Here is a 284,274-nt window from a genome sequence, read left to right on the forward strand (position 1 = left end):
TCATGATAGTCGAATATTTAGTAAATGATACCTACATGATTTTGTTGTATTTAAGTGTATTTTTTTTCTCCATCTTCAATGTTTCTGATTATAGACAATTAGGACCCAACTGCGAAAATGATGAACAATCGACAGTATTTCCCCCCAATAATCGCTCCTAGCTACATCTCATGAAAATGTTGGTGAGACATAATTGTTTGATAAATTATAGTATGATAGTGCACTAATAAGTCAAATATCTCCCAATAAATGATCAAGATCACAAATGGTTCAGTACTACTCCATGCTTAATCTTTTTTATTATTATTAAGAAACACTGTAATAGCCTACAGAGAGCAAAAAAAAAAAAAAACACATAGCGGGCACGCTACTTATTTAGGTCGAAATTATAAAATATTAGTCAGAGTACATGTTCAACCATATTGTAAAAATGTTTAAAAATTACCCCCAAAAGAATATATCAGTAATGTACTTACTCCTATTCTTTTTACACTAAAATTTATTTCTTATGAAAAAAGACGTAATGCTGATTTTTCGTCGGTGCAATGTTTTTCTTGCTTCTATTATTGTACGAGAAAACAATATTTGTGTGTTTGATATTGGGAAAAACTTATTATAACTCACTTTATATAAATTCAAATATTAAATATAAAAAAAATCCTAATTTCACAATAATTCAGTTTATCTGGTACAATATATAATAAACCTTTTTGAAAAATGACAGAGAAGGAAGCGATAATCACGCGCGTACGAGTGGCCAACCAAGCAACTTATATTCAGTTATTCACATGCTACTGCATCACATGTACTTCACGCGTACAATAAAATAATTAATTTTACTATTACTATGAACTTAGTGACATTCTCTTCAAAAAAAATAAAAAATTAACTTAGTGACATGTATTCTTCCTTACCACTATAATAACTTGCTTGGATTCTTTCATGAAAAAATTATTTCTTCCTTTCTATAACTTATAAATAATGTTACTTTATTCAATTAAAAATTATATTTATAATTTTTATTTTTACTATCTTAAATATTTTTTATATACTCTTTTTGTTAAGAGTAAATAGGATATAAAAAGTGTAACTGTTAAATTATTATTACTATTATCTAATTACAAATTATGTATAATAAATTTATTACTTATTATAAAATTATTTTAAAAACTAACGATAATTTTAATTGGTTGATAATTTACCGAGCATAAAAAATAAATTCTTTTTTTAATAATTTTTTAATTACTTTTATAGACATCCTACTATTTTAAATTTTGATAGAATTTTTATCTTTAAAATTAATATAAATCACTATTTTTTTACTGGAATATAAATTACTATTTTAAAATCACACTTAAAAAAAATTATAAAAAAATTCAATAAATATAACCTTTATATAATTTATATTTATTGATTATTTTAACAATTAATTTTAATCTATTACCACTAAAGATGGTCTAACCAATAAACCTTTAATTCTGTATAAAAAAAAAAACTAACAAACCTTTAATTGTTACTCTGTTATTACTACTATAAATTTCAAGTTTTTTTTTTTTTTTGACAAGAGACTATAATTTTCAAGTTAACTTATGCTTTTCATGCTTTCGTATAAGTTCTAAATTAACTTATCGGTTAGTAATTTTATCAAATGTACTAATCTACATCAAATTACTAGTATTAATTTGCACTAAAGTTCATTTATGACTAAGATATCTAGATTTGCCCGTTTTCTTTCTTCTTTCTAACGATATTACATAAATCATTGTTTTTTGGAGAAAAAAAAGTTGGCGTTTGCAAATAGTGACACACCAATGTTACACACATACACACAGAGAAGGACTCGTTCGTTTCTTCGTTCTTCTTTTCTTTTCTCTCTTCCTCCTTTTTCTCGTCCATTGGTTAAGTTCTTCTTCTTCTTCTCATTCTCTCTCTCTCCGAACATGCATATGCAATCTTTGAGAGAAGGGTAGAAGTCATTAAAGGAAAAAAAATCGCAGTACAAGAAAGCGCGTTTTTCTTCCCTCTGTTAATGTAACGGCTTTTCTCCTTAACGCTTAGAGATTGTTTCCAACATACGCTGAGGGAAAAGAGAAAGTGGGTCTTCTTTTCTTCTCAGAAATTTCCTTCTTGTCTCCAATCTCTTCGTTTTCTTCATCTCTGTCCAAAGGGTCTCGTGTAGTGTTTTTTTGTCTTCTTTTTCTGGCTCTAGAACATGGTGGCAGTGAGAAACATTGTGCTGCTGTTGCTGTGCGTTACTGTTGTGGCTCCGATTGTGCTCTACACTGATCGCCTTGGCACCTTTGAGTCCCCTTCAAGTGAGTTTCAATTACTTGTCTTTATTCAAATTCATTTGCTTTGGCTATTGGCTAATGGTTTTGGTTTCTTTTTGTTGGTTCTTGCAATGCATTCTGCAGACAAACAGGAGTTTATTGAAGATGTCACTGCTTTTGTAAGTGCTGATCTTGAATGATTCTTCAGTTCTTTTAGTAAAGGTTGAGAGAGACAGAGAGAGAGAGACAGAGAGACAGAGAGAGATGTTTGAGTTTCTGAATCTTCTTTTGTTTTGTTGTTTCAGACATTCAGTGCAGCCGACTCTAGCCACTTGAATCTGTTACCCCAGGTGTGGTTTTATAGTTCTCTTCTTTTTCCTTTTTTTTTTTTTTCTAATTGTTGAATCTGTGACAATTGTTATTTTTGCTGAAATGTCTCTTTTTGCAAACAGGAAACTTCAACGGCTGTTAAAGAACCCGTTAGGGCTGTGTATACTGAGGAGGATTCAACTAACAGAAGGAATTTGCCTCAAGGTATTTGGTTTGGGGGGAGTGAGATTTTTGGTCTTATGACTCGTATTTTTTGGGGGTTTTGTTTGTTTGTTTGTTTTTCTTTTTTTTTTCTCATTGATATTTAGTTAATCTAATTGTCATGTTGAACTAGGCTTGCAATTGGTGGAATCAAGGGAGCATGTGTCTGCCAGGATGTTGTCGACTACAACTGAGGAAGATCAGACTAAAAATGAGAACCCCATTAAACTGGTGACTGATGGAATTAAGCAAGGAAATCAAGGTGATGCATCTGGGGAAAATGTAAATAGGGAAGATGCTATTGATGTTGATGACAATGATGGGAAACTTGCTAAATCTACTAGTGCTTCTACTCAAGAGCCTCAACTTAAGGTAGGTTATATATTGTCCTCTTGTTTTACAACCTCACTGTTGTGCCAAGGCTAACCCTTTACTATGTACATTGATAGTTCTGACATAATTTGATTTCAATTGCAAACAAAAATTGGTAAGTTGGTAGCTTGTTAAATAAATCCCTTGTTGATTTAAATATATATAGGTTTATGTCTCCAGATGTAGACACGTTTTTAGACCAGACTTGTGCATTTGTAGCATAGGACATGAAACAAATTTATGCAGGGGTGATGCAATCATGTTCTGTGCAAATACAACATCATATTCATGTTGAATTGGTGTAATACGGTACCTTTTCCTTTTTCAGTCAAGGAAAGGGAACAAATAAGTTGCTAGTATAGCTATAATAGCATTGCCTGTGTAACATTCATTACTACATTTTTCCAACTCCATTTTTCAGAAAATTAATGATTCTAATGAAGGAAAACCAACCTCAATGCATATTGAGATTTTTATTTGTTTCACATTTGATGCATCTTTTTCATTCCGCCATGCAGGAGCAACAACAAGCCACAGAAACTTCTAGCAATATAAACCATAAAGGTTCTGGATTGTCTGAAACCAATAAGCAGAATGATCAACCACCATCTGATGCTCGGGTAAAGCAGTTAAAAGATCAGCTTATCCAAGCTAAGGTCTATCTTTCACTTCCAGTTGTAAAATCCAATCCTCATCTCACTCGGGAGCTTCGTTTACGGGTAAAAGAAGTTTCACGAACACTTGGAGATGCAAGCAAAGATTCTGATTTACCTAAGAAGTATGTTCACCTTTAAGAATTTTGTTGTATCTGTCTTCATGTTTCCCTGTTATGTTATGATTCTCGAGCTTGTACTTTCCTCATTAAGTTTTTCTTGCTACTAGTATTAGCATAATGAATAGCTTAATTTCTGCTCTGAGGTACATATTTGTTCAGTCTTAATCTATATTTGTGCTAATGGTAGTGCAAATGAGAGAATGAGGGCGATGGAGCAGACACTGATGAAAGGAAAGCAAGCTCAAGATGATTGTGCTGCTGTTGTGAAGAAGCTTAGGGCTATGCTCCACTCGACAGAGGAGCAGCTTCATGTTCTCAAGAAGCAGACTTTGTTCTTAACACAATTGACAGCAAAAACACTGCCCAAAGGTCTTCATTGTCTTCCATTGCGCCTTACTACTGAGTATCATAACATGAATTCTTCTCGGCAACAATTCCCCAATCAAGAGAATTTAGAAGACCCCCATTTATACCATTATGCCATATTTTCAGACAACATATTAGCAACAGCTGTTGTTGTGAACTCAACTGTTTACAATACTAAGGTAATCTTTACACTTTGAGAATTTTCTTGACATTTTTTTGGCTGTCAAGATCATTGAGAAACATCAAAGAAATTTGGTATGGCTGTTCTATTTCATTTTTGGCCTGATTTTTTAAATATTTAATAAAACAAAAAATAAAGCAACTTAAAACATTGATATCATTGATGCAGATGTTACTTTTATTTCCTATTGACACCACTTGCTATAATGATATTATTTTAATTAATTTGCAGGATGCCTCAAAACATGTTTTCCACATTGTTACTGATAGACTCAATTATGCAGCGATGAGGATGTGGTTTTTGGGGAATCCACCAGGCAAGGCAACCATTCAAGTTCAAAACATTGAAGACTTTACATGGTTGAATGCAAGTTACAGTCCCGTTCTTAAACAGTTGGGTTCCCAATCCATGATTGATTATTACTTCAAGGCTCATCGAGCAGCCTCTGATTCAAATCTGAAGTTTCGGAATCCAAAGTATTTGTCTATCTTGAACCACCTCCGATTCTATCTGCCTGAGATCTTTCCAAAGCTCAACAAAGTGTTGTTTTTGGATGATGATATAGTTGTGCAGAAGGATCTGACTGATCTGTGGTCAATTGATTTGAAAGGCAACGTAAATGGTGCTGTAGAAACTTGTGGAGAAAGTTTTCACCGATTTGATCGCTATCTCAACTTCTCAAATCCTCTTATTGCGAAGAATTTTGACCCACATGCTTGTGGGTGGGCATATGGTATGAATGTCTTTGATTTAGCAGAATGGAAGAGGCAAAACATCACAGGGGTGTACCACAACTGGCAGAATCTGGTATGTGATGCACTTTGGGTTACTTTTCGAGTAGTATCCCATGTGATTGTAGGTACATTAATCACATGTAAGATTAGTAACAGATTTTATTAATTGAATTACAATTACTACTAAGATCCAGCTGATACCTAGAGTCATTTTTGGCAGTTGTTCTTAATGGTCCTAAGGAGGAAGTTGAGACATACTATCTTAAAATTTAGGAAATAGTAATGCGTTCAATGATATTTAATTGGGTTGTGAAAGATGCGAATGTATGGTTTGTTGTGCTTTTTTTTAAGGTTATATTCATTATCAATGCATTCAAATTGCATTTAGATTGCCATTAGTCCATCCTGTTTTTCAAATGTTTTGTTTCTTTGGGTTTTAAATCTGAACTGATTTTCTTTTCTAATTAAACTGAAATGCAGAATCATGATAGACAACTATGGAAGTTAGGAACACTGCCACCGGGTCTCATAACATTCTGGAAACGCACTTTCCCTCTGAACCGATCTTGGCACATCTTAGGTCTTGGCTACAACCCCAATGTCAACCAAAGAGATATCGAGCAGTCTGCTGTTGTACACTATAATGGGAACATGAAACCTTGGCTTGAGATAAGTATTCCCAAGTTCCGAAGTTACTGGACGAAGTATGTTGACTACGATCATGTGTATTTGAGAGAATGCAACATCAATCCGTAGATAGGTCGTTTTTGTACGTTTAACCATTGAAGTTTTCTTAGCATTTGCTTAGTTGTGGTGCACCTTTTAGGTCTGCAATTCCATCTGAGTAGGGCTTCTATATTTTTTAAAGCTTTACAATTCCTTTTGTATACGTGTTCCTGTTTTTACATTGTTATTTTTTGGACTTGCAACCCTTGATCACAAACCTGCAGAGAATGCTAACTGTACTTGTAAATGAAATGAAGAGGCTAGTTCTTTTTTCTGTGTGTTCTTTGGCCATGTGTTTTGGTTTGTATTTGTACCCTTCCCCTGCCTCCTTTTTCAAAACATCTCGTCCTTTAGTCTTCTTTTTGTTTCTTGTACATGTTTCGATTAAAGTTGACACTATTCAAAAGTATCTAGCTAGTATAACCCTGTGTAGAGTGTTACTCTTTTGCTACATGTAATAATACAATACCTTGTGCAATTTATTAAATTTAACCCATCATTAATCCATTCTTGAATTTGTTTCTTTTTCTTATTGACATATAGCAATCAAATACCCTGGTTATCATTTCATTTTAAATGGGTTTTAGTACCCTCAATTTCAACCTTCTTACTTGTCTACAACTTAATATCCTTCTTCCTTTTTGGGAAGGGAAAAGTGGTAAAGTAAAGCTTAAATAAAGAGTCAATAGGTCTAAAAAATGCTTTTTATTTTTACTTTCAATTACAAAAAAGTTTATATAGGAAACAAGGAAGATATTTTTTTATTGTTTTCTATTTTCATTTCATTTTATACAAATTTTTAAAAACAAGAAATGAAATAAAGTAATGTAGCATTTTTGTAATTAAAAGCAAAAGCAGAAAACATTTTCTCAATCCAAACAATCTCCAGGGATTCCCATTTTTTACTTAGTAGATGTAACTCTAGCAGCTAAAGCTGTTTTATTTTGTTTGGTGGGTTATCCAGCTAAGAGTTTTATACTTTATAGTGTGGAGGATAAAAAAGGCAAAGTTGTTGAATATAATAATCATAGGAGGTTGGCTCCACCGACAATGTAATGTCTATGTTTGGTGTGGGTTGGTTAGTGCCCCTTCACTTTTTCAGTATCATGTTTCTGATCTTTCTTTTGTTTTTAAGTGGCAAGTAGAGTATGGGCAGGTAATGGTTAAGAAATGTTGCTATATATATAGTCATAAACGGAGGAGGAAAGTAGAAGTACTAAGTATGATCAAGTTTGCATGCTATGATTTTTTTGAAATCTAACCGTTAAAATCTATTATTCTTTATTTAGTTATTAATTTTAAAAGAATAATTTTTTATTTAATTATTAATTTTATTGAAATCTAACCGTTAAAATTAGTTATTCACTATATCATTAGATTTTAAAAAATATGATGAGTATAGATAAGAAATCAAAATAAGTTGATTTCTTCACATTTTATTTATGAATATAAGATGGAAGTGGGTCTGATGGAGAGAAGAATGCATCAAAATAATGTTCATGTGGATAACACCATAACGAATTTTGGCAGGGCCCCATTTACAGATCTGTCACCCAATAAGGACATGCATAGAGATGATGATAAATCAGCACAACAACAACAACTAGTATCTTTTAATTTAAAGAATCAACGAACGCTTTTGTTTTCACGTGGTGGTGGAACCCATTGTGTTTATTTTATTGACGAGTTTTTTTTTTTTTTATATGTTTCTGTGTCTGGAGGGTGGTTTCTCATTGTGATCACGTGCACTGACTTATCTTGAGACATGAGTCTGTTTCCATAGGGGGAATGGGCTATTCTTGAGAAAATGATAATACAAGTCACAATAGCCCAAAAGTGTGAACTGTGTCTGATTTGTGAAGATAATCGATCAGGAAAAATGTGGAGTAGAGAAAAGTATTGTTAGAGACTTTGGAGCAAAAATACAATTGCTTTAAATTTTCTTAACTTGCCCATGTACAGGTGCAGGGTATATATTAATTGGCTTCTCTTGAGTGAGGAAACTTGTTGAGTAAGAAAGTGGAACTTTTGTTCATTACTGATTTGAAATGAATTAATATTTTAGTTCTCATTTTATAAATCTCTTCATTTTAGAGGGGTTATGAGTTATGACATATCATCACTAAGGCTCAATTGGAAACTAATGACAATTAATTCCTGGTGACTTGTTGGAAGTACAAAATGCAAATAACTTGGCGGATTCATAAATCATAAACTTGATGTAAACAAATGAACTTTGAAATATTAAATTAATGGCCAGTGAGATATATTGGTAGCAAAAATGATGGTGATAGCAAACTTAGTGGTTGTTGTGACTCCCTCTATCTCGATTATATATATATATATATATATAATAAAATATATAAAAATATGGAATTACATAAAATAAGATTTTATTCAATAAATATAAAAAAGTTCAAGTGGATAAAATATTCACATTCCTTTCACTATTACAAATAAAACTGTTAGAAATATTTTTGGCTCAAAACATCATGCATTTAAAATAAAAGTTCATGTCCCAATATCACATCCTATCAAAACATTGTGTCCCGACGTCCTCAACACAAGGTTCTTTAAAATAATCCACTTAGTCATTTGCTTCCACAAACATAAGGTTCGAGATCATTACAGGATCCAAACATAAACAACACACGGGGAGTGAGTTATCACATTTCTAATCAATGGAGAGAAACAGAACAACATGTAGATATACATATCACATAAATGAAATACAACTTACTTAAACACATCTGAGTCATTCCACCACTTGTCGCGTAACATCACATCTCAACACAACACGTTTCATTCATTTTCACATCATTCATGTACTCAAGGATCAAAACACAATATCACTTAATCAATCAAAATCGATCAATACACAAGTGTTATACAACAAATTAAGACTCAATCCTATATGCAATATGACACCATGTTAGTGAAAAACTTCGTTAGGTTCCTAGGAGTACATGACAAGACAGACCACACACTAGTAAGTTAGGTCACTCTCACTAGGTAAAATCATAGGGAGAACAGTTAGAATCACGCTGCTTTGCAAGAATGCTCTAACTATATGGGATCGGTACAGACTTAAAGAAACACTCAAACCGGGTGTGTTTACCTCCAAGGCCTAGACTCCGAAGAGTCTGTCAGGGTCTCTCCCTCCTGATCCAGGTCCAACCCAGAAAACATTTTAGCACGCAAACTCTATCTATGAACTATACAAGACACACGACTCCTCAATTGTTTTCAAAATAATTTTATCTCGTCGCACCTCAAAGTGATTCAACTCGTCGGGTTCCCACAGTGGATCCTATCACAATATTCGTCGCGCAAAAGTTTATTGCCCTTAAAGGGTCTTACAATTGTCTGATTGCATAGTTCATCGCTCATAAATCAATACATACAATATCTCAATACACATGTGTCTCACAATTCATCATAGGTTCAATTTGTCACTCATTCACAATTTCAATCACATTTTAATGATTTCAATATAACAATTTATCATGCTAATCTAGTAAATCTTGTCCAAAATATAAATAATTTATACAAAAATGTTTCTCACAACATGGGGAGTAAAACCCCTCAAACAATTTCACATAATCATATAAAAATCAAGGAATCAAAATCATAGATTAAAAACACGAAAACACCAAAAGCACTCAATTTATCAACCAATTCATAATAGAACATCAATTGATTCGTCAAACACAAAAATATCATAATTATAAACATAAAGGAAAAATTATAATTCAACAAACATTCCAAAATAAACTCCAATATAATCCTCTAAGGATCCCTATACATGTTCATTATAACCCCGATTGCGATAAACTCATCCCTTACCTCTAAGCACACTCACGTGCGTAGTTCGGTAGTGATAGCGGCATCTATAGTGGTTTCCTAAGATTCCTCAAATTTTTTCTTTAGTTGCTCTGCTAGGGTTTCCAAGCCTTAGAGAGAAGGAGAAGAAATTGGAGCCTTCAATTCATTGTCTTCGCGCGAGATGAATTTATCTCTCTTGAAACATTATTTCAAAAATCCGAACGGTAAGAATGTGAGAAAATGAGTACCAAAGTCGGTGAGCAAATTTCACAACGATCCAACAGTTAACGAGTCCAAGATAGTAATTTTACTGAGACAAGTTTGGGTGGATGCAAAAAAAAAAGCTTCATTTCTCTTATCATAGACATTATTTCACAAATCCCAATGGTGGAGATGTGAGAAATTGAGTTTCAAACCTAGTGTTCAAATTACACGATGATCCAACAATTAACAAATTTGATATCGTAGCCTACTATTTACTCTATTCTTTTTTTTTTATTTTATAAAAATAAACTTTATTTTACTCTTTATCAAATGAATAAATATAACATTTTTTTATTTCTTAAAAATAAATATTTATTTTATTTACCTTAAAAATATCATTTTAATTAATAAAATTATTTATCCTTATTTATTTAATTACAAAAATTTTATTATTTTCCTAAAATTCTATTTATTTTTTAAATAAAATTATTTTTAATTTATTTTACAAAAAATGAGGTGTTACATTTGTGGTAGTGGGGTATCACCACCATCACCTCTCTCATGCTAGTGCTATCGCTATCATTAGTGTCGTCGAAGTTACTGTCACTCTATCACTACCAGTATCACCACTATTTAAGTGAATTTTTAATCAAGTCTTTTAATCTCAACCTTCTATTTTAATTTTGATTGAAATTTATCATTTTTATTCTCACCAAAAAAAGTCATTTCACATAATATGTTGCATTTGATCCTATATATAAGAAACAATTATTTAATTCATCAAGACCAATAAAAGTAATTAGATTAGTTGATTAGTCAAATTTAATTTTATTACAAGATTACCTATGACATTAAATGATTTAAGATATGATTATTTTTCAAAAGATAATTTTTCAACCAATGAGTATGTCTTGTTTTATTGATAACTCAATAAATACACTAACTTTCGAGGGAAAAAAAACAATCATTAAGAATAAAAAAGAAATTTAATAATAAAGTAGTTCTATATTTTTTATAATTAATTAAGATAAAAAATATTGTCTTTTGTTTTTTATATATAGGACCAAAAGTAATATATGTTAAGTCCAAAGTCTTATGTTTTGATTATTACAAACTTTCTAAAGAGAAATGATAAGTCTTCTAAGTAACAATCTACCAATGAATTTGTTCAAGTATATTAAAAAAAACTAGAAATTAAAAGTCATGAGAAGAGTCAGACTCAAGATGTCATAAGTTGCATTCTAATTTAAACTCTAAAAGTTTAGTGAATGAAGAGAATGATTTAGTTAAGTAAAATCACTGCTCAACAATGAGTAATCACGAAGAAGCAACATGTACAAGAAAATATACATATTTGAAAATCATTCTTTGCTTATAATGGTTTTTAAGAATGAAACCTCAGAATGTTTTGAAGTACTGCATAGGTGGCTTGACATTAAGAATTGCAAAGATCCAACACACTTAGAACAAAAACTTTATCAATACCGAGGTAAGAGATTTCGAATTACTGAAGGAACATATATCTCCAACACAATATGATCTCAAGAATATCTTTCATGAAGATTAAGAAATTTCATTCAGAATCTACTTAAAAGAACTTGAAAGAAAGACATTAGAACGTTGATACAAGCTCAGAATAGAACATATTAATAGAAGCACTTCATTTTCTAATGCTTTAGTTAGAAAAGAATGGTGGCACACTAGCAAGCTACATATCAAAATATTGGAATACAAGATTGTCAAGTCATATAATCAAATTAAGTATTCCTACAAGAAGAATATTTGATTGCTTTTTCATTTACACTAAAAAAACCTTCTCAAAACATATCATTAAATTAAATAGTTGGATCAGAATGTCTCTTCAGAATCGTTGGTTGAACAAAATATGGTGAATTATAATAAATCTCTTTATATCTATCTTTTATTCCTGTGCATAAAAAAATGTCTCTTTAGAGAGTTACTCATAAAGCCTACTAAAAAACTAGTAGTGATTGCTGAAAAGTCAAAATTAAAGTGCACGTTTGTTTTCCTGTTCGGTTTGCTGTAACATGTATTACCAGACAAAACCAACGAACATTCAGAGAAGGAAAGAGGGAGATCCATTAGCGAAACATCCGTTCACAACCTTCCCGACGGATTTCCAGACGTACCCTAAGTTGATAGCTTTTTTGCAATGTACATAAAGTCATCCCAACTACACCTTAAAGCTGAAAAAGCTCTCCTATCATCATCTAACAACTATATTGACTTGCGAGCTCTATATAATGACAAAAGACAATTGCAAAACACAAGGGAGAGAGCTCATATATATATATATATATATATATATATATATATAAATGTGATTCAACTTTTCTTCCACACTTTAGAAGCCTTATGAGTTTTAGAAAGGCTACGTAGGAGGTGTGTTTAGCTTAAAACTTCAAGGTTAATTCACCCAATGAGTGTTAAGTTGTAATACCACTATACACACCACATCCAATATATGTTTGATTTTATTCCAAACTAAGTTGGGTTAGGTTTGGTTGAGAGAAATGTTACTAGCATTTCTCTAATACCATCATAATGAGAGAGAAAATCTCACATCTAACAGGTCACAAGTTCAAGTTCTCACTTATCTTTTTGGAGTAAAATAAATATACCTTTATCTTTCAAGTGTTTTTGGATTCAAAGGGCTTTCTCTATTTTAGATCATGACACCTACATTTGTGTGTGTATGTAAAAGAATCCCTTCTCAGGTATATACCAGTGAATGAGTTGCTTCGAAAAGGATTTGGTTGGTAATTTGAGCATCTCAATACTTGGTAGTAAAGTACTAAAGTTGCCATATTTTGTTCCTGTTAAGGGTATGCTCCAACCAACATATTTTGTTCTAGCGTGTCCCGCACATTTTTCTGTATGCCCATTGTCTACACTTCTCCTTGTCTCTCTTTCCCCCTTCCATGTTCCATCAGTGTTCCGTTTGGCTTTGCAATTTAATTCATTTATATGAGTGTGACTTGGATGTAACCCAAAAGAAATTTGGAAGACTCAATTCTCATGTTCCTTCAAAATGGACAATGGAGTATGTATCTGAATTAGATTTAGCTTACACATCTAGCCAACATTTGCTTGGGCCGTGATACAAATTAAGTGTCGTAAGTAAAGGACAAAAGAAATGTTACTTGCACCGATAAAAGACCTTCCCAAATAAATAATGCTTTTCATACCACAATTGCCTTTATATAAATTTAGAAAGAATGAATAGTGCATTGAACAGAAAGAGGTTGACACCAAGAAAACTACCAATTCGCTGCACACATACTAAATATTATTAATAAAAAGAAGAAAAATACAAAAAAATGAGGTTCCAAACCCCTCAAACATCTCAATGAAATTTATAACTGATTAGTCCAGTTCTATCATGAAAGAATCCACTCCTAGGGAAATTAGGAACAAAATCCCACCACAAGAAACCCTTATGTTGGATCCCATGATCCGCTAACTTATCAGAGCAAGTATTTTCTTCGCGAAATATATGAGACCACAAACACCATTGCCGAGGAACAATATGCAGATTTTTGAAAGATTTAGTCTAAAACTTAGTCATGCTTGTATTTTTTAGGAATCAAACTCAACTTGTATTATCAATCGTGTCACATTAAAAAAAGGCAATGATTAAAGAATTTTAACACTATTATTAATTTTTAATTATTTCAAAAGATAATTTTAAATGTTATTTATGTTTCAATTAGGTAAGCTCTTTTTTTTCCTTGTAAAGAACATTTGTCATATAAATTTCATTGTCAGAGGTTTTGAATATGGCAAAGATTACTTTGCATCACCTTCATAAGTAGTTCATTATGAACCATAATAGGTGATTGATTATGAATCATAAATAATGATCTTATAGATTGATCTCATATTTATAATATTGTGATGTGCGTTTCACACCTTATCAGTATTTTTCTCCTTCTCCCCAGCAACCTCCACAGTTGAAAACTATTCACAAATTGCAAACTTGAGCGAATTTTCTATTTGTTCCCAAATTCCATGAAAAGGGATGACGTATGCTGTGGTTGGCCACATTAGGGTTCGTTGCTTCCCACATTTTCTAATTAAACTTGCATTGTCGACAACAAATTGCAAACTTAACTAGTTTTAGGAAAATAATGAATCTAAAAACTTAAACTGATTTGTAGGCAGAGAGCATGTTCAGAGATTGATGATTCCTTCGCAAATGTTGAAGAGTTTACTTCGACCTTTGATCGGCAATCATGGATGACGGTGATGTGGTATTCGTTGCCTCTATTCTCCTCTCGTTCTCCACGGCGTGAAAAGAAGAGAAAAAAGTTAAACGGAAATGTCAGTGCCGAAAATCGTTTCCGGCGACGGCAAACGGTTCTTCTCATCTTTCTCTTAGTCCATCCCTCACTTGCTTCTAAGAACAATGTGACAAAACTTCAAACTACTCATTCTGCATTGAGTCTCTATATATATTCTGACCCTCATGCCCCAGATTCAGATAGCTATGGCCTAGCCTATGTTGCACTTCGCTTGGCATACCTCAATGCCACTAGCACAAGGGGCTGCATCACAAAGCTGCTAAAGAAGGCCACTTCAAGCATCTTCAAAAGTGTGCCAGTGAATATGAAATGGCTATATCTGCTATTGAAACATCTTACAATGACTTGAACTCTGAGACATTCTTTGAGTTGGCTGTTGCTTCTCATAGTGCTGAGGATTATTGTCAAGCTACTTTCAAAGGATGCCATCATTGCCCTCTTGACTTCATGAACAATGCTTTAAAGGGTCTTTGTGAAATTTGTGTAGTTGTTTCTAAATTGTTCGCAGGGATCATAATCTCTCGCTTAGAATATATTTCACTTTTGCTATTATTACATGCATTGTTATAGATAACAATAATTGGGTTTTTGAGATTGCTTTTTTATTTTATTGGGTGCATGAGGTTGTTCCATATGATATGAGTACAGTCCTGAAATTTAATATGGATAAAAAGTGACATTTAAACAGCTTTTTCCTGCCATTCTCAACAATCATTATTTCAATGGTTAACTTAATAGGAAAGGAGAAAAGAAAAATAAATAACTTTTTTAAATAAATAGCCTAATCATCATGTAAAAAAATTTATACTAATTATTTGGCATGTATGATAAGTTGATTAATTGACCGTCTAAGATAATTTATCTTGGGTATGCATTGAAATTAAACAAACGAATTTTTGCCATGCGTGGATAAATTAGTGAATTATTTAAACCAAAAGGTGATTGAAAAATAATATTATTATTTTAGTTGATGTATTAGTTTTAAACGTGATTTCGTTCAACTATGTAATGGAAACTTATTATCCCAATTTTTTTGGTCTTTATATTGAAATAATATTTACATTAATAAAATAACATTTTTTTCTCTCTAGTAAACACTATAAATATTTTCTTTGTGGAGCTAACTTTTATATATTTTGATAAAGTATTGCTTAAGCATATATATTTTTTATTAGAAGTTTGAACACATAAATTAGCATTAATTAAATTTAAAATGTATGACTAAATTATAATCTCAAGTACTCTTGCACAACATTATTTTCAATATCTACATTGAGACTCATCTAAAATTAGTATTTACTCCATATGATGATCAGGTAGTATTAAATAGTCAAAATAAATAATTCTTACCGATTTACTATATATAATTTGCTACATTAATATCAATTTTACAAAATGTGAGAACAATATCACATAGAACCATTATCACTTTAATTTTACAAAATGTGAGAACAATAGTAGAACCATTATTACTTCTTATCTAAAGTAAATTTGTTTGTAAAATATATCTATTATGTTTTATTTAATAAAGTATAAGAAAAGCTTAGCTTACGAAATTAATTAAAAAAATAAATACATCTTTACTTAAATGGAACTCATTTTAAGTAACTTTCTTCTCCATCATTTTACATATATGTTTTCAACTTTACCTCTATGTTTAACTATAACCGTGTGTGTATATTGTATATTATCATCTTTTAAAAATATTGCATTTACTATTCCATTTAAATAATATATTATTTTATACCTCATAATTTTTTTTAACATTTATGTGAATGCTAGAGTGAAACTTGAAATGGAATTATCGTATAAAATAATTTAAAAAAACTTAAATATCGCATTGCAATTGAAATCAGTGTATTATTTTTGTATTATATTAATATTAATTGGAACAAAATATTTCATGATCTTTTTAAAATTATTCCTTCTTTTTTTTGACAGAATTTAAATCATTCTTTCTATTATTTTGTTCTTTTGGTTTTCTTAGATTCGTGTATATATATATATATATATATATATATATATATATATATATATATAGAAGAGTAAATATATATAGAAGAGTAAAGTGAAGTAAAAATTCAAAAGAGATTCAAGGCAAAGAGAAAATATTTCCGAGAAACTTTAAGTGAATAAAATAAGGCGTCTTTTTACAACTAAATTATTATAAGGCAGTTTGTTTTAGCATTTTATATATCAAATTGGAAAATTGATAAAAATATATAACACCTAATTTTTTTTGTTGGCTACGCAACATCTGTATAGGTTCTCTTATTTTCAAATATTTAAGACCTTATCCACAAATTCATCAGACATACAGGGCCAGATTTTAGGTTTTGAAAAAGAAAGAAAAAAAAGAAGCTTTTTTTATGTTTATAATTGATAATTACTAAAGTATTTACTATTTGCAAAAGTAATAAAGTGAGATGACAGCGTATGATTGTGTCTGAAAGTGATTAGGGTAAACTACTCAGAATGTTTTATTAAAAAAATTTCTCCTACTAAACACTCCTTAATGTCTATACAGTTATATATACAAGGAATGTGTATTAAATTTGTGAAATCAATTTCATTCAAAGCTAGTTACATTTATCAATTTTTTAAAATAATAATGTATATTAATACATGAATTGGTAAGAATCTATGATTTCCACATAGTACTGATGATCTGTCAAAAAAAAAAAACCATAGTACTGATGATCAACATGTGTGTCTGTCAATACCGCCGCCGCATTTGTCAGCCCAGTTTTCGTTTCCTGAGGCATTTCAAAGCTACAATTTCCACCGACCCAGAAAAAGGTTTGGTGAAAAATGCCAATGGGGTTCTCGTTTCAAACAAAGGAACCCCCTTAATACCCAAGAATTTGAGTTTAAAACCAAGGTCTTCGGATGATGCACTCCACAAACGCAACGCGGAGATAACGATTCACGGTCGCCCCGGCAAGCTCGAAGAAGCAAAGAAGCTGTTCGACGAAATGCCTCAACGAGACGACGTTTCTTACAACTCCATGATTGCCTTTTATTTGAAGAACAGGGACATACTTGGAGCTGAAGCAGTATTCAAGGCAATGCCACATAGAAACATTGTTGCCGAGTCTGCAATGATTGATGGTGATGTTAAAGTTGGTCGTTTGGATGATGTCCGTAACGTGTTCGACAGTATGACCCATAGCAATGCATTCTCCTGGACAAGTTTGATTTCTGGGTATTTTAGTTGTGGAAGAATTGAGGAAGCTTTGCACTTGTTTGATCAAGTGCCTGAGAGAAACGTGGTGTTCTGGACTTCAGTGGTTTTGGGTTTTGCTTGCAATGCATTGATGGATCATGCTCGGAGGTTTTTCTATCTCATGCCTGAAAAGAATATCATAGCTTGGACAGCTATGGTCAAGGCATATCTTGACAATGGCTACTTCAGTGAGGCTTATAAGCTCTTCCGTGAAATGCCTGAAAGAAATGTACGTTCTTGGAACATCATGATCTCGGGTTGCCTAAGGGTCAATAGAATGAATGAGGCTATAGGTTTGTTTGAATCGATGCCAGATAGAAATCATGTTTCGTGGACGGCTATGGTTTCAGGTTTGGCACAAAAAAAAATGATTGGGATTGCTTGGAAGTATTTTTGATCTCATGCCTTGTAAAGATATGGCTGCATGGACTGCAATGATCACTGCATGTGTTGATGATGGGCTCATGGATGAAGTTTGTGAGCTTTTCAACCTGATGCCACAGAAGAATGTTGGGAGTTGGAACACAATGATTGATGGTTATGCAAGGAATGATGACGTAGGAGAAGCCTTAAGGCTATTCGTTTTGATGCTAAGGTCTTGCTTTAGACCCAATTAAACCACTATGACTAGCGTGGTAACTTCCTGTGATGGCATGGTGGAGCTCATGCACGCTCATGCAATGGTCATACAGCTTGGGTTTGAGCACAACACATGGCTAACAAATGCTCTTATTAAACTTTATTCCAAAAGTGGGGATCTTTGCTCTGCTAGGCTTGTTTTTGAGCTACTAAAGTCAAAAGATGTAGTATCATGGACTGCCATGATAGTAGCCTACTCAAATCATGGACATGGTCACCATGCCTTGCAGGTATTCACACGCATGCTAGTATCAGGAATTAAGCCAGATGAGATCACCTTCGTGGGACTCTTATCAGCTTGTAGCCATGTTGGTCTTGTCAACCAAGGTAGAAGACTGTTTGTTTCAATCAAGGGTACATATAATTTAAATCCTAAAGCTGAGCACTATTCCTGCCTTGTAGATATTCTAGGTAGAGCAGGACTTGTGGATGAAGCAATGGATGTAGTATCCACTATCCCTCCTTCTGAGAGGGATGAAGCTGTTCTTGTGGCATTGCTTGGTGTGTGCCGTCTTCATGGGGATGTCGCAATAGCAAATTCCATTGGTGAGAATCTATTAGAGATAGAGCCATCTAGTTCAGGGGGGTATGTACTCCTAGCCAATACATATGCTACAGAGGGTCAATGGGATGAGTTTGCAAAAGGAAAAGAATGAGAGAGAGAAATGTGAAGAGAATTCCTGGATATAGTCAAATACAGATAAAAGGGAAAAATCATGTTTTTGTTGTTGGGGATAGATCTCATCCCCAGATTGAGGAAATTTACGTATTGTTGAAACAGAATCTTCAACCTTTGATGAGGGAAATGGGTTGCACACCAGAGAACTTGCTACTCGTAGATTAATCCTCAATTAATTAAAGACTAACCGGAGTTACATTAAAAGTATACTTTATTGTGCATTATTACGAGTGTCCCTGCTTAGTTCAAACTTGGTTTTTGCTATTCTCTTTATAAGTTAGGAGAATACAAAGTTTACACACAACATTTACCTTGTGAAGGTGTTTTATGTTCTTACAAAGGAAAGGAGAGTATACACAAGTAGAGTGAACTGAAAAGGGTAAAAAGTGAAAATGTTGCTTACCGTTCAGTTCCAATGTCCAAATCAAATTCAAATAAGCTATTGATTTACCCTTCTGTTCTAATCATGGGATTTCTAAAAGCTGCAGGTATGACTCTCTTTTTCTTTATGTAGTGGTCCAGATAGGAACGAAAAGATTCAGAAGTGACTCTGAAATCCAGTTGAATTATGATTAATAGACTATCAAAAGTGAGGGCGTCAAACAATTAGAAAATGCCAAAACTTGGCCTCTTGTGAGTTGTGACTTGTGAGTCTTGTGACCCATTAACAACCACCGGGAAATATGGTGCATGTATTAAGGAAAGACTATTCATGACTAAGAAAGAAGATACGAATAGAGACGGCAACATATTTGGAATAAGATTAGAAACATAAGCTCATAATGCATAATAAATAATTCAATAAAATACATAATCAATAAATTATTATCATATAAAAACTTAAGACATGATTTTTTTTAACCATCGTAATTAGGACTATGGACTCTTTTATAGAATTTCAGAATATCTCATAAATGTTATTTTGAGTTAGTTAGGAACTAATATTTAATCTAAAACTTACTTACATTTAAAATATTTCGTCCCTTTTTAAGAAGATGTTTTGTGATAATTAAATTTGAATTTTTGCTTACAATTCAATGTGTCTTGTCATCTAAGTTATACTCATTAAGTGCTGTGACATAATTTTAATCATAAAATCTTAATGAAAAAGGTTTAAAATATTTTGAGAAATTTTTTCAACAAATTCTTAAATTAAATTAAAAAAAAACAATTTATAAAATCCATAAGTTATCTGCAAATGTTGAATTAAGTTTCAAAAAGGTTCTTGTTCCTATAATCTAAGTTCAACCCCCTTATAGTTTGACCTGGTCAAACTGAACTAGTTGAACAAGCAATCAGACACATTTTTTCTTTGTAGGCTAGCAAGCAGCAAGTTTTTGAGGACACAAGGAAGCTTTCCCCTTTACCTTCTTTTGAGAAGCAAGAGAGGATCACCAATAGCTTTCCCATGTCATTCACAAAAAGAGATTCCCTTGGTGCATCATCCATCGTTTTCTGCCTCTATTATAACAACTTGCTTTGATGGAAATAAGCCTGACTTTGCATTAAAATCAGCACATTCAAGTTTAGTGATTGATAGATAACACAGGACAACTCAATACTAGCTTGTAGACATTAAATTTTAAATTATTGATTTTGTCATTTGTCTGCTTGCTATACGTCTTGCATGAAGCATGTGACGAGGAGCATCGCTACCTAACTATTCCAAATAACTTATGGACACGAGAGAAATTAATATTTGAACGTGGACACAAACTTGCTATGCGCATTGAATACGTTTGTGGTCATAATAATAATTTCTACAAGTTTGATTTCTCAACTGATTGCGTGTGGTTTAGTCTCTAGTGTATTAGTTAACTCAAAAAATCCCCTCTAGTTCGGTGAAGATCATGATCCAAAGTCCAAACCCTCCTAAATCATTGTATCATGCTAGATTTATTAATTTTCAGGTGTTGTCATGCAGAAATATAATTCTTAAAAATTGTTGCAGTTGAATTTAGATAATGTTAGTTTATTTATTCAGTATCTTACACTCCATTTTCTTAAAATATGCTTAAATTAGATTGTCCTTTTTTTTAATTACAGTTTACTCCCTTAAGATATTAATAATAGGTGCTATAATTTAATCCATTTTAATATAAACAAACTTCTTAGGGTCACTTTTTTTCTCTTCTTATGACTCTCGGCATTATCCACAATTAGTTTTGAATCTCTAACACAAACTTTATGACTTTAAAAGATGAAATGAAGATTCTGAACAAAAATTCAAAAAGGACAGTATGATTCAAAATATTGTTTCATCTACTAAGGTGTAGAAATTGATATCACAGGATTCAAAGTTAGCTGTTCCTGACCTTAAAAGTTGGAAGAAGAAAAACCTTTAAATTAAGGCTTGTTCATAATTGCTAACTACTACTCATGACAAATTTATTTACATTAAAATGGACTAAATTATTTAAAATAACAGGAGGGAGACATTTGTAATTTAAACATCTCTCAAAGGGATGGAGTATATTTTACTTTATTTATCTTGCTTTATCTAGGATGCTTATGTTTCGGGTTTTTTTGTTTAGTTATATAGATGTTTATGGTATATATCTCAATTTAAATATAGGTTAGCATTAGTATGTTTAGATGAGTGTTGATAAAATTGATTTTGAATGAAATTGATTTTATAAAATTAATTTTGATTAAAATTTATTTTGAAATGATGTAATTTTATGTTTAGATGTTTTATTATAAAATCAAGTTAAGAGTAAAATTCAGTATAAAATTTTGAATCTAATACAAAAACTACTTAAAGTTGCTTCAACCCAAAATAAATTATAAATCCAAAATCAATGAATTCTTTTCTAATATAAAACATATATGAAAATATATCTAAAATCAATTTTAAACCCAAAATCAATTTCTCCAAGTACTAAACCAAACACACATTATAGTAACCTAATATGTAGGTAATATTTGGGGCCCTCTTTTGGTATTTTGGGACACCAAAAAAGAGAAATTGGAAGGGGAAAAAAAGGTAAAAGGAGCAAAGAGGCATTTGATGGCCACCTTGGCAAGGAGTTCAAAGACGACCTATTTCTAACGCGGTTCAATCATCAATGGGACAACTCATCTTTTTTCAGATCAAAAGGAATGGAAAGAAAGCAACAACAAGCAGCATGCAAAAGCATATATGAAGCTACTACTACAGAATAATCCCCTTTTGAGTCCCCTTCTCTTTTTCATTCACAATATGCATGCTTTATATGATCAAATCAATTTTTTTACTTTGTCTTTTTTACATTGCAATTAAGAATATGAAAAAAATTCAAACCTATCCTTATTCAAACAAATGAACATTGTCGCTTATCTCTCCACATCTAATCAAATTATGATTATTTAAAATCTCATGCACAATGAATGGCTCGTAAGTCATAACAGATGAGCTAAAACCCTGGTTTGAAAATGTAATTAACTTTAGGTCCACATCCAAAATTACTCATTATCTAATTAAATACCCAATGTGACACACAAAAAATACTGTGAGAGTCTCTTAATGGGAATTTTAATCCAAATCTTTCCACTAATAAGAAGCCATTAGACATCTAACCTAAAAAGCTAAACTATATATATATATATATATATATATATATATATATATATATATCACTTATAAAAGAACAAGAATATAGAAAAGGAAAAAGAGATAAATGATGTAGCCTAACGTACAACACATTCGTTTATGAAGAAAACAAGTGGAATACAACCGATGCAAGAAAAGCATTTTGGCGCCAGCCCATTAGTCTCTCTTGCTTTGGCTACCTTTGCATTGCAAATAATATGCATATTTATTTATTATTAACATCCTAAAAGGAAAAGAGGGGGGGAAAGGGCAACGAATGGAAGCTATTATGGACCAATGGCTGAACCTTTTAAATTCAAATAAAACGGTCATTTTCCCCTCCTCTTGGAACCCTTTTGACCCTTCTCCTTTTCTCTCATTTTTTTTTTCGTTTTTTCCTCTCTCCAATGCTTTGCTTTTCAATCCTGCCAGCCAACCAAGATCTATGTTTTGACTCTTGTGAAGGCAATTTCACAAGTTTCAGTCTGGTTTTTCTTCCTGAACAAGTTGGTGTGTCATAGTGATTATAAGTTGTAACCAACGCATGCTGAAAAATGGTAGCAAAATTAAAGATACGCCTTGGTGCTGCCATGTTTAAAAGGGAAAAAGAAGAAGAAAAAAATATGTGCTCCTGTGCTAACTAGTGGACCCAATTCCCTGTGCGGAATGTGGGGTGGAATGCTTTAAATCTAATGGAAACCTGTCATCATTGAACTCATCTGATAAATTGTCATTACGTTTCACAAACGCTCACTCTAGATTTAGGGCCATAAAAATGTTATTGATAAAAGAGAGTGCAAGTATATCACACTGGATGCAAACATAAAATTTTCAAAATTATATAGTATTTTATTTTTTTCAATAAACATTAGAAATAAAGTGGAAAAAAATGGATGAAAATGAGCATGGTCCAAGTGGAGGGATCTCACTGTTGCTGTAAACAACTAGAATTCGTCAATTAGGTTGAGTGGGATGGCCCCATAATAATATCATTGTTTTTGTAAAGGGCCAAATTGGTCCTTCTCCTTCCTCCTCATTCATGCTACTCCATCAATTTCAACAACCCTTTTTTTTCTTTTTTCTGATTACTAAATGTCGTTTTAAATGCTACTAACGTTGGTGCTTGATGTTATGAATTGTAGACTAAATAATTAAGATTTGCCTTGGTCTGTTTCCCATGAATAAAGGTTACCCATAAGAGGCGATAGGATCTAAATCTATGACTTGAAATAGAAACTGCCAAACCCAAGTTGAATTTTCCTCAGAAAGCAATCAAATTACTATCTTTAACAAGTATAATGTTATTTCCATTAAATCATATATGTGTAATTCCCACACTTTCTTAAAGTAATAGTGTGTTTGGACATACATTTGTGATTCGCATATTTTTTTTTTATTTCCTGTCAATTTTAAAGAAACGTAGATGTTCTCAAAAGTTGTTTTTGCGTTAGACATGAAGAGAATATTATAAGTATGTTATCAAATATTTTATAAACATGCACTAAGCATCAAATAAAAATTTTATTCTTTTTAAATTATTTAAAACTACTCACACTTGTACATATACATGACAAAAACGTTACCAAAAGAACATCAATCCTTACGAAATATACATGTCAACAGAAAGAATAGACTAATATTATGCCACGTTTAAATAAGATTTAAGATTTGAATATTATAAATAAAAAATAATTAAAAAAATATTTTGTTATTTAATCAGATTTTTATAAAAATTAAAAATACTTCAACTTATAACATAATAAATAAATAAAAATACACATCAAAATGACCATTATCCCTCAAATAAAACTACAAAGCAAAAATTTAAAAATCCCACCTACCTTTATAAATTAGAGTATAAAATGGAAATTGTACAGGCTTGTTCATTTGAATGAAGAGGTTCATTTTTTTATTGGTAAATGTGACTGACATAGGGCCAAATATAATAATAATGATAATGTATATGGGTGAAAGTGCTTGGAAGCGATTGTGTGTAATGTACTTACGTTTATATAAGCGTGTGAGTGCTGCTGATGAAGAAAGAAAGAACACAACAACAATAATAGTGACTTAGAAAAGTAACAGCAGCGACGGCAACAGAAGCTGATCATTGCTGAATTTTGCAGAGCTCTTTGTCTCCTCTCTTCTCTCTCTCTCTCTCTCTCTCTCTCTCTCTCTCTCTGTCATCTGCCTCTCTACCTCACTTGTGGCCTCATCGCAGACACAAAATACAAAAGCTTTGAAGCTCAGAGGTTAACATAACAAACACACTAACACTACAAAGTTTGAGTCTTTGACACAAAACAACTGAGATAGCTCAGAGAAAAGAAAAGGGAGAATGGGAGAAGGAAGAAGAAGAGGGACTTCAAAGCTGAGAGAAGCAGCAAGGAAGGTGGCTGTCGCAGCAGCATATGCATGTGGCTCATTCTCAAGGAGAAAGGCTTTGCTGGATCCAGTCTCCATTGACACCTCTTGTAGTCTATCTGCCACTGTACACTTCCACTTTCCCCTTTTTTTTGTGAACACTGCATTTCTTTCTTATTTGGGTGTTTAGCATTTTGGAGAAAGATGCAAACTTTATCTGCATTTTAATTAGAATGGCCTGCAATTTTGCCAAATTGGTTTTCTTTCCCATCTCTCAAAATTGGTGTCCAATAGAAGGACCCTTTTCATTCATGGGTGTGAAATTTTGGATTTGAGAATGCTCCTTCCTATTTCGTTTTGTGATTTCCCATATGTTCTTCTCAAATCATACTTTTGATGATGAGGGTTAGGTAGTGACTTGGATTAGCTATGGATTTGTTGTGGTTATTGATGTCATTGCTGTTTTGCTTGTGTTTGCAGGCCTCAAATTCCTCATTTTTGTCCCCATCAACAACAAAAAATTCTTCAGAGGAGGTAATGGAAGAAACATATTCTTGTATCACTACCAATATCAACAATGAGCTTCATAGTAAGGTAATCCACTTTTAGCTCCTTAAACCACCACAAGACTTTTTATTTTTCTTGGTTGGTAAATTAATTAATTAATAATTATTACATTTGTGATTCTACAGAGGTAGGTAACTTGGTGATGTATTAATATTAATATTTTTATTTTTAATAAATCCAGAGGTTTAAGACTAAAGTAAACTATTCACTTTCTAGCTACTTCTCATTACATTCCCTACTAAAAGTATATCTGAGCTATTTTTCACATTTTGGTACTTAATTCTTTCTCGGTTTTTCTATCTTTGCATTCTATTATTACTTTCAAATACTTTGGAATCCAAGGGGCCTCAAAGTTTGATCTTATGGGATGTTTTTCTTTTTTTTTCTTCTTTTTTTTAATTGATGCTCAATTTTCCTTTTTAACTACCTACCCTTTTGCTTTATTATTTTCCTCGTCCTGTGATTTGGCCGGATGGTGTTAGAGCATTTATTTTGGTACTGAAATATATATAGAATAGCAAAGGTGGTGTATAGAGGATACTGGCATGTGAATGCCCCTGCACATGGCACATTAGTGAAGCCAAGAATCAATTCATTTAATGCAGACCCCACGTTGGGAAGTTTCACCTGCCACAACATGCATGATCATACTTTTCCTTCTATTGTCGTGAAAACCTCTCTGGACAAGTTATATATGGCTATACACATGTCCTTTATCCAATAGCTTCCTAATGAAGGGAGTTAACTTTTGTGATGCACACAATCCATTGAGTGTGGAATCTCATTTTTTTTATTTTCTGACCTAAAGTTTCACTGTATCTGTCTCTACTTTAGTCAGTTGGTAAAAAGTGAGATAAGCATGATTAAATCATGCATTTTTTGTATGAATGTTGGCATAAAAATTAACCACCTGAGTGATAAGATTCGACAAATATTATGTATTTTCTTTCCATCTTCATCTGGTTTTATCTCAACTTTGTCTGTATGCCACTTTCTTTTCATTGAGAAGTGCCTCTTCAAATAAACTATTAGTTGGTCAATACTCTTGGTTTTTTGTTCCAATATATTGCTATTTTGAAAAGAGTTTAATTTTGATGCATTATCAGTGTAAATATTTTTTATATATTCTCAACTAATTAGAAATCATCCTAGAATTTTAAAATAATTAATATAAAAGTCAATAATGTTTTCATAAATGCAATCTACATTTTACATTGTTAGTACATTTTAATTAATTCCTTTTGAAAATGAAATAGAGTGTTTGAGATCACTTTGAAATTATGGGAGTTATTCTTTTCTTCTCTTGGTAATGTTCACTGCCATGTAAGTACATACATCTATACGACTAGAAGCTTCTAACTAACAAACAAGCAAAAACTAAGCATGGTTTGTTTTGTGGCAGTATAACATTCATTTTATTGATTCATTTATTCCAGAATCAAATCTCTTTTAAGTCCGGTCACTTTGTTAACACTTGTTTTTCTTTGTCATGATTATGAATGTATACTTGTATTTTTTCATACTATTCATGAATGTATACTTCTTCCTTTGTAGCCTGTTTGTTTAACTCACATGCTATGTTTTACTTGTTTGCAGAATTTGTGTGCAATATGTTTAGATCCTCTGAGTTACCAAAGCAAGGGCAGCAGTCCAGGCCAAGCTATATTCACTGCTCAGTGCTCTCACGCATTCCATTTTGCCTGCATCTCTTCCAATGTCCGCCATGGTAGTGTCACTTGCCCCATTTGCCGTGCCCATTGGACCCAGCTCCCACGCAACCTAAACAACAACCTTGGTCCTTTCACTTCTAGTAACCAAAGTGACCCCATTCTTCGAATCCTCGATGATTCTATTGCTACCTTCCGTGTTCATCGCCGTTCTCTCTTGCGCTCTGCGCGTTATGATGACGATGATCCTGTTGAGCCTGATGAAACACATGAGAGTCCAAAGCTGGGTTTCTCTCTTGTGCCTATTCCACCAAATGCACCAACCGGTTACCATCCAGCTTTGCAAGTGACTAAACATGCCTCATGTCCTTGCCATCTATCCCTTCATCCTCTATCTTGCAGTTCCTCATCACTGTTACAATCTCCGCCCATGCAAACACCTTATATCATGTGTCCCTCTTCCAATAGAGCTTATCTCTCTGTGAAACTGACCCATGAACGTGCCACTGACTTGGTCTTGGTTGCCAGTCCCAATGGACCACACTTAAGGCTTCTCAAACAAGCAATGGCTCTTGTGGTTTTCTCCCTCAGACACATAGACCGCTTGGCCATTGTCACATACTCCTCAGCCGCAGCTCGTGTCTTTCCCTTAAGACGCATGACATCCTATGGAAAGCGCACCGCCCTTCAAGTCATCGACCGTTTGTTCTACATGGGGCAATCGGATCCAGTTGAAGGGTTGAAGAAAGGTATCAAGATACTTGAAGACCGCGTGCACAAGAACCCGGAGTCATGTATCCTGCACTTATCAGATAATCCTACAAGACCATACCATGCAGTAAACATGGAACTGCCATCTACACCAATTCATAGATTTCATGTGGGGTTTGGCTTTGGCACTTCTAGTGGATTTGTTATACAAGAGTTTGAGGAGTTCTTGGCAAAGATGCTGGGAGGCATTGTGCGCGAAATCCAGCTGAGAATATGTGGGGCTGGGGAGGAAGTTGGCAGTGGCAGAGTCATAAGAATAGGAGAGATAAGAGGTGGAAAAGAAAGAAGGATTCTGTTGGACCTTGGTGATTTCACTCATGTGTATGTGGAATATAGCTACATTGAAGGGGAAATTGATGAATGTGTTAGGAGGACAGGGGAAACTGTTGTAGGTGTTGGAGAACATAAAGATGATGTTTTAGAAAATGGTGAGGAAACAGTGAGGGATATGAACACAGGTGGTGGTAGGAGTAGCAGTGTTGAAAGCTGGGACTTTCATGATCCTTACATGGCCAGAAGATGGGCCAAGCATTTGCATGGTTATAGACTTTGAAATTGCAACCATTATTTTACATAGACCAATGCATTTCTGAGGCTATTTTGGTCAAGGCCATCCCTGCTGTCTTCAATTTTTAGCTAGACCTGCAATCGTATAGAATTTGAAAAAATAGACAATACACAAGATTATTTCTTCACACAACCAAGAAAAGAAGGAAAAAGAAAAAGGCACTGTAAATGATTTTTCTTTCAAAAAACTTTGGCCAGGGTCCCCATCAGACATATTCTCAATCTGATAATATTGCAATTAAATTTCTTAATAGCAAAGCTTAAGTCTCACTTGTTTATTTAATATAGTTTTTTTTTAGCATATTTACAAACCCTCAAGATTTTGCAAATATTCAAGTGTATTTGTTTATTTCTTAAATACAGTAGAAACTTCCAATTCAGTAGGAAGTTTGTGCAATCTTTTTGTGGAGGGAATCCACCAAAGAGAAGAAGTGGTGGTGCTCAAGTTGCTTCTTTCAGCCTATTGGAGTTTAGTGGTAAACAAGATAGTTCAAGCTCAATCCATTGTTAAGGTTAAAATAATTGCACTAAAAATTGTCAACGGAAAACTTGAGAGGGGGGGAGTTGCAGAGTGAGAATGAATAAAAGTAAAGAAAAACGTAAGTATTACACCTCAGCCCAGTCATGGCATGAACGAGGTTTTGTTTTTAAAAAAGTGTTTCGCAGGAAGAATCACAAGGTTCTTTAGACACTTGTTCACCAATGGATGTGTTTGTTAGGAAAAACTAGATGAAAATGAAAGTTCAAAGGAAAATTCTTTGCCATTCAGTGGTCATTTAGTGTTGATAATAACCTTGTAGTTAATGATTTAGTGCTGTTAATTCATTTGCAAGGACCAATTTGAGAAAAGAGTTTTTTTTTAAGAATCAAAACATTAATAGAAGAACATTGGCAAAGCCACAAGGAGTGACCAGACCAACACAACAAAACAGATCATGTAGAAGTTGTAACATATAGACGACCCCTTGCCCAAGCCCAATCCCAACCATAAAATTTTAGAGAGCCATGTGCGTTTACCATAGTCGAGTTAAACCATAAAAGATTAATGAGAAAAAGAGTTTAAGTTCTAGAAATTGGAGAAAATGCAATAGACGATGTGGCATATCTACTTACGAATCAAGCTCCTCATATCTAGTAGAATTGATTATTTTATTGGTAAATTTGAATATTTGAAATTCAACCAAGAATTGGAAGTGAATTGATGAATGATATTTTGATGTGCGGAAATGCTATGGATACAACTTCAGCATTATGTTAAGTTAGTAACTAACTGCCCAACTACCTAACCACCAAGGATAGAGTAGGAAATAAAAAATAGTAATGTGCAGAAAATGAACATACAGAAAATTACACACTGTATTAAGTCCCCCCCCCCCCCCCCCCCTCTTCCCAAGGAACCTTTGTCCTCCTGAGTAGCTTCTTTTAGAGGTAAATTCAACTACTTGACAAGAATTTTGGTAGCAAGCTTGTTACCCTTTTACCTTTATATAGCTTCTAACATCTTAAGGCACTGTAGCTTCAGTCATATGTAGTGGAATGTCATGAACAACAGCTGAGAAAGGCTGATGGCCTCGCTTCATTTGAGATACATGGAAAGCATCAAGTATTTTGGCTACAGCCGTGGCCGGTAAGGGAATTTTGTAAGCACCCGGCCAAATCTTATCTATGAGACAATGATTTTATAGGAACCATAGAATCTTGGGTGTTTACTGTGATATGCATACATGGTTGTAGTTTCATATACACCACCCAATCATCCACTTGAAACTTCCTGTATATTCGATTATTGTTATTTGTTAGCTTGTTCCAACATTCTATTTTGAGCTTCTGTCAAATGAAGGTAGAACGTGAAGGTTGAAAACTTGATCAAGGTGTTTTTACTTGTGAAGTAGTAAAGAGGTGTGTGCCAATGCCCTGAAATGTGTTTCCTTACTAAGTCTATCTATTTACCACAAGATAGCTAGCCTTTAATAAAATCCATAGAAACAAACTGCTATACCTTGGCCGTACCCTTCTAAAATAGTAAGACTGGACATCCCTGGCCATACCCTTTTAAAAAAATTGAGATTAATTTCAACTGCTATAAAGTAGTGTCTCTACCTTAATGGCCCCCTACTGGTGAATCAAGAATCCATTGCAAGAATAGTTTCCTTAAGGATGTGTTTTGGCCCACAAGTTTTCCCTTTCTATGTAGCTATAGTGAGCATGGAGCCATGGATGTTAGGATTAACCTACAATTCTGAAATCAGCTTTAATTTACCATGTCAGGATTCGTGGTCCAACAAGTCACCAGCTCATCATATTAGTCTGTCCTCACAGCTGTTAAAGCCATAAGCACCAAGGCATGACTGTGCACTCTTGACAAGACATCTACTTCTGCTATCTTATTTTCCTGGCCTTCATTATAGGGAATTTCAAAGTTGTCTCCATTAGCTTTGCTAACCAATCCTGCTGAGAGGGACTGGAAACTCGCTATTCTATCAAATGTTTGAGTGCATGTTTGGATTTACGTTGAATTATCCAAAATCTATTTGAAATACTAATTAAAATGATTTTAGGTAAATATTTTTGTTTGGTCCCACATTTAAAGAATTGATGTTCAGCTTAGAATTGGTTTTAAGTCGAAATAATTTTAGGCATTAGATAAAAAAAATTATATTAAATTTTACTATTTATTGTTGGAATAAAATATTAAACATGAATCACTTTTATTTTGAATTGAGAAAAATCAAGAATTCTCATTATTTTTTAGATTCATAGAGCCAATTCAATTCATCAGGATTTTTCATTCATATTTTTTTTATCAAAAAAGTTTTATAAAAATTCTTAGACTCCCGAATTTGGAGTATACAACTTTCAAGCAATTCACAGTATTCAAGAAAATCAAACTTGCAAACACTAATCCAACTGAGACTCTTTTGGTCAATTTTGATAATAAAGTGCCTATCAGGAGATAAGGACTTCACTTCTGAACAGCGAATTAGATTGCCAAAAGCTCTCGTTCATAGGTAAATATTTTTGTTTGGTCCCACATTTAAGAATTGATGTTCAGCTTAGAATTGGTTTTAAGTCGAAATAATTTTAGGCGTTAGATAAAAAAAATTATATTAAATTTTACTAATTAGTAATAACTTATTCTTGGAATCAAATACTAAACATGAATCACTTTTCTTTTGAATTTAGAAAAATCAAGAATTCTCATTATTTTTTAGACTCATGGAGCCAATTCAATTCAGCAGAATTTTTCATTCATTTTTTTTTTATCAAAAGAGTTTTATAAAAACTCTTAGACTCCCGAATTTGGAGTTTACAACTTTCAAGCAATTCACAGGAATCAAGAAAATCAAACTTGCAAACACTAATCCAACTGAGACTCTTTTGGTCAATTTTGATAATAAAGTGCCTATCAGGAGATAAGGACTTTATAGGCTGATATAGCCTGATTTCAATTGCTAATATAGAAAATAGGATGACTATCTTGCATAGGAACTGCTCAAATGCCAAAATCTGAAGCATCAATTTCAATGATTGAAGTTTTATTGAAATCTGGTAAGGCCAGAACTGGTGCAGAACAAAGAACCTTCATGTCAAAAAGCTACATGCGCTCTTTTAGACCATAAAAACTTATCCTTCTTTAGCATGCCAGTCACGGTTTCGTAATTTTATCATAAGTCATAACCTTGCATAAACCGTTGATAATAATAATAATATGAAAGTCCTATGAATCCTTGTAGTAACAGCTGCTTCAAGGTGCTGGGGGTTAGCCAATTCATGGCTGCAAATACTTTAGAATTTGATGGATCTGTAGAAACCCCTTCAGCAGATATGATGTGCCCCAAATATTTTTACCTTGGAAGTTGGGAAAAAGCATTTGCTCCTTTTGACAAACAATGAATGAATTCTGAGCAGTTCCAACACCACTTGAGGTGATGTACATATTCTTCAAGCACTATAGATTAGTATGTCATAAAAAAGACAAGCACAAATTTCCTTAAGTATGGTATGAATATATCATTCGTGAGAGCTTGGAATGAAGGAGCAGTGGTAACCCCAAAAGCATTATCAAGAACTCACTGTGCCCTCCATGGTTCTTAAAGATTGTCTTGTACACATTATCCTTGTGCATTCTTAATTGGTGGTAACCACTGTGACACCTTCTACCCCAACATACATATACTTAAGAAAAACATATAAAAATTCGAAATTTAATTAAATCAATTTTATTCAAATCTCTTAAACAAATTCACGTGGGTAAAAGGGTTACATTTACTTCACTGTTATCAAATAAAACTTATTAAAAACATCTCTGGCTCAAAACAAGTCTGTCCAAAACTCTAAAGAATGAACTAAAGCCTTAACATGTGAAACAAAATGATAAAAATTACATGTCCAGAACTTCATGCAACTAATATAGAACCCCATGTCTCAATCTCACATCCTATCAGAGCATTATGTTCTAGCATCCTCTAGCATGAGGTTCTTCATAGTCATCCACCTAACTATCTGCTTCCACGAACACAAAGTTGAAGATCATCACAGGATCCAAACACAAACAGCACACAGAGATTGAGTTATCACATTCCTAACTAATAAAGAGAAACGAGACAACATAGATATACATATCATATAAATAAAATACAGCTTACTTTAACACAACTCATGTCATTCTATCACTTATCGCGTAACATCACATCTCAACACTACACGTCTCACACATTTTTGCATAATTCATATACTCAAGGATTAAAACACAATATCACTCAACTAATCAATATCGATCAATACACAAGCGTTATGCAACACAAATATATTAAGACTCAATCTTATATGCAATGTGATACCATGTCAGTGAAAAACCTCGTCGGGCGCCTAGGAATACATGACAAGACAGACCACACTGATAAGTCAAGTCACTCTCACTAAGTAAAATCATAGGAAGACCAGTCGGGGTCACTCTATTTTGCTAAAACGCTCCAACCATATGGGATTAGCATAGATTTCAAGAAACATTCAAACCGAGTGTATTTACCCCCAAGGCCTAGACTCTGAAGAGTCCATTAGGGTCTCTCCCTCCTAATTCAGGTCCAACCCAGAAAACATTTTAACACGCAGACTCTATCTATGAACTGTACAAAACACATGACTCCTCAATTGTTCTCAAAATAATTTTATTTCGTCATGCCTCAAAGTGATTCAACTCGTCAAATTCCCACAATGGATCTCATCACAATACTCGTTGTGCATTAACTTGTCGTCTTTAAAGGATCTCATAGTCATGTGATTGTACGGTTCATAGCTCACAGCTCAATGCACACAACATCTCAATACACATATGTGATCTCAAAATTTAACATAGACTCAACTTGTCACTTACATATAGTTCATCACATTTCCATAATCTTAAGACAACACATTATCACACCTCAGACATTATATACATGTCACACAATAGTAATATTAATATGTTATGCTCATATGATTAAACCTCTCAAACAATTTCGCTTAATCATATCGAAATCAAAGGAATCAAAATCATAGGTCAAAAACATGAAAACACTGAGAGCATTCAATTTTATCAATCAATTCGCATCAGAACATCAATTGGCATGTCTAACACAATATTCTTGTAATTATAATCATAAAGGAAGAATCACAATACAGTAAACATCTCAAAATAAATCTCAATTTGATCCTCTAAGAATCCTTACACATATTCATTCTAATCTCAATTGCGATAAACTTATCACTTACCTCTAAGCAGGCTCACGTGTGTAGTTCAGTAGTAATAGCGGCATCTCTAGCGGTTTCCAAAGATTCCTCAAGTTTTTTCTCTGATTTTTTTGCTTGGTTTCCAAGCGTTAAAGAGAAGGAGAAGGATTGAAGCCTCCATTTTACTGTCTCCATGAAAGGGATATTTCTCTCACCATAGATATTATTTAACAAATTCCAATGGTGAGGATGTGTGAAAATGATTTCCGTATCCGGTGTTCAAATTGCATGATGATCCAACGGTTAACGAGTCTGAGATCGTAGTTTTAATGAGATGGGTTTGGGTGTATGCAGGGAAAAGATAACTGCGTGCTAGGGACATTTCTCACACCATAGACATTATTTCGTAAACCCCATGTGGATGTTTGAAAATGAGTTATGAACCTCATGTTCAAATTTCATGATGATCCAACGGTTAAGGAGTCGGGATCATAGTTTTAATAGGACAGGTTTGAGCGTATGCAGAAAAAAAAAAGGGTTTTGGAAGAGGGAGAAGGGAAAATGAATTTGAGAGAAAAGAGAACTTAAAAACCCTATTCTAAATGTAAAAACTGACCTAATATATCTCTATTTATAGCTAAGATACTCTCAGTCTATTATTTACTCTATTTTTTTATTTTATGAAAAAGAATTCTATTTTACTTTCTATCAAATGAATAAATAAATATTCTTTTTATTTTCTAAGAATATATATTTATTTTATTTATCTTAAAACCATTATTTTAATCAATAAAAATATTTTTCCTTATTTATTTAATTACAAAAATCTCATTATTTTTCTAAAACTCTATTTATTTTTAAATAAAATATTTTTTAATTTATTTTATGAAAAAATGAGATATTACAACGAGCCTTGTGATCAAGCATTGTATTGGATCTTCCAAACTCATCTAAAAAATGTTAAAGAAGTCAAGTTCAGTTAGTTGAATAAGAGTCTGTGAGTTGTTATAAATCTCGTGATACTATCTTTGATTTCTACTAATAAAAAAAAAATCATAAGAGATCATCCAATAGTGGGATCAGGAACCTATCCTTCACAGTTTCATTAAAATAAGCCCCTTATAATCTATGCATAATCTCCACAACCCATCCTTCTTTCCCCCCAAAACTACTGGTGGGGCATAGGGGCTGGAACTAGGTCGTAGAATACCCTTGTCAAGCATTTTCATGCACTATTTTCTTTATAATATCCTTTTGCAAAGATGAATATCTATATATAGTGCCTTTTATTCACATGTTTAGATCCTAGTTGCAAGGGAACTCTATGGTCAATACTAGGTCCAGAGGGTGGTAGTTCAGAAGGTTCTCCAAACACAAGTATAAGAACTCAGCAATCTATCAATTTCAAAAGGTAGTTCATCGGTTTGTACAGAAATAGAGAATAAGGCATGTGTTTCCTTGGCAATAGGTTCTTCAGGATAACACACTTGAGCAATGCTAGTTGTCCTCCTTGTAACATCATCTTCTAAATCTGCTTCTTTTTTTTACTTCATTTCATGGATCAAGAAAGATCTAGAATTATCAAAAAGGAGTGTGTAGTTAGTCACACACACATGTATTAGCTATTTGCAGGTATTATCAAGTCTCAAGGTATAGTTATTTACAATATTCATTTTATGTTGGAGAGCATTGTAGCTCAAATAGTTTTTATACATAGAGGACCATAGCTTGGATAGCTAGTCAGAAGGAGTTCTAAGCACAAGATATTCAGAGGCAAGGAGCATATATACGCCTCTGCAAACGAATTATTTGCAAATGTTTATGATATAAGAACTGTTAGAATGAAGGCATGAGGGTTACAAGAAAGCACAAGTCTTCTTTTGAAACTTGAATTCTTAATTGGAGAAAGATGTATTGTTGCCTTGCTGGTATTCTTTAGAATTGATGCTTTCGTAATTCGTATGCTACATGCCACCAAGTTATATCCAACTCAGCATAAGCTTTTTGTCATGATTCCTTTCATTATCTTTACATTTGAATCTTGTGAATATGACATTAGTGTATATTGATCTATTCATATTTTTATTCCAAATGGATGGTTCGTGAACATTCAAGTAGAAGAATCTTATTATGGTTCGTTGACTTCACAAACAAATGGATGAGCATGATTTGGAATTTTGGGAAGAGGATAAGTATCAAAAGGTATCCTAATGATGAGCTTGGTTTTGTATAACCCAAGAAGTTTGTTTTGTGTATTATGTATAATTTATAAATGAATCTCGTTAATCAGTATTTTTAAGATATTGGTTAAGAAATTAAAATAAAAATATTTATTATAAAAATTATAGGAGCATAAAAAAATTATAAATAATACAATTTTGCCTAAGGACATTGATTAGTATTTATAGACACAAGCTTCGCAATTGTTTTAAGTGGTTTTCTTCTCTTTATGGCTTCCTCCAAAATGGTATACTTAATTCCTTTCCAAACTAGTTAAGAACATCCCCAAATAGTCATATAAGACAATCATGATTTCTATATAAATTATTTTATTAAAAAAAAGGTTTTGATGGACTAATGTGTATGAGAACAAAAAATAATGGAGTTTTAGGAAGGAAAATTTTCTATTTTGGAACATGATGAGTTTTTCTTTTTTCCAAAACTTTAGATATAAAAAGAAAAAGATTATTTTTGGCATATTCCTAGAGTTTTTCTTAAAGAAAAGAACATGTTCGCATTTGGTGGAAAATACTTTGTGATAGATGTATGAGCTCGTAAAGGACCCATTATGAAAATTAATGGAAACGGGTAAACTATAATGATAACACATAAATTTTGAAGGTCTAACTGCAAGTTAGGAATCAATTTATTTTGTTGTTGTTACAAATTAGGAATCGAGTTTTGATTTAATTTCTTTGTAATGCTTCATAACAAAATCGTATTGATAGCAATATTTATTCGAAAATATGAATAAAAAATATTTATTCAAGTCAAAGTCAAATAACAGTATAAAAGTATGGTATATTGTTAGTACTTGTGATATTATATTTAATATTTATTTTTATAATATATTTTTTTATATAAATCATAACTATTATTCACAATCAACAATAAATCATATTCGAACCAAAATAGGATAATTATGTGTGAAAAAACTCTCTTTTTCTAATAATTAAAGCATTTGCATGCCTAAGACTCAAATTTATAACATTAATTTATTTTTCCTTTGAAACAAGCAACTAATGTATAAATTAATTTTCACTCAGGTCATTTATATGCTCTTTTTTTTATATGTTATCATTAAAATTTAAATTCTATCATCCTAATTAAGTAAGTTTTAAAATATTTTTTATAATTATTCACATTAAAGAACACATTGAGAAACTCTAATAAACTTTCATAAGTGTGATTTGACATGACTAAGGGAGGTCACATCTATTTATTAAGTGTGTCTTTTACAAACCACTATATTGAATTCAATGGTCCAACACTCCTTCAAGTATCAAGCTTAGAAGGTGTGGGTTCTTGCTTGGTAGGCAATGTATAATTAGTCACTCTATAGTATCTCTAGCGTCAAGCCTGAAAAGCATAATCACTTGCTCATTTGAGCAATTTATAGTTGATCAATCTATAGCCCCTAAAACATCAACCCTAAAATGTGCAAGCACTTGCTACATCAAATAATTCATAAGTTATTAGTCCACAACCACTTAAGTGTCAAGCCTAATAATAGGTGTCAACACTTGTTTGATCAAACGATCCATTATTAATTTATTTATACTCTCTCAATTGACAAGCCTAAAAGGCACATATGCTTGCTTAGTCAAGTGATCCATAATTGGACTTGTCAATTATCCCATGAGTCTTGTCTTTATGTTTAAGGGTCAATTGGTTGATTTTCAGTCTTTTTTAGTGTTATGTTTAGTTGACCGACTCTTGTCACAAGTTTTATCTTTATGCTTAGGGAGTCAATTGACCAACTCTTTTGAAAGTCTTTCTTGATACTTGGGGTTAATGGGTCAACTCTTTTTCGCAAATCTTTTGTTAGTATATGAGGGTTAGTAATCAATTGATCAACAATTTTTTATATTCTTTTTTCTTTTGTACTTCATAGACTTCTTATTTAACTTTCTCACACATTTTTATTAATGTACATAATCGATTATATATTATTATAATAAATTCAATATTAATCAAAGGACATTAATTATTTTTTTATAAGTATTATGAAGCTCATAACTCAAGGTTTAAAAGATTTACTTATTTAATATTAAACTTATTTCAGTAGGCCACAAGGCCCATGTCTTTTTCTTTAATTTGGTGAAAACCCTTTAACAAGTTGATTATATAATTGATGTTCGTTAACGTGTAAATTGCTAAGACATCTAGGTAATTTGAGTTTGAATCCAATGGTTTCCATGGGCAGGATCTATAAATCCCATTAAAGATTCACGTTAGTAAATGACAAATGGTTTCCACTTTCCAGTTGGATTTTCTTTGGGTTGCAAAGTTTACTTTTCCACCGTCTAAAAGGAAAATAATCTCTAATCGGTAACTATTGCTTAAAAATATAAAAGCATTCATTCACTATTCTTTATTAAATATTATAAAGTGAATGATAAATACTTTATATGTAAAATCTCAATATAATAATATGATATTTTCACTTTTTTTACATTTCTTTTAATTTAATCATTGCCTGAGAATACTCATCCCCTGGATATAATAATTTAAAATAGCACCGCACACCATTTTCAATCAACGACCATATATATGATGGCTTATGCCTTAAGTCAACATGTTAAATTACCTGGAACACAGTTCTTTTAACAAAGCATCTTACTATTCACAAATAAAATAAAATAAAAACATCTTACTATTAGTTTAGTAGCACATTAAGTTGAGTTTGATAGTAATTGAATCAATGGTGGAAAGAAATGATTAGACGGATAAACTGTTAATTACTTAATAATTTTTTAATTTTTTTTAAACGTATTTGACTTATGAAAGTGGATCATTTACAGAGAATTTACACTCGCATATTATATGTATTATTTTTATAATTTTGCAATGATTACACATATATGAGCTTAAATAAGTTTTAAAGTCAACTACTCCCAATTGTAGAAGTGAGTCCATTTATATATGAGTCAAGTTGTGACTATACCTTCGTGTATAGATTTTTTTTTTTTTTGTCAAAACCTTCTTGTACAGATAGTAACTTGATAACTTGATCATTCAAATAAAAATTATTTTATGCGTTGTATTCTAATGTGTTTGTTTTCTTAAAAGAAAATATTAGCACTTTATCATTACTTATTAAAATCCAACTGACTGAAATAACTTAATCGTTATTCGTGACCTGGCCATCGAAGGTCTTCTAATTTTATAGTTCAATTATTATTATTTTCATGTGAACTGCCACCTATTAGTTTTGTTTTGTCCATTGAATATTGAAATAAGTATTAACAAGGACAATAATATATAAAATAAGGGTTTTTTTTTTTTATCTATGTAAAGGGCGGAAGACCAAAAAACATAACAGAAAGCTACAAATATCCTACCATAGAATACACCCATGAAACCTTTCCTAAACAGAGGAATGAGGAAGAAGTTGACCAAAAGCAAAAATAAATAAAACAGGGGAGGTTGATCAAACTGTTACACAGCAAGGCTACTACTACGTTATGTAAATTGGTCAAATTATGAACACATTTGTTGGCTTTCCTATGTGAATAAGACACAGTCACATTCCATTCTTGTCACAACACAAGTGGACCTTGATCTTCTTAACCAGAATGTGGTGGTGATCCGTAGCTGAGCTTTCAAAAATTAATTAAGAGTTTGATGGAGATAGTTAGAATTTTCTTCTCTTATTTTTGTTTTAAAATATAAATTTTAAAATAAAATGTATATGACTAAAATAGAGTCCAATTCGTTTTTTTAACTTAATTTAGAAATGGTTTTAGTTTAATTTTTTAAACAAAAAAATAATTTTGATTCTTGAATTTTAGTTGTAAAAATAAATATTTTAATTTCTCTATCTCTTTCTTAAAAGACATGTTGACAATTATCATCATCATTATTATTGTCGTTGTTACAAATTCTACAATCATCGCTTATCACTACTAAGTCATTCACTAATAATTCTCCATTATCATTCATGTTATCATGACAATCAACACTTTTACAACTATTGCTGTGAGAATCTTGTTAACTAATATCCTAAAGACAAATTGTTTATGGGATTAAAAGAAAAAATATTTTAATGAAAATCATACGAGGAGCATTTAACAAATCATAAAAGAGTATATTTTTACACATCTTAATAAATAAACAATTATTTTTACTTCTTTAACCAATATCTTAAGAATACTATAATTACTATTATAGTTATCATCATCATTATCACTATTTGTAATTGGTAACCATAAAAAACACAATCTAACATAGTTAATCTTAGACTAAGTTTGATAGTGAGAGATGAAAAGAGATGAAATGAGACAAAAAAAAAAGAGTATAAAATAAAGTGATTTGGCATAGATGAAAAAGAATATAAAAGAGATAAAACATTTGAATTAAAGTGGTTAAGTAAATAATAAAATAAAAAAAAATAATGATTAACCAAAATGTTTGTTAAACAAATATTCACTTCAATTTTATTTGAGACGAATTTTTAAGAAAAAATTAACGTGCATAATTAATTATATAAGTTTCATAATCAATTATCATGTCTATCTAAGATCAACTCAACTAAATTCAAAAGTTTCAATGCTTACATAAAGAATTGAGCTAATAAGATAATTGATTATGTATAAAAAAACACAAGGGTGCTCTTAGGGTCAATTTTAGCAACTCATTATTTGTTGCATTGTATACTCGTGGGCAGCTACAACTTTCACTTCCTTTTATCTTATTTTGGAATGGAAGTTGGAAAGCATGAGACCTACACTTTTTTCAAAACTTTCATCTATCTTTGACTTCCACCAAACACCTTCCCTTATGACCTTCACCCCAAATCAACTATAATTCCACCAAATATTTTTCATCACAACTTTCATCCCAAAATCAATTGTAATTAGTTTTGGCTGTGATTCACCCCTTAAACCAAACACCCCTTTAATTGGATGAAATGAACCCAATTGAAGCAATTTTAAAAATAAAAGAATTTAATTGCATAGTAAAAAATTTAAAGGACTTAATTGAGCATCTTAAATAAATTAAGAGACCTTAGTAAAAAAAAACTAAGGAATCAAATTGAATATTAAACTTATATTTTACTATTTTTAACCTTTGTTTACTATTTTTATACTTAGTCTTCTTAATTATTTAAGTTTTTTGAAAAATTAAAGTGATAAAGTAATTAAAAAGATGAAGTATAAAGACAATACCAAAAAAAATTCTAAAGATAATGGTTTGGGGTAGTTGAGATTTTTTTATTTATATAATTGATAAAAATGATAGAGAGAATAAAAGTCTGACTTTTATTTTAATTTATAATATAAGAGTAAAGTTTTGAAAGAAAAAAACTAAATCATATACACATATCATATAATAAATATAAATACATTTTTATCATATTTTCCATCTTTTACGCGTCTAACGATAAGGATGCAAAGAGAAGGTTACAGACATGGACAAACACCCCCACAAAACCAATCCTTAATTTGACAATGCACTAAAACAAAATCGAAAAACACCAATCATGAGAGGCGAGGTTGACCATTAAAAAACACATCATATACCATCATTTTTTAAGCTTTTACAAAACCATCGAAGCTGCAAACCGAACCAAACCTCGATCAAAAAGAACATCTGCACATGCCCCTTTAGCTTTCTTTGTTTCTTCTTTCCTTATCATCATGCACCAAAAAATCCTCAATTAAAAAGAGACACAATAAAAAAAAACAAAAGAAAAGAGAAAAGTGGTTAATTGATTCATAGACGTACTTTATTTTATTTTTTTTATCAATAAATATTAATTATTAATTTTTTACCAATAAAAAAATTTGAATCCACGACGTCCATTAATTAAGAGGATGTAACTTATTTGATTAAATATAATTTATAAATTTCTTTACACTATCATCAATTTCAACGAAAAAAAGTAACTCATGGTACACGTGAAAGTATTACATTACGTTTACATACATGAATGTCTCCACATCTTTTTATTTCCTCACAGAGTCCACATCCACCGACTCCATCCAAATGCAGCCCTAAAAAGGACAACAAATTACTGGATATTATTGGCTGTTTATAGTTTCGGTATTTTCTTTTACTTTTTTATAAATTGAAAATTTGCATTATATTTAATGTAAGAATTAGTAAATACCATTAAAAAAACATGTCTGTTTTTTAGTTAAGAAGCTCTCAACATATATTTAAAAAGTAAAACTGAAATAAAAAGTTGTTTGATTTTCAATTGAATCCAACTATAAACTAAAATTTACCTTAACTTTGTCTTAAAACTCAGTTTAAAATGATTTCTTTTTTTTTTTCTTTTACAAACTCAATTTATAAAAAGAATTTATTCAAATTTAAGTTTGCAATTTTAATATAAACATACACAAACATGTAATGATCCTTAATTATGAGATATATTTTCTCTCAATTAAGATTTGGTCTAGTGAAATGGAAAGAGCTACCTTATCCTTATCTTAAAATTCAGCTTAAAATACAACTTTAATATAAAGTATAAACATACACAAAAATGAGATGATCCTTAATTATACAATCTTTTTTCTATCAATGTTGAATCCAATAAAAGAATTATTTTTTTTACCTCTCGAGTTTATCAGACTTTTCTAATTAAAAGAATTATTTCTTCAAGAAGTAAGTAAAATTTAATTAAAAATTATTTTTTTATCAAAGATGGAACTCATATAGTATTCAAATAATTCAACCATAATTTTAATACATTAACCACTTAATTCCAATAACTTTATAAAATGACTAATTTATAATAACATAACAATAAAGGTTTAAATCTCTAACAGAAAAAGTAAGCTCATATTTAATGTTTAATTATATGTAAAAGATTAAGTGTGTCAATTAATTAATTAATTAATGTGAGTTCAATTTTTTCTATCAATGTGATAACCTAATGGATTATCTATCTATATATTTGGATCCGCATCCTACACAATAGACACACGTAATGGACGTGGAAAGACAGAAGCTACCCTTCTTAGCTTCTGCATATTTTTTGTATTGAACGCGAAGAAAGACAATATATCCACACTTTCTAATTTTTACCAAACACATTCTATAAGAATCTTGTAAGCATTAAATAAGTCTTGACACATATTTTGGTCCAAGTGAATCTTAGGACACGAATTACCTAAATTTTTTGTTTGAAAAAAATTAATACAAAATTATTTAAGCTTAATAAACAATAAATATATACTATTAAATATTTAGAAAACATTAACTCTTCATAATATTATAGTTTTGTTCAGATTGAGTAGAGTTGTATCATGAAAAAAAAAACACATATGAAACCTGATAAGTGTTGCTTAATCGATAACCCATGTTAAATTTATGAAAAAAAACTTATGTTTAATTTTTATAAAATACATTTTTTAGAGAGAAGTGAGAAATCTTGATTATGACTAAAAAAACTATCGCTTTTCAGTTTTCACAATTATTTCCAAAAAAAAAAAAGAATACTATTGAAAAAAACTACAATAATTTCTACAAAACAAGAGAGTGACGTGGGGCAGAAAATAGAAAGAGAAAGAGAGGGACAGCAATAATAGACATAGACATAGACATGTAGGTATTAGAGTGCCCACAGACAATAACCCCTTAAAAAAAAACTCGGTCTCTATTTTTTTCCTTTTCTTTTCTTTCTCTCTCAAATTTCTTTCCCTTCTGTTCACTCAAAAGAGCAGAAAGAGACAAGATCCCGGAAAGGCGTGCCGGCGTCAGAGACTCATCAGTTCTCACTCGTACGGCGTTGTGCTTTGCTTTCTCACCTTCTTCTTCATTTCTTTCATCATCATCATCATCACAATATAAAGTTCGCTCCTTTCTCAGTTTTCACCCATACCCAGATGGGTAACAGCACCATCTCGGATCTGTGTCCCTCCTTTAAGTGAAAAAGGTTCAATCTTTGGTCTCTGAGGCTGTTGGGTTTTCGTCATTGAAGAAGAAGAAGGGTATTATTATCATGTACTCGAGGCTCATACACCCCCACGATGGGATTGTGACGCAGGATGACTTGCAGGGTGCTGCTTCCAATCTCTCTCACGCTCACAAGGGAGATCCTTGTCTCGTTCTGACGGCTGATCCCAAGCCTCGTCTTCGTTGGACTCAGGACTTGCATGAACGGTTCGTTGATGCGGTAACGCAGCTTGGGGGAGCAAGTAGTGAGTGTCTTTTAACTGTTTACTTTGTCAAAGTTGAAGCCTTTTTTTTTTTGTTAATGAAGTTGGATTTTGTTTTTATGACACTTGCACAATTTTTTGTTTGTGCTTTTTTTTCTTGGGGGAGGGGGGGGGGGTGTTGGGTTGAATTTGGAAGAGTATTTGTATTGGCTGTGTGTGATGCTTGCATTTTTTTTCTTTTGCTGTTTTGAGTTCATTAATTAGGTGTTGTGAAGTTTGTTTGTGTTTATACTCCTTTTCTCGGTTGTAATAATTGGAACTGGAAGTGTTTTTGTTTATCTTAGAGTAATTGGTCTTGCTAAGGGTGAATGTAGAGTTTGACAAGTGGATTTTGTTGTAACAATGTGAGCGGAGAATGATTTCATGAGCAGATTAGTGGTAACCATTTGTTAGTTTGTTTGGATTGCTTAACTTGAGAACATTTTGTTTGAATGAACTTGTCAATCAGTGTGTTCTGATTTTGACTTTGACCACAAGTATAAAATTTATTGGAAAGAGTTTAGTTCATCGGTCAATTTCCGCATCGTGCCCCTCGTTTGTTGATGTGCTGGATCTTCTTATGATTGACTTGGTAGCTTTAAGCATTTATTTGGAACCAATGGAACATGCTGAAAGTATTTGAAGGGTGCGTTGAGTTGAAATTAATCATGCGGGAGTGGCTTTGTTGTTGTTATGCCGTGTAGGGTTTAAAAGGGTAGTGGGTGACTGTGGTATACTATACTACATCAGTACATCCTCAACCCAAATCACTTGCTGCTGTTCTCTTTTGATAATTATAACTTAGCAAGATACTTTCCCATGAACTCATAAGCTGTCTAAGTTGAAACTGTTTTGGCTCAATATATTTAGCCTGCTATGTATGCTGAGGTTTACGTTGATACCGGCTTCACTTGTTTGCAAAGTAGTTAATAAAGCCTGCTTTCCTTTTCTTATCCTGAAATCTTCATGCGTAAATTATCATCAACATCACTTTCTGACTAGGTTCTGGATGTTATCTGCAGAAGCTACACCAAAAGCAATCATGCGGACCATGAATGTCAAGGGTTTGACTCTGTTTCATTTGAAGAGTCATCTTCAGGTCTCTTTAATTCTTTTAATAATACTCTGTCCAATTTTCAGCTTTGTGACAAAAGTGAAACCTTTCTTTCTGCATTGCAGAAATACAGGCTTGGTAAGCAATCTGGGAAGGATGTGGGTGAAGGATGCAAAGATGGTATGATTGTCATTCCTCTCTGTGGATCAATTATGTTCCCATCCCTGTCACCTTAGTATATGCTCTGTCCAATGTGTTCTGTGGTGTCTTTCACTTTTCCCTTTCCACAGAGCAGGGGTCCACTTGGAATTTTAATATGTATGAAGGATGAACCAATACCATGGTCATATTTTACCAACTTAGGTTATATTGTTGATACATACTGTTGAGGAACTGCCTGTGCAGAATTACAATTAGAAGAATTGTTTATGGACATATTTGCAATTAGGGAGCAAATTAGCCTAATTTTGGAAATTTGGATTACCAAGTTAATTTATGTTTAACATATTAACTACTCTTTGAATTTGAACATTGATTACCGATTCTTTTTTCTTGGCAAATTACTCCCTAAATTAGAAAAAAGTTTGCCAGAACTTCAGTAATGCCAACTAAGCTTTTATGTTATAATCTTGGCTTCAACTGACTTCTTTTATGGAAGGAATATCAGGTTCATATCTTTTAGAAAGCCCTGGCGCTGATAACTCATCTCCAAAGTTGCCAACTTCAGATACAAATGAGTAAGAATTTGCATTAATTCATAAAAAAATATTTTTTTCTTCTGGCTGATGTCTCAATGGATTTGAATTACCAAATTGAGTGAGTGATTAATTTTATGCCTAGGGGTTATGAAATCAAGGAGGCATTGAGAGCACAGATGGAAGTGCAAAGTAAATTACATTTGCAAGTGGAGGTAAATTTCATTTTCCTAGTACAAGTTGTGTACCCACTATGGCATATCAAACTTTATGCCAAATTGGTAATTTAGTGGTATCAGACATCTGCATATCGTGTGTAATTGAAACAAGTTGGTGCTTGCTAACTGTTTTTCAAAAAATATCATCTCACTGCAGGCAGAGAAGCACTTGCAGATTCGCCAGGATGCAGAAAGGAGATACATGGCCATGCTCGAAAGAGCTTGCAAGATGCTGGCTGATCAATTTATTGGTGCCACAGTCATAGACACAGACAGCCAAAAGTTTCAAGGAATTGGAAGCAAAGCACCTAGAGGTACCTTGGTTGATCCTCTTGGTTTTTACTCCATGCCATCCACTGAGGTGGCTGGAGTGAATGTCCCAGAAGAAGAAATACCGCTGAGTCTCCCACCCCAAAGGGCTGATTGTTCAACCGAAAGTTGTTTAACCTCACATGAGAGTTCTGGAGGATTGGCTTTAGAAGGATCTCCTGGCGAGGGAAAAAGGAGGATGCTTGGCATGGACTCGATGGCAGCACCTTTGATATGGAGTGAAGCTAAGATGAGAACTCAAGCCATCAATGTAGCCCAAGGTAATCTTCCTCAAGGAATAACTAGGTATGGCATGTAGGGATGGAAGGTCTACTTGATGGTTTATCCCGGCATGATATATAAACCTTTGGGCTTTCATTCATTCCTTTTTTTATAGGTACTTGAACTCTTCATGTCTTGTAAGTTAGTGAGACATAGGTGGAATCAATTTTACCCCTTTGTAAATTCAATCTACTCTGTGACTTTAAAAATTGCAAAAAACTAGCTTTGACTATACAAAATTTGTGTGTTTTGGTGACTTCTATGGATTCCTTATTGTTCATTGATTCATGCTGAATAAAGGGTGTGACGTCCTTTCCTTCAAATATATAAGTGGAGTCATTATTAAACTCTTGAACTCTTTTCAGAAGCGTTGAACTTGCAAAAGCCATGTTGTAAAATCCTGACTACGTACTTTTCTTTCAACAATTATTTTAAACCATGAATATTAGGGTCATTAAAGTTATATGATCCAATGCATAAGAAGAAGAAATTTTTTCTAACTGGTTTGACTTAAAATCCATGTCTCTCCCTAAACAAAACATTTGTTTCACCAAATCCATGTTTTAGGTGTGAAACTGTGAATAGTGGATGCATTTGTCCGTGTTTTTAAGTAGTGTTTTTTGCCCTCCTATGTAACTTTTTATTGTATTTGATTGTTTTATGTGCTTTTTAATGTGGCTGTAGCACCAAAGTAATATTATATTGCACGTTAGTCAATGAAATGAAAATTGCAGCTTCAACTGCAATTGGAGAACATTTATCATTGGTTGTATCATGCAAGTGGCAGGTGGAATATGACAAGTGTTCAAATTCTGTTTCTTAAAAAAAAATTGATTCTCTCAGTGATGCTAACTGATGTGTGCTGTGTACAACATCGTTTCTCAGGAATAAGGTTATTACATGGACGCCCATAGTGGAGAAAGGATTTCTTCAAAGGGACCATTTCATAACCAATAATATTATATAATTAGTAATTTTCTTTTGCCTTAATGTTTCAAAAGTTACTTTAAATTCTAATCAATCCAAATTAAGTTGGATAAAATCACCTAAGGAAATATGTCATCTTGTTTTTTATACAAAGATTTGAAATTTAGACTTCTAAAGAAAAATGATTTTTCTTATCACTTAGACAAAAAGGCATTATTGGTATTGTATGGAATACTTTTAAAGATAATTTTATTTTTATCACTTAGACTAAAAGGCATTATTGGTATTATACTATTAATACTTTACTATGACAAAAATTGGTATGAACAAATAAATACATATTTGTAAGACACGTGGAAGGCTATCATTCATTTGGGTTTGCGTTAGCCGAATAGCACGATTAGGTATAGCTTGACAGTTGATTTCATCAATGAATGGCCTGCGACCTTCTCAACGACTCCATCACATTCATCTTTCTAATTGGCACCACCTCCCTTTGACGGTCCAAGTGGAATTCCATTTACAACAATGACATAGTAATAGTAATACAATTAAAAGGGTAGTTACTAGTTATTGAGGAGTGAGAGTTGAATGTCTTGATTTGTTGAGGTGGAATTCGTACTTGAAATTGAAATCTTTTTTATTAACAGGCTACATGACCACCACAATATACTTAAAATATGAATTTTACTTTTAATAATATACTATGAATTATTAAGTAAATCAAGAGAATATATAATTATAATAATTGCTCGATTTCAACTTCAGAAAGTTGGCGTAGTAATTAAAGAATGTATATTATATTTTTTTATCACTTAAGTTTGAACCCAAAACAAATTAATTTTAATTGACGTAAAAACTTAAAAAGTTGCTTGAAGTTAAAAACGTTTGGTTAAGACTTAAGAGTAAGACTTTACAAAATAAAAGGAAATTTAAAAATCACAAGTAGTTGATTAGGCAAATATCAGCATTTTGATATTTTGCAACTGTGCATTGTCTTTCATTGGTGAAGGAATGCATGGAGCCGTAACAACATTGGGAAGGAAGCTATAGGAAAAGGACTACACTGCCGGAATATATCTATTTTATTTTGGTTTAAGGGAATGAGGTTTACTACTTCCACTCTCTTTAGATATTTAATAATGAGTAAAATGAAATGGGATTAAATTTGAGTAAAATAAAATTATTCTCTTATTTAAATATTTAAAGGAAAAATAGTTCAAAGTAATTTCATCTCATATCCTTAAAAATGAAAAAAAAAGTGAGATATTGAATGGTTATTTATGGTAATTTATAAAAAAGTTCGTTAAAAATAGTTCAAAGTAATTTCATCTCATATCCTTAAAAATATTGAATGAGAGGAAGACTATTATGATATCCCTATATATCTTTCTTTTACATCTCTCTCTATCTTATCATTCTTCATTTTCCATCATATTTCTTATTTCTCTCTTGTCTTTTTTGTCTCTCTCTTTTGTTATATTTATTGAAATGTATATGTCCCAACTCCCAAATGGGTGTAAAAAAAGTCTATTCTTCTTCATATTTAATTTTTGTACATCGAAGAGAGGATAAGGGAATATTACGAGGAAGATTCTATCTTAGCAGATTACAATGCTACATGTTGTTGTCATCTTCACAACTGGCACCATTAACTATTAGACTATTTCACTACTGAGGAACTTGGATCAATCCTACTCACACTAAGCAACCACCCCAATAAAACAAAATAAAAAACAAATTCCAAAACAAAACAAAAAGAAAAGAAGGCCACATAGGCACATAAAACTCAGTAACCACACAAGGCCTAGGAAACTGATCAGACCAAGACACAAAGGGAATTGTTATACCTTGTTTTTCAAGATCTATCTATCTCATCTATGCCTCACCAGGTATGCATGCTTTTCTCTTCTTTCTATCTCGTTATCAACAAAATCAAACACACAATATTTGATGTTTTCCTTTTATTCTAGCTTCCCTTTCTTTTTTGTTTTTGGTTGTTATATGATCACCTAATCTTAATTAGCTTAAGTAGCAAGAACAAGTATAAAATTACAAGTACACAAATATCTTAGCTTCAATCCATTATATTTAAACTTGTCTTTGTTTATGTCTGTATGTCTTTAGAAGGGACATTAGAAAAGATAATGCATGGGAAGGATATGTTATGTAAACATATTCTTAATTACAACAAGTAGATAGAGGGAATATTGAATAAAGAGGCATTCTCTTAAGGTGTTTGTGCATGGAATTACGTGAAACGTTAATTTGTTTGGCATCATTGAGCTTGCCATGCTTGGTTGCATGCAAAGTTAGCAATCATATTCATGAGGCCACCAAAAAAAAAGTTAGCAATCATGAACGATTGAGGACACACGGCACGAGGTAGCAATAGTAGTGTAATTACCTGGGAATTGATTCTCATGCATGTTGAATTTTGAAGACTTTCTTAAATGTATAGAAGTAAATTTTGTATGTATTTCTCTTCAATTCATACGCATTAATTAGATGAAACCTTATGAATATTTATGAAAGGAGAGTTAGATTTAATTTTGAATAATAAAAACAGTTTCACTAATTGAGTAATATTTAATGAATCAATGAATAATAATAAAGACGCGTTAATAATACTACATTTTACTTTTTTTAATAAATAAATTATTTTGATTTGTTAATGGTTAGTGAAACCTTAAAAGTGCTTAAAAACAATTATAAAATAAAATAAGATACATAATGTGAAATATTGCTACAGTATCTTTTTAGACCAAAAAAAGGGGAATAGAAAAATCGTTTAATTGGTTTTACTTAGTTGGCAGTTGTAGTGACGAGCTGTTATACTTGAATTTACACAATCGTAAATTAAGGTGGGATATGTATTTAATTAAATACATGATTTAATGATTACATAATTTTTTTATGAGTAATGATTACTTAATTTGTCATAAGGAGATACAACATATATATGATCTGATCACAACTCACCATCACAAGACTCAAAACCATTGAAAGGCTTAAACTAAAAGATGAGACAAAAACTTGATTGAATGTTATTTTAAATGTATTCACGTTCCTTGATGCGCACTCAGGTGAAGTATTGGGAATTTACACTAACTATATGATGTATCTCAATTATTTCTACCGATCCATAGAATTTTTTTTTTTAAATTACAGAATCGATAGAATTAGTTATTGATATAATATGATAATAAATTATATTATTAATATAGATCTTTAATATACATACTAAAAATTGAATTTCTATTAAGCAAAAATGATATGACAGAGACATAAGCTAACTGTTAATATATGACACTTTATTTGTAATGAAATTTACTATTTCAAATTTTTTTTTTATCAAATAGTAGTTAATAAATATATTTTTCATAAAACAATTTTGATACTCAATATCTTAATTATATATAAGAAGTTTTATATTTGATAATTTTTTCACTACTATATAGTATTTTTAAACTATCTTTTTAAATAATAATAACAATTAGTGTTATATCATTAACCTTTTCTCAAGACAAAAGAATAGAGAGAATGTATCAAGTGAGAAAATTATTTTTATATTAGAATAAGATGCACAAGTATTAATCACTAAACTTTATTATTAATTATATTTAAGATTAAAATATAAAAGTCTTATAAAATTTATAAAAAAAGTCGTATAACATTATTTTTATTAATATTTTCATAGATAAAAAAGACAGAGAAAATATATAAAGTGTGAGAATCATTTTTATATTAGAAATAAAATGTAAAATATTAATCAATAAATTTTATTAATTTAATATTAAACCACAAAAGTCGTATAACTATTCTAAAAAAGTTATAAACTTTTCTATAAATGATTGTGTGATTTAAATAATATCTAATTTTAATCTTTTCTGTTTTTTTAGTGTAATCATTTCTGTTTCATTAAAAATTATTCTTCACTCTTATATGGAAATTCAACTTATCACTAAGTACATTGATATAGATAAGTAAATAAATAAAATAGATGTCAGAAGCCACTTAAAAATAACAATTGGGAAAAAGAAGTCAACGCTGGATAAAAACCAGAAAATGAGTAGAAAATTTGAAGAATGGAAGACTTTGGGCCAGTAGAACCTGGACGGGAGAACGGTCAAAAGTCTAATTCTTTCCTTAAAAATATAATATTAAACTTATTAGTTTTCAAAAGATACAAATATTATGGAAAAAATAAAATTATTATTTAAAATAAACATTGCGTACGTTAATTAAATTAATTTCTAAATTAATAGTCACAGAAGTTAATGTAATGGACAAAAATATATTTCAAAAACTTATATAATTATTTTTTGATCTATTATATAATCAATTTTATTCATTCCTTCTGATATATCAATGATTCAATGTATTATTCTTCGGTCGAATTTGCGTGGCATAAAATTTGTCAATTTACTTCCTTCAATTTTTATTTTTTTTTGAGAATTTACTCCTCTTCGGTCGAATTTGTATGCTACTCTTACATATAAAACAGGAATTATTGTTAGTATATTTTTTTTAGAATTTAATAAACATGAATTGTGAATATTAAATTTTTATATTATTAATCAATTAGAAATTATTTTCATTATTTTTCTTAAAATAATTGATATAAAAGCTAATAAATTTATTAAATTTGACCGCTTTTCAAAATTTTATATTTTTTGTGCATTTATTATATATTCAAAGTTTTATATTACTAATTAAATAAAAATAACCTAATTTTTTTTAAATGATTACTATAAAATTTAATAATTTTTAATTATATGATTGTACAGTACATGATTAGATGACTATTTAGAGTAAAACTCTCTAATCCTAATTAAATTATTTGTATCAATGAAGTATTACTATTATGCATAGTGAGAAAGAAACCGCGTGGCATTAGTTTTTGTTTTTAGTTCCATTCCTAAAAAACAAAAGATTAATAATTAACTTTAATGATTTAAATTAATGTAGTAACCCCCTAAAAAACGATTAATTTCATTGGAGGGTATCACTGTGTATGAAGAGAGAGAAAGGAAGAGAGAGGAAGGAAGAGCACAGCACTACACAGCTCCGAAATAGGAGGGGGAGAAATTTTGTATGCGTTGGATTTCGTAGATCTGAGTACGTTTTTCTCTTCTCCTTTCTATTCCTTTCAATTTCGGTTTTCAATCACTCTTTTGTGTGTTTTCATTTTTATTTTTGGTGACCCTTTTGGGTTCATTGCTTTGAACTTCATTTTAATGATGTTACTGTATCTTCCTTGGCCCAAAGTTCTTGTTTTTAATCGTTTACTTCGATTTTTCTGTTTCCCCAACTTTTAAAGTTTTGGGCTTTGTGCTGGGAAATCGAGCATTTCTTGGAGTTGGTCGGAAAGGTGTAAAATTTTTCAGCTTTTTGGTCATCGGAGAGTTGTTGGGTTCTTATTCATGTGGGTCCAGAACCCCAATTACTATTGCTAGTTTATTTTTTTATTTTTTTTAAGGTTAGTTGGTTGGTTTGTTACAATTGTTTCAGCCATGGTGAGTCCTTTGTCGGTGTTCTCTTCCTTGTGTGAAGTGTGGAAACATCAATTTTGAGGGTGTTACCTGATATTCAGAGGTATTAGCATGATGAAAACTAGTCAACGTTTAACACTGATTCCCAAATGGCTGGTGTTATTAGGTTGCATCAGCCATCAGATTAATGAATTCTTCTGCAAGCAGCAATAATGATATTGAATGTTTAGTTCTCTACAATTATGGATGATATCCTTGTCACTTAATAAGTATCAGGAAAAATCAACCTCATTTAATTTTTTCTTCTTCTCCAACATTTTTGGGCTGGTTGGTGGGGTGGGGGGTTTAGGGAAAGAATGATAGCATCAAATAGTGTTGGGTTCTCTTTGTATGTGTTCTCCATTTCTTGCAATATTAGTATATATTCTGCAAAACTGAAGGTGGTAATTTAGCTGTTACAGAAGTTGGATGATATTTGAAGGGTCCTATATATATGTTTACTTAGGCTAACAATCACTTATAGTTTCTGTAGGTTTTGTTTCTATAGAGTGATTTCATCAAATAAAAACACATGAAAAGTTTACCTAGTTATAAGATGACTTAAGCTAAGTAAAAAATCACTTGTTTTTTGTTCTGTAGGCATAAGTCCTGAGGAAAGAAATGAAGGGAAAAAGCAAGAGGATTTAGATAAAGAAGACCTTTGCAAGAAAATGAATGAAAATTCTATTAAATTTGATCAAATGGTCCACATTTGGATGTCTGAGAGTATTTTTTTTAAGGTCTGTTTTGAGAGTACTTGATGATCCATTGGGTAAATTTTGTTAATGGCAATTTGAAAAGTTGGTCGAGGGAGTCTTATATAATGTAAATCCAAGGTCAAGCCAAATATGAGTTGTGAACTCTTTCACATTAGGTATTGGGATCAGAATATGTTAATTTTGTAATGCTTAAGTGTTTGAACTAGGAAAATTCAAGGTTGCTCTAAAAGGTATTCCTATCTTGTGGAACCAATAGATTTGTGTCTGTTTGCTTGCATGTCTGATTTTTCCATCATTTATTCACAAACCTCTTCCAATATGCAGTTAATTTCTAGATGTCAGAATTAATTTCAATATTATATTATATTCACTTTTATATTGTTTGCTGTCAGATAAATGACAAATGTATCATTCAAAGAATGTTCCTAGTGCAAGTTTAATTGGTGGTAATTCATTAAGTCATGGTCAGCACATAGATTGTGGTGGCAGCACAATGGATCCTGGCAGTGGAGGAAATGGTCTTAGCAACAACTCTAATCTCACCTCAAAACAACGTTTACGGTGGACACATGAATTGCATGAGCGCTTTGTTGATGCTGTGGCTCAACTTGGTGGGCCAGATCGTGAGTATTTCCCCTTCTATTTTTTGTTTTTAACAGGAATCCAGAATTGATTTTTTCTTCTTCTCCCTCTTGAACATAAAGCATTACTTTAGTCAGTAAAATGAAAATGCTAGGTTGTGTACAGTGTAGTAGATAATAAAATAAATGCATCTACTTCTCATCAACTTTACATGTGTTACTGGAGATTTGTTAGTTGTTAAAATTTTACATTACCTGTGAATTTCTCCAGTTTTTTACTTTTTGTAACATCCCTCACTCTTTCCCTCCCTCTCTTCCATGTTTGTGCATGTGCATCAGTAATTATTTTCATGGAAGATGGTATCAGATGTGCATGATGACATGACTTCCAGATAATTCGTTGGGAGATCATATGCAAATTTTCTTTGTATGAAATTCATTAGATAATGCATAAGTTGATCAGATGTCTCGTTCTTAGGTTGGCCTGATATGTTATTGTTGACCGAGGAATATTTCAAGTTTCTATGCATGATTTTAACTTTCCTTATAAAAGTGTTTTAAATCTCTAACTATACTTGTTGCTAGGTGCCACACCCAAAGGCGTGCTCAGAGTTATGGGTGTACAAGGCTTGACCATTTACCATGTCAAAAGTCATTTACAGGTAATGTGCACTTAAAAGAGCCTCTTTAAATGATGTTCATTATCCTCATTCATAAATCCTTTTTCATTCTACTTATCTGTTGCTTACAGAAATACCGACTTGCAAAATATTTACCTGACTCCTCATCTGATGGTATGTCTATCTGTTTTTTCGTTATTTAAATTGTTTGTTTATATGATATTTAGGACTTATTTATTTGTTGTTTTTAGTCCATTAAACATTCATTTTAGCCTGATTTCTCCTTTAGATTTATTTGGTGATAACTTTTAAAAATGTTGATAGAAGGGAAAAAGGCCGACAAGAAAGAAACAGGGGATATGCTTTCCAATCTTGATGGTTCATCGTGAGTATTGCTGCCTCTTTTTTCTTTCTTTCATTTGGTTTTTTGTATTCATGCAAGTTGGTGGAGGCTTATAGTAATAGAAAAAATTGATTTGGGTTACCAAAGCACATTCAGCTGGGCTTTAACCATCTTCAAAGCTTTAACATCATGTAGTCAAATTTGCAACATTGTTAATAAACACAGAAACTTTTATCTAATTCTTTTGTATTCAATGCCTAATAACTGTTACTGGAGGAAAAATGTAACTTTTTTTATCAAAAGATCTTTGAATATTTGATGAGTTCTGGTGGTATGAATGACTAAAGTTGTGGGCTTATCTGTCTGTAGTGGGATGCAGATTACTGAAGCACTAAAGCTTCAAATGGAGGTTCAGAAGCGACTACATGAACAATTGGAGGTATATTTCCTTGTTGAACTGATATTGCGACTTTATCATGTTAGCTAATTGTAATTTATAATTTTAATTATTTCTATTACATTTAATCATGTGAAATGCAATGATTATATTAATTTCTCTCTTGATTTATTCCATTTCCACAAATTGGTTACATTATATAATCACCAAGTTCTAGGTTGTACCATCCAAAGTGTATCTCATGATGAAACTTGAATGGCTAATGTTGATACGAACTGAAAATCTTGATAATAATAGCCTCTGATCTAGTGGCTCAAGCTGTACGGCACAATATGCAGATGGGGTTTAAAATTTCTGTATTTGCTGCTTTGAAATGTCACTTTATATACTTTTTAATTTTGAATAAAACAGAATAAACAGACTGATGAATTGTAATTAAGATGCCAAGCTTGTAACTTATTTTGTAACGTGAAACAGGTGCAAAGACAGCTACAATTACGGATAGAAGCCCAGGGTAAATACCTGAAAAAGATAATTGAAGAACAACAGCGACTCAGTGGTGTTCTTTCGGAGGCACCTGGTTCTGGTGCTGTAGCGGTGGTTCCAGGGGATGCGTGCCAAGAACCTGATAATAAGACTGACCCGTCAACCCCTGACCCTGAAAAGGCTGCCAAAGACCGTGCTCCAGCGAAGAGTCTTTCAATAGAATCTTTTTCATCTCACCCTGAACCAATGACACCAGATTCTGGCTGTCATGTTGGTTCCCCTGCTGAAAGCCCTAAAGGGGAGAGATCGGCCAAGAAGCAACGAGTAACCATGGATGGTGTGTATTCTAAACCAGAAATGGTGCTTCCACATCAGATACTGGAGTCAAGCATGTCATCATACCAGCAACCTAACACTGTTTTTCTTGGCCAAGAGCAATTTGATCCTTCTTTGGATATATCTACCAAAAGTGATGAGGAATTGGTTAAGATTGGTGGCGGTAATCTGTGATTTCGTGTAATATGTAAGGTTGTGTTCTAGGACTGATTCTATCTTCCTTCTAAGCTTAGTTTGTGTTATATGTATTCCTTAATAGATGAGGGAACCTGATCTTCATAGATTCCTAAGGTTCTTAGTTTTCAGTTCAAATGTTCAACACTTGACTAAACATCCAGCCTTTAATTACTATTTAGAGAACTAAGTTGAATTGGATTAATAGAAAGAATCTTGGCATCTACTCCATAAACCTATTCATCATGGTGATTATAAGAAGCTTATGGGGATTATACATAATCTCCTTGACTTGCCAAAGGAATTGTGCAGATGAATAGGGATTGCTGTGTGGTCTAGTTTTGGAGTATACTCTAAAAGATGACATGCAGAAAATTTGCATTGGTTGTGGCTGATTGTGCCAATCATGAAACTTTAAGATATAATTTAGCATGTAATTTTTCAAGAGAAAATATTAATGACAAGGCTATATGATATTATAATGAATAAGCACAGCATTCAACTGATTATGCGAGAAAATTAGCACCAAGTTCGGAACTGGGTACTACTGCCTAGTTTGTCGAACCAAATACTTTAATTAGTTGTGGTATAAATAATATTCTTTGGCCTACTTTCTTTTTATCTGTGGCAGTCAAGTAATTTATCATTTTACATATATCAATTAATTAATTTTATCTAACACTGTTAGTTTATTAATTTTCAATTTTTAACTCCTACTTTTCCAGTTTTCAATATCTACAACAAAACCTCAATATCGAAAGTGAAGGAAATCTCTTAAAAAGAGTTGAAACATTCTACCAATTTCTAACCTCTTAAAATTTTGTGGCATTTCAGGTTCTCAGCCTATTCGGTTGTCATGATAAAATATGATAAGCTAAAATAATTATCTTTCTAATATAATGAATTGTTTGGTGTATATCTTGTTGGTGTAGTTGAGGGAGGACAGTTAAAAACATGATAGTTCTCACCCTAATCTCACTGTTAACATTGTCATTATTATTTTCGTTATTATTACATCTATCATCACTATTGTTATCACCATTATTATTGTCTTCATCATTAGTAACTACTAGTATTACCATTGTCAACACCACATTAGAATTATCACTCTCACTATTATCATTATCATCACTATGATTGTCATCACATCTATTATAATCATAACAAGCACTATCATAGTTGTCCCCACTATTTTCACCACTATCACCACCACTCTCATCTTATAATGAGTTAAACTAGGTTATAAGCTCAAAATTATTATAATAAATATATTATAATCTTTAATTTTTTTTAGGATCTTTAAATTTTTATTTTAAAGTTTATCTTAAGTATTATTTTAAAACAACCATTCATTTATTTTAAGTAATTAATTTAAATATTTTAATGCAAATTAATTTAATTTTTAATACAAGTTAAATAATGAATAATTTTAAATTAACATTTTAACACTCTAATTATACAAATAAATAAAGAGGATGTATACCGAGTTAACTCGAATGACCTACGACCCACAGAGATAAATTGGATCATTAATTTACCATATCAATTGTACTAAGCTAAATACGAGCAATCCAAAGTGTGCTAACCCAAATAGGTTGGTTGAAGGCAAATTAACACACCCTTACTAAGAATGAAAAGAATGCTAATAATATATATTTTTAAATGTTTGTTTAATACATTTATTATTATTGGTTGGAATATATTAGGACTTAAAAATAATATAGACTTTAATTTTTATTTAATAAACTTTATTCATAATTTTAACTATTAATAAAATTCATCCAATAATGCATATTAGAATGAATATGTTTAATTTGTTACTAATATTTTTTAAAATGAAATTTATGCTCAACCTGTTAAATTAAGGCATCCTTCTCGTGCTTTTCCAATAATAGTACCTGTGGCAAAAGTGGTGGTACGTTATCAAAATTGGTGGCAAGATAAAAGTTTTTAGCATTGGAAGAAAAAGGCTTACCTAATAAAAGAAATGCCCAAAATTACTAGTGGCCTAAGAGGAGAAATTGAAAAACTACCATTATTAGTAGAATATTACTATATTGCTTCGAAAACATAGAAACTATTGCTTTTTCATTTTTTAAAATGATAAATATAATACTATATTTGAAATATTGAAATATTAGTATATTAAATAATTTTTTGACTTGAGATTTGTTATTTACTTTATTTTCAACATTTAAATCTTACATGTAAACAATGAAATTGAAAAAAATTACACATCCTAATTGTTTGCATATCGAAAACATTAAATATCATTCTGAACTAATTTCAATTTTGACTGAATTAAAATAAATATTAAAATTTAAAATTGTAATTCCAATTCTATCACTCAAACATGAAATGTTTGACATCAGGAACACGTTTAGATAAATAATTTAATCAAAGACTTGTTTTATATGAACTTATTATTCTAATGATCTCATTTTTTTTTCGACAGAATAATCTCAATTTATTAAAACAAGATAAAAAGAACTTGAATAAAACGTCCCCTGCTAAACAGCCACACAACATAACAAAGCACAATAAGCCCCCAATGTAGACATTGCAACGCTAGGCAATAAGGTGAGAATGACAAATGAATCATACTCCTGCAACAATAAACAAGTGAAAGAGGAGCTAGAAAGAGAAACCAATATTGTGTACATAAATACATGTTGAATATTTCCCAAAAGAGAATCAATTCAATCAACTAGTCAACCTACAACCAAGTTGAGTTTCACGGACTGCCTAAAAATAGCAGTGTCTTACATTGATGTTATGAAAACAAATAGTTAGATGAACTATGTCACACATGTAGCAGTCAAGACATGTCACGAGGGCTTTGGTCTTCCCTTTAAAATGCAAAGTCGCAGCCGTTGACTGAGGGACTCCCACTTGTCAAATCTCTCAGACTTGAGCTTCTTTGAGGATCTTTCAGCTTTCTTCTTCTTCTTCTGATCCTTTCCCTCTTCCTTTGGGTCTGCAGCCATTTCTCTCATACTTCCCAGGGGTGTTGCAAATACCTTTTAAGAGTATTTCAATATTGTATTCACATGAAGCACATAACAACTATGTCAATGTATGAATTACCAAAAAATATTATAGATAATATCCTGTTTGGATAAACTTCTTCATAAACACTTATAAGTGAAAAAACAAGGTAAAGTGAATTGAGCTTCTCTTATTAGCTACACTCAATTTTATCCACCTCAACTTTTGGAGAAGTTAGATGATAGAACTTCTATAGAAGTTAAGTACAGAAGTTGATTGTAGTATACGAGAGAAGCTCCATTCATTTCATATTCTTATTTTCTTCTCCTAAGTGCTAATGAAGAAACAAAGACAGCATAGCACCATGATATAAACTCGAAAACAAGTTAAAATCACACAAGTTTCTCACATCACTTCCAAATCATTTTTATGCCCTCAAGGCCTCAACTAGTTAAGAGATCAAACATTATTTGAGGCGTGCATGAATGAGTGTTTTGAGAGAGACCGACCTCAGAACCATTATCATCATCCCTGAAATCTGGATAAGATTCTTCATCGCTGAGTACTAAAGTAGAACATCTTCCCCAGCTTTCTCTAGTTGAGCTACAGTATGAGAAGTAATCTTCAGTCGGGTCATTTTGTTCATCCTGTTGAATCTTTAAAGGTCAATTTCAGGACAAAGAAAATATGATCCAAGTTCTACACAGGCCTTTTAGACCACTAATGCAATAGATAGCAAATAATTACTAGAAAAGAAAGCAATTAATTCCTCTCTATATGAAAATAGTGCAATCTAGATGTGAAAAAGCCCTGAACAATTTCTTAATTTCAGAGATGGTACTTGATAAAATCACCTTCATATCTGCAGGCTCATCATGGCCAGGTTCATTATTTCCATGCTTTGGTTCCTCTCTAATCATGGACTCCTGAATCAAAAGCAATTAATGAATTAAACAGAACAAAGGTTTTAGAAAAAAATAACTCGGACAGATGGAAAGAGCCATCCTACAGCGGCGGTTACTGGAGCAACTTTTGAAATAAGTTCACTAACTGATGCTGTGATTGAATTTGAAGTGTTTGGAGGAGCAGAAGATGAACTCGCAGCATCAGTAGTTGCTGACTGTAGACTAGAGAGTATCCCATATAATAGACTCTAGGATGAAAGCAAGAGCGACTTAGTATTTTATTATTCAAATAAAATCCACATAACAAAACTGAATCAAATGACCATACATATCTACATAATAACATTTTATGTTAATATTTCAAAAAAGTGAAATGAAAGTTGACATCTCAAATTTTAGAAATTTCAGGTAGTTAAGAGAAGATGATCCTATTGTTAGATAGGTAAGAACCAAGATGGGCTATAGGTTCTGAAACCATGATAGATTTCAGCTTAAAATCAATTGGCATTAAGTGAAGTTTCCCAATAGATATATAAGCTACATCCCAAGAATTGAGTCAAGCAATGTGGGACTTCCTAACACCTATATCTCCTTTCTTTTGCCTTTTCCATTTTGACAATGTTACTGCCCCTTGAAGCTTGCTGGTGTATCATTGTTTGAGTTCACAAACTGCATTCTGGTCACAATGTTTAAATTCAGGTATATTTCTTGTAGACTCAGCTTCTCTGAAGTGATCTTTACCTCATTCACAGCAGAACCAGTCTTCAAATCCCCAAAATCAAAATATTTCTCAAGCTTACAAACTCTAGGAGTGTGAGGAGGGTGGAGGACATTGTAGAAGAAAATGGAAATTGAATTATAAAAGAACTGTGGTCGAGAGGAGTTGTGATCACCATCAAATTTTATGATATTTTTATCTCCCTACAAATTTAGAGATCAAGTTAGATATTTTGTTTATGTCAAGAGAGTGCAAAACTGCATATTGCTTTAAGAACATTAGATTGATGGTTTGAAAGAATACCGCATATGATTCAGAGATGAGATCAGAGTGGTGAGGCTGAATGAATTGGTCATCATTACCATGTCCAAGTAAAACAGGAATGAATGTCTTCGGTGCAACCTGTAAGCTTTTAAAGTATTAAGATAGTCACAGAAAGGAAGAAACTATTCTTGGCTAATTGTTTACGAGAAAATGAATGCTATTATACTAAGAGTATGTTTGAAATAGTTTTTGTGTTCAAAATTTCTTATAATAAAAATCTTCCGTAGAGACTAAACAAAAGTAGTAAATTCTCCCTAAAATTTACATTAATAATCTTCAATTTCAAAAGTTGGAAAGATCAAGAAAAACTTAAATCATTCTTTATGAAAAAAAATGCAGAATGAATCCATACCAGCAAACAGTTCAGGTCCATGATATCAAACTTTGCCTTCTTCTCAATAACCCGCCGCATGTATTGTACAGCCATTTTAACCTAATTGTAAACCAGATCAGCAAAATCTCAGACTTAACCAAAACTAGAAATGTCCAACGTATCACAGTCTAGAAGACAATCCAAGTTTAACTGCCACTGATTTTAGATCCACTTTGAATAAAAAATTAAAAGAAAAACCATAACAAAAGGGCAATAAACATAATGGAAAACTAAACAATGTAATTGCCAACCAAGGCAAGAATACAGATATGAAAGCTCTAAGATGAAAGACTTTACCACTTCATAGATATTAAACAATCCTATCCCCAGTTCATTTAATCAAACAAAACATACATTCTCCAAATTTCAAAGGAAGATCAAATATAAAGCCTACAGGTATTTAGAAACCTAATGCACAAATACATACTCACTACTCAAAGAACTAAAATACATATTCACGTGTTACCTCATACAACAAACATTTTTATCGATAATTCTACCAGTCAACCTAATTCTTTAATGAATCCAATACACCCCCCATCCCCCCCCCCCCCCCCCCCCCCCAAAAAAAAAAAGTAAAAGAATGTAAGAATATTATTATTATTAATTAATACCAAGAAAATGCTAATATGCTATAGTTAATAAATTCCTAACTTTCATCATTAAAATTTTCAAAATAGAAAAACAACTCTAAAAGGTGAGAAACCAAAGATCCAGAATAAAATTTTATTTAAAGAATCTTAATGAAGAATAATTTATTCTGTATTCTTGGGATTCCTTTTCCCATTTTGGAGGGAATTTTTTTTTAAAGTAAGATGCCAACACAAAAACTATGATGCTCTTTGCTCAGTTTGGCCAACAAAATAAAATGTAAATCAGAAGGGGCTCACTGAAGTCCACTGAACAGGGTAAACAATTTTCAGTGCACAAGGACTTTTCACTCAAACTAGAGAAATATGTCGGCCTGCCAGATTCAAATAGAAGTATAGACTCAGTAGAATGGGTATAAAATGGTGCAAAGAGAATGCTAGGAACACACTCTCTGATACAATCTTTTGAACACATTCATTCTTATTGGTTGAAATTTATTGGGAATATAAAAAATTTGTGGGTCCCTATCTTATTGGATGAATCTCTCTCATGATTTTGTTGTTTTCAATAAATTTTAACTAATAGGAGGGAGTGTGTTACTAGCATTCCTCATGGTGCAAAAGCAAAGCCGTGTGTCCGATATCTTAGGTAGCAGGCAATGATCATATACGATAAATTGTTCTTTTATTAAATGAAAAATTACAAGCTCTTATTACTTCCTCCAGCAACACAACTAAACAGCATACTGAGATGATTAATAGCAATTTAAGTCTTTTTACAACCTGAAAATTTTCAGATAGACGATGCACCATGTATGGCAGATATCATGCACTACAATCTAAAGGTTAATCTCTCCAAGAAAGTTACGAGGTAACCGAATGAAGATCCTCTTTCTATTTTAATTCCACATCTCTAGTTATTAAAATGGGGAAGGTAGAATCTAAAGTACTACATGTGCACACACACATAGGGAGTGAAGGAGAGAGAGAATGTGTACTGTGAACTTTGGAAGTCGAATTTTATAGACATCAGCAAGCTCCATCATTAGATCATATAAGTTTGAAAAGGCACTATCCAACACCATTCCAGCAATAGAAGGGTCTTCAGCTCCATAAAGAAGGCTACACCGCACCAAAGCAAAGTGAGAAATAACTATACTAGAGATTCTCATATATGTGACTTATAATTACACACATAGAATAGATGAGGTATATTTTAACACCCAGCATTGAAGTCTTAAATTTAGAGCCATCTTGAGGAGTCTTTTTTTTGGTTTATGTACAATTAACATGTAATAGAAGTACATATAGAAAGAATTATTACTAAAACCATTGAAAATCAAACTGGTTAAAACTTAGAAGAAGTAAACCTAGTAACAGCACCCATTGATCGTCCCCAAAGACCAATATGAGATACTAGTTTGTTGCTTTTTAAATGTGACACCACCATCTTGAGGTCGTCTTTCTGTCACAGGAAACATTAAACTTGATAACCATTGCAGGAAAATTACACAAAAAAGCAAACAACTTTATAGATGTGTTGCATTGTTAATTCATAAAGAAACTTTCGTTAGATGCATATAAGATGTAATTTTGGAAACTAATTAAAGAAATAAATACATGCAAAAAGAGGTAACTTACTTCATGCCAACCAAGGCTAACATGTTCTCCATCAGACAAGCCTGACCCTGAGAAGTCAAGAGTAAAAACAGTAATATTTGATGGAAGAAGAATAACAACAGCTTCATTGGCATCTGCCCTACATCCACTGCATCATTGTACATGCACATACATATGGAAAAAGAGAAGAATGGAATGAGTGTGTCATTCTGAAAAAAAAAAAGAATGTTCAAAAAGGGTCTTTATGACTGTAAACCGTATAGAATCTCTTGCAGTGATAGCAGTATCCATAAAAATTGGCATACCTATTTCCGTGGCAATATACAACACAAGGAAGAGAAATATCTTCAGGCAAAGGAGAAGGTAGATAATGACTACACTGCAATGTATAGCCTCTGGAATTCTTGAGCTACAAGTTTAAAAAAAAGGATCTAGTTTTCAACAAATTGCAGTAAGTTGTAATCATAAAGTAACTTCTAAAAGTGGAGAATAGTAGTTGAATATAACAAAAATATGTCCATACTTGCCTCCAAATCCTGCCTTTGGTATGTTCTTCCTGCAAGGGTGAATTCCTTTTCCCATAGGTACTGATCTGGATCATATTGAGCCCTGTATATTTAACAAAAGTAGATACACTGAAAATGTAATTCAATGAACTTGAGAAAAGAGAACCACAAGTGGAGCATAGGATGCAAGGGCACTTAGTTGAATACAAGAAAAAGAAAATCAGAAAAACAGCAGTAATTTAAGTCTATGGTGAAAATTGTCTCATAAGGGCTATAGCTATACCAAAAATGATTGAGGTGTGTTCAGTTGAACAAGATACAGAGCAAACTGCAAGCCTAATTTCAATCAAATGAAAAGAAGAATCACTAGCTTAAACATACGAGTCATCATTGACAATACTACAACATTCAAAAACTACTTGTAAAACTTGGAATGCAAATAAACTAATGCTAATAAGCCACTAACCTACAGAATGTAATAATACCTGGGAGGCCGAATAATGAAATTGATGAATTGCTCAATCATCTTGCTTCAACATGTATCTCAGAGCAGCTCCACTTCATAAGATTTCAAGCAGGATGGAGCCTCTGAGAAGCTCAAAGTCAATTCACCCCCATCTTTCAAGACAGATAAAAACTCCTTGAATTGCACCTTAATCTCAGATCCTCCAAGATAGGAAGAACCTTACTCCTGAATTCAAATGCCTGACATTACTTAATGACAACCATTTCCAACACAAGCTATTAATGCCCTATTCCTGTAAGAAACAAACACCAACCCTTTTAAGAAGGTGACTTTTTGAATCCAAAGGCAATAAACAAACACTCCGTACCAAAACTTGTTGATCCTAATAAAAAAAAATTAAAAAAAAACCAATAAACTGAAAGCATTTCCATAATCAAATGTCATCAAGTTTTTTACAAAATTTGTTTCTAGAAAAAAAAAATATAAAAGGCACAGTAAGCCAGAAATTTCGCCCGCAAACAAAAGCTCCTTTAGAACCCCCACTATTTTCCGCCATCATTGCATCCACTTTATTCAAGGTTAAAAAACTCCAAACATGAGTTACAGTATACACGTAGCCCCATGAAATAGTCCCAAACATTGCAACAAAAATGACAAAAGCTGATAAAACAAGCAAAGAACGTAGGCATAGAGAGGAAACAAAGGGACGAAAATTCTGTCAGATCCCACATTCAAAGTGCCACATTTACCATGTTCATGAATACCAATGCACATGCCCTCTGAATCTGATTTTAACATCAAGGGGAAGCAAAAAACCGGGAAACTGGAAAGAGAAAAACAAAAAGAAAACAACTTTACCAGAATGGAGAAAAGGGTATGAAGGTACGACCCAAAAATCAGAAGCAAAATGGCAATCTGAAGAGTAAGCAAATCAGAGAAGGAAATTGAAATGGATGAAAAAGTTTTGATGTTATTTTTGGTTTTTCCTTTGGATTTTACTGAGAGAGAAATCATCGGAGATTGGTAACGAAGGAGAAGATCAAAAACAGACACAACATCTGAAGCAAGCAGCTGGAATTTCCTTAAATTTGCACTTTCTCTCTTATTCATGCATTCATATGCTGAGATTGTCTCATTTATTAAACATCAACTAACGAAGTCTTGACAAATTTAGTATATAATGGGAAACTTTTAAAATTTAAATAAATCTAAATCAATAAAGGTGGCACACTTTAGCATGTGTTTAATTACGTGAAGAGCATCTTTGATTAAAAAACTAATTGTTATTAAATGACAGTTAATAACTTCATATGAAAAATTAAATGATAGTTGATAAAATAATATAAAAATTATTTTTTTATACACTAGTGTTACCCTTTTGACTATATAAAAAGGCTATAGGAAACCGTGGTTAAATAATCAATTAATTATATACTTTAGTTTGAGTTAAAAATAATTAATAAAGACTACACCAAAAAATAAAGATTATACCTATACATATAAATTAGCATATTAAATTTAAAGACAGAGACTTTTACTCTTCCTATTTTTTGAATTAGATATTTTTAATATTCTCTATTTTAAATATTTGTTTTACATACTATCCTACAATTAGTTAAACAATTCCTTTCGACCATCTAAACTACCATCCTTTTAATTGAATTTCAATTAATTCTATCATTTTATATATTTTTTTCTTTTACCCATGTCTAAATTAAATTTTAATTATTTTTTTAAAGAAATTGTCAATAGTTAAAAGTTGTCTTATATTATAACTTAATTGTATATTGTAAATCTAATATACTAAAAATATATTTACGATAAATTTTAATCATATAAAAATAATTATAATGTGACTAAAACACTAATATTTTTAAAGTTTAAACTTACACAGTTTTCTCACTTTTAGATTGTGACAAGAATCTATATTAATCTATTTTCCTTTACAAATCTAAATGCTGATACCACCTTTTTTTTTTGAAAAAATATTGATATAGCCTTTCTTGTTTGTTTTGTTTAGTCCCTTTTAAAAATATTTTGTGTCAAATCAATTTTTTATTTTGGAATATATATAAAAAAATTAAAAAATCTAATTCGTTTGGTTAAACAGGTAAATTATTAAAAAAAAAAAAAGACCATGAAAGCAATATGAGAAAGATATGGGTGTAGCGATGCAAAGATGGCATGGTTGTCTGAACTTTCAAACTAAGCTCCTTTCACCCGAATTTATTATGTCCAGTTTGTCAATGGTATCGTTTGCTTTTTCCATTCCTCAAAAGAGAGAGTCCACTTGTAATTTTCATCTGTATGAAGCATAAACCAATGCCATATCATTCATTAGTAACTCAGGCTATATAGTTGATACATATTGCTGAGGAGCCATCCATGCAAAGTTACTGTTGGGGAATCTTGATGGACATATTTGATATTTCCAATTAGGGAGCACATTAAGCCCAATTTTGGAAAAGTGGATACCTGAGTTAATTTATGGTTAACATTTAACACATTATTTACTGTTTGATTTTGGGCATTGATTAATCATTTTACTTTTTTAAAATTGATTAAACATTGCTAGTGTTGCAAGCACTGATCCTCTATTGAATGATCTTTGCCCCTCTGCGGAGAAATATGACTCAGCTATCAATTCAGCGAACACTTCAGAAGCAAGTCTAACTTTTTGGTGATTATTACATTTGTTCTTATTTTATGTTAATTAGTGTTTATATAGCAAAAACAACCTTCCGGGTTGGGAGCCGTTATTCTTGTATTGGAGGCGGGATAGTCGTAAGGGAGTTGCTAAAAAAGAATCATTTCGATGTGCAAAAAATTTGCACTCCCTTCTTTGTAGTGGAAACACAATGTGGTAATACTTTTTGGGGAGGAAAATAATATGCAAAAGAATTATAATTATGTTGTGCAAGAGGGTTAAAACATGATAGTACTATAGAAGTGTAATTTTGCTATACAATATGTACAACAGAATCACAATTCCGTTTTGATTTTGTTCCTGGAAAAAGAAATGTACAACAGAATCACACTTTCGTTTAGTATTCTTTTAAGAGAAAAAATGTACAAGTGTGAAATTTCTCACAGCAAAATCACAATTCCATTATACAGTAAGTTGTTGATGCACAACGGAATCACGACTTCATTATGCAACAGGTTTTGATGCAAAAGGAATCACGATTCCATTATGCAGTAAGTTGTTGCACAACAAAATTATGATTTCGCTGTACAACAAAACTGTTACATAACAAAATCATGATTTTATTGTACATTAACAACACTGGATCTAACAAACTTGAGCGAAACTTCACAACATAATCATAATTTCATTTGACCACAAAAAAAAAAAATCTGACAACATGAGTGCAAGATAGGATGGTTTGGTAATTGCCCTTTGTTGGTAGGGGCCAAGAGCAATTTTGTTGGGACCAATAATGACAACTAGTTGTAAATAGCAAGGTTGTTGCCAATAAACAAGGCTTTTTCTTCCAACAACTTTACATTTCTTTTACACCTAACACTTTTTTGAATTTTTCAAAATTACCCCTTATAATAAGCATACGATTTGGAATCCGTATGTGAATCATATGGATTGTCAATTCGTATGATTCATATGGATTATAAATCTGTATCACCTAATTTTTTTTAAAAAAAATTTAATGTTTTTTTAATAAATTTAATTATAGTTTTTTATAATTATTGCATTAAGTAAATTTCTATTTTAACCTTATTATAATTAATTTTGATATAATAATGTACTTTTTTTTACATATGTAAATTTTAAATAAAAATCATAGGTTTAATAAAAAATTATATGTGTAAAAAATTAATTATTAAATAAAAATTAATTGTCACAAAATTTATTATATAAATTTATATGTGCATTAAATATACATTAAAATTTTTAATATTATATATAACAAAATTAATTATTTTATAATATAATTAACTTATTAGTTTAGTTGATTAAAGTGTCATGCTAATAACCTAAAAATCATTGATTCGAAATCATTACGGATCCACAACCCATATACGAATTGTCAATCCATAATAATTATTGATTCAAAATCATTACAGATCCACAACCCATATACGAATTGTCAATTCATAAAATCATTATGGATTCACAATCCGTGTGAGTCTTAGGGAAGAATATTTTTGAAATTTCCCTCTCACTTGGATGTAGAAGAAAAATGACTTATACAAGAAAAACATCCCCAATAAATAACGTAATCCAAAGATGTATTCGAGTGTATTTATAGAATTTGCTAAAAAGAATTAACGTAATCCAAAGCACATTAGGATAATTTTATTTAATTATGCTAAAAATATTAAGAAAAATTAACAGCAGAATATAACAGTAACCAGTAAAATTGTCCAAACAAGTTTCTTAATCTGGGCACGCCATATTATATAATATCCTTAATTTTTTTAAAAAGTTTAATCGAACATTCCCATAATCTTGATACCCGAAAATGAAGCTATCTGATTAGTTTAAGTCTACTCTTCCTCAGTTATTTGAACCAAACTTCACAGGAGGAAATTTGCATTAGTTAATTTTGGAAACAAAATTCAACTATCTTGCACTTCATCTAATTTTAAGCCAAGGCTTCTTGTCTAGTAGGTTGCTGATAATCATCAACCCGTGCCATATTGATATTTCGAAATAGATTTTCAGTCTTTATTATCAAGGTGGAAGAGAAGGGGGAAAAGGTAACAGGTAGTGTTTATTTTTTTCCACAGCATATGATTTACAAAACCAATACTTTTTTTCTTTAGAAACCTGTAGTTTAGTTGTGTATGAATCAACAACCACTGAGCACCATGAGTTCACTTCAATGAACAAATGCTCAATACCAAGCAGCATATGAAGGATTGAACTCCTGCACATTACCTCAGCAATGTTTCTCTTGAATCACCATGTATACAATTCATAGCTGCTAAATTAAACAGATCTAACTGAAGCTTTTGCATCACATTCATCTTTTCTCCAGTATATACTTTCCAAAGTCATCAGCTCTGTAGCCTTAACTGAGGCGTTTTGGGTTCCTTGAATAAGTAATGATGCTTCCAAATCCAACCTCTTGCATATCTATTTGTAGGTTTACCCAGTGTGGAAAATCTCAACTAGCTAGCTACTTGGTTTTATAATGCCCTGAAGCTTCCATCCACCAAATCCCGCGGTGGCAAATGCCTGTTAAGATATCAAGTTAGATACACACCTTTTTGTCACTTCAAAACTGAATATTTTTACCTTTTCAAAGCTAATATAATAACAAATGAAAACCTTGCACTGTTCCAAGATACAAAATTAAGTTTTTTTTTTTATCCTAGTAAAAGCAAACTAGTCAAATTAACCCTATCAAGTTGTGTTGCTAACCTATTTTATAGCACGTTTCAGGTGGTGGGCGAGGAGGGAAGGGTTATAATGATGGTACAAACTTCAAACTTATACCTCTTGCCACTACTTGCGTTGAATACTAAAGCTTTGTGGATAATCATGTAGAAGGAAAATCCTAGCATATCAAAGATTTAGAGTTTAAACTAAAATATAATGCATTATTGACACTTTTTAACATGAATTTTTAAGACAATAGCACAATGCAAGATAGTTTCTATTTATTTTCCTGTTTTAAGACCTCAGTTTAGATGCTGACCAGTGTGGTGAACACAATTTGTCTGTTTCCAAAACAAAATATGTTCCATAAAGTCCTATTAGTAACTTTGTTTTTTTGGGGGGCAAGTGTCAGGCATAATAGCAAATAGCTTTAAGAAGCAACTTTGTGGAAATCCATGGAAGCAAAGGCTATTGACTAACTATCTCAGGTTACACTTAAGGTAACACATTGGGGCCCACAATTTATCAGATATAGGGGAAGGATTAATTTCCCGGGAGTGATGACCACAAGCAAAAGACACAAGTTATTTGAAGTCTGGAACTAACAGCTTTACAAGAAAAAGAAAAAATAAACATTTTACAAGAGAAATTACAGATGTTTCCTCCACTAAATACTCTAAACAAATTTTATGAATTCCAAAGGATGCTTAATCATACATGAGAAAAGCTATATTTCCAATGAAAAATAGCATTGCATCCAGGTAAAAGCAACTCGAAACTGTCAAGGAATGACTCTACTAAAAGCTCAAGTAATTAGGTGAAGATCATGAATAGCTTTATAACATTTATAACGTATACAAGATCTGGTCCAGAGAAGCACAAATAGAGTATCATTTCATCATCTATTAGGAAATTGCAAATTGTGATTCATGGAATTTGGGGTATGTTCAAATACTTACTGATTCTTACCATCATCCTAATATACATCATCTCAATAGTAAAACCTTGATTGAGTTAAGCAAAAAAGGCTCACTGCCAACTCTAGCAATAACAACATTTTCACTAGCCATGCATGTAGACAATTACTTCAATTACATATCCTAAATTTATAACCTCACGAAATATTGATTTGAAATCAAAACTAAAGCAATCAGAAGCTAATCAGTGCACAGGATAGTTTGCAAAAGATAATCCATAAAATATTTGCGCGTGATACTGATCCCCAGAGAATACTTTAGTAGAATAACTGAATTTCATAAAAGTATAAAAGGATGTAATCATTGATAGATACTCCAAATATTTGATGGGAGATAATAAACTGACTTGAAAGAAAATGCACTATATGCAGTTGGGCATGGTAATGGAATCAAACCTCATCCCAAGATTTCCCAGCAGTTTCGAGCAGTGCAGCATTGCACGTCTTTAATTCCACAGTGGCCCCAGAAAACATTGATGCTGCTTCTTCCCAGCCCCTATTATGTCCCATGCACCTGTATACCACCCAATGATCAAATATCCATAAGATCGTAGCTATCTTAGTTCATAAGTATCAAATTTTGTTTCTTAAAAAGCAAAATGAAAAGATATTATCCAAAAATAATAAAGGGCACTTAGAGAATTCTTGAAAATGAACTGGATTGTTTCATTAAGTATAGGCTTTATATAACATGATTGAGATAACAACCACCTAACCACATAGAGTGATCTCCAGGCTAGATTCAACCAACAGATGGGTTAAACAATATGCAATTCAATTCCTGTAGTTGGCATCCACCAAGTGATTTCTCAATTATAGCAAATTCAATCTGCAAATATAGCATCAACTAAAGTATGGTTTGTCCCACATAGGTCGTTTCGCGCTAACATGAATAAATTGAAAGACATATTTCAAATGTAGCTTCAATCATCGACCTCCACCTTCAAATATGGAAAAAAAAAAAAGGTTAGAAACCACCCTAAAAGGCAGGAATTTGTAGATACTCACATTATAGTAAGTATCTCATCCCTTGAATATCTACAAATAATTTTTTGAAGGTGCTCCGCCGTTTGCCCATCCATAGCTGCAATCGAATAGAAACTAGAAACAAAATGAACCTCAGCTTCCACCAGCTCCTGCACTTGCTCCTGCATTATCTTAAGTGTCTCCTTAGTACGCGCTGCGTCACTTCAACACAAGAAATAAAAAACACAACTCAGAAAACAGATTCATCCCAATGAGCCTCAAATTCAAATGCCACAACACAAAAAAGAGCAACAAAATTGCTAACCTAGACAAGATAAGTTCAGGAATCCAACCCAACTGTTGGAGCCTGCGGGAAACTCTCACAGCATCCTCTTTCCCAGACTTGCTCAGAGGCCGGTCATGGTCTGCAAAAAAAAAAGGTAAGAAAAAAAAATCCCAGAACCTAGGAGCATGACCAAGACATAAATACTATTCACACCGGTAAGGTAACCAAGTTTGAGACTTTAACAAAGGAATTGCACAAAGCAGAAACCACCATTTGTTAGTAGTACTTAGAAGCAATAACATTATTTCCATTGGGTTATGTTCCCAATAATTATGCACAGTTAAAAGTTAAAATTGGGAAAAGGAGTGGGTTACCGCGGAGAGAGCGGTTATCCCAGGAACTCTTGGCATGGCGAAGGAGAATGAGGCGGCGCGAGACGGAGACGGAGTCGGAGAGTGGCTCGCCGAGTTGGGTGTCCTGTTTCTGAACGAGCAGAGAGGATTTGGCCCGCAATCGGTTAGGTTTCCGGCGACAAGAGTGGTAAGGCGAAAGTGAAACGGCGCTGTTGCAGATTACAGAATGCATCTCACACACACACACACACACTCTCTGTATTAGGTTCTTAATTCTTTAACCTTACGCACACAAACATACATACATATTCCTTTTCTTTTCGTGAAAAATATCCAACAATTTTGGTAATGGCTAATGATTAATTTTTGTTAAAAAATCATATTGATATTTTTTTTTAGTTTCCAACACATTTTTTTTTTATTTTCAAATGCCATTTTCAAAATAAAACTATGTTTGGCTAAGATAGAGATGATTTTTTTTTTCTAATTCAATTTCAAAAACTCTTTTATGTTTATCTTAAAAACCAAGAAAAGAAATATGAATAGTTTTAAAAGAACACACTCTCACTGCATTTTGAAAATTTTGTAACTCATGAGTTTGATTTAGTCTTTTTGATATTTATAGTTAGTGTGAGCTTAAAATTGCGAATTTGATATTTAGAGTTAGTATTATTTTGATCAATTTTTCAAAATTACGGTCTTGGAGTGGAAGGTGAAGGAGGAGCCTTTGGATGCAGCCATTGCCTTCGAGTTTGAATGTCAGAGGATACAAGGAATGGTAGAATGAATCTCACCTATGCTTGCCTTCAATATTTTCTTCTTCTTCTTCTTACTTTCTTCTGCTTGTGGTTGGTTAGTACTGGTTTGGATAGGCCTTGTTGTTGCTTTGTCTCTTCACTTGTTGTGTCCCTTGCCTTGCCTTTGGAATTATTGTTTCTCAGTGGAGTAAAAATATGACACCTTTGAAGCATCCAAATCACAACTACAGTCATGCTCAAACTTGTTTTCCTATTAGCTATGATGAATATATACGATACATGTATGGAATACAATACGTATCTATATGACGATATGATTATTTCAAAAATATATAAAATACGATAATTTAGAAATATATAAAAAATCATAAAAGTAACATTAAATCTATAATTGCAAATCCAAATAGAAAAACATCAATAAAAACAAAAAAAAAATTATAATTCATTGTCTTCTTAAACTACTTTCTATTATTTACCTATTGGAAAAGTAATATCAATCTCCTTCCTTTTTGAAATCATTCATAGATAGAACAATTTTTATATTTGATTCATTAAGGGACAATAATTCTATATTTATATATTATATATACTTATGTGTTTCATGTGGTTGTATTGGACTTTTATAAAATACTTTAAGAGTTTCCATACTTCACCTATATGCATAAGTGAAGTATCCAAAAAGTATTACGATATCTGAAACAAATTGAATTATTAGTGTTTCATAAGTTTGGATACTTCATGAAAATGTATTGCTGAAGTATCCAAAAGTATGGTATCGGATACGTGAGACAAATTGAAGTGTCAGCCCTTCTTAGGCTATTAGCTATAATCATGCTCATTTGTTACCAAAATTTGTTCTTCAAGCCAGATTATGAGATTACTCATTAGAGACAAGGGACATGTGCATTTCAAAGTTTGTCAGTGGAGGATTAGGGACTTGTTTGCATTTCAAAAACTTTTCAAAAGGAACTTAATCACCTACTAAAAGCTTTTTTTTACCTCCTATATCTGGTAAGATTATTGTTCTAAAGGTGGACCCCTTGACATGCTTCTCCACTACAGAAATGCCTTCTCAAGTCTCAACCCCCACAAGAAGCTGCTTTTACCTTTGATTCACGCACCAAACCAGGATAATTTGAGAAAAAATTCATCTTTCCAGCAATAAATTCCAAGCAAGGTGGAATGACATGTGCCTCCGTGTACACCTGTATGATAACTAACACTTTATTTTGCTACGAGATATATATATATATATATATATATATATATATATATATATATATATATATATATATATATATATGTTTATGTTTTTCTATTCACCTGTGGAACTTTAGATTAAACAGTTGTTGGCAATATTTTTAGCAACATTTTTGTGAAACCTCTAATTTGTCATTTGCAGTTGAGGAATTTGGTTTGGTCAACATCAAAAGATGACCTATATTTTCGTTCACATAACTCAATTGTTCACTGGTCTTCATCAAATTATAAGAGATCTGAAGTCTTGAATGTATCAGTGCATGTGGCTCCATGTGAGGTAATTGTTTTTTCAGAGCTTTTCTATTGAAAGCATCACTTATAAAGAAAGAAAAAATCTCAAATTTCAAATGTGTTTTGCTAATAGAAACATCCTGTAAGCCTCTAGGAAGGTTTTACTCATACTCAAATTAGTACACTGGCTGTACGGGATAACTTGTTGATTGCTGGAGGGTTTCAAGGAGAACTTGTTTGCAAGGTGTTTTTTTTCCTATTATTTTGTACTTATCATTATTCAATAGATGTACCAGACCTACAACTCTTTTAGTTTTCTATGTAACATGGACCATGAGAATATCATGCACAAATTTTGTTCTTTTTTAGGCTTTTGTTGCACAAATTAGTGTATTGTTTTAACTTTTAATACTTTACACAATATAGATGTTAACCTTGTTTTTGAGAAGGATTTGATTTATTTCTTTATATGATTCATTGAAATATTATTGCTTTAATAAAATAGGAACAATTTGAAGTCATCCTCAATTGTTTTCCCTTGATCTTGTACATTGGGGTATTAGTCAATACATTCATGTTACTCGACCACATATATGTAATGTCCTGCAGTACTTAGACCACCCTGGGGTTAGTTTTTGTACCCACACTAAGTATGAGGACAATGCAATCATAAATGCTGTGGAGATTTATGAGCACCCAAGGTCTTTCTTCTCTTCTTTCTTATTATCCTTTTCCTTCATTTTTTTGGAGGTCATAAATTGTTGATATGATGTTAGCAACCACTGTGCACAACCCTCAAATAGCGATGCTTACTAATGATTGATTAATCTATCAGTGGAGTTGTTCATTTCATGGCTTCAAGCAATGACTCTGGAGTTAGAGACTTGGATGTGGAAAGATTTCAACTTTTGAACCACTTTTCCTTTCCTTGGCCAGTGAATGTAAGTACTTCCACTTGATTTTCCAGTTTCCATGTTTTAAATCATAGATATGGCATTATTCTTGTGGAAGATCCTACACTGACTAGTGGTATGACCAACTTAAAGTATATATAAGTGGGGACAACACTCACTTTGTATAAGCTGGTTTTGTAAGATTAAGTTAGGCTTAAACCCAAATTGTAAGATAGTATCAAAGTCTATCCTACCAGACAGTTGTTAAACATGCCTCCATTTTATATTTTTGTTTTTCTTTTCTTTCAAAAGTATCCTTTTCTAATATTTTTTCCTAAAAATAAACCACCACTTCAGCCACCATAGTTTTTCCTTATCGGTTTCATCAAGCTGCTGTAGAAAAGTGCAACACAATTACAACAGAGGACCTTCAACATAGACGACAATCTTAGATGACTGCTTTTCAATTCTGAAGGACCCACCAATTTCATGCCTCTTGTCGTCAATATGTTAAAAGTAATTTAGATACAATAATTTGAAAGTCCAACCTCACAATCTGGGGGTATTGAAGGTAGTGTTTTAGCTGTACATTCTATAACTAAAGTATTGGCAAGATTGTCAATACCAGGAGGGGGACGGGGGACCAATAAATAAATGACTACTTTTGATGGATAAATCTATTCCGTGCACACGGTTGCACACTTAAAATTTAAAACACACAAAAGCTTTAGCCAGAATTTGTACAGGTTGCTTGTAAAATAAATTTATATTCTAAGTACTAGATAGTTGAAAATCCTTTTATAGTCAATTGGGGCTAAAGTGGGTGTGCTTATGTTTAAAACCTAGTGTTAAAACAAAGAAGTATAAATTTCTGGATGGGCAACCTAAAAATTATATACGTACTAACTATAGAACGAGGAATCCTTCATTTGCCATCAATTGTTTTAGTTAGGATGAAATGGTGGAGGGAGGTAACAAAATGTAAATGTGGCAACAGGGGAATGAAGAGGGAAATTATGCAATGATGAGAGAGAGTAAAGAAAATGTGAATAAGGATGGGGGAATTTTGCATAGTTTAATTATTCTGCCCATTTTCTATGTTACTGGCTGAATTTCTTACTTTGTAAATGATAGTTTCTGGTTGAACTTTATCTTAATTTCAGTACAATTCCAGTCCCTATCAGTTTCTAAATATATATTCTTGTTGGATGTGCATTGTGGATGCATGCTGCTAATGTTGAAAAAATATGATATCAATCTCCTCCATGATAAATGGCATAAATGATAATATGAATTTGTTCTCTTTCTGTCTGCAGCATACTTCATTGAGCCCAGATGGGAAACTACTTGCTGTTGTCGGAGACAACACAGAAGGGATACTGGAGGATTCTCAAATAGGAAGGGTTGTCATGTTCTGTTTGTCTATGTTATAGATCACTGCCTGTATATTTCTATTTAACATAGCCCTTTAGAATATCATGCATTATTTTATTTTATTTTGGCTTTTGTTGCACAAATTGGTGTATGGTTTTAATATTCTAACTTATTATACAGTATAGATTGTTAGGAAATTCCACATCGTCTGCCTCAGTTTTTGGGGTGCACCTTATATACCTGTTGGACAACTTCATTTAGTGTCAATTAGTTTTAAGTTGAAATCTAACATAAATGTTAACCTTGTTCTTGAAATGGTGTGATTGGTGTCAATTTTATTTCTTTATATGATTAATAAAAATATTATTACTTTAAGAAAATATGAATAATCTGAAGTCATCCTCAATTTTTCTCCCTTGATCTTGTATATTGATGTGTTTGTCAATATTTTCATGTTGCTTGATGACACATTTTTGTACCCGAATTAGGTATGAGGACAATGCAATCACAAATGCTGTGGAGATTTATGAGCACCCAAGGTCTTTCTTCTTTTCTTTCTTATTATCCTTTTCCTTGATTTTTTTGGTTTGCAAGTTGTTTGAGCAATCACTGTGCTCAACCCTCAAATAAGGATTCTTACTAATGATTGATAAATCTATCAATGGAGCTGTTCATTTCATGGCTTCAAACAATGACTCTGGAGTTAGAGATTTTGATATGGAGAGATTTCAGCTTTCGAAGCATTTCTGCTTTCCTTGGCCAAAAAATGTAAGTACTTCCACTTTGATTTTCCATGTTTTAAATAATAGATATGACATTTTTATTATTATTGTTTTGATGGGTATATATATATATATATATATATTGCTTTATCTAAGCCTGAAATTTTGACAAATTATGAATTGGCATGACTTTGTGGAAAAAAAAAAGAGGCTCGGTTGTTGTTATGACTTTGCTAGTTTGCACTACTTTATTAATTATTAGGATACAAGAGAATGGGAAGAAGGATAGAATGGTAAAAACAGAATTATGTTTTGTAAATGACAAATGCTTGATTACAATTTGATTTGAATTATGCCTAAGTTGATACATTTTTTCCCTCTACTCTTTTCCTTTTTTATTGCTTTGTAAAGTTCTAGTCTAGCTTTTTAACTGTAGCATTATAGTTGTTGGGCTCTGTTGAACTGTTTGGTAACTGTAAACTGCCTTTAATATTTCCCCCCCTAAAAGAACAACTTTAATAATTTTATTTGTGAAACAGAAATATCATCTTGTTGTTCCTTGAAATCTAATTTCTTTGAAGAATTTGCAGAAATTCAGTTTTTGAAACCTTGATTAGTGTTCTGATTTCACACTGTTTTTTATGGTTGCCTGGCCAAGTGCTTTAGAATTTAATTTTGGTGCCATTTGACCATCTTTTAGCCTCAATTTGTACAGTTTGCTTGTAAAATAAATTTTATTCTATATGTACTTGAATGCTGAAAGTTGAATATCCTTTTCTGGCCAATTGGGGTTGAAGTGGGTGTTCTTATGTTTAAACTCGGTGTTTTTTTTTTTGAGAAAGACATGCAGAGCAGCATGCCCAAGTATAATTCAGTTTAAAACTTGGTGTTAAGACTTGGAAGTATTATTATCTGGATGGGCAACCTAAAACTATATATGTACTAACCATAGAAAGGAGAATCCCTCATTTGGTGTCAATTTTCTTCATTCTTAAAACCTTTGAACCTTCAAACTCACATTTATATCTTAGAAACTCCTCACAAATACAAAATAGTACCATAATGGGCAGAATAGATTCTCATGGTTAAAGTTTAAAAGGGAGAGATAATTGAGAACAAGTGTACCTAATGGCCGTTTGCACATGTATATAAGAAAAAATAATGAAATGGACCTGAGAAGGTGGACTGAAGGAGACATACATGTGTATGAGAGATAGGAAAGTATGCTGTCGTGAATTAGGATGAAATGGTGGAGGGAGAGTAACAAATGTAAAATGAGAGTTTCTGGTTGAACTTTATCTTAGTTTCTAAATATATATTCCTAATTTTCTTGTTGGATGTGCATTGTGGATGCCTGCTGCTAGTGTTGGAAAATGTGATTCAATGTCTATTGGTAAATGTCAAATGATAATGTGAATTTGTTCTCTTTCTGTCTGCAGCATACTTCATTGAGCCCTGATGGGAAACTAGTTGTTATTGTTGGAGACTACCCAGAAGGGTTACTGGTGGATTCTCAAACAGGAAAGGTTGGCATGTTCTGTTTGTCTATATCATAGGTTCCTGGCTGTATATTTCTCTTAGGACTCTCTTGAATGGGATGAGGGTGGGGGGTGGATGTGCCAAGTGTGAGAAGTTGTGAATGTCTAATTTTAATTTTGATTGTCTTTGTAGACTATCACACCTTTTCGTGGACACTTGGATTTCTCATTTGCATCTGCATGGCATCCTGATGGCCACATATTTGCTACTGGGAACCAAGACAAAACATGTCGTGTTTGGGATGTTCGGAACTTGTCAAAATCCGTTGCTGTTCTTAAAGGCAATCTTGGAGCTATACGCTCAATACGTTTCACATCTGATGGACACAGTTCATGGCGATGGCCGAGCCAGCTGACTTTGTGCATGTGTACGACGCAAAGCATGGATTTGAGAAGGAGCAAGAGATTGATTTTTTTGCAGAATCACTCTTTATTGGTGTTTGGGACCGCACCTACAGAAGCCTTCTACAGCTCAATCGATGCAGAGAAGTAGTCGAAATGGATGATTGTTGTAATGGTGATGGTAGCAGAGTTCATTGTGGTTTGTAATGTTGTCAGATTTAAAGTTAAGATTGTGTCCATAAATGTTTGAAGTGTAACCATATAAATCTTGAAATTTATTTGAAAATTCAACCATCAGCCTACTTGTGTTTTGTGTTTATATATATATATATATATATATATATATATATAAATTAAAATATATTTTAATACATGTATGTGTTTTATTTTATAGTTAATTAGTATATATGATGTTATAATTTGGGATATGAATTTGTGAGTTATTAGTATATATGAAATTATAATATTTATTTGGTGATTATCTAAAATAATGTTTTGTAATCATGAATTGGTCATTATCCTATTGAAAGTGGTTGAAAATTGAATATGCATGAGATATATAATCTGAATTGTGGAAGAGATATGAGATATCTCGATATAGGGATAAGATTATATATATATCCTTCATATGGAATAGGAAGAAATTTTGGATATTCATAAATACCTCTATTTGGAATAGACAGAGATTTTGATCTATGATAAGAAAGATAGCGGGACACCATTAAATGGATATGAGTTGATAGACCTTTTGAAAAATCTAAAATTCACACCGATTTTGGGAATTAAAGAGTTGAATCTAGTGATTATGAAAATCACTGAGCTATATTTGTGATAGTTGTATTGTTCGAGAATAGAATGGAATGAAGTGTTGATATTTATTTACTAGAATGTTCTATTGTTGTTGAATAAATTTGTGATTATTTTATAAGTATATGTGTACTTAATTTAATTTTATCGCTACCATGGTTGGATTTTTTGATTCCTGTGTTATCTAAGAATAACATTATTTGCACACTCTTTTAAAATTTGTTTTGTTTTTCGAGTCGATGAAAGAAATTTTTTTTGAAACGGAATGAAATTAAAATCCAATTTATTGTTAGCTCAATTCTGTAGAAGTCTGTACTTTGAGAATAAAATTGTTTATTTATAATATTTAAAGTATTTCAAACTATTGAAATTTAAAGTATATTTTTATCATGAGTTATTATTGTAATTAAAGACGTTATACATCCCAAGTAAAAAAAAGTTTTCCTAAAGTTCGGTGAAAGAAAATTATTGGAAATTAAGAGGTTCTATTAGCTATGTTCAAGCCTCCTATTTTTTAAATTATATTATTGATATAAGTATCCATTAATTTTGTCAATAATTAATTTTGATTTTAAAACTTAACTAATCATCCTTTAGTGTATTTTATTCTTCCAAATATATTTTTTATTTATAAGCATAAATTTCGAATATAAAACCTTACTTAAAAAAGGAGTTGAGCTAAAAAAAAAAAACCAACTTGTTGGTGCCTCTGGGATAAGAATAGCAGCAATTTATTACTATTATTTTATTCTTAAATATAGTACTTGTAACTTGTAAGAAGAAGAAAAAAAGGAAAAAAGAAAAAATCTTACGCCCTAATCTGTGTCCGATTTTATCAATCACAGACTCAAAGGTGTGCAGTTATTATTATTATTATCTACATATTTTTGCAAAGCTGCTTCATCTGTATTATTACGCAGATCAGATTCAGGTCCTTATCACCAAGATCCAACAACTTCTCAACCACAACGAGTTGCTATTTCCTTCGATTCACGAACCCAGAAAATTAAAGAATTAAAAAAGGTCAGATTTTTTTAACCCTTTAAGCCAATTTAATTATTCCTGCCATGAATTGCAATTTCTTCACCCCGTTTGATTTTATTAATTCAATTATCCTTTTTACTCCCTTAAAGGTTTATTTTAATTTTAATTTTGTTTGTATATATTTGCTGGAGTTCGTCTCCGGTTAGCTACGTTTAATTTATTGTTTTTGCTTTTCGAATTTTCTTCTTCTTCTGAGACCATATTATACCATTGTTTTGATTTCTGAAACTACTGAAAAAAGATATATATATATTTTTTTCCGTTATGCAAGTACATATTCCAATTCAATTTTTTTTTTTTGCTATTGCATGTTCCAATTCATTTCATGGGGTAATTGAAAATTCCCCCAAATTAATGTTATGCTGCTATCAAGCTTTGCTTATTTTCGCTTAGCTTGTCAATTTAGGTATAAATGGGATTTTTTTTTTTAAAAAAAGTATTTGGTTTTAGGGTTTGTTTAAAGTTTTTGCTGCTAAATATCTCCAAATGGTGTTCTTTGCCCTGTACAATTGAAACAATAGTATCTGCAGTTTCTAGTGCATGAAGAATTTGGTGTGTTTGGATGTTGTAATTTTTTTATATAAAATTTAAACTTAGTACCTGCGGTGTGTAGGTCATAGAATTTGATGTTTATTTTCTTGCACTCAGTTATTATCTTCTACTCATTTTAGCATACTGCCTTTATGAACTAGATATCGAGTATCAAAAACGGCATCTGGAAAACATGTCTCAATACCATGGTGATGAAATGGAGTATGCGGCAGACGATAATGAAATGGCAGAGGTAGAAGAGGATATGTATTTCCGTGGCAGAGCATTTGGTGAATCAGATTCAGATGATGACGACGACTACGAATATGACCCTTTGGTTTGTTTTGACTCATAAGCAAAACCTTGTTTGCTCATTTTAACTGTGAAAATTCAATGTTGTGTGTGGGCTCATGTGTCCATGTATTATTTGCATATGTAGTTGCTGCCTTCTGGTTTTATGGGCAACTTTAGCTTACATGATTAATTTTACTACAACGTTGCCATTAACATAATATTTCCATTTTCTTGCACTTTTCTTGGGATGGCTTTGGGTTCCCTGTTGCAGGAAAACCGAATATCAGATACCACTGCTGCTGAAGCTAGGAGGGGGAAGGATATCCAAGGTATACCTTGGGATAGGTTGAGCATTAGTCGTGAGAAATATAGACAAACTAGACTAGACCAGTACAAGAATTATGAAAACATACCACAATCAGGGGAAATGTCAGAGAAGGTAAATATGTTTTGCTTAGAGTTTGGATGCATTTGATTAGTGATTTTGAAAATATTGTGTACCTTATACTTTTTCTTCTTCTCTTGTCTACAGGAATGCAAAGCAACAGATAAAGGGGGGAAATATTATGATTTCTGGCAAAACACTAGATCTGTGAAGTCAACAATACTTCATTTCCAAGTATGTTGATTTAATAATTCTTTACTTCTAATCATGTGTGGACGTGATAATATCTGTTTCGTCTACACTCCATGTTATCTTGTCTCTTGTGGAATGACATGTGCCTCCATGTACACCTGTGTGATAGCTGACAGTTTGTTTTGCCATATGGGATATATGTTTATGTTAGATTAAGCAGTTGTTTAGTAACATTTATGTGAAACCTCTAAATTTTTCATTTGCAGTTGAGGAATTTGGTTTGGTCAACATCAAAACATGATGTATATCTTGTTTCAAATTACTCCATTGTTCACTGGTCTTCATTAACTTCCAAGAGATCTGAAGTCTTGAATGTATCAGGGCATGTAGCTCCATGTGAGGTAATTATTTTTTCATGGTTATTCTGTTGAAAGCATCACTTGGGGAAAAAAACCTGAGATTTCAAATATGTGTTTATAGAAACATCCTGGAAGCCTCTTGGAAGGTTTTACTCAGACACAAATTAGTACACTGGCTGTACGAGATAACTTGTTGATTGCTGGAGGGTTTCAAGGAGAACTTATTTGCAAGGTATTTTTTTGTACCTATAATTAGTATTTTATACATATCATTATTCATCAGATTCACTAAACCTACAACTCTTCTAGTTTTCTATTTAACATAGCCCTTTAGAATATCATGCATTATTTTTTTTTTGGCTTTTGTTGCACAAATTGGTGTATGGTTTTAATACTCTAACTTATTATACAGTATAGATGTTAACCTCGTTCTTGAGATGATGTTGATTGCTTTAACAAAATAGGAATAATCTGAAGTCATCCTCAATTTTTCTGCCTTGATCTTGTATATTGATGTGTTTGTCAATATTTTCATGTTGCTTGATGACACATTCGTAATGTCCTGCAGTACTTAGACAGGCCAGGGGTTAGTTTTTGTACCCGAACTACGTATGAGGACAATGCAATCACAAATGCTGTGGAGATTTATGAGCACCCAAGGTCCTTCTTCTTTTCTTTCTTATTATCCTTTTCCTTGATTTTTTTGGTTTGCAAGTTGTTTGAGCAATCACTGTGCTCAACCCTCAAATAGGGCTTCTTACTAATGATTGATAAATCTATCAGTGGAGCTGTTCATTTCATGGCTTCAAACAATGACTCTGGAGTTAGAGACTTTGATATGGAGAGATTTCAGCTTTCGAAGCATTTCTGCTTTCCTTGGCCAGTAAATGTAAGTACTTCCACTTTGATTTTCCATGTTTTAAATAATAGATATGACATTTTTATTATTATTGTTTTGATGGGTATATATATATATATATTGCTTTATCTAGGCCTGGAATTTTGACAAATTATGAATTGGCATGACTTTGTGGAAAAAAAAAGAGGCTCGGTTGTTGTTATGACTTTGCTAGTTTGCACTACTTTATTAATTATTAGGATACAAGAGAATGGGAAGAAGGATAGAATGGTAAAAACAGAATTATGTTTTATAAATGGCAAATGCTTGATTACAATTTGATTTGAATTATGCCTAAGTTGATACATTTTTTCCCTCTATTCTTTTCCTTTTTTATTGCTTTGTAAAGTTCTAGTCTAGCTTTTTAACTGTAGCATTATAGTTGTTGGGCTCTGTTGAACTGTTTGGTAATTGTAAGCTGCCTTTAATATTTCCCCCCCTAAAAGAACAGCTTTAATAATTTTATTTGTGAAACAGAAATATCATCTTGCTGTTCCTTGAAATCTAGTTTCTTTGAAGAATTTACGGAAATTCAGTTTTTGAAACCTTGATTAGTGTTCTGATTTCACACTGTTTTTTATGGTTGCTTGGCCAAGTGCTTTAGAATATAATTTTGGTACCATTTGACCATCTTTTAGCCTGAATTTTTACAGTTTGCTTGTAAAATAAATTTATTCTATATGTACTTGAATGCTGAAAGTTGAATATCCTTTTCTGGCCAATTGGGGTTGAAGTGGGTGTTCTTATGTTTAAACTCTGGTGTTTTTTTTTTTTTAAGAAAGACATGCAGAGCAGCATGCCCAAGTATAATTCAGTTTAAAACTTGGTGTTAAGACTTAGAAGTATTATTATCTGGATGGGCCACCTAAAACTATATATGTACTAACCATAGAAAGGACAATCCCTCATTTGGTGTCAATTTTCTTCATTCTTAAAACCTTTGAACCTTCAAACTCACATCTATATCTTAGAAACTCCTCACAAATACAAAATAGTACCATAATGGGCAGAATAGATTCTCATGGTTAAAGTTTAAAAGGGAGAGATAATTAAGAACAAGTGTACCTAATGGCCGTTTGCACATGTATATAAGAAAATATAATGAAATGGACCTGAGAAGGTGGACTGAAGGAGACATACATGTGTATGAGAGATAGGAAAGTATGCTGTCGTGAATTAGGATGAAATGGTGGAGGGAGAGTAACAAATGTAAATGTGGCAGCAGGGTATTGGATGCAATGATGAGAGTAAAGAAAATGTGAATAAGGAGGGGGGATTTTGCAATGTGGTTTAGTGGCCCAGGCCAAGGACGGAAGAGTGTGTGAATTCAGCTCGTTCTCTATTCTGCCCACTTTCTATGTTACTTGCTGATTTTTTTTATTTTTATTTTTTTGTGAATGTGGCTGAATTTCTTCTTTTGTAAATGAGTGTTTCTGGTTGAACTTTATCTTAGTTTCTAAATATATATTCCTAATTTTCTTGTTGGATGTGCATTGTGGATGCCTGCTGCTAGTGTTGGAAAATGTGATTCAATGTCTATTGGTAAATGTCAAATGATAATATGAATTTGTTCTCTTTCTGTCTGCAGCATACTTCATTGAGCCCTGATGGGAAACTAGTTGTTATTGTTGGAGACTACCCAGAAGGGTTACTGGTGGATTCTCAAACAGGAAAGGTTGGCATGTTCTGTTTGTCTATATCATAGGTTCCTGGCTGTATATTTCTCTAAGGACTCTCTTGAATGGGATGAGGGTGGGGGGTGGATGTGCCAAGTGTGAGAAATTGTGAATGTCTAATTTTAATTTTGATTGTCTTTGTAGACTATCACACCTTTTCGTGGACACTTGGATTTCTCATTTGCATCTGCATGGCATCCTGATGGCCACATATTTGCTACTGGGAACCAAGACAAAACATGTCGTGTTTGGGATGTTCGGAACTTGTCAAAATCCGTTGCTGTTCTTAAAGGCAATCTTGGAGCTATACGCTCAATACGTTTCACATCTGATGGACAGTTCATGGCGATGGCCGAGCCAGCTGACTTTGTGCATGTGTATGACGCAAAGCATGGATTTGAGAAGGAGCAAGAGATTGATTTTTTTGGGGAGATCTCTGGTGTATCCTTTAGCCCTGATACAGAATCACTCTTTATTGGTGTTTGGGACCGCACCTATGGAAGCCTTCTACAGCTCAATCGACGCAGAAATTACATGTATCTTGACTGCTTGTAAATTTGTAACCTTACACCTTGTAAGTACCAACAGCTTATGTTGTGTTGTCTAGTGTTTAGGAATTGTACCATCATAGAAAAACCGGTGGATTGCCTCATCATACATTGTAGAGCATGGCTTGAGGATGCTACAGTTGTTTGATGTACACCTTCATGCTAAATAACATTGACTGCCAATGTCTGTTTTAATCTTTCCGAAGGTAATAATGTGAAGGATGTTTGTACAGAGGTCTATAATGCAATGCTTTACCCTCATCTTTTACTGCATTTGTTGGTCACACTCTCATCTACCTTTTGGTATCTTTGCTGTATATTGAAGAATGCAACAGAGAGTGAGGATCTTCCGTATGCTTATTTATTACTAATTATCTCTTTTATAGGTTAAAGGGGAAGTTTAGGACTTGGGAGTGATAGATTATTGAATCCTTTACAAGTGGAGTGCATCTGTGCTGTTACCCTATATGAATTAAATTGGGATATAGACAGGGAAAGTAAAGTAATTTCAAGGCAACACCGGAGGCATGATATGAGTTTATAACATGGACTAGGTGGTAGGGTGTGTGTAAAAGACACGTTCAAAATAACTTAATATTTATTTCCATGAAACAAAATGCTTGCTTCTCAGTTTTCTACATTTGAAAGTGAGTATCCCGTTTGACAAGCTTCAAATTGGAATTCAAAGACACACTTAGTGGTTGAAATTAACTAAAAGTAGTGGAGGAAAATACAACCAGTTTAATGCGTGGTTGGTTTGACGTTGGAGAATTGATTTTGAGTCTAAAATTAATATTAGATATATTTTTAAATATTTGGTTTTATGTTGGAAAAGAATTCGAAATTAATTCTAGGTCCATAATTGATTTTGGATTGAAACAATTTTGAGTAGTATCTGCCTTAGATTCAAAATTTTGTATTGAATTTTATTTCTAACTTGATTTTATAATAAAACATTCAGACATAAATCATATCACTTCAAAATCAATTTCATTTAAAATCAATTTTACTAATGTTTATCCAAACACACTTAGATTTGCGAGAAACATGCTAAATCAATATATAGCAGCAGAATATGGCTAGAAGAAAAAAAAACGTAGACCTAAATTCCTTTTTGACCCAGCAAATATGACGATTTCTGTCTTTAATTGTATTTTTTTTTATTTATGATCCCTGTAATGTTGAACCTTTTGTATTTATCCTTTTGTTTTTTAATATGGAGTTAAATAAGTATTTTTGTAGCAAAAGGGAAAAAAAAAAGAGAAAAGGTTTGAGTATTACAAAAAAAAAACAAAAAAAAAAGATTAACTAAATATGGTTATATTTAGGGACCTTGATCATTGTAAGTAAAAAAGGTACTACAGAATACAAATTCGTTGAATTCAGTTACTGAACAAGTACAAATTATGCAGTTGACTTGTTATTTCTTAATGAAATGAGCTTCAAACTTGTTTATATAAATTTTACTTCAAATCAGTTTCAAGAGTCAAACCTATCATAGCCCTTTGATTCAATTGCAAACCGTGACTGGAACCATAGTCTTGTGTTTCGTTGTAGTTAGGCAAGAAAAGGGTTTTAGATGGTATTAATAATTGTAAAGGCAAATAGTATTGTTGAAAGGGGTTCCAATAACACTTGAATAACTTCGACTTAATTATTTGCTAGTGTATGGTCCAAGGTCTATAGATTTTCATACCTAGTTATGAAACTCAACAATCTATTTATTGTACACTCATGTTAGCACTCAACGAGTTCAGTTTTTATGACAAGATACCTGTAGGACACCAAGATGAAAATGACTGAATAATATTGCGAAAATGTGGCTGTTTCATATTGAATGAGGTGAGAAAGTCATAAAATCCGCTTGTACTTTCCCAGAAATATAAGGATTAAATCAAACTAGGCTGCATCTGCATGTCACTGAATTTTTATAACTAAGATATGATATACAAAGGTGGTCAAGGCATTGAATGTAGGCACAGTACATTTACATTCACTGCCATGTAAATTGGCACCTCTTCCCAAAATACTCTCAAATTAAAAAAAAAATGATCTGAAAATTCACATGCATACAGGCATTGAAGATGTGAAAAATAGAGTAGTGGAGTAGAAATATCACTTTAGTCTATGATTTATCCGTTATTAACAAAATTCACCTTTAGTATGGGTTTGATCTTCTATGCATGGTGTCCTTTCTTGGGGCTGCTTGCTTCACTTTCTTCCTCCACATTCTCTACAATTTGTTTCAGAATGTTTTCTTCTTCTGCCTCAAGTTTTTGCATACATTGTTCAAATGCAGACACCAACTCTGGACTGAATATAGAATCCTCACTGGATTCATTTGCATTCCTAATGTTCATTATAGAATAACTGCCAAATTTTGGGGTGACATAGGATCCAGGAGAGTATATTCCACCTGCAGGGAGCCATTCTCTAAGACTAGCAATGGCTGGATATTCAACACCAGATGGGATTCTAAGTGATTCTAGCCTCTTCGCCACAGCTTTTCTCTTAATTCCCTTCTCAATGGTGCTTCTTTTATGGCTTGGAACCACTTCCTCATTCTTAATACCTGAACTAGATATGTGGCTTTCTGCTTCTGTACTCAAGTTGTTGATCTCCTTCACTACTTTTCTTTCTTCCAATGAATACTTTTTGTTTAAGTTTGGTGGTTGCATCTTCTTGATGATACAATCCTTATGCTCAGTATGATGAGTTGTATTAGTTCCTGAACCAGCATCTTCTTCATCATTAAACTCACTTTGCTGACCATCGTGGCATTCGGCCAACCATATTTTTTTAACTATATCATCATATTCCTCCACTGTGTGAAAGCTCCTACTACGCGCAGCACCCTTAGAGCACGAGTCATGTTTATCTTCAAAACCAGATGAATTCTCCTGAACAAGAGAGTCCACAATGTGTTCTGGAAACTGGTGCCAACTTTTGGACCTGTTCTTATCACTCTCAATTTGTTTCCCTTCTCCTTGGCTTAGTCTTGCTGATGATGGCTTCAACTTCTTGATAGTTTCAGAAGTGGCAGTGGCAGGCTCAATGGCCAGTTTTGATGAAGTATTAGAACTTAAACTTCCAGAATGCAGTTTGTTGGATACTGTGTTAGCTGCACAGACAAGAGCAAGGTACTGGTCACTGCCACCAGTGGAGATGATCAGATCTTCCAGCAATGGAATGCCGTTAGTTTTTCTCCGTGATCTCTTCTTTCTCTCTTCATGGAAACTAATTGATCTGGCTATGACTTTTGAAGAAAAACACCCCATGGTATGTAGATAATGCACACCTGACAAGGGTGAAGATTATATAGAAGCAATAAAAGTTGCAATACTCACTAATCAGACATGGGAATCTGACATAGAAAATGGAGATTCACAAAATTGAAACAAATTCCTAGAGTGACATATGACTTGTTTTAATGTCATATATTTAGACAAAGAATGTATTATGTAAGTATATAAGAAGAAAATAAGCAAACTCTAGACTTTAGAGCATTACCAGTAGTTAGTGCCCAACTTCAAGTCTTTACCTGCAAAATATACAGAACTGGGGTCACAGAAGTGATTAATCGAGGGATATTCAAAGCAGAATCCTTATAGGCTTTGGTCTTTGATATTACAAGAAATTGTATGAACCTGAAACAAGAAACTATTAATATGAAATTGAAATCCAGCATGGCACTTTTAAATATCAAAGACTTTTTCACTTTTCAGCCTTGAAAAGCAAAATCCAGCAATGCACTAGGGCACATCTTTATTACCTGGTATTTTATTATCTCATTTGACTAGGTTTATGATGAGCAGACCCTGAAACCTAAAATTTAAATACTGGCTTTTGATCACTCACTGTACCATTGTGTTGGAACTATGTTCTACATATATCTAATAGTGGGGGCAGGTAGTGTTACACTAAACAAGTGAAGCCAGATTTCAAATTGTTAATTTGAGATCTGAGAGTTGTTTTTGTATTTGTAATAATCAATTATGATCCTTCTTTATTTAAGGTCAAAAAAGTGCTATGATACCATCTACTTCTGTCTTTGCCATGTATGCATAAATTTATGTTCATTGCACAATGCTCAATGTTTGTTAGCTGCACTTTCTATCCGGGTTTTGCGTAAAACATGACTTTCTCCATATAAAAAGACTAAGGATGGATTAACAACATTTACACCTTTTCTGCCAACATCACTGACCATGATCATTGACAAAGATACAAAGAATGTGCTCATGTGTGATATGCATCAACTTACTTGGCTTAATAGATTTGGATACATCACTTGTTCATCTTCAATTTTAATTACCTCTGATTGTGCCTTTTCTTTGCATTTCATTCAAGGTTTGGACTTTGGAGACGGTCAGCATGAGGAGGCTGCAAGAGACATACAATTTGACAATCAAATATGGGGTTGGACCCACTATTAATTTAAGATTTTAAGTTTGAATTTTGCACCTAAAACTTGTATTAAATAATGGTACCGTAGTCTTTGTACACTGCTCCCACGCAGTGTGGCCAACGCAATATGTAGTACCGCTAACTCATCAACTGCATGTTACTATCAATGGAGAAAAATGAATTGGACAGCAGAGAACGGGTCCCTCGTAGACCCTGAAGGCCCAAGTAAACTAATTCCTGTTCATACATGATTTGCTAACTACTAACTAAATTGACTTGGCAGTTGATGTCATCTGCAGTTATTAGGCCATATAAGCAAGCAATTTTTTTTGTTACCATTATTGGTACGGAACATCTATTGATCATTGATCTCAGTTAAAATATTCGATTGACCACTTTTAATAAGATTTTCTCTTCTAGTGGTGGATCTATGTATTTGAGTGGAGACAATTGTCCCCCACAAGATTTTATTTTTTTATTTATATATGGGTAATTAAAGAAAATTTTGTCCCCATAAAAAAAATAGGTATTATCTTGATAAGATATTTTTTTTCTTAAAATGAATGCAAAACAAATACAAGAAATTAAAAAAAAAGAATAAATTGTTACTAATTTACTATTTGTACTTTTTATTTAGTTTTTTTTTTTTTCAGTATTTGGATTTTTTTGTCATGACATTATATATTTTTTTTAAAAGCATGTGATATTTTTATTTCGTGAAAATATCAAATAAATGGTCATTTTGATCTTTGAATGTGTAAACTAATTATAATTTAATCTTTGAAAGAAATAAAATTCTGATTTAGTCCATAAACAAGTAAAATGTGTGACAATTACGTTTTATCTTCATTTAATGTCAAATTGATCATCAAAAAGTACAACTTAATATCAAAATAGTGTTTGAACATTACATCTTAATGACAAAATGATCCCACAAAACTTAGCGACACGGCGTAGTTGTAATACTTTTTACATATTTAATAACTAAATTAAAATTTTTGTTCTTTTAGGATTAAATTATTACCAATTTATTCACTCAAAAAAATTTGTTATCAATTTACACATTTAGGAACCAAAATGGTAATTTATCAAAAAATGTTACAAACTATGTTTTGTCTCCACTAAGAATTTTTTTTGGATCCGCCGTTACCTTTAATCACATTTTTTTCATCCTTAAAATTCGAACATGGGAGGATCGAGTCTAGTACCAATCTTACTAATGACTCTTGGTATATAAGCAAGCAATTTTAATGATATGAAAACTAGAAAAGTGTTGTGAGACCAAGAGGGATAAAGCACCAGGAAAATTTAACCAATAGGTCATGAGCAAACACATAAGTGAACTGTCACCATACTCTAACCTAAAACCTTAGAGTTTAAGTTTATGGTTCTTCTCCTCACTTATATGATGCTCAACTTTTCCATTCATACCTAATGCGAGACTTCGTCTTACACTTGCACTCCAACAATCTCTCCTTCAAGTGCGAGTCATTTTTAATCCACAAGTATCTAGTGGCGACCTTTAGATCTTAATCGTGATTGTCTCAACATGTTTAGTCATTGTCACCAACATGCTCTAGTACCTTGCACCATACAATACCTGCCGGACCTATTGTGACACCCTCTACTTCGACATACATATAAATAACAAAAACATATAAAAATACAAAATTTAATTAAACCAATTTTATTGAAATCACATAAACAAATTTATATAGGTAAAAGGGTCACATTTGCTTTACTATTATCAAATAAAACTTATTAAAAATATATCTAACTCAAAATAAGGTCGTCAAAGTTTACAAAAGAACTCAACCTTGGGGGTAATAGTGAATATAAACTATTATGTAGTTTTGATCAACCTTTATGTGATAATCTAGTAATTTCCATTGAGGAAATATAAACTAATCTTGTTAAGCATATATACCATACACGTGACAAAAATTTGGAGAACTAAGAGCAACGAATTGCCAGCCTCCATCAGATATAACTGAAATTCTAACATTTTAACAAGCACTGAGATATGTATACCTTATCCAAAATCAATACCCAAATGTGAAGTTTACTAAGTTAACAACATTATTTTAGGGGATTAATTGTGAATGATCTATATGTTACAATGAGGGATAAATTTTTTTTCTAAGATAACAAAGAAACTCACAAGAGGATTCCGTTTTTTCAATTGATACAATAAATCACAAATTCAATCTTACATATTTAAGGGGGGTTGGACTTTGGACAATATTTAAATGCAACTTTTAAAGTATTTTTTTGTGTATTATTATTAAATTAAAATTGAAGGTTCGTTGGTAATCCATACAATAAAAGTTGACATTTAAAATTAGTATTGGTTATTGGGACAAAATTCATTTTTTTTAAAGATTAAAGAATTGGATCTAAGTTATTTTCAATAAGCAAATTTTTGTTATGGTACTTTCTCTCAATTAATTTTATATTTTAAAAATTAGATCTGCAAGTTATGAAAATATTGAATAAGACACCCGTATTTACATTTGCAACTCTTCCAAGTGCATATTATTGTCAGTTAAAGAATATTATACAAAGTAATTATCATAAGACAATCTTCTTACCTAGACCTAATTGTTGGGGTTGAACTAGGCCACATTTAAAAATCAACACCCCGATGTAATTTGCTTGTTAGCTTTTGTTGGGGTCGACAATTTTGCCCACTTAGGAGGGAGCTTTACTACATTGTGACACTTCACTTACTATGGGGCTTTAAATCCACTTCCAAAAGTTAGGTTAACTAGACTTTGAATCCCGTGTGTCGCACGGATTTTTTTAAATTATATATATAATTATTTATTTATTTATATAAATAAAAATAATAATTTTTAAATATTTTATATTATGTTAAAAATATTTATATCATTAATAAGAAAGTTGATTAATTATATTTTTAATTGAGTTAATTTTATCTTAAAAATTAAGTATATTAAAATTTATTGTAACTTTTTGTTCATTCAAGTAATAATGATGATGTAATATCTTTTAAAAAATAAATGTACATAAATAAAATTATTCATTTTAAAGATTTTTTAGTAGTGAAACAAATATATAAATATTAAAATTAAAAAATAATATTAAATATTATATTTTTAATGAACACATATTCTATTTAAACTTAGTAAGTCAGTTGAATTTCATTATCTATAGTTTATTTTTTCTCTAAGAAATAATATTAATGTAATACCTATATAAAACATAGAAGTTAAAGAATAATAAATAATAAATAATATATATATATATATATATATATATATAAAATGTACAATATTTATTTAAATTTGAAAGTACATTTATGATAAAAATTTAAATATTTTTTTAAATTTTTTTGAAATAATATGAATTCTATCAAATAGATATGATCATTAATTATTTTTAAAATTATAATTTTACTTATTTTGAATATATTAGTTTTATGTAATATTTTAAGTTTTGATTTAATTAACCTCATTATGACGTAATATAAATCTTAATTTAATAATAATAATAATAATAATTATTATTATTATTATTATTATTATTATTATTTATTTTCTCTTAATTTTAGTTTTATTTTCATTCCTTGCTAATTTTTTAAAATTATTTATAAAAAAAGTATATGTTTCAAACTTTAAATATTATTGTTATTTATTAAATTATTAAAAATGTCACCAATTATTTATATTTATTATTAATCTTTAATATGTTATTAACTATTAATGCTATTGTTTCTTTGTAATAATAATTATATTGTTACATACGTAAACTATTTCAAATTAATGATATTTAATTGATGTTTATTATCCTTTATGGTGTAAATGTATAAAAATATTAAGTTACAACTTCTTATGATTCATCTTTATAAATAACTTGTGTATTATTACTATTATTGTTGTTGTTATTATTATTATTAATGTGTAATATTTATTATTAACTTAATTATTTATTGTAATTTTTACCATATATTTAAAAAGTAAAAATATTATTATTAAATTGATTGCATTAATGATAATTATTAAATTATTTACACTGATAACATATATTTTAAAGAAAATAAATTAGTCAATTGATAGTTAAAAATTATCATTCATATCATTCCACAATTAATTTGAGTAGGAAAAAATAAAAATTTGTAATGAAATTATTAAAAATATGATTGATAAAAAAATATAAATTGTCACAATAATAGAATCTCTTCATGTCTTGTTAAACAAATATAATGTAAAAATAAGATTTCTAATACATTAGTTATATAAGAAAAAACATGAAACATATATAAAAAACATGAACAATAATAATAATAATTAAAACTTATAATAACATAACACTAAAATGAAGAAGAAAAAAAAAAACATAAGCGGTCATTGTAAAGAAAAAAGAAAAACTAATGAAAGACAAAAAGAAATATGATTCACGGAAGAACTTTCTAATATAAGCATGATATTGATTTAATGTTTATTCAATTTCACAAAAATTATTTAAAGAAACAATTAGACCTAAAATCAAAATATAAATATAAAAAACACTAAAAACAAAATTTAAACAAATTAATTTTTTAGTAGTGATGAAGATAGATCCACATTATACCTTAATAATTTAAAAGAGTTAAATTTTGATTTTTGACGATAATCATAGAATGTCCAAAGTATCATTTTATACATAAAATGAAGAATAAAAGAAATGATATTATATCAAAACATATAATAACATAACAATAAGATGAAGAAAATAAAAACAATGGGAGTGATAGTTGCAAAGAAAAAAAATCATAAAAAAAAGTAAGATGATATATTTGATTAAATATGATCTCTAATTTCCACTTGTCATTTCTCATAAAATGTATTGGATAAAGGATTCATATAAGAACTTTATAATAAAAATATGATATTGATTTAAATATTTATTCAATCTCACAAAAGTCATTCAAAGAAACAGTTAAACCTAAAATCAAAATATAAATATAATTAACACTTAAAATAAAAATTTAAATAAATAAATTTTATCAATTATGAATATAGATCCACCTTATACCTTACCTATCTAAAAAAACTAAATTCTCAATTTTGACGATGATCAATAACATATTTAAGTATCCTTTTCATACATAAAAATAAAAATAAAGAATGAAATAAATGACATTATAATAATGAAAAGAAGAAGAAGATAGAGAACACACTAGAAAGAAATTGAATATTTTCAATCCTTTGAAGTAGAGTTTATATAAAAAATACAACCATCAATTTAATAATGAACGTGAAAATGATGATACAATTTTAATTATAATCAATAACTATAAATATTATTAATTTTAAAAATAATTTCATTATTAAAAGCTTTAAATAATAATAAATTTTTATAAAGAACCAAGTGAAAAAATCAAGAAACAAATAATATATTATACCATTTTAATATATAATAATAATAATGCCTACTATTTTATTATATATATAATAATAATAATGTCTTAGATAATTTTAATATATACTATTTTATGATATATAATATTTTTATTTATTTTGTGAAATATATACTTTAATGTACCTTATTTAAAAAAAAATTAAGCATAGTAAAATATTATTTAATTTACATTAATGTGAAAATTATTATTTAAAATAGTATCAAAATTATATAATTAGGGTTAATACATTTAAATGACTATGGATTTAATTGAAAATTATATTTCACAAATGAGTTAACTTAGAGTTCAAATTTATTTATTTATTTTACTTAAAATTTAATCTTAAAATCCATTCATGTATATATAATAGTTTCCTATTAATTTATTTAATATGATTCAATAGTATTTTAATATATGTAACCGTTAAATTTTATTGGTATTCATGTAACTTCAATGTGATATTTAAAATAGTATTTTCTTATTCATGTAACGGTTATTTTAGGAAACATCATTTAAAATTGAAAAATAATGTTAACTTTATCATACAATAAATTTGGTAACATATTTTTACATATAGTTATTTTTATATAAAAGTGAAGCCAATAATATTTATTATTTACTTATTATATTTATATTTAAAAAAAATTAGTTTATAAAATAAAATTTACATTAAAAATAATGTAAAAATTACTATATTTATATTAACTATTAGTCTTGTATCATTAATTTATATTTATCTAATTAGTTATAATTGAAATAATTAACATTGACTATAACTATTCATAATTTTATTTTAATATATATATATATATATATATATATATATATATTATTTTCATATTAAAGTATATTATAACTTTAAAGTCATGAATTTAATTTATTATTTTTTAGAAATATATTTTAAAGTGACTGATTATAAAATAAATAAAATTGTATATAGATGGTAATATTAAATTATTGTAAACTTTTATATTTATTTTATTTAATAATTTTTCTTCATATTAATTCAATATATAAAATTAAATATTACAAATAATTTATATTATTATTAATATGAAAAGTTATTGATTTTATTAAAATATATTAACAACTATTAATCAATGTTACTTTCAATTAATATAATGACACAAAATATAGAATGTTGTTGTTCCTCAAGATCACTGTTCTTATTGACGTGACTCCGTAATCAGAAAAAACTCAAGTTTATTCTTTCTTTCTTCCATATCACTAATTTTGATAATGTGACAGAATGATACTAAAAATTCAATTTTTATATATTATTTAAAAGTCAACACCATCGAATCTGAATGATGTAATTTGCTTCTCTCACCAAAAATAAAATTATGTAATTTGCTTGTTAGCTTTTGTTGGGTCGACAATTTTGCCCATATAGGAGGGAACTTTACTACATTGTGACACTTCACTTAGCATGGGGTTTTAAATTCACTTCCAAAAGTTAGGTTAATTGTGCCATAAGCAATCTGAGATGCTTGGGCTTTGGACAGTATATTGAATGCCCGGTTTAAAAGAGAGGAAAAATGAAGGATATTTTTTTTCATTTCAATTTTTTAAAAATAAAAAGAATAAAATAATAGATTAGGATAATATTTTTTACTTACTTTTTTGTATAAATATTATGTTTTTTTTAAATCGCGTCTTTCTTTTTACCTTCAAAACCTCACTAAAAAATCAGACTTATATTCTTTGCGGTGTGTTTTGCATTATTGGTCAACTGCTACTGCTAGCGGTGGAATTAGAAAAGCACTTTAAGGAAGAAAAAAAAAAGGATTTCCCGTCATATCTATGTTGGAGTGTTGTCTGTTGTTCGTAACATAAGCTTGTTTCTTTATTCTGCTAGTTCTTTGTCCCTCGAATAACTGTTTAAATATGAAGGTGGATTGCAAAATGCAAACTCATTGCATTTGTATTGGAACATCAGAGCTAACTAGTAATTTTTTGACAAATCCTATGCACGTACAGGATCAAATAATGAGGTTCAATCTATTATTTAAGTTAAACACTAATGGAATGAATTCAGTTCTATATATGTTCACATGCTTGGTCCTCTTAAATGTGCAAAAGAAATACCAAATTTGTTGGTTCCAAACTTAATTATTTTGGGGGAACTTAATTAGAATATTAAATCAAAAAAGAAGAATTTGGGAGAGGCAAGGGAATAAGAAAATGGGACAATAGTTTGAATTAAGTTTTTCCCTAAATTAAAATTAATTTATGCATATCAACTCTAAAAATGTTAAATAAAAGAACTTTTTAAACCGTTGGAGTATATAAATTAGTTTTAAATTATAAAAAAAACCTATTTTTTATCCTTTAATTTTTCTCCTACAAGCACTCATTAAAAATTATATCCAAAATATCTTAACATCAAGTTATTTTCACTTAAGTGTTGAATTCAAATCTTAAATATATAACTGCTTTAAATATTTGAAAGGAAAACTTTATCTTCATAATGATTATATTTACTTGAAGAGAAAATTTTATCACTCATAATAATTTTATGTGACTTAAACATGATTACCTCCGATAACAAAAATACATGTGGTCTAATGCTTTTTCCCTTTCGTATCTTATCTATTATTTTTCAATCAACACTCTTTTGTATGGTCAATAAAATACCCGGAAACTTTTTATTTGAATCTCTTGAGAGAGACTTCTCAGCAATACACGGTTGAAAACCTCTAGAACCCCATTGTTTCCATGCAATGCATACTTATCATATCACATGACTCAATAGTGATGTGATTTTTTAATGTCTTGTGGATGGAGTGAGTTTAAAGAATATTTTTCATACCTAACTTGGCCACAGACAATTTTAATGTGTGACCTACATGATTTTGGTACAAACATGTTTCTAATGAAGTTAGATGCTGTCTATACAAGCAAATGAATATCTAGTTTGTCTAAGTGGAAAAAAAAATGTTCTTATACTAGCTAGTTGTCATAATTTTCATGCTAGAATGAAAAATAAAAAGTTGTGTAACAATTAATACTTTTAAATTTCATATAAGCACCAATAAAAACAAAGAATTGTTCATTTTGATGAAATACTGTGTTTTTATTTCTTAAATTGGGTTATTTTAACCCAGAACACTAAAATCCAAGTGACTCAAAAATCCATGGAGCAAAGTCTATTGCAAATGATCTAGTTGCAGAGGCAAGTTTGATACACCATGGAGCAGGGGAGTATACCTCACTAGGAGTAAATTGATAGTCCTTTTACTTTAAAATAGATCAAGATTCCCTCTCAAGAGAGTCTTGAGGTCTGCACCAACTATCTCATCCCACCTTATGGTGTCCCTATAAATATGACAATCGTTAATAGTGTCGAATACATATTTACTACTTATACCATCACTTTATCAAAATTATTGTTGACTCAAATGTTGATGTGTCTTTGCAAGTGTCCTAGTTCATTTTCACTGTGTCACAGGAAGAAACTACCGCATGCAGCTTACAATTTTGGTTAAGGTCAAAGTTAGAATATTAGAGTTTAAGCTAATCTTTTTTTTATTGTTTTAAAAGAGTTTAAGCTGCTTAATTTGAATTTTAACACAACTTGCCCTTAAGAAAATGATAATTAGAATATTAGAGTAAAATGTAATATTTGTTCTTATTTATTGCAATTTAATAAGGATTATTTATTTATTTATATTTTAATGTTCTTTGGGTATATAAAAAAAAGAAAATTGGAGCTGCAATGGATCAAGAAAGAAGAATAAAAGAGTAGCAAAAAACATACAAGAATGAAGCTTTCAAAAGCATTGGGCCTCTTTGGACATTCAGCCCACATGTAAATAATTTTAGAGAAAGAGAATTAAGGATCTTTGAATCATATTTTCCACTCACCTTTGAGGGAAATGGTCATCTTTTTCTCTTTCTCTAGAAGCTTTATAGACACAAGAAGGACCAAAAGAGTGGAATGGAAGTTAATACCTCTTCACGGACCTAAAAAGTTTATTTGATTTTGCCTAATAATTTATAATTTGTTAACATCAATTTCAAAAAAATAGGACTAATTTTAAGTAAATAAAAATAGAATTTTTATTGAAAATTATTTATTACACTTTGACATTTTCGATATATGTTAGAATTGTTAGAATTCATGGTTTAGCTTTTAAGAGGAGGGAAAATCTAATAGGCAAAAAATAGAATGTATTGATAATGAAAAAAGTTAAGTACAAAGTGACTACTAAAGCTTTTATATAGGCTCCAACTAACTATACTTCTAATAATATAATAATTGTTTTGGTTATCAATATATTTGCCAAAAGAAGCTGCAAAACAATGGGAATGGACCAATGTTTACCTAATAAAGCGTTCCATAATATGCAGCTATACATGCCGCTATGCGATTTATACTATTTACTTCCAAAGTAAAATTTTCCAATAAATCTAATACAATTGCAACTTTCATGTGAGCATTTAATTGTCATTTGTCTTATTTGCTCACTAAGATACATCACATGCCACATCAGTTGTTCATCAATCTTTATTAAAGCAAATATATTTTTGCAAGCAAGTAATATTTGACAAATTGAATCCTTGGCTGGCTAGCTTTGTGATCACTGGCAGCCGCCAGGTGCAAATCCAATCTTGGAATTGGCAACATCATAAGCCACTGTGAATGTCTGCTGTTGATAATTCCCAATAATGGAAATGGGGTTGGAGCTAGCAGCAATGGCCAAACAAGTAGTACCCTTCTCAATTTCCACAAGGGAGTTATGAACCTTAAGTTCTAGGCCAGCACCCCCACGAAATATGATTCGAATCTCAGGCACTGTTGACATTTCCTTAACACTCCCCTTGAAGCAAGTATCCAATATGGAGAATCCTGGTGCCTGTGCATACTTTTTGGACATGATCATCACAAAAGATTTTTTCAATGCATTGTAAATAGCCACAGGAAGCCTTGTGATTACTGTGCCAGAGTCAATTATGGTAGGAACATTGTAGCTTGAGGCAGAAACTCCTAGTGGCTTTCCTGCCACAGTGATAGTTGTCAAACCAAGAAAGTACAAGCTTGGAATCTTTGGATTCTTGACCAAGGGAGTGAACTTGTATGGTGATGATGACAATGATGAGGCTCCAATGGACAAGAAACCTGATACAGAAGAGTTTGGTTGTGCTGAAAAAGATGAGGGGAGACAATAGGAGAAGGCATTGCCATATTTGTTGGACAATTGACCAAGCATGGAGAGTTTGTCGTTGGCTAGACCTATGATACCTGCTGACCTTCCAAACAAGCCTTGATTGTCTTGACCACAGCCATATACAAAACCTGATGATGGTGCCGCTGAAGGGGTTAAGGTTAGCACATCTTGACTCAAATAGCCAATTGAGAAGGAAGTGTCACCATAGCTTGCTTTGTAGACACAAGCACCAGTTGCATTTGAGCAACCTGGAGCATTCAGTGTGGAGCTCTTGAGAGAGGAACACTGAGAGGATGAGCAGGACAAGGCCTTGTAGGTCTTGGATACTGAAGGGGTGAATATAGGGTCAACTTGGACGTGGCAGTATATGACACAAGGTTGGCACTGGAGCCATGAGAGGGAGCTACCTGTGTCTACAATCATGCTGAAATACTTGGCAGGGGTACCAACTCCTATTTTCACATAGTAGTTGCCTGAACCAATTGACAAACCTGATTTCAATGGTGTGCTCACTAGGCTTGGTCCCCCCAATTTGTCAGTGGTGGCAGAATTGCTGGCACTCTCCTTGTTTGTTAATCTGGAATGAAGAAACCTGACACGTTCCTCATCTTTTGTGATCATGTCAGAGAATGAAAATGGTGATGTGGAAGTTTGAGAGGAGTCAAGACCTTTAACATGGTACAAATTTAGCTGCATGCCCTCTTGCTTTTGCCTTGGATTATCATTATCTGCAAAATTGGACTGTTTGCAAGGTTAATATACATAAATACCTGCACAAATTCAGAATTTCATTCGTTTTTGTTTATATATGAAGGAATCGAAAATAAGTATTAAGAGTTTATAATAGCTCATGCACCTTAATTAACCGAGTCAAACTCTCCTTGGTATTCAGAATTTCATTATAATATTGAAAATGAAACTCAAATTGCTTTCTTTAATTTAAGTATCACAGGTAAATGTAATATTCTAGTAAATTTTAAAAAAATAAAATAAAATACAAGCCTCTATACAGAAAAGGGAACTAGATTGTAACTTATGAAGAGAAGAGTTAAGAACTAGATAATTAACAAGCCATTGAAATACATGCCTTGAAATTCAACAAGAGAGGATGCTAGTGCAAGATGTGCAGAGAAAACTAGAAACCAAAAGAGGCTCATCTTGTACACCCCACTTGGCAGGCTCTGCAACATTTGGTTTTGGAACAATTTCGTACTCTTCCCTAAGCAGATATATGGTACACTTGGATTCTACTCGTAGCCAAACCGACACTTTTCCCCACTCATAAGAGAAAGGGGGAAAAAAATAAGCATAAAAAATAACTGAGTAATGTTATACACCCTACAAATCCTCCTCCTATTTTATATAGAAAGTATCAAATAAAAAAAGTAAAATATTTAATATCTTGAAAAAATAAAATGCGTTCAGTATTTATCCTAAAAAACAAGTAGGAAGGAAATATAAAATTGATATAGTGGTAAAGGGAGAAAGAAAGACAGGTTCAAATCTCCTTCTAACAAAAACTAATCATACTTATAATTAATGCTTACCCAAAAAAAGAAAAAACAAAAACAGGAGGATTAATAAAGAAAAAGATGTTGTGAGAAGATTTAGAATTACTCAAAAAGAGTTTGCAGACTATGGCAAAAAGTTCAAATGAGTTCCCTTCATTATCTGCATAGTGAATGCTTTAAATGTCCTCCAACCCCAGAAGCTCTTACAGCTCGTGAATCGTGATGGTGTAACTGGCTACATGGTCCAGTGTGACCCTCTGGTATTAATATTATTCTAAGTGATAGACTAAAGTTGTTACAACAATATCTTAAATGCCGAGTACCTAACTAGTAACACTACACCTACATATCTTTTTTCAATAATACTAAAACATATAATAATATCATTGATCATATAATTCAAAACATGCAAAAGTGAAGAGGAAGAATAATTAACCCATGCATTCCGAAGATAAATTTTAACTGTCCTTTGTGTAGCTGTAACTTTCTAGCTCAATGAATGAATGAATATGGGAACATATGAAGGGGCCATAAACTGTGACCAACTTGTTGTGTGCTATATTAATATTAACATACTATATCATAATATACCTTGCTGGCATGGAAGGTTACCATGCAAATGCCCCATACACTGCAGAATGAGGGGTAGCACGGCACCGGAAAAATAAGTTAGTAATTACCAAAGTTTGTGTTGTGTCGGCAGAAGTACATTTAATAAATGTAAATTATAATTAGCCGGTAATAAGAGGTAGAATAAGTAGGAAACTAGGAGTTGACATGACATGAGGATTTGGCTTTTCATTTATAGCTTTATAAAAACTGGTGAAAGAGACATGCAACTGTAAGATGCGCCACATTATTATTATTCAAGGAGGAAGTGTTGCATATAGCTATATGATATCACTAGCTAGATAAAGAACAGTGCTTACCTTGATTGTAAACCAGCAACCTCGTCCTTTTGCCTTGAGATTTTTTTAGGCTTCCTTATAAAAATAATATCTTTTAATTTTTTAAGTCTCATAATTTATTTTTAAAGAAATATTTTTTTATTAATTTTTAAAGTGACTAAAATGCCTAAAATCCGAAAAAAATCAAAAGATCACTAAAAAAATAAATTTTGATGTGATTTTTTACCAACAATCAACTAATAATATAACTAATGTCTCTACCAAATTTTGTCGCCTACAATCAAAGACAAGCCATAATTTAAAAAATTCATGAACATGAAATAAAGGAAGGATATGAAAGATTTTTTCTTCATTTTGTGGCCTTATATATCCATAATCAATCTTCTAATGAGTGTAATTCAATTGACAACACACCTTGAATTCTCTTCCCACATAATACATCCTTGGGGAGGGGTGATGAGTTTAAGTGTGTTGGAGTCACGGTTTTTAAAACAGAAAAGTAAGCAAGCCACGTAAACATGATTGTAACAAACATATGAACTGAGTTGCTCTTAAAAACTGGGAAACCAACTTATTTACTAAGTCATATTTTATAAACTGAAATAGTAAAAATAAATTATCGTGTAGTTACAAAAGGATAACTTTAACACTCCTCCTAAATACATATTTTATAGCACATTCCAATTTGTTGCCTTAAAAGTTCAAATTTGCCAACTGGAAGTGGCTTTGTAAACATGTCAGACAACTGATTTTCAGATTTGCAGTAAACTAAGTTTACTTCTCCACTTTGTTGCATCTCTTTCAAGAAATAGAGTTTGATGTTGAAATGCTTAGTCTTCCTGTGACACACTGGATTGTTTGCAATTGCAATTGCTGTCTGGTTGTCAACAAAAATTTTAATTCTATTTTTCTGATGCATGTCTAAATCACATAAAAAAAATTTAACCATAAGGCTTGATTTACAGCTGCTGATGCTGCTATGAATTCAGCCTCTACAATAGATTGTGCTACAATCTCTTGCTTCTTTGTGCACCATGAGAAAACTCTTGAGCCTAGGCTGAAACAGTATCCCAAGGTATTCTTCATGTCATCAATGGATTCAGCCCAATCACTATCAGAGAATCCATAGAACCTGAATTCATGGCATCGTAATCAACAGTGCCTTTAAAATACCTCAATATTCTTTTTGCTGCTCATAAATGCACTTCACTAGCACAATGCATAAATCGAGACAAGAGACTTACAACAAATAGAATGTATGGCCTTGTCGTTGTAAGATACATGAGACATCCAATCAACCTCCTATAATAACCTTCATCAACTTTATTAGTGTCATCTTTCTTGCTCAGCTTCTTCTTTTGATTCATTGGAGTGCTAATAGATTTGCATTCTTCCATTTGAAATTTCTTCAAAATTTCTTGTGCATATTTTCTTTGACAGATAAACACTTCGTTCTCATTCTATTTGATCTCAGTTCCTAGGAAATAGGTCATGAGACCAAGATCTGTCATTTAAAAAACTTGCATCATTTCTTGCTTGAACTCCTTAACAAGCCTTGTGTCATCTCCGGTCACTAAGAGATCATCAACATAAAGGAAAACTATGAGCAAGTTATTTCCCTTGTGTTTCACATAAAGAGTGGACTCTGATAAGCTTTTTGCAAAGCCTATGCTCAATAGGTAATCATTTATCCTACTATACCACGCCTTTGGTGTTTGTTTTAGGCCATAAAGGACCTTTTTGAGAAGATAGACTTTATTTTCTTCCCCTTGCTTTACGAATCCTTTTGGCTGCTCTACATATATTTCTTCTTGTAAGGTTCCGTTTAAAAAAGTTGATTTTACATCTAATTGGAAGACTTTCCAGCCCTTTAACTTGGCTTAAAATATATATATATATATATATATATATATATATATATATATATATATATATATATATATATATATATTTTGGCTTTAACTTAAATTCAGATCATTTAATTTATAGATCAAGTTAAAAAAAATTAATTTTCCAACCGAATTTCGAACTACTTTTAGTTCGATTTATTGTTGGGCTATTAATAACTGCATTGTAATTTGACTTTTGTCTAATTGAAGAGATAACTTTCTTTTCGTATTCACCAAGGATAAGACATGGTAAATATAACTCGGGTTGGAAAACTGACGCTTTTAAGAGGGAATTGAACTGATTATAACAGTTGAAAACTGTTCTCTTTTTCTTTTGATTACCTTAATATGATTTTTAAGGCACTGATATGAACACCTTCCAACTTGTATCTTCTTTTCTAACTTCAAAATTATCCTTTGGTTATTTCATAGAGTAACATCTACAGGAACAGCTGGGTAGCTGTACTTGCCTGTTTTGTCTACATAAAGTATACGATGCAAACATGAATAAGTTATGATTAGTAAAATATAATTCTCAAGCATTTCACCAGTCAGTTTCATCCTTTCACGATACAAAAACATTAATTTAATTTAATCCATAAAATTAAGATAACCAATTTATTTAATCCGAAATATTACAAAAAATTCAATTTAAGTTTTAACTTTAACAATTAACAATCAATTTAATCCCTATCAATATCATCAATGCCTATTAGTCAATCTGATCCCCAAAGTCAGACAAATTGATTCCCGATAATGAAAGTTGAAAACTAAATTGAATTAGGAATATTAAGGACCAAATCAAACTCAGAATCAGTTTTAAAAACTAAATTAATTAACAACTAAGTCAACGACTAAATATACCATTTTTTAATTATATGGACCAAATTGCCCAGTTGGGTCAATTTCAAAATACTATATTGATGCTGTATTCCAAACGCCTTTAAATATTTTACATCAGGACATGAATACCTTAAAATCACAAAGGAACATAGAAATTTCGAATCATGAAGGATGAACTATGAATTCTTAATATATTATCTACTTGAAATTAAACAACTTTTCGCATATTATACATGGAAGGAATCATTTTTTGGTCCAAGGAAGAAAGCACATGCAAGAGGGGTCTGGCGACAACTAAGAGAGCTACAATTAGCGATAAAACCACCGAGTGTTCATCGCCGAAATGCATTGCCTTCACCGCCAGACCTGCCTTGAGAATAATATGTCCGACGACGGACACTCTCAGCTATTGATGTGCTCCCTCCTTCAGCTGCACCATATACACTTTTCTGAACAGTATCCAAAAAATTCTTGCCACAAACATTATCATTCTGAATTGCTTCCTTTGTATCCGACTCCTCAGCCTTCTTTATACGTTTCCATCTCTGCTCTTCATGCAACTCAGCAGCTAATTGCATCTGCTTAAGTTTAACAGCCCGCTCTTCTTCTGAAAGCTTAGGAGCCACGTTCCTGCACTTATAGTGTGATCCATGTTCAGGTGAAGAAGCAGAATATCTATTGGAGCTTGCTTCAGAAATTCGTCCACCCCCGCTTTTAGGGGCATCTATATTGGACCAACCTTCTGAAGCATATCTTTCTGACTTAGAAGTGTTATAATTTCTGTCACCAGTGTCTTCTTTGTAGTCTCTGCCATTTCTTTGTCTCTGTTGGTGATTGGGTGATCTTTCCCTGCATTTTTTGCCTTCATAGTAATTCTTCCTTCTCTTTTCTCCTTCACTTGATTCATACCCTGAATCCAATTGACCCTTTTGGACACTCCTTTCTGACCTGGACCTGTTATAATTTCTGTCACCAGCATCTTCTTTGTAGTCTTTGCCATTTCTTTGTCTCTGTTGGTGACTGGGTGATCTTTCCCTGTATTTTTTGTCCTCATAGCGATCCTTCCTTCTTCTCATTTCTCCTTCACTTGACTGATACTCTGAATCTGATTGAGCCTTATGATGCTTCTTGTCAGAAACTTCATTACCAGTCTTTCGTTTTCTCCTCTCAGTAGTGTCATCTTCTGAATCAGACTGTTTTTTATGCTTTGATTTACTAGACCAGTGCTTCTTCCGCTTTTCCTTTTTATAAACTTTCTCCTTATTTTCAGTTCCTTCAATCTAACAACATTGCCAGGCATTATTAGGACAGGCCATAAATTAGAAAACATCAAACAAAAGGTCTTAGTGAAAGTAAACATAACAATTGTTTTTGTCATCCTATTATGTCAATGCAATTTAAAGATTCTTTAAAATTTAAATACAATCAGTGAAGTAGTGAGAGAAAAAAATGAAGGGCCCACATGTGAGTTTGCAAAAAGTAATACAATTCTCAATTTCCTATACACCATATCAGACAAAAGCAAAAGTCACCAGAGCAGAAGCCTAAAAATGCATGGACACTCCTTACATGGCTGCTATGGGCACAGGGTTGCACACAAGGGTTGCAAAGTAATCCATTTATTCACAATCCAGTCAACCATCCATTCTTAAATCTAATCTAATCCATCTATTTGTGGGGTGGGGGGAGCAAATGGATTAGTGGAGTTAAGTTACTATAATTAATGGTTAGTTAATGAACCATACATTTTTTGTCTAAATCCATTGGATTATTAAATTATTTAAAATGGATCAAGTGGTTCTTTCTATTGCTACTGAAAGCCCATTACTGTGTTCCACCAACAATATTGCAATTATTGAAAATGAATTTTTAAAACATAATTTACTTCTAAAAGAATGGGTTGGATATGATCCATCTAAGAAAAGGATTAATGGATGAGTTGATGGACAACATCACCGGAATTCATCTCTGGTTCAGTGTTGTTACATAGCCATTATGGCCCCGCCATGGCAGAATGGCGTCTCGGATTTTTGGCCAACCGCCATATTTGTAAAGGGAGGCCCACCATGGTGGTGCCATAAGGTGCAATGGCATGTTTATATGACGGAATTTTGGCCTTCTGCCATCCGCCATTGATAACACTCCACTGGTTAGACTTCAGTGAAGTGTAAATATTACCCAAACCAACAAGGGTCAACAGAGGAATCTCAAATTTTCTCCACATATAAATTAAAATGTATCTATGTATAAGTTCATCTATCTACAGATGGAAAAAAAAATACAAAGTAGTTCTAGCCTAATTTCATCATGCTTCAGTCCATTATAATATAAGCATACCTCGTGGTGAGCTTTTTCCTTTCTTTGAACATCCAACTATGGATTTTAGGACTTTAACAGATGAAATGAAATTTTAAACACCTCTATTACTGGCTTTGGACTTTCACTCAAAATTCTCCATTTCATCCTCTCAAGTTCCAAAGTCAGTACATATTCAAAGCTAGCTGCCCTGGAATCAGAGAGTCCTTAAAAAGCTCAATTACATTATAACAGACTAGATGGGAGTGTAGGGCAGGGGAACATAGGAGGCCAAAATCCCTCCCTCCAACTTATGCATCCCCTTTAATATTGGAGAGATTTTATTTTCCCGGCCCTCCTCCGTTCCTTTGAACCAAACAGTCAGTAAACCAAAAAGGCAAAAACAGCATAAGTATCTCTAAATTGGGAGGAAAAGGGAGCATAATTCACCCTAAAGTTATTAGTTCTAGGCAATTGCATCTCATTTTCCAATCAAAAAATGAAGAAAGGGGCTTACCGATTTCTTGATAATAGCCATCTGGACAGGGTTGTTTTTTATCTTGGCAAGCGCTTCCTGCTCGCGCTGGCGGATCATGAGCAAGGGGTCAGAATGGAGCTTCCTCCAAGCATCATTGGCAGACTGAGGCTTCTCCTCGAACAGCGCCCCGAGCACACTCGCCCCCTCCTGCACCACACAAATTCAATCGTAAACAAATCAATTCACACAAAACAAAAAACTAATCCAAAACCAAAACGAAAAGAAAAAAATTTAGAAAATAATAACAACACACCTTAGAAGCAGAAGCAGAGGAGCCTGCGCCTGCTGCATCCGTTGCATCGGATTTCGGTAACTGTTCGAGGGCCTTGAATCCTTCAGAATTCGCAGATTTCCCAACCGACAACCCCGAATCGTACAGAAACTCCAACCTCTCCTGGTGCCTGCAATCAAATAGGAATAAGAATCCAAATTGAAAACCCTAAAAAAAATTGAAAATTACGAATTGAATTGAAAGGGAAAGGGGAAATTACGGAACGAGGCCAGCTTTCTCCTGAAGAAGACGAAATTCGGTGCGCTCTCGCTCCTCCTGGATCTGCTTGCGAAGCTCTTCCAACTTCTTCTGCTCCGCTTCGTGCTTCTGCTCCGCCTTCCACACGTTCTCTATGTTCCTCAAACTCCCCGTGTGCCATCCCTTCTTGTTCAGAAACTTCAGCGCCATTTTCTTTCTCTTTCTCTTTCTGAGTCTGATTTGATTTTCAGGGATAAAAGCAACAACACAAACTCAAAACCCTAACTAGTTGTTGCAAAGGAAAGAAGATGAGAAGAGGATGAAGGGAGGGCATGTTTGTTTCTTGTTGTATTTTTTTTTTCCAATGATTAGAAATTAATATTCATAATAAGGAATTCAATTTAGACTTTAAAAACATTTTTAATATAGTGTTTTTTTTTTAAGAATTACAGTACTTAAATTAATGCCATTAATGTCAATAGCATAATATTTATTCAAATAATTAATAATTTCAAATATAGTATGAAACAATTTCCTACTTAATTAATATTTTATAGAAAATAATTTATTAAACATTTTCAAGGAAATCATATGTATATCCATTAGCTTATAAAACATTTTTTTATAAAAAAAATCAAATATATATTAATACAATTTGATAAATATATTTAAGTCAACCACTCACCTTCTTAATATAATAGTCATGAATTATGTAGAAGAATTTATTCACTTTTATAATATTTATATATCTTAAATGTCTTATTAAGGATATTTTTTATTTTTTATTTTTCTGAATGAACTAAGGATATTTTTTTATTGGTTGATAGAGTAAAACTTTTTTAATTTAATTAGTTTTTAGGTTTTTTAATTTTAATTTATTAAAAAATGATATAATTGGAAAAATAAAGGCCTAGCAAACAAAAAAAATAGCAAAATAAAGAAATTTAATTGTTTGTTAATATAAAATAATTTTACATTGGTAGTGCATAGCAATCTACTAAACTCAATATACACTAGCAATCAACCAACCAGAAATCATATTTAATAATACATTTAAAATAAATATTAAACAAAATCAACAAACTTACCATTTTATAATAGTGTTGGCAAATGTCCTGTGTTGGTGTAAAACTTTCTTACTCTAACACCCTATTAGACTCAACTATTTAACTATATCAACATGTTTATTAAAAATATATTTTAAATTAAAAATGAAAAAGTTAACCAACCTCTATTTTTCAATGCTATAGCTGTTATGAAGAAATACACACTAGAACGAAAGTTCAAAGAAAACTGGCAAAAAAAATTTCATTCATTCAACTCAAGGACAAAGTGTCCTATTACTTTTATTGACATCCAGTGAGTGAAATGGGGGGAGAAGAGATGGCTGAGCGCCTGAGCCTTACATTGATAAGAATACAATGCTAATACAATGCTTGTGGAACTTCTTGAGAGTTGAAACAACAACTCTAACAAATTTTTGCATATGATTCATGTTCCTTTCCTCCCCCTTTGCTAACCTAATGGAAAAAGAATGTGAAAAGAGAAATGCATCTGCAGGTCTTGAACTGTTTGTTGATGTTCCCTCATCAACTATCAACATTAGAGATGTGTGTAGTATTTCCACAATGAACTAACTTGCAATCGACTTATATCAGTTGCTTGTTTGTTATTCTTCATTCTTATTCTTGTCGCGAACTGAATGCAGTTGGATTAGCTGACCCCTTAAGCTGCACTCCTCCAACTGAAAATTGATTTCAAGATTTAATAAACTGCAGGATAAACAGTATTTTGCAGATAGATGACGGTAGAATTCAGCTATTATCTACAATGAATGACGATTTTGTGCAGCACAAACCTGTGATTTGTATGTCTTTGATAATAAATCTCCACATTCTCCAACAAGAGCTCTTTCCCCACCAGCAACTCTGGCTAATTCTGAAATGGAAACGTCTGTTTCTTCTGCCTGAATTTGACAAAAGCTTTTATTATCAGTGCAAGACGAATTATGTACACAATTTAACTGGATATCTTAAATGTATTTCTTCAACTGAATTTTTAGAGAAACTTGTCTCTTTTTGAACCCTGTAGTCATTAAAACCAAACCAAACTAGCCAGTTCAACCAGTTGAATTGAGAACCAGTCAGGTCATTGGTTCAAACAACTTGTGTGTTTGGATATACTTTTTATATGCGCGTTAAGGTGAACAACCACATCAAACAAGGAAAAATAAGTACAAGTTACAAACCGGTCAGGCCACATTTAGCATGATGAGTACTCAAACACGCACTTAGAAAATTAGTTTAGCAGAAAATCGCTCAATAATTGGCCAAAACCGGTGCAAAAAATTGATTCGAACCACACTTTAATACTTTTTTTTTTGTTATTTTTTACACAAATTATTCTAAAAACAATTTTTTAAATAAAAAAAAGGTTTGTATATGATATCTAAATATAGCTTTCTATTATTTAAATTTTTATTCTGTAAGACATGTAATATAATTCTTGTATACTAATTTAAATTTTCACTAAAACTTCTAATAATTTTATATTAATTTATTTCTTATATATTATATAAAATTAAATATATAATTTATTATTACCAATTCAACTAAGGATTAACCATGAAGTGGCCTTCACCAGTTTAATGACTAGTCCAATTTTAATATCCATGTTAAAAAAGCAAGCATGAAACTCCATTCTCTTATTTGTTTCACCTTTGGCATGAATCTTTGTATATTGGAAATCATTGTTTCCATCATCTTCGATGCTGAATTCAGTGCCTCCCCCAGTTGTCTTACATCAACCTGTGACATAATATATTTTTGTGAATTAGAACATGCAGACAATTCCAATGAATAAGCATAACAGAAAGAAAATAAGCATCATTCACTTGTCTATAATCATACCCTAACATTCCCACCAACTGGAAGTCGCTCTGAGGCATTCACTAAAGCCTGAATTGCTTCCGTAATAGAGACTGAATATTCTTCCATCATTGTAGACCACTCATCTAGATATGGAATCTGTAATTTATCATATAAAATATACAAATTACTCATAGATATTGGTGTGCATATATAATTAAAATGATAATTGACAAACCATAATTGGAGAAAGAATGGCTCCTTAATTAATTGTCTAAGTATCATCATTATGGAATTAATAGGTATCCTCTTAATTTCACTTGAAGATATATATATATATATATATATATATTATATTCCATGAGTTGATTATGCAAAGGAACAAAATACAGATAGATACCACAAGAAGTCAACCAGCAAAAGTGTAACTTTTTCTCTGTATCACATACAGGAAAGATAGCTCTCTGAACTTGAATGCAAATTTATAAAAGTAGCATACAAAAGTATTGGTGGCCTTACTTGAGCTTCAAGAATTGTTGACAGAGTCTTTGATCTCCGCAAAAGCTCCAGCTCTATGCGTTTCTTGTTCACAGAATCACGCATTTCTGATATTCTCATTGCTTGAGAATATAGTGCTTTCTGCAAGAATAAGATGAAAAACAAAGAGCTCAGTCAAGGTGATTAGATTGTTCAAGATAGTCAATGATTTTAAGCTAATAAGCTATATCATAGTCAACTCAAATACTGAGTAGATGTAAATGTGCAAGAGTTCTGAATAGTTAAAGCTCATCAATACTTACCACATGAATTAATGTAAAATAAACAATATTCCAGTCCAGTAAATGAAAATGTGATGTCAGTTTACTCTCAAAGGTAGCTTATAAAGTATGCTCTTATTTGATAAGAGATTATTAAATAAATGCTTAATTATGCTCCTTACAAAACCACACCCCAAATCATATTATACAGAGAATTACTCTACGCTAAAACAAATAGAGATTTCTCCATTTGCATTCTTTGTTGTTCACTATGACTAAGCTCTAACTTCCAAATACTCTTCCTATCAAAAAGTCCAGGGGCAGGGTTTTAAATTCAGAGTGCAACCTAAGCTTTGGAGCCACAGCCACATCACACCTTGATTGCTGCCATTGCAATGGCAGCATCCAACCGCATCCAGTCACAACAACCGCAAGGTAACAACGGACACAATTTAAAACCTTCTAGGGAAACAAAACATTAACAACTATATCTTTCAAGTACAATTATATGTCATTCTAGCATTCATCCAAGTTAGTTTTGCAGTGTAACTGAAATAGAGATCCACCTTCTAACTCATGATCAAACAACCCTCCATAGTATCCTCTTGTTCTATTCAGCCAGAGAACTATGATCATAGAACTAACCACCTAGCCAGATGACTGTGATTATCTGCTGTGCCATTACTACTACTAGAACATTTGCAATTAACAAAGTAAGAAAGAAAAAGGGTGACCAACCTGGCTTTCTGTTTGCTGAGCTTTCATCACGGAGTGCGCTTTTGCATTGGCGAATCTCCATTGCAAATATCGATTATACAACAATCTAAGAGAATGCACATCTTCCTGATGACTAGATCCTTTCTTCCCTTTCCTCACATCCACTGCTGGCTTTCCACACTGAGGAGGTACCGGCGGCAAACTAAGCCCCCCTGACTTAGCCAACTGATTACCACTCCCATGCTGCTTGGAGACAGAAGCCGGAGGTTTGTTCTCACCCCCCGAAGAAGGCAAAGTAACCGACCGCGACAAAGGCGAAGGGTGGCGAAACTTCAAGTCCCCACCACCACCATTGCCACTCCCAATTTTCTCACCCGCAGACAAATTGGATTGCAGCAACATCTCTCTCTCCCCCAATTCAGGAAGTGACTGAATACTACAATTCACTCCAGAATTATCACTGGAGCAAGCAGCACTGGACTTAGCCTGATTCAATCCACTGGCTTGCATTAATTTTTCAGCAGCAGAGGCCATGCCATTAACAAATCTATGATGATGGTGATTATTATTATGATGATGATGGTGTTGTTGTGTTTGTCTATACCTAGAAGACACGTAAACCGAGGGAGTGGGAGTGCCAGGCCTAGAAACACAAGGCGTACCAATTCTTCCAGAACATGACTTTGAAGGGTGAGGGTGCGGTGGAACATGCTCGTTGTTGTTGTTCTCTTTGAAAAGCTTCATCGAACGTTGTTGTTGTGGTGTTTGTGTTTGTTTTCTCTGAGAAATAGAACACCCAAGTGGGAACGGGGTTTCGGAATTCTCATCGGGGTCCGGCTCCGTCGTCCGCGGGCGGCGCGGCACGGATGGGGACATGAACCGGGAGCTGACCTCTCGGACCCTCGGCCGGCGGTTGTGCGGCGGCGGAGGAGGAGGCGGAGGGGCGGCGGGATCGGAATTGTGTTCCGGCATGATCTGGACCTGCACCTGCACCATTGGGAAATTGGGAAAACCCCAAATGGATAAAAGGGATAAAAATGGAGACTTTTGAGGGAATCGGTGGAAAAAAAAAAAGTGACGAACGAAGGTTTAGAGTGATTTGGGGAAGAAGAAGTTTGTTTGGGTTGGAGATGGAAGCAGAAGTAGCCGTTGAAGGGTGTGGGTTTACGTTGTAACGGTTCTAATTTCAAATATCGATAAAAGCGTTTTTTTATTTATTTTTTTCGTGTTTGTCATGTTACGCTGCGCCCTCTCGTGTGTAATACTAATAACTCGCTAATAAATAATGCCACTTGTTTCACGTCAACCTTATTTATTTATATTTCGGATAAGAGCCTTTCTCATTTCTACTATGGCTATGGCTTGGCTTTGGTTCATTTATAATAACAATATTTATATATATATTTATAAAAGCGATTTTGAATTAATGATGACAGTGAACTGGAAAAGAAATAAGGACTATATAATAAAAAAGAAAATAGAACGTAAAAGAAAACCCAATGCATAGTATATGATGTAAATATGGGCTTTTTGCCAAAATATTTTTAAAAAAATTGTTAGAATACTGGGATAGTACGTACTTCAAACTCAAGATGACACGAGTAGTACTCAAATTGCAAGGTGATTTTATTTTTAGACACAAACTTTTAAAAATGTTCCTAAATCAATCCAATCTAATCATGTTCCTAAATCAATCCAATCTAATCTAATGTAAATAGAAAAAAATGATCCAATGTAAAAATGATTAAAAATAGGACAGATAAAAAATTTGAAAAACCAAATTTTTTTTATTCAACTCATCAGATTTCAGATTCCATTTTCAAATCGGATCATATCCAATCCAAACAAATTTTGTAATTATATGTATATTTTTATTCATAAATCAATAATATTATTCAAATTTCTTTTTTTTTCTTATATATTTATAAAATTATCATGTAACCTATGCCTATTTATAAAAAAATATATTTGACTAAAGATTTTTTTAATAACTATTTGAGTTAAGGTGCAAGTAAGTATATTATTATTAGTTATATAATTAATATTTTTTATTTAATATTTTAAAAAAAATAAAAATAAGATTAAAACTAAAAATCAATCTAATCCAAATCACTTTAAAATTGGATCAGATCAAACAGGATCAAAATTTTGAATTAAACGGATCAGATGATAAATTCACAAAATTAAAATAATTAAATCGAATAATTATTTTTTCAAAACAGATGCAATTCAATCCAATCCACAAACACCTCTAATAATTCTTAGCTTTGACCAAAGAATAAGGAGAGACTTTTGATAAAGCTTAAGGACATGTTTCCACCAATGGTCAAAAACTGGTCCATAGAAATCATTAAAGTGAATATTGTTTTTCTTACTGGTAAAAAACGAGCCTGAGTGTATTTTTCCTTTCCATTACTCGTTTAAGTTCTACGTTTGGTCTTAATTCCACCGTCTATTCAATCCGAGGCAGGTGTTCGTTGGGATTGCTTCAACAAATCTACGACAAACATTAATTTTGCCAGAATTAGCATTTCAATCAAAATATTTAAACTAAAGTCTTGAATCACAAATTAACTTTTTTTATAGCTGCAAATGTTGGTTGTTATTTTTAATTTTTGTTAGTAGAAAAATTCACAATCTCTCCTCCTTTTCCTTCTCCCTTCACCATTAGACCAACCTTATATCTCCCACAAACTGACTCAAACACAAATATACGTCAGACTCAAAGCGCCAAATAACATCATGAAAATTTATAATGTTAAGTAAATCCAGCACAAGTAATACGCACCAATCTTCAATTCACTGCCTGTATAAGGACTCAGCCATAGTCCATGATGCATTTATTTTGAGATACAGTTTTCCATGATTGAATTCATTTTGAGGGGTATAATTTCACTGTCACAATGATGAAGTGAGCCAGAATTTTCAGAATTCACCTGAACTAGACTAAGTAAGAAAACCCGTATAAATGTCAACTTAAAAATACGTGTGTGATTGTATGGTGAGATCCAATTATAAACCTCCAACTTCATGGCAGAGGCATGTATCAACTGCATGGAATGCTATCTCTGCCAGACATGGTGTTGTCCAAACTAATGAGACTTGACATGAGATTCTCTATCGTACAACTTGGAATGTAGGAGGTAAATTAGATTCCTGTATTGTGCCAATTCCTACGAGCTATCTGACGGAAATTATGTACAAAAAAGCATTCAGTATGTTGTCTGGAACGAATCATGATGAATAGTGGTTCTGGCCATGAAATCCCGATCTTGTGGAAGTAAAAGGCTCGGCTGTTGAAATCAAAAACAACAAATTGTGGTAATACAATGAATGTCAAAACAAAATTACTTCACAAAAACACTTAAAAAAAACTCCGTTATCTTCAAAACGTAAAAAGTATACTACATTCAAGAACGTAAATGAAAACATTTATTTGAAAAAGTTCCGAGTATAAACTGCTGAATACTCAACCTACTAAGATTTACAAACACTTCTAAATAGTAGTTCTGTTGTTTCATAGGCTCATAGCCGTATCCTACATAGCACAAACACTTTAAATACTTGTAGCTGCATTTTTTTAAAAAAATAACTTCACTTTTTAAACATATATATACTGATAGAAATTGGAATTCCACAATAAATAAATAAAATTGTACTAGCATTTTATTATGTGTACAATGATTCCTGATCATTTTTTAAACATAAATTCTCTCGTGATTTAATATTTTTAATATTGATTTTTGCATGTAATAATATTATATCCATGTTGTGTTGTGTCTATGATATTTAAATTTTGTCATATCCCCATGTCCGGGTCATATCATGCTTCCTAGTCTACCTATCCACTTCATCAATTCTTCAGTGAGAATGACAAAAGTTTAAATCAAACTTACCTTCATCATCTTCATCTCCATTTTGACTTGTAAAGAATGGGGTCAGGTAGTTTTTATCTAATGCCGTAAAAGATGCAGCACTGCAATGAAGAAGCAAAGAGAAATTAGATTGGCAATAATACATTTAACCATATTTGCAGTTTCAGAACATAGACAATACGTCTTGTGGAATTCTTTTAGCTTCATCTTGATTTTGTTCCCAGAAGATGATTCTTCGTTGTAATGAGGAGCAATATAACCATTGTTTCCATCGAAATTCTAGAAAAAAAAATAACAAAATTATTAGTTGAAAGAAAATCAGACAGAAACATGTTAAGTATATTCATTCAGTTAAATATTATCTATTGTCAGAATCATTGGGGCTGTCAAAATTGAGTAGATCTAATTTGGAATTTAGCAAACAATTTGAAAGAAAAATTCAAAAACATTATTTTTTGGATGCAATTCAAAAACATAATCATTAGTTCAATTGAATGTTTCCACTTCTTTCTAAATCAAATATAGCATAATTATTTATACAAAAAACAGCAAATTTCAACAAAAGTCACAATTAAATTATAAAGAAGTTACTACAGATAAATCCAAGTTATTCTATAAACAGAAAATGTAAAAAAATGTTTCAAATACAACAAGAATAGAATAAATTAAACAACCACAAAAACATTTTCCCATTTGTGAGCAAGCATAAGTAACACTGTAACAAGTTTTTTCCCTTCAGTATAAATGATGGATGTTACTTCCAAATGCAAATTTCAAGGTAAAAGACATTCTAGAAACTTCGTAGAAGTAGAACACACAAAAGTAAGTAAAAGGGCTATCATTTGTTGTAAAACTTACTGTGATGGTACCAACTGAAGCCAAAGGGCTATCATTATCTCCACCTACAACATCTAGAGCTTCCAGCATGCTACCTGTTGAACCACCAATCAGCAATACCTGGAACAAATAAAGTTTCATGTTTAAACAAAATGTGGGGGTAAAAATTGGCTGCCTGCTAATGACCCAAATAAGAAAATTATATGAATAGGACAAAACTTCCGGTCAATACGTGTTACTCCAACTTTCTCCTGAATTAATCTGTTCCTAATCTGTTAAAAATACACTTCAACATTCTCATCTACCCTACAATCAGTTTTTGCTCTTATTGGCACTGTGTGTGAAAATAATAGTTACAATTTACATGATATACAACATAGTCAAGTAACTTGCAGTTTACACTACCCCCATATTTATCTTTTATAATGATTAGCTTAAGGAATGGACAAGAGCATGTCTACCGTCAAAACAACTATTGCAGTAGTTGCAGTAAAGATAGTCTGCCCATGTCCTTCTGGAAGATCATGAATTGATTGCAGAGCAAGCGCAAAAGCCATTGCTCCTCGAAGTCCTGTTCATGTGCACAAAGTGAAAAACTTAAGCATGGCATTATAGAATATGCCAAAGGCAAGAAGCAGTTTGTTTTATTGTCAGAACTAGTCACTAGTCAGCCTTTCACAGTAAAGTCCATGATTTTTGTGTTAATTTATTCCTTACCACTATACCAAAGTGCCTTCTGATGTTTTGAAGGTATCTTTCGATGAGTGGGCCTGACCAGATTGACCAAATAAGCACATGAGAAGACATTTGCTGCCCTGCATGAAGTGACCAAACAATATTGTTTACAGCTTCCAAGAGAAATGCTAAAGCAAAGCATAAATATGTTTAAAGTGCATGCAAATCTTTATACTGTAAAGTAAAGAAACTATACAAAAATCCAGAAATGAGCATGTGCCACAGTAATCAAAGACTTAAAAATAAAATGATAGCAAACAGTATAAATACCTTGCAATTCCAATGAATATCTGAAGTGGTTACACGAGTTAAGGAAGACCACCAAGAAAATATAGAATGGTAAGCTAATATAAAGATAAATCGCAACACTTCAAATTTATGGGCCACAAAAGGATACAATGGAGAAGAATATAAATCCAACATGTGACCAGCTATGTTGCTCCATAGCAATATCAAAGCCCATGTATATAAATCTGTACAACATCAAACAAAAGGCGTGCACGTACATTTAGAGCAAATGTTAAAATAAAACAGGGTAAATACCACAAATGAAATCCTCCTTACACAAATGTTTCAGCTAAAGATGATATTAACTCGAAAAAAGCAGAGGCAAATCGTTGAGAACTTTGTGATAAATTGGAATATGTATAATGTTTCATGACCTACAACGAAATATAAAAATACTCATAAAGATGTCTTGACAAGGACATGAAACAACACAAAAAAATATATATATAATATGCACTTACTATTCCTGTGAACAGGATTGATACAATACCAGACAGACCAAGGCCTTCAGCAAGCATGTACCTGAAAAAGGAAACAGTTTTATACTGATTTGCACCATGAATGGAAGAACTCGCAAAAAAAATTTGAACAGCTATGAAGAAATGGTCCAAGAAGACATCTTACGAGAAATATGGGAAAAGGACAAAAAGACAACTCTCCAAGTTCTGAAGGCTGTACAGAACCATAAAATTCATAAAATCAGTATTACCTAAAAATGATGTAATCATCAAACAACAAATCTCCAAAAGAAAACTAAAACACTAAATACTTACTTGTCAATATCCAATCCTGCATACTTAAACAGGTTCTGGTAGTCAAGGTTTTACAATAAATATTGACTATTAAATCTGAAAAGATGTGTACAGTGTACTACATATATATAGGCCAACAGATTTAAAAGGATATCAAAGCAGATATAAATCCAACTCCAACACCTGAAGAACCACCAAAAGAATCACAAGTTAGGAATACTGAACTATAACAATTCATAAATCATAACAATACAGAATAGCATCATAAATGCTAAGTTAATAAAATAAAACAAGTTCTTTAGTGAGGCCCCCTCATCCCCCTGAACACCACCTAAACAGAGCATTATGTAGAAGACTGACCTGCAGACATTGACCCTACAAAAGTCTCCAAAAATCGAACAACCACCATGAATAAATTTTGTCCAGATGGATCAGCTCTAACTGATGACATTGTCCTGCAAATTACATGCTTAAGTTAGAAGTGATCCTTAATGATATTGGGCAACTTGGGATAAAAATTATATACTTCAAAAGTTCAGGTACCTGTACAAAGAAATTGCCATCTGCCCATAACGCAAGAGGGGGGGTTAAGACAAGAAATAACAAATAGAGTGTGAGAAAAATAATGGAAAAGATCAGCCAATTAGCATTGTCTATCTTTAAACCAGATTCTCCAGCAACAGAAACTTACGGCATCATTCAAAACAGATTCTCCAAAAACCAAGGCATATAGATTGACATCTGTGCCCAGTTCCTGCAAATAACAAAGGTGAAGTTCCAAGTTGGAAATGAAATAAATCAGATGGCATATATTTATTATACATATAATACTCAGAACTACCACAAAGGAAAACAAAAGACAAACTCAGATAGAAAATAGGAAACCACAAGCCACAAACCCCTAATGGGATTCATCACTTAACCATTTCATCCAATTCTCCATGAGTTGATGGTGTAGAATATTAGAGATTTGTAAAACTTGAATTTTTCCCAACTGAGGCTTTATGTTACTTTTCCTATTATATACATTATTAACAAAAGTGTGCTCTATAGTCTATACTGATATTTTTGGTCAGTCAGAATTAATTTATGTCATTATAGCAAATCTTATGATAATCTAAACCAAGGTTTCAACTTGTGTGAAAAATATAGAAACTTGAGCAACAAACAAGCAGACATAGGAGGGAATGCCAATCAATCCCACCTATTGACGTTCCACTGCTTTTGTATTGGGTTCAAGAGCGTCAACCCTCAAAAATAAATAAAAAAATAATACTTAAAATGTATCAAAAGACCTTTTTCAAAGGCTAATTTCTCTAAAGCCTTACTTTCCGATTTTATGCATCACAAACATATATGTCAGAAGATGTGTATGGACTAACAGACTAAAGGTATAAATGGAAGAATTACAAAAATAAAGTGGTAAAGCACCTGAAATATGGACAAAACAGTAACAGGATCAGTAGCTGATATAAGAGCACCAAACATCAGGCACTCGACAAAAGGTAGCCTATACATCAGAAAGAGCAAGCCACCAAGATAACTGCAGCATAGAGGAAAAACAATAAGCAATCAATTGAAAAATCCTGATGCCAATGGCATGCTATAGCAATGCTATAGTGGAATAGTGGAGCGGAGTGGCCCTCAACCAATATGGGATTCAAATAGAGGAGCGGTTTTCAATAGCGGCACCAATAGCAGCCAAAATATTGATTTTTGTGGTATAGCAGTGCTACCATGATACAGCCTTCAAAAAACCATTTTCGCCCCTATAGCAGCCTTGCTTCAGGTTTTGGGGATAAAATATTCCACAAAAAAGTTACCTATGTTTTGACTTCTGTTCCTTCAAATTTTATAGGACTTTTTTATTTCAAGTGTTCTGTTTTCTCTTCTTTCTTTAAACTTCCAAATTCACATTCAGCTAAATTTTATCTAATTTGTTGTATTCATTTTCTATTAATTTTACTATCGTCTTTTAATTTTTTTTACTTCATTACTATGTTCTTATTACTCCAAGATTGCTGGTGATTTTGTGTGTAAATTGTGAGTTATTATTTATCATGAATTTCTTTAATATTGGGTATTTTGTTTTGATTTTGAGTATTTATGTGTATGTGTAGCAAACACTTCCATGCAATATGCATTATATAACTAAGGCTTTAAATACCGGTTTGCAACAACCTCATCAAGGTTTTAGGGTTCACGATCACCACAACCCCACAATTGTGACTGCATTGACCACATTAGTCTACAATTTTCCAAATATCAGGGATCGCAGCAAAACCACAACCATGACTATGACCGCAGTTTAAAACTTTCATAACCTTTAAATGGTGGTCATCCTGCTTCCCACTATCCCACTATAGCATTTTCAAAGTTAGCCCTTAAGCACCAAAACCCGAGATTGACAACTAATTCACCGTAACAAGACATGTGTACCAAGTGTAAAAACAACAAATTCAAAAAGGGAGGTTAAAAAAAAAAACTTACACCAAGATACCCGTTACAATTGAAGCAATGAAGGTACCGAATATAGCAAATGTGACAATTGCTCCAAAATTTGAGAAAAAGGGTTTCTGCAAAAGAATCACATTATTAACACCAAGTCAAAAGGCCAGTCCATATAAACAAAGTAAACGTCCAGAAAAGAGAAAACACAGCGGAGGAACTCACAGGTGCGAGACTGAACCCAGACTGAGTACTAAAGGAGTCAAGAAAAACACGAGATAGTGTAGCCAGAAGACATAAATCAAACAAATAAAAACTCGAGAAGGAAACAAAAAAAAACAATAACAGTATATTTTTCAATGAGGATATAATATGATAGGAGGTAGCAGGAACAGGAAGAAAAACTCCTCGTGAAAATTGAACCACGCCCTGCGGAAAATCGACAATCCCAATGTCAGCTCCAGAAAATAACCTTAAAAATACAAAAAATAGAGTGATGGTCATTGAAAATAACCTGATATTAGTCTCGGTGTCTGAAATGTTTGCTAGTATACCAACAATTAACCCTGCAGAGTGAAATTTAGGTCAGAAAATGAAGAGAATAATAAGAAAGGGGTTTAGAGAGGGAAGGGAAGGATACCTATGAGAAGAGAAGCACTGGCTTCGGGAATGATGTAAACCTTCTTGCGGCGGAGGACGTGGCCGAGGACGAAGGACAAGACCAACATCATGATCTGCAGGAGGATTCCGACGCCGGCGGCTTGCTGCTCCTTGCCGGGAGCCTTGCGAGCGTCCGCCGGAGAAATTTCTAATTCCGAGGCCATTATTGTTCTCCTTGCCGGAAGCAATTGACTGATCGATTGCTTCCGATTGCGATTGGGTTGGGATCGTTGAGTTCTTCGCGAATCAGAAGAGAATGATGTGTCCCTCAACACAACTGATTAGATTCTCTTCTCTATCTTGCTTATGAGTTTTTCAATTCTGTTTCTATGCTCTTCTTACATCTTCGTCTCCGCTTATGCACCAAATATTAAAAATAATACTATATCAATATTAATATAATAATAAAAATTAAACAAAGAATTTATTCTTAATTATTAATTTGATCCTTAAATAGTTCTAAATGATTCAATTTAACCTTCAAATTTTAGAAAGGTTCAATTTGATTCTTATTTTCTTAAAAATAAATTAATTTCATCTTCAAATTTTTAAAAGGTTTAATTTAATCATTCCATTCTTAAAAATGAATGAATTTAGTTTTTAAATTCTTAAAAATTAATCAATTTAATTTTCAAATTTTCTAAAAACTTAAAAACCAAGTTGAAGCATTTAAAATAATTAAGTATCCACATGTATTACTAATTTTCTTAGAAAAATATGATTAGACATCTTTACTAGAGTCTCTTTTATGTTTTCTCATTTACATTAGATTAACAACTTAGTATATACACAAAGAATTTAACTATAATACAAATTGTATGAGTTTTTTATAGGATCATCCAAGAATAAATCAAAAAATGAGTTATGTATCACTAGTATAAAATAATTTTATTTTATCATCTAATTATAAGTCATTATAATAAAACTGTTGACTTTTTATCTAAAATTTATAACAAGGATGATTTTTTTATTAATTGACTTTTTATCTAAACTTATAATAAAACTGTTGACTTTTTATCATGTAAAAGTTTTTATGTTGATAATACATAATTATTAAACTCTTAATTAGTATATGGCATATTATAATATGTTATAGAAAATAAATTTATTCGAGACTAATTTTTGATCTAAATTTTTGTCATTTTACCACCATTCAAGTCATTAATGTATATTGTAACAATTTAATGATTTTTCCCACCACATATATATATTAATTGTTTTTTATTTTTAACAAATACTAAATGAAGAATATTTATTGAAAAAATATGTATTACCATAATTTATTTAAATAAAAAATAAATCAAATATACATTAATAATATAAAAAATATTTATGATAACTTTTTAAAAAAGAGTGGTGGGTCAACCCATCTTTGACCCCGTTGTAAATAAAAATAAACTTCTCTCCTTCTTATTAGTATAATCTCCCAAAAAGAGAGAAAAGAGAAACATGCCCCTTTATGTTTCCTCCTAACCATTCGTGCATTTTTATTTATTTTTTGAGCAAGAGGGACAAAAGCCCCCCTCAAGAATAAATTAAAACGAGCGTGGAAAAACAGTTGACATTACATCAGCCATAACAATCACAGAAATAAAGGGAAAAACATAGTCATAAACTCTCAGATTCTAAGAATAGAGACCTTCCATGGTTGCCCAGTAGATCTGCAACTTGGTTCGCTTATGTCAAAACATTAGTCCACTCCAAGACATCGCCTGAGGCAACAAACGACTCTGGATATTCCTGACAAAGCTAAAACACGGGTGGTAACTTTCAGCAGATTGATAGTAGTTTGGGAGTCAGACTCAACCAAAAACTTCTTCAATCCCCAACTCCAAGCAATGTTAACTCCAACATAGATTGCCCATAATTCTGCTTGTAACACTGAGCAATACCCAATATTGGCAACAAAGGAGAAAATCTCATTACCCAAATGGTTTCCAAGAACACCCTCTGCTGCAGATTTCCTTTATTTCATCCAAATTGTCGGAGATATCATAATTCAACTTGAATTGATCATGGGGAGGAAGCAGCGAGACACCTTGGAAAATAAAATCGTTTTCGTTCTGCTAGATTAAATCCAGGGACATCACAAATATATGGTACCAACATCTACCATTTACCATTGAATCATCACGTAAATTATACTTACCGATCCTAACTAAGCATTGGTTTGGAACAACTGAAAGAGAGAATATCAAAATGGAAGGGGACAAGTTTCTTTTTAGACATTCCTCTTATAAACATTTTTATTAAACAATAGCCCTTAAAAACACTCTTATCAGATTAGTTATTGTAATTTATACAGAAAGAGGATAATATAAGATTTTTACGATCACAATACGAAAAATTAAACTCGATGTTTTAACTTTTATAACAGCACCATCAATTGCGTGGATCAACTAACACAAAATTATTTAGTTTAACCATAAGTTTTGAATTGAATCTTAAGAATGTAATTATATTAAATATTCGGAGGAAAAACTTTATTATTCATATTAGTCTTATCTCACTGATATGCATTTGTGAAAAATGTGCACAAAATTCTTAATGTTTATAACTTTAGATTTAATGTTTTTCAACGAGAGTGAAGTAGGTATACAATAGGCAAGAAATACATGTAATCGAATGTGACAAAAAGAAAACCTAAATAAAAAGCACTAAAAGGAGAACAATTTATGAGTTAATTCATGAATCTCAAATCTCCTAACCAAGTTGAGTCTCTTTCACAAAATCAATTTGTTTAAGTAAAGATGAAGATGTTGGTCCCCTAAGTGAGTAAAGATGCAATAGATATTTGTACATTTATCCTAACACTTAATTGCACGTTTGAAACAATCATGTCATGTTTGATCTGAAGTAACAAAATGTAGCTTATGCATCATTCATCTATTTTGATGTGATTTTGTTATCTCAATGTGGATCTGAAAGCGTTTACAAGCACTTGTAAGTCAATATGTGAATTAAAAGAGTAATAATTTATAAAGAATGTCTACTTGGTGGTACATGACATGTCTTTTTTTTAATAACTTGAAAGAATTGGATGTGGGTGAGCCACTACTCCCATATGAAAATACACTCACGAGATCAAATTGATAAGACAATCTCTATAATTGTTGAATATTTTAGAATCTTTTAATGCAAATAACACGAGTAAGGTGACTTAAATTCTATGCATTGGGACATTTAAAGTTACCATAGAGTGCATATTAGTAGGTTTGTGATGGATCTTCAACATGAGGAATTAAGTATGAATAATCATTTTGAATTATATTTTTAGATTGAATTAAACGACAAATGACCAATTTCGTTCATGAAAGTACTAGATATGGTTAGTTTAGTCTTTAAAAATAATAAAATGACAAAAAAAAGTTCTTAAAAGTTCTATTACTATCACTTTAGTCTTTAAATTTAATTATGTATTGTCATTTTAGTCTCCAAAACATGAACTTTGGATTAAAATGAGTGACAAATTATATTTTTAGACCTAATTCAATTTCTTAGATGATTTTTATTTTATTGATTTAACTTGTAAAAGTAAAAATATATCTTATTTTTTTAGATGATAAGTTATTAAAAATAAAATTTAAATATTAAAATTGTCCTCGAGAGTTCAGGAGAAAAAAAATAGACTTAGTGTTTTATGATTAAATTAATTTTTTTCATTTAATTTATTATTTAGGTTCAATAAATTGAGTCAATAAATCAAATTTTAATCTAATTCTACTATTTAAATTGAGTCAATAAATCAAATTTTATGAAAATTTAAAACTATCCCAAATTTCCTAATTTAGACGAGAGAATAAATTAAATCAATTTTAAAATTCAGAAAATAAACTTAAATCCGAAAACACAGAGTACGAAATTAAACTTAAATAAATTAGACGAAAAAAAAAACTAATTTAATCATTACTTCATAAGATTTCATTATTAGTCCTCTAAGTTTCATATATTAGAGCAGTGTCCAGAGGTTGAAGACGACGAAAAGGAGGAGCATTATCAATAGCGTCATAACACACCTCTGCAATTGGATCCGCCACAAATCGAAGAGCATAAATGGCGTTGAAGTTGCAAATTTAGAGATCTGAACATTAATCATAATCACCATCACTGTTCATGCTCTTCTGGTTGCGCTGATTCTCACCAATGGACAAGTCAAGTGCTCTGGAGTACATCAACCAGATGTTCCCCAACGGTACGCCACAAATCACAATCTCACTCGCAATCACAATCAAAAGCGTTTCTAATCGAAACTTTAACTTCTCTCAATTGTGCGTGTTGTTACGCAGAGGTGTCTCTTTCTGGCGTGGAACCGCTGATGCAGAAAATCCAGAACGAGATTCGCACAGTCGATGCCGGAATTCTCGCCGCCGTTCGCCAACAGGTGCTAAAATCTCTTCAATTAGCGTCCAATGATTCCATCGATTTTGTTTTGTTCCGTCAATTTCGCGCTCTCATGCCACCGATTCTCTGATTTCAGAGCAACTCAGGAACTAAGGCGAAGGAGGATCTCGCTGCTGCCACACGCGCCGTCGAGGTATGGCACGTGTGAAGTAGTTTATACTGTTTATTTTCCTGCTTCTACGTTTTGAACCTTTGTGTTGCGTTGCATGCGTTTTATCTGCACATTCCCTTGGTAAATGCAGGAACTTATGTATAAGATCCGAGAGATAAAAACTAAAGCGGTTCAGAGTGAAACAATGGTTCAAGAAATATGCCGTGACATTAAGAAACTTGACTTTGCCAAGAAGCATATAACTACCACAATTACTGCACTTCACCGGCTTACAATGCTGGGTAAATCTTTCTTTTCCACCTTTTATTTGGTAAAAAAAAGAAATGTTTATTGATTTATTTGTGGTACTTAAGCTTGCTTGGTTTACAATTTAAGAAATTGAACTTTATAAAAGTGTGGTTAGTTAGACATGTTAATCAATTTGAGCTAGTGTAGTTCTTTTGGTGAAACAAGTAGATATTGTGTATTTCTGTTTATTTATGATGTTGTCCTCTTGTGGAATATAGCAGTCAAATTGCGAATGTGCAAAATCTGTGAATTACAGAAAAAATGCTGACTTCTGAGTGTTTTTATGTGACTATAGAGGGCGTGGGTATGATTAAATTTATAGTCCTGCAAGAGATAGTTTTCAATCATATAACCAAATTTCCTTATACTGTTATAGGTCATTTTACATTAATTTTCCATAAAATAGTATAACCCCCATAATCAATTGCAACAAACAACTCCCAAGTAATGGTTGCAACTTGCAACTAGTATTTCTGTGTTACTAACTTCAGAACTGAATAAACCATTATACTATTTTTCTTATCCAAACATTTGACTTACAAATTCAAAATGGTGCATCTATTCTATAGGTTTGTTGCACACTTTATAGATTTTTTGATGCATAGACATTTTTTTAATGTTTTACTTCAACAAGCTTACCTATTATATGGCAGTCTCTGCTGTTGAACAGCTTCAAGTCATGGCTTCAAAACGTCAATATAGAGAGGCAGCTGCGCAGCTGGAGGTATCCAGTCTATCTTTACAGCATTTTTGTACAACTGTTGTTTACTGAATTGGTGTGGTGTGTCTGCATGTGTTTTTTGTAAAAAGAAGATCTATTATGGTTTTAATTATTATTAGTGCATGGCTTAATGTTTCTTAATGCATTGTGTGCATTGGTGTGATTAACTGATGACATTTATGATTATTGTGCTAATTTGTGATGTATTTTGTATTGGAGTTTTTAATTGTGGTTTTATTATTAGTTATTTAGCAGTCTATGACTACACCATTTTGTTATATTGATCATACCTTATCTTAATTACCATTGTGATTGGAAATTTATTTTCCATTTTCAGTTATAGTTGATTCTTAAGTTTGAGTTGTTTGTCCTAGTTGTTTGAGACTTTCAGTTGCCTGTGCAAAGCATTCAATCTGACTCTAAGGGTTTTAACTTTCAAGTTTTATCATTGATCTTGAATAATAATATTTTGATTGTTTTTGCATATCTTTCCTTGTTTCCTCTTCCCATACTACATCAATTTGGTATTAGATTATTCTTGTTCTAAATCTAGCCCAATTGGGAAGAGAGGGAAATTAGTTCACTAAAGAAATTTTAATGGATCATTGATTGAGTCAGATGGCATATTTCATTTTGCATTGAAGAGGAAATGTAGTTACTGTGATTTATGTGAAGTCATCTTTATCAAGCATGTATTTGCTTCAACTTATTTTAAAGAAATAATTGCTTATTTTTTTGCCAGCTTCCTGAAAGAGATTTTGAATAAAGAAGCTCTTAGAATGTGGGTTTGGATCTAACTCAATCCCAAAAGTTAACTCAAAGGGTGAGGGTTGTCCCTCACTTATATATTCTATCTTGGCTTTATTTCTAGCCGATGTGGGACTTGGATTTTTTCCAATACACCCCCTCATGCCCAACACTTTTGGGCTTGGTGCATAGATAATATGGTGGGTGGCCCGTTTAATGGATCTAGAATAGGTTCTGATACCATCTTAGAAAGTGGGTTTTCCCCAAACCCACATTCTAAAAGAAGCAAAGCAATTATTTCTCCGGAAAAAGTTTTCCTAAACATGCTGCAAAGTGAAAACACTTGCTCGAAAGCACACAATATACTTTAGAGGTCTACTTCAGTTGTATTTGTTTCTTTGTATCTGATCATGGTTTATGAATTCCTTACTTTTCATCCATCTCATGTAGAAGGATATGCTTATTGTTTTAATTAACTAATCTATAAAACTCAACTTGTTTTTGTTTGATCTATCAATTACTGATACTGCCATCTTGTAATTCAGGCAGTGAACCAGTTATGTAGTCACTTTGAGGCCTATAGGGATATTCCGAAGATCATAGAACTGAGGGAGAAGTTTAAGAATATCAAGCAAATACTCAAGTCACATGTGTTTTCTGATTTTTCTAGGTATATATTGTTACTGATTTCCATCTTCTGCTCTGTTTGTAAATCTCTATGGGCACTACAATGTGAGCTGGATATACAATGTTCATTTTTTTGCTTCACTAGATATACAATGTTCATTTAGAATGCTTGTCTAAATTTGTTTCTTGTATAATGTTTTATGACATGTTATTAACCTCACTAGATATAGAAGCTGTTTGGTTCCAAAAAGGGTATGTGTAACTGGCTTCCTCAATTTTCTGTTTTTGTCTCAGCTTAGGTACTGGAAAGGAGACAGAAGAAACTAATTTGCTACAGCAGTTGTCTGATGCCTGCCTGGTTGTTGATGCATTAGAGCCTTCTGTAAGGGAAGAATTGGTAAATAATTTCTGCAATAGGGAGCTTACATCGTATGAGCAAATTTTTGAAGGAGCTGGTATGCTTGATTTATCTGGAACATTTTTGTGTTAATTTATACGTAGAGTTCTTGCCAAATGTCTGTATATTTGGTTTTTATTTACTTTTTACATCTTTTAGAACTTGCAAAGTTGGATAAAACTGAACGAAGATATGCATGGATTAAGCGCCGAATGAGATCAAATGAAGAAATTTGGAAAATTTTTCCTTCTTCATGGCATGTTTCATATCGTCTCTGTATCCTATTTTGCAAGAAGACAAGGTATGGTGCTTATTTGTTTATACACCTTAATATATATAACACTGGATCTTTCACACTTCTCCATTAAAAGAAATCATGGCCATTGTAAAACATGATTACTTCTAGTTTGTTGCGAAATGACCTTTTAATTTATTGAATATGAATAATTTTATTACTGCAGTTTGGAATGTTACTTGGACTTCATTTCCCCATCTGTCTGATTTTAAATTTCCAAAATCAAATTTAATCAAATACAAAAATTTTCGGATGTTTTTTTTTTTGTCTATTTTGTATATTGTATGGTTTTGCAAAAAGATGTGATGGAATTAAGCATTTTACAGAATATTGTCTTTTCATATGTAGTAAACTTTGTTCAGGGTTATTACATACAAAAATATTGTTGTGTTTATGATACTTGTCTCTACAGGAAACAACTAGAGGACATTCTTGCTAATCTAAAGGAAAAGCCAGATGTTGGGACCTTGTTATTGGTAAGCCATTAAATAATGAAATACTGACAATGCTGTTCTGATAGTTACTTCACATGTTTTGCAGCTACACTTGTCACTATTTTCCCTTTCCCAGGGCTTTTAATTACTAAATAACTGTAGATTTTTTTTTGTTATTTCATAAATGGTAACTGTGCATAAGTTGTCAATCTTGTATTTAGGTTGAAAATACTTAGATTTTGTGTTTTTCAGTGTTTCATCTGTTAATTACTTGCAGGCTTTACAAAGAACTTTAGAGTTTGAGGATGAATTGGCTGAGAAATTTGGGGGAGGCACTCAAAACAGAGAGATTGGGAATGAGATTGAAGAAATAGGTAAAGGGAATAATTCTAGTAGTAGTGCCTTGGATATCCGGAAGAAGTATGAAAAAAAGCTTGCTGCACATCAAGGAGGTGACAGTGAAGTATGTATATAAATTGCTGAGGTTGACAGTACTTATTCATAAGCTTTTTTTTTAATCTTTTCAAAATTGTAGTTATAAAATGACCATCATGTTTTATTTTTGTATATATAGGAAAAGGATGGAAGTAAAGATTTGGCAGTGCCTGGAGCTGGGGTATGGTCTCATTTAACTATTTTCTAATACATACAACTGATTTTATAGATTAAATACATGTATGTATTTACCATTATGGTCTCTGAGGTGTTGTCATGATGATATAAATGCTTTAGGGATTAACCTTTTTGGTTTCTCTTCCTGTGATATTTTTATCTGATGTGGTTCTTTATCCATTAATTTGAAGTTTAGTTTGTCTTCCTGTGTGATACATGCTTAGTAATTTTGTAACCCCCCCCCCAAAAAAAAATAGATGTGCTACATTATGATATTACTTTACTTTATTGGCTCCTATTTTTCCTTCTAAATTGAAACCCAGAAAAAGTTGTGGACTATTTTTTTTTTTTTATTTCACAAATTTAGTTCTTTCAATCCTAAGTTCAAGCTTATGTGGCAACTCTTGTTGAACAGTTTCCTCTCAGTTACTTTTTATTTATTTTCATATTTATCAAAGTGCAAAAGATGGAAGTAAAAGATTCCAAATGAGAAATAAGGTTGATGTAAAAATAAATCACTTATCTCTTGGTATTTTCTATATTGTTTGTTTATGGTTATTGCTTTCATAGAGGTTTCTCATTTTATTCCTATTGGCTTGTTTCATTGAGATAGACCTGACAAATGCTTGGGTTGTTTGGACAGTTCAACTTCCGTGGAATTGTTTCATCTTGCTTTGAACCTCACTTAACTGTGTATGTAGAATTGGAAGAGAAAACACTAATGGAAAGTCTGGAGAAACTTGTTCAGGTAATTTTTGTGTAACCTTTTAGGTATGTGCTCTGTGATTTACTTCTGATTTTTTTCATATTGATTAAACGTTTCATCCACTATAGGAAGAGACATGGGATATTGAGGATGGAAGCCAGAGTAATGTTTTATCCAGTAGCATGCAGGTGAGTTCCTTGGTCTCTTTATAGTTTGTTACAGAGCAGAGTAACTTGTTTCTCTTATCAAAATGACCTGTTTTGGATATTGAATCTAAAGAATTTTTGAAATGATTGAAGTTTTATAGGGGATTTCCCCCCCAAGCAAAATGAAGGAATTTCAAGTAACACCTAAAATAAAGGAATTTCAAGTGACACAAAATGAAATTTGCATATGATGGAAATTAAATTACTTCATCTAAATACAGAATTTGAAAGAAAATTGAATTACTTTATCCAAACAAAGTATTTTAAAAATGAAAGGAATTTAACACGAAGCTGCTGACGCCGAGTCGGCTCCTATGCCGCTAGCTATGCCCTGCTTGGTCCCCCAGCACGGTGGAGGTCCTGTAGCGCGTCATGAAATTGAAGTAACTTAATTTTGTGCATTTTAAATTCCTTAATATTTTGAATTCCCTTATCCAAACACCTCCTTAATCTTTTTCTCCATTTTATACAATCAGTTTTTCTTATGCTTTGTGTTTACTTGGTTGCTTTTTGTCATGCTACATAGTTGTTTCTTATAATCAAGAGAAGCTTGAAGAGATGCAGTGCTTTAACAAAGAACCAGACACTGTACAATCTGTTGAAGGTAAACTCCTTAATTATTAAATTTAATATTTCTACTTTTTATAAGAAGTGATAATGCATATAAGCTTTTAATTTCATTTCCCCCTTTTTCTTTATCCTTTATTTGGTAGTTGTTTTGAATCATGTATCCAAATCGTGGATGATTGCTCATAATGTCCATTGAATTTAAAATATGATTTCTTGCTATTGTCTTTGTCAACTTATGTACTTGTACCACATGAACTGCTTATTAATGGATTAAAAATCATTGCTTAAATAAAATTGAAGGGTTCCATCCAATGCTATTATGCGCTTGTGCTAATTCAAGTATGAGAATTCTTTGTACTCTGCTAAAGATGGGTGGCCTTTAACTCAATTCATGGGACACAGAAGTAACGACACTTTATTAAAAGAAAATTTTCACTTAGATAATAGTTGAATTGCTTTATCCAAATTGGTATGAAAATTTTCACTAGAAGAGTTACTCTTGGTGTAAGTTGATCCCTCCTCTAGTTATAAATTAGCTGCTGCTGCTCATTTATCATGAAACAGAACAATAGGCATTTTTTCAGTCTGTCTTGTAATATCATTAGTCCTGGCAATGCTATATTATTTTAATCCATCTTCTTTTAATCAAGCTTAACAAGGTAGTGGTGTTTCTGACATTTCAGTTTGATTAGAAGTTATTTTCTTTTATTGTTGTGATGTTGTTAATGTTCTGGATGTTCAGAGTGTTTCTTTGCAGATAAAGAACTTAAATGTACTGATGAGAGTTTGGTTTCTTTGTTGATTTTTGCTTTTGTTCATTTGTTTAGGATAATATATTATTTTCCTCCTATATATTTTATATCTTCTTTTAATCAAGTTTCTCCCCTTTTAAAATAAGAGCAAGAGAACAAAAAAAGGTGTTAATTCTCTGGTCTCTGAAGGATGGGTCATGGCGGGGTCATGGCTGATTTCAGGTTAAGCTGCATGTTTTTTATGCAGAAATGTTTGATATGATTTAGTGATGACATAAAAATAATTGTTCCACAACTTATTTAAGAGTTGTAGCTTATGTAATGTGTCAAGTGTAGCTGAATGTGGCGGAAGAGTTAAAAATAAAGATATGACATCTTCGGTAGTAGTGTTATAAGTTTTAAAGTATTAAAAAGAATATTATTTAACTATGTGGCTGAAAGAAAACTTCATGAAGTTTATGACTTTATTTATTCCCTTTTAATCTTAGGTTTTTGAAAGAGTTCTTAAAGCGTATGCTACAAAGCTCTTTGCTAGACTCCCAAAGGGGGGCACTGGAATTGTTGCTGCAGCCACAGGCATGGATGGACAAATAAAGGTATCTTTAAAGGGAATTGGTTTTTCATAGTAGTGAGAAGTTACATATTGATGCTGTCAAATTAGCTTTCTTTGTGTGTGTGTGTGTGTTTAATCTTTGGAAATGTTGAACAGACATCTGATAGGGATGAAAGAGTGATCTGTTACATTGTAAATTCAGCTGAATATTGCCACAAAACGGTTAGTTTCTGACATTCTTTATCCAGTTGATATTGAGTAAATGCCCAATTTACTAACTTAGCTTTGTACTTGATAGGCTGGTGAATTGGCTGAAAGTGTTTCTAAAATAATTGACCCTCAATATTCAGATAGGGTGGATATGTCTGAAGTGCAGGTATTAATGCCTTCTCTCTTAGTAGTTAGTAAATAATTTTTTTCTTTTTTCTACGGCTCCCATTCTAACAAAGTTATGCAATTGTACAGGATGAATTCTCAGCCGTTATAACAAAATCATTGGTGACCTTAGTGCATGGCCTGGAAACAAAATTTGACATGGAAATGGCTGCAATGACCCGTGTCCCTTGGGGTTCCCTTGAGAGTGTTGGTGATCAATCAGAGTAAGTTGAATTCCTTAATAAAATTTAGCAAATAATTATCTTTCGTGACAAAGTTCATTAGTTTTGTTAGGAAGCCCCACATTGCCTGCCTCAATTCTATATATGTTGGGCAACTTCACTTAATATCAATTGGTGTTAAGCTGAAATCTAACATGGTATCAGAGCTTATAGTACATCTTGATTCTTGTCTATTCTAGTAGGTTCACCTGTTCTGGCAGACATTTGTGGAGGGGGGTGATAGGAAGTTTCACATCGTCTGCCTCAATTCTCAGGGTGCAGCTTATATATATATTGTGCAACTTCACTTAATGCCTATTGGTGTTAAGCTGAAATATAACAAATTTAACTGTACTATTTTCTTGCAGGTATGTTAATGCCATAAATTTGATCCTGACCACTAGCATTCCTGCACTTGGAAGTCTTCTTTCACCTGTCTACTTTCAGTTCTTTCTGGATAAGGTGATTGACTATAAAGTGGATTAAATACATGAAACTATGGTTTTTGACATCAAAACTGGCATTAAGGACAGTTTCTTTTCTAACTTAATAATTACATGTTTATAATTAATATACATTGATTTTTTTTTTAATTTTTTAAATAACTTTCAGTTGAATATGTCATTCTGTTATTTCATATTTATCTTCAATCATTTCCAAAACATCTTCTGGAGTTTATTCTTGAAGATAACATCTCCTGATAGTTAATTTAATCATCCCTAATAATTCACATGGTGTTGCATTTTTTAAAATCTATCCTCATATTTTAATCTGCAGCTTGCATCATCTCTGGGTCCACGCTTTTATTCTAACATTTTCAAATGCAAGCAAATATCAGAAACTGGAGCTCAACAGGTACTGACTTTTTTTTCTTTTTTTTTTAAATTCCTTTTAGTTACACAAATGGTAAAATCAATGCATTTTTTTTTTGGTTAACCGTCTTATTGATATATCATTGATTTTTTTAGATAATAATCTCTGTTTTTCGAGGAACTCTTGGAACTCCATTTATGATGTTGATAAACTAATGAACTGATTTTTGCAGATGCTATTAGATACCCAAGCTGTAAAGACAATCCTTCTTGAAGTTCCTTCCCTTGGTAGACAGGTGATATTAATTTGTACTCAATAGTTTCTACTGCTTAAATATAACTTGGTACTGCTTAAATATAGTGATAAAAGGGTTTGTTTCCTAGTATTCTAAATACTTGTAAGAAACAATAATGAACTGAACTGACTATCTTGACCAACCAGCTACTTTATGTTCCATATGAACTATATTGCACTGCATTGGTTAAGGATCATCTTCCATCAGTCTAGAATTCATAGGAGCTTGCCCTTGTCAAATAAATTAATAGTGAAAATGACATACTTCTGTATGCATATCTAATTGTCGATCTGTAGTGTGCTTGCCACTGGTTTGTCTCATTACACTAACAGACTGCTTATTTTCTCTGATAGACATCCGGTGCTGCTAGTTATACCAAGTTTGTCAGCCGTGAGATGAGCAAAGCCGAGGCCCTTTTGAAGGTTTGTTGTCCATTTATTAGTAAAATATTTATTAAAATGTAAAAATAATTTAACGTGTTTGGGTTATAGCTTATTTTGTGTTCAGAACATCTTATAATCAAAACCTAATTGAAGGATTTTTCGAAAAGGAAAAGACTTTTACATAATTATCAATCAAACCCAAACATGTAATTATTTCCTTCTGACAAATTTGTGTGATGTCCATGTTTAGGTTATACTTTCTCCGGTTGATTCTGTAGCAGATACTTACCGTGCATTGCTACCTGAGGGTACACCCATGGAATTTCAACGAATCCTGGAGCTTAAGGTTATAATTAGCTATTTCTATCAAAATCTCTAGTTGGTTCATTACTAGTTGTTGCATTATTTGTTTGTTCTCGACCTCTGATTATTGAGATACAGTATGCCAAGGAACTTATTGAATATAAAATAAATTTTTATGGTTAAGTTCATGATTAATAAAATTACTCAGTTCATTGCCATTTGGCTCGTTAATTCAAGCCGAACAGTCATAAGCAAATGTGCCACCCTCTTAAGAAAGGAGTAATGTTCATATTTGCAAACATTAAGGATCTTAGAAAGAAGCACTATGAAGAATCAATTTGTGAAAATTAGTACTAATTCTTAACAAATCTGTTCCTATAGCAGTTCAAGGTTCACTAATTCAATAGCACTTTACATCTTCAGTAAGTAATCTGATAGGAACCCTGGGTATCTCGTTACAGAAAGTGGTAGTAATCCCAATTACAAAGGTAGAATCATACAATGAAAAATGAGAAGATACAAAAGTTCTTCGAGGATTTGTTAGTCTCCCTTACCAAATCTTCCCAACCAAATTCATATTCTTAAACTTCTCTCTTACTCTATCTTTGCTTATATCCTCATTAATTCCCTCCTTTTCTTTCTACTCCGTTAGCCACGTGAGCAAGTTGTTACATGCTGAATTTCCTCACCATGTTTTGTTTGCTGTTTTGGGCGTCCAATCCTTTCTTCTCCCTATTCCATTCCTCCTAGGTACATTCAGTGGTCATCTAAAATAATCCATTTACGAACCTTGCCATAACTCTTATTAGTGTATGGATTATATGCAGATATGGATATAATTGCTGAAGAATTGAGATTGATGAGGAACATGCTATGTCTAAATCCAATAGAAGATGTGTGTGTGTGTGTGTGTGTATATATATATATATATATATAATTCAAAATAACTACAATTAATTAAATTAGTTAATATTCATTAATGGTTGATGCTTTGCTTATGCATGCTAATTATTTTTGGTTTTCGGATGCAATTGAATGCATGGTTTGTAAATTTCTCTTCATGTTTGGAGGATTTATGAGTTGTGTTTTCAGGGTCTGAAAAAAGCCGATCAACAAAGCATTCTTGATGACTTCAACAAACATGGCCCTGAAATTAAGCAAACTCAGATTGCACCTTCAATTGTGCCAGCAGCTCCTCCGGTAGCTCCTGTGGTACCTAGCCCCTCTGCTATTGGACTCATTGCGTCGCGAGAGGATGTCCTTACTAGGGCTGCTGCACTTGGACGAGGAGCTGCCACCACTGGGTTCAAGCGGTTCCTAGCTCTAACTGAAGCTGCCAAAGACAGGAAAGCTGGGCCTTTCCGGAATCTCTTTAATCCATAATGAAGAGAGTGCTACAACCCTAATTTTTTGGCCAGAGCCCATGAGCTTTGAGTTTTTTTTTTTTTTTTATAAAAAATTAGTTTTCTGTCTCTTTTTGCTTTTCTTCTCTTTGATTCTTTATGTAAGTTTAGTATCATGTTTATTGGGTTTCGCTCAATCATCTGACAGCTGTTAATAAAGAGATCTACAAATTTGCATCATTCTTTGTGCAGCTTGTAAGGGATTCTTCTCACGTGTTGCTTTACTACCCCGATTTTCCATGCTTACTTCGCTACTTACTGTTCACACTCATAGTTTAGGATGATATCAACCTAATCAAGGACATTGACTGATGTCCTTCTGATAGTTATTGAAGACTCTTAAAACTGACTTGTATGTGCTACATTGTGAAACTGTTGAATTTTGTGTGATTAATCTTCAAATTTATGCTGGAGGGGGATGTCGGGCTAACAAAGTCTCGATTGGGTTGTCTTCCAAATTTGTTCTCTTTTTCATGTGATGTCGTTTCTTGATTCAAATTGCACTATGTGTCTTTACCAAGTCAGCTAAAAGGTTAAAGAAGACATTTTTTTTGTTGTAAAAAGAACCTTCAACTGTGAGTAGGAATAATGTAGTTTGATCAATGGATCCTTTACATAATAACAGTGGACAGTTTGAAAGCTACGAAGTTAAAAGGCTTGAAGGTGATAGGTTTTCATGGAGAAGAAAAAAAATTGTTCAGTAAGAACACGGGTTAGAGGTAGGGGTGTGCAAAAAAACTGAGTCGGACCAAATCGGATTGTAATTGACCTGACCTGACCTGAATCAGTTGCATACTCGAACTGAGTTGAGAGAAAACACTGCCTTGTTTTATAGTTGGTTTGGTTTGATCCGATCCGTTTCGGCAAAAAAGAACTAGTGACCTGAACTGTCGTGCTCTCTCGATCTCTCTTGTTTCTCACTCTCTCGATCTATGATTGTGAGTTTGTGACCCTTAATCACTCACTACCCTGCGCGCTCTGTGTCGCTCTCGTTTCTCATTTCACTTCACTCTTTGTTCCATTGTACGTGTTGTTGTTTTCTCTCTACTCTGCCTTTGGTAAGTTTCGTTTCCCATAATTTCCCTTTATTTATTTTTGTTTCACAATCACAACTCATACTGTTGTTTTTCTCTTTTTGCCCTAACAATAACAACTTCAACTTTGTTTTGGAATGCAAGGAGTTTGATGAAATGCTTGAGAAAGAGATTGAAATTGAGACGTTCCCCCCCCCCCCCCCCGCCAATTTTTCCTTTATACCCTTTTGTTGTTGTGTTCAGATGCATGTTTCTATGAACTTTAAACATACCATGAGGTGAGGTTTTGCATTTTCATGGAATAAGAGCTTATTTGTGTTGTCATTTGATTAAGATCAGTAAATTAATTCAAACTATGGTCCTTTATATAAAATGATTTTATTACTTCTATGGTGTGAAAAATATGTTTTCTTTGTAATTGTCTGATGATCCCATGCTCTCTATATCCCCTCAAGACAGGTAAGTTAAAATGTTTTTTTTTTCATACCCTTTTGTGTGTTGTGTGCAAATGCATGTTTCTATGAACTTTAAACATGCCAAGAGGTGAGGATATATGTTGGTATAGTGCCATGGAGTAAGAGCTTATTTGTGTTACCATTTTGTTAACATCAGTAAATTAATTCAGAACTATGTTCCTTCGTATAAAATGGTTGATTCTTCCTTGTGGTGATTGTATTTCTTCTATGTCGTGAAATTTTTTTATGTAAGGATTAAGTTAGATTGATCAAGGCTTTGATTGCTTATATATACTAAGGTTGATTAATTTGTAGCGGTGCCATGAAATTAACTCGTTATCATCATATTACCCATTGAACTATGTTGATAGTTTACTCTCTTATGTTGATACAAATGGTTCCTCCACTTATCCCTTACATTTTGATTTATGCTAATTATGCAGTTTGGGTATATTGTATTGACCACCTTGCTAACATCACCATGTGTTTAGATGGAAGATTTAAAAATTTCTAAGAAATTCAAATACACAATATTTTGATTATCTTAATTTAAATTTTTTTCATTTTATAAATATTTTGTTTGGATGAGACAATTCAAATCAAGCCAAACCCATTTCAGAGTTCGGGTTGCACAGACAAGTTCCCTCCCCCACTCATGAGGTTTCTCAGAAGCAATGCTGCCAGCAGAAGCAGCAGAAGGTCCAAATCAAGCCCAATGTTCGTAAGGAAAAAAAAAACACCACTACCATCGAAACCCAAACCCAGGAACCCTCTTCCTCCAAGGTCACGTGCATGGGCCAGGTCTGAGTCAAACGCCCTTCCAAACAAGGCGCCTCCACCAAACGTGACTTAGCTCCCACGCGTTGCCGCTGCCGCTGCTACTGCTGTTGGATCCGAAGCCCCAACAACCACCCCTGCCGCTGCAAACCCCTCTGGCCCAACTTCTTCCGTCGAAAGCCCACCAAGCTCAAACATCACTCCGAGCCCAAGCACAATTTTCACGACGAAGAATCAGAATTACCGTTCCATGAGAGAGTGAATGTCGATAAGGATAGTGATTTGCTTCCAATTCAAGCACGCCCCCGAGAAACACTTTGCTTTTAACTCGCTATAGATCCGCGCCGTACAGATCTTCCTCTTTGGCTAGTAGGTTCTGGAGTTCTCCCGTTAAGGACCAAGAAATGGAGTTTCCAATTCCGAACACGACGGAACAACAACACACTTCCGAGGAACCCCAAACGGAACCCGAATTAGGTTTTCTCAGAGAAAAAATTGCTTCACTCACCGAACAAGAAAAGGTTGAGGAAGTTGAAACAGAGAGAAATTGAAAGACCGAGAGAGAAGAGTGAGTACTGTGGGTCGAAGTTCTCGGAACCTGAGGAAAGACCGAGAGAGATGAGTGAGGACGCGCTAGCACTGGAGAGAGGAGTGAGTACGCACAGAGAGACGGGTGGTACCGATACGGGGAGAAATTGAAATTTTTTTATTTTGAAGAGAATTTCATATTACTCGATTTTTCTTAATTAAATTTTTTTATTAAAATTTCAGATATTCAATTTCCCTTTAGATTATCATCTAAACATTAAATTTAAAATGATGGATATTTAATATCTCATTTAAAATGAATTACTTTGTTAAAAGTATCCATCTAAACTCAGGGTCATGAATCATGAAGAGGCTAGGAGGAAAAAATGTTGGTGGTAAGGTACTGGGCTTCTTCTACTAGTTTAATTTTGATTAAGGATGTGAGGGATTTTTTGAGATTCATCGGTTGTAATGGAGGATAATGCTAGTCCCCTAGTAGTATCAATCATAGCAGGACCTGTTTTGTTATGTTCTTTATTTTGTTTGGAAAACCAAGTTGGTAACTATTAGCTTTCCTACATGTACTGGCGAAGTTGTTTTCAATGGTAAGAACTTTGATTAGAATGTGGGAGCATAGCTATGTTTGAGATGGTGTGGACTAGTTATAGTTTCATATTGCATTTGATAGATTGAATTATGAAATTAGTTGATTTTGGGCATCGGGCTCCTTGTAAATATGGGGATGTGGTATATATGATGTTGTTTGGACTAGTTCATGTCATAATGTCATTCATATCAGATCTCCACGACATGGCATGGGTTTCAATTGTTGCGGCCATAATATCCTTTACATACTCATCTATTGGACTTGGACTTGGCATCACAACAATAATAGGTAAGGTTCATTTTCACAATTGGAATTTAGGTTTTGTTTACTTGTCCATTCAAGCCTTTTGATCATTGAAGCAACACGATGAAGGGGAAAAAACAAGTACTATTATAATAAAACCTAAATGTAGTTGCTGAAAACATATTAAATGCCAAAATATGTGGATATTGGAGTTTGCTAATTCAAAAAAAATAAATTGAAAATCAATACAAAACCAATTTGATTCTTAAAACAATTTTAAACTAGTTTGGAACCAGTTCAGAATCGGTTCGACTCTGAAAACAATTATAAACTGGTTCAAAATCAATTTAGTTTAGAAACTAGTTTAGAATTGATTTTCTAAAATCAATTGAACTAGATCGTAAATCAGTTCGCAATTTCAAGTTAAAAATCAAACTAGTTAAACCAGTTCAAAAATCAATCTGATTTGGTTTTTTTTTTCAAACCGATTTTTGCATAGCCTTAGTCAAAGGGGCTTTAGCAGTTTGTCATTAGAAGAGTTTCATGTTGTCCACCATGCAGCTGAGTGGTCATGTATATAAGCACTCCATTGTTTCAAGTAATGAAGAAGTGTAAAAGCTCATAAAAGAGAGCATGCCTTGTAGAGGAGACTTGGTTTCATAGAATGGTCTTGGAGTTGGAGTAAGAGCATGTTTGAGAATTTTTTACAAAATCATGTTTGAGATAAAAGTAATTTGGTCAATGGATCAAGATTCTTATTTGCATTCATTTTGCTTTTATTTATTGGATTTACATTGGAATGTCATAGTATTTTCAATAACAAATCAAACATGCACTAAGTATGTAAGGCAAGGTAAAAGTTAGACACTTTTCAGTCAAGTATAAGTGGGATTAGGGTGTTGAGGTACATTGCTAAGGTAGTGTTTGGAACCGCTGAAAGTTCAGATGTGAAAGTAATGCAACAATGAATTGGACTGAAAGTACTATAGTTATGTTATTTGAAAAACATGAAATCAGGGTTGAAAGAGATTATAATGATGTGACACTCACATGAACAACTCTTACCTCAAAAATAGATAAAAAAAATCTATAATAGAAAATGGTCAATCCAAATCTGTCATTCCTTTTTTTTTTTTTTTTTACGTGAAATCGTATTAGCCTTTTTCCTATAACGTTAAAATGTTTCTCTCTTTTTTATTAAATCATTAAACACATAATGAATTATGGTGAAAATATTCATTTTCTTTTTTTAAAAAAATAAACCAGGGCATATAATTGGACATAATTAATAGTATGTGTCTTATTTTTATTTTATTACAACATTAATTTAATTTTTTAAAAAACTTTTGTCGAGTAATTTTTTTTCCAAAGTTGGGATAAAATTAAAATTTCATAATTGTTTAATTTTAATTTTTTTCTTTAATTAAATCTTGAGTAAATTACATTCATATTCTCCTGTACTTTTTTCCCAAATTGCACACACTCTTCCCTTCTTGCACCCTCCAAAAACATTCTTATTTGTTTAGTTCACATTATTCTCAAACCTTTTTCTTTTTAAACACTGTTTAATAATTTAACAGATGACTTTTAGGAAAAATTTATGTTTAAAATATCATCATCTTCTTCCTCTTAACTCCATAAAAGACATATATCATTTTCAACCTGAAAATATTTTAACACTCTTTCTTCTCCTTTTTTTTCTAATTGAACGTGAACCCAACTTTTTGTTGGACGTGAACCTACCTTGTGTTAACACCCTTTCTTCTTCTTTTTTTAGTTCAGTTTTTTGTGTGTGTGTTGGATCGTTTGGTTGCTGCATTTTTGTTGGACTATGGTTCCAGCAATGCCTATTGATTGAATATGGTATTTTGTTTCAAAATTTAGTGTTCTGCTTCTGCATTTGTTTTTTTAACTCCTTTCTTTGAAATATTTATTTTTGATGGTTAAGTGTTTGATATAATGTCTCAATCAAGAGCTACAACTTCTTCAAGTATTAAAGGAAAAACTATAATTGCGAAGGTCTATTCACATGGTCAATTATTAATTTGTTATTGAGTATTTAATAACGATGATAGAGGAATTTTGTCTGCTCACATGTTTTAATAGACGCTAGTTAACGACCAAGTTAGCAGAAGGGATTAAAAGTTGGAGTAGAAGTAATATAAAAAGGGTGAGGTATCGGATGCAATTTGAGAAACAATGAAGGGATGAATGTAACAAAAATGTTAAGGTAATTTCATCTGTTCACATATTATTTTAATTAACGTTAGTTAGCAATGTTAATAGAAAGTAGATAGAAGTAATATAAAAAAGAAATAAGTATCATGTATAATTTGAAAAAAATACATAAAATACCAATGTATTTTACTCTTAAATTGTTTATCTATTTTACATTCTCTCTTATTTTTATCAATTAATTTTTTTACCCTTTTCATCCCTCACAATTTTATTCCTTTTCATCTTTTTCCATTCCTCTTTATTAAACACATCGCATCTGTCACCATATTAACATCATGAGCAACATAGGAAACTTGACACTGTTGAGTCTTTCCACTGAGAGTAAAATATTGGATGGCAGATGGTTTTTAGAAATTAACAAGGATAACACTAAAAAAGAAAATCTATTTAATCATACGTTAATTTTATTAACTTATCAAACCAAAGTTAGTACTAATATTTTCAAAAAACTATTTAATCAAACACATCAGATAATTTATATTTCCAGATAAACTAATCAATTAACCTATAAATTATTTCATTATCTTACGAAATACTACTATATATTTAATGGTTCAACTATAATTTCGTAGCAAATGCAGCAACCAAAATAAATGATACCAGAAAATTTCATAAATGCTATTGCTTTTTTTTTATTTATGAATTATGAAGTTACGAGTAATAACTGAATACTAATTTAAATTTTTTAAAACTTATAACTAAAAGGACGACATTATATATTGTATTTTTTTAGTCCAATGTCACTTTAAATTCAAAGACAATCCCATGATGTAACCAGTTGATAACCTATTATTTCATCATTAAACTCTGTACCAAATCTCATTAACTATTTTTCTTTTTGGGTTTTAAGTCCAATATAATCCAACCAATCCCATAAAAATGGATAGCAACAAGCTTGCAATTACAGTCATAAGATAACGTGACAGGAATGGAAAAGTCAAAAGTCAAAAGTCAATTCCTTCTGACATAACCTTCTAGATGTGGGAAGATGAGTGATTTGATTTGGTCCTATGTAATGTTGTAGAAGAAGAATATGCCATTGGTTTATTTTGTTGCATTTGATTTTTGTTGAATTTAAATTCTGTTTTTCTTCTTCTTACGTACAAATGCATCACAAGTTTGCACGCGCTTTGTTGTATTTGAAATCTATGCTCCTATCTGCGTACAAATGCATCACACTGAATTGTTTAGCGCGTGGCCGCGTTGACTGCTAGACGGCTCCAAATACTTTAAGGAAAAAAAATATGCTTAGTCTATGTTTTAGAAGGTGACAAAATTTTCATTTTAAATATTCAGATTTGAGTGCAATAAAAATTACAAGGCGACAAAGTTTTTCTTTTTAATACTTTTTTATTTTAAAATAGAATGCAGCATTCTACTTAAAAACCTTCAAAAATTAATTCCTAATTTAAGATTGTGTTTGACCTTGGGAACGAAAGAAGAAAAATAATATTAAAGAAAATTTTCATATTTTTTTATGAGACTCACATTTTTTATACTTTAATTAAAAAAATTTCTTATATTTTTATCCTCTAAATTAAACATACTCTGAAAAAAATTACATTACTTATTCCTTGGTTGGAATGTTTTAGCTACCAAAATATTATAAGTGGCGGTATGTTTGGGAGTAACTATTTTTATAAAAACAATTACTAATTTCTTAAAATCGATAAACTAAGTAATTATTCTTAATAATTGATTCATCGTACACCTAAAATTAGTAAGTTTTTATCTTGTATTAGTAATAAAAAATTAAAATATACAAAAGCTTGATAAGTCAATTTAAAATGAATTTAGTTAGAATTTTGATATTATGATATTTTTTATTACGTTAATCAATCATCAATTGCTATATTATTAAAAATCATCCATTGGTTACTATTTTAAAGGCCGCAATATAGTGTTATTTCATTAGTAATATAAAAATTTCACATTAATAATATATCAAAATTAAATTTAATTAAAATATACTTATAATATAAAATTATTTTACTTATTTATCACTTTATGTATATAAATTAGAATAATTATCTTAACAATTGAACGAGAGCATTTTCAAAAAGTTTTTTCTACAAGAGGCTAAAGTGTCTAAGGATTTTTTTTTTATTATCTTATCTTGTTGAATCTATCATTTTAATATCCTCAATTCTAATTTAAATTTCAACACTTTTTTATTTTTTTTAAGGATTAATTAAGTTTTTAGTCTTTCAATTTTTAAATTATAATTTCTAGTTTTTTTTATTAATTTTTGTTAGTATATTTAGTTTCTTATTTATTTTTATTATTCAAAATTAGTCACTGTCCATTTTAGTTCTTCATTTATTTTATATTTAAGATTAATTTTCAACAATAGAAAAAAATAAGATACTAAAAATAACTAAAAAAAATTTCAAAGACTAAAATTGATGATAAAAAATTAATAGAAGACTAAAAGTTATAAAAAAAACTTTTTGGAGAATTAAAATTTGGAACTAAAAAAATTTGAGGGACTAAAAACTTAATTAACTTTTTTTGTTTATAATTAAAAAATATTACTTTCACAATACAAAATATTTATCATAATTCTATAATGTTTATTGTAAACTTTAATTATAATATAATTTATATATCAAAGAATATTTATTTAGTATAAATATTAATTATAAAATAAACATTATTCTGTATAATGTACTTACGTGTGAAAATACTAATACTATATTTTTACTTAGTTTGAATACATATTCCTTCATTTTTTTTTTTCTTTGGGTGTTCTTCTTGACAACATTGCATTCAACCCAACCACTTTTTTGCAAAGCCACCATACAATTTTTTTTCTCACCCTTCGTTTCTTCCTCAAAACTATAATAAAATAAAACAAATATACAAAATTTCAAAAATAAAAATATAAGAAGAAGACGAAGGTACCTTGTTTGAAGTTTGAAAAAACGAAACATTTGTGAAGTAGACGAAAGTTTTGGTGATTTTTCGTTGCCTTCCGCGTTGAACTTCTTCCCTTCCCCGCCACCTCTTCCGCCGTCCACGGCGGTTTCCGCCTTACTCCGACGGCCAAGCTCCGCGGAAGTTGCTAACTCGTAAGCCTTTTCGCTTCTCTCAGTTTATCACAACACTCTCCGATTCTTCTTCTTCTTCTCTTTCTCTTTTGCTGGTGAGTTTCACAATTTCTAAGGATATTTTATTTTGTTATACTTTATTTATAGGTTCTTATCGAAAAAAATGAAAAGATAAATTTACGTTTGTTTCATTAATTGCGGGCATTGAAGAGGGAGGCGCCTTGGGTTTTTAAATTTTTATAGTAATTCATTGAAGTGGAAAAAAGTTAAATTTAAGTGATGTTATGGAGATTTAATGTTCAAAGGGAGTGGCTTAGTTAGTTCAATTAAACCTATCTCTCTAGTTTGGGAAATTTTGGCTTCAACACCTTGAAGAAGCTCTCAAGTGATTAGAGAGGTGAGTGCCATCTGTTTGTTATTTGGATTATTGAAAGTTGAAAGTCTTTTAGGATAAATAAAAATTTTGTTTGGGTTTTCAAATAAAAGGGGACCAGCTTTGGTGCTGAGATTTTTAGGGCTCTGAATTCTTCTTTTGGTTGGCCCTTTCTTCATTGAATTAGTTCTTTAGGGCTCTTGCAAGGATCATATGTGTACAAAAAAGGGGGTTGAAAAAAGAAAGAAAACAAAAGCTTTTAGGGCTATTTGGAGTCTTTGATATTTTCCAATCAGTCTCCTTTATTCAGATGCTTTTTACTGCAGACATGCACAAATTCTGTTTTTGCTTAGGATATTATATAGCTTCTGAACAGTTTTTAAACATTTCTTTTTTTGGGGTTAAATTCTGTGGCCCATATCTATATGCAGTTTGCTACAGTCTAACAGTGGCAGTTTTGCCGCAGCATGGTTTTATTGGATGTAAATAGTGAGGCAATGTTGCGATCTCTGCGTAATTTCTAACTCATTCAGTGTTATGCCTTAAGGAAAATTTATTCTGGCCATAGTATGAAAGGAATTTTATACATATAGTAACTCTTGTAGCTTGCTTACTTTGTTCTGCTACTGTTTGCCTTGTTATTATATCTCCAAACAGGAGTATACCCTACTACATTTCTGGAACTCGACAGTTGACACTTCCAACCTCTTTCAAAGTCATCCAGAATTCTTCACCTGTGTATAGTTAGAACTTAGAAGTCATGTTGTATCTTCTTAAGCATCCTTGTTTTACTTTTTGGTTATTAGCTGTCTCTTCTGTTGTCATATAATGTGAATGTTAATTGGCCGCAATTTGGCTAGAGAATTTTTGGTCTTAGTCTTTAAGGTAGATTAACTTTTTTTCTAATGCCATGTGATTGTTCTTGCTTGATTTAAGTATGTAGAATCAAACGTTCACTTTGAATTTTTAATCAATCTCAGCATCATGCTTATGTTGTGTTTTTGTTTCAGTTCATAGTCCTCTGGCATCACAATGATGACACCGGAATCATTGGAGGAGTTGGAAAAACATGCAATCTCGGGTCATCATGTGAGGGGGAATAGTGAATATGTTAGACTTGCCATATCGGATGAACCGAGGGCTGTTGAAACTGAAATGCTACAGCCTCTAGCAGACTCAAGAATGAAATCTTTCATGTGGTGGATTAAAGTCTTTTTATGGTGCTTTATCATTGTTATACTTGGTCTTGTTATATTGAAATGGGGAGTGCCATTTACTTTTGAAAAGGTACTTCCTCTTGCTTTACAATTGTTCTGGTACCAGAGTTTCTTTTCTTGATGCATGTTTACTGGGGATGTGGGCTTTGCAATTCCTATTCAGAAATTAATCAATACTGTGCTGTTTGGCTGTTGTGGATTTATTTGATATTCATAAAATTATGTCATTCGTGTGTCACTTTCTGGCTCCTAATTGTTTTTAACTGAAACATTTTATATGACAATGATATTTAAAGTTTGACATTTTCCTTGGCATCACATCTTTATGTATTTGGTTATTATTTCCAATTAGATTAATAGAACCACTAGTTCTTTGTTCTCTCCCACTTTATATAATTATATGGCTTCAGTTTGCAGTTTGCTATGTTTCAATTTATGTATGATCTCATGCTGTCAATGCTATATTTTTTTCTTTAACTCTAGTTTGCAGACATTTTATAGTTTAGTCCTTATGAGTATCATATCACGAAATGACTTATGGTAATAAACTTGAAGAGGTTTGGGAACTGCATAAATATTGAAATTTTTGCTATTGCCTTTGAACTAGCTTAGATCAATATTTTAATTCTTGTGGAATAGCTTACACTCCACATGGTTGCTGTTACTTCATATTTTGAAGCTTGGCCTTTCTATTTTTTTTTTTGTAGGTCCTTTATCCAATCATGGAGTGGGAAGCAACTACCTTTGGCCGTCCAGTTCTTGCCCTTGTACTTGTTGCTTCTCTGGCTTTATTCCCAGTATTTTTTATCCCTTCTGGCCCTTCCATGTGGTTGGCTGGGATGATTTTTGGTTATGGCCTTGGCTTTGTTATAATAATGATTGGAACAACCATTGGGATGGTCCTCCCTTACTTAATTGGACTAATTTTCCGTGACCGCATTCATGTAAGTCATTTTGTTTCTCATATGATAAATGGTCTAGATTGGTGTTGTTTTTCGTTTTCTTTTAAGTTGTTTTTTCTTTGAGTTTCTGTTTATGCTCTTTATTTATATATGGTTCAGCAATGGTTAAAGAGATGGCCCAAGAATGCTGCAATGATTAGGCTTGCTGGGGAAGGAAGCTGGTTCCATCAATTTCAAGTAGTTGCTCTATTTAGAGTTTCACCTTTTCCATATACCATATTCAACTATGCTGTAGTAGTGACAAATATGAGGTTTTGGCCGTACTTATGTGGATCAATAGCAGGAATGGTGCCAGAAGCTTTCATTTACATCTACAGGTCCGTTCTTTCGTATTTTGTCTTTTATGGTATGTTTGGATGGGTGGCAGGGGCGGAGGGCAAGATTTTCTTAAGGGGGAAGATAATTTTTTTTAAAAATATACTTACAAATATAATTATGAAGTATTTTCTTAAAAAGGGTTACTTTTTCATTTTGACTAAACAATTATCCTTGTTTGAAAATTGAGATATTTTCATGTCTTGACATTTTGACAACCCCCTCCCCAAATTTCCTCCTCATACCTCCAAGGGAAAAAAATGGTCAGAGTCAAACTTTCTGAAGTTTGTTTGAATACAGACATATATGACTATGGGAATAAAATATGCTTTGTTTGATCCCGGGATATGGCTGAATCCATAGCATGTTTTCCTTATTAATCTTTGGTAATACATCTATGTTTTTCTCATTTGAGCAGTGGTCGATTAATAAGGACTTTGGCAGACGCACAGTATGGGAAGCACCAATTGACCACTGTGGAAATCGTGTATAACATTATTTCATTTATTGTTGCTGTTGTTACCACCATTGCCTTCACTGTTTATGCAAAAAGGACCTTAAATGAACTCAAGATTGCAGAGGCCAATCAGGAAGCTGCCTCTGTATCTGGGAGTGGTAATCTTGAGATGGAGAAAGGTTCCCATTGAAAGGCCTCATCAAATTTCCCACGACAGTGTACATTTATGTATAAAAATTGGGTTAGGACTACATGTACCATAGTGTTTTTCACCCTCCCACTTAGGCCATTTATTGATTATTGGAATGAGTATGTAGGGTAGAAAAGTCTGCAAATGCACCAATCGGGTAAACATGATAAACGGCTGTTTATAATAAATTGGAAAGAGCTTTACTAACGTTTTTTATTTTTATTTTTTATAAAATGAGAAATTAACGATATATTTATTCTTAAACTTTAGTAATTGAGATGTAGTGTAAATTAAACCAAAGGAGTGTATCTTTATTTTACAAATAATATCATTCTAAGGAGGGGTGTGCCACTTTGGGTAAAGAATTATAACATTCTCTTCATATTTGTCTTATAAAATGTATACGTCCTCGCCCGTCGGGACCAGCAGAGCAACAATTTCCATTATTTATTAGATAAATAGGATTATATTAATTTCTAAAGATAAAACAATACAAATATACAATATTAACTTTTACCATACCACAAGGGGCTTAGCCTCTCTGTGCACTTGCAACCCATGAACAATAAGATTTCATTGATGATGGATTTTGATTTTCTTCGAATTGAAAACTGAAGAAGTTAGATAAAATATAAGATTTCAATGCATACATTACATCTCTTTTCATCATACAAAAATTGGAATTTTTATTGAAATTTTTGAAAAATAAAGGCGGGAATTTTATGTAGATTCAGAGGTGGGAAATGTTATATATCTTTGTTCTTCTTGTTGTTATTACTATTATTATTTTATTATCAGTTTTGACTTTGGTAAATTTGCTTCTTTTTTTTCAACAGTAAATCTAATCTAATGGTGTTTGGTTATATATTGTTATTATAATGATTGATTCTTGTTTGGCCTTGGATGGAAGCTTAATCAGTGGTCATTGTTAATCCTTTAAATTTGCAAATATGTTGAATTTAGAGTCAAACATTCTCTCTACCTAGTAAAATAAAGTAAAGAGACACTAAGTAGAGAGAATGTTAAATTTAAAGTGAAACATTCTATCCAAATGGGTCAAGTTCTATAATAAATACACTTTGGTATCCTAGAGTATATATATCTCATTAATTATAGAATGTTAGACAAGCAATTTACATTCACATTAAATAAAGAGACACAACTGCAAGCATTAGAATTATTTGTTATGTGTCATTTTGCAAATAAAGTAAAGAGACACTAAGTGGAGAGAATGTTTCATTGTAAATTCAACATGTTTGCAAATTTAAAGGATTAACAATGACTACCAATTAAGCTTCCATCCAAGGCCAAACAAGAATCAATCATTATAATAACAATATATAACCCAATACCATTAGATTAGATTTACTGTTGAAAAAACACAAATAAATGCAAATTTACCAAAGTAAAAATTGATAATAAAATAATAATCATAATAACAACAGCAGCAAGAACAAAGATATATAACCCTTCCCACCTTTGAATTTACATAAAATTCTAGCCTTTATTTTTTAAAAAGTTCAATAAACATTCCAAGGCCAAACAATAATCAATCATTATAATAAGGGTATATAACCCAATACTAGTGGATTAGATATACTGTTTAAAAAACATGGAACATATGAAAATTTAAAGTTAAAATTGACGATAATAATCATAATATATAACTCTTCTCACCCCGAATCTAATTAAAATTCTCGCCTTTATTTCACTAAAAACTTAATAAAAATACCCATTTTTTTATATTATGAGTAGAGATGTAATATAAGCATTGAAATCTTAGACGTTACCTAGCTTCTTGAGTTTCATTATGAAGAAAATCAAAATCCCTGTTTGAAGCAATGTCAAATCTATGTGAACAAGTGTTGTAACTTGAATGACGATGTGAGATTGAGATGACAATTGAGGGAGGTCGAGGAAGGTCCAAGTCTAAACTGCTTTAGGTGTCACTTGCACGTTATCGGGTGGGTCGATTATCCTAACTATAGTCACATAATTCGTTCAACTGAATAGAGAACCGCGAACTGATTTGTGTGTATCAATCCACGGTTCTTTTACAAACCGATACTCCCAAATTCGTACTTTATTTTGTCAAGGTGAAAAATGGAAAATATTGCAATCAATATGTGTTCAATTTGGCAGTGAAAAGTTTGCATGAATGAAAGATCAAGAATGGGAAAGATTGTGAGTAGTGAGACATTGTGCTGCGTAAGGCAGAGCGTGTCTAGGTTAGGCAAACAAAAGCTGAGAATGGAAGTTAAACAGTAAGAGAAATGAAAAGATTTTGATTTTACTCAAGAGTTATAAACTTCTAGTTGCAGAATGATTTTGTGTATCTGTGGCTACTTTTCTTGATAAAAGTACAATAAATAATCTCAAATGTTAAACGTCAGCATAATAAATAATATTTATTATTAAAGGTCGCTAGAATAAAGTAACATTAATTATTAACAGGCTAGCAAACAAAATAAAATAAAAATATTAATTATTAAAGGCTAGCAGAACAAATTGATATTGATAATAATGTTTACATTATATATGTAAATTTATAGTTTTTTACAAGATAAAAAATTGATTGGTACTATTTTATAAATTCAAATAGTTTACAAAATATAGCAACTGTGTATACTTTAGGGAGGTCTCTCACTTAGAAGGGGAAATGGTTTAGTAGTTGAAGAAAAAGCAGTGAAATAGGATGGTATCCAAGAATAAGATAGAACTGTTGCTGCAAAACCAAACACAATTAGAAAAAATAATAAAGGCTAAGTTGGGGACTAGGTTGCTCTCTTTTAAGACATTTCACATTTCTGTTTGAAGTGTGCAATAGTCTACAACCTCGTCATCTCCAAAATGAGTTAGAACTCTCTCTGCACATAAACTAACACCCACACAAAGCTCCAAATTGCTCCAAAACTCACAAAAATTAAAAAACAATTTTTTCAATTTATTATTTTCGTTCAGCTACTGTTCCCTTTATATATTCTATCGGTCATGTCTCTAGCTTGAAAAAGGTTTTATGACCATTAAAACCAAATATTCTAACAGACCAATAACTAGTGTATGCCTTTTTAAAGCTCTAGCGTGATTTTAATATTTTTTCAGGTCTACACGTACGTGTATATATATATATATATATATATATATATATATATATATGGAAATGACATTCAAATCACATAAAGCAAAAAATATATTTAAGTCATTTAAAAAATTTATTGACAACCAAAAATATATTTGTCATTTTAAAAAATAAAAACAAAAAATCATGTACGGACTACTAAGAGTCTGTGAGAGCTTGAGTGCTGAAATGCGTAAGCTTCACACAGTAGCTTCATTTGATAAATAATTTGCTTTTAAATAACTAACAATATGTTTAAGAATGTAGCTGAACTATTGGTGTGTCCCCTTTACAATCATGATGAATTCATGCTAACAAGAAATAAGAACCAAATTATTGTATTTTTTTATATAAAAATCATTATAAAACCAATTAGTAATGTTGTATTGATGACACTTTTCAAGTTTTTCTAATATCAAAGTTGAATTCATGCTGGTGAATATTTGTAGAAGAATAACTATTGGATGCATTAGGTCTCTCAAAAGGAGCATGGACAATGTGGGGAAGCTCAATTGTAGATGTTGTTGCATCTTCCATCATGATTATTGCTTGTTCATCAATTTGGGTTGATTCTTTGATCATGTGGTTGGACTGCCTTGTATTATTGGGGGAGCCACCTTTAGTCCCTATCAAGGAAGATGGTTCTGCCTTTTCAGCCTTGCTTTTGCTACCCATCTGCTCTCATTGTGAGAAGAATAAAGCAAAGAACACAACAAGCATGTTAAAGTTTTGATCAAAGCTTATATTGTACTTTCAGTTAAGTTTTTATGAATCTAATGGAGGAAGCATGTCCTTAGATTTATCCAATTACCTGAGTCACAATTGTGTACAAAGGCAAGGTGCTATAACTGCAAAGCACTTGAACAATTACACTGTATGACATAAATATTACCACTAAGCGTTAGATGAGAACATAGCGCATGTTTCTATGTTGCAATATATAAAGTATTTCATGATTTTCTATTTTTCACTTTAAGAGAGTATAATACCCCATTATAAGTCTTGGGATAACGTAGGCTATTTTCTCCATAATGCATGAATCCAATCCATATGTTGTCTGCATAGGGAATGATTAAGAGAGAGAAAAATTATTTGTTAAAAATGACTCAGATATTTCACTTCTACATTGACTTTTTCCAAGCTAAGTTGAAAATTATGTTTGATTTGATTTGAGAGGGAAGTTTATAGAGCAAACACTCACCCAAATCCAGAACAAAAATGCAATCTCAAAAGAGTTTTGAAACAAAATGAAGTGAAGTAAGTGAAGGACTAGGGATGGACGGGTAAACCAAAAGTATTCATCTGATGGCTTCACTGAACGGGAATCTTCCTTTCCCATCATATCTATTGATTCCTGAGCCAAACGAGCGATTATGTGCTCCAACTTTGCCCCCACCAGAAGTAGAAGCTGTTTCATAAGCAAGCTTAATACAAGTCTCACCTTAACAAAATTTCATTCTTCATTAGTATTGTCAAGAATAAATCATCAATTTAGCCCCCCAAGTATATTACTCTCTCTCTCCTCTTGAATATCCATGGGTTTGGTCTCTAAGTTGATATAAGGATTTTCTGATACGTAATGCTATGTTTGGATTAAAATTTGGAAACATAAGTTTTTGTTTGAATCAAAAGTATGTTATAAACTTAAGTTTGTTAACGAGTTTATAATAACATGATTATGTTTGGATATTTTATTTTCAAAAGTAAGTTGATAAAATAAAATTTGTTTGGATAATATCAATCAAAAGTATTTTTACTACTTCATGTTTCTATCGTAACTATACAAATTAAAAGTATTTTACTTTAAAAGTAACAAATTACCCCCAAACTGTTGGTTGCAGCATTAATTTTTGAAAAATCCAAACATAATACAAAACTAAGTTTGGGACTCCAAAAGTATGTTCAAGGCAACGGGTAGTCCAACATAGCCTAAGAAGATTACTTAACATGATTTTTAATACTTAATTAAGTGATTACTTGTATATATATTTTTTTCTTTAGGCATCATTTAGGGAAAAAAAAAAGTAATAGTCCTAATGTTAACAAAATATCTATTTGAAAAGAATGCAAATCACTTACAATCAATGGTAAAAAGGCTAACCAGAAATAAGTGTGCCATCCTGCATAGTAAACTCATAAGTAGGTAGATATAAAACAGTCATTGTTCAATTCAATAGAATATAGCCAAAGAGGATCCTAATTAATTAAGTATTTATTTACCTTCAAGATCCATCAGCAAAAACAGCACAACAAAGAGCCACAGGTACCAGCTACGGTATGTAAAACAATCAAGAACGGTTGGCTTATTACAAATCATTTTTTCTTTCAATAAACTAAAATAGATTATGAGATAAACTTTTTTAAACTCTTACCTTATGCCTACAACTGTTTTGAAGTCGACTTCAAGTGTCCGCAGCATGTAATTATGAAAATTATATTCCGGGTTTTGTGGGTGGTGTTCCTGGAAAAGGTTACAAGTAATGTAGTTTATATTACTTGCATACCATAAATTTAATTATTCTCCGAAAGATTAACAATATATTATAACCAGATCTTAACCTTGACAAATCCGTACCGCAGTGCAAGGTAGTCAGATTTTGTAACAGAGCCATGAAATTGCTTGAAGAATGATCTCTGCCAATACAAACCCAAACTGAAGGGTAACTCATGAAAAAAAAAACCACTAAACATCCATACATATTAATTAATGTATTCTCTCTTAGCTAGCCTTATGACTTTTATTTCATTTTTTTTTTTAAATCTTTTCAGATACTATTACTTAAATTTAGTCTACATTGATTTGGATTTGAATTTTAAATTTTCACGCAATTTCAAATTTTATAATACTAAAAGATATACCAATGATTATTTCCCATTGATTGTAAATTTTTTTTACACAGTATGATTATGTTTGGTTTAGGGAGGGAGAAGAAAAATAAGAGAAAAATTTGATGGGTCCCATATGGAATTCACATTTTTTATACTCTAATTTAATTAAAAAAAATTCTCTTCTATTTGATAGTTTCATTTTAGGTGATATTGACAAATACAATAAGAATTATTTTTATAGTTACATTTTTGGGAAGGACAAAAATGGTAGTGAAAGGGATAATTCCAATATTAGTATAGTAACCGGTATGAATGATATAAATGATAATGATTCCACTGTAGGAAATCTAGTAATTTTGCTAAAAATAAAAAATATGTGTTTGGTTTGCATTTTTATTTTCTAAAAACTATTTTCATTTTCAAAATATTAGAATTCTGAAAACATGTTTAGTTTGACTTCTTATTTTTTTCATTTTATGCTTTTCAGTGAAGCTAAACCGGATTTTATTGTTTCCATTTTTTGGTTCGTTTGAAAAAATATTTTTACTGAACATGTTTTCAAAAATCCAATCAAACACATTTCCATCACCATTTTCTATTTCCAGTGAGAATGAAAACAGGAAATAATCAAACCAAAGCATTTGTGTTTTCATCCTCTGAACTAAACACATCCTACATGCACCTCTATTAACTCTCAAACACTATCTTTCTTATTAACCGGTAGAAGTTTGCTATTCCATTGTTAGAAGAAGACTAAGCAAGGTTCTGAAGACTTACCAGCCAACTAATAACAGCTGCTCTTCTCCAATATCCGTCAGCATGCACTTTGAAGAACTCACGGTAATCTTTTTCTGCATTTGAGAAAAGCTAGAAAGTTGAAATATGAAAAGACAAATTGTTTCATTTTCTTATATAGATCATCTGAAATTTAGATTCAAATTACAACTTGAACTTATGATCTTGTTCCTACAATAATCCTCCCAGCTGTTCCATTCGCGGATCTACACCATGTAAATTGAACATTAATATGCTGCAAATCATGGATGGACTATTACTTTTACTAAGCATGTATCAACTTCAAGGAGTATCATATTCATATCACCAACTTTTTACCTTTGCTCCTCCAAGAAGCATTGTGGTGACACAGAATATTGCATGTACAACGGCCAATACAAAGATAAAAATGTGAAGGTGATGTACAGATTCCAATGATAACAATGGAACCTTCCCCTGATTAGGAAAAAGAAAGGAATGGATTATAAATATGTAAATCAAATAATTTGTCTTTACATTCAAGTGTTATTTTGTGAGGGTTTTTTTTTTTTGGCTAAATAAGAGTACTCTTTCCAGTTTTATAGGATTCCAATATTCTTTGTCAATAACATTGGTAGCAACCTCAATAAATCAAAATAAAATAATTGGCTATTACCTTTTGCCTACAATGATCTGAACCAGTATCAGTAGAAAAAAGCCTCCGTCTGTTTATTATAGCATCATAGTATATCTGATAATGCTCTGAACCTTCTGGAGACCTATGAGGTCTCTTGCATGGAAGCATTTGGGTTGCAAGATTTGGTGAGATACAAATATCGCTTATTAGACCTTGAAATACGGTTAATAGCAGGGAAATGAACCCTAAAAGCATCAATTCTGGTGAAAACATAAAGTACAGATTGATCAGGCTAAAGAATTAGATATTACAGTGGACATCTACAGAAGAAGTATCATAAAAGGTTGTATGTACTCAATAAATGTGAAGCAATGTTTTGTACTCCATAGGATTGAGAATACATTATGTAATCCACTTCAAAGTACAACTATTACTTATGTTTACTTTCTTCATTTAGAAGACTCAATCCGGTGTCTTTGGATTTGAGATTACTTATTTGAATAATTTAATTCCACAATGATTCAATTTTTGGGAAGGAACGGGGGCAATATTAATTGAAACATTTACCTCTTCAAAATTGTAATAATATTCTCTACAGGTCTAAATGTTAATAAACAAATTGTATGATGTGTCAACATATAATATTTAACAGCATTTTATGCTTGAGAGTGAATCAAATTTAAACTCATAAAAGAACCTACCTTCTTCCAATTTTGTCAAGGCTTCATACAATGCAGTCTGACCTTTGCTCTTAAGGTACTGTAACATCCAACCGAACAAACAACTCATCATGAACATTAAGTAATTAAGACATGCCAAAAAGAAAACAATTACGTAACAAGAATAACAGCAACTCCCTTAAACAGAACAAAATGGTTGAGAAATCAACTAGGCCACAAGAAATGTGAAGGCATGTGTTAGTTCACCTTTCCAAGTTTGTGAAGGGCACGCTCAACACAAAGAGAGATGAAAACAATGATGGAGCAAACAACCGCAACAATCCATGTTGGTGTATATTCCAGAGACTGGTTCAATTCTTCTGCCATGTTTTGCACTTTTGTTACCAAAACAAACCTTTCTGATCAATATGTATTTAGGCCTGAAAGTGATGGTAGTTATGGTAACAATATTCTGCATGGGGCAGAGTTGATGTATGCCACAGCAAGCAAGGAATGTTTCCCAACTTGTCAAGGTATCAGACAAATAAATGAAGTTGGCAAATGCATTAAAGGTGGAACCAGATTCAAAGTGGTGGTCACGAGTAGCGTGCAAGATTGACTAATAAAGTAAAGATAGTTTGTTTCACAACCATGGTTTCCATATATCTCACCTGACATATTCACATTGGGACACCAAAAAGAATTGAAAGTACATTTTAACGTGTAACGTTGTTTTTTGTTTGTTTATGTGGAACAAAAAAGTCTAGTGTTGTCAATTATACGATTCACTGGTTTGCCCCTTGTCTCTCTTCTTTTTAGGTTCACTTGTCTCCTTTTAGTGTTCAAAGTGAATATATACATACAAAATCCACGGTTATTTAAAAGGATGGTTTCTAGCAGTTAGGATTATGCTTGTGCTTGGATAGATCCTTTGGCAGAACCTTTAGAACAGCTTAATGGCTATCTTACAAAATAGAATGAAGAAAAAAAGAACCCATGATTAACGAGAAAAATGTAAGACTAAAAGAAAATAGATAGAAGGAAAGAACAATATTGAGTAAAACTGTGAAGGCATTAGATGAAACTGTCAAACAATTACAAGCTGTTCAGTTTTTCATGTTTAAAGAATACAAGATTTGATTTAGATACATATATACTATATGTGTATCACAAAAATTTAAAGAGACACACTCTCAAGTACCACTTTATCAATTCTTAATGCTAAATCTTGAGTCGATCATTGGCCCCAGGCAGCTATATTCAGTAGGCCAAGCTCCATTTCTTCTATTTCTCAAAGCTTTTTTTCTGCAAAATTACCTTGATCTTTCAGTTGATACAAAACAACGAAGGTTACCGGTGCACTCAAATCATCTGGGATACTTGCTAGAAAGAAATAACCAATGGCATGATGCGCTTATGGTTTCCATGGTGCTGGTGGTGGTGGCGGTGTAGGAAACATTGGGGGAACAGCAGAGAAAATGGTATTTTTGTCAATCGATGTGCTTTTGTCGCCTGACAATGCCACTAGTGCTGCAACTAAACCAGCATTTCCAGCAAGAGTTGGCTCTGTGTAATTGTAGTTTGTACGAACATCATGGAAGCCATCATGCTTGTCAGGACCAGCAACCATGGCACCAACAATTGTATTTGGGTTTGGCTTAGAAGTGTCCCTCCATTTCCATCCACCCTTACAGCTATACTTGATCTTGTTCTTCGGTATAGATGCTCCTCTATGGTGAACATGTTTTGGGTAATGATTACCAAAACCTACAACATAGCTCATTTTCCTTGGGTTATTTCCAAGGATGTAATCAATCTGCAAAAACACCGACAAAAGGGAAAAGAAAAATTAGTCCATACACCTCTTAGTGATATCATTAACATTACGAAGAGTTGGATGCCATAGACATCATCTCTCTTAAAGTAGCACAATATCACACACCTGGGTCTTGGCAAAATTACGGAGCACATCAGTTGAAAAGAAATTAGGTCCACAATACCATCCAGGTGTATCAGCAGCATCAAGATAATCACTATAAAGGGCAGCCAAAAAGGCAGCATTGACCACATATTGGAGAGGCTGAGGCCTACCGTGGTTTAATTGAATCAAGCCACCTGGGTGCACAAAATACCAACATTTGCATTAGAATAGAAATTGGAAAGTCATAAATTCTGATGTCCGGTGGAAAGGTTTGAAGTAAGAATTGTTACCTTTGGTTCTATTAAAGCTTGTGAAAACTGGTAGATAGGAGCACATGATTATGCTTGTCTGGTTGTGAAAGGTCTTTAAAATTTCTTCATATGGATACCCGGGACTCAAGAATAACCTCAAACGACTCAGAAGAACCTAAATACAAGATGACAAAAATCAAATCAGTCAAATGTATTTTCACTAAAATTACCATAACATGCAAGATCAGCAGCAATCATACCAAATTATAGCAAAACTATTTCCAATTTAGGAATAATTAACCAGACCTATAGTTAAAAATCCAAATTTGCTGCTTAAAGACAGAGCATTAAAGCAGCATACAGCATCAAACCATAAACACCACAACTACCAGCCAATTATTATTAAAATCTCAGATGGAAGTCTTATTGTAAAATGAAAAAGTGAACAAAAAATCTTCAAAATTCATCATATCTAATTCATCACGACATTAACTTCCTGCTATTATCTGTGGATGTTAAATTGCTAATCTACTTTACAAACAACAAATCTAAATGACTTGAGCATATTATAACTTACTATAACAAATAAACCCTACAAAATTACCTGAGCACCAGCAAGCTTGTTATCCCAGCTGAGTACTCCATAATCAGGGCCTCCCCAGAAGGCACCAGCATGCTTGGCCAGGCCAGGAGCCGTAGCAAGCTTAAGGTACGACGAATTTCCAGTAGCAAAGTACATCCAAGCACCTCCCCAAACGTACTCATCCCAGTAACTGGTAGAATTGTAAAATATTGAAGCCTCTGAACTCCCAGCACTGTACCTGCCTCTCTGATCCCTGGAAAACTTGAACAGCGTGGTCGCACCATGCACCAGTTTCTTGGAATAGGCCTTGTTGTCCTTGAAAACAATGGAAGCAGAAGCCAAGGCAGCAGCCATCTCAGCCGCGAGATCGGAACAACTGTGGCATTCAGTCACAGGGCGGTCATAGTCCATGTCCTCCGGACGCATCCAGCAATAGTGATCATTCGGACTGTCACCACCAGAAGTATCTCCAAGCCCAACCTGTCAAACAAGCCCAAAAAAACATAATTGAGAAACATCCTACTCCACAGTCCACACCACACCAAATTTTCTTGTCCATCAAAATAAGAAACTAAAAAAACAACATATAAGATGCATCCTCCACAATTTACACTCCATATCAAGGTTTTAAAAATCGATCCATAACTGCAATTTTGACTACAACATCAGAGTTTTTGCGGTTGTAGTGACCACATCACAACCACAATTGCAACAGCACTAACCATATTTCATATTTGTCTACAGTTTTCTACAATATCAAAGTTGCAACAAAACTGCGACCGCGACCGTGGTCGCAGTTTAAAACCTTTGTCCATACTCTATAGTCTATACTAATACTAGAACGATCCTTAGCAAGCAAATCACTTAATGCTACAAAATCAAGAATGAATGAAAACAAAAAGAAAGAGGGGGTGGATCATGGATGGGGATACCTGAGCAGCAAGGGTGGTGATGGTATCAGCAGTGCTATTAAAACTCTTGAGAAAATAATCAGTACCCCACTTGATAATCTCCTTCACATGATCAAGCTCCCCAGCAGCCTCATACTTTGCACTGTACTCAATCACACTCCAACTCAACATAGTAATGGAAAACGAAGCAGGAAAGTTAAACTTGATAGCATCCCCTGCATCATAGTACCCTCCCACCAGATCCTTAATCGCAGCAGAATGATCCGAAGATTTCCCATCTTGCATCCCCGAGTTTCCCCTCCAAGACACATTGTTATGCTTCGGTAACTTCCCCGCTGCAACAACACAACCCAAATAAAACACAAGTTAGTTTATATATACTATATTTTGGCTTGAGGAGGGATCAAGTTAATTATAAGAGAGTTACTTTTCATCCACATCATTTAATTTCTTGAAATCTAATGGTTGCTAATCTTAACTATTAGATTTCAAGAAAATGAACTGTGGAAATGAGGAGTAACTTTACTTCATCCCTCCTCTCTTGTTTTTATGTTTACTCAATGCGGGAACTTCTTCTTTATTTGGTAGTTGACATACATCGTTGGCCATTGAAGAACATGAGGGCCTTGTGGAGGGCGAGGGTGTAGTTGTCGGGAGGGGGGTGTTTGTGGCGGTGGCGGGGGACGGTGTTGACGATGAGGGCAATGAGGCCGGCGAGGAAGGCGGCGAAGAGGAGGGTGCCGAGGGTCCACTTGAAGATCTTGCGGCTGACGATGATGCAGCCGAGATCGACGTACTTCTTCTTCTTCTGCTCGCCGGGGCCTAGGAGCCAGCTCTGCTGCGTCTCGTCCAAGGGACGCGACAGCGCCGCCCTGTCCACGTCCTGCAGGTTCCGGCTCCGCTCGTCCTCCGTTGCCGAGTCCGTCGCGTTTATCTCCAACGGACCACCCCATGAATCTCTAGAGTACATCTTCCCTCGCTCACTCGAACCAACAAAAATGCCACCGACACAACACAACACAACACACACTGTTTCTTTCAATCAACGAGTAGTTGTTTGGTTTTAGTAGGATCGTGTTGTGCTGGTGTCTTGCTGTCGTGTTTCTTTCATTTTATTTATATCTTTTTCTTTAATTGCTGTATTATTTTGTAGGAAACCATTAAAAAAATAAATAACTATTTTCGTTTCTGAACATATAATTCAGTGATAGATCTATTTTGCAAAGATTAAAATTTAAAATTTAATTTTTAGAAGTGTAAAAAATGTGATAAATTTATTTGATAGTTAACTTTCTTCCGTTACTATTAATAAAATAGCCTACATAACACATAAAGATAGATCTATCATGAAATTGATGGTCAATTGGTTATACTAAATAGATTTGACAAAAATATTAATAAGTTATCATTATTGGACCTAAATGTCAATAACTTTTTATTGAATGAGAATGTTTGTATTTTTTTTTTCTAAAAAAAATGTTAGTAATTTTTTTTTGTTCAAAAAATGTCAATAAATTACTAATATTGGATCAAAATGTGAATAATTTTTCATTGTATTAAAATGTCAGTAATGTTTTATTGGACTTAAATATCACTATATTTCTATTGGACTAATTTATTAGATCACACATCTCATTTCATTTAAGGATAAAATATAATTTTAGGATAAATTTCTGTCCTTTTTATGGTTACAAGTATAACATCGTAATAATCATTTAAAAAAAAGTATTTTGGCAAAAATAATAACCTTGATTAACAACTATAATTTGTTTGTTACAATAGAAATTATCCAGAATAAACATTCTACTTAGATAAATTTGTAATGATTTGTATATTGTTACAATATTTATTTTAGTAAATTGATAGAATGTTTATTTTGGATAATTTTTACTGTCACAGACAAATAATGGTTGTTAATTAAGGTTATTATTATGTTTATTTTAAATTATGTTTTCCAAAATGTTTTTTAAGTGATTATTGTAATACTATGCTTGTAACAATAAAAAATACCAAAATTTATCCTAAAATTATATTTTATTCTTAAATAAACGAAATTTGAAATCTAACAAATTAGTCAAATAGAGTGATTTTTATGTCTAATAAAAAGTTACTAACATTTACGTAGAATAAAAAAAAATATTGAGATTTTGATATAATAAGAAAATTACTAACATTATGGTCCAATAATGATAACTTATTGACATTTTGGTCCAATGAAAACTTACCAATATTTTGGTCCAAAAAAAAATTATTGACATTTAGGTCTAATAACAATAATTTATTGATATTTTTGTCCGATCTATTTAGTATGACCACGTTGACAATCAATTTTGTGACAAATTTGTCCATTTTGTATCACCTAAATTATTTTATTAACGATAGCAAACGAAAATTAAGTGTTGGATAAATTTGTCGCACTTTTTACATTTTTAAAGACTAAATTTTATATTTTAATATTTTATAGACGAATTTATCAACGAATTATATATTTGAGGACAAAAATAAATATTTATTTTAAAAAAATGTAATTCAACTGATATGAAATTATTTTAATTTAATAAAAGAATTTGAAATTGAGTCTGACCGAGTCGAATACTTAAAAAAAAGTTTTAAAGTCTTAATTGTTCTCTTAAATAAGATTGTCTTTAAGTGAAAAACAGATGTTACTATAAAAAGTATTTTGTAGGAAAAGTTTTCAATTATTGAATTAATGAGAGGAAATGGGAAATTTTTTGTTGAATAGATTAGATTCCGTGTCTGGTAGTGACGGTGCTTGGCGTTCTCTTGCAATTATTATTATTGGTTAATACTTAAGTCATGTGGGTTGGGATTTTGCTTTCGTTCTTGTTTTTCTTAATATAATTTTGTTTGGGAAATTAAAATTAATTAGGTTGGAGACACTGGCCAGCCTACCGTCGACGCTGACAGTCTGTCCGCAAATCAAACATACTTCTCCTTCCATACCAATAAATCCATTGAGATCAATTTATTATAACATAATAATAATATTAATAAAGTATTATTCAATGACTGCATAAAAAAATAATATTGTCATCCAATCATATTATACAGGATAATATTATTATTTTTTAAAATAATTTAAATGATAAATTATGACAAAATAATAATATAAATTTATTTTATATTATTAATATATAAATAATAAACTCTAACACTAATTACAACAAACAAGGTTAAAAATAATCTATAAATAGCTGAATTGTTTAAGCATATTATAAGAAATTTGATTCTTGATTACAAGAATATGAAAAAAAATTATTAAAGGAAACAAAATTTATTTTAATAATGTCTGCCTCTATATAAAAAAATAATCTTGGATTCTCGATTGAAAAATTTCTTTAGTGTAAACTAAAATAATACTAATAGTTAAATTCAAAGTAAATAAATAATACCAATAATAATAGTTGCTTTATAGTATTTTTTTTCTGATATGAGAGGTTGGTCACAGTTGGTTACTTTGTACCTACTCTTTTTACATTACAGCCATCAACCTGTGGCAGTTATTATGGATATTAAAATTTTCAGTGTTACTCTAAGACCAAGAGAATGTGGCATGTGCATGGATGTTTCCCATGCCAATTACGATCCCAATAAAGAACAAAAGAAATAATAGTATTTGTTGGTTATGGAATCATAACTCAATAATTTATTTATAAAGTAAAAAAATGATGTTAGGCGAACGTGGCGTTTCTTTAATTTGAGGTGTGCTATTCAACTCAACGGAGAGGCTTGCCGACACTCAAAGAAATTATCATCTGCTTTTTTACCATCTCTCTCTGTCTCACGTTGTCTAGAAACCCACCTTGCTTTTCCTGCTCGTATTGTATACACTATACATACATACATACGGTAGTTGGTTTGCACTTTTTTTTTTAAATAAAATAAAATAAAATAATTTTTTTTTCTTTATTATTGAGGTGGACCAAACAAGAAGGAAATTGTTCATGTTTGGTCTGATAATATTCTTTTGGTGTTGATTCTCGTAATTCTTTCTAGATATTTTTCAATTACTATATTATAAGTAAAAGAATTTACTGTTTTTACTGTTGAGTAATTTTTGTTGAAAATTTTGACTAATTATATTGTCAGTATTTTCTTTTAGTCTCATTTTTCCGTTTATTATATTTACACCCAAAATACTACTTAATGAATTCAAACTCGTTTCAATCGGCAAGTAATGTTAGTTCTTTTTAAAATAAAATGTATTGAAAAAAATGATAAATATTTAAATTATTTTTAAAAATATAATTGCACAGGACATAAATTTTATTTTCGATATCATATTGGTTTGTCAATATTTAAAACAGACATCAATTAAGTCACTTGTATGTTAGAATTATATATGAGAGATGGAGATAAGGAAAAGAAGAATACGTGAATGAAAATAAGTGAAAAATAAAATGAACTTACAAATATTTAATTTGAGAAATAGAAATTGAGCAATCTTGAATAGCCGGATAATTAATGAGGTTGATGAGTAGGCGTGTTCACAGGAAATGAGAGTGATTGAATAAAAAAAGAGATAAATAAATTATGAGTTCATTCAATGGTACTACCTGTAAACCAAATATAGGTATCAAGAGGTAGTACAATGTTGTGTAATATTGATTATGCCGTCATTTAAAATTGACTATAAATAAAATTATAGTACATTTCTTTACCATTTTTGCATAAAATAAATCCGAGTAAGATTGATCACCTTTTTTTTTTTATTTCTATCATATTTTGTATATACCCAACATACTCACTTTTTCTCATTCCTCCTCCATTTCTTTGCTATCTTTTTGCCACCAAACATAACGTTAGTATTTTTGCTTATGAAATCACAATATAATTTTAAACATCAATTTGCATTCGAAACTAATATCTATATTATATTATAAACAGCCAATTTTATATTTCATGCACACTTGAGTATCTTTTAATGTCACACTCAACAAATTTATTTAAATGTAGAAATAATAAAGCAAAGAAAAATATCATAAGTAAATATAAGCAAACTACAAAAGTTTTTATATTAACTTTAACCCCAGTGTCTTCGCAAGCATTATTTGTAAAATCCTTTAAAAAATTATTGCATGTAGGAAGTCTTTTTTAGAGTTAACTTTTCTACGTGCTTGAACTATAAAAATATTTCTATTCATAAGCGTGTTTTTTCTCTTTATTTTTCTGTGGATTCAATTCAAAATATAATGTTAATAAATGAAAAAAAAAATCAAAGCATATGAAAGCGAAATATTTGACTAAAGTGTTGAGAACTTAGCACACGTTATATGATGAACTCCTCGAGGATCAGGTGCCGAATGTCTAAAGCTCCACATAAAAAAAGCACCCTATGCTTGTCTTCAAAGCAATAATGAAGCAAATGGAAGAATACGACTATTCACCCACACATCTACTATTGATAAATTACTTTTGATCTTTTTTTGAAAGGAATAAATTACTTGTGATCTATACACCTTTTTATTACTAAAGTTTACTTTAATTCTCTTACTTACATAATGATATTTTTTTCATATATATGTGGCATTGGTATTTTTTATGAAAAACTACTTTATTCAATTTAGGAACATTTATATAACATAGTAAATGGATTTTTTTTAGGAAACTTAAAAGGAATTTAAACATATATCAATTGAATTATAATTGATTATTGAACAACTATGTGGGAATCTAAGAGGAAAACCTACTAAACGTTATCGATTATATTTTGGTGGAAAATAGACATCAACAAAATGATTAATACTTTACACTTTTAATATAAAAAATGAATAAATTGTACAACTATGTTATTCAATATGAAGATAAGCATGCACATACCTCTTACAATTTGGTTTACATATTTTCTTCGCACAACTTGCATGAATTATATATTAACAAAAAATTAACAGATTATTAATTAATTAATTTATATATATATATATATATATATATATATATATATATATATATATATATATATATATATATATATATATATATATAATTGAGTTTTTAGTTTTTAAAATAAAATAAGTTCTTTACGTATTTTTCTTTTTTGCATTCACATCTCTTCTTTATTTTGTCATACATATTTTTTAGATTCTTATATCAAATAAAATCATTATTTTCTCTTCTTTAATTTATTTAAAGGATTTTTTTATTTTTAATATCTTTAATTAATACTTAAATTTTTTTAATTAACAATAGACACAATGCAAATACTTAGAAATTACCCTAAACATATTTTTCTTTATCAATTAATCTAGTTTTTTAAAACTTTTTTATTTACTTTATATATATATATATATATATATATATATATATATATATATATATATATATATATATAATATTTTATAAAAATTAGTACGATGCATCATGTAGTTACTAGTTACTTTACCATAACTAACTCTAAACGAAATATGATTATTGATTAGCAATCGATCATTAATGTTGTGTCATCTTTCATAACAATGAGGTGCCATCTTTTATTAAGTGTAAAACCAATGAAACTTGCTGAGATGCTTTTAGGATTTTATTCAATAAAATAATTCATATATTGGTATTGTTTTAACATTAAAAAAAAAGAGTTTAATGATTATGTATGTTGTTCAATTATAATTCATCATTATTTTTAAAATAATTATTATATAAATTAATAAATTTATTATATACAATAAGTTATAATCAGATAACAATATAAAATTAAATATAAAATTATTTATACTGTAAAATATATTTTCTCTTAAAAAATACTATTCAGGAAGCCTACTCTTAATAGTGTATTTATCAAAGAATGATAGTTAGGTGAAAATAAATACAGGATCCAAATACTGTACCAAAAAATATAGCCACCTATACTTGAAACTTAATTTAAAATAGTACTATATGCTTCGCTGTTACGATTTATGATCTGATTCAGTCATTTACACATCTGAGAGATGAGATACAAAGAGGGCACATAAAACCGAGGAATAACATTGTTAGCATGACAAATAAAAATTGGGAATGAAAATGAAAATAAAAATAAAAGACAAACAAATATAAATATACAAGGAAGCTAAAATTGCATATAAAATATGTCTAGTGATAATGTATATATTCACATAAGGAGTAAAATTATATCATCCCGCTTAGAATTAGAACCCTTCTAAGGACTATAGGCTATTATAGCACCAATGCTACAAAGGGTCCTAGAATTTGATTACTGCAATATACAATACACATTATATATATGCTTTTTTTTAGTGAATGCATGTCTTCCATCTTCCTTTTGGGGAACTAGAGATCAAAGCTGTGACTGTGGAAATGGAAGATGGGATGATGGCGTTGTCTTGTCATACTGTGTGACCTGATTTCTTCAGCAACACTTGTCTGAAGTGTTGAAGGGCCACAAACTATGATACCCACATCAACAAGGCCCCATTTCTCTGACATTGATTCATAAATTTCTGCAATATATGTATCCAGATAAGTAAATCTAGGTAGTGTGAAGAAACAATATATGTATCCACAAAGGATGCGTATCTGAATGCATTAGTTTACACGTAACCTTGACTACATACAGTTTTTTCATGTTTTAAGATTAATATTTAAAGTTAAGGTTTAATTAATTATTTGGTCCTTATATGTGCACCAATTTTTCGCTTTAGTCCCTATACTTAAAAATTCTGTTTTAGTTCCTACACGAACAACTTTTTTATGTTTTAATCTCTGCTAGTGGAAAACCACCCCAAAATGGAGATACAAGGACTAAAACATAAATAAAAAACAAAATCTAATATAGAAATTAGAGACTAAAACATAAAGTTTTAAGGATTAAAACGAAAAGTTGGCGCAAATATAGGAATTGAATGATTAATTAAACCAAAAATTAACTTCACAAAGGCATACCTTTAAAGTCTGGCCTGGAACCATAACGAATGACAGTTGACTTAGCAATACTAACTTGACTTGGAGCCTTGGGAGTCAAAGAGCCATTCTGATGAATCTTATCAACCTTTGTATCATTGGAATTGTCCTTCAAAGAATTTTGCTTTTCCCAAATATGCCACATTGCAACCACTGAACCACCAAAGATAACAACACTTGCAACCATGCAGATTAAATATAGTAGTCCCTTGTACCACCATGTTTCTATGTGAAATGGGGCTATGTAGTAAACATACAACAAAGCCAGCAATATCACAAAGCCAACGGTAGATGAAATGACATACAATCCAGACCAAACATTGTCTCCTGTACCAACCAAAACAGACATGCCACAATCACTAGCCATAGGGCAGAATGAAGATTTTATTGGTTTGTAACTGTATCCCTCTTCCTGCAGATAATAACAATCAAATGCAATTAAGAGAAAAACAAATAAGTTAATAAATAAATCATTAGAAAGATAGCACCAACGAAAGAAAGTACAAATTTGTAAAAATAAATGTAGACTCACCACTGGAGGATCTGATTCTCGGGTGACATAAATATGGATATCAATGTTTACTTTATCTGAAAAGGATGGACAAATTGATTGCATGTCAATGGTTGAGAGAAGTGGAAGCTCGTTTGATTTTTTCACCGCCCAAACAAGTAAAATATTTCTCGATTGACAGGGTTTCCCCTCCCTAACACGGTGGAGAATGTCACTCAATATAGCAAGGAAGGGTGAAAGTCCAATACCACCAGCCACTAATATAAGATTTTCGTACCTAAGAGAACAAAATGACCAATCATTTCATTAGTTGAAGAACTATAGCATAAGTTGACTCAAAATCTTCTTTGGTCTGAAAGTATATGCATATAAGGACTAAACCAAGGTTTCTATCATGTATTATGTGTGCAACATAGAAAAAAAAAAGGGCTTGTAACCACTTACATTAAGTGGTATGGTACTTCATGCCCATATGGCCCCTCAACTGAAGTTGTTATGACAGATGAATCTTTTTGTGCATCAACATCAGTAATCCTGTGTCTCAACTTTTCTGTCCATTTGCCAAGAACCTTAATGAGAATAGCAAGGTGATTCTTTCCATCCAAAGGGCTAGAAGAAACACTGAATGGATGCCACTGCAGCCATGATAGTTCCCGGACTTGAACGAAAATGAAACTTAGTGCATTGTATCTCAAACCTACATTTTAAAAAGATTTAGTCACTGAAATTGTAATGGTACCAACTTATGTGCACAAAAATACTATGATAAGTATAATTACTTTGAGGTTTAGACAGAACCAATTCCACAGTGCCACATGGAAGGCATCTAGATGAGATCACATTAACTGTCCTTCGTGATTGGCAGAACCTCAGAAATCGATCAAGCACAAAGAGAAATATTCCCCCAGCAGCCATAGTGAAAACAAAGTCACCAACATGCAGGGCCAAAAAGACAATAAAGACTACATATAATTGGTGGGTGTAGAAAAACAACTCAAAGTTCCACGTTCGCACTCCGGGAAGAGAGGTCACCCACATTAACAAACCAGCTAGAAGGCTAATAACTCCTGGGAGATTGGCAACACCAATATCTTTCCATTGTACTAACTGCAAAGCAGACCAAATTAGGTACAGAAACAGTTAGCTTGACTAAACCAATGTATTTGAGCTAAAGCTTGAACTATCAGTAAAAACTTCATACTTTAGAGCATGACCAGTTTGTGTTCAAAAATTAAAATTTAGATTTTACTGTTTACAAATCATCATTTCATTCTAAATACAAGACACTTGAAACCACCCAAAATCATTCATTAAGCCACAACTAGTTATGGGCTAGTGATTGGGGGCTTGAACCTTGGGTAGTTTGTAGGTCATAAATTCAAAGCTATCCCAATAAACAGATCATGCATTAAGCAATGAAGGATGTCAGTTCACCACTAATCATTAACTACCAAACCTAAGAGGGATTCAGGATAGCATTGTAGGCATTTTGATAAGGCACAAGGCAAAATTTAGAATAAGACAAAAGGTGTTCCATGGCTTGTGTAGTGACATACTTATGCACCCCGACTTGAAAAACGCCATTTACAGTCAATCACTTGAATTATCAAATTTGTCAAGCAAACCTAAGTGCAAACAGCTATGAAGGTCAAAACTGTTTATTGTCCTCCACATCAATCTGGCTTGTTTGATTTTGCATGAGAACTAAATACGTGTTGCTTTGGAAGGTTGACTTTTGACAAATAAGTCAAGAATAAAAATCACAGAAGTAAATAGACAATACAAGCATTTTTTAGAAGATTGTCAATTCAGTAAAAAATCAACCATGGATAGCCTATATTATTCTGCAAGAATGTATCACTCTTGCTCATATCACTACTGCTCAGTTTTTTTTTTTAATATAATTTTTGGCCTTGTTCAAAGCATTGAATGTTTCATTTACATCAGTTCATTAAAATAATAAAATTCATCCTCTAATCAAGAAATATATCATACTTTCTATACCAAAAATATAAAAGAAACATAAAGTGTATAAGCAAGTTTTATGATGAATCAAGATTGATTCAAAGAGTTTTGATGATAACAAAGATGATGACAAAAAGCTCAAAAGTCAAGAACACTTCATGTTAACAAAGATGATGACTTCAAGAATCAAAGAATGAGTTCAAGATTGAATCAAGAACACTTCAAGGATCAAAAGGAAATTTGATTTCAAGAATCAAGAATCAAGTTTCAAGATTCAAGTTCCAAGAATCAAGATCAAGATTCAAGATTCAAGAATCAAGAGAAGATTCAATCAAGATAAGTATTAAAAAGTTTTTTCAAAAACTGAGTAGTACATGAATTTTTCTCAAAAACCTTTTACCAAAGAGTTTTTACTTTCTAATAATCGATTACCAGATTGTTGTAATCGATTACCAATAGCAAAATATTTTTCAAAAAGTTTTCAACTGAATTTACAACGTTCCAATTGATTTCAAAATCTTGTAATCGATTACAATGATTTGGTAATCGATTACCAGTGTGTTTGAACATTGAAATTCAAATTCAAATGTGAAGAGTCACATCCTTTCACAAAAAAGCATTGTGTAATCGATTACACTGATTTGGTAATCGATTATCAGTGATAGTTTCTGAACAAAATCAAAAGATGTAACTCTTCCAAGAGTTTTCAAGTTTTTCTAAAAGTTGTAACTTTTCCAAAAGGTTTTCAGGATTTTCTAAAAGGTTATAACTCTTCTAATGGTTCTCTTGACCAGACATGAAGAGTCTATAAAAGCAACGCTTTGATTTGCATTTCAAGCATCTCTTTCAATTCTTTCTTTAGACAACAAACTTTTGCCAATTGATTTCTGAGTCTCTTTGAACTTCTTCTTCTTCTTTTGTCAACAGCTTTCTAAAGTTTTTTGGTTTTCCAAACCTTGAAAGCAAAACTTGTGTTATTCATCTTTTTCATTCCCTTCTCCCTTTGTCAAAAAGAATTTGTCAAGGACTAACCGTCTGAATTCTTTTTATGTCTCTCTTCTCCCTTTTCCAAAAGAACGAAGGACTAATCACCTGAATTTTTTTGTATCTCCCTTCTCCCTTGTCAAAGAATTCAAAACGACACAGTCTGAGAATTCTTTTGATTCTTCTATTTCCCATATACAAAAGATTTCAAAGAACTAACCGCTTGAGAATTCTTTTGTATCCTCATTCACAAAGTTTCAAAGGTTTAACCGCCTGAGAACTTTATCTTAACACATTGGAGGGTACATCCTTTGTGGTACAAGTAGAGGGTACATTTACTTGGATTGTTGACTAAGAACAAGAGAGAGTACATCTCTTGTGGATCAGTTCTAGTGGAGGGTACACCCACTAGGTTGTTCAAAGAGAACAAGGGAGGGTACATCCCTTGAGGATCTTTGCTTGTAAAAGGATTTTTACAAGGTTAAAAAGAAATCTCAAGGACCGCAGGTCGCTTGGGGACTGGATGTAGGCACGGGCTGTTGCCGAACCAGTATAAAAGCTCTTGTGTGTTTATCTCCTTCTTCCCTACTCTTTTAATTTCCGTTGTGCACTTTAATTCCCGCTTTTACTTTTGGTTAAGTTTTTTTTTTCATTCTTCATTTACTTAACAACATAGTAAAAGTTTTAGAAAAGTAAATTTTTAATTAGTAAAGGTTTAGGAATAATTAATTCAACCCCCCTTCTTAATTATTCTGAGGCCACTCGATTCAACATAAAGGGGTTTCAAAAAGAACACTAGTTTGTACATTCACATCAAGTGTGTGAGTATAAATTATCTTTAAGAATAGAAATCCATTAAAGAGAACTCACTTCTTGTAGAAGGTGTCCTTCCATTGCCCATGCAACAACATAGAGGAGTCCGTGGACAGTAAAAATCACCATTGTAAGATGTCCCAACCATACATGATATCTTGTGGCGTGTTCAAAAGGGATATCTATATAGCGGAGAAGAACAGATCCCCTTGAAACTGGGATAAATAGGAAAGCCAAACACATTAACCCAATTGCGCCCGTGCGAAGTCCCATAACTTTGAACATGATTATGCTGAAAAATATTGAAGTAAATCAGGAAAGTCAGCTTAACAAATTCTTAAAAGATAAACTAAATTATTCTTTCCTAAAAAAACTAAAGATATCATGCATATTCTCAACACAAGAATGATTGTTGTCTGATATTTAACATGCAAAAAAAGATTCCATTTGAAGCATGATCAGTAGACAACATATAGATTCTATGTCAAGATCCCTAACTTAAAAGTTAAAACAGACTAGGGAAAGTTGCTAATTATATTATGCATGTTTACAGAGAAATGATTTTAAGTAACAAGCTCTACTATATGGCTAAAACAAAGAATACAAGTTCTACTACACTTTAATGCATATCTATTGGAGAATCCCAGAGAAATCTTCAAAAATAAGTAGAAGAGAAATATTAGAACTTCAACAATAAAGGGCAAAACTAGAAGTCTTCAACAAAGCAAAGAATTTCATTAAGAGGAATGCTAGTAATATATTCTTTTTTAAGACAGTCTTTATTTTTGAATTAAATTTTATTGAAAACTGCAAAATTATGAATGAGATTCATTAAATATGATACAAAATTTTGTGGTTTCAAATAAATTTTAGTCAATAATACAAAGAAAGAGTGTATTAGATGTTATGTGACTAACATTTCTAATTTCATTAAATAAACTAAGTCTGCAGAATCCAAATTCTGAAAATAAACTAATGACAGAGGATTGTTGTACCTCTTGTCTCTAAAGGACGACACATCAAATTCAGAGATAAAATCAAGCGCCCTCACAGTGTAAGCATAGAGAGCCCAGATAACATACAACAAAACGAGGACAATCCCAATAAGCTCTGTGGCAGAAACAACCCCAAATGGTCCCTTCACAAGCACAGGAAATGTCCATAGGCGAAACCTTGGAAGTTTGGACGTCTTCTTCCTGCCATCAAAACCCAAGTCAAAAACAAAGTACTCAACATATACTATAATGTCATGTTTTAAAAATCCGCCTGTGACCGCAATTTCGGCCGCAACTTCAAGGTTTTTGAATGACTGCAATTGCGGCTGCTTCGAACGCATTTGTTCAAAATTTCCCACAATATCAAAAAGATCACAACAAACTACAACACTAACTGAAAACCCTGATATAATGATGATGAAATTCATTGCACAAATAGGAACGTTTCAGGAAATCACGTACCCCTGAAGCTGATCCTCCCCAGTAAGAATTAGGTGTGCGATGGCAAGAAATGCAATTATGAGAATTGGGGCAGTGAAGACCAGAAAAATGCTTCCTGCAAAAAATTTAAAAAAAAAACAGTTAGCTTTGAACTCACACCACATACAAAGTGAAAAAAAAAAAACAAAAGCAAAGAAAACAAAAGGGAAGATAATTAAATAACCTGTGACTCCAAAAGGAGTGTCACGGTTGAGATCATTCCATTTTGAGAACAACTCATTCACAGGCTTTGCAGGGAGAGAAAAAATGAAAGTTGTCCATAGAACAAAGATCACCAAGATCAAAGTCTTGAGAGTCCATTTAGTAGCTGACACAAGAAAAGATGTTGTCTTGATTGCAGTTTCATCACCTCGAGGAGAAAGCAAAGGACTATAATCAACAGAGTTTTTCTCCATGGACACAAATTTTTTGTTCCGCCTTGTAGATGGAATTCTACTATCACTATGCACTAATGTGCCACATAGAAATACCAGGTTGTAGTGAAAATGAAGACAGATTTTGTTTTTGTGGAACCCAGGATGAAAAGAACTTAATGAGGTACGGGGCAAATAAGAGCCACCCAAATAATTTTTTTCATCCGAGGATGGATAATATTGCAGAGTTTAATGCATGAGTATACATCATTAAGCAGGAACATGTGGTGGAGTACAACTATATACAATACTACAAGAAAGTTGAAAAATGAAGGTGGATTCAAGAGCACCATTCGTGCCTTGTCAGATAGTAATGACACATAATTAAGGGGGAACAAAAACTGAGACTTTAGATTAAGGGAGTAATCACCAACATCAACATCATCATCAACACACTTGTTTTTTTCTCTCTAGGACAGTATACCGTTTGAGCTTGAAACATTCATGTTACAGTGAGGGTGAGTTTGGTTTTGAAATAGAAAATTAATATTGGAGAGAAATTTTATATATTTTTTTATCCACACTTTTTGGGTTTTTTTTAGTGGCCTATATCCTTTCTCTCTTTTTATTCTTTTCCAAAGTACATTCAGATAAAAAAACTGTTCAAACAGAATCCGTGTTTAAAAAGGGAGAAATGATACTTAGCAAAAATAATGTTTAAACGTATCTTTTGGTCATTTGGTCCATGCATTAATGGGTTTGCATATTACAAACTTATTGTACAAGTAGATGGTACATGACTTTACGAGAAATATACTGACACATTATTGATAGCTACAACGCAAGATGGTGCTAATCATATCTTCCTGATTGTCTATCCTATTGTAGAATGGGAGATAACTTCAGTGGGAGGATTCTTCTTACAGGATTTAAGAAGGCATGTTACTCCACAAAGTAACATTTCTCTCATTTCACATAGACACCTCTCAATTATAACTGCCTACAACAATCCAAGTAATTTGTGCATCGCATTGCACAAAATTTCCTTCGCGGTAACCAGGATTGCAAACATTTGAAGAAACCACTTATGCATGTGGGTGAGAATCTTTAGTATTTTATTTTTTTGTCGTTAAACTATATTTTAATTCAAATTTCACAACGTATTAAATTGAATATTTACAGGATACACATACTTGGACAAGATGCATTAGCAACATCTTAGGAATATCCGTGCGAATAAGTCAAGTGCAGCTGAATGACTTCATCAGTTACCTAAAAATATTGGGTAAAATGCTTCGAAGAGGGAAAACGTTGGGGACATATGACTATAAAGTTGTCTGAGTCGGTCAATTCCATGTTAAAAAACACAAGATATTTGTCAGTGTCATCGTTGATTGAGGAAACGTACTTCAAGACTGCAAAAATTTTTGCTAATAGAGAACGACAAACCCAGACAATGATCAAATACACATTGTTAACAACAAACATAACCGCACATTTATTATAACAGAGACCCAAGCCCCAGGTCACCTTGAAGGTCTAGGGTCATCTTGCAATCAAAAAATTGTGATTATAGTTAATATCAGGTTGAACACTTACCGTGTTCTCACGTAGTTGATCCCATGAACTATGTGCCACCGCTATTTAAGTTTACTTTACAGAGTATATCGCATGTTTACGAAAAATTCTTTGGTATGAAAACTCCTTTGGTTGACTGTCACACGAATTAACGTGACAAGGATATGAATGAGATCAATGGACTCCTCAAATCGCATTTTCATTGAAATGGACGAAAAAATTGAACAAGATAATAGAAAAAATGTGAAATTTGCCAAAAACAAGACTATAACATAACAAATTGTCCCACTATACCTTTATCTTTAGCTTTTTCTTATATAAATAAGAATTATTGTTTATGTATTTTATTTATGATGTAATGTATTCTAGTATGAATAAATTGTTAAATATAAAATATTATCATTTTTGTAAAATTATATAATATAAAAAAATATATTTAATAAAATAATAATAATAAACTATAAAAAAAAAAACAAAAACAGTTGGAAGTCGGATCCTCAACCCCGACTTCTTTCCTCACTTCAAAAACAAGAGTAATTTAAGACATTTTAAAGTAGGTATACTGTGGAAAAATGAGGAGAAAGAGGGTGTGGTCCAGAAAAAAAAAAACCCACTTTTTATAACATATTTTAACTAAAAAAATTCTTTTTTTTTTATTTTCATCTTCTCTATTTTTATTTTCTGAACCAAATACATCTTAAGATTTTGCTGTTTAGAGAATTGGTAGTAAAAAACAGAATGGTTTCTATTGGAATATAGTACAGCACAATGGATGGGAAATGGAAGGATTAAAAACACCATTCTATTATTATTTGGATTATCATTTCTTTTAATTTTTATACTATTATATTTATTATATGTTCTTAGCAATATTTTATTATAATCATAAAATTGAGTGAAAAGAAACTCAAAAAATACTTGATGAAAGACATGAGTTATCTTTTCATATTTTTAAATATTTTTTAATTTTATAATATTTAGACTCTTTTTGGTATGTTAAAATTGATTGTTGTTATTTTTATCAAATATTCGATGTTTAAGGCAAAGAAGAGGGAAAAGAAAGTGAGGCACAAAGCAAGCAGAGAAAACGAGAGAGAGTGGGACCGGAAGCAAGAACTATGTATAACAAATATAATTAGGTTAAAAAATGGGTACGAAATAAAATAAAATATTTACAATCCATCACATTCCTCCCAAATTAGTAGAGTGGCACCGCCAAAAAAAAAAAAAAACTTTTCATTGTGCAGTGGTAAGGGGAAACCCCCTGGCCTCAGGCAAGCAGGCAGGCATAGAATCAGGATTTTCAACCTCAATTCTCTCACCCTGAAGATGCAGTTAATTTAAAATTAAAAAAATGGAAATTATTATCATATTATATTCTGTATGTGTATGACTACAAATAAATCAGAATAAGAGACATTTTTAGAAAGGGACTGATAGCAATGCATAAGCAAGAAAATGACATTGCGGGTATGAGGTGCACTTGTTGCTTTGTGTACCCAACATTTCCAAGTGTCTTCTTGTTTCCCTCTACTTTTTCCTCCGTCATCCAAATGTGACAATTTTTCTAAAGGACCAGTAGTCATAAAAGTATCTTAAATTACTTTTGTGTGTTTAATTTAACTTAATTTCAAGAAAAATTATTAATTTCTTTTATTTTTAACAATTTTTAAAAAATTAATATAATTTTTTCTTTAAAAAATAAACTCATCTAAATATGTTATTATTTTTGCTTATTTGTGGATGAATATTTGGTGTGTGCATTTTTTTTTATTGAGTAATGAGTTTTGAATTTGTTTGAGAGCACTTGAGAATTTTGGTGTGGGGCCTGATGATAACAGAAGTTATGAGAATTATAAATGAGTAAATTAAAATCTTAAAATGATTAATATTGAAAAAAGATACAAATTTATGAGGATTAAAATAAACAAAAAAATTTATAGGAATTAAAATTGAAAAGTCGTCAACTTACAAAGACAAAAAGTAGAAAACTGAACCCTACATAGACAAAAATGATAAAGCGCTAACTTATAGGGATAAAAATATATTTATGCCTTTTTATAATGTAAATTTTTATACTATAGAAACTAGTTCCTTCGTATAAGTTTTTATATAACAAAAACTAGTTTCAATGTATAAAAAAATACATAACGAAAATTAATTTCCATAATATAAATCTTATATTATAAAGATTAGTTTTTGTAACATTTCTCAAAAACGAAAAAAAAAAAAAGATCAACATGACTAAAAATGGCTTAATATAGAAGAAAAGAGAAGATAATGAGAGAGGCAAGAAGGGGAGGGATGAAGATGAGAAAAATAAAGGGGAGGAAGCAAAGAGGAGAGGAGGGCATGGAGTGACAACTGAAATACTACTTTACCCCAAAAATGGGTCATTCTGGTGGAAGGGGGATCACACCTCCTGGTTATACAAAAAAAGAGATGAGGATGAGGGTCAAAGTGAAAGAAGTTTGGATGTTTCAAAAAGTCCAAAAACAATTGAGAAGTGTAAAGAGTAAGCAGGAAGATGCAACTAGCAACTCTTAAACGTTTTGAGTTTCTATTGTTGTGGTACCATTACTGTAGCCTCTTTAATAAGTTGGCCCAAGGTCTCAGTCATTTGATCTTGGGCTTTTGCTAGTTCCATTCCAATGTTTGTTTGTTAATTTTAATTTTCGAAAATATCCCTCATGAATTTATGTGTTTTTGTTGAATAATATACACAACTCAAATGTATTTCCTTTGCATTAGAGGGGTGCAAATTGAATACACAACACACATTTCCGTTATAAACCTAAAACCTTGTCTAGTTTTTTTTTTTTTTTTTTGTCATTTTCCTAGTGCATTCTCTAACACATCTAAAAGAGCTTTGTTACTGTAAGCTCAATTTGATTTCATTAAACAAAAGCTAAACTTGCAAAATAGGGGAAATGCTAATTGATGTTTAGAAGAAATCAAACAAAAGCCAAATTTGTAAAATAGGCGCTGATGTGAAGTCAACTCACAAGATAACAAAGTTAACAAGTAAAGATAAATTTCAGGGCTATTTGAAAAACACAAATTATTAACAGGTAATAGAATATAACAAAAAAGTTTACAATCTTGAAACAATAAATTACTTCTACAACAGACCTCAATTCCTCGTTCAAGTAGATATAGATACAAGCTCGACAAAGTAAAGATGAAGAGTGGGTTTTTGGAGTAGGACTTTAGCATTGGCATTTCCGTGATGGTCTCTTCCTCTTGTTTGTGGTTTTACTAGTGCTTCTCATATTAGAAGCAGTTATAAGTTTATAGTCAGAAGAATGCATTTCATTGAACTTCCCAAACCTTGTTTCGTAGAAATCCCATATCTCAGACATGGTCAAAAGAAGAACTTGAGTAAGGAAATTTACACCAAAAAAATAACACCAGAGAACAAAAAAGGAAGTTGTAAATTAGGCCATATTGATTTTACCAGAACGCCAGAAACTGATAGGGCTCATACTTTCCGTAAATCTCTTCAAGATCTCTCTGAATTGTTTTAGAGGTTGTATCTCTTGAATGAACCTGCATTAGCACGTCTCATACACATCAAGGGCATTTATAATAGACAAAATGAAATAGGAAGCCCGAGACAGCACCACTTGCTTTAACTATCTAATAGTTTTGGAATCACCATAGACATAATGAAACTTGAAAAGCAAGTAGTCAGCATCTGCTTTAAGTGTCTAACAGTTTCAGAATCCGTTGGAATGACATGGTAATATCCCAAACACATAAGTACATTGGCACGAGTAAATGGAACATATCCCCTAATTTGCTTCAGCTTATCATCAAGCTGTTTATAGTTAGATAAGCTTGCATCTTTGGAGAGTTCTTGAAGCTGTCCTAATTGAATTTTGCCTTCAAGAATGGCCTGTGCTAGTTCTATTATATATTCTGGTTTTTATATAGTTTTTTTCTTAAATACTCTTATGAAAAAGAAATAAATGAGATTAAATGAATTAAATTTTTTAAGTTACGCACTTAACTTTCACCAAACTATCTTGTTTTCAGTTTTTATTTTATAAGTACTTTTAGAAAAATTCATCCAAACATGAAAGTGTATAGGTAGAAGAAAGACTCGGATGTTCTCATATTAATCTTATGGAAAGTAAATGGAAATAATAGAGTTCTGCCTCTACTTACACGACTAATCCAACTATTTTTATTCCAAATAATCAAAATTTAGAATATTTCTTGATGGTCTGTTGCAAGTCACCAATCCACTCAATACAAAGAACCAATCAAATGTTTTGCTCCCTTTTCTTATTTAGGTATCTTATGGTTTCTTTTTAAATTTAGTTTAGTTGCTTTATCTTCACGTTTATAAAAGTTTAAGCCAATGTTTTCGTTTAATCAAGTACTCTTTTCGTTGTGTTCTAGTTTTTGGATGAGAGAAAGGGCAAGTCAACTGTGCGGCAAGTAGATATCTTCCCTCCATGTTGTGGCCAGATAATGACATATAACATTGTCTGCAAGATTAAGACAGTGAGAGAGATATTGGCGCAGAAACATTCAAAACCTTATAAAGTCAAATTTACATTGGTGGACATTCTTAACTATTGTTATTTTGCCTTATTGGCATAATTCAAAACCTATGGAAGATTTCGTGAACATGGCATTATAATCTTATTTTATAATACATAGCCAGCCAGTTTCTTTCTTGTTAAATTTGCATGATTTTTATATGCTGTGTCGTTGACTTTGTATCTTGTTAATATTAATGTTGGTCATTTGCTCAAATGATGCAGGAATGTGCCATCATTGTTTGTTAGTGGTTGTTTTAAATTGTATTATACCATACCAGTTATATTCAAGATGTTTATCCATTTAGTTTTATATTAAATGAGACCAACACTAGGTAAAAGGAAGAAGTATAAGTTTCTTGACTGTTTCTCCATTGATGTAATAAAGTGGTGGGTTGGTTCATCACTAGATTGACACTGAATGCTTTCAACAAAGTATCTTTTTATTCAGCATTAGGCAGCTGTATGAGTAGCGTGTCCTTCTTTAAGTTGATCATGGGTGAAAGAATTCTAGTATTGCTACTACTCTTTTTCACTCATTTGTTGATTGTATTAGCAAAGACATCACCTCAGGATTGTAAGTTCATTTTTAGTCAATTTTTTTTCATCATCAAAATGGCATTTTTGGTGTACATATAAATTCAAATCAGAAATATTCAACCTGTTTTTCCAGTTGGGAAAAAAATTGAATACTTTGACTCTTACCTTCTGTAACAATTTTTGTATGAAGATTCAATATGTATTTGATTGGCTTTTTAATTTCTGATGCAGCTGCTGCTATGCTGGCACTAGTGAATGAATGGCAGAACACACCGCCTAATTGGGTGGGTTCAGATCCTTGTGGTGCAGGTTGGGATGGCATTGAGTGTACCAATTCACGCATTACCTCCATGTACTTTGAAGTTTTAATTTCTTGCAAAATTGATACCTTCTCCTGAATTATCTTCTTTGAGATTAACTTGGTTGCTAGTATTTCAGATCATTAGCAAGCACGGATTTATCTGGCCAGCTTACTTCAGATATTGGATCACTATCTGAACTGCTGATTTTGTAAGTTTTCTACTTTGGAACTTGTCAATGATCAAATATCTTAATTTGTCTGCTGAACTTGTGGAATATATATCAAAATAATGTCGAGGACTAAGCATCCTGAAAACTAATTATGTTTAGCCACTATCTATAGTATTGCATGAAGTCTTCATTTCATTTTCATTTACAACATCCCTGATGTGAGCATACGAAACCGTTTTTCATAAAGTGGTGACTTTGTGCTTTGTTATTGATTTTTTCCTTTGCAGGGATCTGTCTTACAATAAGAAATTAACTGGACCACTTCCCAGTAACATTGGAAACTTGAGAAAACTGAGAAACTTGTAAGGCAATATTGAATGTCGTTAAGAATTTTTAAGATCATAACTCAATTGTGATTAAGTCTGAGTGTTTGACCAAACAACTCTAACAGTGCATTTTATTATTTTATATTGCAGACTTCTTATTAATTGTGGCTTCACTGGTCCTATCCCAGTTACAATTGGAAATTTAGAACGGCTTGTTTTCCTGTAAGGGTTGTTTGCTTCATTTAGCCTAACCAGGACCTTTTCTACTTCCCATTTGGACTATGTTTTGAGTATCATACATTCATATGTTTTTGCAGTCCCTATATTCTTAATGCTACTGATATCTTGTAAGATAACAAAGTTGATTTTAATTGCAGATCTTTAAATTCTAATGGCTTCACTGGGACAATTCCAGCTGCCATTGGTAATCTCTCAAATGTTTATTGGCTAGACTTAGCTGAAAATCAGCTTGAAGGGTCCATCCCCATATCTAATGGAACTACTCCTGGTCTTGATATGATGCACCATACAAAGCACTTGTATGCGAAATACCCTTTTTTTTTTTTTTGCAAAAGTTTATTTTTTCTCTTCACAATTATATCTATCAAAATCTGTCTGATAAAGTTCCATTTTCCACAGTCATTTTGGGAAGAATAAGCTTTCAGGAAACATTCCTTCTCAACTTTTTAGCCCGGAAATGTCTCTCATACATGTGTAAGATCCATTCCAGTATTTTCTGGAATTGTTTTTACATGGGTGTAAAGTTCTACTAACAACAAGAGGCACATGTCATACCATTACCATAGATAGAGGAGTAGCGATTGGGGAAGGGTGGTTTTGCAAAAAAAGTGTTTAATTTATATATACTGCTGTTGTAAAATTTACACAGATATTCAATATGATTTTAACTTGTTGCCACATCATATTAATGCCTGATTGGTTTCACGTTAGAAACTCTATTAAACCACATTGATTTTTTTATTTTTTTACTTTGGGAAATCAAGCTCTTAACTGGTTTCATGCATTGGAAATTGTGTAAACTTGGTAAGAAATTTTAAAAAAACACACTGAATTTTGCCACTATTAAATTATGAAATGAAAGTTTCCAAATATAAATCAGTTGATTTCAAAGCTACTTCCAAAATCAAGATCATCCAAAATTAAGTTTGCAAATGCTCATCCAAATGCATAATTAAGGTCCTCTATTGGTCTGTTACATGAATTCTTTCTTTGGTTTTAAAAGGCTAACTAATATATTTCTCTCTTGTTTAAATTACGTTGGCAAACTGTAGTTGCATTTATTTGAAAAATGAAGGGAAAATAATGATTTAATTAAAAACAAGAAGGCTAGGGACAGCAGGGTCAAGACTATGAAAATAATGACTTTAAATTCACAATAATATCATTTTGGCAGGCTTTTTGAATCCAACCGATTTACTGGCGGCATTCCATCTACACTTGGCCTTGTCAAGACTCTGGAGGTGGTGTGAGTATCCATATCTCAAACTCTAAACTAGTAAATAGAATTATTGTTTCTTTTTGTCTTGAAATATTGTGTGGCTGCAGGCGTTTTGATAAAAACTTTTTAAGTGAACCTTTGCCTCTGAACATCAACAATCTCACAAGTGTTAGGGAATTGTAAGTAGAGAACTAATGTACCAAACAAATTTTCACTATTTATTTAGGTATGTTTTTTATATCTATATTGATACTACATTGATGGAGATTTTAATTTCATGTCTGACAGGTTCCTGTCCAACAACCGCCTGTCTGGTTCCCTCCCAAACCTTACTGGAATGAATTCCCTCAGTTACCTGTAAATCATTTATCTAAGATAATTTTATTTTCTATATAACATTTGTAAATTGTAATTCAAACTTAATACAATTTTTGTAACAATGACTAACTTTGTTAATTAAATTAGAGATATGAGCAATAATAGTTTTGATCAATCAGACTTTCCACCGTGGTTGCCAACTCTTCCAGCTCTGACAACAATGTATGTCTTTATTTCTCTACTCTTTCATCTATCATTTTTCACTTTCTCTAACAGGTTTCAACTTTCAACACCTTAATTCTCATACTTTTCTTTTGTAAGCCAGAATGATGGAGGATACAAAACTTCAAGGACGTATTCCTGTTTCTTTGTTCAGCCTGCAACAGTTGCAGACAGTGTGAGTACCAATCTGTATTCTTTTGCCATTTTGTGATAAGAGTTAATGCTCAAAGTTTGAATATAGTAGTTGCAAGTAATTATTCCTGTCATCTTTTTCACAATGATATTCAAGCTAAATTTTAATGTGATGCATAGGGTGCTGAAAAAGAACCAGCTAAATGGCACTTTAGATATTGGCACCTCCATCAGCAACCAACTGGACCTCCTAGATTTGCAGATTAATTCCATTGAAGATTTTGATCCGCAAATTGATGTCTCTAAAGTGGAGATAATGTAAGCCATAACTACAATGATTATTATAATAGATGCTTTCGTTACTTCTACAAGAAGAGAATTTTTCTTTGTATGAAGTTTCAATATTTCCTTTGTGTCTTTGTTTACAAGGTTGATTTTGAAATACATGTTTATGTGCAGACTTGTGAATAATCCATATTGCCAAGAGTCAGGAGTTCCACAGCCTTATTGCACCATTACAAAATCCAATGACTCGTATTCAACACCACCAGATAACTGTGTGCCTGTTCCCTGCAGCTTAGATCAGACATTAAGCCCCAAGTGCAAATGTGCATACCCATATACAGGAACCTTATTTCTCAGAGCTCCTTCCTTCTCTGACTTGGAAAACGAGACAGTCTTTGTAACTCTGGAGTATTCTCTGATGGAATCTTTTCAACTTCATATGAAACCTGTGAATTCAGTTTCTTTAAGCAATCCAAGGAAGAACATATATCAGTACCTTGAACTGACTTTAAAAATATTTCCATTTGGCCAAGGTCGTTTCAATCGAACAGGGGTTTCTGGTATAGGCTTTCTTCTCAGCAACCAAACATACAAACCTCCTGCAATGTTTGGACCTTATTATTTTATCGCTGATGAGTATGAACACTATGTGGATAATTCAGGTAAATCTGGTTCTACATAGTAATGAAATTAAGTATAGTATGTGCTCCATTTTAAGGCTACTTTTTTTCTTCTTGTTATTTAGTATTAGAAGGTCTTGTGCCATCCAGTAGTAAATCTTCAAATACGGGCATCATAGCTGGAGCTGCTGGTGGTGGTGCTGCACTGTTGGTGTTAGTAGTCCTTGCATGTGTGTATGCTATCAGCCGGAAGAAAAAGTCAAAAAAATCAACTGGGAATAGCAATCCTTTTGGTATGATAACTGTATACTTAGCTCCTGATTTATAGCTATCATCGTGGACTTGAGTTTATTTAAATGTTTGATTTCATAAAATGCAGAACAATGGGATCCGCATGACAGCAATAGTAGCATCCCTCAGTTGAAAGGAGCAAGGCGCTTCAGCTTTGAAGAGATACAGAACTGCACCAAAAACTTTTCACAAGTCAATAATATAGGATCTGGCGGTTATGGGAAGGTATTGAATGCCTCTTGTTTACTTCATTTTTCTATAATAGTTAAGCAATAGTCAAATATATTGCCTGCAATCACATCTATTCACACCTCCACAGTTTGCAGAATCTGATTGTAGTTTAATTGATCGTATCAGAACTTGTGCATGAAAACACTTACGTATTTAGACTATCCCTTAATAATATGCCTAATGTAAAAAGATTATATAATTAACTCTGCGTTATGTGTTTCTCTTCAGTTCACTTTTCTTTTTTACTTTCTAATGTGTTGGTTATTTCCTAGCATGATTCAAGAAATTAACTCTGCCTGATGTAAAAAGATTATATTAAAAGACTATCTCTTTTAGAATGACAACAATTCAAAAAGTTTTGAGAATAATGTGTCGGAACTTGGAAGCCTCATGTTAATTATTGGAAGTGCTAAATTTTAAGAAAGAACTATATAACCAAATATGGGGAGTGAATCTTCTCATGGAAAAATTTCACATGAGCTTGTCATGTACAATTTTTGTATTTTTCACTTTCTTTGTAAATACTATTAAATAGGAAAGGCTTTATAAAAAATTGTAAATATTAATAAAGAGAGAGATAGTGATAAATTTTTCACAAGATCCTGAAATTTTAACATAAATGGATCCATTCCCAACCAAGATGACACATTCAATCAGTGTTATAAGTAGTGAAGCAAACCTTATTTTCCTGCATTATGTACTTATCATTAATAACACCACATAGTTATGTTAATCTTTCAGGAAGAGAAAATGAGACATTTTGTCAGCATGTTTATAGCAGTAATAAGCCTATAACACTACTTAACCTTTTAATATACATTTAGGAAGTGTCTTAAAGATTTTGTTGGCAGGTTTATCGGGGAACTCTTCCCAACGGGCAACTAATTGCAGTAAAGCGAGCTCAAAAGGAATCTATGCAGGGAGGGTTGGAGTTCAAAACTGAGATTGAACTACTATCAAGGGTCCACCATAAAAATCTTGTTAGCCTGGTCGGTTTCTGCTTTGAGCAAGGAGAACAAATGCTGATATATGAGTATGTTGCAAATGGTACTTTGAAGGATACTCTTTCAGGTACAAGTTTATTAACTATTTAACTTCATTAATGTGAATTTACATTAATTTCTTCTACATAAATAATCATTTTTCTTTGAATAATGTTTTGAAAGATCTTTTAAAAAAAAGTAATTGTTTTCAGAAAAGAATATACTGAAACGAACTTGCTTCTAACATTCCATGAATTGTCAGCACTTTGAGAAATATGCAGAAAGAACTTCAGAGAATTGCCTCTGATTCTATCTCTCGTTTCGTTGGAAAGGGAACTTGTTGTGAATCATTTAGAAAAGAGCAATCATAATTTTTTACTAATACACACATTATTACTGGTTTATTTTTTAAAAAAATTCCATACCCTATTATAGTTTGGATTGGCTTTTTTAAAAAAAAGAATAGACTAATAACATCCTGTATTATAAAAAGTATATTATTAACATTTTTCTTTTAAAAAATTCAAGGTATTATTAACCTCTCTTTTTTCCTTGAAGTGCCAAATAACACACATTATTATGGTCTGTGCAGGGAAGTCTGGAATTAGATTGGATTGGATTAGAAGGCTAAAAATAGCCCTTGGTGCTGCGAGGGGGCTGGATTATCTGCATGAACTTGCCAATCCTCCAATCATACACAGGGACATCAAATCCACTAACATTTTACTGGATGAGCGCTTGAATGCTAAAGTATCTGATTTTGGTCTGTCCAAGCCTTTGGGCGAAGGTGCAAAAGGTTATATTACCACACAAGTCAAAGGAACAATGGTTTGTATAAATTCTCATCTAAACCTTTTAAAGGGGAATATAATTAACATACCGATTCCATAATAACATTTAACATGCTACACGTGTCTGCAGTAACATCTTATATTCAAGAATTATTTTGATCTTATCAAAATCAAGAGATGACAATGGATTTTTGTTTTGAATTTTGATGTAGGGCTACTTGGACCCAGAGTATTATATGACTCAACAGTTGACTGAGAAAAGTGATGTTTATAGCTTTGGAGTGCTAATGTTGGAGCTGGTAACTGCAAGAAGGCCAATAGAACGAGGGAAATATATTGTGAAAGTGGTTAAGGATGCTATCGACAAGACGAAAGGCTTCTATGGTCTTGAGGAAATTCTTGATCCAACTATTGAACTGGGGACAGCACTGAGCGGTTTTGAGAAGTTCGTGGACCTTGCAATGCAGTGTGTTGAAGAGTCAAGTTCTGACAGACCTACAATGAATTATGTGGTGAAAGAAATTGAAAACATGTTGCAGTTGGCTGGTTCAAGCCCCATTTTATCAGCATCAGCATCCACTTCATCTAGTTATAATAATGCAACTAAGGGGAGTTCCCTGCATCCTTACAATAATGAATACTTTGATTGAATTTTGGTACTTTCACGTGCATAAATTGAGCCTATGTAGTAGAAATTATTGCATGATCTAGTACCATACTCGACCAATCTCTACGTACGTAACATGTAACGTACATAGGAGATCTTAACCAAGATCACATAATCACAAACCATGTAATAATTTCTCACTATGTAGGCCTATTACACCTCAAATGTCACTTGTGCAAATAATGTAAAAAGCAGATAAAAGGGGGGGGGGGGGGGGGAGGGGGAGGACATGTTAATAGTGTATTATGTGTTAGCTTAAGATTGAACATGAATATTGAAGCTGAAGTTTGATAAGTCCTAATGTATATTCTTAATTGTTTGCTTTTAGTTTCTTATTTTAGCTGGGATTGTGTAACATATATATTACTTTTCAACATATTATAGAAATGGTTTCTATTTAAATACTTAAACTAATAATAAATAACTATTTTGTAGAGACCTAAAACAATGACTTTTAAGTGCTTTATTAATTACTTTTTTTTAATAGTCATTGGTTAGCATACTACTTGAAGAATGAATATCCTCATTGGTCAAAATGAGTGGTTATTTTTAAAAAGTTCTCATGCTTTTAGATTGCTTAGAACAGATAGTCGCTTGAAACTAATCTCATAAATGATTTGTTTTTATTCAGTAAAAAATGTTAAATTTTTTTATTGATATTATTAATTAAAAGTTTAAATAAACATAAGGGGGCAATAAATTAATAGATTGATTAACTATTTAATATAATTCATTTTAGTAAAAGAATTTTAAAAATAAAATAAAATAAGAGAATAAAATAGACATGCTCATATTTTTAAAGCAGCTGTTTGTGAATTTTAATTCAAAACAGTAGAGTCTAACCATTTACTCCATATTTTTTATTAATTTATTATATTTAAAAATGTTTAACATGCCAAAAACATATTAAAATTACAAAATAAATTAATCAAAATATTTTACTTATGGCTGACACTATGCATTGAAATTACTTCTTCATCGCGTATAATCGAGCTAGTTATTAATACTTTTCAAAGATTCCAAGAATTAATTGATTCATATACGGCCAACCTCACGGTTTTAAACTTTAGTAACGTTCTTTTCTTATCTCCTTTTCTTAATTACAAACAACAAAAACATTGCTACATATGTATACAAGACATTAGTCATATAAAGTAACCGTCGGGTTAGGCTATATATGCAACAAAAGTTATTTCTTGCAAATGGAGTCATCAACTACTATTACTAATTTTAATTTAGAATGGTGCAGAAACATTCAACCCACCTTACACGATGGATCAAAGAATAATTCACTTTAATAAAATTATGATTCATTATATATGTGCATAATATTAATAATTAGTTTTTATTAATAAATAGTTTTTTCCTAATACAATGAGAACTTTGTTTAAAATAATCAATCATTAGTTAAAGAGGGTATCACAATTTACATGCAGTATTTTAAGCACTTTTGGAATTATTTTTGATTAAAATTAGAATTTTATATCTGTAACTCATAATAAAAAATTGATATTAATCACTAGATGAATCTCTGCTAGAAATACTATATATGAATTTTGTTCTTAATAAAAAAATATTAGATACACAAATAATGCATTTTTGGTTTTTCGTGGATTGATTAATATGTAAGGATTGCATTATAGTCTTTTTTAGGTATAACATCGGTATTAGAAAACGTAAGAGCTAGACAATCCCTAATTAATTTCCCAATTTTAAACGTAATCTTAGAAACAATTTAACAACTAGACAATTCTGATTTGAGTTGTTTATAATAGAATTACTTTAATCATTTCTTAATTTAGAAGTGGCCTTATAAAATTCAAAATCTAACACAATAATAGGAAGGAAATTCACAACTATTTAAGTAATTTGAACTTTCATTTAAAAAAAATTAAAAATCCTTTCTTCTACCCTACTTATATCAATTTCATTGTTTACATTTATATGATGTATTATATGACACCCGTGACTTGATTGTCTTATAATCTTGTGGTTTTAATGAATCAGGAATATATCTGTCGGGAGATGATCCTCTCAATTCATGTGAAGCAAGTCAATGACGCTGTGGTTCAATTGGTAGTAAGCCTTTTTTTCACTTTTTCTTTTTTAAAAAAAATTCTTATTTCGCTTTGCATTAAAATTATTTTTATTAATTAGTTATGATTTACCATCCTATTAAACCATCAATAATTTCAAAGTAAGAATATATATATATATATATATATATATATATATATATATATATATATATATATAATATGTTTAACTATCTCCTTATATGAAAATGAAAATAATTATTCTCATTCATTAGATTAACATAAAAGGTTAAAATTAAAATATTTTAAACTTAAATTAAAATTTCATTTAATCATAAATTTTTTATAAGATTTATCAAATAAAAAATTAAATATTTAAAAATTTAATTTACAACAAAATTGTTATCACAACCATCACCATCACTATAACTATCACCGTCGCCATCATGACTATTGTCGTCACCACTAACATGATCACCGTTAGTGTTAATACCATCATTGTCATGATCATCATCATGATTATCATCGTCATCACTATCATTGTTGCTACTACTGCTGTCACCATCGTCATGATTGTCACCATGATCATCATCGTTGTCACCAACATGACTGCTATTATGGCCACCACGGCTGCTTATATGATCAATTTGCTAAACAACGCCAGTTAATTATCTCCCCTAGCAAATGTATACTTAAAGATGAGATAAAGCCACAGGAGAGTACCATAACTTGCACCTTATTAGACACGTAGAAAAGGACCCTTAAATTGTCCTAGTAGAATACCAATCATAATTTAGGACAACTATGGTTGAGTTAAGAAACTAATATAGGATTAAAAAAATGTTATGGGATTAATATAAAAATAGAAAATAAGGAAATAAAATACAATTTTCACCTTAACATACTTGTGTGTTATCATTTACCCATTATAAGTTTTCTAGCTCAACTTTTTTATTTTGGTTATAGTGACAACAAATGCTTTAACCGAATGATTTCGCACAAAGTATCAAAGGATTTATCATCATTAATCAGTTCTATGGTCTTTGCTGCTCGTAATCTGGTTGGAAGATTATGAAACCCACGACCATCACCACCAATGCAAGAAATTAGGAGTAAAGTACTATCGATCTTAAGGGTACAGTCTAGGTTTATAAGAAAGAGGATAACTTCTAAATTGGTCAAGATCTTTCACTTTTCTCACTTGATAATTAAAAAAAAACCTTCATCATTAAGTTATCCTATGCATTCATTCATACACTTAACCTTAAGTCATTGGTTTCTCCATTAGGGCTGAAATGTACAACACATTCTTGCGATCAAGTTTGGTTCCAACATGCCACCTCAATCTATTGAATCCAATTCGATCCAACATTGGCACGTAAGTTTTGTTGAGTTGTGACCCAAAGCAAAAGAAATGGTCAAGCCAGAACAGACCACCTGGCCTCAACACCCTGTATACATCATATAGTACAAACTCAAGCATGGTGTCTGGTATCCAATTACTCAAGACATCCATAGAGTGCACAATATCCAGTGTGTTGTCAAAGAAAGGAAACCTTTGGGAGATACTAATATGCATTGGCACCAAACCCCTTGATGCAATGATGTTGTTGAAAGGGCCATCCAAATTCAGTGTGCTTGTGATGATGATCACATTCCTTTCCCTCATCCTTGCAGCAAATGTTCCAGTTTCACCACCAATGTCAAGTCCAACACGAACCGTCCCCATGGCTTTTGTTGCAAGAACTTGGTCTATTCCAAAATCAAGTCCACCATCATCAAAGATCCACTTACTCTTCTCTTCACCTTGCAAATCAAAGCAGTTCTTGCAGTCATAAGAGCCTGGCTTGTTCTTTCTGTCAATGAGACACTGGTAACTTTTGCAAGCATAAGCATCCCAAACAATGCTAGTGTCTGGTGGGGTTGTCCAAAGGCTCTCAGGCAAAGGTGTTGGCTCCACATAATTTGTAGGAGACTTAGGGCGGCATCTCCTACGAGGGAACGGCTCACACCCTTTGAGCATGAGCCTTTGTGCAAGCACATCATCCATAGGGCACTCCCCTCCAATCTCATATGCCATATATTGGGTTAACTCCTCATGAAGCCTCATGCATGATGCACCGGCAGGCAGGTGAATCTCATCTGATCCTATCCTCGGTGAGTACCCAAAAGGGAGCTTGTGAGGGCCAAGTGCAAAACTGAGCTCATCACTCCCTACCTTCAAACTCACTTGATTCTGATCAGCACTGTTGGATTGCTTTTCTTGTTGGCGCGTGAGATCAATGAGCAGTGCCTGGACAAGTAAGTTAGAGGAGTTGAGTCTGTGGTGCAGTTCAGACAAGAGTGAGTGAGTGGCAACAAGTTGAGCTTTGGTGGAGTTGAGTTCCATCAAGATAGAATTCGAGTCACGAGGACTCGTAGAGGAGTGGTACAAAAAACTGATTGGACCAGTGAAGATGTAAATGGTGACAAGGTTGGTGAGTATGACTAGCAAAATAGACTTCAGCTTGTGCTTTTGGCTGTGACCATATGCTTGCAATTTGTTTGAGTATTGTTGGTCATGGGCTTCATTTCCCATGACGGATTAGAAGAGAAAGGAAAAAAAAAAAAAAGAGGTACAAGTGAACAGAGGGGAAATGTTTGTGTAATTTAAGGTTACCATTAAGGAAATTTAATGATATATAGATCCAAGGAGGGATAACAATTCCACGTTCTGTACATGTTTCTAGTGGGAGATGAACATTGGTCATTGTGAAGCGCCGGTGTGGACGTTCAAAGAATGTAATATAATATGCCTTGTGATCTGCACCTTAATGGTAGGGAAATTGTAGCACCTTCAAGTTGAGAATGCCGTTTATTCATAGCTTGCTTGTTACTTGAGCACTATCTGCGGATCTCGCCCACAAGCTCACGTATCTTAAATATATTTTGTCTTGGAAATCCATATCAACCCCACATTACTTGACATTTTTTAGCAATAATTTGGTTGCTCGAGAGATTTGATCGGTAATGTCAGTTTTCTATTATATATTCTTTCTCCTTGATAGAGTTATTGCTTTGAGTTCATTATCAAACCTGAAAGACCAAAGATTTATGAAGAATTAACTGCAATTTGATGTTAGGATGCTCTTAGAAAGGTAAAGAAGAGAAGATTAATTGATGTTATAACAATTTGAAGAATTAGGCAAAAATCCTTTGTGACAAACTATTTATTGCTTATGTATCAATAGCAACTTGATTTAATGGAATAATGGTTGAAGAATCCTCCATTGTTATTGTCAAAATACAAGTGAACGCTACAAAACCCCTCAAGTTTAATGGTTGGATATCACTGTTAATATCTCTGCTAAAATAACTAGAAAGATTCTTGATAAGAAGGAGGAGTTGACCATGGAGTATTTAATATAATCAATGGAAACTGAATTTAAGAGACTTCCATTGTCAACATCCTAACACCCAAAAAAAGGGAGATTGCAACATATATTATAAACCAAAACCGCATGCTGATCTAGCATAAACACTTGTGAAGATTTCAATTACAAGCTACATCTTACTTGAATTGAATGCAAACGCACATAACAACTCCATGAGTTCCAACTTGAGTATGAATTGTCTAGACTAACGTAGTCATTCTCAAGGTCTTACAAGTTAAAACCATCTTAGCAAAAAAATAGGATATGTCTTTATTGCAAATTTCTTGGAAACTTGAGAGAGAAAAGGACTCCCAGATTCTTTGTGATCAGTTAAATATTTCACTTTAAACACAAATTTAATATCATGTGATGTTTTTCTCAAACACTTTGCCTATTTCTTTAATTGAGTAAAAAAATCAGATTATATAATATTATTCTGTTTTTATATTATATGCATAGAGCCAGATTCCTGTTGAATTTCATAAGCGGTTTTGGAGCTGTTAAAAACAATTGAGAGCGGTTTTCCTTGGATTCGGATTCTCTCGAGTTGAAGTGTATCAAGTGAATAGGATATATCTATCTTTAATTTTGAAACTGGGTACGAGATACTTTAATTAAAATCAAAGATAAATACACCCCTACTTTTCACTTAACACAAAACACACCTTTTTACGTGAAAGGATTCAAGTCTCAACCATAACTCTTGTACATAAAATGAGCAGTCACAACAATACCATGTCAGGACAACTTGACAAGTGATACAACAACAGAAGTGATAATGAATGTTACTTTCCAAACGAAGCCGATAAATATAACAAAAGAAGAGATTAATTACTCTACTTCTACCTCAATAAACTTGGCATATTTATATTCATTATTACTTCTACCTTGTATCAAAGGGGGAAAAGAAAATAAACCAGTGGTTATTTATGCCTACGAGAAAAACTAAATGAAATCTAAATACTAACTCTGTGAGGGTGTGCATTGCAGGAAGCCTTTAGCTATGAGGCTCTCCACTGCTTCTCTCACAGCATCTTGAATTGGTGTGAGGACAAGACCCAAGTCCATTAGTCTCTTTGCTGCATCTTTACATGCTGTCAGGCCAGGTTGCGTTTCTTCTGGGAACCTGCAAGTAGTTCGTTTTTGCTCAGAGACTTTGGCAGCCTTTACTTCAAAATATACCCATGAATGATGAATCTAGAAACCAGATAAAGTCATTTAACCCAATAGAAAAGGATGAAATAGTGCGGAGACATGTTGGATACATAGCAACAGGTACCTGTTTCCTCAATGGTCACAATAAGCAAAGCATTTAAAATAATGTGTTATCTTGTTGAGCTCCTCATTACTACTCCAATATGCAAAACTTAAACTGTGCCAAGTTGATACGCCAGCAAATTCCATTATTTGTGTTACCAAAATTCATTCCTTTTCTTGTAGTGAACTGAAATTCTTTTACCTGTATTCTACTTATGTGAGAAAGTAAAGGGCTGACATAAAATGCAATAAGAAAAAGAAAAAAAGGATACTTCACAAATGACAGGCAGTCGATCACAAAGATGGATGGAAGGGGAAAAGGGGACACTGTAACAAAACACAGGTGCATTTTTTAAATCCATCATAATGAAATACATTTTAACTTGTTAATATTTTTCTTCAAGATGCATCAGTGTTTCTTGAAAATGATGCAAGGTAATTTTAAGGAATCACAAGAGTATGGTTTGAATAGTCTACACCCCGTTCAACCCTAACTTCTATTAATATATTCAGCAACCTACTCTATGTGGAGTTGAATCTCACTGGCAACGAGAAGTTCATATCATCAATGAAAAAGTCAAAAGACCCAAGGTCGATTACAATAGTGTTTTCACATTCACATGCCATCTTCCTATCATGTCCCTATTCCCCCTGTGGCAAAACTAATTTCACTACATCCACCCATCTATATTTCTCCACAAACTACACTACATATGACACACAGGAGAAGCATATAGTTCACAGAACACAGCAGCACCAGTAAAGCACCACTATAAAGTATACAATACACAAGGCACACAAACCAAATAGAATTGAAAAGGATTTAGCTCCTGGGTGTAAAAGTGTATAAAGTAAGAAAATAAGAAATTTTTACACTATCAACCAATTAGATATCACCCTACATATGACTTTTAAACCAACAAACCAATCATTACAAAAGTCAACAAACTTACCATACATATTACAGTAAAAAAAACCTTTATTGTGTCAACGCATTCTAGTTAAATTCAAATGAAAGTCACCCTTAAAAACATAATATAACCCAGTGCCAAAAGGTTCCTCGCTATGCAGAAATATGAGGGAGGGTCATTGTACGCAGTCATACCCTTGCATATATACAAAGAGACTGTTTTCGAACTTACAACCAATCGATTATCAAGCGCAACTTTATCACTACGCCAGGACCCGCCTTTAAGAATCACACCTTTATTTGAGTCAAAGTTTCTCTTTAATATATTTTAATAAATAATATATGCACCGATAAAGGTTTTCACACCATTATCCAAGCTTGAACCGCCATGTAGGTTTTTACACCACCTTACAAGTCATGTTAGAGAAAGCAATATCAAAATTGATTTCTGATTGGTTAACCGTATAAAATTCTACCCTTTAGCTCACATTATATTCGTCATTTGGAACACTAATTTAACTTAAATTAAGAGGAAAAAAATCAAACCTGTGAATAGGGAATTCGGGGTACAATTCAGAGACCATGGCAGCAAAACTAGAAAACTGGTAGATACCATTGGTGCAGAGGTATCTACCAGCAGCAGTGGGGGTTTCATATAACAAAACATTAGCTTTAGCAACGTCCTTCACATGCACCGCACCCAACCAGTGATACTCCTGCGTCTCCCTCGACCCCATCATCAGCTCCCGCAGCACGGCGGAGCTCGCGTTGAGATCCGGCTGCAGAAGCGGCCCTAAACACGTCGCCGGGAGAACCGCCACAACTTCCACGCCGTCGAACGCCCACGCCGCCCTCTCCGCCTCCGTCTTCGCCACCGGGTACCACTTCCCCCTTCCCTTACAGTACTCCACGTCCGTCCACGACGCCTCGTCCGCGGCCCGCCCCGCCGGCCACCCCGGGTTCGGCACCATCGCGGAGATCGAGGAGGTGAGCACCACGCGCCGCACGCCCACGCGCCTTGCGGCGGTTAGGACGTTCAGGGTGCCCTGAACCGCGGGTTCGAGAAGGTCTCTTTGGGGGTCTGTGGGGTCCTCGAGGGTGCAGGGGGAGGCCACGTGGAAGACGCCGGAGCAGGCGGTGATGGCGCGGGAGAGGGCGGCGGCGTCGAGGAGGTCGGCGGGGAAGAGGGTGAGGCGGCTGGCGGCGGAGGGGTGGAGGTTGAAGAGGTGGGAGGCGTCGGAGCCGGGGAAGATGGTGGCGTGGATGGTGTAGCGTGGGTTCTCCTTCTCCAAGAGGGTTCGGACCAGCCACGAACCGATGAAACCGTTGGCGCCGGTAACGCACACTACCTCATCGTGAGGGATTTCGTTAGCCATTGGAAATGGAAATGGTTTTTCTATCAAACGGATTGATCCCTACGCCACCGTTGATGAAGAAGACGCTGCCTCTCAACTCTCATCTCAAGCTACAATGTAATACCATGAAATGAAAGTTAACTTTTCACTTTTTATTTTCATTTATTTTTACTTCAACTGAAAATTTTAATTCATTTGAAAGAAAGAAAAAACTTGCATAAATGACAAATGTTACCAAAAAGTATCATTGTTTTCATTAGATGTGATAATAAATTCATTCATAAAAAATATAAAATATAAAATTAATTTTTTAATGTATAAATCATATAATAATTTAGTTTCATAATTAAATATGTGAGATTATTTTATTATTAATTTATAATATTTAAGGATAAATTTGATAATTAGTTATAATTTTTAATAATTAATTTAACATTAAATTACATAATTTAATAACTATTTTATTATTAATTTATCATCCTTTTTATCTACTTAGAAATTAAATTTATATTTTTTTATCAACTCCACATAGCTTCGGAACTAATTTATCTAATTTTTTTATTAAGGCCACAATCGTATACCTCTATCTGTGCAACTGCAAACACAATCTTTATCATCTTTGATTACTCCTTCGTTTTGTGGCACTCCTTTATTTACTTTCGCATCAATCGGGTTAAGATTATACAATGACAAAAATAACAACTTTAAAGATAACTCATAATAAAGTTTTTATTTATTCATGTTTTGAAAAGCATGACTCACCCTATCAAGAGGTTCCCATTCTCGCATCAAGAAAAGGAGGAAGAAAAGTTCTTCAAAATTAACGTGTGAGTTGTCACAAAACCAAGTGGTCTAATGTTGCATATTTTCTTGTGGAAGAAAGGAGTGAAACACAATGTAACGCTAACAAGTAACTCCAAAAAATTAAATAAATATGTTCCGATATAAGTTTTTTCTAAAGGTTGAGACGATATAGTCAAAACATTCAAGTGTGTGATTTACTAGTTTCTTTAGTCACATTAGGTCTTTATGATTTCGTTTCTCCGATCCTCGGGTTTCAGTATCATGAGTAGACTCCTCTCCCCTGGTCCTTTGAGGTGTTGCTATTGTGCAAGATCGAATTTTACAACTGTTTAATCCAGATCAGGTCAATATGATCGAGTCACTCCTGAATCTGACTCGGAGGTTACAATAACAATGTCTAATGATCATGAATTGAAGAATAAGAAGGTCAAAGGATTCTATAGAAGAATTAAAAGGTAACCCTAGAAACCCATGAAAAACTGGTGTTAGTTCAAGAATTTCAAGAACCAATTGGGTGACATTATATAATAAGGCTAGGCTTAGAGGATTGATTAAGTGAGAGTTAGCCTTGCTACAAGAGATAAAAATGTCTTCTAATTGGATAATAAGGCATGGCTTGAAACACTAAAGTAGTTTATACTCCAATGCATATTTCAAGAAAAAATAAATTATAGTTTTAGCTTGATTGACTCTTTGTCTAGAACTAGAGTATAACTCATAACATCAACTTGATTCAGAGATTATAGCTTTGACAAATAAGATAAGATCATCAACAAAGCAAAGATGGATAATTAAGGGCGTCGTCCTTCACAAGCTTTAACATACTCCAAACCTTATTTTCTGTTACAAGGATAATAAGATGAGAGATACATTCCATGTACAAACAAAAGATAAGAAAATAAAGGGTCTTCCTATTTGATGCCTCTTAAAGGACGAAAATTTTCAAACATCTTTCTTTTCCAAAGCATTCTCAATATAACTGAAGAAATATAATGTCAAATTAGATTAACTAAAGAACGAGAAAAACCAATTCGAAGGGAAGCTCCAATGTTACTAAGAACTTTTGAGAAGTATTCATGTGTCATTCAAACTGCTTTAAAATGAACGACCTATGAAGATTATGAAGCTTGTCATGAGCTTAACAAACAAAAAGAGGATACATTTTTTTCATAATGACTTTTTTAAGCACATTAGAAGACGACGGTAGAATATTACAATTATCATGTATAAAATTATTGAACAAATTAAGTTTCATTTATATTGAAATTTAGGGGAGGTAGTGTCTATGAGGTGTAACATTAGTATTATCGAGCGTGTTTACGAATTTATATTTTTTTTCATCAAAGAAAAATGAAGTAAAAAATCTATCGGATATTTTGGATCCATATCGTTAACTAATAAACAATAGAATAATCAACTTTCTTTTTTATTTTTTTAAATCTATCGGATCATATGATGAATTAATTGTAATTTGTTCAATTCTCAAATTTATTTAGTTTTTTCTCAAACCAACCCAATGACCTAATCAATAATTTTTTAAGTTTCACATTAGTACATTTTAAATTTTAGTACTTGATGTTTCTTCTAATTTTGTCTTTGTTTCTTTTTTATTCATTTTGATCTTCTTATAATGTTTTTAATTGTCTTAGTTTGATCATATTTATCATGTAATTTTTTTTATCATATATTGGATAAAAAAATTAAAGAGATATATAGAGTGATAATTATAGAAAAACTAAATATTAAATAACATAAATAATCAGATAACAAGAACAATAAAAACTTGTAAAAATACAATATTTTTGGAAATTACTATTAACAATCTCTTTATTATTTATACACTCCTTTTCCGTTATTTTTGATTTTTTTTCCCCCTAAACTCCCCTCATCTTTCTCCCTCCCGTACTCCTTCCTGGAAAAACACACCCTCCCCTTCCCGAAAAAAACATACTTCCACATGTGCTTGGCGGTGACTGTTCGATGTTGTCGGAGATGGCGAGCACGATCATCATTCATCAATGCTAGGGTGAGCTTGCTTTTTCCACGGTGGTTACCAGCATATATTGGTGGTTTTGATCCGAGGCAAGATCGTAGGGTAAGTGGGTAACCACACTGTTTGGTTGAACTCAGGATATATGAGAAGGAGTGTGATGTTTCTTTCCAAAAGAGGTATAGCATTTACTGGGGTAATTTAGAAAAGAAATTTTTAAAAAAATGAAATTGGGAGTGTAAATAGTAAATGCCCTGAAATTTTAGCCTGCAAAGACAAAGCTCTCTCTCACAATTCACAAACCAACCGAAAGAGAAAAAACCTCATTTTTCATATTTTTTGTCCCAAACGAAAACCCTTACTTTGTGTTTTGTTGTTCGAAAAGAAATCAAGGTCTTTGTTTTGATTCCTTCGTGCTTGCTTCTGGAATCTCAACAACACCTTTTGCTCTCTCTTGGCTGGATCAGTCGCCGTTACTCAAGGTATTTCATTCTCACTCCTTAATTTAATGTGTAACGTAGTTGTTCTTTCTCGGATGCAATTTATTGGTTGCATTACCAGTTACCAATAGCTTTACTTTCCATGTGTTAAGGGGGTCTAACTCAGTTGGCTGAATAGTGTGCGTGAATTATTGTAAATACTGACACTGTCTTGGATTCTTATAGAAAAAAAAAAAAAAGTTCCCATGTAACGGTTTATAAGTTCCAAATTAGATTTTGGTGGGGTTCATAAAGAGCAGAAGAAGAAACTAATGATTTGTGATTACATAAATACACGTGATTCACTTCACATCTCAGACTAAAGTAGTTTTCCGAAGCTCCTTGAGAGCTGGCCTTTGCCAACAAACACATTTTCTGGGTTAATATTTACTGACGGGCTATTGATTTTCTTACTCCTAATTGTCTGAGCTCATTTTCTCATATGCTAGAATCATTGGTTAGGTATATACAATAAAGTTTAATTGGTTTAGGTATAATGAATTTGTTCTATAGCATAAAGTGGTTTTCCTTCAAGGTGAACATTATTCTTATGTTTGGTGTGCTTATGCAGAAGACATATATCTCTCATATGATCTTAATATCTATGTTCTTTTGGTATATAATGCAATGCATTTAAAATTTCAAATCATATAAATATTTATATAATAAAAAAATGTACATATTGAATTTGACCTGTGCAATACTCAGGCTAAAAACTAGTTAAGTATCATATTACAAACACGATCACATTATTAAAAAAAAAGTTAATAACAAACATAGTCAATCGCACATGATAGCGCTGTGATCGCGGGGTAGCGGAGCGGAGTGGCCCCTTATCGCTCCTAAGACACTCGTCACGGCACTATTAGCCGGGCAAATCGCAGAGAATTGCAGCGATTTGTGGGTTTTGCAGCTACTACTTCGTTTGCATCGTTGACGGACAAGGCTCTACGACATTCGTTGTTGCTGGACAAGGCCTTGCAACCTTCACCGTCACCGGCAACAGCTTCTGCGGCCTCCATCTTGCTTTTGCTGACCTTTCAAGCACCCAATCTGCTTTGTCTTCCTCTTCCATAGAGGCAGTGCATGCTAACAGTGGGCTGGGTCTTAGGGTTTCATTTCAGGGTGTTCCTTTTTTTTTTTCTTTTGTCTGTTTTGATTTTTTGGGCCTCAATTTGAGTCCATTAGCTTTCTTTTCCTTATGTAAAACATAACATACAGCTTTTTTTTTTTTGCTGAAGAAACATAACATACAACCAAGGTGATGGACAAGGTTGTGGAGGAGGCTGAAAAAGTGAAGAAGGAATGGGATGAAACATACAAGAAAACGCAAGAGCACATTGAGGCAATTGCAGAGTATGGAAAACCAGGAAGAGCAAAAGAGGAGAAAAATTCTCTCGCCAGATTGAATGGGATTGCTCAAGATGGCTTGGCTCTCCTTTCTTCCTTCCTCTTCACCCTCGATCTTCTTGCTCCTCAATTGCCCTCTGAGCCAGAGGTCCAATCCACACGTGCCTTGCTTCAATCTTGGAAAACACTAACTCAAAAGTACACCCACTATCTCTCCACTTTTGCTCTTAAATGGAAATTAAAATCCTATTTGTTTGCTTGTTATAATTGGATTGAATAGCACATTGATTTATAATAGTGGTGAATTATGAGTTTTATTATGTTTGCAATTTCTATAGATAGTGCATTTTTTTTAAACAGTTTGCGGTTAAATCTGCGGAATGCCAATCTCCAAGCGAAGGCTAACTTGAGGAAAGCTGCTCAGGAGGAGGCAATATACTTACTTTCTTATTTAACTTTTTGTGATGTTATTTGGATTATATTCTAATCAATGACCACCCTGCTGAATTTAAGCCAGTGTTGCAGAAGATTATATTAACAGCAAACCTGTTATATTGTGAATGTGATCATGGACTTGTGTGATTTGTGTTTCTTTAATGTGACTTATTCTATTTCTATATGCTGCAGAGAGAACTACTTCTGGGTGGCGGAGAAGAGTCCACAGTTCGCAGACGCAATTTACAGTATGACCTTTATGTCTCATTTGGCTGGGTTCAAATTATGCTTTTCATTTTTTTTTAATTTATCACTTAGTGCTATTTCATTGGAAAAATCAGTTGGCATGATGCCAGGATGAAGTATTTTTGTCCTTTAATTTGTGATCTTCCAGGACAAAAGCTGGAATGACATCTGCTGCAGAGAGCATCACGGAAAGCCTTCGTCGTACTCGTCAATTGATGGTTCAGGTCTGTAGTTAGGTCTCTTTCTTTTCTAAACTTATATTTTATTGTGCTCTTTCTTTGATGTGTTGATTATCATACTCATTGTATCTCTGCTTTGATTAGGAGGTTGAAAGAAACACAAGCACACTTATGACTCTTGGTAGGTACTTTTTCCTCCCTCTCTCCATGTCTGCATTGATGATGGATTTTTTTATCTTTCTATTTGTACTTTAATTTCATATGGTATTACATCATGTTTCTTTTTGGTGTATGCGAAATTTATCTGAAAGACTAATAAAAATGTATAAAATAATTTTAAGCTGGCCAAATAAGTCAGTTAGATTGGAAGAAAGAGGGTTGTAGGTAATGGGTTTCAAATTAACTTTCAGCTATTACATTTATAGCTTCTGGCTGCTCCATGTCATAATTTTAAAGCACTCTTTTCTTTTGAAATGAATCTTTTTGTCCACCCCACAATATTACAAGGCCCTCAAAGCTATCTATGTTTCATAAGCTTAAAAAAAATTTGATGAGATTAATTCTTCATATGAAATTTTCACATTCTCTTTCTATCACTAGCAAAATGTAATGCAGTGAAAAGAAAATATCTGTTAATAATTTGAAAGATTTGATTAAAACCAAGATTATGCTTGGCTTGCTTGAATTAACATAATATGAACAGAGTGCTATGGTAAAACTGATACAGACCAGAAAAATATTGATATTAGGAGATTATATTAACATCAAATTGTGAAAATCAAAGTATATTAGTAGAAAATGAAATCAAGCAGAATATCAAAGAAAAAAAGAATAGGAAGATCACAAGAAGCAGCAGATGGATGCCTACTTGCTGCCCAAGCCTAAGGCCGATTCCATAAACTCCCCTCCTTTTCCCAAAGTTACATAGCTGCCCTCATTGTAAACACTCCCCATCTTTGATTACTTTTGGGCCACACTCAATTTCCATTTAGCATAACTGCCTCTCCTCCTTAGTGTTCATGTGTCCCTCATCCCTTTTTTATGGAATTTGCCTTCAATAATATGTTGGGGTCATGACTTAACTGTTGCACTTTTATTAACATCATTCACTGTGGTCTCCTGAATCTTATCAGAAACTTTTCAAGTTTCTCACCCTTCCTCCTGTTTGGGCTTGACCTTTGAATGGTGGTTGGCCAATTTTTTATTTATTTCAAGGGCATGGTGTCTTACTCTGATGATGCTAACTTTTATGTGTGTAATGTGCATTTATTTTTTCCTTTAGCATTTATTTTTTCCTTTCATTGGATTCTCTTTTTTATGGCCCCCTTTCCCCACCTTGTCCCTCAAAAAGATTAAGAAGAATGAATGAACCAAAATAAGATCTAAGAATAGAATCCTGCCAGCCACAACCCAAGTTCAGTAACTATGAGAACACTCTTGAAGCTGAATATTGAAGAAAATAAAGTTGAAAAATCTTGCAGCCTGTTAAACTTCTATGACATCAATTAGGCTGAACTTGTTAAGGTATTGACGGATTTGAAGAATTTTATATGTAGAAAGTGTAATCAATCAGCCTAAAATTTAGAGCTATAATGCATAATATACTATGATGTTTTTAATTATAGTGAACTGAAGCTTAAAGATATTATAGTTTGGATTTGAATATGTTGGAATTAAATGGTCAGGCTTTCTATGCAGGTGGTTTTGATGAGGATAATAATTTGCTTTTTAATTTCACAAGGTAAAACACTCCTTTAAGGGATCATTTGGGATTGAAATATGGAGTAAAGAAAAATGTATAATATGTGAAAGTAAGGAGTTAAAAGTTAGAACAAAGGGATAAAAGATAACATTCTTTTTCCTCAAAAATCAAGGGAAAGAAAAAAGAGGTTGAACATTTAAGTTGTATTTCCCAAATTTTGACAAGCTCAAAATGGATGCTTGTAGGGAGTTTGAGGGATTCTTATTGATCCTTATATAAATTACACAAAAAATTGTTAAAAACCTTTACTTTCTTTCACCTTCCTTTCACTCCATCCAAAAATAGGCTTGAGCTTTTTTATGGTTTGGCATAGGTTAGGTTTGATTCTTGTTTGAGGACATTTTATATGGTTCCAACAACATTAGTAACTTTACATATTTTCCTATTAACATGTAAAGGGTTCCTCTGGGCCATTAAGAACATAGTAGAGAACAAGAGGGTGTCAGGCTAACCTGTGATCTGGTTCAAATTTTTAAAATTTGGAGCCAAGTATTTTAATCAGTTTTGACCACTAATAAGTAATAACTAAGTCCTGATTTTTTTAAGTCTACCAAATAACAATGACATAGTAATACAGGTTTCAAATTTGAATTACCTATAGCTCCTTAAGTGTAGTAGATTATAGACTGCATTATAGCTTTATCTTTAGGAATCTGACTTTGTGCAATTTTAGCTTCAGCTGGTTCTTTTACCTTCCCTTTGATGCATAATGTAAAGAAGCTTCTCTGTTCATTGTGATAGAGTTCTTGTTAAAACTTTAGTTCAATGATATCGGTTTGACTTTTGACTTGATGAACTGATATACTGAAATTGTTTCCATTAATATGATTGTGAGGAGTGTGAAATAATAACTTTGTTTTGCAAAATTGTTTTGATGTATAGATGAGTCAACTGGGGTGTTAAAAAAGGCTGAAAGTGAATATAAAGGGCACCGCTCGTTGTTGATGAGAACACGAAATCTCCTCTCCACAATGCAACGTCAAGATGTCATAGACAGGTACGGAAAGGAAAAATAAATAAATGGATTTTATACACCACCCAGTTTGCCCTTCCTGAAAGCTAACGAAATTCAACTTTTATTTGAATAGGGTAATAATCGGGGTTGGGTTTTTGTTGTTCTCCCTTGCTGTTCTTTATGTTGTTTACAAGCGAATCGGACTACTTACGTTGCAGAGAAAGGTAACTGAGGCCATAAAAGCCGGTATGGTGGGACAGGCAGAGCTAAGACCCCAAGCTGTTGCAGATGACTTGAATCTTCATCAAGTCAGAGGCGACTGTGTTCATAATGCAGAGGCTCCTTTAGAACAAAGAATACATGATGAACTATGATGCATTTCTAAGCAATACTATCATGTTGTCTGTGTTTATTTTCATCAAGAGAGATCATATATTTCATAACACAACTTCAGCATCCTCCTAATTGCTTTAAAAGTGACAAAAGTAAAAGTATTTGCTATCTTGAGAGTTCGAAAAGTATTTACTACTAACTTTTTGAGAAGTAATTTGGAGGATTATTGGCTGATCTGTTATAATGAATTAAAAATTATTTCTGTAGTTGATTACAAGCCTTTCAACATGAGCAAGCTAATAATTCTTGACGAGCTGTCTCTGGCTGCTTTTTCGTTGTACCAATGCTTGTCTCCTACACATCAACTGTATTTAAGATCTGAAACTGACATGAGAATTTACAAGGTCATTATATAAATTACATTGGCGCCACAATAATTTCGAGATATTTATCAAAATAAATAAAGTTGTAATGCAAATGGAGTTCACATGCTATGAATCCGTTATCATAAACTCCAAAGCCATGATTACAACATAAAGAGATGTTATTAAAATTGAAATAAATAAAATTTGAGGCTTAGGTCCTCGTGCACATAAACTTGCATGATGATTTACAGCTCTCTCTCCCACTTTGAGTCTTGTGGTAATTTGAGGTAAATATTGGATCCAACTCAGCAACTACTAGTAAGCTTTCTCTCAAAAGAAAAAAAAAAAACCACTAGTAAGCTTTATTTTCTAGTGAAGCAACTGCTATAGTCTTGGGTTTTGGAGAAATTGTCAGGTGTGCCATTAAATTAAGAGTTGCGTCGATTATCCTTACCTTTTTTATATAAAAAAATATTCCATTTAATTTTGATTAAAATATATATTATTTCACGACAAAAAAAATACTCGTGTAGATTCTATTTATACAAATTTGCTAGATTAAGAAAATTAAGAATAGACAAATTATAATGTGACATAAATATTTCTATGATTGCTTGAAGTAAAATAGCAAAAATTAGTTTAAATTGTTTTTATATAATTCAAGTATAAAATTGATATATTTTTCTATAAAAGTGTCAACTTTTATTTGTCATACTTTTACACAATTTTTCATGATGTGATATAATTGATAAATAATCTTATACTTTAAGTATAAAATTAGAGATTGAATTCCCAAATATAAAAATAATATTATTGAGAGAGATCAACTTCTTAGATAAATCTTGATACTTCGAGTAGCACCCTGACTTAAAAAATGTCCTTGGTAAATTTTTATTTATTAATATGATGCGGTTATAAAGTAAATTCTTATTAGATAATTGTGTAAAAATTCATCTGTTTTTTATTTAAGAATGTGTATATAGTTGATTAATTTAATCTATATAATAATTTGTACGGAAAAAATATACTATTTGGGACCCTGAGATTATTATGTTTGGTAGAATTTGGGAGGTGGGAAGATTGGATGTTAGGTGGAACGAGGTCAGGAGACGACACATCTGGTCGGGGAGGGGAGGTAGAAAAATTATACATTGACACAATAGGATAATTGGTACCTAGTGAGATAAAATTTTAAAAAAATATAGATATTCATATTATAGGTATTATGATTTGGTATGAAAGAGAAAAAAAGAAGATGAAAAGTGTTTAAAAAATAAGTTTAATATTTATGCATTGAAATCATGATGAATTATGAGTAGATGTGTGTTTAATGTCCATCTATCATCTTCACAGTATGGGACAACACAAAAGCAATATGAATGTGATGGACCACAATTGGGCCCTCAAGCCCCAATTCGGCCCATTGGGCAATCGAAAAGAAAAAGCATGCGCTGCGGATATTAATAATTTTGTGACGCTCCACCACAATTCCCCATTCCCAAAATTTCTCATTCTCCCTTTCCTCTCCGAACCCTCGATCACTCTCACGCGCTCCTATATTCGCTCCTCCACCGTCGCTCTCTCGAACAACCACAACACCATCTTCATCACATGGTCAGTTTTTTTCTTTCTAATTCTCTCTCTTCCTTTTTTCGTTTATCCGATTTGTTCTCCCGCCCGCACCAATAACTAAATCCGCGAATTTCGAGTTTTTTTTTTGTTGGATTTTGTTGCATCGGAATTTCTGAGCTGGGTTCGTATTTGATCTGATCGTTTAACTTGAACGGTGCCTTTTTTAATTTTCTGAAAAAGAATAAATCGTGGCGTTTTCAGATCTGATTTCGGTGTTTCGATTGAGTTTTTCCCGAATTGGTAGCTTAATATGATAGTTATATTGCGGATTTCAGTTTACAACAGCTTGTGATGCGTGATGTGTTTGATCTGCGGAGAAATCGGTTTTGTGATCTGACATGTGGATTTAACTTCTTTTATTTGATAATTATGCGTGGAATTTTCAAATAAGGCATATATTCTTGTTCTGTTTTTGTTTTTGGTTGCATATATTCTTATTCTTTTATTAGATTTATTTTGGTGATGTTTCTTATATTAAATTTATTAATGAGTAAATATGATTTTATTTTGGGATTTAAGTGACGACAAACATAACGCGGCTTTTTATTTTTTTATTGATGTTTACTTATTTTGGCACTAATCACTGTCTGCTTCTATCCCCTTTATTTGGACGATACTGGGTTTGTTGAATTATTATTATTTACTTCGCTAGTTGGCGACATATTCCTATAACATTTCATTGTTCCCAATCTACAAATATAGTTTCTTTTTTTGTAAGCATTTGATTTTCTGTGGCAAGTTTCAACTCTATTATGTTGACAATCCTTTTTTTTTTCTCTTTCCTGGAGTAACAATTTAAATGGAAAAAATATTAGCAACATATTTGTGTACAATTACCTGGGATTGATGACCATGGTGGTGTGTGTCTGCAACTGCAATTCTATAGGCAAACGCAGCATCTGGTATGGCAGTCCATGATGACTGCAAGTTGAGGTTTTTGGAGCTGAAGGCAAAAAGGACACACCGTTTCATAGTTTTTAAGATTGAGGAGCAGCAGAAGCAGGTCATTGTGGAGAAGCTTGGTGAGCCTGCCCAGGGCTATGAAGATTTCACTGCCAGCCTTCCTGCTGACGAGTGCCGTTATGCTGTTTATGATTTTGAGTATCTGACTGAAGGGAATGTCCCTAAAAGCAGAATTTTTTTCATTGCGTGGTAATGTTTGTTTTTGGATCTGCTGATGGCTTTCCATGCTGCTGTGTTTTTATATGCATTAATTTTGTTGTTGCTTCTGTTGGTAGGTCCCCTGACACATCAAGGGTGAGGAGCAAGATGATTTATGCAAGCTCCAAAGACAGATTCAAGAGGGAGCTGGATGGAATTCAAGTAGAGTTGCAAGCAACTGATCCTACTGAGATGGGTCTTGATGTGTTCAAAAGCCGTGCCAACTAAAATGATTATATAAAATAGTAGGCTTTCTGGTGGGAGCAGCACCCCTGAAGCCTTAGTTACTCATATGGAAAATATCCTAGTTTGTGGGATGGTCAACTTGGGTAGTTATGGTCCCAAACTCTCAATTTTCCAAGTTGTGGCATAAAATTCTATTGCACCTTTTGACAAGCTTTGCTTGTTCCAGTGTGTTTTATTATGATTTGTGATTTATACAACCTTTGCGTTTGAGTGCCATTTTAGTCGTCTTATCCCTTACTAGTTGAATTTGTAACTGTTTTGTGTTATCAGACAAAAAATGGGGGTTCTTCACTTATTGACACTCGTCATCCACTAATGCTTTGTGACTTCTTTTGGCCGATATATGCTTTCTTTTGTATGAGCATACAAAGGCCTCTTGTTTGCTATATTCCTTTTTTGTTTTATGTTTTGGGAGAATGAGATTTATTCAATTGGTTGGGTGTTCTTACTTGAAACCAGAGTATACTTAATTCATAGCAATAGCACATAAGCGACTTGTCATGCTTTATGGTACAACACTTGTGCCTTATGTGGTTTATGGCTATTTATGCACTTGTGGAAAAATGCTTTTTTTCTTCTGTTTTTCAGATATAGATCCATAACTTAACTATTGGACTGTGTACGTAGGTCGAAAGAAGAAAGAAGAAAGTAGAAATAAACAAGAAAGAAAAACATAGAGAAAAAGAGACAATGACAGACATGATAAATAGTGATAGGAAATGAATAAAGATATATAAAGAAAACGTGCATTGCCTGTCATTGTTCTCAAGTATATTTTAACTTATTTTTACGTGTTAAATACGTATGGAGTTTGTGAGAAAATCTTCTTTAATGTTGGATATTTATTTTTGCTTAGTGTGTTTGGTTGGTGGAAAGATAATAAAATAAAAAGAATAATGATATATTTTTCTTTTATTTGTTTAGAGAGAAAGGGTGTGTTTGATGTTTATTTTATTAATAACAATCGTAATCATTCAGATTTGTAACGTTTAAGGCTTTTTACCGTTTTTTGAAAATATATCATATGAGAATCAAATTTGTGTTATTTCTTATAAATTTAGCATGTATTGTTGATTTATAGCTAAGGTGTATTTGATGCATATAATACAAAAAGAATAGTACAGGATAAAATTAAGTTATAAAATAATTCATGTCTTAGGGACTAAAAATAATTGGGTTCAAATTTGTGCATACGGTGGGCATGCGTTATCCAATCCATTCCTATGTCTAAGGATAAAAATAGGTCAAAAAGTCTAACAAAGGTTTATGACATAGCTTATATCAGACACATGACAAGTTAGGACTTTTAAGAAATAAACTGCGTCAAGAAAATTACAAAAATCTATTTTGTTTAAAAAATTAAGCTTTAGACCGATAAAAAATCTTCCAGACCTAATAAGCTGGTTGGTTTAAGTAAATATAATAGTAATATTTTGTTAGCACAGCAATTATATTAAAATTGTTATAATGTATAAAAATTATATATTTATTTACCTTAGATAATGAGTGTGACTCACTTGAAAATACATGTTAAATTGAGAGAGTGATTAATTTTAATTTTTACATGACACTTTTTGGACAAAAGCACAGAATTTTAACTATGATTAAGTTACTGATTAAGGATTAGTCTCATAATTAACAAATGATTGAATTTTTGTAGGGATAACTTAGGATTTGTTTGCCCCTGTTTTCATTTCCTATTTTACTTTTTAATTTGTAAAACTAATAATCTTGTTTGAATATGTTTCCTGTTTTCTATTATTTGCACAAAAAATAGGGAAAACATAGATTTGCACAAGAAACAATGAAAATGATTTTTTTGTTTTTTTCTATTTCCTGTACATATTTTTAAAAACATAAAATAGATAAAAAAAACAATTTAATAATTTGGTAAATTAAAGGTGAAAATAAAAGCACAAGTCTGTAAAGATATCTTATTTATGTTTTCATTTATCTTGTTCCATTGAAATGTTTGTGATCTTTAATAAATATTTAAATTTCATATTTGTTTCTTAATAAAAAAATTTCTTTATTTTTTTTCTCTTGTTAAAAACAAAATTTGTTTTTGGTCTTTGAAAATTTTTTTCGTTCATAATAAATTAGCATATTGTATATGTTGCTTAATAAATTTTTTATTTGTTATTAGTATTTTTCAAATACAAAATTGATGTTTTATTAGAAATTTAATGAAAAAAATATTAAGAACCAACCATAAAATTATGATATTTATCATGGATTAAAAACATGTTTTAGTGTTTTCTTTGTCTTAATCCTTTAATTTATTAAGAAAAAAAATCTTAAGTAATATGGAGTTTGATCAAGATAAATAAAGTCTGGTAAAAAAATATTTCTATGAAAATCAAACTCTAGTACTAATGTTTTAGCTTTTAAAGAAAGACAAATTTTTTATAAAATTGAAAAAGTATGAATATTTAATATCTAATAGTATTTTATATAGAAAAAAAAGACATATACTGCCTATTTAATATTATCAACCAATTAAATTTTACATCGTATGTTTTAAGATAATTATTTCCCTTAAAAAAAAACGTAATTATTATAATTTTTTACACATATGTAAATAATAATCTTTACTGGTGTATATATTATTTTATTTGTGAAAATAAGCAAAATCATTTCTGCAAAGCGCAGCGTGAAAACTGTAGAACAAATTGGAATCGGTATTCTCTGAACAAAACACGAAGCTGTGTATTTTAGGGAGCGATAAGAAGAAGAAGAAGAAGAAGCATGCTGTGCTTTTACTTGTGCCTTTGGGTCTGAGAAGACCCAATTCACGCTTGGTAACTCTATTCATCAAAATATTATTTACTAAATTCTCTTCTATTGCGTGTCTATGCATTAAATTTAATGTTCTCTATTCCATTCTATTCTGTGTATTTCATGTTTCACCATTGCTTATTTCAAGGCTTTCACAGATTAAAAATCCAAAGGTTAATAATAGAATAATATATTACTGCTAGAACTCAAAAGATGTTAGGTTTTGAATTTACAACCATACATTGGTATCGAGATTAAGTTAAAATGAAAAAACCCTATCATTTATTGAAGTTAATTTATGTTTATGTTTTTTTTTGGGTAGATCAGGAGGTGCAATCAATTGGGTGGGGGGAGGGGATAGGAGTCCTATGTTAGATGGAAGAGTCCTCTCTCTGCTGCGAACAATTGCCGGATGGGGAATGCATTGAGGTTCAGAAAGACGAAGAAGACGATGGACTGATTGAATTGGACTGTCAAAATGGTTTTCCTGAAGGAAGAAAGGAATTTGTTGCACCTGCTGTTGGAATGGAGTTTGAGTCATATGATGATGCTTACAATTATTATATTTGTTATGCCAAGGAGGTGGGGTTTCGCGTGAGGGTGAAGAATTCGTGGTTCAAGCGGAATAGCCGAGAGAAATATGGTGCGGTGCTTTGCTGTAGCAGCCAGGGTTTCAAGAGAATAAAGGACGTTAATCATTTGAGGAAAGAGACGAGAACTGGTTGTCCTGCTATGATAAGGATGAGGTTGGTGGAGTCTCAGAGATGGAGGGTGCTTGAGGTTATGCTTGAACATAACCACATGTTAGGTGCTAAGATACTCAGGTCGGTTAAGAAGATGGGAAATGGAACAAAGAGGAAGCCATTGCCTAGTTCTGATGCTGAGGGTCAGACGATTAAGTTATATCGTGCACTTGTGATTGATGCGGGAGGTAATGGAAATTCAAACTCTTGTGCAAGAGAGGACATAACTTTCTCTGAGTTTTCTAATAAGTGGAACCTTAGAAAAGGTGATACACAGGCCATTTATAATTTCCTCTGCCGGATGCAGTTGACTAATCCAAACTTCTTTTACTTGATGGATTTCAATGATGATGGGCATTTGAGGAATGCATTCTGGGTTGATGCTAGGTCCAGGGCCGCTTGTGGTTACTTTGGCGATGTTATTTATTTTGACAACACAAATTTGTCAAACAAATTTGAAATCCCTCTTGTGACCTTTGTTGGAATAAATCACCATGGTCAATCAGTGTTATTAGGGTGTGGCCTGCTTGCGAGTGAAACAACAGAGTCTTATCTATGGTTGTTAAGGACATGGGTTAAATGTATGTCAGGATGTTCTCCCCAAACTATTATTACTGATAGGTGCAAGGCTTTGCAGAGTGCAATTGTAGAGATTTTTCCTAGATCTCATCATTGTTTTGGCTTGTCATTAATTATGAAAAAAGTACCAGAAAAATTGGGAGGGTTGCACAACTATGATGCAATCAGGAAAGCACTGATTAAAGCAGTTTATGATACATTGAAAGTGATCGAGTTTGAAGCAGCATGGGGATTTATGATTCAATGTTTTGGAGTTAGTGATCATGAGTGGCTTCGTTCTCTATATGAAGATCGAGTTCGTTGGGCTCCAGTATATTTGAAGGGCACATTTTTTGCTGGAATGTCCGCAGCTCGCCCTGGTGAGAGCATTAGCCCTTTCTTTGATAGATATGTGCATAAACAGACTCCTCTGAAGGAGTTTCTTGATAAGTATGAATTAGCTCTTCACAGGAAGCACAAGGAAGAATCTTTTTCAGATATTGAATCAAGGAGCTCAAGCCCATTGCTGAAAACCAGATGTTCCTTTGAATTGCAGCTCTCCAGAATGTACACAAGAGAAATGTTCATGAAATTCCAGTTAGAAGTGGAAGAAGTGTATTCTTGTTTTGGTACAACACAATTGCATGTGGATGGCCCCATCATAATTTTCTTGGTCAAGGAACGTGTTTTGATTGAAGGAAACAGACGGGAGATTAGGGATTTCGAAGTTTTGTACAGTAGAACAGCAGGTGAAGTTCGTTGCATCTGTAGTTGCTTTAATTTTTATGGATATCTATGTCGGCATGCACTGTGTGTTCTCAATTTTAATGGGGTTGAAGAGATACCTCACAAATACATTCTTTCACGATGGAAGAAAGATTTCAAACGTCTTTATGTTCCTGATCACAGCTCTGGTGGTGTTAATGATACTGACCGCATTCAATGGTCTAATCAGTTATTTAGAAGTGCTTTACAAGTTGTAGAGGAGGGGATACTTTCCCTAGACCATTACAATGTAGCGTTACAATCTTTAGAAGAATCACTGAGTAAGGTTCATGATGTAGAACAGAGGCAGGAGTAACCTTCAATGTACTCTAAAAATTACTTTTAGTGTGCTACTTGTATATTTCTACCTGCTGCTTAGCGCTGTTTAACTTTGTTCTTTTTACAATGTCCATAACTTGTATAGCTAAAGATATTTTTGAGTTAAACCATAAGTAGCATCTCTCATCATTTCTTTACATGGTAGAGGTAATGCTTCGGAAGTTAAACAATTGACATGCTGTTTCCCAAGTCCTTTTTTCTCCCTCTACTTATGTTGTTGCAGAAATATCTTAAATACACCTGAGGAAAAGTCAGGTAGTTATATTATATAGTTAGCTACAAAGTAGATGTAGAATTAGTAAGGTGGTTATAATTGGAAGGACAGGGGCTTAAATAGTGGAAGAGATTGAAGGAAAATGCATTCAAATTTGTTAGCAATTGTGAATTGAAAACATTTGCTCTCTTGTAGAAAGGGGAAACCTTGGTAGGATCTACTTTTCTTTGTTGTCATTCAATGTTTCATTAATTGGAGTTTCTTTTTTCCTTCTTTCTTCTGAGTTTTGGCATCTCTTTAAATTCTCCTGTTTCTAGGTCTGTATCAAAATATGTAGTGGTCAAGGGAAGAGGAAAATTTTCTAAGGATATCAGTTGAATTTTATCATGTTTTTGGGTAGCAATTCTCAACATACATTTGTCCCATCACAGTATCACACCCCCCTTAATTCCTGCTTTATACATTGCATTTAACGTGGAAGGTTGGCAATTCTTTTGTCATGAGTTTGACAACATTCGGTTCATTCTCTCACGTCGTTTTTATATTCTAGCTTAAGGTTTCTGACTTTTAAGTTTAAACAACGAAAAAAACTTTGAAGATATAAATGGTCTAGATTGGTAAGACTTTGTGTTGTATCCTTACCTGTGATTAACTCTTTCAAAGGCTCAGATATTATTTTTTTTGAATGAGAAATGAAACTGGGAGAAAAGAAATGAGGAAAAAAAGAAATAAAAAAATAAAGTAGAAAATAATGCTTATTTGGATGAATTGGAATAAGGAAGGAATACAATTTTTTCTGCTTATTTAGATGAGTAGAAAGAAATACAAAAAATTGTATAAAATGTTATTCTTATACTAATTTTAAAAAAATAAATTTAAATTCTTTATTATATTATTTGTTCTTAGCATAGCATAGTTTATTATTTTTCTTTTATGTTATAAAAAATCATTAATTTTTTTCGAAAAACTAAAACAGTAAAAGGACTTCCCTCCAACTTTCCCCTTGTAAGGGGTTTTTTTTTTTCTCTCTCTCTAAAAATATAATATTTTCTTCATATTTTCACTTATTCAAACAAGGAGTTAGAATCATATGAAAATATTTTGTAAAAGGCTTAAATACTTTTTTTTTTCTCTACTATCAATCTCTATTACAAAAAATACTTAGCCATTTCCCTTTGGTGTTAGAATAATATGGGATGTATCTCCAATATAATCTATCAGATATCTTTCTATACAAAAATTAGAGATATAAGTTGAAGGGAAAGACTCTCATTCTTCTTATTCTTTCAAGTTTCAATTAGTTTCCTTTCAAAAAAAAGTTTCAGTTAGTTCACTATCTATATTTCTTTTTTCCCTCTTGAGTGCGACTTTTACTCACAACCATCGAAAAAAGAGTTTTCTCTAACATATTCTCTTTATTTCTAAATGGATTTATTTATATTAATTTAATCTTAAGTAATAAAAATTTAAATTACAAAAATTATAATAAAAATTATTAAAAACTTAGAAACTTTCTTATTAATACAAAAATTTCAATTTATCCTTATGTTAACCATGCCACTTTTATTTATTTAAAATATAATAAATGTAATTAAAAAAATTTAATGGGTTAGAAAACTAAAACACCAGTAACCCAAAAATTAATGGTGTATGCAGGTGGTGAGTTGCAATAAATATTTAATTAAAATGCAAAACGGTCCTTTCCTTAACTTTCCTTGTGTAAATAAATTTGTAGTATTTGCAAAAATAAAAATAAAAATCCCTATTAATAAAAAGGAGAAAAGAGAAAAAAGAAAAAAGAAAATGGATAACAGAACTACAGAAGGAAGAGACGCCGTTGGTAGTGCAGAGAACAGAACAGCGTCACATTCATTGCTACTCGTCTCATCGCTTCTCTGTTAGTGTTAGTTTTTATCACTTCATCGCATCGCAACCTAAATTTTACGCTTTTCTTTCTATGCACTTTTCACCTTTTTATCTGCATCTTCCTTTCAATATTTATCTGATTTCCACCGCTATTCCTTTTTTCCATCAGAATTTCGTTGACTCATATGATAAAACCTGTTTAACCCAAACCCAATCGGAACCCTATTAGTTCAATTACTAGATTATGCCTAAAATCCCAATTCTCGAAAACTATAAATTGTCCATATATCTATTGACTATTGTTAATAATAATCTTTTTTTGTAGCATTGATGAAATGAATATGTAGACAATCAATTTCCGTGAGGGATTCGGTGTGCCATAATAATCCTTGCAATCCACTGTTTTGGGTATTGTATATTTCATATATGATGATCAAGTGTTCGGTTTTCGTTTCACCGTATCTCTGAACATTTTTTACTAACTCTGGTAAATTTTCATCTCTTGTTTTATTGCCTAACCCGAGACTCTTAATGTTGCATTATGTTGTGAATATATTTGGATTAAAATGTAATTACTTGAAATGTGAGCTTATGGACATGGCAAGGCTTAACTATCATCTTATACTCTGACAGAACTGATGTGAACCATCTGGTTGGTCATGACTGATGATGCCATGTGTTCTCCAAACGACAAGGACTTGTCGCTGAGTCCTAATCTAGATATCACGGTAAATTTTCGACTATGCCCTGAGATCATGCCTGTGTTTTTCTATGCATTTCCGTGAAATCTAAAAATTTGAAGGCACTAGTGTGCCATTTAGTTCAGCTGAACCGGTGACTGGTTTTGTTTCTAACTATCACGTTGTTGTAAGTCATGAAGAACCTTAGGCTCTTGACCTTTGTATTGAAACTCTTATTGTTTGTTATATGTGTTCAAAGGGGTTCTCCCTGTTTTGAGAAAACGGTATAATGTCATTGGACTGACAAGTTTTTGTTGGCACTTCTGCACTGCTATGAATTTCTTGTGAGCAAAGTGAGGGAAGAAGTGTATCAATTGTCTTGTGGTCACCTGTGAATTTGAAATACTCTTAAATTCGTGAAGTATTGATGTTCTATGCATATCTAATACGGATATGTCATATGCATACTATATGCCGAGATACTTGCCTAGGGGAGTATCCTCTGTTTTTATGTTTAGTTTCATGGCCAATATGTTTGGGATATAGTGCCGATACTACTTACCTTTGCTGGATACACTTAATGGTATACAATACAATACCTTGATTTTTTTTTTAAAATTAAAACAACTTACTTGCAATATAAAATACAATAAATGTTTCATTATAAATATTGCACATCTATGTAAAATGTATGTATTTATAAACTAGTATTAATGTATCTTGGTTGTATCACATCTTCAATTATTAAGAATTCCTCATAGCCTTTTTCAAAAAAAAAAAAAAAAGAACTCCTCAGCCTTTTTCAAGAAAAAAAAAGAATTCCTCATAGCCCTGTACCAGTTTTGAATTATGTGTGGTCCTGTTAAAATAAATGAGAATGATTGATGGATTTTCATTATCTTGTTAGTGGATTTTAAATCATTAAAGCTATAAGACAGATATCTCATGCATTTCTGAATATTGTTCAAGATCTGGGCTATCAACTCGTGTGGTGAAGTAGCTGTGTTATTGCTTCAAATATATTATTACAATATTTAGTGAGAGACAGGGTTGGATAAAGGATTATGATTGTGTATGGAACAAAAAAAAAAAGAAACTTTATACCAGTTAGCACTATAAAAAGTTCAAGTTGGGCAACTAGCAAGGTCATTTATGAGCTTGGGGGTCAAGATATTTCAACATCATTGTCAACTTCAATGCATGCTAATATTTCTTAGATCTTGTTTTGTATTTGAAAGATTTTTTAACCTTTTCCAGATAGATGATGGTTCTCCAAACAATGAACAACTACTTGAGGTTGAGGATGAGGGCAATGAGCTTGAGAATGAATGTGGGCAATTGTTTGAGATTGATGGAAGTGAACCTGAAAACGGGAGGGATGAAACAACAATAGTTGATAGTCATAGTGGAGAATCTCAAGGGAAAGACTGCCCTCCGCCAGTTGTGAGAATGGAGTTTGATACCTATGATGATGCCTACAACTATTACAATACCTATGCCAAGGATATTGGATTTGCTATTCGGGTTAAATCTTCGTGGACCAAACGCAACAGCAAAGAAAAGCGTGGTGCTGTGCTGTGCTGCAACTGTGAGGGTTTCAAAACAACCAAAGAAGCAAATAGTCATAGGAAAGAAACAAGAACAGGCTGTCTAGCAATGATTAGATTGAGATTAGTGGATTCTAACAGGTGGAGAGTTGATGAAGTCAAGCTTGATCACAACCATTCCTTTGATCCTGAAAGAGCACAAAACTCTAAATCACATAAGAGGATGGACAGTAGGGCCAAAAGAAAAGTTGAGCCAACTTTAGATGTTGAAGTAAGAACAATCAAACTATATCGAATGCCTGTTGTAGATGCATCAGGTTATGGAAGCTCAAATTCTACTGAAGGAGGAACTAGCAACATTAGCTGTTCCAGGCGTTTGAAACTTAAAAAAGGTGATCCAGAACTTATTTCAAATTACTTCTGCCGCATTCAATTGATGAATCCTAACTTTTTCTATGTGATGGATCTGAATGATGATGGACAACTGAGGAATGTATTTTGGATTGATTCTAGATCTAGGGCTGCTTATAGTTATTTTGGTGATGTGGTTGCATTTGACTCAACATGTTTGTCAAACAATTATGAGATTCCACTTGTTGCATTTGTTGGTGTTAATCACCACGGGAAATCTGTTTTGCTAGGATGCGGTCTGCTTGCAGATGAGACATTTGAAACATATATTTGGTTATTTAGGGCATGGCTTACATGTATGACTGGTCGCCCTCCACAAACTATTATCACAAACCAGTGTAAGGCCATGCAAAGTGCAATTGCAGAGGTTTTCCCGAGAGCTCACCATAGAATTTGTCTATCACAAATCATGCAGAGCATTCTTGGGTGTTTTGTGCAGTTTCAGGAGTATGAAGCATTTCAGATGGCACTGACTAAAGTGATATATGACTCTAAAACAGTAGATGAATTTGAAAGGGCTTGGGATGATTTAACCCAGCATTTTGGAATAAGAAATCACGAAAAGCTCCAAACCTTACATGAGGAACGAGAGCATTGGGCTCCAGTGTACTCCAAAGACACATTTTTTGCTGGAATATCTGATTATGAAAAGGGTGAGTCCGTGATTCCCTTTTTTAAGGGTCATGTGCATCAACAAACTTCTTTGAAAGAATTTTTTGAGATTTATGAATTAGTCCAGCAAAAAAAGCATAAAACTGAAGTTCTTGATGATTTTGAGTCGCGCGATTTGAGCTCATTACTGAAGACAAGGTGCTACTATGAGTTGCAACTCTCTAAACTGTACACAAATGCAGTATTCAGGAAGTTCCAAGATGAGGTGGTAATGATGTCCTCTTGTTTCAGCATCACACAGACTCAAACAAGTGGGTCCATAGTGACATACATGGTAAAAGAACGCGAAGGGGAAGAGCCTGCAAGAGATGCTAGGAATTTTGAAGTCATGTACGATAATGCCGGAGCAGAAGTACGCTGCATTTGTAGTTGCTTTAACTTCAAAGGTTACCTGTGCAGACATGCCTTGTATATCCTTAATTACAATTGTGTGGAGGAAATTCCATGTCAATACATTTTGTCAAGATGGAGGAGGGATTTTAAGCGTTTGTATGTACCTCATCTCAGTGCTGACAATGTTGATATTAGCAACCCGGTTCAGTGTTTTGATCATTTGTACAAACGTGCCATGCAAGTTGTTGAAGAAGGGATGATATCCCAAGATCATTATATGCTTTCTTGGCAAACATTTAAAGAGTCTTTGAATAAGATTCGCCTTGTAGCAGACAAGATTGAATAAACAATTAAAAGAATAATGCCAATAATATGTTGTGCATAATTTATCATTCATTTCTTCCTCTGCCTAGCATTGACACAGATGTGTAATGTGTTTGCAAAATTCTTTGAAAGCATAGAATGTGCTTTCTTGCTTGCTAAGCAGATCGATTTGAATCTTTGTTTGTCTCAATTTTTTGTCACTCCAAAGGGAAGAACTTGTCATATTTTTCTCCATTAAGTTCAAGTTTATTTGTTTCAGATTGTGGCAAACGCCAATTAACGTTCACAAGCTAGAAAAAAAATCACAAGCATAAATAATAAATAACGATAACTGAAGTTTTTGTATTTTCGAAAATTGTAATTGAACTTGTGTGTGTGTATATATATATATATATATATTTGTAAAAAATCTAACTAGTTTACTGTCATTAGAAATTTATAATGGTGCTCTTAAAGTATAGAAATTTTTTAGTCTTTGCAATTTAAATAATTCTAACTTCGTTACTGATTTCAATCTATTTGTAAAAGATTATAATATTTTAGTGACATGGACTTAATTAGAAATCAAAACAAATTTTAAATATAATAATGTCTTTAATTCCAAAATCGTTAATATATACTTCATTATCTACTTCATGTGTTCTCAATGTTCTTCACGACAGTAACTCAGTAACTTTAAATGTATCATGGAACAAAAATTATCATAGTTTAAACCCTGCCTCTGAACTGGCTCTAGTACCATATTAAAAAAAATATCAACATATTCAAAATATTCTGGTCTATAAAATACAGCCACTGGACCCACCAGTATTTCCAACTTTCAACTCTAAGTATCACAAAAAAGACTCAGGAATACTCAAAAAAGTCTTCCTCTCATTGTAGATTTTAGGAAACTAAGAGGGTCAACAAGTGAGTCTCAAACACAAAATCCTCATATCACAATACAGAGAAAACTAAACGTAGGGAATCAAAAAATGGCTGAAGGAGTTGAGGGAAGCATCTTTTCGCATAGATGTCATTGATGAATACATGATCCATGTGGAACAACAGCCTCAAGATCCTGGATGTGTAGCTTTGCTCTGTCAGCTTAGTCACTTCATTCTAACTTTGATGCCTCGTCATCGAATAGCGTCTGAGATTCAGCAGATTAAGTCATTTGTTCATGGAATCAATCAACAAAGTAAAGACTATGGATTGCAAAAGCTACTGAACGAACAAGGACAAAGCAGCTACAGAGGTAGCCAAAGTGCATGGCATGAACCTCGAATGCGTTCACGTAACCTTGATGGAGCTGGAGTTGTTGGCATTGAATGCCCAAGAGATGAATTGATTGATTGGTTAGTGAAGGGACCAGCAGAATGCACTGTCATCTCAGTGGTAGGAATGGGAGGGCTAGGAAAAACCACTCTTGCCAGCAGAGTTTTCTACAACCATAAGGTGATTGCACACTTTGATTGCCATGCATGGATCACCGTGTCTCAATCCTACACCGTGGAAGAATTGCTGATAAACTTGTTGAAGAAGTTGTGCAGAGAAAAAAAGGAGAATCTTCCTCAAGGTGTTTCTGAAATGAATCGAGATTCATTGATTGATGAAGTGCGAGGTTATTTGCAACAAAAGAGGTATGTTGTGGTTTTAGATGATGCTTTGGGATCAAATTGAAAATGTCATTCTTGATAACAAAAATGGAAGTAGAATATTTATCACAACTAGGAGCAAGGATGTTGTAGACTCTTGTAAGAATTCTCCTTTTGATCAGGTGCATGAGCTGAAACCTTTAACTGTTGAAAAATCTATTGAACTCTTTTGCAAGAAGGCATTCCGATGTCACAACACCAGATGTTGTCCAGAAGACCTAGTCAGTATATCTGCTGACTTTGTTAAAAAGTGTGCAGGTTTGCCGCTAGCAGTTGTGGCTATTGGTAGTCTTTTATCTAGCAAAGAAAAGACTCCATTTGAGTGGAAAAAAATTAGGCAAAGTCTAAGTTCAGAGATGGACAAAAATCCTCATTTAATTGATATAACAAAAATTTTAGGTTTCAGTTATGATGATTTGCCGTACTATCTTAAATCATGTTTATTGTATTTCGTAATATATCCAGAAAATTGTGAAGTTAGATCTGAAAGATTAATTCGACAGTGGATAGCTAAAGGATTTGTAAAAGATGAAGAAGGAAAAACTTTAGAGGACATTACACAACAATATTTAACAGAGTTGATTGGCAGGAGTTTAGTGCAAGTCTCATCATTTAGCATAGATGGCAAAGCTAGGAGTTGTCGTGTTCATGACCTATTACACGAGATGATCCTTAGAAAATTCGAGGATCTAAGTTTCTGCCAGCATATTAGTAAAGAAGATGAGCCAATGCCAAGTGGGATGATTCAACGCTTATCAATAGCAACCGTCTCCCATGATTTTTAATGGGGAGTACGGAAAATTCACACACCCGATCACTGTTTGTTTTTGCAGATAAAGAATCAGCATTAATGAACAACTTTGTGCAAAAAATCCCTACAAAGTACAGGCTATTGAAGGTACTTGATTTTCAAGATAGTCCATTGAGTTCTGTTCCTGAAAATTGGGGAAATCTAGCACACTTCAAGTATTTAAACTTACGATATTCAGTGATGCCAACGCAGCTTCTGAAATTTATTGGCAAACTTCATAACCTTGAGACCTTAGACATAAGGAGAACATATGTCAAGGAAATGCCAAAGGAGACTCGCAAGCTTAGAAAGCTAAGACATCTTTTGGTTGATGATGAGGAATTGTCTCAATTGAGGAGGTCTTGGAGGCATGAGATCCTTACAAACATTGTCTCGTGTAAAGCTAATTATGGATGATGATGGAGTAGAGCTAAGCAGAGAACTGGGAATGCTGACGCAATTAAGGAACTTAGGGTTGAATTATGTTAAGAAAGAACAGGGAAGTGCTCTATTTGCCTCAATAAATGAGATGAAAAACTTGGAGAAACTACATATTCAAACAATTGGAGTTGAAGTCATTGTTTGCATCTTATTTCATCCCTGCCTATGCTTCGGAGGCTTTACCTATGAGGGAAGTTCAATAAGTTACCAGAGTGAATTTCACAACTCAAAAATCTTGTGAAGTTGTCTTTGGTAAACTCCAAGTTAACTGATGATCAATTGAAATCATTACAAAACCCTGACAAATTTGTTGTTCCTTGACATCAGCCATGGTGCTTATGAAGCTGAATGTTTGTATTTTGAAGATGGGGGGTTTCAGCAACTAAAGGAACTATATCTGGAATATTTATCTAACTTGAATTCTATCATTATTGAAAAAAGAGCACTGCTTTCTTTGAAAAAGCTCAGAATTTCTGGAATATACCAACTCAAGACAGTACCTCCTGGCATCCAACACTTGGAAAAACTTGAATTTCTTGATATATATGATATGTCAACTGAATTCAAGCAGTTCATTGCTCCCCATAGAGGACCAGAGCACCCAGTCATCCAGCATGTGCCCCTTGTAAGGATTAAAGCCTTCGGAGAAATAACACGTGATATTCATCACTGAAGGCATTACAATTCATAAAAGGGTATGCCTTTTCTTCCTAATATCTGTTGAATAGGATTCGAATTACATGCATTTCTGTGTCTCCTTTAGTTCTTAATTGACAACATTTTCCCTTAATTATTAGTTTTTTCTACTGAATCACTGATGTATATTTTTTAATTGAAAAAGTATTAAAAGGATAAGTAAAGGAAATAGCTTTTTGTGATTTCCTATAGTATGATATTTTTAGTATTGTTTACCGTATAATAGTCAAGAAATGAAATTTATAGCTAAAAGCTAATTCCTAAAATAATTTCTTTGATTTTGAGTCTTTTTATTTGCATTCATTCACATTTTTTTTAGTTTTATTTCTACATTATTCATTAGAAAGTAAGGATAAAATTGTCTAATATGTAACAGCAAAAGATATGATATTGTTATGCTCCCTCAAGAGCTATGGAGTTGCAATTTTTTCGCCATCAAAAGTCTTGCTAATGCTCTGTACTAACATTGTGCTTTGAATTGGTAGAAATTCAGCTTCCTACTATGTGTGTATCAACTGACTATGAATTGTTTCAACCATGTTAAATACTTAGAAGAAGACTTTTATATTATTCATGTGTGAAGCAATTTATTTACAAACAGAACTGCTAATAGATAAATAAATCACTAGCAGATCATGCCTAAAAGTAGGAACATAATAGAATCATCCTATCAATTAAGATGAATTTTATTTTCCTAAAAAATAACATAAAATCTGATCTTCTGCCGTTTGAGTTTGTTACACCTCCAACAGTCACATCTTCAACAAGATTCTCCAAGTTACCCTTTTCAACAATGGTGTTGTATCTTATTGTTTCAGACTTTGGATCCCCAAGATAAAAGAATTTGTGGAAGTGTTGTTCATTGATAAAATTGTTTATAATGTATAACAATGTATGAAACATGCTAAAAATAGTATCTCTTTCAAGGATTATGAGAAGTATTTTCTATTTTGTCTTGTGTCTTTCTAATCAGAAATAAGAAAAATAAAAACTTCATGTAATTTATTTTGTTTTGTAAATTTCTCCTCCTTATTTTAATTTAATATCTTTTGTTTGAGTTTTCTCTACCAGCTCTTGTTTTTTTGTGAATGTTTGTTAGTAAGTCACTCATTAAAACCAACACTTAGTTGGTTTAAATGGAATTGAACTTACATTCCTTAAGAAATCTAAGGTTTGAATCTTATGAATAAAAAAAAATATGATTAAAAAGAAAAAAACTTAATAAAAGTTATCAGTTAAATTTTATGACAAAGACCAGAAGAAAAACTCATTAAATTCGGTCTAGGATGTTAGTTAAATAATTTGGACAAGATAACACGTTCCAACTTTGCCGTCTCCCATGAAGCATCCATACTTCAATTTGTTTCATATATTCGATGTCGATATATATTTTTAGATTCTTCACCTATACATATTATTGAAGTATCCAAATTCACGAAGCGGCAATAATTTAATTTGCTTCACATATTTTGATACTTCACCCATACACGTGTAATATAGAAATGAAAACTATCTTTGTTATAAATGATTTCAAGAAAAGAATGAGATTGATAGTACTATTCTTATATGTAAATAATAGAAAATGATTTATGATGACAATGATTTATATTTTTTTTTTAGTAATGTCCAAGAAGTATGTTTTTAATTCGGATTTGGAAAATTGTAAATATATATTCAATATTATGCTTTATAAGTTTTTATATATTTTTAAATATGTATCTTAAGCATATCTTATATATTTTTAAAATAATTACATCGTCGTATCGGATACAATACGTATTGGATACATCATAGGCTGTCTCGTTGTAGAAAAATAAAATGGAATAAAAATTTCTTAAATTGCATAAGTATTTTTATGGATAAAAACTTGGGAAATCTCAATATACTTGGCACATGAAAATGACTGTGTCGTGAGTGTAACTCCTCTGATTGGCAGCTAGTAACAGTGAACTGAGATGGAGATTGTATAATAATGAGAAGAAAATCAACAGATCCAATAATAAACAGATAAAAATCGAAAACTTATCAGAGAACAAAACACTTTTTTTACCATGCTATTAGTGTAAAACATTTATCAGCTTGATAATTAATGTTTCTTGAAAACTTAATTAGTTCACACAGTTCCCAATTAATTTACCTAATTTTTGTTCAAACGCCAATATTGGAAGAACAAATTATGGGTCTATCCACAAAAAAAGTGTGTTTTCATACTTTGCAAAACGTGCAATTAAGTCAAACTTAGTGGCTAAGTTTGCCCAGTACACGCAGATTCTCTTTTCTTTTCTTTTTGTCTATTCCTTTGGCTAATTGATTTTTGTTTCCTTTTCATGGTGGCAGTGGCAGACATCCTCCATTCTTTTCTTGCTTTTAAATTTGCCTTTCCCTTTTGTTGTGTATATAAGGGGGTAAATATTGGGAAAATTTACATTAATTGGTTACATTGGTTATCGAATAAACTATCCCTCACACTTTACTCCAACTTGGAATTGTTTGAATTGCAGTGAACACTTGGAAGCAGATAATGAACCAACGCACTCCACGCCTTCAAGTCTTCAACCTCCACTGGTCAGTTCATTTAATTAAACCTAACCTAATCCATTTTTTTGTAAACTTTGATCTTCCTCGTTATTATGAAACTCCTACTCCTATTACTAATGGAATATTTCATTGGTAATTTGTTCTTATTCTGAAAGTAACCTAACCTATATGGCATGTATTATTCTGTACTCTGAAATGTCACTGCTCAATAGGTTCCTTCTCTTCTGTTCACTTATAATTTTGTCTATACTTAAGCTCTTGGGCAGTTGGGCTCACTCATAAATTGTGTTTATACTTTTCAGGGAAGATTCTAGTACATGTATCACAAGCACCTTTAATTTTTTCTTTTATTCATAAAGATATAAGTCACAGTTGATCTGATGATTTCATGGTCCTCATGTTTTCTTAATATTAATGTCCCACCATTAGCATTTAAAACTCCTTCCATGCCTCCATTCATACATAATGCCATTGAATACAAATTTCATGGTGGATCTGATGATTTCGTGGTCCTCGTGTTTTCTTAATCTCACTGTCCCACCATCAGCATTTTTTTTAAAAAAAAAATCATGCCTACTTTCATATATAACATTGAATACAAAATTTCTAAAGAAAATATAAATTTTGGGCTTGTTCAAGTGATTGTTTGTTTGATAAGTCAATAGATTGGCAAGTTATTTGCCTGGAACTTCCTTTTCTCACACAAATATATTTGTTGCTGTTTCATAAGTCAAGCGAGAAAACTCACCTAGAGAAATGACAAGAGTTCAGCTTCCTCTTCTACCTGGTCTTCCTGATGATCTTGCTGTTACTTGTTTGATTCGAGTACCCCGGATTGAGCACAGGAAACTACATTTAGTTTGCAAGAGATGGCGCCGCCTTCTGTCTGAAGACTTCTTTTATTCACTCAGGAAAAGTCTTGGAATGGCAGAAGAGTGGTTATATGTCATCAAAGCAGACCGTGCTGGAAGAATTTCAGTGCATGCTTTTGATCCCATCTACCAACTATGGCAACCTCTTCCCCCTGTTCCTGGAGATTTTCCTGAAGCAATGTGGTTTGGTAGTGCAGTTCTTAGTGGTTTCCATTTGTACTTATTTGGCGGAGTAGATCTGGAAGGATCTAGATCTATTAGATGTGTTATTTTCTACAATGCCTGTACAAATAAATGGCATAGGGCACCCGATATGCTGCAGAAACGTAATCTGTTTCGTTCTTGTGTGATAAATAATTGTCTTTATGTGTCTGGTGGGGAACTTGAAGGAATTCAAATGACTCGATCTGCTGAAGTTTATGACCCCAGCCAAAACAGGTGGAATTTAATATCAGAGATGAGCACATCCATGGTGCCTTTATTTGGTGTTGTTCACAATGGAACATGGTTTTTCAAGGGAAATGCAATTGGGAGTGGTAATTCCATGTGTGAAGCCTATTCACCTGAAACTGATACTTGGACCGTAGTTACTAATGGAATGGTCAATGGATGGGATAAAGATTGTATCTCTCTGAATGGACAACTCTATGCATTAGGTTGCCCGGATGGATGCAAGCTCACTGTATATGATAGAGCAACAGATTCATGGAGAAAGTTTATTGATAGCAAGCTTCATGTGGGTAAATTTCCAACTCTAGTAGCTGCTGCACCTGTTTCCCTTAATGGAAAGCTCTGCATTATCCGCCACAATATGAACATCAGTTTAGTTGACGTTTCAAGTCCTAACAACCAAGTGGAAAGCAATCCTCGGGACCTTTGGGAAAATATTGCTGGAAAAGGTCATCACATTCGCAGGTCTTTAGTTAGAAAGTTATGGTCAACTATAGCAAGGCGTGGTTGTTCAAAGAGTTGCATTGTTTGCTGTCAGGTGCTACAAGCCTGAGAAGAAAATCCCACCTGATAATATTAGTTATGCAGTTAAGGAGATTGTTCTCTTTGGAAATTAACTGAAATATGTTTGTCCACTTTCTTGCAATGGACATGTAGGAGAAATTATGCTTCTTCCTTTAAAATGAGGTTAGTTGTAGATTTTTGGCAATAGAACGAAGTCTTTCTTATACAATCTTGAATAGGGGGCAGATGTTGTATATGCTATTTCGCTCTAAGGCAGGGCCTTTTCCTTTGTTACTGGATATAAAGTTTTTTAGGCTATTAGAGATATAGTAAGTTGAAGATTAGCAGTAAGTTTGTTAGCATATATAAAGATTTGATGCACTTTGAACTCACCTTTCTCATTATCAATACATTCTACTTTCGTTCTATATTTTTCCCCAGTTATCTCTTCTGTCTTAGGGCTGAACCATGAATTATAATAGCGGATGTACATGATTTATTAGAACTAAGCATATAACAGATGTACCCCTTTTAATTAATGAGCAAGTTTCTATGAACGTAAAAAACTATATTATGCTTGATCACAAGAAACAATTACACTGTTGACTGTTGAGTCATTTGTACTTGACGAGCAAACTGCAGTGTTTTTAATCATTGAAGCATTTGGGTTTATCATTTCGTGGAAACATTGGTGTGATTATTGCCTCTCAATGTTTAGCTGTTTGCATAAGTTGTTGATAAATGCGTCAGCCATTTGTTGATGTCATCTTCATTCTCTAAGGTAAGTCTTCTGTTCACTAGGTGAAAGGGTAAGCTGCTGAGATTGAGATTTTGCACTTCATATTTGGCATGTAATGTAAGCAAGAATTTTTCAAATTCATGTTTGGCATGTAATGTAAGCAATGCTGAGTTGCTTACCCATAATTACATTAAGAGGACTACTTCCATAACTCTAGTATGACTGGCATCATGAAATATTTTTATGAAAAATATTTATGGAAGAAGTCTAGTATGACTCAAGTGGTGTAAGTGCTTCTTTCAAATTTATGGAAGAATTCTTAATAATGCATTTGTTTGGAACTTCTGAATGTATGACATATCACAGTAGCTGAGAGACAAACTTTCTGAGGTTAGATAAATCAGCTACTTATCCTGTTTTTCTGGTATCATATTCGGCTATCTAGTTTTGTGGATTATGTTTATAAGTCAGCGATTTATTTTCTTTTGTTTTTTGTCACCCTTGAGTTTTTGTATAAATATAGTTTTTGTTAATAAATTGTCCATGATTTATGCGTTAGGTTTCACTCACCATTGCCTGTTGGATTAGTTTCTAAATGTGTTTCAAACAAGATTATCTTCGAAAGATGATCCATACTAGAAACAAAAAACAAATCTAAAAAATCTCAATCTCAAACAAAAAAAAAAAAACTTGCTCTTTGGTGTATTTTATATATATACACAATATAAAGATATTTAGTATTATAGATTCAATTACAATTTGAGATTACCATGTCATAACAAAAAAGTATATGATTATTAATTTTTACTGAAAAATTTAATTATACACCAATTTTAATGATTATTAATTTTTACTGAAATTTAATTGATTACTCTTAATAAAACTTTTCCTCCTAAACATATTTTTTCTTATTCACATAACTTGAAAATAAAACCTTAAATAATCCAAACTTAGTTTTACTTGGATTAAAGTAACTTAAAGTTTTTGGATTCAATTACAATTTAATTACGGTTATAAGTTATAAATCAGCGCTTGCCTTTACCAGGCTCAATTTTAAAAACATGAATTAAGATTACCTCTAACACTAACACACACCTCAAAAACATTTTCTCGCGCATTTATGTTTCATAATAAGTTAACAAACATACTGTTTTTTAAGACTAACAACGTACTAGTTGTTTCATTCTAAAAAGTAACTATTTATTTATTTAGAAATGTTACCATTTATAGTAAAAATGATACTTTATCTTCTAATTTTCTGAAATTTAAAATATAAATTAGTTATATATACACGTATATAAATTTTCTCTTTAAATTAATTTTAAAAATCTTATACGAATTAGTTACATATAAATTTATTGCTGGTTTAAACATTTTGTTAACTTACACTTTAAATTTTAATTTAAAAATTGTCAAAATACTTGATGTTCCTATAATATAAATCACATAACTCTTCTCACTGGAGTCAACAGTTAAAAAAAATAATAACAAACCAACAATATAATTTATAGTGATTTATGTCCCTTAATTAAATGATTTAAAATTTTAAATTTTAATTTTATGACAATAATTAGTACCAATACTATGGTAAAAACAAAATAATAAATAAAAATAGAACCGAATTCTCAAGTCAAGGGATGCTTGAGTTGACAGAAGTTGAAAATTTTGGTTGAGTGAGAGGCTTGTCTTTGTTCCGCTACCATGTCTCATGTAAGTCTCTTTCTCTCTTTCTCCTCTTATTATGTACTTCAACTCACTTCGCACCAACCCAGATCTGTTTTTCCCCATTTCTTTTTCTGCGTATTATTCCGATCAGAATCATATATCATACCTAATCCATGATTTTTTGTGCATGCATGTGTTCCCTTCATTACATTGCATTCATAATTGAATTTTATCATCCAATTCGTGAAACTATTTATCTGTTCCGATCTAACACTAGGTTGCAATCGAACTCTGTTGGTGTTATTATTTGAATGTAGTTAGTTCTATGGAATTGGAATAATTTTGAAGCTAGTTGACTTGCTGAGATTTTGAAACGTCTTCATGAGGTGCCTTTAATTAAGGAATGTTCTGATCCTGTACCCTGTGGCCTGTGTTTTTCTTAGGAGACATGCCCTTCTGTAAAGAATGTCCTTCTTTTGGATTCCGATGGGAAACGTGTTGCGGTCAAATACTTCTCTGAAGACTGGCCGACAAATAGTGCCAAGGAAAATTTTGAGAAAGTTGTATTCAACAAGACTCAGAAAACCAATGCCCGCACGGAAGGTGTGTAAAACTTCTGTGATATGGTCAATAATCAATTGACCATGCCATAATTCATGATGTGTTTGGTCAAATTCTGTCTGTGATTGTGATAGATTGCTGATCACTGATTTGTATATGACCCCATTTTGTAAACATGTTGAGTGTTGACTTCATTTTTATTGCCTCCTTGGGTTTTTTCATTTTACAGCAGAAATAGCAATGTTTGAGAATAACATTGTTCTTTACAAGTTTGTCCAAGATCTTCACTTCTTTGTTACCGGTGGTGATTATGAAAATGAGCTTATCTTAGCCACAGTTCTGCAGGCATTTTTTGATTCTGTGGGCCTTCTGCTCAGGTTGTAATCTTATATTAACAATTTATCTATGTTTCGTGTTCAAGGGTGTTTTCAATCTATCACTATTAACACAGTAGTCCTTGATGATTTTACTGCCTTTTCCCCTCCAGAGGCAATGTAGACAAGAAGGAAGCACTAGAGAACTTGGATCTCATTCTATTGTGCATTGATGAAATTGTTGATGGCGGGTATGCTATATGCTATTCATATGAAATTTATCTCCTTCAGTTGTGTGTTTGTTTGCTTCTCTAAATCTTCTCATGCACTTCCCTCTTCCTCCAATACAAATTGTAGCAGCTATTTGATATATCAGAGATCAACTCTTTTCTGCAGTTAAATTATTGGAATTGTACAACTTTTTGTCATAAAAACAAAATCCTTCTCTGAACCGTTATTCTGCTAGGAAGGTACTTGAATACCAGAGTTTGGAGCTTTCTAAGTTTATGATACTCTTGAATTCTATAAACACTCAAATGCTCAAGTAACTAATGGGCTTACATCAGTTTTTGATAGTTCAGGGGTAATTCTGTTCCATTGCCCTTATCTGTTGTGATCAATGAGATGTAACAAATGTCGCTTGCACAACAACACAAGTCCTTTTCAGTGTGTACAGCCAGAGTAGAATTTGAATACATATGATGTTTCTGCTGAGTTTTTCACACGATGACATCTATTTTTTCAGTTCTTTTCATTGTTAAGCCAACCACATGGCACATACTGTTTCAGAAATCATGGCTTAATCTTAAAAGGCACGACTTAAATCTTGGATGCAATTAATTGAGTTGCTAATCCTTAAATGTTATTGTACCTTGTTGCTGTAGCTGCCTGTGATTTCAGTAGTTATAGATCCCATAGTACTGGAATGTCAGTAGAATTATACCATAAATCACATTTATCTAGGAAAGGCATACCCCTCTGATCTTCCTCCTTTTGTATGCCTTCTCCCTCATTATCACCTCAACACTTACTCCTTTTCTTCTTGCATCTTATCTACCTTTGTCTTGACTCCACGCCGGTTTCACATAAACTTCATGTCTTCATATTTTGTGCAGTATCATACTTGAAACTGATCCAAATGTTATAGCTGGGAAAGTTGCTAGTAATAGTATAGATTCTGGAGCTCCTTTGTCCGAACAGGTATAGTACATCCTTCACTAATACGCTTCACTTTAATACCAAAAAAGAAAATCGACAATAAATTCACTTATTTGAGGAATAACTGTATTTATTCCTGTTGCAGACACTAAGTCAAGCATTGGCCACAGCCAGGGAACATCTTGCAAGGTCCCTTCTTAAATGATTCATATGGCATTTCACAATGACGGAGGAAACTTGTCTTTAGGTTTTTCCTATAAACGTTTATAAGAAAGAACCTCATTGCATTCTCGAGAAGTCGAACCTGGATGTTGATGTTACTTGCGTAGTGAAAGTTAATATTGACATGCTAATACAGGCTATTCTAGCAGTACTTTTCTTCTGGCGATTTGTTATTTTAGTTACCTATTAAATTTCAGGATGGTGGCATATTCCGTATGTTCCAAAAATTTCATAGGAATCAATTTTAGTGCATACTAATTCTAAACTCTTATGTTACCCCCCCCATCTTTGAGTTTTGCAAGCATACAACTCTCCCTCTATGTAAGTTTAAATTAATGAACGGAACTATCCAAATCATCGTCAGTCACTTGAATAAACTTTTATAATTATGTATAGAAGAGAAATAAAATGCATTAAACAACATAATGAGTTGAAATCAATTTATTGACCTGAATTTCCATATAAGCTTTTTCATGTAATTTCTCAATAAAGTTTGTAAAAAATACTGGCAAGGATTTTTTATTTATTTTTATGTAAATTAGAAATCAAATTATTATTTCAATTCACCTACCAAAAATATTATTTCAATTTAAAAGCTATCGGAAGTTATATTTATAAAGAAATGTTAGCAACATACTACTAAAAAAATTTATTGAATTTTTTTTTTTTAAGGTTTCTTGGTATTTAATGACTTTTTCTTCTGATTGTGTAGTTTTTAATAAATTTTAATGAGGTGTTATTAGAGAGTATATTTTTAGTAATTCTCATAATTCAAAATGGTTATATCTAAAAAAAAATACCATTTACCATTTAATGCCTTTACGAGTTATTAGAGAGTATATTCTCATAATTCAAAATGGTTATATCTCAAAAAAAAAAAAAAAACCATTTAATGCCTTTACTACACTGAACAACAAATGTTAAGCTAAGGTAATCTTATTTTACTAAAAAAACAAAGGCAGCAAAACGATACAAATCCTTAGTAGAACTAGAATGTCTAAAGTCTCACTAGTATGAGTAGTATCACAGTATGAGTAGTATCACATCTTTCACTTTGTTATTACAAAAAAAAAAAAAAAAAAAAATCTTCTATATACACTAAGTTGACATGACGTTTATAAATTCAGCTAAATGAACAATTGCATACAAGGCATACAAATATTCAGCTAAATGAACAATTTGCATACGAGGCATACAAATATTCATTTCATATAAAACTTCTAATTTATTCAATGAAGAACTTGTATAGAGCAAAGCCTAGAAGAATTTCGGCTTTGTTAGAGACTGAGGCCTACGAATGTCCAAAAGAAAGTATGAGCTTATCATCACTGACGTCCCCCATCCATCCAACCACGGTTGTGAGTTCCTCCACAATCCACATTCACCAAAGTTCATGAATAAGCAAAGAGAAATGCTTTTTCAATTCATGCTTTTAACTTCAGACTTGGAACAACAGTTAACACCAAAAGTAATTGATGTTAAAGCATCCTTGGACAATTAAAGTATTAGTATGATAGTATTTCTACTGTATTACAAGATAATCCGCATCACTACGGAAAGCATCACCAGCAGTAGGAGGTAAGTTCTTGGGAGAAATATTTTTCCGCATTTGAGCATGAGTTTCTGCTTCATGCTGAAACATCTTCACCAATTCTTGCAGCTCAAGTTTCCTTACTTCAACCTGTTCCTCAACAACGGGGTTTTTCAGCCCAAGGTAAACCATGCCAACTGCTATCAGCACTACTCCCAGAACGACGAGGATGGCCGTGAAAACACCAAATGCATAAGGTGTCTGTTCTGCCCCAGGTATCCCATCAACGTTGATCCCAAATAACCCAGTAATGATGGTGAGGACAACGCCAACACCACCAAATACAGCTAAATTATGGGTTACTCGAAGGCTTCTATCCTGGATAGAGATTCAGCGGATTCAAGACAATTATCATGTTGATCTAGGGTGAGCAATATAAAGTTGTTCTAGCTACTGTCTGAAAGTAAAAAAGAAAAAAGCATTCTAAAGAAAGTCCTGAAGTATTGATACCTGCAACCAAGCTCGAACAGTGCTTTGCATAACATCTTGAATGGTAAACAGGCGGCCACGAACAGCTTCTTGCTCCTCAATCATTTCTCTTGTGCTCTTTTTTATTCCCTCTAACAAGGTTCTTGCTCCATTTCCTTTTAGATGCTGGAGAAGCTCAAAGACAATCTCATCTCTTGCATGGAGTGACCACTTCACTCTGATAACCTGCAATGAAGCAAGAGTAGTAAGAAGCTACTGTATAATGGATTTGGCCAGTATGAATTGTCATTAAAAAAATAAAATCAATCTAAGGTGGAGAATTTGGTTCACTTTGGTATTGCTTGTGCTTTTCGAAGCTATTTTCAAAAGTGAAAGATTAAAATTACACAAATAAAATCAATCTAAGGTGGAGAATTTGGTTCACTTCGGTATTGCTTGTGCTTTTCGAAGCTATTTTCAAAAGTGAAAGATTAAAATTACACAAATAAATATGTTATGGAATGTCACTATTATTAAAATGTATCTTTCCATGTTTGTAGAACAAAAAGCACTATTAAATTTCATTGACATTGTTGACAACTAAAAGAAATCATATGTTTGTATTATGTTAGTTGTTTTACATGAAGTTCAGAGACAAGTGGGCTCGGGTTTGAAAAGGGCTCAGTTCAGCTTGGCTATATAAGAAATAGTTCCACATGAAACTAAACTTGAGTATGATATGAACCATTTTTTTAGCTCAAATTTGGCTCAAATCAACTTCTCTAATACTTTGGCTCAGTTTATCAGTTTGAATTACATAAAAAATGAGACAATATGAACCAAATGAACAAAAGCCATAGCTCATAAACTTGACTCAATTCAACTAACTAATCAATTATACTATCGTAAATATGAAATACTATATATACAAAGTGTGTGTGAGAGAGAGTTCATGAACCAAAAGAGTATAGCAGTATTTGTCCTGAGTTCAGCTTAATTGGTCTATGAATTAAGTTCATTTGGCTAATTAACAAGGCAAGTTTCACACTACTCTCAAGCTTGTTTGGTTCATTTCCAGCCTTTTGAAGCTTGATAACTTTAGACCAGCTGCACATGCACATCTCTGGAAATTAAAATTTAGTTTACTAACAACTACAGCAAACAGATCTGCAACTCACATCTCTCTTTCCCTTGCTCACTTTATATAAGAGATGTAACGACAAAACTAAATTCAAATGTCTAAAATGATTCCTAATCTCTTCCAAAATAATTCTTAGAAAGGTCCTGACTCTGCTAATGAGTGCCGAGCATTGGTCAAGAAATCAATTAATAGAAAGTTTTTGCAAGAAATCACGGTGAGATTGCATTGAAATCATCATGGGGGGAGAGTGTTGGGAACATGTTTCCGTGAAGAGTTTTAACTTTTAATTCCTTAACCAGTGCTATAAGAGCACTTGTTAACATTGTCCTTGTTAGAAAAATAGAAAACCTAGGTACTAATATATATGATAAAGTAAATTATTTCTCCAATTGCGGAACTTTCAGGAGATAAGTACTTGCAGTTATTGCTGTAATCGATATTCACCAGTATAAATATACCCTAGTGTCGTCTAGTTTAGACATACAGATCCAGTATACTCTACATAATCTAATATCAAGTATAATTTTATAGGTTACAAGCACTACTTAACCTGCAACGGAAAGATCAACCTGTAAACTGCAAACATCCAACCATTTGAAAACCTCAACCCTCATTTTAACCCCTATTACTGAGTTAAAATAATCACATTTCTATCCAAATCAAAAAATCATGAAGTTGTCTGAAGATATATCTTCTGCTTAGCAAGAATGAATATACCTGTGTTGATAACTTTCTGATTTCTTGATTTAAGATTAAGATGAAAAGATTCAAATCTTCATGGTTTCTCCTAATAAAAGGGAAAACTGTCAACTTAGTGCAAGACAATTTATAAAACTGGAATGACTTGAAGTTACACAGATTGCACATTTAAGAACCTGTTCATAAACTTCAATTCAATCTCATCTGCCGCCCCAAATATAGATTTACGGAATAACCTGACAAATTAAATAAAAATGTCAATCCGAACATGACTTGAAGTTTACATAAAATGCAGTTGAAAAAGAAAGTGTACAAAGATCTGCAAGCATGAGGTACATTGGCCATCTTCGCAAGCTACTTATCTACTGGACACTCCTAAGGAAACAACATGCCCATATAATCTAGTACGAGGTGGTAAAAGTCAATAAATCTAAAATATAAAATTTAACAGCAGAACTTAACAAAACCTAACCTGACAATCCACATTTTTCCTGTCTTTCGTGCATAACAGAGATAGAAGTGATAGACAAAATATATTCCTTTCATTTTCTAGCAACAAAGTCAATCATATTTTTCATATGCTTGATAGCTTTTTCTTTCAGAACATGCAATGTCTTAATATTTACAAACTTAACTCACCCTCAGACATCTAAATTCTGAAGTTATATAACTAGAAGCAAGACCTAACCTACTTTTGACTATTTCTTTTCCAAAATTAACTATTACCAGCATCAAATATGAAGGAAAATGCTGTCATTACCTATCATCCCACCGTGAGAGACGACAAGCAAGTAGTGCTATAACTTCATGCACTGTTCTCGGCATATTATACCCTCCAGCAGAAAGAAGCTCCTAACCATAGTGAAGCACTGAATGAATTACATCTCTCTAAAAGAATATTATTGTGTAACTTGAGGCCAGAGAGACAGAACAACCTGAACTTCTGTTATACCCAGAACATTTATCCTTGATACTGATCCTTTTATATGCATTACAGTTACAAGGAAGTTTTGAGATTGCCAAGACCTAAGAACAATTGGAATGTCATCTTCTTCAACAAGAGGATCACCTGCGGATTGTCCCAAGAGCTCAAATAACAGCCCTCCTGCAACTCTGACTGGGACCTACAAGTAAGAAGTCCAATCAATATCGAGTTAGATTGGTTTCTGAGGAAAATTCATTGTGGGGTATGTCATTGAAGGTTTTCTTTTCTTTGGGAGGCGGTACAAGTCATTGGATGTCTACTTAAATAGCTGTATTGCTTTCTTTCAGATGAACTGCTATCTACTGGTTGTGTGGCACTAACTCAAACAAGCCCAAGGTTTAATTCCTAAGGAATCCTAGGTTTATTTTTGTATTTTTCTCATATTTTTTTTGTCTTCTTAATTTATTTTTCTCCTCAAAAAATCACCATATCACATCCCGAAAAGTTTCTTGCTATATTAAAATTATCCAACTTAGTGCTAGGTGTCAAGCTCTTGATGCTGTGTTTTCCCACTCAATGATTTCTTAATGATTTTCCTGAAAAACTAACGACAACAACTTGAGATTTGTTGGTCTCTGTTGTGCTGCCCACACGGACTTTGTTCTAGTTTGTACTAAAACCCATCAACTGAAATCCAATTTCCATTGGTTTTCCTTCCACGCTTAATTTATCCTAGAAAACTCGAATCCAAATCTGTTAAATTCCAAACCTATAGATGTTTTTCTCTTAAGACCAGCAAACTAAGGAAGAGAAGAAAAATCCAAAAAGTCACTTGCTTTTTTAGTTGCTTATCATCAGGGTGAATACATCACAAAGAAGCCACAATCCTACAAGCATTTATGCCATCAACAAAAACATAATACAATTGAAAATTTTAATTTAAAATCTTATTGCATATACACACACTCTCATATGTATGCTTGATGTGGTGCATGTAAATGTGTTTTAGCAAACATATATCCAAATCTAGATTGCCAAATGATAATATTTGTTAAGACTTAAGACTGACAATAACAATAGTTTAAAATGCAACGTACCTCATAGAGAAGGTGTTTCATTCGCTCACTTATAAGCCTACTTTCGTCTCTCAAGGCTAAACTAACAGCAGGGTGTAGCCATTGAGCATTGCTGAGCCAAGCCTCAACAGTGGGGTGACCTGCAAAAACATGGCACCACCATATAGGCCCAGCCGGATGCTCCCAATAAGGAGCTGCCAAATCTGCTACTGTAAAATCATCTTCAGAATCCTCAAATTCCAATTGATGAGAAGACCAGTCAGCATCAACCTGAACTGCTTGGACAAGTTCTGAAATTCTTGCCCATCCAATTGGTACCCAATGACCTCCCTCATACTTTTTAGATTGCCCAGCCTTATGGGCCTGGCCCTCCTTGTCGTCATCTGAGCCACCAAACAAACTGTCCCTTGAGACATTTACAGATGAAGGATCTGAGAGCTTCTTTTTGTCATCTGAAGGGACATGCATCTTTGAATGTTGGCCATTAACATGTAGTCTGTCTGTGATCTTTGATGAGGAGCTCGATTTAACCGATCTGTTTTGTCCTTTAATGTATTCAAAAGCACAAATAAGTCCATCTTTCCAAAGGTTATTTCCGTGATTGGGATCTCTACCGTGATAAGTTTTATGGCTATCTAGTTTCCTCGTGATTCCCGAGGAATGTGATTTACCTTCTGTATCACTCATTTTTCTGCTCTTAATGAAGCCAACATAGGGCTTTTAAGTTAGCTCTTCACCAGAAAAGCCACTCTTATATGAGGAAAGCTACACTGCTATGGCATTTGAAAAACTACGGATTTCAGGACACGATTTGACAATCAACATCAACCTTCCCTGACTTATCTGTTATCACAAATCAATGCTACAATTTGAAGGGAAAAGGTATTAATCTTACAATAGGACAGTACAGATATTCTTACTGAAATAAAAAAGATTAAAAAAAAAAAAAGGCAGAAAAGGTGAATGAAAATAATTTAAACCTCACTGTTCATTCATTTTGCTGTGGTAGTTAGTTAAAGTAAGAGATTATGAAAGAAAGTCTTTCAATAATGGTCTAAATCTAACCAATCAATCATCAAACCGCATCAAAAGCAATAAACCTGTCATGCAATCTATTTTCTTGTTTAAAAGAGAAAACAAGTTTGGGTGATGAATAATTATAACAAGCCTTCAAATGAGGTTGGCTCACTGGGTTTTTTTTTCCAGTGTTCCTAATGGCTCTAAGAACTCAACAATAAGCATAATTGTAACGATGCAAGATGTCAGTTATCACTCGGATACTTTCCAAGTTAGAATTCAATTCAGCAGCATGTATATCTAAGGTGCATATATAAAAGCGCATAGCAGGTTTATTAATATCATAAAGACCACAACTAAATTCTATTAATTCAGATTTCAGAAGACTCGGACATTGATATCATTACCATTCACCGATCCTAAAAGAATTGAATACTTAGTAATCATTTGCATTGTGAAACCAACCGTGCTTAAGCATTGGAAAAAAAATATAGTTCAAATCAAAACTCAAACAACAAATAAAATTTTATGTATATAACAACCAAAGAAACTGAACAAGGAAACCGTAAATAAGAAACAATTTGAGGAATAAAAAGGAAATTACCAGAGGCAGAGGAGAGTGGTGTCTTTCAACTTCAATCCCAAATCCAATCCTTATATTAATAAATTAATAAAAGAAAAAACACGCAGCCCGCGCACAACCCGAGCGAATCGATACCCTGACAATGATGTGCGAATTGCGATATATAAACAAACACACTACACTATCTACTACTACTCATAAATTCGTTATTTTCACGTTATAGAATCAATCGAAGCACTTTGTTGCTTTATTTGACTCTAATTTAACTTGTTAAGTGCTCAAGCATCTATTCTTTTTTTTTTTTTTAATAGGAGGAATCGAAGATAATTTCAGAAAATTTACAATAATTTACGACTCTCCAACCAATTATACCAATTATAAGCAGATCATTTGAATTGGAGCATCTATTCTTCTTCCTTTGTTTTTTTTTTAACTTTTTTGAGGTTTCATGTCCAAAGTCACTTGATTGGATGCATTTAATTTAGTCGGACTTCATTTGTCTATTCTATGCTGAGAGAGGGACATAAAGTCAGAAACTGAACACTCTACCTATTCTTTTTTGTTTCTACAATGACCGCATATATTTTCAACCTAGTGAAGTTAGTTGTAGACTTGTAGTTGTATCCAATTTATTACTTTATGTTTTATTTACTTGAGCATTGTCAATATTATCCAATTTACTATATTAAATACAAAAAATATTAATATTTATGTTTTAACAATTTTAAAAATGTTTGTTAAATCAGAAAAGCATTATGTGCTGATGAGTAAGCAATAAAAGAATATTGTAATCATAATTTTATTAATTATATATTACAAAAATTAAAACTTCATACTTAATTTTTATGCTTTAAAGCACTTTTTTCGATTTAAAAAATCAAATTTATATTTATCAAATATAGAGAACCAGAGCAGTGTCGTGCAAATGCACATTCAAAAACACAACGAACACGCATTAAGATGTCATTGCTTTAAAATGAAATTATAGAAATGCTTTGTTATAGTTTTTGAACGGGAGGCCAATAACCACTGAAATTTTTGCAATGTAACTAACTGATGAGTTATCAAAAGTGTTTTTTTAGTTGAAAAACATTGTCAAACTCTACCGCCGACATGGACTTAAATATTAACCCACATACGCACCCGATGCTACCACAACCCAATGAATGATGCATGATGTCGTTAAATTATTACTTGTTTGATTTGTTAATTCTGAATGTTTTAGCTGAATCCAACCGATGCTCACCCCCTACAATCAGGTTTAGTGCATGATTGTTCGTGCATGATTGTTCAGGAGAACTTTCTAATGTGTATATCACAGCACAATTGAGCGCAACCAGTTATAACAGGTGAGAATGTTACCCAAAAGAGATCTTCCACTATGATCAGGATGAAAATATTAGAAAACAAAACAAAAAACGTACCGAGTAAACCAAATTAGCACACTTAGTACCTACGTTAAACATGACCAACATAATTATGTAGAATACAACCTCGTGGCAATGGGCTCAAGGTCTCTAGAGACCAAACAATGATTTTTACTAGACCGTAAATGCCTCTGATTAGCCACTTTCAAACTCACATAAATACCCTGAAAAACCGGGAGATGATTAAGATTAGTAGCTGTTTTGCCATATTTGTTGGGACTGCTTGGATGGTTGGCTTTGCGGACCACCCAAGGATGCTTCCCGAGGATTTTGTGGCTGATGTTCCAGCGAAATGCCAGTCTGAGATTGGTAGAAATTAGGGTACCCAAGGGGTCCAAAATGCTGTGAAGGCTGTTGCTGCTGTTGCTGCCTTTGCCGAAATCCACCTGGTTGTTGTTGATTCTGTCCCTGCAAATTATAATAGTTGCTGGGAGGAACTGCAGACATTGTTCGAGAGCCAGGGCCCTGAACCCACATGGGAGAATTCTCGTTCTAGAAGAAAACACCAAATAAAACCATTTCAGCTTTACATATAAGCAGCATTAGAAAAAAAGTAAACAAGGTTCCATGTTATATTCTTTCCTCAACCCCACCTCCCCCAAAACTGACAATTCAGAGTTACATAATAGTAACAAAGTGAACTTGAGGTTTGTAAACAAGAATAAATAAAAGAAAGTTTAACAGATCACATTTCAACTTGAATCATCATATGATATTTCCAAATTGGCAACTTTTAAGAGAAGAATCGTAACAGGAAAACAAAACCAGTTAAATGTAAATAGTTTAAAAATCAAGATCTTTGTACCTGCTGTAGTGACATCATATGATTATTGTCCTTAAACTGGGAGTTTATAAGATCCTCATATCCAATGGTTGTCCCAGTAGGAGCAGCAGGTGGATTCAGAGAAAAATTTCCTCCAGGAATGCTTGTTGAACTGCCAAAGCCATATCCAGGAGGAATAGCAGCAGACTGAGGCAAACTGCTGGCAGAAACATTATTTTTATACTGTGGAAGCACTGCTGCCAGAGATTGGGGATATGTGTTATTTCCAGCAAAAGTCTGCTGAAAAGCTGATGGCATATAGGTATAGCTCTGAGGCAAGAATGGATAGCTAATCATGTTAGCAAAATGCCCCAGAGGAAGAGTAGGTTGGGAGTAGGGATGCACAGCAAGGTGCTGAGGAAGTGCAGGTCCAGTGGCAACACCTGCACCAGACAGGGTTTGTGCATTAGGTTGAGGTGTAGTAATGCCACTAGCTCTTAGAGCCTGCAAATTGACAAGAGAAACAATCAAACTGAATTCCAAAAAAAAATATCTTCCTATCCTATAACAACAATTTCAAAATATGGATGCAACAATTAAACCTGCAAATCTAATCATTAGCAAATAATTTAAATCCAGAATACACCCACTACCAGCTCTAAAAACATTTCTGTTAATACGAAACCAATCAATTTGACCAGCAATATAGGAAAACCAACACAATCATCTGATTTGAGTTGATTAACCAGATGTAAGTCAGCTTTAACTAATGTATAAAGTAGCAAATACAGTTGGCATTTAATATATATATATATATTACACCATATTCATAGCTAGGTGAAATTTGTGATACAGCTAATGAATATTACATTATAAATAATTTATTGGAATACCACCACAGCACTTCAATATACTATAAACCAGATTTCTTAATTCCACTATTGCACTTCTTAGGCTAAGAATGATATAAAATTCAAAATACTATGTCATCCATAACATTTCATTTAAACAACTTAACATCTCATTATATAGAGAAACTTAAATAAGCTTATTAGAGCAGAAGTGCACCTCTGACACGGTTATGGTGGAACTACCAATGTTACTATATTTTGTAGGCATCGATTGTGTTGCAGGGAAGGGTAAGTATGGAATATCTTCTCTTGCTGTTTGAACTGGCAATGACAACAGAGCACTGGGCAAAGAATTTGTATGCACCTGCTAAAATATTGACGGAATGACAGTAAAATTTAGATCTACATGGCAGGATTGCTAGATAGAATTGCAAGATATAAGACAGAAACTAAAGCAATATCAAATATTAAAACTACAGATGATTCACATAATGCAGTTTTAGGGGGGAGGGGGCAATTTAACTATAGTAATGTATTCCTTCAAACAAACAAAAACAAGTGTTCAGAAACATCTAATGAGGCTTGGTTTGTTTTATAGGTGCACATTCTTGCAATCAGCTGTTTTGCTGAAGGAACAAATTTCTACTTCAAAAAATTGCTTCTGAACACGAGATTTTCATATTTCCGGCCATGAAATATCTAATAAAAACAGGCAGTAAGTCATTCTAAACTTATTCACTAAAGATCTAAAATATGACCAAGCCATAAAACATGAATTACCATTACACCAGAGAAGGGAGCAAGATTCTGCATCTGTGAGCTGGTCTGTGAAAGAGGAAATGTGACCTCCGGTTGTTGGGCATTTTCATAATTAAATCCATGAGACTGGGATGTAAATGAATACTGATTTTCCTGAGCAATTTCAGGGGGGTCCGGTTTTAAAGCCTCTTGTTGTGAAATGGAAGTATGTTCATAGGTCCCAGCACTTACACCAGTTCCTTGAACTAAATTTCCATCTGAGGTAGTAGTAGCAGTAGTAGAAAGATGCTCATCCCCGTAATAGTCAGGATTTCTGCAAGAAAGATATCTTTAAGGAAACTAAGAATAATTATGATATTGCAAGTTAGGACAAAGTATACTATTATATAAGCAACATACCTAGTGTCTGAGTTCTCAATTGTTGAAACATCTGTTGCACCAGATGTATCCTCCAAGCTACTTTTCAAAGGCCTAGATGTAAATGACCCAGATCCAGAAAGGGGGTTTCCAGATCCAAAACTTCCAAAGCTCAGATTCATGCATTCTGGAGTATGGAGTAGTAGGTGATTTGGAATTACTACAGAAGGATTCTCATGTTCTTGTTCTGTCCCCTGATCATCTCTCTGTATATTTAGCTGCTCTATGTTTGCAGCCACTGATGAAACATCATCTTCAGCTGAAAGGAAGAAATTAAGAATTAAGACTATAACCAGGCGCATGTCCAAGATAAAATTATGAACAGTAGGCATAAAGCATCCCAGTTGCCAATGTCATTATCATAAAAAAAGATGTCTGTTAGATACTGAGATTGGTAGGAATATTATGTCTATGTACACCATAAAAAAGATGTACCTCCTGTGTTATCCTCTGACGTACTTTTAGCAGATATAGAAGCAGATTCAACATTGTCTGCATTCTCAACAGAACCATCTTCAGCTACATGTTCATCCAAGTGAGTTTTCTGCTGCCAATCAGCTTCAGCAAAGCTTGATGAGTTTGCATAGTACTCAGAATTTGCATGGGCATCCACATCTGCATATACTATAACATCATGTTGGTTCTCAATACAAGGCCATTCATCATTCTGTGGAACATTGTCGCTAATGACATGGCCTTGATTAGTATTTGTTTCTGAAACTTTGGAAGCATAACCTTGCAATGAATGCAAATTGTTATCTGAAGCTGCTGGAGGCATGAAGACATTCTGATGATTACAACTCTGGATGGAAGAGTTATGCATGGATGGCCTGGCCTGTGGCCTACCCATCTTGACAATGTCGGCCATTGATACTTGACCTGTATTCCCTGTCCATGCAGATTGCAGTCCAGCACGTTGTGATGATGAAGATGGTCCATCACCGATGCCAAATGCATATGTTTTTTCAGTAACCACAGAATCACTGCAACAATTTTGAACATAAAATGAGGCATGAGAAGTGGGAACTGCACCCTAGCCACGCAACAATAACACGATTCTGTATCCAAGTGCTTGTAGGCACAATCAAAAAAGACAATATTTTATGCTACTAAAGATAGATAAAAGAGGAATAGCCACATAACAAAATAGTCAAATACTTTAGGACTACATATGTAATATATTCTCTATATAGTTAAATGTTACAAATAGAAGTTGCAAAAAACATCATATAAAAACTACTAACAGTCCATTTTCAACCAATTTCATTCCAAAACCAAAATACTCACTGTTCATAATACTCAGCACAGAAAGATCAATGTACATAAAGTATCCAGAGAATAATTGGCACATAATCATCTACTGTTTGAGAAAAATATTAAATTGATACACAAAATAGATTGTAAGGGATGGATGCCAAGACAGCCTACTTCTTTTCAAAATAAATTGAAGGATTTTCCCTTTTGTATTAACCTCAGTAGATGGTCAGGCTTGGTTTTCAATTTCATCTTATAACTAGGCCAAATTTGCAAATGTATCATAACTATAAGAATCCCTTTAAACATTGTGATACATCTTTCCCACTCCAATCATGTAAATTTTATTGTGTGTTTATACATGAAGGAAAATAAACCTGTAGGATGGCAGTCTCGTGTTCGTATTATTTCCCAGCACACTAGGTGCAGAAGATGTGGACCCTCCAAAAGTGGGTGCCCCATTTTCCTTCTTGTATACAGGCTTCCCCTGCAGACCATAATCTGGCCTCCCAAAACAGGGCAGAAATTTAAATAATCATTATAATAACAACAACAATAATAGTGACAGATACTATAAGTTTCATTAAATATACAGTCCAGCGCAATTTATCAGTTCAACACCCATCATCCACATACCACTGCTGCCGAATTGGTTGGCACCACCACGTCCACCATAACGATCTGTGCCAGCCCTACCACCACCACGACTAGATGTGTTGTTTGTCCCACTCCCACGAGACCTGGAATCTGTAGGGTCCTTAATCTGAACCAACAAGGGCAAGAACAGGTAAAAATAACACAGACAAACTCAAACAAAATATCAAAAACAAAATAAGTGTAGGGACAGTTAGCAGAAACAAATGCTCAAGTCGAAGTGTCAAACCAACTCATCATATCCACCTACAAATTTAGCACACAGATTAACCTACTGTCAACTTATAAACCTACGCACAAGCCACATGACATAGCAGTAGAACACACTCAGGGAAGAAGAAACAAAATTGATTATTTGATTACATTATCAAGCATAAAATCAATTCTTTTTTTCAAGATAACACAAAACCAATTCTGAATAGCTGAAACAAACAAAAACAAAAAGAAGCGTGCACCTCTTTTTTCTTTTCTCGCTTGCTCTTCACCTCATGAAAAGGATCTACACAATTAACAAACCTAACATTAGATAACATCTATTACAGCACCCTGCGCCACAAAATCACACTCCACAGCCAAAAACAAAAACACGCGGATTATTCTCGCTCAGTTATTTCTCACTTTCGCATAATGCGCAAGCGAGCAAAGCAATAGCCTCGAAACATAGAACAAAGGTATTTTGCGTTTCGTTCAAGTGAAAGAAAAGCATCTAAAACCTCGAAACAGAAAACAAAGAGAGATTGAAATAGAGAGAGGGGGGCAGGGAAACCTTGTGAGAGGAGACGACTAACAGCTTCGTTAGGGTCCATGTTACAGTCTTTGAGCGTGGCGTAGATCTCGTGATCGGGGAAATTGGAGACAATCTCCTTCAAGCTCTGAACCATCTTCCGCGATGACGCCGGAATCGTCGCCGACAGCGCCTTGCCGCCGCCATTGTTGTGGCTGCCACCGCCCTTCCCACTCATCGTCTTTCTCTCTCACACACTTTTTCTCGCACCACCGGACTAGCTAGGGTTCCGCCGCGACAACAACCGGAAAGAAGAAAACCTCTCTCGCTCACTCGAACGCTCCTCTCGCTCTACAGTTTGCAACCAAAAAGCGAAACCCCTTCTTGCTCTCCCCCCCACTCCTTTTCTCTCTGCGTCTACAATTTTTTTATTATTATTTTAATTTTTATTTCTTTTAAAGCGTTTTCTTTCTTGTTTTTTTTTTCTGAACTAAATAAATATCCTCTTTGGAAAATAGTTAGGATAAGATTGCAAGAAATTATTATATCATTCAAGACTATTTAATATCAATCAATTTTTATCAAATACATTATTAATTTTTTTAATAAATTAAAAATCATAATTACATATCATGTGAAAAATCATATAATTTTTAAATTATGTAATAATTTCTAATCAATTACGTAACTTATAATCAATCAAATATTAAATTTATATATTTCAACAAAAATTTAAACCTTAATTCCACATGATCTTATAAATAAATAAATAAAAACATTAGTTAACCACGTTCTAATTTTGATGTTTTAAAAAAAAAACATTTCATTTTATTCTAATTTTGATGTTATACTTGTTTTTTTAATCCAGCTTATGTTATACCTGTAACCAATAACTTATACATTATTTGGTAGCCATGATGTAATAAAATAAACAATTATCATATCTTATCGTAATTGTTACACTAATAAGATATGATTATCTTATCCTATATCATATCACGTCCTATAGGTTCAATATATTTTTTAGGTTTAATTTTAATTTTTGACTATCCAATTTTTATCATCCAAATTTTATCACTTTAAGTTTTTTTCATAAATTTGATAATTTAATTTTTTACCACTGCAGTATTAACTCTTTATAAAGAATTATACGCTACACTTTAGTTTTTTTTGCTGGACAAAGGGCCAAAGCCCAACTAACAAGATAAAGCAATGGAGTTTACATTAGAAGACAGAAAATTATAAATAAATTTGGGAGGTTCCTGAAACACACTGAACTGTTCATCCATATTCAAGGCTTCCTTTGCCAAAGCATCGACGGTTATTAATTCTAGATTCCAACCCCATCTTCCATAATAAGCTTCTCAGTGTCTCTGGACTTTTCCAACCCCATATCAAAATTATCAAACCGCATGAAGTTGTTAAATCTAAGCCTTATGGTATGATAAGTGTCTAAGCGAGGAAAACTAACAAGTTTTACACAGATTTCTCCTTTCCTTTATTTCATTGAAATGGTATATCTATAACCATCTCCAGTGATGATTTGACACTTATAGCCTCTAACAGAAAGGATGATGATAACAGAATGTCGGCTAACAGAATTGCTAATAACACAGAAAAGTGAAATGCATATAGTGCTTGTCGGGCAAGGGTCTCTTCTGAGAGGGTGAAGTCAAGCGTAGTCATGTAGGTATGTTGGTCTCTTTGTGCATCCTTTGTGGGCATGTTGTTGTCTAGGTTGTTATTGTTATCAATACCCTCCCCTAGGAAAGCAACCTTGTCCCCAAGTAATGAGGAAGTGAAGGGGGAGCCTTACCATAAATGGCCTCAAATGGTGGCACACCGGTGGCAGAATGGATAGTCGTGTTGTAGGACCACTCTTTAAGTGATAGAAAGGACAACCACTAGGATGCTTTATCATGAATGAAAGCTCTGAGATATTATTCGAGGACCACGTTGAGCACTTTAGTTTGGTTGTCTATTTTGCGGTGGTATGAAGTACTTATGCACAATTTGGTTCTGTAAATACGAAATAATTCTCGCCAAAAGCTGTTGATGAATACTGGGTCACGATCGAACATGATGTTGTTTAGGAAGCCATGAAACTTGCAAACGATGTCAATGAATAGCAGAACGACCTTGTGGGTCGTGTATGATGATGGTAAAGCCCCAAAATGAGCCCCTTTTATGAAGCAGTCAACCACTACGAGGATGACGGAAAGTCCATGTGATGGTGGAAGGCCGATGATAAATCCATTAATAAGTCCTCCCAAATAATGCAAGGAATGGGAAGAGGTTGGAGGAGGTCAACGGGCTTAGTAGTCTTGTACTTTACCTGTTGACAGACAAGACATTAAGAGATGAAGTTACGAACGTCACTTTGCATGGATGCCCAAAAGAAATTTTCACGTATCCGGGGAAGAGATTAATTACATATTAATTACATATATTTAATACTTAATTGGATCTATAATCTTCTTCACCCCTTTCCGTGTCAATAACTAGAATGAAAAAAAAGGGAATATCAATGCATCTGGAAAAAAACGATTGATCTCTATCAAGAGACCCGCCAAAGCCCCGAACCATAGAGTACTTACTACTGGTGCCACGGAAAGATATGTTTTTAGATCTCGCATTTCAAATCCTCCTTTTTAAGTCTTTTTTCTATCTATAATTTATTTGAATTTAATATTCTTTTTTATTATTCTAAAGAATATTAGTTATATTTCTTTAGAATCTTTTTTTTCTTTTTCATATTCTATTCTATATTATAGTATAGGAAACTAAAAAAAATGGCAGAAAATTAGAAAAATGATAGATATATATTATATATATCTATATATCAACAGATAAAAATGTGGAAAATAAGACAAAGATTCTTTACAATAACACTATAAACAAATGGAAAAGGGATGTAGCAGAGTCTTAACAAAGCCCAGATGGTCGTCCGATGGTGTTGAGTGAAACTCTGTGAGGAGCAGGGGAATGAATGAGTGTGATGCCGAAAACTAAATTTTCTGCTTATGGAAAACCAAACCACGACTGACGGAGAAGTCCGAGTGACCCTCTAGATTATCTTAAACATGTCACGAGAACTTACAGAACTCTGAGGTTTCCTGGAGAGAGTGGCGTAATTGTTCCAGGAATTCAAATTTGGGCATGGACAAAGAATAATGTTGATCGTCATTGATGAAAATGTGCGATAATGCGTCTGCTGCCACGTTACCAGAACCAGACCTGTATTGGATTGAGTAATTGAAACCTAGAAGCTTCGAGAGATAGTGTTGCTACTTCGGAGTTTGAATCACTTGAGACATGAGGTCTTTGAGGCTTTGGTGGTCAATGATGATGATGAAGCAATACCCTAGAAGATAATGCCGCCATTTGCGAACCGCCGATGTAATGGCACGTAATTCTCTGATATATGTTGAGGCATGTTGCAATCATGGACAAAAAACCTTATTGAAGAAGGCGATAGGGGTGGAATTGTTGTTGGAGCACAACTCCCATTGAGGTGTCGAAAGCATCGATTTTGAGGATGAATATGGCAAAGTGAAATTAGGAGGTACCATAACTAGGGCCAGCATCATCATTTTTTTAAGTTGGAGGAACGCCTGTTGAGCGTCATCAGACCAGTGAAATTGGTCCTTCCTCAACAGTTTAGGTAGTGGCCTAGCAATGGATGCGTAATTGCGGATGAAGCGCCTGTAGAACCCAGTAAAACCCAAAAAAAACCTCGTAAATCAGTAGTTGAAAGAAGAATGGGCCAATCCATCATGGCGTTAATCTGAGTGGGGTCTGGTGCTACGCTTGTCGTTGAAACCACGTGGCCCAGGTACTGTAATTCGTCTTTGGCAAAGAGGCACTTGTGCTTGTATAAATGAAACTTGTTATGGGCTAACACTGTCAATACCTTCTGCAAGTGACCAAGGTGTGCATCTAGTGAAAGACTATATACGAGGATGTAATCAAAGAAAATCACAACAAATTTGCGAAGAAATGGATTAAGCAATTCGTTCATGGTGGCTTAGAATGTCACCAAAGCGTTCCAAAGACCAAATGACATTACATTGTACTCATAATGTCCCTGGTGGGTGCGAAAAGCAATTTTGGGCATGTCAGCGACGACCACAGGGATTTGATGGAACCATTGTCGGAGATCCAATTTCGAGAAGTAGGATGCGTTGGCCAATTCATCCAATAGCTCATCGATAGTGGGCATGGGAAACCAATCCTTAATAGTGATCGCGTTTAAAGCTCTGTAATCCACGCGACACCTCCAGTTGTTGTCCTTTTTCTTTACCAATAGCACAAGCGAATAGAATGAATTGCAGCTCAATTGAATTAAGCTTATTTGCAACATGTTTGCAACCTGACGCTAGAGCTCAGCTTTCTAACTATGGGGATAACGATATGGACGAATGTTTACGGGTTGTGAGTTAGACTGTAAGTGGATATGGTGGGATATTGGCCAGGTTAGTGGTAATTCAGTGGGTTCCCAGAAAAGATGGTCGTAACAGGAAAGGAGATGTATGAGAGGTGGTGGTGTTTCAGGTGGGATTAAGGGTGAGGTGAGCTGGACTGGGTCAGGTAGTCAGGTAAGCTGGAAGAGGGCGGATACGCCCTGTGTTTGTACCAAACAGCGAACCTGGTAGGTTGAGGCCGATGCGGGTTGGAGAGGCATGTCTGCTGTTAATTGGAGTTGGGGGTCCAACATAGAAAAATTCATGGTACGAGAGGTGTAATCAGTAAGAATAAGGCCCAACTCTTGTAGCCATTGGACTCTTAGGACTATGTTCGCACCACTAAGGCCTAAAACAAAAAGATTTGACCTAAATAAGTGACCCTGGATCGTGAGTGGAGTTTTAGGGCAGACCTTATGGCAAAGGAGAGTGCCGCCATCGCCAACCATAACTTGGAGTGGGTTGATTGCGATGGTGGGCAAAGCGAGGAATTATGCCACTCAAGCTTACACAAAGTTATGGGTACTCCGGTCATCTACCAGTATTATAACTTGGTGATGGTTGAGGGATTTATAAATTCGAAAGGTTGCGGGGGCAGGCAGGCCCGATAAAGCATTAAGGCTCAGTTGCGGAGTGTCGAAGATCAAGGGAGAAGGCAAACTAGACTCGGGGTCTAGTGAGTTTGACGTCGATGGGGGGTCGGAGTTGTCTTCCGCAATGAGAAGGTGGAGACGGAGTTTGCAATGGTGGCCCACCACCCACTTGTCATCACAGTGATAACAAAGGTTGTGGTCACTGCAACTAGCCAGCTCCTCCGATGAGAGTCATTTCACTGACAATTTAGGTGGTGGTGGAACGCTCGTGGCAGAAGGGGACTGTGAAATAGCCGATGGAAGTGGGGATAAGAATCGAGGAAGACGCCGGTTGTCATGGAGTTTATCCTCCTGTAGCTTGGCTAGGGCGATGACTTGTGGCAACGACAGTGGTTGCAGCGCCTAAACTTCACGGTGGAGTTTTGGAATAAGGCCTGAGATGAAGCAACCTAGGAGAAAGGGGTGAGCAAGTTCGATCATTCAATTAGCCAATCGCTCTAATTCTGAAAGGTAATTATTGATTGTTCCCTTCTGTTGTAGCTTGAATAACGTGTCGTGGGGTCATCATAGAAGGACGGGGCAAATCTGGCTTTAAGGGCCTATAACATTACTAGCCACGATGTTAGAAGTCTATTGCGGCTCATCCATTGGTACCAACAGAGAGCTGGACCTTCCATGTAGAAGGACGCCACCATCACGCTTGTTGTCAAGCACATACTGATAGTTGAAAAACTGGGTGATTTTAAAAATTCACCCCAGTGGGTCTTGACTGTCGAGGCACGGGACATCCAACTTCATATGTGGGCAAGGAAATGGAGAAGAGGGTAGTGATGGAGGTGGCGAATTCTTTGGGGGAAGGAGGTGGAAGGGTGAGGTGTGCAAGACGCTCAAGGATCGAGTCAATCTTAGAATCCATGGTAGACTAGGCTTGGGCTAGTGAGGCGTGGTTCTGAACGAGGGATTGCTAGCCTTGGGTAAGGCGGAGCACAACCTCTTCGAGTCGCTTCATGGTAGCTTGCCTAGTATTGTGTTCAGGCATGATGGAAGCGACAGGGCAAGTTGGACCAAATTGGTATGATAAGTGTCTAAGCTACTAGAGAAAACTAACAAGTAAGTTTTACGCAAATTTCTCCTTGCCTTTATTTCATTGAAATGGTATATTTATAGTGATCTACACTGATGATTTGACACTTATGACCTCTAACAAAAATGATAGCAATAACAGAATGTCAGCTAACAAAATTGCTAATAATAGAAAAGTGGAATGCACGATAGTGCTTGTCAGGCGAGGGTCTCTTCTAAGAGGGTGAAGTCAAGCATAGTCCTCTCAGTATGTTGGTCTCTTGTGCATCCTTGTGAGCAACAAAAAGGTTACAAGTTTACTATTTGTAAACTATTATAAAATTCTATACATGTTTGGTAGCAACAAAATTGATGAATTTGTAAACTATTATAAAATTCTATACATGTTTGGTAGCAACAAAAAAGTTACAAGTTTACTATTTGATTAACATATTACTTCGCCTTTCATAACGCTTCCAGTTTCTACAGCTATAACCGAATAATCTTTTTCAATAATGAAAATTATCAAGACTAGATTAAGAAACAAGATGAAAGTTGAATTGTTAGATGATAGCATGATAGTTCACAATGAAAGAGATCATTGTTGCAAGTATTAGTTTTGATTTAATTATGGATGATTTTAAGTCACTCAAAAAGCGTATAGATGCACTTTATGATAATATTTATCATTTACTTAATATTGTTTGGTATTATAACGTGTTTTAAAATTTTTATCAAACCTTCTACAATATTATCACAAGAAATGTATTTATTGATGATGTGGGATCCCCATTTTGGAGATGCACGAAATTGTTGTTATAACTTAGATTGATGAGACATATAAGGTGTGTGATAATTTCCACTTGTACCTATAGTGTTTTGGAGACATATATATACCCTAATATGTTATATTCAATTATAAAATAAATAAACTCTACTCTTCACTTTGTTATACAAAAAGTACATAGTCTTTTTTAATGGTTTTGTTGTATGTACATTGCATGCATCACGGATATCTAGAAGTTTTTTTTATTCAAGTAAGAACAATTTAAATGGTGTATCAAATCATTATTTGTTTTTGAAAAACTTATTTAGTCATTTTAAAAACAATTTTTTGTTCAAAAAACATAATAAAACTAATTCATAATAACATTGTTATTAACAGTCTAATGAAAAGAAAAAATGTTCAGATTTGAGCTTTATACAATTAAATGGACTCCTCCTCCAGCTGGTTTTTACAAGATGAATAATGATGTGGGGTTTAATAATATTGATGACACTACAAACTGGGAAATGTGTTGTAGGGGCAATTTAGGGGCTTTCTTTTCTTCTTTTTTTCTGATTGAACGGGGAAGCCTTAGTTGCAGCCTATGGAAGGAGAGGCTTTGGGGATGTTACAAGCTATCAAATGGCTCACTAATTTTGGTTTGACTCAAGTAATGGCAGCACCCATTGCTTTGTAAGATTAATCTAATCGTCAGAATTTGTGGTGTTTGTGAGTGTGCACCCTCGACATCGTCCAATGAATGCCCAACTCATATATATTATCTTCAAATATGAGCAACTTGTCATACATACTTATATCGTATCATAGTAAAATAAGTTTGAAAAATTTTTATTTTAGAAAATTGATCTTAAAAAAATGAGTCTGAATTTGAGAAACTGATTGTGCATAAAGAGAAAGAGAAATGTCTTTTTGCTTGAAGATAATTTGATTATTCATCTATCTAATAAAATAGTGATGGTTCATTTAGTCTATTTTTGTCTTGCAATACCTAAACTATGGCAAAATGAGAATGCAAAAAAAAAAAAAACATTTTCGTTTATAGTTTATAATTACTGTAATGAAATATAACTTCACTAGGGATCTTAATGCGATCGTTTTTACTTTTTATACCTTTGGATTTTAAATACTCAAAAATCAAAAACAAAAATTTTCATTCAGATGTAAGACTTGTTATAGTATAAAGTATAAATTTTTATTTATGCTGCCAATCAATGACAGTTTATGAAATTGTGACTTTTAAGGTAGTTAAAATAAGATTCAAATATTTAAAAAAAAAATTATGATTGATTAATAGTATAAAGAATCTTCATATTGCCACCGCATTATGTAATATAATTAGTATTATTGCATCCCTTGAGGTATATTAACATATACATATGTACACTTGGGTGTCGGAAGGTAGAAGTCTTCCGCTAACTATGAAAATATCTCAAATACTTTGAATTTGAGATCAATCAATAAATGTAGCCTCTGTCAATCTATTAGGTTCTTATAACAAGTTCTTATGTGTAAGAACAATTCTTACACATGTTTATGGTTAGAGTGCTTTAAGGTGGTGGCCTACTTGCAAGAGTGATTTTTCTCTAAGAACCTACTTCTTGGCATTAAAAAACATTTTTTTCTCTAATCATTTTCAATTGAAAATTACAAAGGTATAATCTACACACACATAATTTTGTTTCATTGAAATACATTGATTGAACTGACAAGCGAAGGAGAGGTACCATAAAGTATTAAAAAAAAACTCTTGCTTCTTAATTGAGATATTATATTTTAAAAATAAATTATCACAATTTTCGTAAAAAAAAATATAAATTACATTATATTTTCTGTATGTTTATGATTTTAAAATTAAAATACAAAGGCGAATATTAATAAAAAAAGTATAAAGATGTGAGACTATTTTGGGTTCTTAAATAATTTTAGTATTGTGAAATATTGTTAAAGTTCTTAAATAATTTTAGAACTTAGAAGAAGAGGACTTCTTTATTCATCATGGATCATATTTTTAAAAATAAGCAATCATAAATAAATATTTAATTATTTTAAACATCTCTTTAATATTTTTCATTTCTCTCTTTTTCCATCGCATCATTAATTTAATAATATCTATATTTTTACCTTTTTGTTTTTCCTTGTAGGTGTCTTATAGCATAATGGGTGTCTATAAAATATATTTTCTTTAAGAAATTATTCAAATGGATAAATTTTGAATTTATTATGAGAGTGTGGATAAATCATGTTTTAAATCATTACTTCCTATAAAGATCATGCTTTAAAACATGACTTTTATTTATTGTTTAATTTACTTTCAAAGAAGTGGTGTTTATGAAACCGACTTCAGTAGCTTTTCATTTTACTTTTTATTGTCTCAACAAATTTTATTTTTTGCTCAAATTGTAGAAATTGTGCTCATTTACTAAAAAAAGAATATTTATTTAAATTGTATGAATAGCGGACGACATTTTTATTTTCATTTTGAAAGTGATTGACCAGTAAATCCTCTTGAATCCTGATATTTATTTAATTGTATAAAATATGAAAATATGATAAACTCGAATCTATATCTATAAATAAAAGAAAAGGAATATGAGTGTTTTAATGCATATATTTTTATATTCATTTTATTTTTATAACTATATTCCTAAATTATTATTTTATCTTTACAATTATTTTCAAAAACCTAAAACTACCAACAATCTTTTATTAGAAAAAAAGTGCGTGATTTCCTTAGTTTTTAATAATGTGAATGAAAATAAAAAGTATAGCAACAAATTACGTTAACCGTTGGGAAAATAAAAATAATAAAGGGGGATTCGATTCGGGTTGCGGTAGTAACCGGTGATTCTTTTTGTTCCATCTTCCATGCTTCAATTTGAAAGTTTTCCCATTTCAATTCTCTCTCACACCGCTTTAGAAACTTTCCTAAACCCTGCTCTCCATTTTCCCTTGTCTCTTCCTTTCTCTCTCTACAAAGAGTGTGTGTGAGAGAGAGAAGGATTTGGAATTTTGGATAACTAGAGCGAAAGCGTGACACCACCAAAAACCGAACTGTTCCCAGATCTCTCTCTCTCTCTCTCTCTTCCAACAATCCAAATCCAAATCCAAAACCCTACCAACACCACACTCAATCGATCGATGGGGCAGAAGTCTCTGATCTACGCGTTCGTGTCGCGGGGAACTGTGATTCTCGCGGAGTACACGGAATTCAGCGGAAACTTCAACTCCATCGCCTTCCAGTGCCTTCAGAAGCTCCCTGCCACCAACAACAAGTTCACCTACAACTGCGACGCACACACCTTCAATTACCTCGTCGACAATGGCTACAGTATGTTCCTCTCACTTTTCTTTTCTGTGTTCTGTTTTCATTTTTTGTTATGGTGTTGTTAATGCTAGTCAATTTTTGTACTGAATGTGCTTATGGATTGTTAGGGTTTCGTTAGTTGGCCAAACTGATTTGTGCTATTTCGTATGCTTAAAACTTGTGAATAGGCCGAGAAACACGGGAATGGTTGATATGTGCTGCTTTGAGAATATGTTTTACACTCAGTTGGGGGAATGCAATGGTTAATCTGCTAAGGTGTGAATGTTTTTATTAATATTACGCAGTGGAGAATGCGTTATTGTGGCTTTAATCGCTGCAGAAATTAAATTGCATTGCGGAGCGTTTTGTTTTGGATTTGCAGATGGCACGCCTGAAATTGTGAATATTTGTGGCTTTTTCGACTGTGATTGTGAATCAGCGGCTAAAACCTGTTTTCCTCCTCCAATTTTATGTGTTGTTGTACCTGTTTTGGGGGATTATTTTGTGATTTCCCTAATTTTTTCATCAGTAGTGTAATGGGTTCGAAACCTAGTTTGATATTCTTTTCTTTTATCACTCACATCCTTCTCTGTTTTGATTCAATCCCCTCGATCTAATGCTCATGGACATAATTCTAGCCAAGCACTTCAAGCCATTCCTCTGTTTTTCCTCTCACACATATGTCTTGCCATTGGTTTGCCTCTGTTTTTCTAATGTGGCGATGCTCACCCCTTTGTATTTGTTTTGTTCTATCCCTTTTTTATATTTTGAATTTACTACTTTGCTTAAACCCTAGGCTAATTTGATTTTCTTGATTTTTTTTTTTATTTAGCTTAAGATGATGGTGCTTAAATGTTAATTATTATGAATATATTAAAATTTAGATAAATTTTCAATTTTGATCATGTATATATGTTGTAAAAATATTTAATTTGTACCTAGAATCTTCAGAATTGCAGTCATTCAGCTATCTGTTATCTTGCTATAGCTCTTTTGGGATAGCTGCAAAGTGCCTCTATCGAAGATTGATAACTATGTTTCTGCATTTCTGCTTTTATTGGTTTTCTTTTAAGTTCTAATTTTATCAACTGATACTGCTTTTGTAGAGGTGAACCTTAATTTTTTTTTGAGTTTGGTAGTGTTTTAAAATATCGAACTTTCGGAATTTTGCAGCATATTGTGTTGTTGCAGATGAATCAATTGGAAGACAGTTACCCATGGCTTTTCTAGAGCGTGTCAAAGATGAATTTGTGGCAAAATATGGTGGTGGAAAGGCTGCCACTGCTCCTGTGAACAGCCTTAACAAGGAATTTGGGTACTAAGTTTCTGTTCTAAGCTTGTAAAGTTTAAGCTAGTGGATTTAAATTGTTAGTTTAGCTAATGTGTTAAGCTCTTTGCACAGGCCAAAGTTGAGGGAACATATGCAGTACTGTGTTGATCATCCTGAAGAGATAAGCAAGCTTGCAAAGGTGAAAGCTCAAGTTTCTGAAGTTAAGGGTGTCATGATGGAGAATATTGAAAAGGTACAGAGGCACTACTTAGTTGCATTAATTTAAGAGGATAATACCATAGAAACTGAAAAGATCAGTTGGTACAAGAATCATTTTTGCCAATAAAATAAATAAATATGATTGTGACTGTTTGGGAAAAAAAGATGGCCAAGGCAGGGGAGTAGGAATGAAAATCAGAAACCAATATGTTCTCCATTCCCATTTTCATATTGAACACAGTTCCCATGTTTGTTCTCTACTGTCTAGGTTTTAAGAATCTGTGATGGTTTTAATAGGCTGAGCCAAGCTACAATAAAGAAGGTTTACTAAAACACTTTTAACTGAGTGCTGTCACATAATTACAATAAGACAGATATTGGGCACTGTTGTGATAGAGAATTGAAGTGGTTGATGATGTTAGGAGGAAAGAAAATGTGGTCTAGTCTAGGTATTGGATTGTGAAAATGCTCGTTTGTCTAAGGGCAGTGGGAGTTAGGTAAGGGAACCTTCTACCTACTTTCTTGTCTCCTCAGTAGTAACTCATAAGTTTTTAACAGCTGTTGATACTTAATATTTGATAGGAATCAAGGGTGTTAGAGTAGGTTGAGGGGTAATGTTGTCTTTTGTTAGAGGAGCAGTGATACTTTGTGAATGCTCAGTCTGTCCATTAGAGATCCTTGAGGCTAGCTAAAAGCAATGAGGCTAATTAATTATTTTAAAAACCAGAAATTGTGCAAGGTAAATGATAGAAAGTGTGAGAAACTAAGAGTCTAAGAGAAAATGAGGAGAGAACTGAGATAGAAATCTGATTCTTTGGTGTATCTTTGAATTGCAATCCTTGGCCTATTTCATTTTGGGATCAGGCCAATCACTATATTTGAATGCTTTGATGGTTGGAAGGGTTTTTTAATTTCTATTTCTGGGCAGTTGGATTACTTTTTAGATTCATTATTATATCTTACTATTTCGTTTTGTAATGGTAATGGCTCAATGGTATGATCCTGGTGGTTAGAAAAGAGATCTTGTTATTTGGGGGTTTGCTGCAAACCTAAAAATAAAGGGGAGGGTGGATTAAGTCTTGGAATTTGATTCTAAAAGTAGGTGGCTAACGACTTTGGAAATTACTTCATTATGGAAGTTAGTTATTCAAAGTATTATATTGAAATGGGTGAGATGTCAATCCATACGTCTATGGCAACTTATGCTCGATATGTTAACTGTGAAATACTGGTAAAAGAGTATTGGGTACTGAGATGCATAAATTCCAACAAAATATAACTATTCCAACAAGAAAACATAAAAATTATCACAACAAAGATGCAATAAAAGCATTCCACATTTCAAAAGAGAGAACCAAGATGAAGTTACCAGTTATCTACAGTAAAACTAATGTAACCTAGTGCCAAAAGGATTCTTGGCTTCTTGCCTCATGGAGGTTTTTTTTGGGTCATAGTATGCTACCTTCCCTTTGCATATGCAAAAAGGCTGTTTTTAGATTCAAACTTGTGACCAACTGGTCACAAAAGGCAACTTTACCGTTGCATTAGGGCTCACTCTTAATCTCATGTCCAAAGCACAAGAATGATAATGTACTCTTTGACATCATAAATTCACTGATTGTAGTTGTATGATTATTTCGTATTCTTTGTTGTATCATAGGTTTAGCATTCTCTTTGAATCTCGGCTGAAGCTTTTGGCAGAGATGTATATAAAAGTGGGTTTGACTTTCACATACATCATTGGTTATCATTTTTTCTATATTTTAATATTAGATACCACACTATTTATGATGCTTATAGTTCACTACTTTTAGTCTTCCTTATTTTTATTTTTTCCTTGAATACTCAGGTTTTAAACTTCATGTTTTTTGTTGTTTGTATTTCAATGCCTATGTCCATTGGCAGCAATAAGGTTAGAACCTAGGATCTTGTGTAAGTTACCCAAAACCCCCCACCGCTAGTTAGTTATACTTCTACAAAATGTTAATTTTTTTAGGCAGTAGAAATTTGTGCCATTTCAATGACATAAAGGAGTGACTTTTTGGGTTTCTTCTCTTATTCATTTAATCTACCTATGCTATAGAGACTAGGCCAAGATTATTCAAATTATGCTTTTTGAGAGAAGAAAATGCCATCAAATTTTTGCAGGCTCTATAACTTTAATTGGATTTGGATCAATATGTCTAATACATAAGGACATATAATCAAATTATATTGAGGTGTATAATTTTATGTAGGTTCTAGACAGGGGTGACAAGATAGAGCTTCTGGTGGACAAGACTGAGAACCTTCATAACCAGGTTAGTATGTACCATGTGTGTGCATCTACATGCCGTTCCTTTAGAGTGTAGATTTCATATCTATGCTATAGAAAGGAGATTTATTTCTTTTGGTGGCTGAATCATTTTTGAAGTGGATGCTAAGTATAGCATATTGAAAGGAGATTCCTCACTTTTGGTGTCTTCATTATCTCTCTCAGACCAGCTAGTTATATCCATTTTTATTTTTATAAGAATTTTCTATATCTTACAGTTTCCACTCTCTGCTCTCCTCACATGCCAAAACAAAAAGAAAAGTCTCAGATCCTGAGATCCACCTGTTTTCAGTTTTCTGTTTTCACTTTTTAATTTTGATATGGATGTGGAGGTACAAATTTATATTTTACCATTTTTGAGGAAAGTAATATTTTCTTCCAGGCACAAGATTTCAGAACTTCTGGAACCAGAATCCGTCGAAAAATGTGGCTGCAAAACATGAAGATTAAGCTGATTGTATTGGGAATATTGATAGCACTTATCCTGATAATAGTCCTATCTGTATGTCGTGGGTTCAACTGTGGAAAATAAGCCATTCACCGAGGCCTTTTATAATGTTATTTCAGCCTTTTATCGGAGGAAAGATACTAATCTATGGCATGAGTTTGTATGTAATATAGATATAGATATAGTAAAGGTCGTATGTTGGTCACTTTGTTCTACTTATAAATGCTTTTGAAAATATAATTTGGGTTCTCAATTTGAAGTTCAAATTCCAGTTTATTTATAGGCAAGAATCATGTAAATGTGTTTCTTGATGTTATTCAATTTTTGCATTGTCGACCTTTAGATTTATTGAACCTGTGGCCTTTCATTCCACACTACATAAGGAGTGAAGAGGCTATTTCTTTCCAAGGTAAAAGCAATGCTATATTTTTCGGTGAGTTTCAGGTGGTACCAAAGGAAATTGCTGACAGCAGAAATATGATCTTATTTCACCATATACAGTGAGATGTATAAAATTCGATACCCAACCTGATTAAAATTTTATAGGGTTGGGGCTTGTGTATTTTTCTCAGACCCAATCAATTAAATTCAATAATAAACATGTTGGATTGGATTAAGTTAATTGGGTCTAAATATTTAAAAAATATTTTTTTTTGGAAAAATAATTTGTTTCTATCTAGTTTTTTTTTAAGTATATAATAATTAAATGCACTCTTAATTATGAGAATATTTAATTAATATAATTAATAATTTTAATGATAATATGATACTTTTATTTTTGATGAAAATAAAATATGATATTAGCATGCGATAATATAAACAAATTCAAGATAGAAATAAAAATAATTTAAAAAAGAAAAAAAATCATGGAATGATTAAGTTTAATAAATTATGTGAGTTAAAAACTATTAATATGTTTTGTATTAAATAATTAATTTTTATATATAATAAATTAAATTATATGATACAGATTGGATTTAAAAAGTAGAATCCATTATTTAATATGTTATTGATCAAGTCTTAATTGAGTTGAGTTTGATTTAATTCAAACATTTTACAAATTTAATCTAATATAATTGGGTTGAATTGGAGTACATCCCGTAAACATCTCTAAAAAATGTGTAAAATAAGTTTATTATTATTTATGTCAATTTTCTCATCTAACTAGCTTTTCTAAAAATTGCTAGAAACCTATCAAAAGTTTAATCCACTATCCAGAAAATGAAGAGAACTAAAATTTACTTTTCAACTCTAATATTTTTTATTTATTTTAAATTATGCAAAAGTTAATTTTTAATTATATAAGAAAATTAATTTATTTTACCTTATTTTCTTTTCTATAAACGTTTAAACTTTATAACTAATGAATATACATTAACAAAACTGTGTCCTGTAATAATGTAACTAGAAGTCACTGAAAGTAGTTAGTTTGCTGTTTTTCTTCTGTACCTTGTACGAAATTCACGATTAAACTTCATCAATTGAAGTTCAAATCTTCTCCAATAACACCTAATACACTAGACAATTTGTTGTTTAATAACTCTACACAAAAATATTTCCTCAAATAAGAAGTCAAGCAATCAACTTTAGCACAATATATTCAATCAAATGATAACTTTATCACCATATGTTTGCATATTTCGTTATAATTCAACAGAAGTTACATGGATTCTTGGGTTGAATTGCCCAATGCATTTATTTTAGTCAACATGGCCCAAATCATTCAAAACGTTCTTAACTAGAATTTCTTACAAACAAGCGTTAATAACTCACCCCGGGAAATATGTTAACAGAATAGACACCAAATGCTATATTCTAGTAGAAATTTCAATGGTCGAAAATGGAAAGAAAAACATACATGCGGAAGATCATTTTAATATCTTCTCTGTTAATAAATAATCCACCCCCAGAAGTTAAACTCTAGGTTAGGTAAATATTTCTGATACTACTATCACCCAAATTTATAATCAAATGACGCAAGGCATTCCCTTCAATCAAGGACAATTCTTCATGAGACCATGGCCATTTATTTATGTCCAACTTACACATTAGGAGAAGAAAAATAAGCTACAAAACATTGCATATTTGTCATTGTGACTTGTGAGGCATGACTTTAAACACGTTCTTTCAAATTAGATCAAAGATTCAAAATAGAAAGAAAGAAGCTTGCAATGCTTAACTTCCATTTTAAACTACAAATTCAACACATAGTTATCAAATACTAGCTTTTTAAATAAACTTGTGCAAATTATTATATATATCTACCTCACGGATGAAAACTTCAAATAGTTTTGAGAAAGTCAAGATATTTTTGTTCACGTAGGCTGCTTCACGGGTCAGGTCAGGTGAAGAAGAAAAACTGATAATAGTTGAAATTTGAGAGACGTTAGCAGGAAATAATGGACTTGTATAATTTTATAGATATAATAAACATATAATAACACTTATACATAGCAAGGGAAAAAAAAAAAAGAAACATATACTCAATAGGCGGCATTTTTTTATATATGAGGCTCATTGGATCATGATAATAAGTTTATTATATAATTGTCACTGTCTTCCCATTCAACGTTTCACCTAACAATGGTTTTTGATCCAAATGTATAACTTGATTCCTTGCTTCTAAATTAGACTGACCCTGATATAGATGAGAACCACAATAATAAATTAAATATATATATCATACACAACTTGTGAGAAGGGTCAAGCACACGAAATGGTCTAAATCAGCTTTTAAATAAATGGGTGTAGTTAGTGAAAATGATACGATTGCAAATCATATATACATGTCCTGCCCCAAAGCCGTTTTTATATTTTCATTGTTTTCCTGAAAAGACATGTTCATTCGGATATGTGTTCCTTACACAAATGGTTGGTTTTGGAGGTTACTCACAAACAAGCCAAAAACTAAAATAGTGGTTATGGGTGAAAAGTAAGTATTTGGGGCCAAAGATGCTGGTAGGACCAAATCTAAATTGAACAGATTACAAATATCAAATTAATCTGTCCTTTTCTGGTTATTAAATTCTTTGGTTTGATATGAACCTGATTTGTCATCAATAAACTGTCTTTTTTCTTTTAATAAGTATGTTACCCATCATTATCTTAAGAGACTTAAAATAAAAGCAATTAAGGAAACCAGATAATTTCTTTTTTGTTGTCGAGTACAGGTAGATGATACGATAAGAGCATGTTAGTTGGCCTCACAACGAAAAGATAAAATAATTATAATACCTCTATTCTCAATGAAAAGGTGCATTTTATTACATTGCATCATATACACACATAATTTATTACTACTCAAAGAAATACTTTACCTAACTATCATTCTCAGCTAAATGGTTAATTTTACAGCTATATATATATATATATATAAACACACACATAAAGCCAAAGTTATGATGCAGAAAATAAAATAAAACAAACCAATATAGTGTAAATGTGAGTTAGCACGTTGCTGATACTAATTATGTGAAAAAAATAAAATAAGCCAAAATAAATTAAATGATGAAATTTCTAGATTGTGTGTATTCTCCTTGTTCTATTTTTTCGTTTGATTACTTTCAATTTCAACCTCCAAGAGTGTAATATAAATCGAATTTGCATATCTATGTTGTACAAGAACGAATAACAATCTTAAACAGTTGCGTCCCCGCTCCTTTATAAATTAATAACTTACGTAAGACAATTGGAACCTTCCCACTTATGTAAGATACACGACCTACCTATTATATATAGAAAAGATATCTTATTTGAAAATGATAACGATTAATTTCAACTATTAAATTAAAATAAAAGATTAAAATTAAAATATTTTAAATTCAAATTAAAAATGTATTTAATAATAAAATCTTTATAAGATTTATCAAATAGAAAATTAAATATTTTAAAGATTTAATTTATATTATCTTAAAATATCTCAAATTTATTATCACCATGATCATCACCGTCATGATCATTTCTATCATAATTGTCATGATCGTCAACCGCTGCTATCACCACTCGGTGATGGCGACAGTAATACTCATGTTAGTGGCAATGACGACGATCATAATAGTAATGGCGGCGACGATGATAGTGATTATGGTGATGATCTTATATAAATTAAATCTTTAAAATATTTGATTTTCTATGTGATAAATCTTCTAAAAAATTTATGATTAAATGTGATTTTAATTTAAATTTAAAATATTTTAATCTTGATATTTTATTTTAATCTAAAGATTAACATTAATCATTCTAATTTTCAAATAAAATAATCATTCTCATATGATACGTCATCTTCATGTATATATGATCGCATGCATTATCATATAATGATGATAGAGGTACTTCAAGTCAACTTTGGAGAAAATTTAAGGATAATATTTTAAATATTTGTAATGTTATTTTTCAGTTAGAAAATTTTCATTTGGATTTTAATTAAGAAAATAATACCAAAGATACTTCAAATTAAAAAAAAAAAAAAGAATTCAAATTGTGTTCTTTCACTTTCTTTCTTTATATATTGCTGTCATAAACTTTTAAAGCATGCATGCTTGCGTGCCATGTGGTTGCCCTTTACATGCTAACAAGTTATTACACAACCATTAGTTAAGCCATAAATAAATAAATAAAAAATGGCACCATGGTGTGAATTAAACAAATGAATCATGTTTCTTTTTATTTTTTTTAATTGAGCTTAATTAGCCCTTGTGGTTAGTCTATGAAAGAGATCTATAATAGTTCATAATGTTGCGTCACTTCTTACAAAAATCAGGGTGGTGCATTTTTCATGGGTTTCCACTTGTGCTTAAAAAGAAAAAATCCCTACATATATTGAATCACATCAACTTCGTGAGTAAAGCCAAACAAGTACTCTTACATGAGTTGATAAATTGATTGTAAAACTCAGAAAGGAAACAAAAAAACAATCATGCATCCATCTATGTCACCACAAGAGGTTGATGCTAAGACTGGTCCACACCCTATCCCTTACGGGGTCCGATATATATCATTTATATTATAGTTTCATTAAAGTACGTGATTCGTGACAACACTAGCTAGGAATTATTATTGCTATTAAAGTTGTTTATAATTCGAACAAATTCCTCGTTATCCTGCCCATCCAGCAGCCTCCAAAAGAGAAATTCCAAGAAAGTGATGCACACCAATCTCCTTCAGTTTGGTTCTCATTTCTTTTCTTAACTTTTGTGATATTGTCTGTCTTGGCAAACCTAATTATAGTTTTATTTGAATCTGTTCTTCTGTCAATATAATGGCGACTGCTATATTTGTTGGTATCCAAAAATTTGCATTAAACACATCCAACTATTTGATATGAGATGAACGCCATTATTGATCTTCATATGAATTTTCATTATTACACTTTGGATTAACTATAAAAGAGTTGTTTCAACTTAACCAATTATATTAAATACGAGTTTTAAATATACAACTATATTAATAATCTAAAAAAAAATTGTTGATAATAATTTTAGTTGATTTGAATAAAATTATCTTTCGTAAAAGATTTATTGTTTCTAAAAAAATGTTTATTCAAATTGAATAATAATTAGTGTCAACATTTCACTAACAAAAATATAAAACACAATTTTGTTTGCTAAGGTGGGCATATATACATCTTCTAATTATATACTAAAAATAAAATCAAATCTTCATACTATACGAAAATGAGTATTATATTAAAATAGTTTTTAATAAGAAGCATGTTTTGAAATTTTAACTTTACGCGTCAAGAACCAAAGTTGTTTGATTATCATACAGTGAAAAGAATATGTCCAAGTATGATGATTGTGAAATGTCTAATCATTCTTGTTCATGTAGTGCTACTAAGTTGGAATTGATTTGTTGGACGGAGAGTTAAGGTCTTATCTCCAAGAAACTTCCGGGAAAAAGAGGATATTTCATCATGGTTTTCATCATTATAAGTCTAGACCAATCCTTAAGAAATTAAACTATTTCTTTTAAAACAAGGACAATCATGGATTATTAGACCACGATTTGAAATAATTGGTGTATAGAAAACACAATTCATTAGCCTGCATTAGTAGTATCTTAACATAATTGTATAATAATTAAGGAGGTCTAACTCTCAATTATTTTAAACTCGTGATTTTTAGTATCTATCTTTAATTCTTATAGATAAATTTATTTAACGTAATTATATATTGTATTAATTAATGTATTCAAATTTGTGCACTCCCCTCACAGCATATATGGTTGCTTGCTAGCTCGCAATGTACGGGGAAATTAGGGAGAAGGACTCATCACATGGGGGTTGTGGAAAACCTTTCAAGTTAGAATTAAAGCAAATTCATGACCATGTTGAAAGAGAGAGTATATATGTTATGTTATTGATATGAAACTAAGCATTTTGTTCTTTTGCTTTTCTTTTTTGGACATTAGCTTTGTCCTAGCTCCATTATTAATAATGACTCGTGGAGTGTCCACAACATTCTGGCCTCTGGACAATAAAAGCGAGAAGATTCAATTGTCATCTTTATTTTGTTTTTTCGGTAAAAATTGTCCTTCCTTCTTAAATAAGTGCTCCTATTTTCCTGCATATAATAAGGGGCTCCATTAAGGATGTACCAAAATTATGAAATAATTATTTTCTTGTTCAATAATTAGAATGCTGCTAAACCTAGCTAGGTGATCCAGTTACTTTAATTTCTATATAAATATTTTATTCTCGTGCAAAAACTCCTGTTGAAAAAATAATTAAAATCTCCTTAAAATGTAAACATCTAAGATAAAATTGAGTGTAGTAGCTATCCAGTTAGTGGCAGGAACAAGCTGGGAATTAATTATGTTCATATTGTCGACAATTGAAGAGTTTTCTTTACTTACATCTTAAATTAAAGATTCATAACACAAGTACACTGGCGTGTTTTATATGGACAATTATTAGATCACATGTTCCTTTACTTACACCTATCGAAAAAAGCTAAGCATGATATGATGAACAGCTAATTAATGGGATCTGATCTTCATTCCGAGGCAGCAAAATAAAATACCTAACAAATCATCAATTACATCATTAAAATATAGTGTTTTCTCTCTCTCTCTCTCTCTCTAAAATAGGTTTCTTGACTTTCTTAATCAGCTTAATTAATTTTTTTTTGTTATTTTATGTGAAAAGAACATGCAAGCAGACATTTCTGATTGTTAGTTTAATGAACATCCAATCGTGAACAATATATATAATTAATTGTGATCAAGTTAATAGTATATAGCATTAACTTTTGATTAAAGTAACAACCATGTTGGTTAAGGCAGCATCAATAAATAAGCACAGTGGGGTCAAGCCAGTTTATCACTTCATCTTGATCAGATATATATTGCAATTAAAATAATCAGATCTTGTTTCCTTTTCTATTATGTCGAAAATCACTGAATTAATCAATCAAAAGCCCAAAACTAAAAGGTTTTAGGGGACCCTATGCTCTCCTTTTACTTTTGTGCAATAAAAGAATAGACACTTTTCAATTGCTTTCATTTAATTATGATTTAGCTACTCACTTTAAATCTACTCCAAATTTTCAACAAATATATATAGTGGTCCTAGCCTCTTTCAATATTTTCAGTTCGTGCTAGATCACAAGATCCAATGTAGATCCCTGCAAGTTTTTCCCCCCCACAGAAATAGCAGGATGTTAATTAATTGTTTTATGTCGTTTTATTTAAAAACACGGGTGGTTTTACTTTTTCATATCTCAATTAAAGTTTTCCCACTTCAAAATTTTAATATTGGACACCCAAATCTTACAAGGTCACATGGTCAGTGAAAAAAAATTAATAATGACTATATATAAGAATCATTCATAATTTACTGAAATAAAATTATTTTAACTTAATTAATTATTTTAAATTTAACTATGGAATATATAATTATGTTAAATACTTTTAAAAAAATTAATTTATTATTTATAATCATCATATCGTCTCAAACAGAATCTAGTAAAAAATATTGCATGTGATTTATAAAATAAAGTATATATAAAAGAAAATCATATGCCCTCTTAGGGGTAATTGATATCATTTTGTTTACCGTTTTGATGAGAGAACTAGAAAGGGAAGAAAAAAAAGTAACAAAAAGAGTCAAAGAAGAGAATACAAAAGCTACCTCCAGACTATAATCAAACACATGAAAAATCCATTCACTTCACCTTTTCAACATCACAGTTATACATCTTTTCTTATACGCGGTTCACAACTTTGAAAACTTTTTGAATTGCACCGCAGGATGATCTTCAAAGTTGGTTGGCATATAAATGCAAACCTTAATTTGAAGAAATGAGAGAGAGAAAAGTAGTAAAAACAACAAATGTCGATCATCAGTGGCAATTGACGCTTCTCCAAAATTCAAAGCAAAATTCGCATTATTTCTAGAAATTAGTGTTAGGGCAAAACTATAAATAGTTTCTGGTCAATTGAAAAAGTTACGAGTGCTCTTTCCACGTTAATGATGAAATGGACATCCAAAATCAATAAAGTACATATATATTAATCTGGACTTACTTGACATTTTGTGTCATGTCTAGATTTATGTTTCCAAGCCCACATGTAACAAGCTAGCAACGGCAACCAAACTTTGTCTCTGAAATTAGGTTTTAGAGCTGTCATTAATGAAGGACAAGATTATTTCAGCTACCCAAATTTAAAGCATCTCACGCCCATATACACAATTATTTCAATTTTCAATATCCCACATACGATAATTGAAATTATCTATTGCAATTTAATAATTGTATTTTGGATTTCCATGAGAACGATGCTGGCTTGCCTTGGGGCAATCAATTGAGTAACATACTATGTAGCATCCACGAGATAGCAACAAAAAAAAAATAGTAGTATGATAAAGGTCATTATCTATCTTTAGTATAAGTATAATATAACTTTATCTAGTTGTGTGTTTTCTTTTTGAAGTACATGAACTTTTTATGCTTTCTTTTTCTATTAAATAAATATACAGTAAGATTCTTTCATTGTTCATGATGCCATATACATTGTTTACTTCCAATGTGGTTAAAGGTAAAATGTAAATAGTTTTGAAAGGATCTATGATATGGAGTATATTTTGATGATGGAACAAAGCAATAAAAGAGGACATGGGAAGTAGAGGTGGATGTGGGAATCCATCTGTCTACATTTATGTTCTCTCTTTTTTGTTGGCCACTCCTTTTCTTTTTCTTTCTTTTATCCTCTAACACACCTTTTCATTCATTGTGCGTGCTTGTGGGGGAATTTAAGAATGGGAAATGTTAGATGGCTTCGGACAAAGTGGGTGAGTGTTCCTTTTTATTCAACCCATACACTCGTCAACATATTTGAGTAATTGAAAATTATTCACTTTCAATACCTTACAAAAGCAATCAATTTTGCAGGCAGAACATGATATGTAGGTTCCATGTTAGTTGAAACTTAAAAGTATGATGATCTCAATCCATTCATAGGATGGGAGGGTGCCCCTTTCAAGGAAATGTCATACTTGAAAATCTAGCTCTAACCTTAAAATTTAGAATAATTATATTTATATGTTTATTAGACATGAAAGTGTCAAACATGATATTGAATTCAATTAAAAGGAAAAATAATGTACAAAAATTGAAAAATATATTGATAAAATGCATGGAAAAAATTTTGAGTAATAAAATTTATAAAATGCTAATAGTTGGATAATAAAATGTGCAATTAAACCTTAATTTTGCAACTAGTAACCAAAGCTACTTATTTGGATTTTCAAAATAGATGTAAAACTTTAGAAATGTTGAGTTGAAAACAATGTCAATGTCATTTTAATAGAATACGATTTGTTTTTAAAAAAAATTAAAAATCGCAACACAGTTCTTAAACATTAATTAAGTTTCACTTGTTAAAATCAAAATCCATTAAATGAAATGCAATATTTTTAATGATAAAAAAAATCGTGTCAAACACAGACATCACAGCAGAAATAATGTAAGTTGCTTTGATGGTGAGAAGTTCATCAGTTTTTTTCGCCTAAAACTTTGGTATTATGATAGAATCTTGTGTTTGACCAATTGCGCAAATGAAGGCGACTTATTTTTTATAATTAGATTAAAATATTTGGTGTGAAAGAAAACATGCACGAAACATACGAACTGTTAATTAGACGTCTATCTATTTTTTTTTAGTAAATATTAATTAAAAAAATCAGTATTGCTATATGGCCGTAGATCATCAGTTCAGTTTTTATTGGCTAAGCATGAAATCTAGGAAATAAATAACCTTAAAAAATGGCCTAATTATACAATTATTTCTTAATTAAAATTAAATCTAATTTAAGTACCTCAATTATTTAAAAGTTAAATTAGATGCTCTAATTGTTAAAAAATACTATAATCATATAATTTTTGTCAATTTTATTGTTTGATTAACAAGAAATAAAATTATCGACATCAATTTTCAATACCATTGATATAAAATAATATATTTTTATATCAATTGTCAATGAAATCAATGTAAATGCCTTTATTAAGGTCTATGATTGATATAAATAAATATTTTTAAGTTAATTGTCAATACAACTGATGTAAAAGATAAGTTTATGTCGATTGTCTATTAACCGATGTAAAAATGATGCTCTTTCAAGATTTATAACTTTATAAATAGACATTTTTGTCCATATAATTGATTTATAACTTGTATAAACATAGTTTAGTTTGACAATAGTTTTAATTTAGCTTAAATTTAATTTGGCAAAAAATTAAACCAATTTAAATTGAAAAAAATATGTATAATTAAATGAATAATTTCTTTAAGTATATTTTCCCCAATATCAATGAATGTTTAGTGAGCCTCATTATCTATTTTTATGTTTTTTATGCTCAATTTTATGAGTCTCAATAAATTTAAAATAATAATAAAAAGTCTATTAAAAAATATTATGTTCCTAGCAGTTTTATTTTTCCAGAAAGTTGAGAGAAAAGGGAAATGAAAAAAAAAATTAAAAGCTAAATTTAAAACATTTATTTTAAAATTAGTTTTGATAAGAAACAATTTTTAAAATTTTATTAGTTATATATTAAGTACCTTATATTCATAAGCTACTCCCATTGCAATTAGATATCTTGTTTTTGGAATTTGTCAAACACATCAGTAATTGGCATACTTCTATGTGGATTTTTGAGAATTTATTTGTATCATTTAAAATTATGAGTAAAAAATCAAAATTACTTTTTCATTAAAAAATAAATGCTTCATAAATATTTTTTATCGCCCATTGACAATTATTTATACCATTCTTTTTGCCTGTTTTTACTTATTGTTTAAGATTATAACACATTTTTTTTTCTCAGCCAAAAGATTATAACACACATAGCTTAAGAAAAATAATTGATCTCTTTGTTTTTGTTAAAATTATTTATAATTTTCTGTATATCTTTTTATTTCTTCGATTTATTATTTTAACGTTTCATATATTGTTGTTTTTAATTTTTTTTGTAAGATAATTAAAAAATAATTAACTTTATTTAAGAATTTCAAAATGAAAAATTAATATATACAAATAACTGTTATTAGAATGACATATCAGAAAAAACTGATGTGGTATTTTGTTGTCTTTTTTATTCCAGACATAGAAGTGGAATTTTCAACATCAACCATCTTGAATTGAAAACTCTAGACCAAACTTATCTGGTACAAAGTTGGTTAAATTCTAAGCTTTTCTACCTTTAAGCATGTATACGTTCAAGTATCAATTTATTGGTTTTGTTTGCATTCTCCCAATATTTCCCATCACTTTCGTAGTGGTCCCTGTAGTTAGGCCACCACCTACGTACGTTTTGGGCCTGCACAGTCAAGTTACCTTTAAATATGAAAACTCAGAGTGTGATGAAGTTAAGTAGCTCCTTAATTGGCTCTTTTTAGAGGTAACTGACCTAACCTAATAATATATCACTCAGAAATAAGTGGGGCAGAGAATAAACATATGTAAGCTTATACACTTTAATTATAAAATTTCTCTAACTTTGTAAAGTGAAATTATTATGTTCTATGCTTTATTTTTATAACATCTAAGTGATTCTGCTCCATAGTAGAGTGGTTAGCCTAGCTAGCTTGCACATTTCTAGGTAAAGCCACACATGGGAATCTATATTAATTGAATTTTAGCAAATTGTAGCACATCATCAAACCATTGTGTTAATCTATAAAAAAAGGAAAGGATAAATGGAAGCACTAGTGTTTAACAAGTGCCAAATGTTATTTACTTGTGAAGAAGTAGTAAGGTTGAATTTTAAATTAAAATATTAAATCGCTAGTTTGGTTTTTAAAGTTGTAAGAGTTGGTTAAATTGGTTACTAATATTAATAAAATGGCAAAATATTTCTAAAAATTGTAAATGGCCAAGCAGTTTAAGTTTTTTAGTATTTTTTATTTTAATTTAGTGTATTAAGTTTTAAAAGTTTTATTTTGATCTTTTATATTTTCAAAAATTTCATTTTATTGTATTAAGTTTTAAATTTTTATTTTAGTTCTTTATGTTTTTGAAAGTTTTATTTTGATTATTTCTTTTGTTTTTAGCTAAAAAATTTAATCCTTTGTCAATATCTTAAATTTTGACGAAGCACTAAATATAAGTAAAACATTGGCAACTGAATTTAAATTTAAATATTAAAACTAAATAATTATTATTCAAATACTTTTGAAAAAAACTATTGGACTAATTTATAACTATATAATTTATTTGTAATTATAAGAAAATTAACTGCATAAATAAAGTATAAATTTTATAGTTTTCACAATTTATATAACATAAAATAAAATTTAATTTTTAGAAAATTATATGTAAAATTAATGAAACAATATTATTTAAATTTGAACATATTCTATTGTTATTTGATTTGTTATCTTATTATTATCTTTGTTATGTAAAATTTGACGTGGACAATTTACAAAATCTCATAAATAGTTAGTGTAATTCATTATAATTTTTATTATAATTTATTATAATTTACAAAATCTCTATAAGTAATGTATTCTAGTTTTTAATATCAGAGTAAATTATTTAAACTATAAATTTGATTATGATTCACTAACTTTTCTAAACTAACTCTGATACACTAACTCTTACTAAATTTCTGTAAATAAAAAATAAAAGTGTTAAAATAAATAATTTTTATCCATGATGAGAAACGAGTCAAAAGTCAATGATAGGGTGTGGGGAAGATGCAGCGCATGTGGGTGGGGGCGCGAGTACGGTAAACAATCAATACTGACTGCTGCTCAACACTTAAAATGGAACAGTTTCTGACTTTCATCTAAGGCCCGCCCAGTCAATGTTTCGTCTTCAATCGACAACTTCAATTGTTTTCAACTTATTGCTTTCTGAGGATTTTTATTTTACTTTTCATGTATTGTGAGGAAAATTTATCGTGCGGAACCAAATTTCCAAGTTATGCTGTGGTTAGAATAGTAAAAGATCGACAAAGAAATTTTTTCCCAAAATTTATTTTTTATAAATAAAGAAAAACTATAAGGAAATAGGCTCACTGTAAGTGATGGATTATATATATATTAAATCAGTATAATTTAAGTAATTATTATATCATTTAATTATTTTATATATAATATAATTTATATTGATTCAATCATTAAATTATATGTATATATTATTAGTATTATAAATTATATTTACTGATAAAAAGATCGATATTATAAATCATATGATTACTAATATCATAGAGATATATATTTTATTGCTAATTTGCAACAGATACAAAATTCTCACGGATATAAAATTCTCACTATTATTGATATAAGGGCTCATTTGGTGGCTAGATAGGATATCGGATGAGATAAGATATGTGTTTAGGATAAAAATATGATAAGTTTTAATCATATTTAATGTTTGATGTACATAGTGTTAATTGAAAAAATTATATTTATTTTTTGAAAGGAAAATATTTTTGAAACAACAGAAGAATTTTCATTGAATGATTTTATTAATAAATAAATGTTTAAAGATAAAACATAAAATTCATTTTCGATTATGAATTTCTTTTATTAAAAAGTAAATTATTAGTTTTTAACTTATTAGAAAATTGTTTAATACTTAATGCAAATCACAATTATAATTTTAATAAATATATCTATTTTCATACACTAATATAGTAATTTATAAGATAGTAAGTAAGTTTTAATAAAAGTGTTTTTGTTTTAATGATTAGTTCTATAATAATAAGTAAGAATTAGAATAATAAAAGTTTTGAGAGAAAATGAAGATTGAAAAAATTAAAAAGTTTAAAAAGGTACAATAAAATAAATAGATATTAATTCATAAAAGATGAGAATTAAATAAATACATGATGACCTATCAAATCTTTAACCAATTTCTTATAAAATATTTAACAATGAAAGTATGATTAAAATATAAATTAAAGTGTTACAATTATATATGAAATAATAAATGTTGTTTTTTGTGTCACTTAATACTTTTAAATTTATGATACTTAATTATTTTTATAAGTAAAAATAGGCAAAAGTGACTAGTAAATCTTTTTTTTTTTTGGTTGTACTATTTTTCAAACAATCAAGGGAGGTTCATCTAATCTAATGTATAAGTGGGTGTCAATATATATTTTTCAAAAATTTACAAAGATATTTTTTGACAGAATTGATTGTGAATACTAACAATCAATTATATGGATATTTTTAATTTATTAATTTTCTTATTTATCTCCTTCCTTTTTTTTCCTCAATTAAATACTCTTATAGTTTATTATGTTTTTCACTTATTTATATTCTTTCTTATTTATTTCCTTCGATATTAAATGGAGAGGAGAATCCTCGAGAGTTTGATTGATGAACTTGTGCTTTTAAAATTGCTATTAATGCCAAATACATGATATTGACACGAGGAAGGTGTCAAGGAAAGATGGTAACTACATAAATCTTGATTTTCTATGTTAGGAATACGTGAAAATTATTATTATATAACGCTGTGATTATTTTATTGTTATTTATTGCATGTATCATGTCAGTATTTATTATGATGCTTGGCAAAAAACAAAAAAAGAAGAAGGAAAAAGTTAGAAACCAAATTCCTAAAACGAGTGTTTGTAGAAGGAAAAACAAACGTTAAAGCGAATCCGACAGGGCGAAATCTGACAAGAGCCATGTTTTAACAACTTTTATTTATCTAATCTTCCATATAATTAATAAAGAAAATATGCAGAGTTTTTCTCTGTCTAGGAAAAGATGCATTTGACTTTCTATCTCTTAAAAACGCCCACAAAAACCAAGGCATTCATTCATTCAGCCTCCCTAGTCCCTAATACTTAGCCACATCTATTGCATGCTCTCTCCTCTCCTCTCATCTCCTCCTTATTCTCTCCCTTCATTCTCCATATATTATCATAGTCCCAAACTCTCTCTCTCACACACACACAATAAGTCCACCCTAAACAACCACCATGGCAGTTGAAGCTAGTTACATGAATCTCTTGCCTTCTCAGTTACTCACTAACAGGTACCAATACCTTCTACCACCCTCCTTACCAGAAAAAAGAAGAAAAAAACATTTAAAAAACTCTTCATTTGTTATTGTCTTTAAGGTTCTAATTTTTTATTTTGTTGCATGCTTTTTTTTACATATGATATGTATTTATATGGGGTGTTTGTTGCTTTTGCAGAGAAACCATCAAATCCAATCAACAATTACAGCATCAATTGAACTCTGATTACATGTACAACACTACCCAGATGGATTCTTCTTCAGCTTTGCCTCTACCAGCAGCAACAATGCCTGAATCACTCTTGTCCTTCTATCAATCCAACTTTTGTGATCCAAACAAGGCAGATAGTGGTCTCACCTACCATATTCCTCTCCAGAGAAAACGTTCAAGAGATTTCACCACCGAGTTAACCTCTCTCCCAGCTCACCAGAAGAACAAAATCTCCTCTGAGTCTTCCTTTCTCAACCAAGAGATTCTCTACCAATTTCAGAACCAACAATCAGAAATTGATCGAGTCCTTGCTCATCATGTAAGTTTCCACTTTCCATCCCTCTATTCAATCAATTTTTTTTTTTTAAATTCCAATACAAGACAAAAGGAAAATTGTTCATTTATGAATCCGAATTTCCCGCTGTCGGCAGCTTTTCCACTCATTCACACGTTACGTTGTCCAAAACTATTGAATGAATAATGGACTGTGTGAATGCGTGAAAAAATAAATTTTGAGCATGGAGTAACTGAAAGGGAGAGTGATAAATTTTCAAAATTTGTCTATAAAAAATAATGGGGTGTTACTGTTTATTTTTAAAAAATTTGTTCTAATTAATTTGTGGTGTGGATTTGAGCAGACTGAGAAAGTGAGAATGGAGTTGGAGGAACAAAGAATGAGGCAATCAAGGATGTTGGTGAGCGCAATCCAAGAGGCAATGGTGAATAAGCTGAAGGAAAAAGACGAAGAGATTCAGCGTATGGAGAAGCTGAATTGGGCCCTTCAAGAAAGAGTCAAAAGCATGTGCATGGAGAACCAAATTTGGAGGGAATTGGCACAAACAAACGAAGCCACAGCCAACTACCTAAGAAGCAATTTGGAACAAGTCTTGGCACATGTCGGCGAGGAACGCGCCACCGCGGCCGAGGTGGCCGATGATGCTCAATCTAGCTGTGGCAGCAATGATGCGGCAGACGCCGGAGACGACACGGCGGCATCCACGGTGGCGACCGGTCGTGGTAGGTTGTGTAAGAACTGTGGGGTGAGGGAGTCAGTGGTGTTGTTGTTGCCATGCAGGCATCTTTGCCTTTGCACAATGTGTGGGACCACAATAAGGAATTGCCCTATTTGTGACTCTGGCATGGATGCTAGTGTGCATGTTAATCTCTCTTAGTACAACTTTTGTTTTTTTTACATAGGTTTTTATTGTAGAGTTTACAACAACAGAAACTAGAAAGAAAAAAAATATCTTGTCGAAAAGACAGATAGAAGAAAAAAAATAGAATTTGGAATTCTTTTGTTCGTATACTTGGATCTTCTTTTCTTTTTCCTTCTGGTTATCTTATTGATATGATTTTTTTATGAGTTATTCAGGAAGTAATTCCTCATATCAATTACCAGCGTTTGCGATACCAATATTTACCTAAAAATATGTTTAGGGTATATCAATGATTATTAGGAGATAGAATTCTGCCATGCAATGTTGGGTAAGAAAATACTATCACTTATATTTTTTTTATCACAATAATATTGGTGTAGAGTATTTATCAATTATATTGATAGTTAATTTTTGTCAGAAAATCTAACTAATTATCTTTATAGTAAAGTCTTTTCTTCTAATTATATTTTTTTTTCATTTCCAAGACTCGAACTTGATACCTTACTTAAGAGGATCGAGATTACTCGGACCAATGATTTGTACTATCACTTGAAAAAAAGAGAAAGTAAGATTTATTCAAACTTAATATATTATCTAATTAAATTCAATATAAAGTTTTTATTTTGCAAGCATTAATGCATTGTGTTGTTTTCAAGAATGATATTTTTGGCAATAAAAAAAATGATATTTTGGTGTAAAGATTTTTTTATATTATTATCAAGAAATTATCGTATATTACAGATTTGTTGACTAATAGTTATCTTAAATATTGTATTTATTATAATTTTTGATTGATTATTAATGTAAACCTTTTTACATTAACATAATCCTCAAAAATGAGAAAATTTTATCGTTCATAATAATTTTATCCAATTTAGGATTAATTTTTGTGAAGGATACAATATTAGCAAAAAAATAAATAAAAATTAAGCCCTTAAAATATGTCTAAAGTAATATATATTTTTTGAAGTTTCTAGAAATTAAGGCAAAGTGTAATTTATGGTTTAAACTTTAAAGGAAGAAACAAGGAAGTTTCTAAACTTGGAGATGAAAAAATGGGAATGGGATGAATATTGGTACTATACACTTAGAAAAAGAAGGTAAGTGGTATATGTGTGTCCCCGATGTGGGTAAACCTTGGAGTGAATGGTGGTGAAGGTTAGAAGGGAAAGAGAGGAATGGATGTGTTTGGAAAGTAGTGATGGGGCGGTGGGGTGTGAATGTGAATGAAAAGGCAAAGTAAAGGCCAAAGGGGGCACACACAGTAAGGTGTGTGCTGTGATATGGCCATAAGTGGGCATCAATTTCTGGAAACGGCCAAGAGGAGTGGTTTCATTTTGTTTGCTTTCATTAATTATTTTGGCTTCAAGGGGCAGCAAAAGTCTTAAAAGTTGAGACAGACCTAAAATCCTCATAAAGTGAAAGCAAGCAAGCAAAGTAAAAAGGAAAGAAATGAAAGATAAGTCCCTGTTGGTTGTGGAGAGAGAGAGAGTGAAGAGTATGACTTAGAAAACCATCATGGCATGGGCAAAGGATAAAGTTTTCCCATGTCAAATCGGCATCATTGTTTCTTGTACCACTGCCTTGCACCATTATGGGAATAGGATGCTTTCTCCCTTCTCTTTTTTCTTACTCACCCCTTTTACCTTCCTCCACCCTTTCCTCTTTCTATAATTCTTTGTCCCCACTCTCCTTCAAAGTTTCTATATTGCTTGCACCACCTTGCCAATAATAAGGGCCTTTGTTCGATCTCCACCCCCTTGCAAAAAATTCAACAATACATTAAGAATGTAAAACTGTTTTGAGTTTTAATTTAAAATCAATGTATTGAGTGTGAAAAATTCAACCTATTAGAATCAACCTAGTGATGAGAATATACTTAAAAGTTATAAGTTTGAATCTCAATACAACTATTGTACACAAAAAATAGTATAAAGAGTTTTTACATAATTAATCAATCGTAAATTTTTGTCAACGATAACTTTTAAATTAATTAATGTCAAAATAGAAAAATTATCATATTTAACATTTTTATCGATTGATGATATAATTTTTTTACACTATTAATCTATATATTATTTTCTCAAATTATTTTATATTATTATTCAATTAGAATATTTTTATAATAATTACCTTATAAAATAATACTAGATATAATTTTTATTAATTGAAATATAAAAACTTTTATCCCAATAATCCATATATTTAAACTCAAAATTCAATTACAGCACTACAATATAAAGGTGAGAACAAAATTTTGGTTACTTGGAATAAATAAAATAAACACCTCGTTTGTAGCATTATAGAAGGGATGTCAATGATAATCAATGCTAGAACTATCGATAGTTATTATGCCTGATTTGTAAGAAAAGTAAC

The 284,274-nt window shown here is 32.4% G+C and overlaps 28 protein-coding genes and 3 pseudogenes across 64 annotated transcripts; 17 read left to right on the forward strand and 14 right to left on the reverse strand.

Annotated features, from left to right (window-relative positions):
* The first annotated feature begins 1,766 nt into the window (after positions 1-1,766).
* Positions 1,767-6,239, forward strand: LOC114388200 (probable galacturonosyltransferase 4). The gene is made up of 9 exons (XM_028348552.1): positions 1,767-2,315; positions 2,415-2,449; positions 2,576-2,620; positions 2,723-2,804; positions 2,935-3,173; positions 3,692-3,951; positions 4,136-4,493; positions 4,727-5,302; positions 5,710-6,239. The coding sequence occupies exons 1-9, from the start codon at positions 2,213-2,215 to the stop codon at positions 5,983-5,985; spliced, it is 1,974 nt and encodes a 657-aa protein (XP_028204353.1). The 5' UTR covers positions 1,767-2,212; the 3' UTR covers positions 5,986-6,239.
* A 10,452-nt stretch (positions 6,240-16,691) lies between these two features.
* Positions 16,692-19,540, forward strand: LOC114387466 (annotated as a pseudogene).
* A 4,905-nt stretch (positions 19,541-24,445) lies between these two features.
* Positions 24,446-28,663, forward strand: LOC114388722 (probable E3 ubiquitin-protein ligase WAVH2). The gene is made up of 3 exons (XM_028349369.1): positions 24,446-24,915; positions 25,269-25,382; positions 26,952-28,663. Exons 1-3 carry the CDS (start codon positions 24,763-24,765, stop codon positions 28,344-28,346), a joined length of 1,662 nt encoding a protein of 553 aa, XP_028205170.1. The 5' UTR covers positions 24,446-24,762; the 3' UTR covers positions 28,347-28,663.
* A 15,238-nt stretch (positions 28,664-43,901) lies between these two features.
* On the forward strand, positions 43,902-47,320 carry LOC114388581 (protein PHR1-LIKE 2-like). 2 transcript variants are annotated; one of them, XM_028349139.1, is made up of 6 exons: positions 43,902-44,442; positions 45,462-45,538; positions 45,619-45,673; positions 46,161-46,230; positions 46,334-46,403; positions 46,564-47,320. In XM_028349139.1, the coding sequence occupies exons 1-6, from the start codon at positions 44,244-44,246 to the stop codon at positions 47,032-47,034; spliced, it is 942 nt and encodes a 313-aa protein (XP_028204940.1). In that variant the 5' UTR covers positions 43,902-44,243; the 3' UTR covers positions 47,035-47,320. The 2 variants fall into 2 exon arrangements, with proteins under 2 accessions (XP_028204940.1, XP_028204941.1); XM_028349140.1 differs by having other exon boundaries at positions 44,307-44,442; positions 45,442-45,538.
* A 2,331-nt stretch (positions 47,321-49,651) lies between these two features.
* LOC114388580 (myb family transcription factor PHL7-like) lies at positions 49,652-57,353 on the forward strand. 5 transcript variants are annotated; one of them, XM_028349137.1, is made up of 8 exons: positions 49,652-49,816; positions 52,896-53,045; positions 54,570-54,800; positions 55,344-55,420; positions 55,510-55,552; positions 55,706-55,763; positions 56,091-56,160; positions 56,596-57,349. In XM_028349137.1, the coding sequence occupies exons 3-8, from the start codon at positions 54,581-54,583 to the stop codon at positions 57,112-57,114; spliced, it is 987 nt and encodes a 328-aa protein (XP_028204938.1). In that variant the 5' UTR covers positions 49,652-49,816; positions 52,896-53,045; positions 54,570-54,580; the 3' UTR covers positions 57,115-57,349. The 5 variants fall into 5 exon arrangements, with proteins under 5 accessions (XP_028204938.1, XP_028204934.1, XP_028204935.1 ...); XM_028349134.1 differs by lacking the exon at positions 49,652-49,816 and adding an exon at positions 54,059-54,198 and having other exon boundaries at positions 55,703-55,763; XM_028349133.1 differs by lacking the exon at positions 52,896-53,045 and having other exon boundaries at positions 49,661-49,816; positions 55,703-55,763.
* A 2,395-nt stretch (positions 57,354-59,748) lies between these two features.
* Positions 59,749-66,747, reverse strand: LOC114387060. 7 transcript variants are annotated; one of them, XM_028347172.1, is made up of 14 exons: positions 66,463-66,746; positions 65,624-65,896; positions 65,160-65,241; positions 64,938-65,041; positions 64,654-64,700; positions 64,383-64,477; positions 64,011-64,134; positions 62,402-62,482; positions 62,029-62,127; positions 61,749-61,928; positions 61,112-61,255; positions 60,957-61,028; positions 60,612-60,749; positions 59,749-60,134 (listed from the first exon to the last, which is right to left on the reverse strand). In XM_028347172.1, the coding sequence occupies exons 3-14, from the start codon at positions 65,231-65,233 to the stop codon at positions 59,943-59,945; spliced, it is 1,350 nt and encodes a 449-aa protein (XP_028202973.1). In that variant the 5' UTR covers positions 65,234-65,241; positions 65,624-65,896; positions 66,463-66,746; the 3' UTR covers positions 59,749-59,942. The 7 variants fall into 7 exon arrangements, with proteins under 7 accessions (XP_028202973.1, XP_028202970.1, XP_028202974.1 ...); XM_028347169.1 differs by having other exon boundaries at positions 64,654-64,780; XM_028347173.1 differs by having other exon boundaries at positions 65,156-65,241.
* A 3,495-nt stretch (positions 66,748-70,242) lies between these two features.
* On the reverse strand, positions 70,243-73,836 carry LOC114386388 (uncharacterized protein At3g52155, chloroplastic-like). Of its 3 annotated transcripts, none has more exons than XM_028346391.1 (5): positions 73,551-73,831; positions 73,216-73,315; positions 72,933-73,112; positions 72,321-72,438; positions 70,243-70,804 (listed from the first exon to the last, which is right to left on the reverse strand). In XM_028346391.1, the coding sequence occupies exons 1-5, from the start codon at positions 73,759-73,761 to the stop codon at positions 70,742-70,744; spliced, it is 672 nt and encodes a 223-aa protein (XP_028202192.1). In that variant the 5' UTR covers positions 73,762-73,831; the 3' UTR covers positions 70,243-70,741. The 3 variants fall into 3 exon arrangements, 1 of the variants encoding a protein (XP_028202192.1); XR_003661071.1 differs by lacking the exon at positions 70,243-70,804 and adding an exon at positions 72,703-72,865 and having other exon boundaries at positions 73,551-73,836; XR_003661070.1 differs by lacking the exon at positions 70,243-70,804 and adding an exon at positions 72,636-72,865 and having other exon boundaries at positions 72,325-72,438; positions 73,551-73,836.
* A 4,656-nt stretch (positions 73,837-78,492) lies between these two features.
* LOC114387513 lies at positions 78,493-80,949 on the forward strand (annotated as a pseudogene).
* Positions 80,950-82,197: 1,248 nt separating this feature from the next.
* LOC114388006 (uncharacterized WD repeat-containing protein C2A9.03-like) lies at positions 82,198-87,654 on the forward strand. 3 transcript variants are annotated; one of them, XM_028348332.1, is made up of 11 exons: positions 82,198-82,307; positions 82,380-82,477; positions 83,191-83,366; positions 83,595-83,762; positions 83,856-83,942; positions 84,167-84,301; positions 84,381-84,491; positions 84,828-84,919; positions 85,043-85,148; positions 86,746-86,832; positions 86,978-87,654. In XM_028348332.1, exons 3-11 carry the CDS (start codon positions 83,223-83,225, stop codon positions 87,386-87,388), a joined length of 1,341 nt encoding a protein of 446 aa, XP_028204133.1. In that variant the 5' UTR covers positions 82,198-82,307; positions 82,380-82,477; positions 83,191-83,222; the 3' UTR covers positions 87,389-87,654. The 3 variants fall into 3 exon arrangements, with proteins under 3 accessions (XP_028204133.1, XP_028204132.1, XP_028204131.1); XM_028348331.1 differs by having other exon boundaries at positions 82,210-82,307; positions 82,375-82,477; XM_028348330.1 differs by having other exon boundaries at positions 82,223-82,477.
* Positions 87,655-89,185: 1,531 nt separating this feature from the next.
* Positions 89,186-91,869, reverse strand: LOC114387269. Of its 5 annotated transcripts, none has more exons than XM_028347423.1 (3): positions 91,646-91,869; positions 90,923-91,028; positions 89,186-90,679 (listed from the first exon to the last, which is right to left on the reverse strand). In XM_028347423.1, the coding sequence occupies exon 3, from the start codon at positions 90,657-90,659 to the stop codon at positions 89,559-89,561; it is 1,101 nt and encodes a 366-aa protein (XP_028203224.1). In that variant the 5' UTR covers positions 90,660-90,679; positions 90,923-91,028; positions 91,646-91,869; the 3' UTR covers positions 89,186-89,558. The 5 variants fall into 5 exon arrangements, with proteins under 5 accessions (XP_028203224.1, XP_028203222.1, XP_028203220.1 ...); XM_028347421.1 differs by lacking the exon at positions 90,923-91,028 and adding an exon at positions 90,892-90,922 and having other exon boundaries at positions 91,697-91,866; XM_028347419.1 differs by lacking the exon at positions 90,923-91,028 and adding an exon at positions 90,892-90,922 and having other exon boundaries at positions 91,646-91,864.
* A 9,604-nt stretch (positions 91,870-101,473) lies between these two features.
* On the reverse strand, positions 101,474-104,095 carry LOC114388523 (aspartyl protease family protein At5g10770-like). 3 transcript variants are annotated; one of them, XM_028349050.1, is made up of 2 exons: positions 103,981-104,095; positions 101,474-103,104 (listed from the first exon to the last, which is right to left on the reverse strand). In XM_028349050.1, the coding sequence occupies exon 2, from the start codon at positions 103,057-103,059 to the stop codon at positions 101,776-101,778; it is 1,284 nt and encodes a 427-aa protein (XP_028204851.1). In that variant the 5' UTR covers positions 103,060-103,104; positions 103,981-104,095; the 3' UTR covers positions 101,474-101,775. The 3 variants fall into 3 exon arrangements, with proteins under 3 accessions (XP_028204851.1, XP_028204849.1, XP_028204850.1); XM_028349048.1 differs by lacking the exon at positions 103,981-104,095 and adding an exon at positions 103,451-103,760 and having other exon boundaries at positions 101,474-103,091; XM_028349049.1 differs by lacking the exon at positions 103,981-104,095 and adding an exon at positions 103,451-103,569.
* Positions 104,096-107,567: 3,472 nt separating this feature from the next.
* On the reverse strand, positions 107,568-111,183 carry LOC114388028 (pre-mRNA-splicing factor CWC25 homolog). Its single transcript, XM_028348367.1, has 4 exons — positions 110,839-111,183; positions 110,601-110,748; positions 110,327-110,494; positions 107,568-108,794 (listed from the first exon to the last, which is right to left on the reverse strand). Exons 1-4 carry the CDS (start codon positions 111,024-111,026, stop codon positions 107,847-107,849), a joined length of 1,452 nt encoding a protein of 483 aa, XP_028204168.1. The 5' UTR covers positions 111,027-111,183; the 3' UTR covers positions 107,568-107,846.
* A 915-nt stretch (positions 111,184-112,098) lies between these two features.
* On the reverse strand, positions 112,099-116,406 carry LOC114387298 (protein ENDOSPERM DEFECTIVE 1-like). Its single transcript, XM_028347452.1, has 6 exons — positions 115,180-116,406; positions 114,203-114,322; positions 113,726-113,842; positions 113,534-113,623; positions 112,675-112,782; positions 112,099-112,560 (listed from the first exon to the last, which is right to left on the reverse strand). Exons 1-6 carry the CDS (start codon positions 116,152-116,154, stop codon positions 112,486-112,488), a joined length of 1,485 nt encoding a protein of 494 aa, XP_028203253.1. The 5' UTR covers positions 116,155-116,406; the 3' UTR covers positions 112,099-112,485.
* A 1,481-nt stretch (positions 116,407-117,887) lies between these two features.
* Positions 117,888-125,112, reverse strand: LOC114388556 (sodium/hydrogen exchanger 6-like). Its single transcript, XM_028349099.1, has 22 exons — positions 124,734-125,112; positions 124,608-124,659; positions 124,463-124,522; positions 124,319-124,343; positions 124,136-124,221; positions 123,077-123,188; positions 122,337-122,399; positions 122,189-122,208; positions 122,006-122,100; positions 121,800-121,828; positions 121,667-121,698; positions 121,518-121,565; positions 121,355-121,415; positions 121,170-121,267; positions 121,003-121,078; positions 120,876-120,895; positions 120,588-120,685; positions 120,332-120,441; positions 119,892-119,990; positions 119,215-119,312; positions 119,055-119,134; positions 117,888-118,451 (listed from the first exon to the last, which is right to left on the reverse strand). Exons 1-22 carry the CDS (start codon positions 124,915-124,917, stop codon positions 118,393-118,395), a joined length of 1,605 nt encoding a protein of 534 aa, XP_028204900.1. The 5' UTR covers positions 124,918-125,112; the 3' UTR covers positions 117,888-118,392.
* Positions 125,113-128,694: 3,582 nt separating this feature from the next.
* LOC114388205 (vacuolar protein sorting-associated protein 53 A-like) lies at positions 128,695-140,191 on the forward strand. The gene is made up of 24 exons (XM_028348565.1): positions 128,695-128,945; positions 129,040-129,134; positions 129,231-129,287; positions 129,397-129,547; positions 130,208-130,278; positions 131,568-131,692; positions 131,944-132,104; positions 132,206-132,347; positions 132,754-132,817; positions 133,053-133,238; positions 133,350-133,391; positions 134,031-134,135; positions 134,222-134,281; positions 134,826-134,903; positions 136,110-136,217; positions 136,331-136,396; positions 136,473-136,550; positions 136,640-136,773; positions 137,139-137,232; positions 137,548-137,625; positions 137,816-137,878; positions 138,232-138,300; positions 138,512-138,607; positions 139,657-140,191. The coding sequence occupies exons 1-24, from the start codon at positions 128,897-128,899 to the stop codon at positions 139,945-139,947; spliced, it is 2,463 nt and encodes an 820-aa protein (XP_028204366.1). The 5' UTR covers positions 128,695-128,896; the 3' UTR covers positions 139,948-140,191.
* Positions 140,192-148,704: 8,513 nt separating this feature from the next.
* On the forward strand, positions 148,705-152,663 carry LOC114386706 (transmembrane protein 64-like). Of its 2 annotated transcripts, none has more exons than XM_028346745.1 (5): positions 148,705-148,920; positions 150,283-150,559; positions 151,197-151,433; positions 151,551-151,768; positions 152,185-152,663. In XM_028346745.1, exons 2-5 carry the CDS (start codon positions 150,305-150,307, stop codon positions 152,411-152,413), a joined length of 939 nt encoding a protein of 312 aa, XP_028202546.1. In that variant the 5' UTR covers positions 148,705-148,920; positions 150,283-150,304; the 3' UTR covers positions 152,414-152,663. The 2 variants fall into 2 exon arrangements, with proteins under 2 accessions (XP_028202546.1, XP_028202547.1); XM_028346746.1 differs by having other exon boundaries at positions 148,768-148,994; positions 152,185-152,562.
* A 3,190-nt stretch (positions 152,664-155,853) lies between these two features.
* On the reverse strand, positions 155,854-160,915 carry LOC114387457 (MLO-like protein 13). The gene is made up of 14 exons (XM_028347650.1): positions 160,677-160,915; positions 160,452-160,509; positions 159,790-160,010; positions 159,474-159,590; positions 159,307-159,361; positions 159,138-159,211; positions 158,091-158,165; positions 157,904-157,992; positions 157,752-157,801; positions 157,611-157,651; positions 156,733-156,939; positions 156,521-156,588; positions 156,343-156,403; positions 155,854-156,206 (listed from the first exon to the last, which is right to left on the reverse strand). The coding sequence occupies exons 1-14, from the start codon at positions 160,794-160,796 to the stop codon at positions 155,931-155,933; spliced, it is 1,512 nt and encodes a 503-aa protein (XP_028203451.1). The 5' UTR covers positions 160,797-160,915; the 3' UTR covers positions 155,854-155,930.
* A 547-nt stretch (positions 160,916-161,462) lies between these two features.
* Positions 161,463-165,171, reverse strand: LOC114387232 (endoglucanase 25-like). The gene is made up of 6 exons (XM_028347375.1): positions 164,673-165,171; positions 164,097-164,410; positions 163,186-163,644; positions 162,621-162,756; positions 162,352-162,524; positions 161,463-162,225 (listed from the first exon to the last, which is right to left on the reverse strand). The coding sequence occupies exons 1-6, from the start codon at positions 165,043-165,045 to the stop codon at positions 161,824-161,826; spliced, it is 1,857 nt and encodes a 618-aa protein (XP_028203176.1). The 5' UTR covers positions 165,046-165,171; the 3' UTR covers positions 161,463-161,823.
* A 5,951-nt stretch (positions 165,172-171,122) lies between these two features.
* Positions 171,123-178,542, reverse strand: LOC114388290 (ferric reduction oxidase 7, chloroplastic-like). The gene is made up of 9 exons (XM_028348704.1): positions 177,922-178,542; positions 177,720-177,813; positions 177,258-177,458; positions 176,320-176,554; positions 173,280-173,607; positions 172,945-173,197; positions 172,522-172,777; positions 171,972-172,401; positions 171,123-171,529 (listed from the first exon to the last, which is right to left on the reverse strand). Exons 1-9 carry the CDS (start codon positions 178,151-178,153, stop codon positions 171,360-171,362), a joined length of 2,199 nt encoding a protein of 732 aa, XP_028204505.1. The 5' UTR covers positions 178,154-178,542; the 3' UTR covers positions 171,123-171,359.
* A 6,030-nt stretch (positions 178,543-184,572) lies between these two features.
* LOC114386617 (probable leucine-rich repeat receptor-like protein kinase At5g49770) lies at positions 184,573-191,718 on the forward strand. Of its 2 annotated transcripts, none has more exons than XM_028346647.1 (19): positions 184,573-184,816; positions 185,011-185,131; positions 185,218-185,289; positions 185,538-185,612; positions 185,727-185,798; positions 185,954-186,115; positions 186,201-186,290; positions 186,991-187,062; positions 187,143-187,214; positions 187,324-187,392; positions 187,501-187,575; positions 187,679-187,750; positions 187,888-188,025; positions 188,167-188,654; positions 188,738-188,905; positions 188,992-189,128; positions 189,986-190,205; positions 190,710-190,945; positions 191,121-191,718. In XM_028346647.1, exons 1-19 carry the CDS (start codon positions 184,705-184,707, stop codon positions 191,556-191,558), a joined length of 2,889 nt encoding a protein of 962 aa, XP_028202448.1. In that variant the 5' UTR covers positions 184,573-184,704; the 3' UTR covers positions 191,559-191,718. The 2 variants fall into 2 exon arrangements, with proteins under 2 accessions (XP_028202448.1, XP_028202449.1); XM_028346648.1 differs by having other exon boundaries at positions 184,575-184,816; positions 186,216-186,290.
* Positions 191,719-194,869: 3,151 nt separating this feature from the next.
* Positions 194,870-196,987, reverse strand: LOC114387595. The gene has a single exon (XM_028347796.1). It carries the CDS (start codon positions 196,187-196,189, stop codon positions 194,876-194,878), a length of 1,314 nt encoding a protein of 437 aa, XP_028203597.1. The 5' UTR covers positions 196,190-196,987; the 3' UTR covers positions 194,870-194,875.
* Positions 196,988-197,666: 679 nt separating this feature from the next.
* Positions 197,667-200,683, reverse strand: LOC114387367 (cinnamoyl-CoA reductase 1). The gene is made up of 2 exons (XM_028347541.1): positions 199,738-200,683; positions 197,667-198,150 (listed from the first exon to the last, which is right to left on the reverse strand). Exons 1-2 carry the CDS (start codon positions 200,565-200,567, stop codon positions 197,988-197,990), a joined length of 993 nt encoding a protein of 330 aa, XP_028203342.1. The 5' UTR covers positions 200,568-200,683; the 3' UTR covers positions 197,667-197,987.
* Positions 200,684-203,285: 2,602 nt separating this feature from the next.
* Positions 203,286-209,423, forward strand: LOC114387368. 3 transcript variants are annotated; one of them, XM_028347544.1, is made up of 8 exons: positions 203,286-203,822; positions 205,061-205,367; positions 205,530-205,599; positions 205,797-205,852; positions 205,999-206,074; positions 206,174-206,210; positions 208,674-208,788; positions 208,965-209,104. In XM_028347544.1, the coding sequence occupies exons 2-8, from the start codon at positions 205,084-205,086 to the stop codon at positions 208,972-208,974; spliced, it is 648 nt and encodes a 215-aa protein (XP_028203345.1). In that variant the 5' UTR covers positions 203,286-203,822; positions 205,061-205,083; the 3' UTR covers positions 208,975-209,104. The 3 variants fall into 3 exon arrangements, with proteins under 3 accessions (XP_028203345.1, XP_028203343.1, XP_028203344.1); XM_028347542.1 differs by having other exon boundaries at positions 203,298-203,822; positions 208,880-209,423; XM_028347543.1 differs by lacking the exon at positions 203,286-203,822 and having other exon boundaries at positions 205,041-205,367; positions 208,880-209,423.
* Positions 209,424-210,796: 1,373 nt separating this feature from the next.
* LOC114388048 (actin-depolymerizing factor 2-like) lies at positions 210,797-212,799 on the forward strand. 2 transcript variants are annotated; one of them, XM_028348381.1, is made up of 3 exons: positions 210,842-211,058; positions 211,963-212,228; positions 212,315-212,799. In XM_028348381.1, the coding sequence occupies exons 1-3, from the start codon at positions 211,056-211,058 to the stop codon at positions 212,463-212,465; spliced, it is 420 nt and encodes a 139-aa protein (XP_028204182.1). In that variant the 5' UTR covers positions 210,842-211,055; the 3' UTR covers positions 212,466-212,799. The 2 variants fall into 2 exon arrangements, with proteins under 2 accessions (XP_028204183.1, XP_028204182.1); XM_028348382.1 differs by lacking the exon at positions 211,963-212,228 and having other exon boundaries at positions 210,797-211,058.
* Positions 212,800-215,123: 2,324 nt separating this feature from the next.
* Positions 215,124-223,785, forward strand: LOC114388164. Its single transcript, XM_028348498.1, has 4 exons — positions 215,124-215,284; positions 215,584-217,640; positions 220,391-220,474; positions 221,684-223,785. Exons 2-4 carry the CDS (start codon positions 215,637-215,639, stop codon positions 223,733-223,735), a joined length of 4,140 nt encoding a protein of 1,379 aa, XP_028204299.1. The 5' UTR covers positions 215,124-215,284; positions 215,584-215,636; the 3' UTR covers positions 223,736-223,785.
* Positions 223,786-224,632: 847 nt separating this feature from the next.
* LOC114388470 (F-box/kelch-repeat protein At1g55270-like) lies at positions 224,633-232,071 on the forward strand. Of its 3 annotated transcripts, none has more exons than XM_028348972.1 (3): positions 224,633-227,276; positions 229,779-229,842; positions 230,546-232,071. In XM_028348972.1, exon 3 carries the CDS (start codon positions 230,572-230,574, stop codon positions 231,688-231,690), a length of 1,119 nt encoding a protein of 372 aa, XP_028204773.1. In that variant the 5' UTR covers positions 224,633-227,276; positions 229,779-229,842; positions 230,546-230,571; the 3' UTR covers positions 231,691-232,071. The 3 variants fall into 3 exon arrangements, with proteins under 3 accessions (XP_028204773.1, XP_028204772.1, XP_028204774.1); XM_028348971.1 differs by lacking the exon at positions 224,633-227,276 and adding an exon at positions 229,401-229,682; XM_028348973.1 differs by lacking the exon at positions 224,633-227,276 and having other exon boundaries at positions 229,689-229,842; positions 230,551-232,071.
* A 1,903-nt stretch (positions 232,072-233,974) lies between these two features.
* Positions 233,975-236,585, forward strand: LOC114386637 (coatomer subunit zeta-2-like). 2 transcript variants are annotated; one of them, XM_028346672.1, is made up of 6 exons: positions 233,975-234,090; positions 234,489-234,648; positions 234,839-234,983; positions 235,094-235,171; positions 236,036-236,120; positions 236,224-236,585. In XM_028346672.1, exons 1-6 carry the CDS (start codon positions 234,082-234,084, stop codon positions 236,281-236,283), a joined length of 537 nt encoding a protein of 178 aa, XP_028202473.1. In that variant the 5' UTR covers positions 233,975-234,081; the 3' UTR covers positions 236,284-236,585. The 2 variants fall into 2 exon arrangements, with proteins under 2 accessions (XP_028202473.1, XP_028202472.1); XM_028346671.1 differs by having other exon boundaries at positions 233,976-234,090; positions 234,836-234,983.
* Positions 236,586-237,279: 694 nt separating this feature from the next.
* LOC114388173 lies at positions 237,280-244,209 on the reverse strand. Of its 3 annotated transcripts, none has more exons than XM_028348507.1 (8): positions 243,762-244,209; positions 242,162-242,983; positions 241,075-241,263; positions 240,900-240,991; positions 240,316-240,375; positions 240,158-240,227; positions 238,342-238,545; positions 237,280-238,209 (listed from the first exon to the last, which is right to left on the reverse strand). In XM_028348507.1, the coding sequence occupies exons 2-8, from the start codon at positions 242,825-242,827 to the stop codon at positions 237,823-237,825; spliced, it is 1,668 nt and encodes a 555-aa protein (XP_028204308.1). In that variant the 5' UTR covers positions 242,828-242,983; positions 243,762-244,209; the 3' UTR covers positions 237,280-237,822. The 3 variants fall into 3 exon arrangements, with proteins under 3 accessions (XP_028204308.1, XP_028204306.1, XP_028204307.1); XM_028348505.1 differs by having other exon boundaries at positions 242,162-243,002; XM_028348506.1 differs by lacking the exon at positions 243,762-244,209 and adding an exon at positions 243,565-243,715 and having other exon boundaries at positions 242,162-243,002.
* Positions 244,210-245,096: 887 nt separating this feature from the next.
* On the reverse strand, positions 245,097-251,011 carry LOC114387181. Of its 5 annotated transcripts, none has more exons than XM_028347325.1 (10): positions 250,632-251,011; positions 250,321-250,364; positions 249,848-249,974; positions 249,589-249,712; positions 248,417-248,940; positions 247,940-248,216; positions 247,562-247,868; positions 246,999-247,148; positions 245,973-246,434; positions 245,097-245,659 (listed from the first exon to the last, which is right to left on the reverse strand). In XM_028347325.1, the coding sequence occupies exons 1-10, from the start codon at positions 250,825-250,827 to the stop codon at positions 245,357-245,359; spliced, it is 2,514 nt and encodes an 837-aa protein (XP_028203126.1). In that variant the 5' UTR covers positions 250,828-251,011; the 3' UTR covers positions 245,097-245,356. The 5 variants fall into 5 exon arrangements, with proteins under 5 accessions (XP_028203126.1, XP_028203123.1, XP_028203122.1 ...); XM_028347322.1 differs by having other exon boundaries at positions 246,999-247,145; positions 248,393-248,940; positions 250,632-251,010; XM_028347321.1 differs by having other exon boundaries at positions 248,393-248,940; positions 250,632-251,010.
* Positions 251,012-260,321: 9,310 nt separating this feature from the next.
* Positions 260,322-265,385, forward strand: LOC114388289 (annotated as a pseudogene). Its single transcript, XR_003661476.1, has 5 exons — positions 260,322-260,822; positions 261,972-262,113; positions 262,201-262,321; positions 264,525-264,587; positions 264,984-265,385. The product of XR_003661476.1 is annotated as a vesicle-associated membrane protein 722-like (transcript).
* Positions 265,386-280,199: 14,814 nt separating this feature from the next.
* LOC114385801 (BOI-related E3 ubiquitin-protein ligase 1-like) lies at positions 280,200-282,045 on the forward strand. Its single transcript, XM_028345866.1, has 3 exons — positions 280,200-280,545; positions 280,709-281,060; positions 281,380-282,045. Exons 1-3 carry the CDS (start codon positions 280,490-280,492, stop codon positions 281,911-281,913), a joined length of 942 nt encoding a protein of 313 aa, XP_028201667.1. The 5' UTR covers positions 280,200-280,489; the 3' UTR covers positions 281,914-282,045.
* The last annotated feature ends 2,229 nt before the right edge of the window (positions 282,046-284,274 follow it).

The sequence above is a fragment of the Glycine soja genome, chromosome 15, assembly GCF_004193775.1.
Source record: "Glycine soja cultivar W05 chromosome 15, ASM419377v2, whole genome shotgun sequence".
Classification (NCBI taxonomy): domain Eukaryota; kingdom Viridiplantae; phylum Streptophyta; class Magnoliopsida; order Fabales; family Fabaceae; genus Glycine; species Glycine soja.

Bases quoted from the DNA above. Each gene is read 5' to 3' on its own strand.
- LOC114388581 (XM_028349139.1), top strand. From the start codon at position 44,244: ATGTACTCGAGGCTCATACACCCCCACGATGGGATTGTGACGCAGGAT. The intron at 45,674-46,160 runs GTATGATTGTCA...AAGGAATATCAG, and splicing joins GGGTGAAGGATGCAAAGATG to GTTCATATCTTTTAGAAAGC. The intron at 46,231-46,333 runs GTAAGAATTTGC...TTTTATGCCTAG, and splicing joins CCAACTTCAGATACAAATGA to GGGTTATGAAATCAAGGAGG.
- LOC114388580 (XM_028349133.1), top strand. From the start codon at position 54,581: ATGTATCATTCAAAGAATGTTCCTAGTGCAAGTTTAATTGGTGGTAAT. The intron at 55,764-56,090 runs GTGAGTATTGCT...ATCTGTCTGTAG, and splicing joins TCCAATCTTGATGGTTCATC to TGGGATGCAGATTACTGAAG. The intron at 56,161-56,595 runs GTATATTTCCTT...AACGTGAAACAG, and splicing joins GACTACATGAACAATTGGAG to GTGCAAAGACAGCTACAATT.
- LOC114387298 (XM_028347452.1), bottom strand. From the start codon at position 116,154: ATGGTGCAGGTGCAGGTCCAGATCATGCCGGAACACAATTCCGATCCC. The intron at 114,323-115,179 runs GTTGGTCACCCT...TTATTCTTGCAG, and splicing joins CTCAGCAAACAGAAAGCCAG to AAAGCACTATATTCTCAAGC. The intron at 112,783-113,533 runs GTGAAACAAATA...TGTCAAATTCAG, and splicing joins TACAAAGATTCATGCCAAAG to GCAGAAGAAACAGACGTTTC.
- LOC114387457 (XM_028347650.1), bottom strand. From the start codon at position 160,796: ATGGCAGAAGAATTGAACCAGTCTCTGGAATATACACCAACATGGATT. The intron at 159,591-159,789 runs GTAATAGCCAAT...TTTCCTAATCAG, and splicing joins CAGATCATTGTAGGCAAAAG to GGGAAGGTTCCATTGTTATC. The intron at 157,652-157,751 runs GTAAATAAATAC...TTTACTATGCAG, and splicing joins TTTGCTGATGGATCTTGAAG to GATGGCACACTTATTTCTGG.
- LOC114387595 (XM_028347796.1), bottom strand. From the start codon at position 196,189: ATGGGAAATGAAGCCCATGACCAACAATACTCAAACAAATTGCAAGCA.
- LOC114386617 (XM_028346647.1), top strand. From the start codon at position 184,705: ATGAGTAGCGTGTCCTTCTTTAAGTTGATCATGGGTGAAAGAATTCTA. The intron at 185,132-185,217 runs GTACTTTGAAGT...CTAGTATTTCAG, and splicing joins AATTCACGCATTACCTCCAT to ATCATTAGCAAGCACGGATT. The intron at 186,116-186,200 runs GTATGCGAAATA...TGTCTGATAAAG, and splicing joins ATGCACCATACAAAGCACTT to TTCCATTTTCCACAGTCATT.
- LOC114388290 (XM_028348704.1), bottom strand. From the start codon at position 178,153: ATGGAGAAAAACTCTGTTGATTATAGTCCTTTGCTTTCTCCTCGAGGT. The intron at 177,459-177,719 runs GTACGTGATTTC...TTTTGATGGCAG, and splicing joins GGGGAGGATCAGCTTCAGGG to GAAGAAGACGTCCAAACTTC. The intron at 172,778-172,944 runs GTAAGTGGTTAC...TTGTTCTCTTAG, and splicing joins GAAGTACCATACCACTTAAT to GTACGAAAATCTTATATTAG.
- LOC114388006 (XM_028348332.1), top strand. From the start codon at position 83,223: ATGTCTCAATACCATGGTGATGAAATGGAGTATGCGGCAGACGATAAT. The intron at 83,763-83,855 runs GTAAATATGTTT...TCTTGTCTACAG, and splicing joins CAGGGGAAATGTCAGAGAAG to GAATGCAAAGCAACAGATAA. The intron at 83,943-84,166 runs GTATGTTGATTT...TTTCATTTGCAG, and splicing joins CAACAATACTTCATTTCCAA to TTGAGGAATTTGGTTTGGTC.
- LOC114387367 (XM_028347541.1), bottom strand. From the start codon at position 200,567: ATGGCTAACGAAATCCCTCACGATGAGGTAGTGTGCGTTACCGGCGCC. The intron at 198,151-199,737 runs GTTTGATTTTTT...AACTACTTGCAG, and splicing joins CCCGAATTCCCTATTCACAG to GTTCCCAGAAGAAACGCAAC.
- LOC114388200 (XM_028348552.1), top strand. From the start codon at position 2,213: ATGGTGGCAGTGAGAAACATTGTGCTGCTGTTGCTGTGCGTTACTGTT. The intron at 2,316-2,414 runs GTGAGTTTCAAT...TGCATTCTGCAG, and splicing joins CACCTTTGAGTCCCCTTCAA to ACAAACAGGAGTTTATTGAA. The intron at 4,494-4,726 runs GTAATCTTTACA...ATTAATTTGCAG, and splicing joins CAACTGTTTACAATACTAAG to GATGCCTCAAAACATGTTTT.
- LOC114388523 (XM_028349048.1), bottom strand. From the start codon at position 103,553: ATGTTGCAGAGCCTGCCAAGTGGGGTGTACAAGATGAGCCTCTTTTGG. The intron at 103,092-103,450 runs GCATGTATTTCA...CCAATTTTGCAG, and splicing joins CTCTCTTGTTGAATTTCAAG to ATAATGATAATCCAAGGCAA.
- LOC114388556 (XM_028349099.1), bottom strand. From the start codon at position 124,917: ATGGCCTCGGAATTAGAAATTTCTCCGGCGGACGCTCGCAAGGCTCCC. The intron at 124,523-124,607 runs GTTATTTTCAAT...GATTTTCCGCAG, and splicing joins GACACCGAGACTAATATCAG to GGCGTGGTTCAATTTTCACG. The intron at 119,991-120,331 runs GTAGACATGCTC...TATTTGTTCCAG, and splicing joins CTGCAATAGTTGTTTTGACG to GTATTGCTGATTGGTGGTTC.
- LOC114385801 (XM_028345866.1), top strand. From the start codon at position 280,490: ATGGCAGTTGAAGCTAGTTACATGAATCTCTTGCCTTCTCAGTTACTC. The intron at 280,546-280,708 runs GTACCAATACCT...TTGCTTTTGCAG, and splicing joins TCTCAGTTACTCACTAACAG to AGAAACCATCAAATCCAATC. The intron at 281,061-281,379 runs GTAAGTTTCCAC...GGATTTGAGCAG, and splicing joins ATCGAGTCCTTGCTCATCAT to ACTGAGAAAGTGAGAATGGA.
- LOC114388048 (XM_028348381.1), top strand. The intron at 212,229-212,314 runs GTAATGTTTGTT...TTCTGTTGGTAG, and splicing joins AGAATTTTTTTCATTGCGTG to GTCCCCTGACACATCAAGGG.
- LOC114387368 (XM_028347542.1), top strand. From the start codon at position 205,084: ATGGACAAGGTTGTGGAGGAGGCTGAAAAAGTGAAGAAGGAATGGGAT. The intron at 205,368-205,529 runs GTACACCCACTA...TTTTTTAAACAG, and splicing joins TGGAAAACACTAACTCAAAA to TTTGCGGTTAAATCTGCGGA. The intron at 205,853-205,998 runs GTATGACCTTTA...GTGATCTTCCAG, and splicing joins GTTCGCAGACGCAATTTACA to GACAAAAGCTGGAATGACAT.
- LOC114386388 (XM_028346391.1), bottom strand. From the start codon at position 73,761: ATGCATTCTGTAATCTGCAACAGCGCCGTTTCACTTTCGCCTTACCAC. The intron at 73,316-73,550 runs GTAACCCACTCC...TTTTTTTTGCAG, and splicing joins GGATAACCGCTCTCTCCGCG to ACCATGACCGGCCTCTGAGC. The intron at 72,439-72,932 runs GTGAGTATCTAC...GGTGGTATACAG, and splicing joins GATGAGATACTTACTATAAT to GTGCATGGGACATAATAGGG.
- LOC114388028 (XM_028348367.1), bottom strand. From the start codon at position 111,026: ATGGCGCTGAAGTTTCTGAACAAGAAGGGATGGCACACGGGGAGTTTG. The intron at 110,749-110,838 runs GTAATTTCCCCT...ATTTGATTGCAG, and splicing joins GAGAAAGCTGGCCTCGTTCC to GCACCAGGAGAGGTTGGAGT. The intron at 108,795-110,326 runs GTAAGCCCCTTT...CAATGTTGTTAG, and splicing joins TGGCTATTATCAAGAAATCG to ATTGAAGGAACTGAAAATAA.
- LOC114387181 (XM_028347321.1), bottom strand. From the start codon at position 250,827: ATGAGTGGGAAGGGCGGTGGCAGCCACAACAATGGCGGCGGCAAGGCG. The intron at 249,713-249,847 runs GTATGTGGATGA...TTGGGAGGCCAG, and splicing joins CAACCAATTCGGCAGCAGTG to ATTATGGTCTGCAGGGGAAG. The intron at 247,149-247,561 runs GTAATTCATGTT...TCAATATTTTAG, and splicing joins CTCCCTTCTCTGGTGTAATG to CAGGTGCATACAAATTCTTT.
- LOC114388164 (XM_028348498.1), top strand. From the start codon at position 215,637: ATGGAAGAGTCCTCTCTCTGCTGCGAACAATTGCCGGATGGGGAATGC. The intron at 217,641-220,390 runs TAACCTTCAATG...GAACTGATGTGA, and splicing joins ATGTAGAACAGAGGCAGGAG to ACCATCTGGTTGGTCATGAC. The intron at 220,475-221,683 runs GTAAATTTTCGA...AACCTTTTCCAG, and splicing joins GTCCTAATCTAGATATCACG to ATAGATGATGGTTCTCCAAA.
- LOC114388205 (XM_028348565.1), top strand. From the start codon at position 128,897: ATGGACAAGTCAAGTGCTCTGGAGTACATCAACCAGATGTTCCCCAAC. The intron at 134,904-136,109 runs GTAAACTCCTTA...TTTTAATCTTAG, and splicing joins CACTGTACAATCTGTTGAAG to GTTTTTGAAAGAGTTCTTAA. The intron at 138,608-139,656 runs GTTATAATTAGC...TTGTGTTTTCAG, and splicing joins AACGAATCCTGGAGCTTAAG to GGTCTGAAAAAAGCCGATCA.
- LOC114387232 (XM_028347375.1), bottom strand. From the start codon at position 165,045: ATGTACTCTAGAGATTCATGGGGTGGTCCGTTGGAGATAAACGCGACG. The intron at 163,645-164,096 runs GTATCCCCATCC...CTTGTTTGACAG, and splicing joins TCACCACCCTTGCTGCTCAG to GTTGGGCTTGGAGATACTTC. The intron at 162,757-163,185 runs GTAATTTTGTAG...TCTTGTATTTAG, and splicing joins ACAAGCTTGCTGGTGCTCAG to GTTCTTCTGAGTCGTTTGAG.
- LOC114387060 (XM_028347169.1), bottom strand. From the start codon at position 65,664: ATGATTGAGCAATTCATCAATTTCATTATTCGGCCTCCCAG. The intron at 64,135-64,382 runs GTTTACTTCTTC...GGTGCGGTGTAG, and splicing joins TCAATGGGTGCTGTTACTAG to CCTTCTTTATGGAGCTGAAG. The intron at 61,256-61,748 runs GTAAAGATCACT...CTTTCATCCTAG, and splicing joins CTGGTTCTGCTGTGAATGAG to AGTCTATTATATGGGATACT.
- LOC114388470 (XM_028348972.1), top strand. From the start codon at position 230,572: ATGACAAGAGTTCAGCTTCCTCTTCTACCTGGTCTTCCTGATGATCTT.
- LOC114386706 (XM_028346745.1), top strand. From the start codon at position 150,305: ATGATGACACCGGAATCATTGGAGGAGTTGGAAAAACATGCAATCTCG. The intron at 150,560-151,196 runs GTACTTCCTCTT...TTTTTTTTGTAG, and splicing joins TGCCATTTACTTTTGAAAAG to GTCCTTTATCCAATCATGGA. The intron at 151,434-151,550 runs GTAAGTCATTTT...TATATGGTTCAG, and splicing joins TTTTCCGTGACCGCATTCAT to CAATGGTTAAAGAGATGGCC.
- LOC114387269 (XM_028347423.1), bottom strand. From the start codon at position 90,659: ATGGGGTGTTTTTCTTCAAAAGTCATAGCCAGATCAATTAGTTTCCAT.
- LOC114388722 (XM_028349369.1), top strand. From the start codon at position 24,763: ATGGGAGAAGGAAGAAGAAGAGGGACTTCAAAGCTGAGAGAAGCAGCA. The intron at 24,916-25,268 runs GTACACTTCCAC...TTGTGTTTGCAG, and splicing joins CTTGTAGTCTATCTGCCACT to GCCTCAAATTCCTCATTTTT. The intron at 25,383-26,951 runs GTAATCCACTTT...ACTTGTTTGCAG, and splicing joins ACAATGAGCTTCATAGTAAG to AATTTGTGTGCAATATGTTT.
- LOC114388173 (XM_028348507.1), bottom strand. From the start codon at position 242,827: ATGAGTGATACAGAAGGTAAATCACATTCCTCGGGAATCACGAGGAAA. The intron at 238,546-240,157 runs GTATATTCATTC...GCTTCATTGCAG, and splicing joins TCAGAAAGTTATCAACACAG to GTTATCAGAGTGAAGTGGTC. The intron at 238,210-238,341 runs GTATCAATACTT...ATCTCTATCCAG, and splicing joins CTGTTCGAGCTTGGTTGCAG to GATAGAAGCCTTCGAGTAAC.
- LOC114386637 (XM_028346671.1), top strand. The intron at 234,649-234,835 runs GTGTGTAAAACT...TTCATTTTACAG, and splicing joins AACCAATGCCCGCACGGAAG to CAGAAATAGCAATGTTTGAG. The intron at 236,121-236,223 runs GTATAGTACATC...TTCCTGTTGCAG, and splicing joins GAGCTCCTTTGTCCGAACAG to ACACTAAGTCAAGCATTGGC.